Source organism: Halichoerus grypus, chromosome 7, assembly GCF_964656455.1.
Source record: "Halichoerus grypus chromosome 7, mHalGry1.hap1.1, whole genome shotgun sequence".
Lineage (NCBI taxonomy): Eukaryota > Metazoa > Chordata > Mammalia > Carnivora > Phocidae > Halichoerus > Halichoerus grypus.
The window spans coordinates 98,485,830-98,774,187 of record NC_135718.1 but is presented as its reverse complement, the minus strand read 5'-3'; the positions used below and the strand labels follow the sequence as shown (position 1 = coordinate 98,774,187).

The window sequence follows — 288,358 nt, the reverse complement described above, 5'->3', positions numbered from 1 at the left end:
TCACAGGATACAAAATCAATCTACAGAAATCTGTTGCATTTCTATACACCAGTAAAGAAGCAGCAGAAAGAGAAATTAAGAAAACAATCCTACTTACAATTGCACCAAAAATAATAGGATACCTAGCAATAAACCTAACCAAAGAGGTAAAAGACCTGTACTCTGAATACTATAAAACACTGATGAAAGAAATGGAAGAAGACACAAGGAAACAGAAACACATTCCATGCTCATGGATTGGAAGAACAAAAAGTGTTAAAACATCTATACTACCCAAAGCAATCTACAGATTTAATGCAGTCCCTATCAAAATACCAAGAGCATTTTTTTCACAGAACTAGAACAAACAATCCTAAAATTTGTATGGAATGACAAAAGACCTCGCATAGCCAAAGCAATCTTGAAAAAGAAAAGCAAAGCTGGAAGCATCACAATTCTGGACTTCAAGTTAATGGCAAATAATCAGAAAAGGATGGTACTGGAACAAAAATAGACATGTAGATCAATGGAATAGAATAGAAAATCCGAAATAAACCCATAACTGTATGGTCAATTAGTTTGGACAAAGCAGGAAAGAATATCCGATAGGAAAAAGTCTCTTCAACAAATTGTGTTGGGAAAGCTGGACAGGAACCATGCAAAAGAATTAAACTGGACCACTTTCTTACACCATACACAAAAGTAAATTCAAAATAGATTAAAGACCTAAATGTGAGGCCTGAAACCATAAAAATCCTAGAAGAAAACACAGCAGTAACTTCTTTGCATGAACCGTAACAACTTTTTTTCTTTTTTACCTCTCCTGAGGTAAGGGAAACAAGGCAAAAATAAACTACTGGGACTACATGAAAATAAAAAGTTTCTGCGTAGAGAAGGGAACAATCAACATAACTAAAAGGCAACATGCAGAATGGGAGAAGATATTTGTAAATGACATATTTGATAAAGAATTAGTATTCAAATATATAAAGAACTTATGCAACTCAACACCAAAAAAACAAATAACCCAATAAAAAATGGGCGGATGATATGAATAGATATTTCTCCAAAGAACACATCCAGATGGCCAACACATGAAAAGATGCTCATCATCACTTACCATCAGGGAAATGCAAATCAAAACTATAATGAGATATTACCTCACACTTGTCAGAATAGCTAAAATTAACAACACAAGAAATCAAAACTATAATGAGATATTACCTCACACCTGTCAGAATAGCTAAAATTAACAACACAAGTTGGCAAGGATGTGGAGAAAGGGGAACCCTCTTGCACTGTTGGTGGGAATGCAAACTGATGCAGCCACTGTGGAAAAACAGTATGGAGGTTCCTCAAAAAGTTAGAAATAGAACTATCTTATGATCCAGCAATCCTACTACTGGATATTTACGGAAAGAATACAAAAACACTAATTCAAAGGTTTATACGCACCTCTATGCTCATAGCAGCATTATTTATAATCACCAAGATATAGAAGCAGCCCGTGTCCATTGATTGATGAATGGATAAAAACAAGTGTATAATTTATATATGTATAATGTATACACACACACACACACACACATATATATAATGTAATATTATTCAGCCATAAAAACAAATGAAGTCTTGCTATTTGCGAGGACATGGGTGGAGCTAGAGAGTATAAGGCTAAGCAAAATAAGTCAGAGAAAGACAAATACCATATGATTTCACTGATATGGGGAACTTAAGAAACAAAACAAATAAACAAAAGGAAAAAGAGAGAAAGAGACAAATCAAGAAACAGACTCTAAATTATAGAGAACAAACTGATGGTTACCAGAGGGGAGGTAGTTGGGGCGGATGGGTGAACTAGGTGATGAAGATTAAGAAATGCACTTGTTGTGATGAGCACTGGGTGATGTATGGAACTTTTGAATCACTATACTGTACACTGAAACTAATATAGTCCTGTATATTAACTAACTGGAATTAAAATAAAGACTTTTTTAAGATTAAAAAAAAAAGGCCTTAAGAATCCCCCACCTTCTGTGCACTATATCATGGGATAAGCTAGAGACCAACAGAAACTTCACTGAAACAGATAGTTCCTCCTACAGTGGGTCAGAGTCTAAATTTTTTAATTGTGAAAATTGAGGTGCAGCAAGTCAGGTGGTGCTGACATTTCCAGCAGTAAGCATCCTGCTTCTTTGTAAATGCACTTAATAGGTCGGGAATTAAAAGAGAAGTGGATCTATAGAACTTCCTTCAGCAGATGTTCATCAAATCCTTTCCAATATGAGGTATGAGGGACTCTAATGTTAACTTTTTAATTTGGCTAAATTGCTTCTCAGGGATTTATATTAATAACATTTTATGTGATGCCAAATGATGGGACACTGTCAGGATAAAATTTTATTTTGGACCAACGGTTTCCTGGTTTGATCTGTTTTCTTCTGCAGGAAAAGGTCTATATAGTCTACCCACCTGTATCCCTGTTCCAGGCTCTGTAATGTCATACACCTCTAAGGTTGCCTTAGATACTTGACTAAAATTGCTTGATTTTTCTCTGGAACTTCTTTGAAGATGCTGTCTGAAGTATGTATGTAATTTCTCTTTCCTGGTTATAATTCAAGAATCAGTGACTTCTGGTTTGTGTCTCAAAGAGTTAGGTTTTCCAAGGCGCTTAGACAGGTCTTGGCCATTGACACTAGATTGGCATTACTACCAAAGGTCAGATTCTCTACCTGCCATCTTCTATCAGTGTCTCCATGGGGGGGTCTGATGCATCCAAGTATATTCTTCTACCATTGCCTCAGCTCAGGGCACACAGAGAACTTAGCTAATGCGTTTACTAGGATGAGACTATGTACAACTTTTCACCTCACACTTCGTACATAAGATGCTGAGGCCTGAAATAAACCAGAATGAGAATTCATTAGATAGAATGCTTGCTAAGGACATTGACAAATAAGGTTAGGATGAAAGGAGATCATCCATCATTATTAGGTCTTATTCAAAGTTAGGCATAGTAGGAGACACAAAAAAAATAAGACTTAAATTGCTTCTGGAGAAAAAAAAAAGCATTACAGTTCACATAAAAACATAACAACACAAGCAGAATTTGATGTTCTGAAAACTAAGGTCATTTTCTTACTACATGCCAAGGCCAACATGCCAAAAGCTCCCCATGCTGTTTACCCCAATCTCTTCTTCAGCCCAGAGACTTAGAGCCAAACTTGGTTCTTCAGTCCCCCTGCTCATACTAACAAATAGGAACTGAGGATTGTGGGTAACTAAATTTAACCTACTTTATGCCGGACACTATGCTAAGAATTATGGTAGGAATATGGACACATGGTCTCTGCACTCAAGAAATTCACAATCTAATGAAGTAAATCCCATTATTCTACTTAATAAAAACAAACTGAGACCCAGCCAAACTACAGTGTTTCTCTTGCATAATCCAAACATCATTTGCATCAATGTATCCTGAAATGCTTAATTAAAATGCATATCATCTGAAACTTCTGATTCAGAATGTGACAGATGAGACCTGGAAATCCATAATTTAACAAGTTGCCTGAGTTCCTCTTACACCTATTAAAATTGGAGAACCACTAATAAATGAACTCATGAGAATAAGCACCATAGAAAAGTCCCACGCAGTCCCTATTTTGATGAGAAGAGTGGGGGTTAGTGTAGAAAGTTCCACTATCAGTATCTGAGTCAGTTTCTGATGAATCTACAGAAGAAAAGAAAGAATTTAGGGAAGGACACATATAGCACTGTAAGCCCTCCAAATGGCCTTGAAGAATTCAGGATATCTCATGCACTTGTGGAGCGAGAGTGACTGCCAGCTTGCCCAGCCACATTTCTAAAGGACACTAGACAGAAGGCAGGCTTCCCAGCACAGTGGACCCCACCCCCACCCCAGGTGCTTCCATACATGATGTTGCTGAGGCCTTTACTCTCTTCCTCTGATGTCACTGATCCATCTTTAGGATTGGCAGCGTACTGGTAAAAGAGCCCATGCCCTGGCACCTGTGGCTTGTACCTGGAGGACTTGTTGCACCTGCTCCCACGGCTGGCCCCAAGCAGCATTATGAGGCTTGGAGCAAATGTTGTTTTTACCTGTTTATCTTTCAGGGTCTTTTTACTCCTCTTTATGGCTGTTGTATTTTCTCTAATTAAAAAGGGAAGTAATTTGATAAATGATTGCACATAAGATGTTAGGGATTTGATGTTCTGACTTCTCTCAAGAACATTAAATTTCAAGGAGGTTGACTTGAATAGCTATTAAGGCATTTTAACCCCTGAAATGTCAGGCTAGAGAGGAAATTTGGGGCTTCCCGGAAGAGGCCTTCCTCCCCACTCTGCTCTTCACGTCATGGCCACATAGGGTGGTTTAGGGAAGCGGTGGGAAAAGACAGAAACCCATCTCTGGCCATCTTTTGGCACCTTGAGGAAATATTCAAGATCTGGTATCGGTGTTTAAGCTTGACATCTAGCAAGGGCATTCGCTTTCAGTCTTTGCCATTGCCCCTCCCACTACCATTTTCATCCCCTAAAATAGTCATGTCCTTTCCTCGTCAGCTCTTCTCAAAATCCCCCTGCCTTGTCCCCAGCTTCTCATCCCCAGAATGGTGTCTGGATAGACTTTGGAGTCAGAAGAGCTGGACTTGAATGTGCTCTACCGTTTGCTAGGTGGGGAGCCCGGGAGTTCCTCCCTCTACAGGGAAAGGTTATTGGAAGGGTTGGATGATGTGTTGGATGTGAAACTATAGCCTTGTAAACACACAAAGCCCAATAGATACAGTGCTGGACAAGAAACCGTTCTGCTTTAAGTTGCTGACTACATGATAGTGACATCTGGGCACAGAGACTGGAGCTGGGTGCACACATGCCTCCTGGCAGCCACTGTAGAATGACCACAAAAGAGTTTGTCAGAGATGATGGTGATCGTGGACCCACTAGTGACTCTCTTGGGCAGTCTGGCGCACGAAGAGGTCAGCACTTAAAAATGGGAAGAAGAAAACAAAAAACATGGCTGGAGGAAACAGCAAGGCAAAAGACTGAGCAGGCAGAATCTACTGAAGAACAAGAAGGCGGGAACAGGGAGAACAAGCGAAGAGGGGCAGAGCGGCCACCACAGAGAAACACTAGAGTAGAAGTCAGCCTATGCTGAGCAGGGAGGAGAACACTGGAGGGTTCAAGCTACACCAAACCCTACACGGCCCAGTTCCTGAGCAACAGTCTGTGTGGTCTGGCATTCTGATACTTCTTCCCCCATTCAACTACCTTTTATTTTCCTTAATTCCCTGTGGATACTTAAAACAAACCCAGTCACTGCAAGAAACCCCAACAGACCACTTTCTTCCAGGCTAAAAGAGACAAGCACCCTGCTTTGTGCGGGTCTCAGCCTATCAAGAGCCAATGTTGTGGTTGGACTCACACTTGTGCTTCTTATTATGATTGCAAGGTAGCCTTCAGCAACAGGCATCAGGAAACTTTGAAAAAATAAACGTTTATTACTTACAAGACCTGGAAATTACATCGCACATCTGGGGCCACACAGCAAGGTTGCCGGTAGAGAGAGAGAACAGGAAAAAGAGCACACAGGGGCCAGGAGTTCTGCTTTTATTGGGGTCAAGGTTGGGGACCTAGGGCTTTGCAGGTTCACTCTTTATTGGTGAATTTAAAGTATGGAAGAGAAAAAATAAGTGGCCCAAATGGTCAGTTAGGGAAATACACCAGGACCTTTAAAACAAAGGACCCTCAGTGCTGGGAAGGTGGCCTGGCTCTTTATCTAGTTGTGTGTCTGATAATGTGTTTATTCAAGAGAGCATCTATGAAGTAGATGCTTCTTTGAAATGGATGTCTCAGAAATCAAAGCTTAAGTCAGACACTTGCATTACAGAAAAGAAATAAAACTGTCAGGGCTTACGCTATACTCCCAAATGATAAATTTCATTTGAGGTCATGATCCTCTTTTGTTTGGCCCAAAACTTTTGAACCATTTATTAATAGTTTTTTTTTTAAATCTACCAACACTTTCTGAAATTAAAAAAGTATATATATACTGACTAAATAAATATGATCATAGCTAGATTTGAAAAAGTGATATTTGTGCAATTGAAAAGACACCAAAAAGATAATATCAATAAACTCTTTGACTTTCAGATCTGTCTGAGAAAGCTCCAGACCTGTCACTGTCTCAAAATAATGTACGTGAATACAGAAAGCAGAATATGCTAAGAGGGGAGTCCATGAACAGGCTTTAGGGAATCCATGAACTCCTGAGACTGTGCACACTTAAAAGGTACATGCTTTGTTTTCATCCATGGATTTCATCTAAGTCTCAAAAACCCCTGACTTAGATGTTCCTAAACATCTTCCTTCTGGGACCTCTCTGACTCCCGGGTATATTTTACTAATTTAATCTTTATTGGTCATACCGCAGCTTGAGTTTCAGTCCTAAATAATGATGCTCCTTTCCCAACCCAAACCCCTTTTTTCCTTTCTCTTTTCTGCTTCCCTCCTTCATCCATCTCTTTCCTTCTTTTCTGGCTCCCTTCCCAGTTTACCTGTTTCTCCTACCTTTAGTTTTGCCCACCAGTGAATCCCATGTTTCTCATCTCTCAGAGCTAAAGAGGCTGATACTTCCCCATTTAAAATATTCCACCTAAATCTCTGTCCTTCTCCTCCTCCCTCTGCATCCTTGTCGATCAAATCCCACCCCTCCCCTCCAGGAAGTGCCGGGAGTCACACAGTGTGAATCACTGTGAGATTAATAATGTCCTTTGTGTAGGAAGATGACATCACTAATCTCCCATCAGTGGGCTCTGTGCTCTTGAGCAATTTTCTCTACAGTGGGAATGAGTGGGCATTGATTCTTCTCATGCCCCAGCTCAGTTACCCTAAGAACAATTTCAAGAGTTTTCTAGGCTGAGATTTGGGGTACAGAAGTGGATCCAGAATAGAAAAAAAAGCCAGTTTACTATCTCTTGAGGTTTTGATCCAGGGCAAGAAGAGTCTTAGGAGGCCCATTGCCAAAACGAGAAGCAGTCAGAACATTTCAACTGAAACTGATGTTGTTTATGGTTAGTCAGTTTTGATTATTCTTCTAAAATTGAAAAAAAGATGAGATTGCTGGTATTAGAGTCCTTAACAATGAAATTGCCAGTTAGTGAGCATGGGTATGTTATATCATCTCTAACCCCCAACCATCCTTGGGAAACAAAAATTCCCTGAGATTAAGTAACTTGCAAAAGCCATAGAGTTAGTAAGTGATAAATTCAGGACTGAATCTCCTTGTCTTTCCATTACACCGCACTACTGTGTGTGTTAGAGCTACAGTTCCTCTACTCTTAGACGTTTGATAACTTGAGCCCAGTTGTGGCAGAGAAGAGCCCAGTGGCAGCTTAGTGACTACGAGGTCCTCCTCTGAACCTACCTTTAAAGTCACTTTTCCTCATCAAATCTGAGACTCTCTCAGTCCCTGGAGATCTGGTGACTAACACCTATCTGTAGAGTTTTAGCTGTACATCTTCATAACATGCTACCTTATCCCTGGCACGGAAGAGGGATCCATATTTTGCCTGCCTTTATCTGCTCTAATTACTTTGATCAGCTGGTGCAGGAAGCAACTGGAGCTACTTACAAACAGTTTGCTTCCTTTCTGTCGTGCTTGGAGAGTGATCTTTTCTTGGCTGGAGCCAGCTGTGCCATCCTTGTGCTCCAAGATCAAGTGAGGGCTAGTAAATATCATTCTGGTACTATGCTCCAGTTGCATTATGCATGTGTCCTCTTTCCCTACTGAGATTATGGGAAAGATATAATTGTGCATTAATGATGATGATGGTAGCTGGAACAACAATAACCATAATAGAAAGCATAATATTAGCTACTTATGACATGCCAGGCAATATGCTGTGTAATTGTTGAAATGGGATTCCAGAGGAATCACTTCTTCAGAGACCACACAATTAGCCACTACTTATTGTTCTCAAATTCTCATAGGGGAAATTTGGGAAAAGAGAGAACACAGATCAGTTTCCTGGCTTTGAAGATTAAAGTGAACTCTCAATTAATTCTATAAACATTTGTTAGATGCCTACTACATCCTAGCCTTTCTGCTAAATGGTAAGATAATTTAGAGATGGATTTAAAAAAAAAACTCTTAAATCTATCTCAAGAGACAGACATGGGAGAAAAAGACGTCCAAGATGAATTGGGGGAGGGCACATGATGCAAAGTGTAACGGGACCCCAGAAGAAAAACAGATTTAAATCTGACCTGGAGACTCTGGAGAGGATTCTTGCAGAGGCTGGCATCAAGTTGGTCCTAAAAGGTAAAGATTTCTGCACATGGAAAAGAAGAGGGAGGATTTTCCCATGTAGGGAATCCACCAAAATTATTAGTGATCACAACTACCATTGTTGGATTATACTATGTACCTAACATTATTCACATTACATTATATATGTTGATTTATTGAACCCTGATAACAATCTCAAGGGTAGGTATTCTTTTCTTTAGTTCACACAACAGAAAAGTGAGATTCTTAAAGTTAAGTAGTTTGGCTAGGTACTTAGGTGGCTAAGGAATCTCTGGCTGGCAGCCCCATGTCTTCCCACTACCCAACATACCCTCACATCACATTTGTGTTGTGTTTTATAGATGTGGATATCATCTTTGTATATGACCAGATTAATTAATCTATTAATTTTTGTTATTTGTTTAAATAATATTTTCTTCGTGGTCTGCAAAAAGACACAGAAACAAGAAGCAGTTCAGCCCTAGGCAAGGCATAATGATAAAATAATAATTTATCAGCATTATTATTATGTTTTCTAACACGTATTGAGCTTTCCTATCGGCCCGATACTGTTCTGAGTACTTTATGGATATGAATGTCAAACTCCTTTATGAAACAATTATTCTCAGCCTACAGAGATGAGGACATCGATACATATCTACATATCTAGGTTATAGGTTAACCTCCTCTCTCATATACTTTGTGCAGTTTTTTGGGGGGGGTACATTTTCTCTGAAGGCTATTTTATTTAAATCATATACAAACTTTACTCCTCCCCCAGCTGCCTCCTTCCCTGACACCCCTCTTCCCTTTAACAAAAACTCCAAATTTGTCTATTTCTGAATCCAATCTATTAGTGTCCCTGGGCAAATGGATTCCATTATGATTCACACCAGCTGTGCTGACTAAGGATTCCAAGGGTCCCTTAGTCCCCTCTAGGGTAAAGGGAAATGGCATGGACTGCATAGAAGGGCTGCCAGTCTGGCTTGGAACACATTTGGATGCTTAAAATACCAGTGAAGGCTGGCCTGCCAGATGAACGCTGACTAGCAGGAAGAACAGACATTTCAAAGAAAGGGCTGTTTCTCTTTAACCCCCAGCTTTCATCTGGGATTCACCAGGGAGTTCGAAATAAATTGCTAAGAGCTTCAAGAGTTTTGTCTGCTGTAAGAAAAAATGAGAAAAGAAAGAGAGCTGGTGGTCCATCTTTTCCTTCCTGAACCTGAGCCCAGCTGGAGAAAACACACAACCAAGCTCACTAGTGTCACTTTCAATGGATAGCCACTAACTTCCCTGAGGTCCGTGGTGGTGACCTCCCATCCTATTACATATCTCTAGTTCATTCAATCTCCTTCTGTCCTGGACCAGATTTTCACACCATCTCCTCCCACCTTAAATCTCCAACTACTACTCTCATTCTTGGCTGATGGCATTGCTTCTTATTTCCTATAGAAATTAGAAACAATCAAAAAAGAACTTCCATATGCCCCCACCTACCAATCTACCAGGAGCTCCACTTATATGAGCTGTCATCTTCCATCACAATATATGAACTATCCATGGTCCTAGCTGAAGTCAACCCCCATACTTGTGCTCTAGGACCCATCCCCTCTGCTCTCAAAGATTTTGCTCCCTCCAATGTTTCATCTCTTTCCTGCATAAAGAATGTTCCTACCTGCACACAAACATACTGTTGTTTATCTTATTTTAAACCCATCTCTCAACTCCACTTCTGCCTTCAGCTACTGTCCTATTTCTCTGCTCCCCTTTATAGCAATAGTCATCATGAGTTGTCAGCATGCAACATCTTCCCTTCCACTTTTGGACTCACTCCAATCAGCTTCCTTCACCGCATGGCTCTTGTCAAAACCCCACCCACAACACACGCGTGGTCAAATCCAGGGATTAATTCTCACACTTCATGTTGCCTGACTTAACAATAGCACTTGACCATGAGGATCATGATTTCTTTCCTGAAATATTTATTTTCTGGAACATCATTCTTAGTTCCTTATCTACTTCATTGGCTGCTCCTTCTCAGTCCTCTTTGTTGTTTCCTACTTGTATCTCTGCCATCCAAGTGTACATAGGTCCAGGACTTACCCTTCAGGCATCTTCACCATCTATATCCACTCCCTTGGCAATCTCATCCAGTCTCATAGACTTAAATACCACGTCTATGCTGATGATCCCCTGGTCTATACTCAAACTTAATCTCTTCTCTAAACACCAGCCTCATAAATACAATTTCCAGGTAATATTCCCCTGGATTTTTAATAAGTATTGCACATTTATCATGTCCCAAAATTAAACTCTTAATTTCCCATTCAATCCCCAAATCTGTTTATCTCATAGTCTTCCTCATCTCAGTAAATGGTAACTGCATTCTTCTAGTTGCTTGGACCAAAACCTTAGAGTAATCCCTGACTCCTCTTCACTTATCCCTCATATCAACAAATCATGCCAATTCCTCTCTCAGTTTATAGTCAGAATCTGACCATGTCTTACCACTTTCACTGTTCCCACCTTGGTTCCATCTACCATCACCTCTTACCTGCATTATTATAAAACTATCTCACTAATCCCCTTTCTTCCATCCTTGTTAACATATAATCTCTTCTCTATCAGCAGAGTGATTTTCTAAAATGTAAATCAGATTATGTCACTCCTCTGCTCTAAAATCTCCATGCTTCTCATATCATTCAGAGTAAAATCCAAAGTCCTTACCATCAGCAGTGGGGTAGCAGGATGGTGTGAGTTTTTTTCTGTGTGATGGCCCAACATGAAAGAATAGGATTCACCTGTATTCTCTCATTTGTTCAGGTCAAAACCTTGGGATCACCCTTGACTCCTGTCCTTCTCTCACATTCAACCCCCATTCCATCTGCAAATCCTGTCAATTCTGCCTTTAAAACACCCCCAGAATCTGATCATTTTTTACCATCTACATTGCTACCATAGTAGTTCAAGCCACCATTATAATTCATAAATAATATTTTCATTGCATTCTAATCGATCTTCCTGACAACACTTGCACCTTTCAGAGTGATAAAGCACAAGTTGCATCATGTCGCTCCTCTGTTCACTGCCAACCTCAGAGAAAAATCCAAGCTCTTTACTATAGATCAAGTGGCCTATAGATTTGGTGATAGAGAACCATCATAAGAGTAGTTTCAAGGAAGTAGTGGGAACATAAAGCTTAGGAGTTAAAGAGTTAATCAGAAATGATAACAGCAGTTTAAACAACTGCTTCAAGAAATGTGGCTGTGAACAGAAGGAAAAAAAAACAGGATAATAGGTACAGGTGGCTTAGGATTGAGTGGGAACTTTTCCATAAGATAGAAGAGGTGTGAGCATACTTTCACATTTAGAATAGTTACTGGAAAGGGTGAGGTTGATGATACAGTAGAGAGATCATATGTGGCCCCAGAGGAAGCAGAAGGAATGAGAACTTGGAGGCTCAGTTGAAAAAGACTGCTTCAGACAGGAAATAAGGCACACATTCTAATGAGGCAGAAAAGGAAGAGAGGATTGGTGTGATGCAGACATGCTTGTAAGTGGTAGGGTTAAAAGTAAAAAATAATAAAGAGATCCACATGATCGGAAAGTTTCACCAATACTGATCATGCTCATTGAGTAAGCTAATATATTTTAAAATCAATGTCAAATTCATAGCAAACAGATACTATTACATTAAAAGTGAATCTAATTATGGATGGATTTTCTTTTTCAAAAAAATGATTCTCAATGTTATAGCTCTGAAGCACATATACTAATTTGATGTCAGGTCTCTATTACAATGAGGAATATCAATGTTTTTATAATGGTGCTTTGCAGAAGCCCAAGGGCTCAAAAATGGGTTCCAGTGAGTTAATTTTATTAAAAAGAGTAATGTGTTTTGTTTCCATTGACATTTTAAAAGATCAATCAGTAAAATAATTATTTAAAGTTTTTTCATCACAAAAGGGAAGCTTAAGTGGTATTAAAAGAGATTATAAGGCAGTCAGTGGAATTCACATGAGCATGCTGATGACTCAGTCAGCTAGTTCATCACTCAGCTGAGCAAGACTAGCTACTGTGGAGGTTTTCACTGGTATATAGATTCACATTTGTCTATTCTTAGTCACATATTATTTGATTTATACACATAATTATTGTATACCCATAATTAACCATCATGAGGACAGGTCACTTAAGTCATGTTACTGCTGAAAGCTGAAAGCATATATAGCAAGTTACTAGGAGGATAAGGAATTATAAGTTTGTGAGTTTCCCCAAGATGCTTTTCACCAGATACATGTGGAATGAATTTGATCAAAATACTCTTGTAGACAGTATGGTACTGGCACAAAAACAGACACATAGATCAATGGAACAGAATAGAGAGCCCAGAAATGGACCCTCAACTCTATGGTCAACTATATTTGACAGAGCAGGAAAGAATGTCCAATGGAAAAAAGACAGTCTCTTCAACAAATGGTGCTGGGAAAATTGGACAGCCACATGCAGAAGAATGAAGCTGGACCATTTCCTTACACCACACACAAAAATAGACTCAAAATGGATGAAAGACCTCAATGTGAGACAGGAATCCATCAAAATCATTGAAGAGAACACAGGCAGCAACCTTTTCAACCTCAGCCACAGCAACTTTTTCCTAGAAACATCGCCAAAGGCAGGGGAAGCAAGGGCAAAAATGAACTATTGGGACTTCATCTAGATAAGAAGCTTTTGCACAGCAAAGGAAACAGTCAACAAAACCAAAAGACAACCGACAGAATGGGAGAAGATATTTGCAAATGACATATCAGATAAAGGGCTAGTATCCAAAATCTATAAAGAACTTATCAAACTCAACACCCAAAGAACAAATACTCCAATCAAGAAATGGGCAGAAGTCATGAACAGACATTTCTGCAAAGACATCCAAATGGCCAACAGACACATGAAAAAGTGCTCAACATCACTTGGCATCAGGGAAATACAAATCAAAACCTCAATGAGATACTCATACCAGTCAGAATGGCTAAAATTAACAAGTCAGGAAATGACAGATGTTGGCAGGGATGGGGAGAAAGGGGAACCCTCCTACAATGTTGATGGGAATGCAAGCTGGTGCAACCACTCTGGAAAACAGTATGGAGGTTCCTCAAAAAGTTGAAAATAGAACTACCATATGACCCAGCAATTGCACTACTGGATATTTACCCCAAAGATACAAATGTAGGGATCTGAAGGGACACATGTACCCCAATGTTTATAGGAGCAATGTCCACAATAGCCAAACTATGGAAAGAGCCTAGATGTTCATCAACAGATGAATGGATAAAGAAGATGTGGTGTATATATACAATGGAATATTATGCAGCCATCAAAAAATTGAAATCTTGCCATTTGCAACAACGTGGATGGAAAGAGGGTATTATGCTAAGCGAAATAAGTCAATCAGAGAAAGGCAAGTATCATATGATCTCACTGATATGAGGAATTTGAGAAACAAGGCAGAGGCTCATAGGGGAAGGGAGCAAAAAATGAACCAAGACGAAACCAGAGAGGGAGACAAACTATAAGAGACTCTTAATCTCAGGAAACAAACGGAGGGTTCCTGGAGTGGAGCGGGGGGTGGGAGGGATGGGGGTGCTGGGTGATGGACATTGGGGAGGGTATGTGCTATGGTGAGCACTGTGAATTGTGTAAGACTGATGAATCACAGACCTGTACCCTGAAATAAATAATACATTATATGTTAATAAAAAAAATACTCTTGTATTCCCTATCTTACCAAATGGTACACTATCCAGTCTTCAGACACAGAAACCTTTGAATCTTTTTATTCTTTTCGCTCTCTCAATCCCCATACCCAATCAATCAATCACATCATGAAGACAGCAGACACTCCCCCTTTAACACCTTTAGAATTGAATCTTCAACCCTCCTGCCAGTGCAGAGCCTCCTCACTTGGATCACTACCAACCCTCCCCAATACTCAGCTATCTGTGTAATCCTCCTCCAATGTAGAATCACGTTTCTTCTCCTACTCTGATTCCAATCCTTTGAGAGTTCCCTAGAGCTTTTAGGGTAAAGTTCAAACTCCTTAGTAAGACTAAACCATAAGGCTCTGAATGGTGTGGCTACTGCCTGATTCTGACCTTATTCCTCCTTATTCTTTACCACTTCTTGTTTTATCTCAAGCCTATTTGTGTTTCAGTTACAACAATAATGAATGCCTTATAGTGCAATGGCATGACCAAATGCACTTCCCTTCACTGGAATTCCTTCCACTCCTATGTTTTTAGCTAACTGCTATTTATTCTTCAAAGCAGAGTTCTGAGCTTGATATATACTTTGAAGTGTCTGTTTCAGTTTTTGTTTCTGTAGCAGGAATACATTTGTCCTGACATAATCCTACTCTTCTCTCTGATCACTCTTTTTTTTTTTTTTTTTTTGCGAGAGAGAGAATGAGAGACAGCATGAGAGGGAGGAGGGTCAGAGGGAGAAGCAGACTCCCTGCTGAGCAGGGAGCCTGATGTGGGACTCAATTCCGGGACTCCAGGACCATGACCTGAGCCGAAGGCAGTCGCTTTAACCAACTGAGCCACCCAGGCGCCCTCTCTCTGATCACTCTTTTTTTTTTTTTTTAAAGATTTTATTTATTTATTTGACACAGAGAGAGACAGCGAGAGAGGGAACACAAGCAGGGGGAGTGGGAGAGGGAGAAGCAGGCGTCCCGCCGAGCAGGGAGCCCGATGCGGGGCTCGATCCCAAGACCCTGGGATCATGACCTGAGCCGAAGGCAGTCGCCTAACCAACTGAGCCACCCAGGCGCCCCTCTCTGATCACTCTTGATTTAGCAGTTTATACATTTAAAAAATAGGGAACAATTGAATGCTTCTTATGAGAGAGAACTATGGTTCATACACTTGAAACTAACATAACACTCTATGTTAACTATACAGGAATTAAAATTTTTAAAAATAATAATAAAAAAAAAGAACTGTGAAATGGTCAGGGTAAAGGAATGATAAGGCTAATGGCTGAACCATATAGCCACCTTCAAAAGGCAAATGCACCAGAAGCATTGAATATTCTACTCTGATATAACATAACATCTTCATGCCCCTACTAAACTATGTTGTTGGCTATATCTTAATAATGCAGAATACCAACTTTCTCATTAAGAAGGAGGTAGATATAATTGTACACACTTTTAAAAAATAATCACAATCCCACAAAATATACAAGTAAAACAATAAATAACATAAAGTAATCTTGCTTTGACAATTCAGAAGGCACTACAGATCTTGTAATATAATCACTAGATTGTAGATGCTCAGAAGATGTCTGTTGAACAGAATTCTCTGGATGCTGGAATGGCACACAAGTACTGTATCTACATGTCACAAATTTCCTGAGACAACTCTTTCATCCCATTTCAAAATGAAGACTAAAATTCTTTGCCAGACCATATGTCCTCACTTAAAACAATGCTTAATTTATTCCTATTTCAACTCCAGGCACTTCATTTTGGAGTTTAAGGATTGTACCCTCTCTTTTCTGGCACTAACTTGGGAAGGAGAGATACAACATGCTTCTTTTCCCAACTCTTAAGGTCCATTTCAAATTTTGCCTCCTCCACAGGGCCTTCTGGGCAGTGGGCTGCTGATAAATGTGTAAGCTCTGTAGATGAGTGGGCAGAAAAGGCACACTGATTTACAGTGTTTGCCAATTTTCATGGTATAAATACTCCCACCATGGCCAATTTCAACCTACCAATGGTTTAGCAACCAGCTGTATGTTTAAGGATGAGCTCTCAACTGCAGGTTCCAGCCAGCTCCACAATACCACTGCTTTCAGGTAGCGCTGGTCCATAGACACCTCTTGCTTATCTGAGTTCTTTTTTTTTCCAAATATACATTAGTTTATTATTATTTTTTATTAATTTTTTTATTATGCTATGTTAATCACCATACACTATATCATTAGTTTTTGATGTCGTGTTCCATGATTCATTGTTTGCATATAACACCCAGTGCTCCATGCAGAATGTGCCCTCTTTAATACCCATCACCAGGCTAACCCATCCCCCCAACCCCCTCCCCTCTAGAACCCTCAGTTTGTTTCTCAGAGTCCACAGTCTCTCATGGTTCGTCTCCCCCACCGACTTCCCCCCCCTTCATTTCTCCCTTCCTACTACCTTCTTCTTTTTATTTTAACATATAATATATTATTTGTTTCAGAGGTACAGGTCTGTGATTCAACAGTCTTACACAATTCACAGCACTCACCATAGCACATACCCTCCCCAATGTCTATCACCCAGCTTATCTGAGTTCTGAGGCATTCATGGCTTGCTCTTGCCCCCACAGCAGCCCCCACTCCACACTTCACAGTCAACATCTTATACTCTGACAGGTTGAAACTCCCCTGAGTCCTATGCTTCTGGAAAACAATAAAGGTTCAGAAATTCTCCCACCACTTTGTTCTCAGAAATCCACTACCCTTACAGGTTTCTAAAATGGCTAACTGCAAAGGACCACCATGCCCCCCAATATTCTAAATATTCTCAGGTAAGACCATTCTCATGACTCTCATTTATTTGTCTCCATAATGCCAGGTCACTTTCCTTTTCTTTGAGACATTGCTCATGAACAAACTCTCTCCCTATTGCAATAGCCTGAATTAAATCATCTCAGTTGTCTGGTGTATTTTGTCTCTCACCATTCTTTGTTGTCAGTTTACCGGTATCCTGAAGCCTCCTCCCACCTCCCCACTGGCTTATCCCATTAGGGCTGCCCCTCAGCTGCAGGAAAACTCAGGCCCCTCCACACCAGCTCCAGCTGTGGTTGCACCACCTCTGCAATATTGCTTGTTCTGATAAAAGAAAGGTGTCCAGGTGGGACAGTGGGAGGAGCTCAGGGCCTGAACTGAAATGCTCGGACACAAACCTTCTTTCCCATGTACTGGGATCTCTCCCTCACTTGGGTACAGTCCCACTGGCCTGCAGCCATGGTGGTGGTAGTGGGTTGGGGGAGCAGGGGCAGGGATGGTCAATGAAGACCAGTCACTTTCCTCTTTTCCCAACACCTCTCTTATAATGCCTTCACTCATGAACTTACAAGCTCAGTCCTTGAGGAAATGTCTGGATTTGCTACCAGCTGGTCAGCCTGGTATTACCTTTGCCCTACCAGTCTTGCCCCCCAGAGCTCTTTAGAAATGCAGGATCTGAAGCCCAGATACACAGAATGGGAACTTTCATTTTCACAATATCCCAGGTGATTTATTTGCACATTACAGTGTGAGGGGGTAGTTTCTATACCATGTGGCAGAGGAAATACTGTGTGCAGGCAGGGTTGGGGGCTGGGGGCTCCTAATCCACTCTGAGTCGTCTCAAGGCAATTCCCATGAAGAAGTGACATCTAAGCTAGAGCCTTAAGATCCCAGTTGCCTGTAATTTCAATGGGGACAGAACAAGCGCAACAGGGCCTGCAGGCCATTCTTTGAGTCCTGCTTCTTTCCCTCCTCTTCCCCCTGCCCTCTGGCTCTCTGGAGCCATGCTCTGTTCCTTGGCTGCGTGCCTGGCAATCTCGGGCACTCCTGACACCACTGGGTAAGGAGAAAACCCCTTTGGCCCCGTGAATTCCCCATTCTTAGAATGGCTTCCATCCTCGTGGAGAGCAAGCTAGTTTGGAAGTATTTTTCTCTACATGTCGCTTGGATAGAGGGATGACTGATGGCTTGATGAATTGTATGCTGAGCTCTGACTCTTAGGCACTAAATATAGATTGTGCACATGCTGGAAGATCTAAATTTAGCAGCGCTGGCTGGGAGGGAGAGGAGGGGCTTCGGGGGCTCTCCCAGGACTGGATGGAAGGAAACAGCCCTAAGCGATGTCCAGCAGCTGCTCAGCCTACGAATAATTTATTATTCCTGGCAGGGAAGGAGGTGCACTGGAAATTTCATCCTAGGTTGATTTGTCTGTTGGAGGGGTTTGTTGAAAGTCATTTTTCTGCTAAAAAAAAAAAAAAAATGCAGATCAGGAGGCATCTCTCAGCCTCCATTTGATTAGTTTTCTCCCATTTGGGTTATAGCATGGTGCCGTCCTCCTCAGGCTGAGTTCTGATCTCCTAGTGGGTTATTTCTAATTCTGTCCCATGCTGCCCCAGATCTTCTTTGTTTAGTTAGATGAGAAGGCTCTAATTATTTAGAGTGAAGGTCAAAATGAGAGTGGATCTCTAATGCTGCCAAATTGCAATGCTCCAATTTGCCCTTTCTGGTTAGAAAAGTCCCAATTGCTTGGTGTACTTTGGGGAAAGCCACTTAGCTGGCAAAGGGAGGAAAAAACAAGATCTTTGTTCAGGTTGAGGCAAAGGGAGGAAGAAACAAGATCCCTTGGCCCCCTGCCCCTTGCCCAGCAGTGTGAGAAGAGAGCATTACTGCAGCACTTAGCTTCTCCTGGCAGAAAGTAGGCAGTCAATACGGGGAGGCATCAGCTTAGGAAACAAAGTGTGTCTGCTGGCCCTCCATCCCCCACGTTCACACCGGTGGCCATCTGCGGACAGAGAAGCCACAGTAAACATGCATTAGCCATTTTCCCCTTCCTTATCCAGAGTCTGTGTCCCTTTCCTATGGTAAGATAGAGAAAACTCATCTGCATTTTGATTGCTGTCTTCGGGCAAAGACAACTGAAAACAGGCTCTGAACTCCCCCTACAATCACTTCCCATTAGACTCAATTACATGGTCCTAGTAAGAAAAAGAGGAAGGGAAACTGTCTCCTTGCCTGCCCATGAATAAATCATATTTGACTGATTCCACCGTGTTTTCCTCCAGCCCTCCTGGTTCCCCCAAATCAGGAGGAGTTAGAGAAGCCCTGTAGTAGACATGCCATATCAGCCAGCATCACAAACTGAGGACCACTCCATCCGCCATTGCTCTCTCATCTGCCTCATCCCCGGGATGCCTCTGAGAAATTGGCTGGTCTCACCTCCAAATAAAGGAGACAAGGAAAAGTTTGACTCACTGATTGTTTAAACGTCCTCATGTTCAGCAGTTTGGGGGCAACATTCAAAGTGATTGTTATTTAGGGGCTTCCAAACCATGATTTGAGCAACACAGCTAGCTCCCCTCTAGGAACTAAGGGAAAACTCAGCCTTGTGTTCCTAGGAGAACTTTCCAAGAAGTCTTAATCATGCTAATTCTCAGTGTTTCTACCAGCCCATGATTATATCCCAAGGAGTTGGGAAAAAAGTCTCCGGCTTCATAGAGGCTGAATATGGGGCCTAACATGGTTCATGGACTTATGATAGACAGTGCTGGGGGAGCCAAGAAGCTGTGGGGAGCTTTGCTAAGTGGCTTTGTGTGGATCAGTCCACAGGGGCCTAGATCCTCCACACCCTAACCCCCCCTCCACCAACATCAGGTTCTGTCTCACTGCCTTGCAGACTTGTGGCGTGATTCCTCTCTCAAGGCTTCAGTGCCTCTGGAAGAAGAGTCCACAGGCCATAGAATCTCTCTGAGAAGCCTGTCAGCAACACGTAGCCTCTGGTATCAGCTATCCTGGTGTCACCTACCGTGTCAAAACTGTGTCACATTTGAAGGAGGGTGGTCTTGATCTTGGGGACCCAAAGTGGTAGATAAGGTAACATCGCAAATGTAGGTTCACCTCATTTTACACCATCAACTGACAAATCTCCCCTCTTTCCAATGCAGAAAGTACTTTATCATTTGGTTTATCTTTAATTATTAAAGACTTTACTGGGTACTCTTCCAGTGACAACCCGGCACCGGCTCACAGACTCTCTGAGGGTTAGTGGATTCTACAGAATGGTGCATCTTCTACTGTTTCCACTCACTAGACAAGCTCTGTGGGAATACAAGTTAAGCTTTGGAAAACTGATAGTAAAGCAAATGATCCTTGTCTACAGAAATGCAAGTGAATTTTGTCTGGTAGAGATTTGATTGATTTCCATCCTATAAAAAAGTTAACCCCAAACATTATATTTGACTGTGCTCTAGACTGTGAACCGGTGTTGTATCTATTAGCAAATTTATTGCTGTGTTCCTGAGTGTGTGTTTCTGTGTGTTCTTCAGATTGTCCTTTGCACAGATGTCAGCATCCCTAATCAATGGGTTAAATAAAATGTTTGAAATTTATTCATTTTTTATTTGTATGTGATTCATAATTTTTACCTTTTTGAAAATTGTACTTTAGCATAGCTTTTTAAATTATAATGCTAAGAGCTATTATATCATATTAATAATCATTCCCTATATCAACTTTAGTTTCCATTTTCTTAAGGGAAAAGTGGCAAAAGAAGGAAAAATTATCTACTCATGCTAGACTTAATTCTGTGGTACAGAATATTAGTACAGAAGGGCTCTTCTGTTGTTTCCTGACTCATTATAAGTGAAAGAAGGATATAGTCACATGTGTTCATATTTATTTTCCTATAATAAAATAATGTGCACTAATTTTATATGTCATAGCAACCTTATAATGAAATTACTGTTATTGTCATTATTATAAAACACTTGTTCTATGTTAGCCACTATTTTAAGTTCTGTGCATATGTTAAAATATTTAATCATTATAGCAATGCTAGGAGGTATGTGGTATTAATATGCCCACTTTCCAGATGAAGAAACTGAGGCATCAGGAGGTTCAGCAACTTACCCAAGGTCATACAGTTAATGAGTGGTAGATTCCCATTTAAACCCAGTCTAACTTCAGAGCCTGTGCTCTTAACCTCTTTTTATGTAAGCCCAATTTTGCAGTTGAGAAAATTGACAGTGAGTGAAGTTACTTGCCCACTAACACAAAGCAAGTAAATGGCAGTGACAAGATTTATACCCAGGTCCATCTGACGTTAAAGGCCAGCTTTCTTCACCATAACAAAAAGAATGCCGTTGGATATGAACCTACAGTTTTGTCCTATTGACAGCCTAATCATGTTTGCAGAAATCAGACAAAATAACCCACATTTTGTTCCTTCAAATCAGCTGGAAGAAAAGAGGTGTTGCGCCTGGGTGGTTCAGTCAGTTAAGGGTCTGACTCTTGGTTTCAGCTCAGTTCATGATCCCAGGATCTTGGGAGCAAGCCGCCTGTCAGGCTCCGTGCTCAGCAGAGAGTCTGCTTGAAGATTCTTGCCTCTAACCCTCCCCCCACTTGCTGGCTCTCTCTCTCTCTCTCAAACAAATAAATAAATCTTTTTTTTAAAAGGAAAGAGGTATTAAGTATTTGAACCTACAGAAAAAAAGGTATAGCACTTTGTATCTCCCTTGAGCTTTGCAGGTACCATGTTTGGCTCTGTGCTGTATTTATCTGGGCCCTTGTCCTATTTCTTACCGTTATCCTGCAATACCGAGAGGGCAGGAATATGCCCTGAAGGGCCTAACCTGGTTCCTTGTGCAGAATAAAGTCAAATAAATATTGTGGAATTGCAACCAGCTGATTGGCGCAACATGGAGGCGCCTCCTCAGCTGAGATGCTGACCGTCCCCAAACATGATGACTCCAGCAGAGCTTCTGCTAATTACTGGGTGCTGGGGTGGACGGCTGTGGACTGTGGCTTAGGAGAGTCAAAGATGGGGAGGAGTGTGGCTGTGGTTATAAGGAAGAAAGAATTTGGGGGAGAGGCCCCCAAAGAGAAATCGTGCTGCTAATCAGTTAAAGCAGCTTGCTGCCTTAATCACTTACCCCCCAACAAAACAGCTCCAAGGCCTCTGGCCTTTTCCTCTCTCCTTTGTCTCCTCAGCTCCCTCCCACACTGCATGCTCCCACCTATTGTCACAAAGGGGCCCCAATAAGACAGGTTTCCCCACCATCCCCAGCCCCACCCCCTGAGCATTGCCAAATCAGGTCTTGGAGCCCCAGCACCACTGCCAGAAGCTCCTAGTCTCCCTCCTCCATCCCTGCTGGTGCTCCGCATTGCAGTAGTAGCCACGGGACCTCCAAGCATGCTCTCCCAGCTGGGGTCTGCAGTGCGGCGCCTGCCGGCTGATGCCCTGCCCCCGCGTGGCTTCCCAGGCTCTGTGCTGAGCTGCGGCCTGCAGGTTACATAAGCCCCGTGCGCGCTTGCAGTGAATTCATCTTGTCGGTTATCCAGACTCCTGGATAGACAATGAAATCTGAAATGCTGCTAGATTGTCCTCCCCTCTGGAGATGGCAAATAGCCAGGCTCTGAAACAACAAAGCTAGCAGCAGCAACTACCCTGGGACAGGTCAGAAAGGCAGCCTTACCTAATCATGAACAGGGAAGTCTTCTTCCTAAGGAAACAGGAACGCTTGGGAAGGAGATCCCTGCAAGGGCTTTAACCTCTTTGCCAGCACAGAGCCTCGCCTGACCTGCAGGGACAGCCTCCCTGCGACCCTACCGTGTGCCAGGGAAAGCCAGCCAAGACAAATGAAGGACAAACTCGTTTGTGCTAAGTCTTCTCAATTACCCCTTGGCTCACTGACGTCGTAAGTAATTGCTCCCTGCCTGACTTTACCAGAATGTTCTAACCTGGAAACAAGAATTTTCCCTGGGGTAATGGGATAGTCCTAATTTCCTGCAGGCAAGAATGAGTAGCTCCTCTCTCCTCCTCTCACCTCTGACCATCCAGAGCTGCTCTCTTCCACCCTAAGGAGCTTCTCAAATTACACCAGGAAGCCCAGGCCCCAGAAAATCTGCCCTTCACCTTGATGGGGTCTCTCGTCCTACAGAACATGAGGCTGTCCAACCCAGTTCACCAATCCTTCTGCCTTTGTTAGATGCAGGTGGCGCCACCAAATGCCTTTCTAGTGAGGACAAAGCATCTTGCAGGGTCTGCTTCATAACCCCTGAGGCAGCAAGGGGAGCCAATGCAAAAAAAAATCCCCTCATGGAAGGGTGACCAACAACCCCCGTTTGTGCTGGATTAAAGAGAGGACATGAGACTTTCGGCTGAGAAAGTCCCGGGCAGACAGAGACAAGTTGGTCACCCAAGGCAGGGGTAGAGGATGGCAACACAATTTTTTCTTGATGACTTGACCTCTGGACTAAAAGGAATTTTTTTCCTTTCCGAAGTATACGAGAGAATATTTGCTCCTTGAAGAGAGGCAATGAAGAGGACATCTCTTCACGAACATGTGAGAAATTGAATAAACAAAACCTGATTGGGAATGTAAAACAGCAGAGAAGTCTGGGGGAAGCTATCGAGAGACCTAACGGGCTAATAATGTTCAGGACATTTAATCTTCAGCTGTGCCTTGTTCATGCCAGTTGGAGTGGCACAAGCCGTAAAAAGACTCCATATCCAGGATGGCAGGATGGCATTCCCACAGTCCTCCCCTGGCTTTACCCCACCATACACCTCCCCTCATCCCGTTTTAAACTTAGAATAGTCGCAGCGGTCTTCTGCATGGCATTTTCTGGTCATCGGATGTGGGTCTCCTGGAAGCAGGCAGCCGCAACGTAATGGAAAGAGCACTGGCCTAAAAGTCAGGAACCTGAGTTCTATTTTTATCCCAGTCCCCCCCTGACTGTATGACCTTGGCCAGGCACTCAACTGTAAAATAAAGGAAGTAGTCCTTACCCCGTCCTCCTCCCATTGTTGTGAGGAGGCACTGTTGTGACTGAGCATCTAATGACTCCAAAGACTTACGGCCTCACCAGCAATTCCCAGGCTGTCTTAAGTCCTAGTGTCCCAGGCTAACCCACTTTTGCCCCAACTTCAGTACTCATCAGATCCACTTCACTGGATTTTTTGTGCATCCTTTTCTTGTTCATTTGCATATTCTTAAATAGAGTTCCTTGAACGCTGAAAGCATAAGTTAAATCCCTTTCCAGACATGCTTTGATTAAATTTACACACCTTTAACAATAATTCAGTCAGACAGTCAGACACCCAAAGCTAGGGGTAGGGTGGAAGCCAGTCTTAACCAGTGGCTAAAAGCCTACAGCAACAACTCAGATTGGGGGCACCTGAAGATCCATTGACCTTGGAAGAATTTCCAGGGTTTGAATCCCTAAAAGATCAGCATTTGAACCTTGAGCAGGAAGCCTGAGGGCTTGGGTACAATGGCTCTCTCTGCAACTTGCTACATGAATACTCTAAACTTCAAGTTCATCTTCATTGTATTGACTATACACAAACTGTTTCCTTTAGAGAGTATTTCTTGAGAAGAGTACAGTGCATGAATATATGGTTCAGGAGAGGGATGAGAAAACTGAAGATAAAGATGGGCAAATAATTAAATAGAGAACTCTGGCCCTACCACTTGGGCAGCAGAAAGACTATTCACCAAATGGTGTGGGATGATAAGCAGACTCAAGATTTCTGGGATCCATTGCTCAAGCTAATGCCTATTCTTTGCTTAAGCTCACTAATTCATTAAACTTATACCGCAGTCTTAACTTATTTGGCCAGTAATTTATCTTAATTTCTGGTTGCTATATACTTGATAAGATGCACAAGATATATACAATACCATGATGGGATCCCGCCCCTGTAAATTGCCGAGTCTACTGATGTGTATCTTTCCATTAAAGCTCCTTGACCTGTCCCACTTGGGTTTTTTAATTTGGATGATGGAGGTTGTATTCATTGCTCATCACACAGACCTGCTGTCTCTTTCTTCTCTCTTAGTTTCTTTCTCTGCTTCCTGATATTTTAGTACATTTTCATTGTTCTTTTATCAAGGAAAGAATATGAAGCAAACTTCTAGATTCACACCTCACCTGCTCCATCTGAGTGTTTATTCTCAGACCAGTTAATGGTGAGACAGAGAGGCTGGGCTAGCAAAGGGAGCAAAGCATGAGAGATTGCAGCCATTTGAAGGCTAAAATGAATTTGAAACATCTCTGAAACTATAATCTGTGTCAAAGGAAAAGCAGACTGTAATTAAAAGAAAGAAAAACAGTAGGCTCTTACCCACAACACTGTATTTTCCATGTAAAAAAGGAGTACAGGCTTTCCAGGAAATAAGTAAATCATGTCATTTAAGAGCAAACGTTATATCTTATACTTCTGTGCCTTTGGGACAGGGACCACTGCGTGTTCCTTGGTATCTGTTCTCTACAGAACTCGTCTGATGTTTAGCTGGAAAATGATCACTTGGGAAGAAGACTATATTTCCCACCCTCTTTGCAGCTGAACTTGGCTGTATGACTACCTTCTGGGCAGCGAGCTCTAAGAGCAAGGGGTATGCACAACTTCTGCAAAGTTTCTTCTAGAAAGCAGAAGCATAATTTCCCTTTCTCCTTCTTGCTGGATGGAACGTGGATGCAAACTTGGAAATGGAAGGTGGAATGAACCTGGTTCAGTGAATCTCATACCAGATGAGATCTTGCTTAACTCCTAACCGTTGCTATGACAAAGAGAAAAAAAAAATGTATCTGGTTTAAACCACTGGTATTTTGGATTTTGGTCACTTACAACTTAACCTACTCTTTAGTGATACACCCCTACAACTTGTGGAAGGACACCTTGCATTCAATCAACAATTAAAATTGCCACAATTATGGTAATTGACTAAAATATGTTAGGGATGTTACTTTCCTCACATTTTTAGAAGGTTTGGTTTTGGAGCTTCAAGGATATATGTGAGAGAGAGGTTTGGGGTATAATTCACTTTAACAGGGTGAACGAAGCAACCTGTGGGAAACATATATATTATATGTCATATAATAAGATGTATATAATATATAATTTTATATATCTCATATATATGTATATATAATATGGGACAGTATCTCCATAGATGATAAATAGATAGATAGATGTAGATAAAATGGCATTCAGCAGAAGCTGCAGTGAACAAGGGTTCAAGGAGAAGCACTGTCACTAGCTGGTGGGTGTATAAATCGGTAAAACTTTGTGGAACCAAATTGCCAATATGTATCACAACCTTAAAAATGTTTATTCTCTTTTATACGGTAATTCCATTATTTAGGGATCTACAGGAAGAATGTGGACAAAGAGCGATGTCCAAAATTTTCCTTGTAGCACTGGGTATGGAGAACCTAAACGTTCAGGCAAATAACTCCGCACGTCATGAAATGTCAGCTGGCAGGTAATGGTGTCCGTTTGCATGAGCTGATTTTCGCTGAGGAAGGAGCTTCCGGGAGGGAAGTCAGGCCTGGACTCTGAGGGCTGGAGACGGGGGACGATGGAGCGGGCAGTGAGGCGTCTGCCTCCCACCCAGGCCCACCGGTCAGTCCATCCTCAAGGGGGAGGTACTCACACGGGCTGAAGAAGCTTTTCCAAAAAGGAGCCCGGCAGGCCTGGAAGCTGGCCGGTGCTCAGGAAAGAAGCTGAAGACGGCGCGGAGCGGTCTTCCCTCGGGCGAGAAGCCCGGAGGGGGCCTGGGGACGCGCCTTGGCAGTGGAAGGGTCCTCAGCTGTGGGACCCGGGCCCTGGCCCCGGAGACGCCCGCGAGGCCGCGTGGGCGCCTGGCGGGCAGGTGCTGCCCTCCAGTGGCGGTGCGGCTGGAAACAAGGCGGGGGCCGGAGTGGAAGGGCGGGGAGGACCGTCGCTGCGCTCACCTGAGCTCCCAGACAGAACTGAAATGGGGCGTAGAGTGAGGACGTCTGCAGGTGGGGACATGAGCGGGGCAGTCTGAGTTACCAGTCTCATTTGTAGCCATAGGTCAGAGAAATAACTGAAATGGACAATTATGGAGAAAATTAAGTAAAGGATGATTTGTCGCATAACCGGTGGGCCCGATCTTACCTATGCATCTCATTATCTTCCCTGTCCCGCTACGCTTTTCGCCCCCGCACCACAGCGCTGAAAGCCTAGAAACTATATTTCTCAGATGTCCTCGGCAGCAGGTGTCTGGATATCCTCAGTGGGTGGCACTTTTCGAGGTTTGCGAGTCAGAAGAAAAGGATAGGCCACTGTTGGCGGCAGAAGCTCTAGGCATGAGTGTGAGCATCAGCAAGTGGCCGATGTGGGGGGTTGCTGGCAGCTCTCAGCGCTGGGGGCAGCTGAGCTCAGCAGTAGCAGCATCTCCGAAATACGTGTGTGTCTAGATCTAGGGCTTTCCGGATTACTGCTCTCTTCCAGTGGGAGGTGTATACAGGTTGTACACGCCTTACATTCCCGGTATTAAAGCCCTTCGTATTGAAAATTTTTGAGCGGCTTCTGTCTGCAAAACCAAAACCTGACTGATACGGTACAGCCTATTGTTTAGCACCTGGGCTCTAGGATTTTCAGACTTGGTTCAACCCCGATTCTGCACTTAATTCTAGTGAAGCCTTGAGCAAGTTCCCTAACCCTTATTTGCCCAATTTCTTCATCTGCAAAATGGGTTAATGAAATCACCTACCTCATAGGACTGTCACATGGATAAATTGCATGACATATGTTAGCATCAATAAACATTAAGGGTCATCATTATTGAATATCAAATGACCATCAAATTAAAGTGGTACAATAATAGGTATAATAGTGGTATAATAGTAGGTGGAATGAGAAGAAGAAGAAGAAGAAGAAGAAGAAGAAGAAGAAGAAGAAGAAGAAGAAGAAGAAGAAGAAGAAGAAGGAGGAGGAGGAGGAGGAGGAGGAGGAGAAGAAGAAGAAGAAGAAAGTACATATACAGTATAATCTCAACTATCTGAAACACACAAATAGAAATATACCAACATGTTTTCTCTCTAGGTGATGGGTTTACAGGTGATTCTGTTTTCTTCTGTATATCTTTCTTGTTTTTTAAAATTATCTACAATAAGTATGTATGTCCTACTTTATAAAAGGAATTAATGTATAATGTTATTAAAATAGCCTACAGGGAAGTTACTTAAGTATATATTCAATACTCAGCATTGCTCACAAATTCAATGGCCCATGCAAACATAATGAAATAATACTGTCTTCTTGGCATCTAATATTCACCATTTTTTAAAGTTCTTTTCTCACCAACCCAAAGACAAGTAAACATTGTGGTAACTCCTGATCTGGGAACAGTAAAGCCCCAGTTCAGGAAATTCACAAAAGGTAAACTCTGGAGGTGGCAGAGAAGTTTTTGAAATTATTTTGGGGAAACTGTTTCCCTCTTCCTGCAAAGGGGAGAGAATCTACTTCTGGGTCAGCTGTGGTTTGATATTCCACTGAGAAGAGATTTCAGGGGTTTGGGGTGTCTTTATGTTTTGGTTTGCCCTTAATTCTTTTCCTTCACTTTGACAGCATTGCAGAACTAGGGTGCCATACTCCAGCTTTATGTCTGCTGTTCTCACGGAGTAATCAGTAATAATAGTGCTCCCTTTTACTGCCAAAAGTGTCAGTTTACACAACAGTGTATATGTGTACTCTGTGTAAGACCTATCCAAATAGCAGTGACTCAGGTGTTAATAAAGGTCTGTATACGACAATATGCATAGAATTGCTCCTTAGTTAACTACCCAAGAATGGCATCTGTTTTGTTTTTGGTTTTGTCTTTGAAAACTTTGCTTTGTTTTATTTTTACTGAGGTATAATTGGCATGCAACATTGTATTATTATACCTGAAACTGATACAATGTTGTGTGTTTTAGCGTTTAATGAGCTTCCTGGCTGGAGAGGTTATAGCTCACTTCTGGTCTACCTGAGAGCCCCATACATTATAGGTTTCCCTTCTCCAGCTGGAGGTAAGTTGGGCCCCTGGGGTGCCTCTTCAAATGAGTATTGATTTAAAAAAATAATAGTTTCTTGTGTATCTGTGTTCCTATTTATAACTATAAAACAGCCCTACCTGCTAGGAAATTCCAAGCAGTCGTATCAAATGTAACCTTATAACCATGTCCTATTTTTCTCTGTATCACGAGGGCCTAGTGCAGGAGCACTTTGTAGAAATGAAACAACCCTGACTGAACTGAATTGAACTTGCGGTGTTACTGATAAAGATGATAGAGGAGTCCATTATTTGGGCTTATCTATTCATCATTTCTGTGTATGTGGCTCTCCAATCAACATCTTGAAGAGAAATATTGTTTTGGTCGGGATTTTTATTTACTTTTTAATTTCCTTTTTATTTCTTTATGGTACTCGGAATAGGGTCAGCATTGAACAGATGCATCAATCAACTGAGTCACCAGGCTGGATGCTGGTAAAGATAAAAAACCCATTAACACAGAGACACTGCCTTTGAATTATAGCATAGTGCAGAAGACAAAATATATACACGGTATGTTTTTGGTTTGTTGGTGCATAATCTTGATAACCTGCGACACATGTCTGCATTTTCTCCGTTACCTGTGTCTCCTTTCTTTGCTCCTCTATGTGAGCTCATGCACTTCTTAGCTGCAAGACGGAGTACTAATTTAATTGAGGAAGAGATATTAATGGGGACCTGGAGGTAGAGGTGATGGAGCCCTGTCCTCAAAAGGCCTACAGACACTCATGAAAAGCTTAAGGACAAGGCAATCCCTGCATGGCAAGGCCAGATGAATGCTGTAGAATCTTAGAGGGAAAAGAGATGAGATGGGCTTTGGAGGGACAAGGAGAGGTCTCTTGCAGGAAGTGAGTGTGAACTAGGTCTTGAGATGAGCAAGATGACCACACTATGCAGACAGAGCTTGGGCCCCAGCAGAAGTTCTGGGACCCCAAGTGGGGCACAAAGGCAGCAGTATAATCCCATTGCTGGGGAATAGAGGGGACAGTCATATGGACACAGATGCCAGCGTGAACCAAGGACTTGGATGGACACTTGCTCCAGGGCAATGGCTTTATTCTATCTCTTCAAACCAGACTAAACCCCAGGATGGTAATGGCAGTGGGGAGCGGAGACTCCAAGTTGACTGAGAAGACACTGCCCTATCCTAGTGAAATGGGGCTTGAAATTAACACTGAATAGAGATTTGGAAAGCAATAACAGCAAGGTTTCTTGTACACTTATGCTTGTAGACTGAGATGTGCTATTTGTGTCTCTGTGACAATCTTGAAAATGGCAAACTTACTACCTGTTCATGCTGCTGGCTTGGGAAGGGAGCCTGGGGAAGCCCTTGTCTCCGGAGCCCATCATCAGTCCTGTGGTACATGTGACTTATCAGAGATTGACTTGCAAGGTGGAGTTGTGCAACCGAGCAACATGGGTCTGGACACTTTCCTACTGCCAAAGTGAACTCAGTACACACTTTACCCAATCCAATTGGAGCTGCAAAATTGGACTGTAAATCTCAGAACAGAGAGCATTACCTGTCAGATGGCTAACTTACCATTTGCCTCAGTTCCTCCTGAACCAGATGGACAATTTTCCCTGCAATGCTTAATTTGACATTTCTATTCCCCTCATAAGTATAAAAGAGGAAGTGTTAGAGCAAACAAAAAATTTCTTCTAGTAGTGGGACAATGTGTATTCCAGAAATCAGCATACATGTTGCTTTGTTTCATATAGCCTATTGGCATTGTATGTATAATCAGACATTTTCAAAAATAAATATATATTCTTTGTTTTTAAGAAAAGTTTTCATTATTGTATTCTTTACTACATCAGATTTATATGCCTGTCTTTCTGGCCAAAATCAAGTTGGTTAGCTAATTTCCTACATGAAGTGGTCCTCAAGGAGGGCAAGCTTGTCAATGGAATGAAATAGCAACATGACCATCCTGCTTTCAAACAACACATTGTGAACATCCGTCTGGAACATAGGCAGAGAGTGTCATCATAAATCGCCCATTCTCAGTTCTCTTGAAATAGGAGTTGGCCTACTCAGTTCAAATTACCCATGGGTCATTTTGCAGAAATCTCTGGGGTGGAGATAAAAATCTCGCCAAAATTAGAATTATTGAGTGGCATTTATGATTTGTCTCTCTTCCTAACATCTTGAGGTCCTAATGGAACCCACCAATCACAGCAACTGGCCACACACTCCCTGGAAGTGAAGGCAAAGGGTTTCCATTACACTGAGGGAGGACAGAAATTGAGAATGTCAGCTTGCATTTTTTGTCTTATTGTTTTCTTTTTCTTGTGGCTGTAGAAGAGACTATAGAGTAGGTAAGGGTTAGTCGCCGAAAGAGTAGGTGGGGGGAGTCCAGGGTTGGCTCAAAGGAAAATTCAGCAGTAGTGGATGCTTTGTATTAGCTGTATGAAAATTTCACTTTATTCTATATTTATTTCTTTAATCAAATTAATCAATAGTAAGATCTTAAAGAAATCTTGGTTTTTAACATTTATTATTTTTTAGAGTAAGGCACAAAATTAAATATAATCCCAATTCAATTTTTAAAATATCACAGGGACAAAGGGAAAGCAAAATAGAAATAGTAGCAATACCATGATATCTATGGATGGTAAGATTATAGATGATTTTTGTTTTCTCCTTTTTACTTTTGTGCATTCTCTAGGTTTACTATTATAATCATAAGTTTTACTTTTTATATTTTTGGGGGGAAAAGGAATTTGTAAGTGCCCATGAGGAAAAAAATACTTTAAAACCATATACTCTAATAACTGTGACATATTGGGATACACCAAACTGACAAGGAGTATAGTAAGTGAGAGCTGATATTGAAAAGGCTCTGTGGTCTATATCAGAATGAATAAATTGGGTTTAGCCCAGTTGAACTGATAGTGATAGAAAATGGAATGTTCCTAGGTTGTACCCATTCTTTGCAGAAGTCCTTATACTAGTATTATAACTTTTTCCCTCAGCTGGTGGGTTTGTGCTTAGATCAAATTCTATCATCTGATCTGATAGAACAGAGGCACAATGGGTTGCCTGGCCAAGTGTACCTCCTTTGTGGAGGTGATAGCACCCCTCCCCCACCCCACCACAAGCATCCAGTGATTCATGACAATGTCAATGAGCCTAGAAGAGGGGTGGAAAATTGAGAGAAAGAAGGAAAAACATATAGCAAATCCATCCTTGGCTCTGAGATACAAGCAGTAATTGCTAATGGACCCCTTTGTTTTGACGGTTGTGAGGAGAAAGATGTCGCTGATGTCATGTTGCAGTGTGATTGCAGGAACATGGGATCGAGTCTGAAATGGAAAAAGGAACTTTGCTGTGATGACCAGACTCCCTGAATGGGAGGGAGTCATGAAGTCTTTATAAGAACTGGTGCTTGGAACTTGTGTGACCTCAACCACCTGGATAGACACGTACAGGGCCTAGGAAAAAAGGGGGCTGTGTAAACCCACTGCACGACCACCCTCTTTAACATCTCGGGGCTGAGCAGTCCTCCCGTGGGGCCCTCCCACCCCCAGCCACACGTACTCGGAGTGCACATTTTCATTCCTACAGCCAAAGAACTTCATGGGCCAGGTAAGCCACCTGCACCAGGAGGTGACAGGCAAGCTAGAGAAACAGGACCCAGCTCAGAGCACACCTGTCAACTCCCCAGACCAGCAGCTCTGCTGGCCACGAGGGCCTCTGAGCTGCAGCAACAGAAGCCACAGCAGAGAGGAGTAGAGCTCTTATCGTCATTTTAAGAGCCCTCTTAGGGATCCCCAGAAATACTGGGAGGAAAGGGGCTTTGCAAGGGCCTCGGGTGCTGCATTCACAGGTGCAGGGCTAGACCAGCAGGCCTGTTCCTAGGACCACATCAGACCTGAAAAGCTCATGCCGCCTGGATGCAAATACAACAGCAGAGAAGCCTCACTTGTGGGTTTGTGTCCCTTGAACAGTTATGTAACTTCACACAGAGAAAATGCAAGTTCACAGCCACAGAAAGAGAGCTAACTTTATCCTACCATCCCACCTTCAGAGTGTGCAACTCTAAAATGACATGTTTTGGGCTGCTTTGTGAGTATTCTTAAGGATGTGTGTGTGTGTGTGTGTGTGTGTGTGTGTGTGTGTGTGTGAGCATGTGCATGTGTGCTTCACCTTGTCCATTTAAAACAGAACAGAACATGAACATGCCTTAAAAGAAGATTCCAAGTAGTGGAAATGCCAAGCCACCCCAGACTTGAGCTAAGCCAAATGACAATTTAAAAAGTAAGACATGCAGGGTTGGAGAGGCCCTGCTGCTGCTTCTGAAAAGGGAATGAACTTTCTTGGAGTACCTTCCCTGTGCCAGGCACGTGATGGCCATTTTGTCTCCTGCCCTTCAGATGCAGCTGGTCTGGAGACAGATTAAGCTTCTTTGTGTTTTATTGTTGCCTCCAAACTGCCATTTCTCCCTCTCCCCTGCCTTTCCTATAGAGATTCTGGAGATAAGATCATGAGACAATACTACCAAATACCCCTCTTTGTGGCAGCCGTCTTCAGAATTAAAGGATCCTAACCTTCATTACTTGAAAATGTTCACACCCAGTGCTTGCCTCCCTATCATTACTCCAGCTATAATTCTTGCTCATTTCAATATCCATATGGACCATGTTTTCAAATGCTGGCCTGCTCTCCCCCCACCTCATATTTCCCACTACACCTGAGATCCTCACTCCCATGGTCATACTCTAGACACTGTCATCACCAAAGTATGGCATCTCATCCGTCATGTGGCTTCTGACCCGCACACCCGATCTTTGTATCTCCTTCATTCTAGTATCCTGATTCCAACAATTCTTTGACCCCACTCCACTATGACCCCAAACACATTGACTCTACCACCTTTCCACTGGCTATCACCTCCTAAGGTCCTCACTATCCTTTTGATTCCAGGATCCATCATTACTATCTCTCCCTTACACACCTGCCCCTTTTCCCTCCTTGAATCTCACCACATTTCTCTAGTCCAATAACTCCCACTCTTCTAGATGTCAGCTTTCTGCTTTCTTCTCTCTCTCCAAACTAAAGATATCTTTCTCTTCTCCTTCCCCCTCTCAGCTGCTGGCATTGAAAAAAATAAGATCAATCAGAAGCAAGCTTTCCCATACTCCTGCCACCATATTCCACCATATACAATTCTCCTTATGAACTACCTGTTTTGCACTTACAATGATAAACCATCCATGTTCCTTTCTATAGGCACGTATTCACTGGGACTCAGTTCTCACAGTCTCAGGGATGTCACTTCTACAATTCTCTTCTCTCTCTCCTAGCATCAATTCCCCCCTCTCTGTTGTAGTATCACCCATATTTTTAAAGAGGAAGGAAAAGAGGGAGGGAAGGAAGGAAGGGGGGAAAGGTAGGAAAAGAAACCCCCTTCCATCCCATATTTCCATCCAGCTACTATCCCATATTTCTGCTATTCACTATGGTAATCTCTTCATCATGGCTAAGAGTCGTCCGAAAGGACACTCTGCACCTTCTCTCTTTCCCAATTCTAATCAGACTTCACTAATACTGTTCTTGCCAAGAACACCAGTGACCTTCATGTTGCCAAATCCAATAACCAATTCTCGGTCTCACTGCCCTTATGTATCTGTACCTTGAAAAGGTTTCTTCACTCGTGCCCCAGAACGCCTCCCTGGTGGTTCATCTGACACACTTGACACCCGTTCTCAATCTCCATTCTGATTTCTGTCCTTCTCCCTGACTTCTATTAATGAAGTGATCTAGGAGTGAGTTCTTGGAACTCTTTTCTTCTGTGAACGTTCATCCCCTAAGTAATATCCTACAGCCCATGGCTTTAAATACCCTTTTTCTTCAATGACTCTTGTATTTCTAACTCAAAGAGTTGAACTCTAAGTGTCTAAATCTAACTGCCTGCTTTACACTCTCACTTGGACGTCTAATAAGGATCTCAAATCCAACTTGGTTAAAACAACTTGGAATTCCCACTTCCTAACTTTTTCTTTCCCCACCTCTATTCACTCGATAAATGGAAACTCCATTTTTTTCTGATTGCCCAGAACAAAAACTTCGGTCATCTTTGACTCTTCTTTTCTTCCATCCCCAACATCAAACCATCATCAAATTCTGGTAGATTTATCTTTAAGAAGATAAAAAGTTCTTAGATATAACACCAAAAGCAAATAATTTGGACCTTATCAAATTTTAAACCTTTTATGCTTCAAAAGATATGTCAAGAAAATTAAAAGGCAAGCCACAGATAGGGAGAAAATATTTGTAAAGCATACATATGACAAAGATCTTGTATCCCAAATATATGAAGCATTCTTATAATTCAATGATGAAGAAACAAAGAAGCCAATTAAAAAGTGAGGGGATGGGGGCACCTGGGTGGCTCAGTTGGTTAAGTGACTGCCTTTGGCTCAGGTCATGATCCTGGAGTCCCAGGATCGAGTCCAGCATCGGGCTCCCTGCTCAGCGGGGATCTGCTTCTCCCTCTGACCCTTCCCTCCTCATGCTCTCTCTCTCTCATTCTCTCTCTCAAATAAATAAATAAAACCTTTAAAAAAAAAAAGTGAGGGGCACCTGGGTGGCTCAGATCGTTAAGTGTCTGCCTTCAGCTTGGGTCATGATCCCAGGGTCCTGGGATGGAGCCCCACATCGGACTCCTGGCTCAGCGGGGAGCCTGCTTCTCCCTCTCCCTCTGCCTCTTCCCCTGCTCATGCTCTCTCTCTCTCTCTCTCTCCCTCTGTATCTCTGTGTCTCAAATGAATAAGTAAAATCTTTTAAAAAATTAAAAAATGAGTAGAATATTTGAATGTTTCATCAGAGAAGACATACAGATGGTCAATAAATGCATGGAAATATGTTCAACATCATTAGTCATTAGGAACATGCAAATTAAAATCACAAGATACTGTGTCATGTCTACCAGAATGGCCATAATAAAAAAAAAGATAAGAATAAGTTTGGGATATGGAAAAACCTGAATCCTCACACATTGTTGAGTATTAATGCATAATGATACAGTCACTTTGTAAAACAGTTTTTCACTTTCTTAACATGCTGAACATAAGCTTACAATAACATCCAGAAACTCCATTGCTAGGTATTTCTGTTTCCATCCTTGACTCTTTAGAATCTATTCTTCACACAACTGACAGAGGGATCATTAAAAATATAAAACAAATATCATAACTGCTCAAAAATTTCTAATGGCTCCTCATTCTGCTCACAATAAAATCCTGAGTTCTATGGCCAACACGGTGCTACATGCTCTGCTCTGTGAACTCCCGAACTCCCCCTCTCTCCTTTCACTTATCAGTCTCCGCCACACAGGTCTTCCTGTGCTCTTCAATCCTATTCACACTCCTATTCCTGCCTCAGGACCTTTGCATTGACTCCTCCCCCTGCCTGGAATATTCTTCATTGAGATACCTTCATGGCCACTTTCATTTCATTCAGAACTCCTAGATTTTATCAAAGAAGACATCCCTGACCACACTATTTAAAGAAGAGCACCACTCTTTACTCACCTCCCCCACCGTATCATCCCTATCCTTTCACCCTGCTTTATTTTTCTTTATAGTACTCATTACTTCCTGACACATTTCAATTGGGGTGTGCATGTGTGTGCGTGTGTGTGTGTGTGTGTGTGGTCCTCCCTGCCTAGAAAGGAAATTCCATGAGGACAGAGACCTTGCCTATTGTCTGTTTTGTTCATCAATTTACCTCATTTGATTCCCACAATCAACATGTAAGTCGGGTCATTTTGTTTATAGGGGAAGACAATGAGGTTTACACAGAGGTTTAGCAGTTTAGTAAAAGTCATGCAGCCAATGATTATGCAAGCTGGAATTTGAGACCAGGGCTGTCTGACTCCAGTGCCGTGGAGTCATCATCAGTACAGACTCCCAAGAAAAACAATTAAATTGGATCCCACTGAACAAAGTTTTATTTAATCTGTTCCTCTTAAATCAGAGTTAATGACCTTAATAATTTTGAATTCTTTGAGTCTGTATACATCAGCAAGAGCTATACAAAAATAAGAAATGTAGCTGTGATATCTTGGCTTTCTCACATTTGCTCCAGCCTGTAAAAAAAGTCAACGTTCTTATCCTAAAATTTGAAATAAACACATTTCAGAAAAATTAGAAATTCCAAGCACTTACATAAATCCAATCTAACATCAAGATTAGTAGGGCAAGAATATGTAAGATAGATGACACCAATTCATCACAGAAACTTCCTTCCTCCAGAGCATAATACATTACACAGCTTCATAGCAATCCATGTGATTTATTAGTGTAATCAGAGGATAGTGATACCTTTTTAAATTGTTTTTTTTTTTTGCTCAAAAGTTATACACACAAAATGTAATCAAGGAAAGAATAAAATATTTATGTCTAAGCTCGTCTCAATGTCAAGAGACTCTGTTTTTGCAGTTTTCTTCCTTCTATCTCTTCCTTTATGTCTTAGAAATATTCCAAATATACAGATGTACTTGTGGACACGGTAATGAAACCAGAATGCTCTGAGCATATTAATTAATGGCCAGGGAGAAAAGAAAGGAGCAGAAAGGAAAGATGGCACCTTGAGTAATGGGAGCATGATCCACTTCTCCTCCAAGACCCCACGGTGTGTCCAACCCTTTGTAAGTTCTGAATGTGGAGATGGTGATATATAGAAGACAGCACTTCCTCCAAAAAGCCCACCCATTACTCAGAAAAACAAGCAAGAATATGTTCCCCAGTCTTCTCTCCAGAGTTCCGGGAGGTGAAGGAGAGGAATTTGCCATGTAACCTGGGCTGAGAGTCATCACCATGGTCACCACTAGAAGTGAAAGTTAGTATCCTGCAGCCAACCAATCCCAACTCCAGTTTGGGGCTCAGCACAAACTGAACCTGACGGTTTAAAAAAATGCATCTTAACACCATCATGGCCCAAGAGGAAAAAAGCTGATTAGAACCAGGCTTGCCGTTGTACACCAACACGGGGTAGCAGTAAAAAGGAGATAAGCTTTTTCATCCAAAATCTGCAGGTATCTTTACAAAATAGTTTTAAATTCCTTGCAGCAAATTCCTATGCAATCTCTAAAGTTCCTCTCCCAAGATCTGCTGTGAAGGCTCTTGAACCAAACCCTGAAATCACTCATGCATCCTTTTTCAACATAGGATAATAAAACACTATATATTTGTGCATGAAGCAATACATCATGTTTATTTGGTAGTAGCTAGAGTTAGAAATCATTATACCTTCACACGATCCTTGTAGATTGACCCATCTATTCACAGGCCCTTGGTTTAGTTGTGCTAATTAAGGATGACTTGCCTCCCATCATTAAACATGGACTTCTGTACCATATTCAGGTTATCAGAGCTTTGAACACGGAGTGTTTACCAGTGTCTTAAGAGAGAATATTAATGCAAGAGTTACTGCAGTTTTGCTTGTAGTTATTAAAAAAAAAACTCACCCCATCAAACTTGAGAAAACAAAGGACCTGGCTGGAGGGAGAGATGCAATTAATTAGAAAGGACTTATGGATTCTTCTCCTCCCAGCACTCCACTTCATAGGGAATGGACACTCAATAAAGGGTTGTGGGTGCTTTTTGTTGGACAACCTTTATTCACATTTATATAATAAATATTTAATGCAGAATACTCAAAGAACACAGAAGACAGAACTGGACCAGAGTCAGAAGCTCTGGCTGTGTAGTTACCTAGGTTGTGCAGCCTAGCGTAAGATCTTACTTCTCTTTTTCCTCATTTGAAACATTACAATTCCCACCTTCCTACCCTATCTCATCTGTCTTTTGCTCTGAAGCTTCAGTGAATTAATGCAAGTAAAAATGTTCTAAAAAGGACATTTGTAAACAGAGGCATTTGAAATTGTTTCTTACTTTCAAGGCATCAAGATAATATGCCAAGGGTATACATCAACGGTGTCCTGGGATCTTTTCATTTTTATGCAATTTTTCTCTGCCTGTTGGTCTTGCTTTTGACAAGATAGATGGAGAAACACTTCATTGGTTAGGAGGAAAATGATTTCCAAACCCTTAATCTTTCATCTTTAGCTATGATGCTCTTGATTATTAGAATCACACTGGTGATTATGATTAATGTTATATCAACTCCATGAAATTAATTGTTCAAGGTGAATGTGATGAGAAGTAAGCTACCTTCTCCCACTTCTGGTGTCCTTAAACCTTCCACCATTAAACAATTTGCTACCTCTACATTTTGTCAAATTTAACTCTGTGGATTCTTAATGAATTCCAGCCTTAAATATATGAAAAAGAAGGAACTAAATGATGACTTCTTTCAATTTTTTATTGACCTATAACACACATATCAAAAAATATACATAAGTTAACAGCTAAGAGAATGTTCATGAACTAAACACACTGGTATAACCACTATCAGATCAAGAAACAACTCCAGCCACATTAAACAACTCACTCTAGAATCTAATGTTCATTCCCAACGTATTTTTTACTAAACATTACAAATCTATTACATGGAATATAAAATTTTAGTATTTTCAGAGTCAATCATGTAAATATAAGTGTTAATCAAAACATACACAGAGCAGTTTCTTGGACAAATGTGAAAGGATTGTCAGTCTCAATAAGGTATAGCCCACCTTACCATTAGATTCCTCTGCTGTTGTCCATTGAAACATTTAAGTAATTGTGATTCCTTGAAACCCAAGACAACTTCTTCCAAACACGTGACAAAATTTTAATACTGTGATGAGATAGCGAGTTAGAGAATTCCAATCAAGGCAGAAAAATAATCACAAAAGTGATTAAAACAATCATGACACTACACTAATAATATTTGCCTCTTCTGTTTACAATGAAAACTAAACATGAGGGCCTATATTTTGCCCAGGTGGAAAGTTAATGACATGGATGTATAAATATCCACTTTTTCTCTCAACCCATTTTGATGTGGACATGCATGCATGGAAGTCTAATAGCACAGCTCTTTCATGGAATTGTCCTGAGGAATGAAATGAATCTTCTTCCCAAAGTGAGTTGCCAACCATGAGAGCAGAGGAGAGGATTCATGCTGCAGGTTTCTCTGCTCATGCCTGTGTGTCCTGGCTTAGCAGCCCAACTCACAAATGGCCTGTTTTTCTGTGACAGGAGAGAGTGCTCTATCCCTGGGAACAGGAGACACCCAGGAGATTCCACCTCAGCTGAACAGCCCCAGAAATGTGTCTGGACACCCACGCTCTGTTGAGACTTACATTTCCTACTGGTGCGGGTACAGGTGTGTGATGCTGTGATGAGGTCAGTAATGGGAAATGGATCTAAATGAGTTACCTTAATTCAGCTGTGTGATACAGCACTCAGATGCCACTGACATCTCCATGGAACTCAAGTTGTCCCCTAAATAAGATCAATTCTTCAAAATGACTGCAAGATAAAGCTAATTCTTCAGGCTCAAGAAACCTTCCTAAGATACATTTGCATTCATCCTACTTATCATCTTAATTGTCCTGGCCATACTCGCTGATCATTTAGCATGTATCTGCTGAGTATTTGCATTGTGCCAGGCACTTGGCCAGACATTGCTATATAGTCATGAGTAGAGCAAAAATGGGCCTTGACTTCAGAACATTTATAGTCTACTAGAAGAGGCAAAGTAATGAAATAATCCACAAAAATATCTTGATTTCTTACCCCACCACACCTTTTATCTTATATCACTTCTCCCCAATCTTTTTTAAACCTACTCCTCTTCCATGGTCCAGCTGAAATGTCTTTATCCATGGCACAAGCTTTCTGTAACCAACCCCAACAGCCCATAGTAACCTGCTTCTCAGCCCCATGCACTGTTGACCATACCAGTATCACCACATAATCTGAATGCATGCCACCAGTGAGCTCATAATACAAGACACCAATAACTGACCACAGCACTCTTCCCACTAGCCAAGAAGTAGCCTCAAGATCTCATCAAATACAGAAAGTCAGGCAGCCACAACCAATCAACTGGAGCAGAGTCAGTCCATTCCATTAACTAAGCGATGACCAGTCACCTCTACCTTCTGTCGTCATTATATCCTCCCGTGTAGGTATTATCTCCACAAATGTGATCTGAACAACTCAAGGGACATGGACCATACCTTATGTTCCTTTTAACAGTTCCAATTCAGCAACTGCATGCTGAGCACAGACTATGGGAGAGCCCTGTTGTTGGTACTACAAGAAATACAGAGTTGAATGAGATGCAGTCCCTGCTGCCAACAACTTCCAATTTTTTGAGGGATAAAAACTTCACAAATATCTACAATTTGAAGCAGGGTAAAATGAATGGTGTAAGAAAAGGCCAGAGGTTTAGAGAAGCCACAGATGAGATCCAACTGGAAGAACAGGAGAGGTTCCTTAGAGGAGGTGCCATCTGAGATGGACACTAATGATTGGAGAAGGAGGAAAGCGGAGGCAGAGTGTCACACTCCAGGCATAATGAAGGGCACCCACAAAGCCACTGAAAAAGGAAAGTTCAGAATCCTTCAAGTATTCCCTTTTGGCCCCAAAGTACTTAGCATGACATCTCATTCATGGTAGATATTCAACCAGGGCTGGTAAGTAGATGCTTTAGGCAGTACCTGGTTAATTACAACATAAAGGAGCCAAAGACTCTGTGAACACTTCACATGTGCACGCTCGCCCACACACACACACCCACACACACACACACAATCCAGAATAACAGACATTTCCAAAGTCGCACTCTAGGCCCCACCAGGTTACAGAGACAAGAAGTGAGCTGACCTGGAGTAGATCCCTCTTTCTGGTCATGGTGATGCTGTTAAAGGATTGTAGATTTGTTCTTCCAAGATTATGGATCTGAGTAGGTTTTTGGTCTCCAATGTTTTGAAGAATTTATGTTCAGTAGGTGTTCCTGAGATGTTAATAAATAGTATATGGAAAGGAGTTTTGTATTCAGGTTAACTTGAGGACACAGCGAGATAAGTGAGGTTTACCGGTTGTCCCTTTCACAGCATTTCTCAGAGACTTGGACAAGCTGTCACCATGATTCTCCAAGAGGAAGGGGGATGGATGATCGTTTCCTAAATGCGTTCGACCATAGTCTTTTCTTTTTTTTTAAATGAAGACTCTCCTGGTACAAGTACTCCATAGAACACACTATGATTTGATAAGTTAGATGCAATTATTGAGAAAAAATAGAAAATTAAATCCAGTTTTGCCTAAGTGATGGAGACAGAGGTCTCAACCAGTAAATGTCAGCTTCCGGGAAATCTTGTCCATCCTCAGTGTATCTATTCCTTTTCCATCTACCCTCCATTTTACCACATCCTTTCCCACCCTACCCACTAGGGATAATAAAAGCTAACATTTATTGAGCCTTCACTTTATGCCAAGCCCTGTTTTAACTGCTTTAACCCTCACAATAATCTTCAGCACTATTATTATTCCAATTTTATGAATGAGACAGCCTAAGGCACAGAGGAATTGAGAAATTTTCCTTTGCTCACCTATATAGTAAGTGGTAAAGCCATGATACAAATCCAGGCAGAGCTAAGACTCCTAACCACCACGCTAGTATCTACCCGGAAGAGTGAGGAAGTGGGGGAGAGATCACACGAAGACCCTCGCTCCTGTCTTTCCCCCAGTGCTTATGATGGGTTGGTCTGCCAACACTCCCTCCCCCATCCAGTCTTCAAGGAAATGGAGTCCAGTCATCCCTCACACAGGGTCTGGTGGTTCTGATTAAGACCATCTTAGTCTGGCCATGTGTCTTTTGTTTCCTTGCTCTAGAATGTGAAACTTCCTCCCAAATATCTCATTCAGCATTCCACCTTGATGAAATAAATCACAAGTTTGGAGAGGAAGCAGATCATACAGCCTTAGCAACTACTTCAGGCAAACGGTGTGACAGAAATCAACATGCATCACTTGGATTTGCCTGAAATTTCTTTTGGAGGGCTGGGGAAAGGCAACTATTTCTCGGCTGAGGTTCCAGCTCACTCCTCTGTCCTTCCACCCCTCAGCAGTCTGTCCCAATTTTTTACTAGTTCTTCCCAAAGAAGGAAAAAAGAAACGTCCCTTCAGCCTCCTCCCTCACCCTCTGTCCTCAAACACCGCCTCACAGTCACTCCCAATTCCCACTCAGAACCTTTTCTTGTACCTCTTTTCTCTCCTTCTCTCATTACGGATTCATCTCTCTGCTCCTCTTTGCCTCCCACTGCCGTGTGACAAATCTCTCTTAAAATAACACTGGTGACTCACCCAGCAGATACTGTATTCCATTTATGTATACCTTTGTTTCCCCAAGGGGCACAGAGAATTTCACAGATATTCAGTGTTATTTTTACCTCATCCTTGTAAAGAGATTATCTGTCAAAAAGGAATAAAAATGCAGTTTGGGCTTTTGTCTGAATGACTTGAGCATTAAGGCTGATAGTCTTTTTACTCTTCCAGGTCTCATCCTTCTCCTCATCCCCTTCTCCTTGGTACTGTTTTTTTGTTGTTGTTGTTGTTGCTGTTTTGTTTTGTTTTTCAGGATCTATTAGTAACCACACCAGAAATTAGACTAAAATCTTACCAATCTGTTGTGGTCTTTCTTAACCAGTCTTCCAAACTGGAAGCCTCAGAGCAGCCTTGCTTCCTCCAACTGCTTCAGCCCACACACCCGTTGCTAACCAAGCCATTCGGGTCCTGCCCCAGACCCCTCGCTCCTATTCCCACTTCAAGGACCTCATCCAAGCCACCACCTCCTCCAGCCTGGCCTGATGCAGGGGTCACCTCACCATCCCCCCCACCCCCAACCATTTTATTACTCCCTCAAGTTAGTATTCCCAACCTAGATCTGACCACGCTGCCCCAGGGGTGTTCCATTTAAACTCCTATCCTTTTCCAGGGCACTCGGGGCTTCTCAGTCTAGCCTCAGCTACCTGGCCTCTGTGACCCCTGAGTCGACACCATAGACATCCCAAAAATAAGCAGTGTCCCTCAACGTGCCTCCATTCATGTGCCCCCCCTCCCCAGCAGGAACACCCGCCTCTAACTTCTCTTCCTAGAGAGCTCCTTCTCAGGTTTAAAGGCACAATTTTTATATTACCTCTTCTGAAGAGCTTTTCTGAACTTCCCCAGGGCACTTTTAACTATTCTCTCTTCTGCATGCCTATAGCTTTTTATGATAACTGCTGGAGTAGATTCACATAATGTCGTATATATTCCACAAAAACTTACTGGAAGCCTGTGATGTCCCAGGCATTATGCCAGGCACTAGATACAGAGGGATCAAATTCACAGTCCCTACCCTGACTATGTACGAAGTAAGACAAGAAACGAAGAAAAGTAATTGGTATTTCAGAGTGAAATGAGCCACAATAGAGCTAAGCCCAGGGGCTGAGTGGGCACATGAGAGGGCCGTCACCCAGGCTGGGGACATCACAAAGCTCTCTGAGAAGAGAGGAGCCCTGAGCTGCGCTGTCAGGAATATCCAAGTTGGAATGGCTTTGGGGACTGCACTTTCTCCCCATCAGATCATGGGCTCCGTAACAGCGGACTAGATCCTGTGTCCCTTGTACTCTGCCAAGTGCTCAACAAATACGCAGGAAACCAAATAAATCAGAAAAGGCTTGGTCTGTGGATCTCTAAAACCCCAGTAATATCAAGTTTATTGCTTCCCAGCCCTACCTCCTCCTTCCTCTTGGTCCCACCGATCCAGCTTTAGCCAATAAATAATGCAAATAATAAGGTGATTCTGCAAATGCGGTTTTTTCCCATCCCAGCCCTGGCTCCGCACAGCCAAGGAATCTGGAACGAAGCAGCTGGCCTAAGGCATTTGGCATGCCACTGAGCCACCCACCAGAGTCGGGCAATCAAGCATCGCTGATGCGCACGCTGGCTAAGCAGAAAAGGCCCGAGAGGAAAAGGGAAAATGTGTCACACCATGCCAGGCCAAGTTCAAAAGTCACCAGGTCCAGAGCCCGCTCCCAGTTGACTTCCCAGCCCCCATCTCATTCTCTGCACTTCACTTTGCACCTGGCAAGCAGTGTCATTTCCCACAGCCTGTAACATGAAGTGCACACTCCTGCTCTAGCTGGCGAAGCCCTGGGGAAATTCTCCATCTCTCGCCCTCACTTTTGTCTTCACCCCCATTATTCTCTAACCTTCACTTTTTCCCTCGGTTGGCCAGTCGTAAGAAACCATGCGCATTTCCTTAACCCATCTCTCTGGCCTGCAGGAATTTTCACGGCTGCTGTTCTTTTTGCCTGGAATGCACTGAAACCCCCTGGATAATTGGCTCATCCCTCGGTTTTAGGCTGAAGGCTACTTTCGAGCCGGTCCTGCCCCCCTCCGCAGGCTGAAGCCTAGGCAGGTTTGCGCCTGCGCGTCCATAGCGCGCTCTCTGGTCTCCCTCTCAGCGCCCGGGTGACGTTGTGGTGAACTTGTCTGCTTAGCTGGGTAAGCTTCCCGCAGGTAAAGACTGTGTCCGGTTTCCGCACTGCATCCCAGAGCCCAGCAAAGCGTCCAGACTGCGTGCGTTAGGCACCATAAACATCTGTTGATTGAGTTGATGAAGAATCCTGGAGAAAGAGATAGGGCACATTTTATCGCAAGGTAAGCTTGGTGAGAGCAGGAACTTTGTTCTGCTCACTGCCGCACCTCAGTTTCTGGCACAGAGTAGACCCTCAATAAATGCTTACTGAATGAACTAATTAATTAATTGGCTAGACGAAGATATTATGTAGGCCTGCTACTCTCTTCATGGGTTCTTTATGTGTGGTTTGGTCTTCAGGGGACTGGCTTCTGAAGAGAGGAATTTAGCGTGACATAGCCGTCAACAGCATGAACTTGGACCACACCTCCAGGGGTTTACATCTGAGCTATATCCCTCACAGTTTTCATGTGCTAGTTGTTTTGTCTTTAATTGAGGTCAGTTATGTGATAAATGTCTTAACATTTGTAAAGCAATAAACTAGTGCTGGTGACAGAGTAAAAACTATTTAAGTATTTGCTATAGAAAACAGAACAGTATTGCAAATGCAGTCAAGAAATGCTGTCCACAGTTGACAGGACAAGAAATAAAGAATACGTATATTACTTAAAGCTATCAACATAACTAACTGGAAATATCGACATAATCCTATGGAGACAATGGCAGAAGGTTGGGACTAAGTGAGCTACGTCCTAACGTTTCATACAGGCAGCCACAGATCATGTCCAAAATTGACAACCCAGGAAATAGTGGCGTGCAACTCTTGGTGATTTGAAGGTGACTATAAGGACGATCATCAGCTAAAAGAGTGAAAAGCAGTTGTCTATGAAGAAGAAGATTAAAAAAGAGAAAGAACAGGGCAGGAGACTGTGGGTTTCCTTAGTGGTCCTTTTGTATTATTTAAACTTTTGACTACATTCATGTGTTATTTTGATAAATTAAAAACATTTTTTAAATAATTGCATAGGAAAAAATCAAATGGGAAGTGCTTGTTATGGTCTTCAAATACTTCTAAGTTACCTTAAAAATTCTGAGACTTATGGGATGATGTGGCCATGCTCTGAGAACTCCTATTTTACCTCCACGCTAGGGGGACTCCTGCACCCCACTGTCCTTCATGAGGCTGGGATAGCATGGAACGTCGATGTCTGAGATTAGGCTCAGTTTCTCAGTAACTCTGTGCTCTTAGCCAAGACATTCAATCTCTGTGTGGCTCATTTTCTCACCAATTAAATTATAGTGACAGTTTTAGACTCACTGTGTTGCTACATCAGATACCTAGAAAAGCATAAAATACTATACAAATATTATAATCACAGTGAGGAATTTCCTAGTGCAGAGAAAAACATGTAACAACATCTTTCTTCAAACCAACTAAAGGTGCATCTTCCCGGCATTTTTTATGAATAATAATAATTCATAATTTTATATAAAATCAGAAATCCTTTGAGAGTACATTCCCAAGATAATCATTCCCTTCTCCATGTTATCTCTGTTTCTTGAACATGCTTATATTATTTCCTGTTTTAAGCCCTGTACTGCAGTTGGTTTGCTTACATCATAGTTTCATCCACTAGATTGTGAGTTCCCGAGGGCAGAAATGCTGTTTTACTTATCTTGATATATCCTGGGCTTAACACAGTGCTTGCCCTAAAGAAAGTACCCCAAAATGTTTGCTGAACTGAACATCGTTTTTTAAAAAAAAAAAAAAGTTTATTTTGAGGGCTCCTGGGTGGCTCAGTCAGCTAAGCATCTGCCTTCAGCTCAGGTCATGACCCCAGGGTCCTGGGATCAAGCCCCACATCAGGCTCCTTGCTCAGTGGGGAGCCTGCTTCTCCCTCTCCCGCTTCCCTTGCTTGTGTTTTCTCTCTCCTCTCTCCCTCCCTTCCTCTCTCCCCCCTCCATCAGATAAATAAATAAAACCTTTTTTAAAAGTTTATTTTGAGTTAAATATAATTTTAGAACTATAAAAGAGTAGATGTAGAATGAAGGAAATAAGCTAACATGTGTTCTTCCTCCCATCCATCCAACAAATATTAACTGACGCCCTAAAGTTCTATCCTAAGCTCTGAATAATACATACAAGCAGCTTCCAGTCTAATGGTGGGGATGGCGGGGGGCGGGGGGGAGACACAGAGAGACAAATGAGCAATTTCAGTACAAATTGATAAATTTTTGGTTAAAGGTAAGTACAAGATGTCATAGGAGCACAAATAGTGGTCGCAGCCCCTAAAAAAAGAAAATAATATTCTGAGATCTCTTCTTCTTACATTATTTATTTGAATTGAATTAAATTAAAATTCAATAAACCACCAGAGTATAGTTAGAAAACTCAGGTCCTACACAAATGAATTCAAAACATCCAGTCAATTAGTTAAAAGTTATGTACACTACTTGGCTGAAATCCCTTGACATCATACAGCACCACCTTCAATAATGTGGTAAGTTAACAAGATGTTCATACCCATATTCTTCCATTTGTCATATTATTATTATATCATAGAAACCTCTAGGGTCTGGGACACATTTGGGAAATCAAATACACACCTCAGTCAAGAATCCATTCCGTTCCTCTTCTATGACTTTGCCATGTGTCACGCCTCATAAAGCAAGTATTTTTTTCTTAGTCCTTGTTTCTTTAAGCCAGCTTTGAAAATTATTGTGGGCAAATAGAAGCAGGAAAGGATAGATGGGCCCACCTTTTGCTAGGAAGCGACTTTCTAATGGAGCCCACTCTGGCTCACTAGCTGGATGACTAGAAGTGAGCAGATTCCAACCAGCTGCCCTCAGTTAATCTCTGAAAGCATTTGATATTGCTGAGTGCCCCCTGAGGACTAGATAGTAGTAAGTACTCCCTCTTCCCTTGAAATGATCAAGGCACAGTTAGTTCTTACTAGTTAGAGTCACATAGAACTGGATGTATGCATCATGGGCTACGTGGATAGTATATAGGCATAAACATGAATCAAATTGGCAATTTAATGAAAATATAACAGAGCATGAGTCTGGGATATTGCGATGCCCAGATGAACATTTAATTAAAACTTTACTGCAAGTTGTGATCACATTCAAGAAATGTTCCAGGTTGCCAGTGTTTGAGGTATTTAAAAGCTTACTGACAGCCAGGCATGCCTAGTACGATAAAGTAGTGACAATTACCGACAACACGGGAAGACAGCAAGGTCATTGCCCATTTCAAAGAGCAATGACTGTTATTTGAATAAAATATCTTTTCACCAAAAGTCTAACCTTTGCTACCTTGACAAATGAAAGAACTGACAAGCCCTTTGTTTGTGTCCTTTCATAGGAAACCAAAAGAAACACAGAGAGGTCAGAGAATCTGCTAGAGATCAAACGTGAGTGAAGCCATTTTTGAGACGTGGACCCTCAGAATGGAAATGCAATGACAGTTGGCTTATTTTCTCCCCTATTTCATAAATAGAACTCTATTATGAAGACAGGTTGAAATAGTTCTTAAATTGTTGCCGTTGTCACAATTGTCACTTGTCACATTGTCACAATTGTCACTTGCAAGCTGGAACCTAAGAATGATGACTATAGCTTTCATCTCTGATAAACACTGGCCAAAATCTCTCCCATCATGAATACCGTCAATGGGAGGGACAGTTAGGACAGAGACAGAGCATAAATGATACATTATCTTTCCCAATATGTAATGAATAGACTTTGAGATTATTCTCAGTAATAAATATTTATTAATTAAAACATCTAAATGAATATGAAAGACATAAAAAATAAAAATACAAGAAAATAAGTTGGCTCATGCAGCACTTTTATAAAAAGTGAATATAATCTAATTAGTCCAGGAGTTTATAAAGGGAAATGAGCTGGCTGGCTAGTGAGGAAACGAGGGGCCAGAAGACCACTATGCAGTCAGGGTCACAGCTGTATTGGTGGAATGTTGGGCTTCTGTAGGCTTGGTCTGTTTCATGTTTCTTCTGGTAGATGTGTCCACAATTTCTACTGCCTTTTTCACCCAGTCAGCATGTGGATCAGCACAGACTTTAAAGCCACGTCTGGTAATAAATCTGCAATGCAAGGAAAAGATAGAGTTAGTCACGTCCTCACAGCCTTGGAACCAGGAGTTAAGATCAGACCAGATATAAGAGGTTATGTGCAGAAATTATTCTCAAAACCTTGACACCATAAATGAAAACCTTTCTCCTGCCATCTATTTTAACACAAAAGAGAAATACATCCAGGTAATACCTAGCTCCTTTGTTCATCATAATTCTCAGACTCCTTTTTCCATCCAAGCTACCAAATGTTGTGACTACACTGGACATTTGAGGTCATCTAGTTCAATTATTACATATATCTTCCTTTTCACATCTAAACACACTCATCTTGTTTCCTGGACAGAGGTGATTTCTTTATTTAATCTCTTTGGGTAAAATTGCAATTATGGGTTGGGAAGAGCCACTATTCTGAAAATGAGATCCTGGAAAGAGAATGGTACTATGTAGCTAGTTTTTCACACATTTCCTTAAGATATGGTAACTGATAAAACATGGCACTCTACTTTACTCCAGCACACCATAAGGAAAGAGAAGGGATGGGTTGAGAAGCATCCTATACCAGTGTGGTTATATGGTCAAATCCTGAGCCACACCAGCCATCTCTAAACCTAACCCTCAGAACTGAGCACAATATTCATCCATTTCCCAGTCAGATTCTTCTGCTAAACTAAATCAGAAAAGAGGATGATATTCTTTATTTGATTGTCAAATTTTTTCAATAATTGCTATTTGGTGCTACATAAAGACATGGTTAATTGGAAAAACAAAGGGGCTATTGGTTCACTTGAGGTCTTCCCCCATGCCAGCTTCCTGAGGAAGGCAGCATTTCTATACACTGTGTCCCATCAAGCCCAGCTTTTGGGGAGACAAACTCACATTACTGCTTTCATGGAGCCCTCCTTGATGGTGTAGGTCTTGATGTTTTTAATTGGTAGTCTCTTGGTCGTTAAACTTACACAGATGCTCTTTTCTAGGACTTCACTCCCCACACCTGGTAAAGAAAACCAAGAAGACAAACAAAAATAAATTATCATTTCAAATAGTATAAATGTTACAGTGCTATAAATAAAATAACAAAGAGTGATGTGATAAAGAGTAATTTGGGGAAGGCAACATTAAAATGTGGGAAGAGGCACATGTGTTATTTTAAATGTTAAGGTGTAAGATACATAAAGGATGGAGTTCATAAACTGTTCATCCTCAACAGAAATCCACCCCCCGCCAAGGGGATTTCTAAACTTCAATTCAGAGAGCAATCTTACATTGGAGAAGGGGAAATAACTTGGGAGAGTTAATAATATTAAAGGTTTGGTAGAATCTAATCACGGTTTCTAAGTGCTAATTTTCTCCTAAGGTAAAATGACTGGTATTTGCTTCTCAGGGAAATATTCAGTTAAAAAGCATCTGAAGTAACAGCTGATGAGAATCAAGTTTGATCTACGGTGTTGCTGATATCAGAAGGCTTTTTTTGAACATGAAACTAAATATAAGGTGTTTGTCAGCTAGCTGTGCCCCTCTTCATCCCTCCTTTCCAGCATTCCCCCTATGTCGTCCACACATTCTTTACCCCCCATCTTTGCCAATTTATGTTTAATGCTCAACTGTCTTTCAGCCCAGTGAAAGACAGAGATCTTTTCTTGTATTTCTCTCACTACTTAGGAAACAATATTTTTCTCTGAGAAGTACCTAACATGGACTCCCAAGACCCAAAGAATCCTACTAGACTCTAAACGCCCAAACCTTCTTATTCTCAGTAGTGTTATCACTGAAACCATCATGTTCACTCCTGTTGCAGAGCTGGATCAGAGCAGAGATTGCTTTGCCCACAGTTGTACATAGAGGCTAAGCCCCAGTGGGACTCATAGAGGTCATTCAAGGAGGAAGCTTGGGAAGTGACCCAAGTGTCTGCAGTCCTCCTCTGTCTCCAACAGAGGGTCACTGCCCCTAACCATACCTGGGTTCCCACCAAACAGCAGACCTATTTTCTCAGCAAAATGCCAGCCACATTGCAATATTTGGCCTAATTAACTAGCCTTAAAGTTGTTGGTTACATCAATATTTATTTTGCCCACAATTTCAAGGAATTCCAGACTTTGCCACCTCTATTCATAGACACCCTTAGGGATCCATGATCAGATTCATATATCGTATTCTAAGTAGTAAGTCTACAAATTAGGCAGTTGAAAGGAGAGTTAACTGAAACATTAATTATACTTGAAGGATATTCTCTTTTATTGCCAGAGCCACAAGGAGAAGTAAACTTCAATCAGTTGGAGAAAAAAAATGATCCTTTAAGAAAATATGTATAGAACAGTCAGGTGAGGCTCAGTATACCTAAGTCTCATCTGGGTATACCTTGCAGGTTTATCTGAATGTGTATAAGGCATTGATCTATTTGTTAGCACTTAACATATGGTCTCTTATAAATTAAATCTCTTATAAATTTATCATTAATGGGAACAATATTCATAGCGGTAATAATAGACTTTCCCATATACTTGAAGGTAATATTGATTTCCTGGGTATGAAGGCATGAGCTCCCAATCATTTTTTTAAAATAGAAATTATTGATTTTCTTCAGAATATACAACCTCCAACTCATCCCCACATTGTGACTAAACTTGCAAAATCTTTGAGAATTTATCAAGATTGATATTAAATAGGCAAAAGCTACAAAGGCACATATAATCACCACCACCATTCCATAGCTAACATTAATCAAGAAATTATTACTAGTGAGGAAATCTGATAAGTATTCCTAAATTGTTAGGTTTGTTTTTGGTTTGGTTTTTTTTTCATTTTAATCCCAGGTGAGAGTATCTGTCATTATGTTCAGCTTATAAGTAAGCGTAGGTCCACAGATGTTGCGAAATTTACCCCAAATGACGCAATTATGAAAAGTGGGAGCCAGATTGTAAGCAAGTTCTGTCTATCTTCAGAATCTATAAAGTCCCTTGAACTCAAAGTTATCATTCCTATTTTGCACATGGGAAGTCAGAGGCTTACCCTGGAGAAAGCAGTTTACTCCAGTCAAAACCTGAGTCAGACCCCAAATATGTACCCGCCTGCCTGCATATCTGTTCCTCTCTCATACAGAACCTTTCAACTTACCTTCCACGATGAATTCAGTGAGAAAGCAGATGCCAAACAGGGCCAGGAGGAGAGGTCTCATGGCTGAGGTCTTGCTGAGCTATGCGAGGAGAAGGTGAGGAACGGCTGCTCTTAGAAGCCTCTTTATTCCTCCAGTGGTCAGCGTACTTCCTGTGGTGGATGGGGGCTTTCAGGGTGGGTGTGGAATCGTGGAAAGTCTGTGCAGTACAGATGCTTTTTTCTTTAAGAAAAAGTTCCTTTGCCTCCGCTCATACTAACCCCACACCTCGTGGTCTTCGCCCCTGCTCCTGTGGTTAACGTGTCAATGAAACCAAATGTGTGCATAAAGGAACGTGGTTGTCTCATCTCCTGCCACCAGCTGAAATTCAAATCTTCCACTGCAAACATGCCCCAAGGCCACATCGGTACCATGGCCCAGCACGGGGACAGTGTAAGGAAATGGGGTGAGGTGGTCAGTGTGGTCCTGCTCCCCCACCTGTCTCATGTCACATCAGCTGTGATGTGAGGATTCCACCACCGTGGCTCACGAGCCCCTGATACCATCCAGAGCAACTGTTTAGGGGGGCACAGGGACACTGCTGCCAATCTGAGCTTCCCAGCTCTCTTTTTCTTTTCATTTCTCCCCTCTACCCTCATTCAAGTGATCCCCATTTCTTTACACCCCCTCATACCCAAGAAACAGTTAAGTAAGTGTGTTTGGAGCATGTCTATATGCACATGTTTGGTTTATTGCAACTTAACATATACCTTTTAAAAACCTTTGAGGGGCACCTGGGTGGCTCAATTGGTTAAGGGTCTGCCTTTGGCTCAGGTCATGATCCCAGGGTCCTGAGACAGAGCCCCGTGTCAGGCTCCCTGCTCAGCGGGGAGTCTGCTTCTCCTTCTCCTTCTGACCCTCCCCTCTGCTTGTGCTCATGCTCACTCTCTCTCTCTCTCAAATGAATAAATAAAAAATCTTTTAAAAAATAAAATAAAAATAGACGCCTGGGTGGCTCAGTCAGTTAAGCATCTGCCTTCGGCTCAGGTCATGATCCCAGGGTCCTGGGATCGAGTCCTGCATCGGGCTCCCTGCTCCGCGGGGAGCCTGCTTCTCCCTCTGCCTCTGTCTCTCTCTCTGTCTCTCATGAATAAATAAATAAAATCTTTAAAAAAATAAAATAAAATAAAATAAAAATAAAAACCTTTTGAAAAGTTGTCTTGACATGAACTTTATTTTGAAAAAAAGCAAAAGAGAAAGAGAAAATTATCTATAATCATATCATTCTGACAGTTTTCATTTTTAAATGCTTTTTCCAGTAAATCTCTATTGGTAGACATATGTTTGCAGACTTGTGACAATTATAAATACTGTTTTAGCATCAGTGTAAATATCTTCCCGTGGTTCTTCATAGACTTCGTGTTTCTCATCTGAGTAAATATATGCACATACACATTAAACTATTCCCTTATACCACTGTTCTATAGATCACATCTGTAAGGTAAATTTTCATTAATATATACTCAATCATTTCCCCTCAATAGCCAGAGGTTGGATCACTTGGCAAACTCATATGATCCTCTTTCCGTTCTTGCTACATGTTACCATATAGTCTTCCCCAAATGTAGTTTCGACTTGCAATCTTCTAGCAGGGTCTGATTATATCAGTTGCAACTTCCTGGCACTCAGTTTGTTGTTGTTTTGTCTGGTTTTGCTTTACATAGGTATCTATAAAATGTATTTCTTAATTATGTGTTTGCACAAGCAGCTAAAAGGATTTGCCACTGCTATTAGGGATACAAAGATGAATTCCTATACTTCCATGAAAATTACAGGCTAACCTCTAAGAGATTTTTCATTAATGGCATTTAATTTTCCAGCCAGACTTCACTCTGGACCTCAGAGTAGTTTTTAGTTATCTCTCTCTACCTGGCTATACGTATCATCAGTCCTTAACATCTGAACACATCTTTCCACTCAAAATTCTTTTCCTCCTATTACTCCCTGACATGGAGAAATATGCTATTTTCTATCCAACTTCCAAACATGGAACCTGGGGTCATCTTAGACTCATTGCTATCCATTCATATGTCATCCTCAACAAAGCTGTACTAAGTAAACCTTCTAAGTAGCTCTTCAATAGGCCTGTTCCTCTCTTTCCACACTGCTCTAGGCAGGCCCTCATCATCTTTTTTAGGACCACTGCAGTAGACCAACTGGTTTCCCAGCATTGGCTGTCCTCCCTTTCCAATCTCTTCTCCACAATATTGCCAAAGTTAATTGTTCTAACGCCTTAATCTAATCATGTTATTTCCCTACTGAGAACCTCTTCGCCAATTTCCATTGCCTACAGAATTTATTTCAAATTTCTTATTGTCCTATACAAGGTTGATCAAGATCTAACACTGCTTTTCCTTTTAGACTCACTTTCCAACCCTCACACACGCTCCCAAACCCCCAGCCTCGACAAACGTGTATGCATTCAACCTAATATCCTGTCCTCTCTTATACCCCCCACATATTGCTTCCTTTACCTAGAATGTCCGTCCCAGTTCCCTACTGGTAAACTGCTCCCCTTCCTACAAGTTTTCCTGAATCCTCTAGATAAAATTAAGTTGTGCCATCCTCTGTGCTTGTTTTTTTGTCTCCACCACTGTTCTATCACTAATCTTATTTTATTGCCCTACTCAATTATATTTCTGCATCTCCCACTAGATGGCAGGCTCCTTAAGAGTGGGGAACTTGACTTGGTCTTCACTGGGTCCCTGGCATTAGAAGAATGTCTGTTATGTAGTGGGACTTTCACCAAATAGTTTTTAATAAATGAATTCTTCTTCAAAGACCATATTTAGGGTGATGGTACATTAAGTGAAGATTGACCATCTACAAACACAAAGCCAGGAATTGTGTCTGTGGTTTTCTCCCAAATAGACAATGTGACCAATGGCTGAATATTTACTTAGCATATTGAAATGGAATTTCTTAAACTCTCAGAATGAATTATTCACTTCCAGTTTTTTCAAAGCATGACTAGAGTCTCTGGTGGGGAAGAATTAAGTAACAAGAAAGTAGAAACTGAATACAAAATGGGCCTAATCCGCTAATATGTAGGACATTGGTTAACAACAACCAGTATTGCAAAAGGCAGGATTTCTTTATTTTTTATAACTGAGTAAGAGTCCATTCTATACATACACCATATTTTCTCTATCCATTCATCCATCAGTGGACACTTAAGTTGTTTTCATGTCTTGGCTGTTGAGAAGAATGCTTCAATGAGAATGAGGTACAGATACCTCTTGAAAATAGTTACTTCATTTCCTTTGGATATATGCTGTCTTTTTGATAATAGCCTTTCCAACAGGTGTGAGAGGATATCTCGTTGTGGTTTTGATTTTCATTTCCCATCATTATCAGGGGTGTTAAGCACCTTTTCATTTACTGTTGGCCATTTGTATGTCTTTGGAAAAGTGTCTATTCAGCCTATTTTTAATTGGATTATTTGTTTGTTGTTGTTGTTGTTTTGCTAATGAGTGGGTTGTATGAGTTCCTTAATTTTTTTATATTAACCCCTTATCAGATAGATGGCTTGCAAATATTTTCTCCTATTCTGTAGCCAGCCTTTTCATTTTGTTGATTGTTTCTTTTATTATGCAGAAGCTTTTTAGTTTGGCATAGTCCCACTTATTTATTTTTAATTTGCTGCTTGTGCTTGATGTCATGCTCAAAAAGTCATTGCCAAACCAGTGTCAAGAAACTTTTCTCCAATATTTTGTTCCAGGAGTTTTATGGTTCCAGGGATTAGATGTAAACGTTTAATCCATTTTGAGTGAAATTTTGTGCGTGGTTTAGGTTAAAGGTCCAATTCCATTCTTTTACATATGAATATCCAATTTTCTCAGCACCATTTATTGAAGAGACTACCCTTTCCCCTACTGAGTAGTCTAGCCTCACTTGTCAAATACTAACTGACTACATAAGTATGGGTTTGTTTCTGGGCTCTTGATTCTGTTCCATTGGACTATATGTCTGTCTTTATGCCAATACCATACAGTTTTGATTACCATAGTATTGTAATATATTTTGAAATCAGGAAATGTGATGCCTCCAATTTTTTTCCTCAGGATTGCCTTGGCTATTAAGGATCTTTACTGATCCCATGTGAATGTTAAGATTGTTTTTTCTATTTCTGTGAAAAATGACACTGGAATTTTGATAGGAATTGTATTGAATCTATCAACAGCTTTGGATAGTATGGGCATTTTTAATAATAATTTTTCCAATCCATGAACACAGACTATCTTTCAATTTATCTATATTCCTCAATTTCTTTCATCCATGTCTTATAATTTTCAGTGTACAGATCTTTCACCTCCTTGGTCAAATTTATTCCTAAGTATTTATTGGTTTTGATGCTATTGTGAAGGGGATTGTTTCCTTCATTTCTTTTTCAAGTATTTCATTGTTAGTGTTTAGAAACACAACTAATTTCTCTATGTTGATTTTGTACCCTGCAACTTTACTGAATTTGTTTGTTAGTTGTCACAGTTTTTTGACAGTCTTTAGGATTTTCTATATATCATATCATCTGCAAACAGAGACAATTTTACTTCTTCATTTCCAATTTAGATGCCTTTCATTTCTTTTTCTTGCTTAATTGTACTAGCTAGTATGTCCAGTACTATGTTGAATAAAAGTGGCAAGAATAGACACCCTTGTCTTGTACCTGATACTAGAAGAAAAGCTTTCCACTTTTCACCATTAAGTATGATGTTAGCTGTGGGCTTGTCATTATTGGCCTTGTTATGCTGAGGTACATTCCTTTTACATGCAATATGCTGAGAATTTCTAGTCATGAAAGGATGTTGAATTTTGCCAAATGCTTTTTCTGCATCTATTGAAATAGTCGTATGAGTTTTATCTTTCATTCTATTAATGTGATTTACAGCATCTATTGATTTGCATATGTTGAACTGCTTATGTTGCATCTCTTAAGCTTTGTGATTCCATTTTCAGCTGTTTCAAGATTTTTTTAAATTTTATTTTATTATGTTATGTTAATCACCATACATTACATCATTAGTTTTTGATGTAGTGTTCCATGATTCATTGTTTGCATATAACACCCAGTGCTCCATTCAATATGTGCCCTCTTTAATACCCATCACCAGGCTAACCCATCCCCCCACCCCCCTCCCCTCTAGAACCCTCAGTTTGTTTCTCAGAGTCCATAGTCTCTCAAGATATTTTTAAATTTGCCTTTTGATTTCTTTTTGACCCATTGTTTGTTCAGAAGCTTGTTATTTAATTTCCACATATTTGTAAATATTCCATCTTCCTCCTGTTACTGATTTCTAGTTTCATACTATTGTGGTCAAAAGAGATTCTTGGTATGATTTCAGTCTTCCCAAATGTGCCAAGACTTGTTTTGTGACCTATCATATAATCTGTCCTAAAGAATGGTCTGCATATTCTTGAGCGGAATGTGTATTCTGCTGTTGTTGAATGGAATGATCTGTATATGTCTCTTAGGTCCATTTGGTCCAAAGGGTAGTTCAAGTCCAATGTTTTCTTATTGACTTTCTGTCTCAATAATCTATCCATTGTTGAAATCGAGCATTGAAGTCCCCTGCTATTACTGTATCGTTGGCTCTTTCTCCCTGCAGATCTCTTAGCATTATTTAATATACTTAGGTGCTCCAATATGTGTTAATCACTTAACTCTAGTGTAAAAGTTAAAGGACAAAAGTATTAAAAATAAATATAGCTATCATAATTTGTTAATGGATACACAATATAAAAAAGGCAAATTATGACATAAAAGCATAAAAAGATAGAGTTTTAATATGCAATTGAAGTTGTTATCAGTTTACAGTAGATTGTTACATCTGTAAGATGTTTTATGCAAGCCTCGTGGTAACCACAAAGCTAAAACCTATAGTAAACACAAAAAAGATAAAGAGATGGGAATCAAAAAATACCATTACAGAAAAATCATTAACTCACAAAGAAATACAGAAAGAGGGGCGCCTGGGTGTCTCAGTCAGTTAAGTGTCTGACTCTTGATCTCAGCTCAAGTCTTGATCTCAGTTCAAGCCCCACATTGGGCTCCATGCTGGCTGTGGAGCCTACTTTAAAAAATAGAAAGGAAAGAAAAGAAAAAGAAATACAGAAAGAGAGGAGGAAAGAAACAAGAGAACTACAAAACAACCAGGGGAAAAAAAGTTGGCATTAGTAAGTCCTTACCCATCAATAATTTCTTTAAATGTAAATGGGTTAAATTCTCAAATCAAAAGGCATAGAATGACTGAATGGATTAAAAAAAAAAAATACCCAACTATGTGTTGCCTCACCTCAGCTTTAAGGATACATATCAGCTCAGAGTAAGGGGATGAAAGAAGATATTCCATGCAACAGGAATCCAAAAGAGGGAAGAGGTAACTATACTTAGACAAAATAGACTTTAGGTCAAAACCTGTAACAAGAGGCAAAGAAGGTGATTATATAATGACAAAGGGGCCAATACAACAAGAGGATATAAAATTATAAATATATATGCACCCAAAGTCATTACAAGGGCTTACAAATGCTTCCATGACCTGTGCTTTCCTCTCACTCATTCTCTAACATCATCTCCTGCTACTCTTTCTCCCTTATAACCTCCACTGCAGTCACAATGACCTTTTGCTATTTCTCAGACATGTCAGCCAGGCTCCTGCCTCTGAGACTTTTCACTAGCTGTTTACTCTGCCTGATGGTCTCTTCCCACAGACATAAGCATGGCTCACTCCCATTGCTTTCTCATTGTGGCTTTTCCTGACCACCCAATTGAAAACTGCATCCACATACCAATTCTGGTATCATTTGATCTCTCCTTGCTGCTCTATTTCTATGCATGGTACTTAGCACCATGTAGTATAACCATATAATTTACTCGTAGATTTTTAACGTTTTCCATCTCCTTCCAGAAATTTTTTGTCCTTTTCATTCTTCAGAGTCTAAGGCAATGCCTGATGCAGAGAAGGTGCTGGATTAATATATTCAGAATAAATGTAAATGCATAAGAGTACATAAGCACAAGCAAACATAAACATTTATACCTGTGAAGTCTAGTACTCTGGAACATCAGTACCACTTATATATGTGTGACCACACAATGGGATGGTAGAAGCCATTTTTGAAGAAAAACATTCACTTTTGAGGGAAGAAGATATAAGTATGAAGGGTACAAATAAGGAAATACTATATATCTTTTCTTTTTATTTTTTAGTCTAAATATTTTGATTCATCTGAAAAAAATTAACTTGTATTTCATCATACATAACAGATAATCTACATAAAAATGTCTTTGTAGAATGCATATTTGTGTAATATTCCATTTTTGGAGAGTTTGTCATTTTAGTATGAGTATGTAAAAATTCTTTATGTATTCACCATACTAATTCTTTGTCAATTGCAGGTTTGCAAGTATTCTCTCTCAGTTAGTAGCTTGTCTTTTCACTTTCTCTATCATGTCTTTGATAACCAAAAAATACTGATTTTAATGTAATCAAATTTATCAATGTTTTATTATATGGTTGTTGCTTTTTGCACCTTAATAAACTTTTCCCTTCTGGGACGCCTGGGTGGCTCAGTCGGTTAAGCGGCTGCCTTCGGCTCAGGTCATGATCCCAGGGTCCTGGGATCGAGTCCCACGTCGGGTTCCTTGCTCGGCAGGGAGCCTGCTTCTCCCTCTGCCTGCCTCTCCCCCTGCTCGTGTTCTGTCTCTCTCTCTGACAAATAAATAAATAAAATCTTTTAAATAAATAAATAAATAAATAAATAAATTTTTCCCTTCCCCAAAGTCAGAAAGACTGACCCCTACTAAAAGTTTTAAAGCCTTGCATTTGACACTTAAATTTTTAACCTTTCTGGTGGTTATTTCTGTATGTGATGTGAGATGGAGATACAAATGCATTTTTTTTCTCTTTGGATAACTGAATTTTCTAGCTCTGGTTATGGAGTAGTTTCTCTTTGTCCCACACTACTGTCATGTATCAAAGGTCCATGTATATGTGCATCTGTTCTATATTCTCTAGTCTGTTCCATTGGTAATTTGGATATCTGTGATTCACAGCATTCTATGTGAATTACTATAGTCTTATAATTTAACCTTAATGTCTAATAGGGCAAGCCCTCTTTTTTATCTTTTTCTTCAGAAGTACCTTGGCTTCAGCTCACTAGTGATCATGAGAATGTAAATCAAGACCATGGCATGAACCCATTTTATTCCCATTCAAATGACCAGAATTAAGAAGTTTGATAATACTTCTGTGATGGCAAAGATATAGAGCAACATCCATTACTCATGGCATTAGAAACTGGTACAACATTTAGAAAAGCAGTTTGGCATTATTATGTAAAGCTGAACATTTGCATACTGTGTAGCTCCAGAAACTCTACTCCTGTGTATAGATAGATATAGGTATAGGTATATACTTAGATAATATCAAAAGGAAGGAGCACAAAGATACAAGTTATTTGGAATGTTCAAGTCTTTAGATTGGGGATAGGTTTGTGGTGGTACATTACACAGTTTAATTAACTGAATAAAAGAGGGTCATATATAGACCAAAGTGGATGACGTATAACGGTATAACTCAGATTAGACCAACTGCTATGGCAAAAGAGCTCAAACTCTCAGTGGCATAACACTGAAAAAGTTTATTATTCACTCACACAAAAATCAATGCAGAAGTACCTGGTCAGTTGTCTTTCTCAGAGGTCCTCCTCCAAAAGGTGTTTCAGGAATCTAAGCTGCTTCCACCTTTGGGCAAAACCAGCCCTTAGGGCCTGGGAGTCCTTGTCTTCCAGCTACAAGACAGGGAACAAAAGACCAGGGAAAAGGCACACCTACTCTTAACTACTTTGACCTGGAAGTGATACTTATTCTTTGGTCCCATTTCATGGGTAAGAACTAGTTATCTGGTCCCATTTAGACACAAGGATAGAGTGGGAGAAGGGGGTTGCATCTGTGAAATGTAATCTAGATCTGTGCCTGGAAAGAAGAGCAATTAAGGCCTACTGTGCCCTGCCACCGTCATGCAACTGTGATTGATCCAATTGTGCCACGAGGTTCCATTTTTTTAAAGGACAAAAATAAAGGAAAGATTACAATGACTATTGTTTTCTTTAAAACATGCTCCAAGTACAACATCTCTTAAATTATACTTAGTTTTTTCTCTAAATTAAAATAGCTTTGTTATATTTTTTTCTGATAAAAACAGTATAATTGTTGTAAAAAAAAATCAGACACTATAGAAAAGTTAAAGAAGAAAGAAAAATTCACCTAAATCCCACTGCCCAGAGATAACAAATTATCCACTGTTGATGGACCTTCCTCCAAACATCTTTCTAGGTATGATATGCCTGTGTACGTTATATCCCTTTACCATCTTTCTATAGCATTCGATGGCTGAAGATTCATTGTACATTTGCAGTGTGTGAGGTTTGCGGCTAAGCATTTAAGGGCATTAGCCCATTTAATCCCTATAGCAATATAATGAATTGAGTAGAGTTATTATTTACATATTATAGATGAGAGAATTGAGGCTAGGATAGGTTAAGTAATTCACTCACAATTACAAAGCTGAGTGATATTAAAGTGAAGATTCAAACTCAGGTCTGCAATATTCCAAAGCCAACTCTTAACCAGCGCCCTGTCAGGTACTCTCTGATGCACTACTATTCCCCTATTGCTAATCCTGGGTTATTTCCTTCTTTTTTTAACCCTAGACCACAGAGAAAGAATATACATGTCTTCAAACTTTGTATACTTTTCTGTGTATCTCTTTGTCATAAATTCCCTCCAGGAAATTTGTACAAGATGGTCTCTTACTTTCATACATCCTGCTTTCTTAAGAAGTAGTGCAAAGGTTGAATATATAAAATGAAGCTGGCTGGCAAATTTGTGCCACATAAGATAACTCTCAATGGTCATTCCTTGTCCACTGGTCCACTGGGTGTCTGCCTTCAGCTCCGGTCATGATCCCAGGGTCCTGGGATCGAGCCCCGCATCGGGCTCCCTGCTCGGTGGGGAGTCTGCTTCTCCCTCTCCCACTCCCCCTGCTTGTGTTCCCTCTCTAGCCGTCTCTCTCTCTCTGTCAAATAAATTAATAAAATCTTAAAAAAAAAAAAAAAAGAAAGTCAATTCATGGATATTTATGTATAATGTATGAAACTGCAGCTTAGAGTAAGGTCAAAATAGGAGCTGATATACACTCCCACCGGTAAGGCATGAAAGTACCTGTTTTCCCAAATCTACCAACACTGGCTTTTAGCATCCATTTTAACCATTGCAAACTTATGCAAGAAAGGTTAAAGGTTATATCTTATTGCTGTTCAATTTTAATTGCTTTGACTACTAGTGATGTTAATAATCTTTTATGAGTTGCCTTTTCCTATTTTTGTCCATTTCCATTGGAATGTTTGTACCTTTCTTTTTTATTGGTGAGAGTGCTTTGTCATTTTATTACAACTATTTTTCTACTAAGTTTCCTGACTATTGCAATGCTAGTTATACATAAAAAGTAAGGATCCTAGTTATATTCATATTTATGCAGTTCTAATTTCTGACAGGAACTACAAATACTTCCTGCAAACCTCAAGATTATCTTTGCTAACAGAAAACCTCAGCTTAAAAACACAGATAAAACATTTTAGTTTTCTTATCTGGTCTGACATCTGGACCAGGAGTTTCTATGATGGAAAAGTATCTTGTAGTTCTGACGTTTTCTTTGGGGACTCTCACCAAATCAATAATGAACAGAACGCTACTTATTTTTACTTTACTGTGGGTTCCTTACTTATTAAGTAGGTGATTTTTCACAAAGAAATACCACTGAAAAGAGAATAAAAGAAACTCTATGCCATGAATATCAGGAGAGGTTCTACCACAAACTAGCTCTGAGGACTCAGCCATTCATTCAGGCCTTTCAGTGACCCGGTGCTCCTATGTTTACCTCTATCAAGCTCATGGAAATATGGTGGAAATTGGTAATATTATGTCAGATAACATATAAATACTCAGATAACATACAGTTTACAAGTCTAATTTGTAACCATGTACTCTGTCTTTTGCCATGTAAATTAGACCACAGTCTATAAGACAATAATGCAATTAGGAAAATGACGTTAAGAAAATTACACAGTTTGTGGATACATTTTTATCTTTAAGTTCAGGATAATTAAAGAGAAGAAAGAGAGAGCGCATGTGCTAATATGAACTGAGGGAGTAGCCTGTGCATGTTCCCGGGAGTTTCTAAGCAGTTTGGCAGGTGCTGCCAGTGAGTACTGTGAAAATAAGTAAATAAACATTGATTTTTCAGTTGCCACCAAAAGTCCACCTGACCCAAAGCAATTCTCCCATCATTCTGACATTATATCCAAAATCCCTCCATTAAAATCATTCACTCATGAAGTTATTTACTCATTCAAGAAAGATAGTTCTTACTATGTATAAGATACTATCTTAGAAACAAGAGAAAAGAAAAGAACAAGACATGACTCATGTTCTGGTGAGTGATCTATATCTATATACATGTAGATATATGTCATAATCCATTGCAACATAACAAGTGGTTTGATCAATTACTTGAAATGGAACATTGAATGTTCAGGAGCCACAAATAATCCTGGAATAAATAAGGCATATAGCCTCACTCTCAGGCATTAATACTGAACTATGGTTAATATATTACATCATAGACTGTCACCCTGTGAAGCAGAGAAGTTTCCTAAAGAATTGCACAGAGAAGTTAAATTCTGAAGAATAACAAGAAGAGTAGGTCAACAAGGATTTCTCAAAGTATTTTATACCAAACACTAGTTCTATGTTATTCTGTAAAAAAAGAAGAGGGGAGTCCATTTCTAATAAGCTTGGAAATTTTTGTGCAATTTATGAAATCACAGTGTGTATCACCATATTAAAAGCTCTGAAAAGTCCTGCAGTAAAAACTGGCTAACCCAGCATTTCCTAAACATTTTTAAGTTACAGAACCCTTTCTCATAGAAGAATTAAACCAACTGGAGATGCATTTTAGAAACACCAATCTAGAACAAGGATTCTGTCTAGGGATGGTGGTACTAAAAATGTAGGTATGATAGGGATAGGTACTACACATAGCAGTGTCCAAGCTAGAGCCTGCCCAGGAGGAGGAGGGGTTGGAGATAATTTGATGGTGAATTCAACACAGGTGGAGACAGAGCACTTGATGCTAGGTGGAAATCCAACTGAATTATACATTTTTCAGTTGAATTCCCCAGCTTGCGGACAAATATTGGCTCTGTGGTACTTTTCTCCCTGATTACTACCCCTGCTTCTGCTTATTTTCCAATAAAATTGTACATCTTTTTCTCACAGTTTACAAATAAAAGTCTTATTCAGTAACCAGTTAATACAATAACTGATGCTGCTTACTTCCAGCAATCACTAATAAGGAATTGCTTAGCTTTTACATGATAGGTTATTTTTTTTTAATTTTACATGGGATACTGTGCAAAGATAATTTTTTCCCTCCAAAACACAAGAATTACATAGACTAAAAATAGCTCTTTCCCTACCTTGGACTTTGAGTAGTCAAACCTATAAAATTAATAATTTGAGTTATTGAGGGTTTTTTTTTTTTTTTAGTTAATGACATCTAAGGAACTGTGCTAGATAGATGTTACCTATAACTGACAGATATTATTAGTGGTAAGTTTGTTTCAATAGCATAACCCAGGGATCAGCACAACACACCCATCTCATGTTTTGTAAATAAATTTTTATTGGAACACATCAATGTCCATTTGCTTGTGTATCACTGATGGCTGTTTGCACACTACCACAGCAGAGTAGATGAGTTGCATGGTCTTAAAGCCTAAGATATTTGCTGCCTTTCCCTTTATAGAAAAAGTGTGTATCTCTGACCTGTATACATAATTAAAACCAGTTATGTTCAATAGAATATCAACTATATAAAACATGCAGAGAAGGGAAAAAAAGACTAAAGAAGTACACTAATACATTTATGAGAATTTCACCAGGAAGTTACCAAGTTCATGGTCAGGCTGACAGGGTGAGGATGAAATCTAGTAAGAGCTAGCTTCTGACATTTCAAGCTTCTGTATCAGTTGTAGCTATTTTATTTATTCTTTGTTAGTGAAAGTACGTGGTGTTAATAGGCAGGAACTTTCTCATTAGGTGAATTCATATTTACCTTTGTTTCTTGATAGAAGTTACACAACCACCCAAAGAGAACTCAAAGAAATTTCTAAAAGGGTTGTGGTGATCAGCAGGTTAAAAACCACTGCTCTGCACTACATAGACAGGTACTATTCATGGTCAGGAGTCTGAAGGATCTAGGTGACACAGGAAATGTTGCACACTGACCACCACACACAAGTGGCTTAAAAATAGTCTTCAATAGGGGCACCTGGGTGGCTCAGTCGTTAAGCGTCTGCCTTCGGCTCAGGTCATGATCCCAGGACCCTGGGATCGAGCCCCGCATCAGGCTCCCTGCTCCGCGGGAAGCCTGCTTCTCCCTCTCCCACTCCCCTGCTTGTGTTCCCTCTCTCGCTGTGTCTCTCTCTGTCAAATAAATAAAATCTTTAAAAAAAAAAATAGTCTCCAATACATTGTTTATTGTTCACAGGTCACTTGGGGAACCTCACCAGAACAAGCCATAGAGTCAAAGTAACCAACTATCCAGGGAAGGTTAGGCTGGGAAGAAGAAAGGTGCCTAGCCTCTATATCAAGTTAACAACTTTGCCAGGAAATTAAAGTCAATAAGCAAAGGAGTAGTTGTTTTGGTTTTGGTTTTGGTTTTTCAGAAAGCTGTCATTTTGGCCACAAAATCTGCCATAACCTTAAAATCCTCTGTGGTGCAGAATTCAAAGCATTTACATATTTCCTAAATTGGATGTTAATCAAGCTCAGTCCACCTGGAAAGAAGGATGCACTGGCCAGCACCTGAGGCCCAACCTCAGTGGCCAGCAGCCATCTGAAGGAGCCTCTCCTTGAGAAGTCTCATACTGCACTGGGAACCATGAGCTGTCAAACCAGGTCAGTGGACCTTATCCTTATTCCAGATCAGCCACTGCAAGATGTGTTACATAAAGGAGAATCAAAATCCTCCCCGCTTCACAGACATCAGAATTAGAAACAGAACATGCAACATGTCTGGATCATAAAAGGGACTCCATAAATGGCAGCAATTATAATCAAAAGGCAGACACTGAAACCATCACAAAGACTCTGAAACTGGAACCATGTCTGCCAGAGAAACTCGTGACAAAGAAGCAGCCTGTGGTTTTCATCAGAGGTTATAGTTTTATTTTTATGAATAATAAATGACTGATTTTTTGGAGTCAGCCAAACCTTTGAATCTCTGCTTCCCCATACCTGGTCTCCCCCCATATCTGAATAATCAAAAGGAAGATGGATGCATGTCACTAGACACCTTTAACCTGAAGCTAGAAGACATTTTCATCTGATCCCAAAGGATCAGTCACAAATACAAGACCTCTTCATGAAGGAATTATGAGTGTTATGGATTATCTAACTATCTAATTAACCAAAATGACTTTTTATTTTAATGTTTTTTGAACACTTTTCCAATTTTTTTGACAGAGCAGAATGAAAAAAAATTGAATCCTTGATGACAGAGGCTCAATCAACTTATGTAGCATTAGTGGCATGTCCAATAGCCTTTCATGCAGAACCTAGCAGGATTCTGAGATTGCATGCATTACCTTAAGAAATACAATACTGAATAGAACCTAAATGGGTCCCCAAAGTTGAATGAAGAATCAAATTCATCATTCATTATGTTTAAGGTCTGTTGTAGTCCCCATACCCTTTGGCCTTTTCCCCCTTATATTCTTCATCATACTAGGACAATATCAGTGTCAAGTAGCCAGATCTGAGTTAAACTGAACAGGGCTTCTGTTTTTCATTCTTAGAAGAAAGAATAAAATGACAAGAAAGTTAGTTTGTATTTCTTTATTCAATTAATAAATATTTATTAAATTCCTACATTAGGTGCTGAGGATTCAGTAGTGAGACGGAATCTCAGCTCTTATGGGCATCATACTCTAGTAGATAGAGAAGAACAATATGCAGAATATATAAAAATATGTCAAGTGGCGATGATAAGAACTATGAGTTAAAAGAAAGCAGGTGACTTACAGGCAATACAATGGCACTAAATTCATATCTTTCAATAGTTAGCCTGAATGTAAATGGGCTAAATGCCCCAATCAAAAGACACAGGCTATCAGATTGGATAAAAAAACAAGACCCATCAATATGCTGTCTGCAAGAGACTCATTTTAGACCCAAAGACACCCCCAGATTGAAAGTGAGGGGGTGGAAAACTATTTACCGTGCTAATGGACACCAAAAGAAAGCTGGGGTGGCAATCCTTATATCAGACAAATTAGATTTTAAACCAAAGACTGTAATAAGAGATGAGGAAGGACACTATATCCTATTTAAAGGGTCTATCCAACAAGAAGATCTAACAATTATAAATATCTATGCCTCTAACATGGGAGCAGCCATTATATAAACCAATTAATAACAAAAGCAAAGAAACACATCGACAACAATACAATAATAGTGGGGGACTTTAACACCCCCCTCACTGAAATGGACAGATCATCTAAGCAAAAGATCAACAGGGAAATAAAGACTTTAAATGACACACTGGACCAAATGGACTTCACAGATATATTCAGAACATTCCATCCCAAAGCAACAGAATACACATTCTTCTCTAGCGCCCATGGAACTTCCTCCAGAATAGATCACATCCTGGGTCACAAATCAGGTCTCAACCGGTACCAAAAGATTGGGATCATTCCCTGCATATTTTCAGACCCCAATGCTTTGAAACTAAACTCAATCACAAGAGGAAAGTCGGAAAGAACTCAAATACATGGAGGCTAAAGAGCATCTTACTAAAGAATGAATGGGTCAACCAAGAAATTAAAGAATTAAAAAAATTCATGGAAACCAATGAAAATGAAAACACAACTGTTCAAAATCTTTGGGATGCAGCAAAGGCAGTCCTAAGAGGAAAGTATATAGCAATACAAGCCTTTCTCAAGAAACAAGAAAGGTCTCAAGTACACAACCTAACCCTACACCTAAAGGAGCTGGAGAAAGAACAGCAAATAAAGCCTAAACCCAGCAGGAGAAGAGAAATAATAAAGATCAGAGCAGAAATCCATGAAATAGAAACCAAAAGAGCAGTAGAACAGAACAACGAAACTAGGAGCTGGTTCTTTGAAAGAATTAACAAGATTGATAAACCCCTGGCCAGACTTATCAAAAAGAAAAGAGAAATGACCCAAATCAACAAAATCATGAATGAAAGAGGAGAGATCACAACCAACACCAAAGAAATATAAACAATTATAAGAACATATTATGAGCAACTATATGCCAGCAAATTAGATAATCTGGAAGAAATGGCTGCATTCCTGGAGATGTATCAACTACCAAAACTGAACCAGGAAGTAACAGAAAACCTGAACAGACCTGTAACCACGAAGGAAATTGAAGCAGTTATCAAAAACACAAAAGCCCAGGGCCAGATGGCTTCCCAAGGGAATTCTACCAAACATTTCAAGAAGAATTAATACCTATTCTTCTGAAACTGTTCCAAAAAATAGAAATGGAAGGAAAACTTCCAAACTCGTTTTAGGAGGCCACCATTACCTTGATCCCCAAACCAGACAAAGACCCCATCAAAAAGGAGAATTACAGACCAATATCCTTGATGAACATGGATGCAAAAATTCTCACCAAAATATTAGCCAATAGGATCCAACAGTACATTAAAAGGATTATTCACCACGACCAAGTGGGATTTATCCCTGGGCTGCAAGGTTGGTTCAACATCCACAGATCAGTCAATGTGATACAATACATTAATAAAAGAAGGAACAAGAACCATATGATCCTCTCAATAGATGCAGAAAAAGCATTTGACAAAGTACAGCATCCTTTCTTGATCAAAACTCTTCAGAGTATAGGGATAGAGGGTACATACCTCAAGATCATAAAAGTCATCTATGAAAAACCCACAGTGAATATCATTCTCAATGGGGAAAAACTGAGAGCTTTCCCCCTAAGGTCAGAAACACGGCAGGGATGTCCACTATCACCACTGCTATTCAACATAGTATTAGAAGTCCTAGCCACAGCAATCAGACAACAAAAAGAAATCAAAGGCATCTAAATCGGCAAAGAAGAAGTCAAACTCTCACTCTTTGCAGGTGATATGATACTTTATATGGAAAACCCAAAAGATTCCCCCCCCAAAACTGCTAGAACTCATACAGGAATTCAGTAAAGTGGCAGGATATAAAATCAATGCACAGAAATCAGTGGCATTCCTATACACCAACAACAAGACAGAAGAAAGAGAAATTAAGGCGTCGATCCCATTTACAATTGCACCCAAAACCATAAGATACCTAGGAATAAATCTAACCAAAGAGGCAAAGCATCTGTACTCAGAAAACTATAAACTACTCATGAAAGAAATTGAGGAAGACACAAAGAAATGGAAAAATGTTCCATGCTCATGGATTGGAAGAACAAATATCGTGAAGATGTCAATGCTACCTAGAACAATCTACACATTCAATGCAATCCCTATCAGAGTACCGTCCACTTTTTTCAAAGAAATGGAACAAATAATTCTAAAATTTGTATGGAACCAGAAAAGACCCCAAATAGCCAGAGGAATGTTGAAAAAGAAAAGCAAAGCTGGCAGCATCACAATTCCAGACTTCCAGCCCTATTACAAAGCTGTCATCATCAAGACAGTATGGTACTGGCACAAAAACAGACACATAGATCAATGGAACAGAATAGAGAGCCCAGAAATGGACCCTCAACTCTATGGTCAACTAATATTTGACAGAGCAGGAAAGAATGTCCAATGGAAAAAAGACAGTCTCTTCAACAAATGGTGCTGGGAAAATTGGACAGCCACATGCAGAAGAATGAAACTGGACCATTTCCTTACACCACACACAAAAATAGACTCAAAATGGGTTAAAAGACCTAAATGTGAGACGGGAGTCCATCAAAATCCTAAAGGAGAACACAGGCAGCAACCTCTTCGACCTCAGCCGCAACATCTTCTTCCTAGAAACATCACCAAAGGCAAGGGAAGCAAGAGCAAAAATGAACTATTGGGACTTCAACAAGATAGAAACCTTTTGCACAGCAAAAGAAACAGTCAACAAAACCAAAAGACAACCGACAGAATGGGAGAAGATATTTGCAAATGACATATCAGATAAAGGGCTAGTATCCAAAATCTATAAAGAACTTATCAAACTCAACACCCAAAGAACAAAGAATCCAATCAAGAAATGGGCAGAAGACATGAACAGACATTTTTCCAAAGAAGACATCCAAATGGCCAACAGACACATGAAAAAGTGCTCAACATCGCTCGGCATCAGGGAAATCCGAATCAAAACCTCAATGAGATACCACCTCACACCAGTCAGAATGGCTAAAATTAACAAGTCAGGAAACGACAGATGTTGGTGGGGATGTGGAGAAAGAGGAACCCTCCTACACTGCTGGTGGGAATGCGAGCTGGTGTAGCCACTCTGGAAAACAGTATGGAGGTTCCTCAAAAAGTTGAAAATAGAGCTACCCTACGACCCAGCAATTGCACTACTGGGTATTTACCCCAAAGATACAAATGTAGGGATCCGAAGGGGTACGTGCACCCCGATGTTTATAGCAACAATGTCCACAATAGCCAAACTGGGGAAAGAGCCAAGATGTCCATTGACAGATGAATGGATAAAGAAGATGTGGTATATATATACAATGGAATATTATGCAGCCATCAAAAGGAATGAGATCTTGCCATTTGCAATGACGTGGATGGAACTGGAGGGTATTATGCTGAGCAAAATAAGTCAGAGAAAGACATGTATCATATGACCTCACTGATATGAGGAATTCTTAATCTCAGGAAACAAACTGAGGGTTGCTGGAGTGGGGGGTGGGGTGGGAGGGATGGGGTGACTGGGTGATAGACACTGGGGAGGGTATGTGCTCTGGTAAGCGCTGTGAATTGTGCAAGACTGTTGAATCTCAGATCTGTACCTCTGAAACAAATAATGCAATATACGTTAAGAAAAAAAAAAAAGAAGATAGCAGGAGGGGAAGATTGAAGGGGGGGAAATCGGAGGGGGAGATGAACCATGAGAGACGATGGACTCTGAAAAACAAACTGAGGGTTCTGGGGGGGGGAGGATGGGTTAGCCTGGTGATGGGTATTAAAGAGGGCACGTTCTGCATGGAGCACTGGCTGTTATGCACAAACAATGAATCATGGAACACTACCTCTAAAACTAATGATGTAATGTATGGTGATTAACATAACATAATAAAAAAAAATAAAATAAAGCAGGTGACAAGAGATTTGGGGAATGAGGTGGAGGCTGCTATTTTATATGGAACAAGGGTTTGTAAAGATACCACTTTCACTGTGAAGCCATGCCTAACTAACAAGAACAGGTATAAAGACTTCTAACAATATTTAACGTAAACATGCAACTTATATGGGTCCACCTTTGTTATAAGATATATCGATCCTTTCTTTTGTTTGGATGTTGTACTAATATTTATTTTTAAATCATAAAGCTTGTACTACTAAAAAAATCAGCTTACTCATACTGAAAGTCTTTGTGTTTCCTTAAAATGTTTAATTATTGTCTCTGTTGTTATCATTCTTCCTAAGCTGGTACATCCAATCAAATAATGAGACTTAGCTTATCTTTTAGGTACTTTTGAAGTAAGAAAATCATCCCATGTTTGACAGATAGTAAATATAAATAGCATTAATTAAGGGCTTGCTATTATCTGCTAAATACTTTTGATTACTATCTCTTACTCCTCCATAATAACCTTATGAGACAGAAATTATCCCCATTTTCAAAAGAATAAACAGAGATTCAGCAAAGTTAGATGATTCCTAACACCACATAGTTAGCCAAGACTTAGACACAGGTCTGTCATTTCTTCCCTCCAGTACGTAGTACCTTAAAAGAAGACTAACAAAGAGCTAATTACATTTGACAACTTCCCATCAGAAGCATTCACTAGCTATCTATGGAGGTCATTCTTTCCATGTGAGTTCTTAGTTGCAAACAACAGAACATGTTTTAGTCAGGAATAACTCCCAAATTACACTGTGGGACTGCCTACAGCACTTGTCAGAGGCAGAAGTTTGAGTCTTGGATAGTGCATGGGTCACACTCTCTAGGACTCCTGCTATAACAACTCCTGAAAATTCCATGACTACACTAATCAAGACAATGTGGTATTTGCAAAAGAATAGATCATGCTATCAGTGGAGCAAAATAGAGAGCCCAGAAATAGATCCACACAAATATAGTCAACTGATATTTTACTAAAAAGCATAAAATTCATCAGAGCAAGTATAACCTTCCTATTAAGGTGAATCCATCTAAGTTCCATGTCTAGACTAGATATTGTTGGAAAAATTCTTTATATCTGTTCTAGTTAAGGATGACTGCACTGTGGAAATGGTATTTCTAGAAGCAACAATAAGGTTATATGGACTATTTCTGTTTCCTTATTATATGAACAGTTTAATGAATATTAATTCTAAAAAATTGTTTGGAAAACAGAAATGAGAAGTTAAAATTAAGTTAAAATCATCTAAAATTCTACTATCCAGAGATAACCACTCTCAGTACTTCAGTGTCATTCTTTCCAGAATATTTCCTATGCATTTAGGAGACAGGTAGGTAGGTAGGTAGGTAGATAGATAGATAGATAGGTAGATGCATAGATACATAGATACATAGATAGATACATAGATAGATGATAGATACATAGATGATAGATAGATAGATGATAGATAGATAGATAGATAGATAGATAGATAGATAGATAGATAGATAGATAGATGATAGATAGATGATAGATAGATAGATGATAGATAGATAGATGATAGATATAGATAGATAGATGATAGATAGATAGATAGATAGATAGATAGATAGATAGATAGATAGATAGGTAGATACTGGTCCTTAGCCTCTTTTCTTTTCACCTGAAATATTTATGAACATATTCTAGATCCAAATATATAGAACTTTATCATTTTTAATGGCCATGGAGAATCTCTTAAATGCATGTAATGAAATGTATCTCCTAGTGATGGACATTTAGATAATTTAATGGGGGAGGAAGGAATTATTACCAAGACTGCACGAAACGTCCTTTCTCATATATTCCTGTGCAGTTGTCAAATCATTTCTTTTTTTTTTTTTTTTAAGATTTTATTTATTTATTTGACAGAGAGAGAAAGACACAGAGAGAGAGGAAACACAAGCAGGGGGAGTGGGAGAGGGAGAAGCAGGCTTCCCGCGGAGCAGAGAGCCTGATGTGGGGCTCGATCCCAGGATCCTGGGACCATGACCTGAGCCGAAGGCAGATGCCCAACGACTGAGCCACCCAGGCGCCCTGTCAAATCATTTCTTTAGGCAAATTCCCAGAAGCACAGCTACTGGGTTAAATAAGTGATATCCATTCTCTTCTTAGTATCACCCACATCGGTGAAGGAGAATCATTGTACTCCCAGAATCCACCTCAGTGAAAAGGAGTAAAAATCTGGGATTGTTTTTTACAAAGTAGCACAAAGCCATGGGAGGAGTACTGACAGCACTAGCACCGCTGTTGAAGCCCGGAGAACAGTGGTGAGGAGGCAAATCACACCACAACTATTTTCTTAGGTTTCCTCTCGCTCCCTCCACTCCACCTCCCTGCATGCAAGCACGCATGCGCGCACGCACCACCCCACTCTAATCCACAGCCGGTCTATGTGGTTTATTGAAAGTAACCAAAACTGCAGTGAAATTTCGTCACTGGTGGTGATGAATACTTTCAAAACCATTCGTCCTTAGACTCAGACCACCATGAGACATTCGTCAGTGGCTAAACTTAGTCACATGAAGCAAACTTTCTCCAGTCACTGCTTGCTCTAATGTCAGATAACCCAGGCTACTTTTCTCAATTTATCTTCTCTCTCCACATTTCTATAAATGCTAATGCCAGGCGACCTACGTAGAAGTTAAAAAACTTATTCAATGAAAAATTTTGCTTCTTGGGATGCCTGGGTGGTTCAGTCAGTTAAGCCTCTGCCTTCAGCTCAGGTCATGATCTGCGGGTCCTCGGATCAAGTCCCGTGCCGGTCTCCCTGCTCCTCCCTCTGCCTGGTGTTACCCCTGCTTGTGCTCTCTATCTCTCTTTGACAAATAAATAAATAAAATCTTTTTTTAAAAAAAGAGAATAGTTTTGCTTCTTTTTTAAAGATTTATTTATTTATTTGACACAGAGAGAGAGCACGCACAAGCAAAGGGAGCTGCAGAGGGGGGAGCGGCAGAGGGAGAAGCAGGCTCCCCGCTGAGCAGGGAGTCTGACATGGGACTCAGTCCCAGGACCCCCCCTCCTCATCATGACCTGAGCCGAAGGTAGATCCATAACTGACTAAGCCACCCAGGCGCCCCTGAAAAGTTTTGTTTTCTAGAAGGACAAAGGGGGAAAGAATTGGAGGATGCACCCTCCTCATTTGGCTTTCACTATAAAAGTCCTACACTTAAATCCTCCGAAAAAATGTAGCAGATCTAAAACAAAAGAAAATATTTTCCTAATTTTTACTCTTCACTGCCAAAAATTGATACAGCAAGAACATTGCACACAGAATCACCATGAGAAGTCATGAGGATAGAATTTCTATTCCAAATTTCATATGAGAGCTAATATTCTTGTAGTACCTTGTAAAAGACCAAAATTTTTCATTTGAACATATACTAGAGTCTTATGATAAGAAAATTTCTACAGACAGATTTATGCCCAAGAAAATATTTAGTTCTGGGATTGTGCATATATAACCATGCACAATCACAGAACTCAAGTATGAACTAATTATTCTTCATAGCTCAATAGGAATGGTTGAAAAAGCTGAGAGTGTTTGGAACAAAGCCTGAAGAACCTCAGGAAGGCAGACTGATCTTTACCTAACTGGGGAGGGATTACTTGTAATTTATATGCTCCACTGGATGGGAAGAAGCTACCAGAGAAGAATCAACTAGCAAACCCACTTGTTTTCTTCAGGAGTTTCTCACTTCTTCAGTAGAAGCCAACCAGATGTGCCATAACATGGCCATTTCATCAGCGAATCAAGATCAGGAAGTCTACTAAAGTTGCAAAACCAAATGTATAGTTTCAAACCCCAGAATACTCAGTTTACACTACTTTTAATGAAATATGATTTTGTTTACATATGCCTCTCTCCAAGCATTAATATATTGTAGTGGTTAAGAGTCAGCCAGACTCCGGTATTCATAGCCAGCTTGATCACTTAGTAATTGTGTGAATTTCAGCAAGTTACTTAATGCACCTACCCTCTCTGTGCTTCAGAAGTTTTCTTATATATAAAAAATAGAAGCGATAATACTAATTACTATATGGAGCTATTGCAAGAATTAAATGAGTTAGCACATGCAAAGTACTTAGAATTGTTCGTGGCATGTATTAAGCACTCAATATATATTAGTGGGTGTTATTAATATAGTGTTAATATTATGCAAAATCTTATGTACTTGAGAGTGAAAGTTCCTAAAAGAACATTTTAAAGTCCTGTTATGTGAGGATAATTACCTACTTAATTCAGTAATGACAGTAATGCTTTTGCTTAAATGATTAAACAAACAACTGAATGAAAGTTTTTCCCGATTTACCTAGGTACTTAGCCTTCCTTTTCATGTTTTGTTTTTCAGATTTTCCATTTGAACACAAAATGCTGGCCAGGCACACTCTGTTCCTGAATGATCTGTTGCTTTTTGAATAGAGAGGTTGAATGAAGTGTGGGATCTGCTCCCGCCCTGAAGAGCATGTTTCTGTATCAAGATTGGATTGAACGCTTTTGAGATCTCCTGAAACCAGAGTTGCCAGATAAAATTCAGGATTCCCAGTTACATTTGAATTGTAAATAAACAACAAATATTTCTTAGTATAAGTATATACTGAATATTGCATGGAACATACTTATACTAAAAATTATGTGTTATTTATCCAAAATTCAAATTTAACTGGGCAGCCTGTATTTTTATTTGCAACATCTGGCAGCCCTACTTCCAACTCTGAGACCATGAGGCTGTGATTGCCTTGGGTATAATTCTTAGCTGCTAGTGACAAAGAGGATATCATTTTCCTATTACATTCGGACCCCATCCAGAATCTACTCTGCTCACCTTTCTGTAACTTCCTATAATATAAGTAATTATGATCTTATTTTGTGTATCACTTTTTTTAGAGCCCACTAATAAGCATGGCAGCATTTTCTAGGGTTTTTTTTTTAAAGATTTTATTTATTTATTTGTTTGTTTGTTTATTTAAGAGAGAAAGAGAGAAGAGAGCGAGCAGGGAGAGGGATAAGGAGACTCCCAGCCGAGCATGGAGCCTGTCGCGGGGCTCAATCTCACGACCCTGAGATCATGACTTGAGCCGAAATCAAGAGTCAGACGCCCAACCAACTGAACCACCCAGGCGCCCCTAGTTTTTAAAATATAATGTAGTTGACAGAAAAAGAACAGTTCAGCTTCAGTTATCTTCCTTTTTCTCTGGTAAGGGGAATGGTTTTCAAACTGACAAGGACAGAGCAAGCAGTTAAAAGAGTTAGTTGAAGGCACGTAGTAAATAACAAGAGAAAAGCTAGACATTTCAAAAAGTTCAAGTCTCTGGACCAAGATGAATTATGTCAACCTACTTTCAATGGCTTATTCTCTGCCCTTCCCATGTCACCACAGCTGGGACCATTAATTTTCCCCTTTGTAGGCACAGTTCCACATTTGATCATTAATAAATCTGGTCATAGAGCTTGGCTGCCCAGCATCCACACAACTGTCCTGCTGGCCCAAAATCCAAGATAAAAGGAAAGAAAGTCCCTACTACCCGCTATGGAAAATGCAGGAAGACACATTTCTCTCCCAATCACCTGGAAACAAGGCAAATTTAAATCAAATGGATTCTTCTCCCCAGAATTTTGCATCTGAAGAGAGTGATGAAGTGGTTTAGGGACAAAGATTATTCATGGTAGCTGTGACAGGATCAAGAGTAGAGCAGTAAGGTCACCACAGTTGAGGGCTGGTGGTATTCAATATTTTTTTTTTTTTAGATTTTATTTATTTATTTGAGAGAGAGAGACAGAGATGGCGAGAGAGAGCACAAGCAGGGAGGAGAGGGAGAAGCAGGCTCCTCGCAGAGCAGGGAGCCCGATGCAGGACTCGATCCCAGGACCCTGGGATCATGACCTGAGCCAAAGGCAGATGCTTAATAGACTGAGCCACCCAGATGCCTAGGGAGCTGGTGGCATTCAGCATTGGGCTGGTGAGTGCTCAGTGAGGAAATAGGAAACTGTCCCTATGGCGCCATCTTGATTTTCCCTTGCTTGCCTGTTCTCTGATCTAGATTCTCCAGAATTCCTCACAGTTCAGTGATTTACCCAATAGTCTTTTTTTTTTCTTATGTTTTCTAGAGTTGGTTTCTATTTTTGCATCCTAGACTGCTGACTGGAACAGTCCCAATCCATTGCCCTCCCATACCAGAAATGCCCTAGTTTCCAGCACAGATGTGTTTTCCTGCTCTCTCACCCTCCGTAGCTCTTGCAACACCTTCTCCTATGAACAGGAGATCTGAGTGGAACCCAGCTCCTCCCCTATATTCAGACCACAGAGATATGAAATGACTTTCTGATTTCCAAAAGCGCATCTACTAAGATTCTGTGACATTCTGCATTGCCAGCCTGTTTGGATCTTACTGTGGCTGAATCATAACCAAATTTGTGCCACAACATGAATGTGGGTCCACCCAGCCTGCCCGTGGTTGAGCTGCTTCTCATTTCTTCTCTCTGTGTGTGTGCCCTTATGTTACATCAAGGAAACTTGCCAGTCTGGAATACTAAAAGCCGACAAGCAGTGTCGATAGGATCTAAATAATCATGGGAAATAAAAGGATAACAGGAGATGGAAAACAAGTAAATGTCTCTATTTGTAAATATAAAGATATGGTAGACTCCAAAATGACACAATGTTGAGTTTTACCCAGCTTCTAGAACAGATCAGTAAATAAAATATTTGTTAGTATTTAGAAAAAGAAGCCACAATTAGGAAAATCCAATTGACTAAAAAATGTCACATCAGCCTAAATATATATACTTTAAATGGAAGATTTTCATTGAAATACATGAAAATGGTTTTCTAAAAATGCCAAATAGCACTAAAAGGCAAAGATTTATAATGAAAATAATTGTTCTCTGACTCACCATCCACAGCCCCCAGGCTTGTTCCCAAGAGGGAACTATGTTTAACTCTTCTGGCCATTTCTTCTATGGATATACTCATCTCTCTATATAGATATTACTTACACACAATTTTTTAATTTATGAATTTTAGACATTATCTGTTGATTTGCTATTATAACAGATGAAGATTTCCTCTTTTTTTTACATTATTTTTCCCTCCAGTCCTTCATCTTTCCAATAAAGGAATATAAGTATATTGAATAATTAACATTATATTATTATGAATTTGTGACCATTACTAAATGCAGAAAACCACATTCAATTATGACATTTTTTTTCCTTGTTCAGGTTTTAGTTTTCCTTGGAGTTTCTAGTTGGCCTTTGTTTTAAATTGCTCTTGTCCCCTGTACAATCCACAAATCCTAATTTTTTTGCCAAATGCTGCACATGGTAGGTAGTCTAACTGACTTGTCCTTATTCCTGGAGGCTTCCTTCCTAGAGCCTTCTCCCCTCCTGCTGCCCACGTGTTGTCTGGGGTTAAATCCACTACTTCATAGGTCCACATCCTTCTCTTTCTTACTTTACTCCTTTTGTTTTTCTGGAGTATATTCTCAAAAAAAGTTTTATAAGAAAAGATCCATGATAAGGAGAAAAAAGATATGTCAAACTTTCAAGCTTTTTTCATGGAATATCTCTGGACTAGAGACTTAAGGATCTTGCCTTGGTTGACAGTGCTCTGTGTAGTCAATGATATTGTAATAACGTTGTATGAGCATAGCATAAAATATCAACCTGTCAGATCACTCTGTAGGCACCTGAAATTAATGTAACACTTTGTGTCAACTAAACTCAAATAAAAAAATGGAAAAAAAAAAAAAAACAGTGCTATATGTAAAAACAGTGGGAAAATGTGAAATGCTATGTACTGCTTAAACATAAAGTATTACTGGGATGCGTGGGTGGCTCAGTCAGTTAAGCGTCTGACTCTTAATTTCAATTAGGTCATGATCTCAGGGTGGTGAGATGGAGCCCCTCATCCAGCTCCTTGCTGGGTATGGAGCCTGTTTAAGAGTCTCTCTCTGTCTCTACCCCTCCCCCCCATAAATAAATAAATAAATAAATAAATAAATAAATAAATAAAGCGTTACCAAATTGCCAATTTCTAAGATGCCTATTTTTTTCACATTTTTAACATTTGTAAAGTTGGAATCAGTCTTAGATTGTTTACACTGAATGTGGTAGCATCATTTTCCCCGAAAATTCCTATTAAGTGTCTTACCATTGCTTTTATTTTAGAACAGAAGAAATGCAATGTTTCTCAATAAATTGCCCAAAAATGTTAACAGAGGCTTGAGATAAAACCCTTTGCTGAAAAAAGGATTTAGACTCAAAATGGAGGCAAGAAGCCTCACTCCTGAACTGGGCTGGAGATGAGAATCAGTGCTACTGGGGTTGCAATAACAGAAAACGGGGTGGAACCAGTGTAAGTGGAAATGAGGGGAGCATTATAAGGATACCAGAATAACTCACAGAAGCCATATGCAAAGACGCACCCAGGCCTAGGGAGCAATCCGGAGGCAGGCCTGGAACATTTGAGACATGCAAAGTTCTACTCTCCTCTATTACAGCAGGAGCTCCTCAGCCTCACTGATGGCCACACAGTGGATCATAGCTGCCCTTGTTTCTGTTTTCTGTTTGAGGTCCCAACTAGATGAAACCTGAAGTCACTTAGACCCACTCCCAAATTCCTGCCCAGAGTCTGAGTCAAATGCTCACTCCTGGATCGATCAGCTAGTGCCAGGGGTATGAGGACTCTATTACAAGAACATGGTTTCTCTCATGTATGGGTTGGTGGGGAGCAGTTTTCAGGAAATGGGAAGGGAAACCAAGCAGACAAATGATTGGTGTCTCAAATAACTAACGTATCAAAGACCAAATTTTTAAAAAGTAATTAATTATTTTTTTTGTTTAGAGGAAAGCCAGCAAGGAACATTGGAAATCCATAGATTCGGCAAGTAACGGAGCCACAAAGCAAACTCCTCCTTTCCTTCTCTCTGTAAGACTGAGGCAATCTGGAGATTTGTTTATTCCAGAAAGAATCAAAGAATGCAATACCTTTTTGAAATTGTATTTAAGGTGGGAGGAGAGGAAGGGTCCAGAGGCAGAGGTAGAGGTGGCTTCAAAACCTGTAAACTTAAACTCAAGCTCTGATTTTCAGGCACCACTTCTTAAAAGTTGATCCATGATTACATAGTTGCTGATTCATAAGAATAGAACTATTACATTTCTCATTTTGCTTAGAACTTCTGGTGTCATTGTCTAAATCCTATTGCTGTTTCCTCATTTATTCACATGTTAAACATTGTTCTCTTATTCCTCAGGGCCTTCTCACATGCTGTTGCCTCTGCCCAGAACACTGTTCCCTTCAGTCAAATCATGGTTAGGATGGTCTATTCCACCTATTCTGTGCGGTTTCCCTCCCCGTAGTAACAACTGAGACCATAACTCAATACCCAGACCATGACCCCTGAAGAAGTTGTCCCCTACCCCAGTTAGTTCTTAATCATGACTTAAAATATATCCTCTGTGTAGTGGTAAATGGTGTCTACAAAGCAGTAATCCGATTCCTTATGCTGCAAACTCTCTGTTGTTATTTAAGAGAAATAGCTGAGCACTCCTGTTTTGTTTTCGTTTTTTGACCCCTTATGGAAGAAAAACAAAATGAAAGTTATTTCTATTCAGTTTCCCCCACCTGGAAAGCATCCAATTACCCTCTGGGGAATAATACTGTATTTTGTCTTTCCTTTATTCAATCATTTATTCAACATTTCTGAGTCCCCAGCAGGTGCTAGGTGTTGTGCTGGTTGCAGGTTCAGAGGTATAGATGAAGAAGTCCCCATACTCAAGGATCTCCCAAGTACAATCTCCAGATCATCAATACCCCTGTGTACATCCAGACCTCAAGAGGCAATGTGTTTTTACCAGAGCTTCTCATGCTCCATTCCCTCCATTCCCTCTTCATGCTGACCAGCCGAACAACAAAGGCATTTTTTTTTGGTCTGGCAGGGGCTGAATCTTCCTCTGCTTGGTATGGTGCCTGACAGGAAGATTGGCAACTTCTCTACTGTCAGTACAGAATGTTTGTGGTAGACCACCATGAAGCTGAAGCTGGGGGCAGGTGGTGGAGCAGAGAGGAAATAGCTTCTCTTCTGAAAGCACTGTGTGGAGGAGAGGTAAAGGCAGAGGAGGAAAATTCTGATCCGCTCCCCACCCCCATCCTTCTCAGCCTCTGCTGTTTGCCAACCTGAAATCTTACTCATTAGACTTTCCATGGGAGAGAGACTCTACGGTTCTTTGGCCCCTCTTTAGAGCTAGAGATTTCCCCTAGGTGAGGGACCACCAGTGCAGCCACCTAACCAGCAGGCTGGGAAAAGGGCCATCTCAGTAAGGTGGGCTGTTCAAGAGACCACGTTGCTCTGAGTGAGCTACTGTATGAACGGAAAAGCTGATTTTTCTTCCATTCTCCACCACATAAGTGTCATATTGTGGTTCTCTCTTTGTGATGTTTCACCATGTGACTCTGGTTTACAGCATTCCAATTTAATGTGTTTTTGCGTGCTGTATTCTGTGGCAAAGGCAAATTTCCTCTGATACCCATATACCCTCATGATCCTGTTACTTTCTGTGGCCTTTACCTCATGCCTCTGGAGAAGCGCTAGCTTCTCTACGAGGGAGAGCCTCAGCACCTTCTCCGTGTGAGGTTAACTAGGATGCTCCTTGAACCCCTGAAAGTATTTTATCAATCTCAATAGTCTTGAGAAGCATGGGGACCAATATGACAATTAAAGTTATGCCCCCAGGGGGCGCCTGGGTGGCTCAGTTGGTTGGGCGACTGCCTTCGGCTCAGGTCATGATCCTGGAGTCCCGGGATCGAGGTCCGCATCGGGCTCCCTGCTCGGCAGGGAGTCTGCTTCTCCCTCTGACCTTCCCCCCTCTCATGTGCTCTCTCTCTCTCTCACTCTCTCAAATAAATGAATAAATAAAATCTTTAAAATAAATAAATAAATAAAAAATAAAGTTATGCCCCCAAATTTTCATTGTATGTGAGCTCCAGGTTTTATGTCATAGGTTACACACAACAATTAAAATTGTTTTGCAATCATTACCTCATATTCAACAACAATTCACTCATACTTTACTCATTCATGCAATAGACATTTTACTAAGCATCTAGCAGTTCCAAGCCCAGTGATAGGACTGGGAACAATGGGTGAATCAAAAAAAGAGCTGTAACCCAGAATAATTATTCAGTAACTAAAAACAACAAAGCATTCTCTGGGAGCACAGAGAAGGGACATCTCCCCTAGTGGGTAAGGGTGGGGCAGAAAAAAAGAAGTCAAAGAGGACTGATCACTCAGCTAAGTTTCAAAGGATGAGTAGGAATTTCTAATTAAGGAAGGAAGGGTGCTCCCACATTCTGGACAAAGGAAAACTCCAATGGCATGAAGAGGATGGAGAAAGCAAATATGTGGATTCTGATGGGGCAAGCTGATATGGAGTGAGATGCAAGAAGCAGAGGTAAGAAGAGGTCAGATGGCAAAGGACTTCACCTATTAAACCAACACATGTGGATCTTAACCTTAAGGTGTTTGGGGGAGCCACTGAAGTCTTTAAGCAGAGAGGTAATGGAGTCAGATACTAGGTAAGAGAATTTTGATGAGGTTGACAGCCATCCAACCAAAATCAGTGACCCAATCTTGCCTGTACCCCGCCTCAGTGTCAGTCACATGAGAGCCCCTTGAAGAAGGCTTGTTGATTGGACTGGCATTTTCTATCTCAAGGTTCATTCCTTTGTCAGGCACCCATGGACCCATGGGCATTTTATCATCCCAATGAGTGCCTATGAAAAGAGTTTAAAGACTCCTCAGTGGTTTTCCACATCTCACAGCTGGGCTTGGAGGACCTCCCCAAAGCAATAGGAGAAAGTGTATTAGAGGCTGAGGTAGCTTGAATTCTGGCCAAGAACACCAACATTGCAATGAGTAGAAACCAGTCAGTGAAATGTGGTGAGGCTCTCACCATAGGATTATTAGCATAGGAACACCAGACACTCCAAAGAGGACTGGTTAAGGCATCAGAAATAGTCTCAGCTTCACCACTAAGGGTCTGTATCACCTTGGACAAGTCACCTAAATAACCCTCAGCTTCCCCTCTAAAAAAAAATGGAAAAAATATCCTATCAATCCTGACTATCAAATATATTTCAAAATGAAGTAAAATATGAGAAAGTGCCTTATATGCAGTAAGATATTGTAAAAGATAAATTGTTGATGTTAGTGTCTCTGCATCTATATGGAGTCATTCGCCTACATGTTAAAATGATATTCTTCTCATCACAAAAATTTTTTTTCTCTTTTTTCTTTTTCTTTTTATTGTATCTATATGAGATGACAGATGCCAACTAAACTTGCCATAGTGGTCACTTCACAGTACATCTGAGTCAAACCATTATTCTGTATACTTTAAACTTACACCATGATATATGTCAATTATATCTCATTAAAACTGGAAAAAATTATTTTCTTGTTCCCATCTTCACTAACAAGTACTCTTTCTATTTCTTCCCCTCAGCGGGAAATAATGGGCAGCAATATCTGTAATGCTTGCAAAAGCTTACATGGCAAAACATTTTAATACTAGAATAGCAGTATTTATTTATAATATTTATTATAATTTATAATACCTATAATTATTTCTAATGAAGTCATATTTCTTTAGAGAAGATATCAAGCAGTGTGCAATTATGTATATAATGGACTTTCACATACCCTTCAACAGCTCAGAAGAATGTGGAATACCACTGTCTCCATTCACAGAGAGGAAACTGAGGCCCAGAGAGATTTAGTGACTGCCCGGGGTCTCTCAGTGGGTCAACAATAGAGCTGATTGCCTCCAAACGTCCCTTTGCTAGTAACAATGCAGCAAATAGCCAGTTCTGGGTGCTAAATAGGTACTCAATAAATGACTGATTAAGACATACATGTAGCTACAATTAACGCTGTCATTTTTCAGTATCTGAAAGTTCTGGTGGCTAAAGATTACAGTGGTTCTGTGGCTAAGAATGGCCAAAATCATTCACCTTGAGAGGATGAAAGCACCCTCTTTAAATATGTGTTTGGAAAGAACAGTAGTAGAATAGAATTCTCGGAAATGTTTCTTTGTCCACAATTCATTCAGTTACATTCGCTTATGCAACAAATATTTACTGAGGCCTACAACATGTCAGTCATTTTTTTCCTAAGAACTGGGGCTACAAGAGTAAACAAAACCAAATCTGTGACTTCAAAGAGCAAACATTTTGGCCAGAAAGCAAGACAATAAACAGAATTAAACAAGTAAAAATCTATTATACACCAGAAAGTGGTAAGTGCTAAAGAGAAAAAATAAAGCATGGAAAGGGAGAATGAAATATTGGAGAAGGGGTAGCTGAGATTTTAGATAGGGAAGCTGGAAAAAGCCTCACTGAGAAGACAACTTTTGAGCAAAGGGCTGAAAGAAATGGGGGAGCCAGCCGTGCAGCTAAGGGAAGAGCATTCCAGGCAGGCAGAGGAAACAGCAAGTACAAAGGCCTGAGGCGGGGGTGTGCCTGGTACATTGAAGAAGTATCCAGCAAGTCCAAAGTAGCTGGTTTGAAAACAAAGGGGAGAGGGTAGCAGATGAAGTCATAGAGGTGACAAGGAGCAAGACCAATCCAGGCCTTCAGGTTTTGTGGTTAAAGACTTTGACTTTTGGGGCACCTTGGGTGGCTCAGTCAGTTAAGCATCCACCTTCCACTAGGGTCAGGATCCTGGGATCAAGCCCTGCATCAGAATCCCTGTTCAGCGGGGAGTCTGCTTCTCCCTCTTCCTCTGCTCCTCCCTGCCCTGCTCGTTCTCTCTCTCTCTCTCTCTCTGGCAAATAAAATCTTTAAAAAATAAAAATTAAAAAATAAAGACATTGACTTTTACACTGAGTGGGAAAAGAAGACACTGGATAAATGTGTAAAAAGGTGCAATACGATCTGACCTAGGTCAACAAGTCCTCTCTGGCTGTGCTGATGATAGATCACAGGGGGCTAAGATAGATACAGAGTGGAGATGAGGCTGGACTAGACCCCTGGCAGGGGGTGGGGGAAGAAGGCTCAAAGGCTGGTTCTATTCTGAAGGTAGGACTGACATGATTTGCTGACAAACTAGGTGTGGAATGGTAGAACATGAGTAAAGTAGAGGATGATACCAAGTTGTTTTTGTTTTTGTTTTAAGATTTTATTTATTTATTTGACAGAGAGAGAGAGACACAGCGAGAGAGGAAACACAAGCAGGGGGAGTGGGAGAGGGAGAAGCAGGATTCCCGCGGAGCAGGGAGCCCGATGCGGGGCTCGATCCCAGGACCCTGGGACCATGACCTGAGCCGAAGGCAGACGCTTAACGACTGAGCCACCCAGGCGCCCCTGATACCAAGTTTTTTGATATGAGCACCTGAAAGAATGGTGTCTATTCTTATTAACGGAGATAGGGAAACACAAGAGTTGCTGGTTTGGGGAAGAATATTAAGAGTTTTGGACATGTTAAGTTTGAGATGCTTAGTAGACATCCAAATGGAAACGTCAGGTAGACAGGTAGCTAGGTCAGGAGTTCAGAGGAAACATTGGGACTTGGAGTAATCATTTGAGAGTCATCAGCATATACGTGGCATTGAAAGCCAGGATAACGGGTGAAAGCACAAACACAGTGAAAGCTAATGGAAAAGAGAAGATGCCCAATGACTGAGGCTTAGGACACCCCGAAGTCTACAGGGTGGGAAGATGAGGAGGAACCAGCAAGAGAAAATGAGAAGTAGTCAGAAAGACAGAAGGAAGAGCAGAGTCATGTGGTGTCCTGGAAACCAAGATAGGAGAATATCTGTAAGAAAATGGTGAGCAATTTCTTCAAATGCTGGATATAGGTCAGAAAATGAGGACTTAGAAATGACAGGTGGGTTTAACACAGGACAGTCATGATGACCACAAGGAGAGAAGTTTCAGTGGGTCAGTAGGAGCAAAACCTTACTGATGAAGGTTCAAGAGGGCCTGGGAGAAGAATGGGAGGCAGCCAATATATACAGTTCTTTAAGGACAGAGGTCTTAGCCTACAGTTGTCTCACAAATGTCACAATAAAGGCTTGGAAAGAAGAAGGACTGTAGCTTAAGGAGGAAATTGGATCAAGAGAGGGTGTTTTATTTATTTTTATTGTTAGATGGGAGAAATAATATCAAGTTTGCATGCTGATGGGAATGATCTAGTGAGAAGTTTAACAGTAAATGTAATACCCAAGGTATCAACCAAATATATTTACTCTCCTTCCAAAAATTTGAATTTATAAATGCATGTCCCCTAGAAACTGGTTAGGTATTCCTGACTATGCTTTCAATCTCATTACTTCTCCCAGGAACTAATCACATTAGCAATTTGATCTACAATTAAACTATTTCCTGGTATTTTCTAGAATCTATAATAATTATGCTTTTTCAATAAAGATGCTGTTTCATTAAAAGAGCTTCATAAATAAACATTAAACATAAATTATCTACTCTTATGTTTTAGCAATAAGAAAATTCACTATTGATACCAAAATTAAAAGGAAAGTCATGTCCGGGGATAGACTGAGTTGTCCCCCCCCACCACTACCCCATTTCAGCTACTACTAATTAGTATTTGCTTTAACCTCCATATTTATTCAGAGTCCCAGTGGCAATAGGGTCAACTTCTCCTAAGAGTTGGATATCTGGGGGCCATCATTCACTTCAGAGAGAATTCACAGGAGAAGCTCCCTGCCTGGCAGTCACCTTCCCAACATCAGCACCATCACTGTACACACTGTTACATTCACCAATTCCTTCAAGAGAATCTCATCTTCAAAGTTGTGGTTTCCTCCCCAACTACAGCTTAACTTTTTAATATAACACCCTTCAACCTTTCCTTCCTGTTGCTTCTGCCCTTGCCCCAAGCCAAGAGTAGTGAAAACTCTGCTAAGTACTAACCCTGAGTCTCTCTCTCAGCATCTGGATCCCTAATGTCACTCCAGATGTAATACTTAGTAACAAAATGATTCCTAATTCTCACTGCAAATCCCTTTATCTCCTTTCTATTAAGTAAGTAATATTGTATCAGCCTAGTCTTTATTCTTTTATAGTTTATTTCAGTTCTACTGAGACTATCTACCTTCCCGCATTTGACTTTTTAAGTGTTACATATTTTGAACAGAACAAAGAATAGTTTTAGACTGCAGTTGCCTTTGTGGGTACACACACACATACACACACACATACATTTTCATATGCCAGATTACAGTGAGTATAGCTTAAAATTGTTTAGCATAGTAGCTAGCATTTTATAAGCACTTACTCCAGATGTGGCACTCTGCTAAGCATTTGGCATGCATTATCTTATTTGATTCTCCATTTTATTCCTGACAAAACTAAAAATTGGGGGAGGTTGGGGCACCTGCCCCAAGTCAGACAGCTAGTAAGTGATTGATCAGGGATTTGAACACAAGTAATCTGGCTCCAGCACTCTTACACTTACCCACAAAGGCAGAAGAGAACCATCCTGCAGGGAAAATTGTATGGGCAGTGCCCCTAAATCTTTTCTAGCGCAGAGGACAGAGACATCTCCCAGGGGTATACATATATGTATACCAAGGCTCCCCATGTAGGATTTTTTAATGTTCCTATATTTTTACAGAAATCTGTTGCATTTCTATATACCAGTAATGAAGTAGCAGAAGGACAAAATAAGAAAACAATCCCATTTACAATTGTATCAAAAATAATAAGACACCTAGGAATAAACTTACCCAAGGAGGTGAAAGACCTATACTCTGAAAACTAAAACATTGGTGAAAGAAAATGAAGAGGACACAAAGAAATGGAAAGATATTCCATGCTCATGGATTGAAAGAACAAATATTGTTAAAATGTCTATACTACCCAAAATAATCTACATATTTAATGCAATCCCTATCAAAATACCAACACCAGTTTTCACAGAACTTGGACAAACAATCCTAAAATTTGTATAAAAACACAAAAGACCCCAAATAGCCAAAGCAATCTTGAAAAAGAAAAGCAAAGCTGAGGCATCACAATTCCAGACTTCAAATTATATTACAAAGCTGTAGTAATCAAAACAGTATGGTACTGGCACAAAAATAGACACATAGATCAATAGAAGAGAATAGAGAGCCCAGAAATAAACTCACGATTATACGGTCAATTAATCTTCAACAAAGGAGGGCAGAATATGCCATGGGAAAAAGTCTCTTAACAAATGGTGTTGGGAAAACTGGACAGCTACATGCAAAAGAATGAAACTGGACCACTTTCTTACACCATAAACTCAAAATGGATTAAAGACCTAAATGTGAGACCTGAAACCATAAAAATCCTGGAAGAGAGGATAGGCAGTAATTTCTCTGACATCAGCCATAGCAACATTTTTCTAGATATGTCTCCTAAGGCAAGGGAAACAAAAGCAAACATAAATTATTAGGACTACATCCAAAAAAAAAAAAAAAAAAAACTTCTGCACAGCCAAGGAAACAAGCAACAATACTAAAAGAAAACCTACTGAATGGGAGAGCAAATGGGAGAAACCTACTGAATGGGAAAGCATATTTGCAAATGACATATCTGATAAAGGGTTAATATCCAAAATATATAAAGAACTTATACAGTTCAACATTAAGAAAATAAATAATCTAATTTTAAAATGAGCAGAAGACCTGAACAGACATTTCTCCAAAGACATACAGGTGGCCAGCAGACATATGAAAAGATGCTCAATGTCACTAATCATCAGGAAAATGCAAATCAAAACTACAATGAGCTATCACCTCACATTTGTCAGAATGGCTAAAATCAACAACACCAGGAACAAATGTTGGTGAGAATGTGGAGAAAAAGGAACCCTCATGCACGGTTGGTGGGAATGCAAACTGGTGCAGCTATTGTAGAAAACAGTATGGAGGTTCCTCAAAAAATCAAAAAGAGAATCCAGTAATTCCACTATCGAGTATTTACCCAAAGAAAACAAAAACACTAATTTGAAAAGATATATACTGCCTTATGTTTATTGTAGCACTATTTACAATAGCCAAGATATGGAAGCAACTCAAGTGTCCATTGATAGATGAATGGATAAATAAAATATAATAAGATATGTATTACTTAGCCATAAAAAAAGAATGAAACCTTGCCATTTGAAACAACATGAATGGATCTAGAGAGTATAATGCTAAGTGAAATAAATCAGTCAGAGAAAGACAAATACCATATGACTTCACTCATATGTGGAATTTAAGAAACAAAACAAATCAACACACGCACAAAAAGAGAGACAAACCAGAAAACAGACTCTTAACTATTGAGAACAAACTGATGGTTACCAGAGGGGAGGTGGGCGGGGGGGGGGGTAAAACAGGTGAAGGGAATTAAGGGTAAACTTAATCATGGTGAGCACTGAGTAATGTATAGAATTGTTGAATCACTATATTGTACACTGTATGATATAACACTGTATATTAACTGTACTGGAATTAAAATTTTTAAAAATATTTTTAACATCCCTATATTTTGTAGATCCCACTGCTATCTGTCTGTCTGGGATTCTCTTTCCTTACCACCATGCACATTCTACTGAAACTTCCCCAAATGTAAGCCTTGAAGGATATCTATAACACTGTTTATTAGAGGAACATTATGGTTTGTTCCAAGCCTGAAACTCTGATTTAATCTCTGTAGACATCGTGGATCTATTATGACAGCGTCTCTTGACTGCATCATGTAGGGCAGGTCTATTTAAGTAGAGAGATAATACATTTAGGATATAGCTAAGACCAAAGAATTGAAAACATAGGGAAGCAGATTTCAGCTTAACACTATAAATTATTTTCTCCGAGTTGCAGTTGTCCAGAAATGGAATGTGCTACCTTGAGATCCAGTAAATGATGCATCACTGAATATGTTGAGAAGAGTCTGGAGGACCACTTAAGAGAGGGAGAGAGAAAAGGTGGGAAGGAATGATTTCCATCCATCCCTGAGTTCTAAGATCTTTGACCCACTTCTTCTTACATCCACCTCATCTTCACAGGACCTTTTATCCTACCAAGAATATGCATTGAGTGCCATGATGCCAAGAGTGGTGATGAACACTGTGAATTATCATTACTTTCAACATGTGATAAATGACACCAAAAATTAAAGGAAGCATGCACAGCAAAGCAAGCATTCTGTAGGGCATTTACTTGGGCTCTAGAGGACAAAAATACATTGTCAGAGAAACATACTCATCATGGGTACTAGATGATCAGGAGTTGCATTCCCACACTCATAGCAGCTAGAGCCCTGTGGGAAGCTGAGGATGCACATCATGTTCCTCCAGCTTGCAGGAGGGTCCTCCTTTCCCCAGCCCCAGTGCTCATTGCCAGGAATCCCCAGGAGAGCCACAGGACTGTTCAACAGACAATCCAAGCACTTCCGTGCCCCTACCTTGTTTAATCCTCCCAGGAGCCTTGTAAGAGAAAATAGAGCAGGTATGATGATGTCCATTTTATTCATGAAGAGACAGGTGCACACAGGATAAAAAGATTTGCCTAAGTCATCCCACTATGTGGCAAAGCCAGGGCTCAAAATAGTCCATCAGAACCCCTCATCTCATACAGTCCCTTCTAGAACTCAGATCCTGTCAGGTTCCCCAGCCAAGGTCCTGTCTACGTCAGACAGAGGAACTCCAAGAGGAATGGTTACTTGTGCCCTGTTCGCTCTGTGAAGAAGGGCAGCACCCCAGAGTTCTCTGAAATTTCAAAGAAATGGTAACACCAAGGCTAGATACAATTCCTTCCAGAACAGCTGTCCCCTAGAGGCGCACCATCGTCACAGGTAAGAATCGTCCAGGACATGACCAACACAGAGTGAGACTGAGATGTTTAGCTGACGCCCTCCTCTTGCCCTAGATCAAGGAGTGGAGATGACATCTGAAGAGAAAGTGATTTTTCTCAACTTTTGCTGTTGGATTACATGTGAAAGTGCAGTCACACCAACCACAGTTCCTGTGCCAGACTCAGAAGTGGGACAGGATATGGAGAAATCTGAGAGAAAACAGAATGGCTGCTTGAAGAGAGCTTCGGAGGGGATGCACACAGACTGAAACGTGCCCTAACTGTCCAGTACCAGCGGGGCATCACACGGAGAAGACAGGACTAGAAATCAGGGTTTGGTGGCAGAGCCCAGGTCCCCTGCCTTTGAATTAGAAAACTATTTTGATGCCACATGACTTGTATCGGTGGCCTGCATTCTAGACTCACTCTGCCACTAACCAGCTGTGCAGCCGTGGATATAGTAGAATTGAAGGCACACTGCACCAGGAGCTTGAAGACCTGTAAGACTGTGATTCCTAGTTGCTGTACCTCTCTGGACGCTGATTTCTTCATCAAAGAAGTGAGGAAGATAAACAATGATTCCCAGCTTTCCATTAAATTCTAAAAATCAAAGTCACTTTCTACACAGAGAAAATTATGGTTTAAACATCATGTTTTCTAAAATCCTTCTAGTCCCAACATTTTAAAGTTTCAGAAATATATTCTCTGAGTCATTTCTTTCTTGAGATAAAGATATGGTCCCTAGTATTTCAAGTGGTACCTCTGCAGGAAACATATGTAAGTTCTGTGGGTTGTACTCAATTGGGGAAATGTTATGGTCAGCAAGGTTACCTGCAAGCCTATCCACCTCCTTCATGCAAATTATAAAAAGGCATCTCCTCTGGACAAATTAGAAAAGGATGTCCTTGTGAAGAAGCAGCTCCACAAATCCAGTGCGGAAGGAGGAGTGTTTGGGCTGAGTTTCAGTTTCCTCTTGCCTCCTTCGTTGGACACTCTCGTATAGTGTACAAACCGCTCAGCTGAACACAGCAGCCCTGATGTTGAAGACATTTGTTTCAAGCCAAACTCAAACCTTAGGGAAATTCTGAAAGGTTATTATAGATGGCACCGTATACAACCTGTAGGCTGTCTGAGCTACACAGAGATTATACTAAGGACTAAAACTTTCGTGTTTGCAATGTTGATCTTACTATTTATTCTCCGAAAGGTAAATACAGCACCTCTGTAACAGGGATCAAAACTCAATCTCAAATGATCCATGATTGAAACATTACTCTGATTAACTAACCTACAGAGGAAATAGGCCACCCTATACTCGAAGCTTCTCTTTCAAATAGATTATAAGTTCCTCAAGACAACTGTTTGTTCATTCTTATACCTTCAGAATTGACTACAGCGCCTGGCACCAAATAGTTGTTCAATAAACAATTACTGAAGGAACTTACTCTCTGGAGTTCATTAGAGTCAAGACGGGATATTATGGACATAAACGAAACGTGATGGAAACAAAGTCAAATTGAGAAAAGTCAACTTGGAGAAGTGGCTTTCAACCCGCATGTGCCATCTTCACATGCCTGCTGGTCCTAACACATCTCCCACTCTGCCCCTGCCCAACTTTGAGAACCCCTAAAGGGTTGAGATATTCTGGGACACTCATTGTGAAGGTCTCCCAAGATAGCTTACACAAACCTAACCAGAGTGCAGAGGTACAGTTCTCAACCTTGAAGGGCAAGGGTGTTTATCAGAATCAGCCCCCGCCACTCCCATTAAGGACTTTAATGACAACTTGCATTGGAATGAGGCCCCTGGGGATTTATATTGTGGCTAATGACTATTTACTGGCTGGTGCCTTCCCTTAAGAAAAGTAAATTTCATAATCATGTCTTTCTTTACACACCCTTTTTTCAAATAAAAAATACTTTCAACTTAAAGAAAGTACAGATAATAAAATAACAATTAGCAGTGTACTTGCTACTCAGAATTAACAAGTAACACTGTGCCTTATTTCCTCCAGATATATTTTTTTTTAAACTAACACAGTGCAGTCTCTTTAGTATCCTCCCCGCCCCCATTTATCTCCCATCCCCCTCAGCAAGGGCAAGCACTACCCTGCAGCTGAGCAGTATTTTTATTGTCCATGTTTAACGTTTTGCTCCCAATGGAAGAGTATGGGAATTATTTCCCCTTATTCTCCTAAAACGTGGTATTATCGGTCTGTAGTTTTGCCAATCTGATGGCTATGAAATAGCACTGAAACTTGCATTTCTCTGATTCCTAGAAAGTCTGAGCATTTATCATACATTTGTGAGCCTTCCAAACTCCCTTTTCTCTGAATGGCCAGTTAATATGTTTTGCCCATTTTTCTACTAGGTTGTTAGATTTTTCCTATTGGTCTTCAAAAATTCCTTTAATATTCTGGATACGAATCCTGCAAATATATTTTCCCAGTCATACAGAAGTAATTGGGGAGTTTTAAATTGAAGTTGTCAAACTAATCAATATTTTCCTTTGTCATTTTCCCTTTTGTAACTTAAGAATATTTCCTTCAAAACTTAAATCATATTTTCATCTGGAAGGTTTTTCACACTTAGTCTTCTAATCTCTCTGGAATCTGGTTTTGAGTATAATGTGAGGTCGGTATGTAGTTTTATATTTTTCAATACAAAAAGCTACTTTTCCCCCATACATTTATTAGCTAATATAACATTTTTCAGATTCTAGATTTGCAATCTGTTAATGAAACATGAAAACAATTTAGTGGGTCCTAGCCACCATTTTTCAGAAAATTAAATAATATGGAAAATATTAGGCTACATTGCATTTAATAAGAGTAAATGGTGTTTCATAAAACACATAGACAAACATATATATTAGGTGGTTACTAGGTTATGGGATAAACTATATTTTTTCTGTGGATTATGGCCAGAAACTGTATGAAATAGACTAAAAAATGTGGATCCTTCCTCCCAGTGATTTGTAGCACTATCTTTATCATGATCTCTTATGTGACTGACTTTGTTTCTGGGCTGTCTGCTCTGTTTTTGTGGATTCTTTGCTTAATCTCATGCTTATATCACATTTTACTTGTGTGGTCTATTAAGTCTGTTTTCCATGTTAATTTTTAAAATGGTCTTGATAATTCTTGACCATTTATTATTACATGTGAATTTTAGACTCCGCTTGGCCAAATAAAACAAACAAAACACGTACAGTATTTTTTCATTAGAACTACTTTGAATGCCTTCATTGGTTTGAGGAGAACTGGCATATTTATAATAGAATTGGCATATTTATAATAGAATTGGCATATTTATAATGTTGAATCTTGGTCTGCTCTCCTCAATTTAGGTTTGCTTTTATGTTCTTCAATATTTCTTCCACAAGTTTTTCTCATGTTTAGGTTTTCACTTAACAAACATGTATATATACCACACCACTATTCTAAGTCCTTTATAAAATATTCACTAATTTTCATAAGACCTGTATGAGATGGAACTGTTATTTCCCCCATTCTTCACTATGTTACACATGAGAACTCAAGTACAGAGAGATTAGCTAATTTTATCAAGGTCACTGTTGGTTCACAACCATGAGAGGTCCCCCAGGTGAAATTCGAAACCGGTTCCCATACATGGAGGGCAGAGGAGACCAAAGAAAGAAGCAGACCACTCCAGATTGGTAGGTGGCAGTTTTAACAAGCAAGGGACCTTATGTACAAGGCTGTCTTGGATGGCCAAAAGACAAGTCCACACGCTCTCACCAGAATCTTAAAAGTTTACACAGAGGTCTTAACCACATTCAGTCCCATATTCAGTATATATGGTCTCAATAACACGTTGTTCTCTCAAGGCTGGGACCTTGAAACAGCTTCTACTATGAGAACTGTGGGCGGAACATACATTCCAAGGTCAGGGGAGGGAGTAAGGAGTCTTCCATTGCCCGAGCCCAGCTCGTGGGTCAATGAACAGTCGCCTCCTCTCAATGACTTCCTTTAACAATCACACATATAGAAATACAGCAGCCAGGATCTGACTGCAGACAACCTGGTCCCAGAGTCTTTGTGCTTACCCACTATGCCATGCTGACTCTCCAAACATTTCGTCAGATTTGTTTCCCAGTATCTCCCTGGGGTTTTTTGGTCAACTCGATTAGAATATCATCATCATCTTTATCTTCATATTTCTTTCTGCTCTTGTAGGCATATGAGAATATTAGTAATTGTTTCTATTATATCTTTCTCTTGTACTGTGGTCAATTTTTATAAGTGTCCTATATGTAGTTGAAAGGGATACATATTTCTTATACATTGGCTTCAAAATTAAATATATGAAATCAAAACTGTTATTTGTATCGATATGTCTTCACATGTACTTCTTCCTAGTGCTTTACTGCATGAACTGGAAGAGAAATCTTGAAATTTCTTACTAAGATTCTGCATTTGTCAATTGCTCCATGTTATTCTCTCCCTGTGTCTGCCTATGTGTGGGTGTAGCTTTGGGTGTTTGTCTGTGCTGATGTTATTAGATGCATATTGGTTCATAGTTGTTATTTTTTAGGAGTTTTTCACTCCTTTTATTCAGTAAAATCACTTTTTCCTCAAATTCAATTTTGTCTGGCAGTTAAGATACAGTGGTGTTTAGGAATATGGGTTTTGAAGACACCCATCTTGGGTTGGATCCCAACTCAGCACTTCCTAAACATATGACTGCTGGGCACTTAGATTAATCTCTGGATCTGTAAATGTTGGTTTTTCTAGATTGCTATTGTCTTCTTGACTTTTATTTACTATGATAATGGCATATCTTTGCCATTACTTTTCTTTTAACCTGTCTTTACCATGTTTTAAGTGCATTTATAAATGACATGGAGCTGAATATTATAGTCTACCTTTTAAATAGATAGGTTTCCTTCCTTTACATTGTAATTACTGACAAATTTGAATTTATTATACAAGGGCTTGGCAAATTATGGCCTTTGGGATAAATCTAACCCAACACGTGCTCTTGTATATAAAGTTGTATTGGAACACAGCATGCTCCATTGCTTATGCATTATTATAGTTGCTTTTGTGTTTCAGTGGAAGACTTGATTAAGTGCATCAGAGGCCATGTGGCCTGAAAAGGAAAAGAAATTACTATTTCGCCTTTTACCAAAAAAAAAGTTTGCTATTCCCGTCTTTTCTTCTATCCATATTTTTGTCTACTTTTTTTTTTTTCCTCATCCAATAGAAGAATTCATTTCTTTTCCACGACTAATTTGAAAGTTACATATTTTATCCCTTTTCTTTTAGTGGTCATTCTTAAATTCTGAAATGTCCATTTTTTGTTTCAAAAAATTATGTAATGTGGGGCACCTGGGTGGCTCAGGCGTTAAGCGTCTGCCTTCGGCTCAGGTCATGATCCCAGGGTCCTGGGATCGAGCCCCGCATCGGGCTCCCTGCTCCGTGGGAAGCCTGCTTCTCCCTCTCCCACTCCCCCTGCTTGTGTTCCCTCTCTCACTATGTCTCTCTCTGTCAAATAAATAAATAAAATCTTTAAAAAAAAAATTATGTAATGTATTAATTGGGGTATAATTAACATACAACAAAACTGCCCATATTTAAAGTGTACAATTTAATAAGTTTGACATATTCAGGTAGCCATGAAGTGACAATCAAGAAAATGAACATATCCATCACTCCTAAAGGCTCATTCATACATAATTTTTCCCTCTCTTGCTTCCCTGATTCCACATCCCCAAACTACTTTGGGATTCACCCATGTTCTAGTTCATATCAATAGTTTATTCCTCTCCCGGGGCGCCTGGGTGGCTCAGTCGTTAAGCATCTGCCTTCGGCTCAGGTCATGATCCCAGGGTCCTGGGATCGAGCCCCACATCAGGCTCCCTGCTCGGCGGGAAGCCTGCTTCTCCTTCTCCCACTCCCCCTGCTTGTGTTCCCTCTCTCGCTGTGTCTCTCTCTGTCAAATAAATAAAATCTTTAAAAAAAAAAAATAGTTTATTCCTCTTTATTGCTAAGTAGCATTCCACTATATGGATATGCCACAGTTTATTTAACCCTCATCTGCTGATGCACATTTGAGTTGTTTCCAGTTTGGACTTATTATAAATAAAGCTTCTATAAATACTCATGTATGAGTATTTATAAAAACATATATTTATTTGTCTCTTGGGTAACCATAAAGAAGTGGAATGGAATATATTCAATTCCATGGCTGGATAATATTATATTATAGGTATATTCTTAACTTTTGAGAAATTGCTAAGCTACCATTTTACATTCTCACCATCAGCGTATGAGAGTTTCAATTTGTCCACATCCTTGCCAATATGGGATGTGATGATTCTTTGTAATATTGGCCACTCTAATAGGTATGTAGTAATATTTCATTCCAGTGTTAATTTGCATTTCCTTAGCAGCCTATGATCAAGCTTCTTTTAATGTGCTTGTCATCCTTATATCTTATTTTGTGACATGTCTGTTTAAATCTTTTACCCATGGGGGAAGGGAAGCTTGTTTGTTTGTTTCATTTAACATGCGTATTTTCTTTAAGACAATCTAAATTTTAGCAATTTCCCTATAGTCTGCCCTCCTAACACAAAAATTTTAGAATTCTTTAATTCAAATCTTAAAACTCCTATCTCCTATGCTACCATTGTGTAACATTTTAGTTCCATCTAGTTTTTCACCATTCCTCCCCAAAATAATTAATCTGTTTTTACATCTATACTTATTTTGGAATCACCAGCATATCACCAATTTCCTTTTTTGTTTTAAGATTTTATTTATTTATTTGACAGAGAGAGATAGCGAGAGAGGAAACACAAGCGGGGGGAGGGAGAGGGAGAAGCAGGCCCCCCACTGAGCAGGGAGCCAGATGCGGGGCTCGATCCCAGGACCCTGGGATCATGACCTGACCAAAGGCAGACGCTTAACGACTGGGCCACCCAGGGGCCCCACCAATTTCTTTATTCTCAGTTAACTCTTGCATCCCAGTCCTTCCCTCTGGTTTAATTTTCTTTCCCCAGAAGTACATACTTATTATTTCTTTTACTGATCTAAATAGGAAACTAAGTCCTTGTATATCTGAAAATGTCATTATTTTGCCTCAAATTTTTGTGTAACTAACTGCGGAATTTCAGACTGACATACACTTTTTCTTAACACTTTGAAGACATCATTCCATGCTATCATCTGGTGTTTATTGTTGTTATAAAAAGTCTGTTGTTTGGAAATTGTTTGGGTACCTTCTAATTTGTCTTTTCTCTCTGATAGCTTTTAAGAATTTTTGGACTTTGGGGTGCCCCTCCCCCCGCCCCCCTGCTTGTGTGCATTCTCTCTCTATCTCTCAAATAAATACATTTTTTTAGAAAAAAGAATTTTTGGTCCTTGATGTTTTTCAGTTCCACCACAATGTGTCTGGGTATATATAATTTTTTAATTTATTCTGCTTCAACTTAATACATTCTTTCAATCTGAAAATTCATCTCTCTCATCAGTTCTGCTAAATTCTCAGACATCATCATTTTGGATACATCCTGTAATGCTTCTGGTTCCTCTGTTGGAGCTCCTGTGAGAAGTATGCCCGACCGCCTCATTCTATCCTCCGTGTCTCTTATCCTCTCTTCTGCATTTCCCACATTTTTCTTCCCCATGTTGCATTCAAATTACTCTCTTTTAAACTAAGTTCCTATTTGCTGATTTTCTTCTCAGATGTGTCTGATTTAATGTTTAATCTGTCTATTAAGAGGTTGTAATTATTATCCTCAATTTTTTATTTGAATCATCCTTTATTTCTTTTACTATTTTAATCATTGTTGTTTTAAGAATAACTCCTTCTAAGATTGCTCTATTTTCTGCATTTCCTTGAGTTTTGGTTCTCTCATTTGTTGTCTGTTATCTCTCTCTCTCTCCCTCTCCCTCCTGCTTTCTCTCTGTCTCATGGCCATGGGATTCCTTCGATATTTCGTGGTGTATGAATGGAAATGAAGCTTCTGGCAGAAGTTTTCTTCTGAAGGAGCATCCTCTCTTGCTCCTCCCAGAGCAGTGTTGCATTGGCCTTTCCTGGGATCTCACTGGTTTCACTATTTTTGGATTGGTGGGGGTGTTTTGTCTGATTATTGGCTTCCTTGCTTAAAGTTTCAACACTCTGCAGATGGTGTAAATTAGGGTTGTACACCTTCTCTCAATTCAAGTTTGGGATCCTCATTTCTCTTAGTTTACCCTTTTCCAACCCATAGTCCAGAATATGTGACTACTCACATGCTTGTTCCCAGACTGTCAGGCAGAGATTTTCCAATCTATCTCATGGATGGCACCATGTGATACCTGGCTTTGTGCAAGGAGGTCAGTTTCAACTCTTCACTTCGTAGGAGCTTGAGACGTCATCTTCTCTTTGAAAATCCCAACCTTCCTCCGCACCAAAGGTTTACATCCTGCTTCTATAGGCACTGTGCACAGACTTCCCCTCCATGTTTTTAAATTAAGAAATTAATTTTTCTCATGCCATATCATATCATATTATATTCTAGTCTTCTTGGCACTTCTATGTGGTTGGAGTGAAGTTTATCTGTATATGTCAGTTCTCTCTTGCCATATTGATTGGAAGTAATCTACACATTGGTTCTTAAACTTAATGTATATATGAATCTCTAACTACACAATATTCAAAATGAAATTTGCACAGGAGTTTCTCTCACAAGTAAAGTATACCTTGATTTGTTGAAGGCCACTGGCTCTGGTTTTCAGAGATAGCACATTGTCTTGTGTATAGATTCACCGCTACCAAAATATTTATTTGGTTTTCTGAGATCAAGGGTTTCCCTGAGCCCTGAGTCTTGGACATCCTTAAACATCCAATGTTTAGATGGATGTAGCTCACATGAGCTCTGACAGCACCAATTGTCAAAAGTTGCAAGAGTCGGTAAGCAAATGATATAGCACAGAAGGGCCACAGGTTCCATCTAGCTGTTGTGAAGAGGCCAGGTAGTATTCTGCCAGATAAGGAGCTTTGCAGTACTTCACGAGGAACCAAGTCACTTTCCCGAGGCAGCCCTGCAGTCACAAGGGGCCTCTCTGTCCCTTTGACATGGAAGTCAAGGTTGAAGACTCAAATTCCATGGCTTTTATAAACTCAAAACTCTCCCCACAGTTTCTTCAAATTCCTGGAGACTTGTTTTCTTGTGGTATTTTCTGCCTCTGGCATCTGCCTTTGTGCATACTGTTTCTGTGTCGGCCCCACGTCAGTGCTGACAAGAAATGCAGCTCCTCAGATTCCAGCATTCTACTCACATGGAGCAGGCATGAGATCAGCAAGCTCATGGATTTTGTTGGGGGCGTCAGGGATGGTGGGATGGCAATGCATTGCACATCACAGTCTCTGGTCAAGTCACTCTTGCCCCTCTTCCTCTCTCTCAGCACCCCCTTCCTGTCAAGAACAAAATATACTCTATCTCATGCAGCTAGAGAACGAATTTTACTGCTTGAGAGCATGCCCCGAAGTCTCACACTTCAACCCAACCAATTGATCAAAGGATTTCTTCCAGACAAACACAGTGCTTTGCGTAAACGAAAACTTGGTGAATAAAATATTTTTCTTCACTTCATCGCACCCATAGCTGGGATTGGTACGTAAACAGAATCTGAACGCACCCTGGAAGAATTCTCAATGGAGGATGGCACCCAGCTGGCTGCAGATTTGATTTCATTTCCATCTGCCTCCCCTTTTTGGGTGTTAATATGAAGGAAAGAACAAAAAAGAGAGAGAGAGAGACTTCCATACCATTTTATGTGGGAAATTAAGTAGAATATTTTATGAAGAAATGTGTTTCTTTCAGGCAAAATATGCTGGACTTCAGCAATGTGATTTTTAGTCCCTCTGAAAGTGGAGGGGGGAGGGGCCCTGCATCACCCATCCAACCCCCATAAATGAAAGCCTTGCCACAGGATGTCCTAAAAAGGTCACAGAAGAGAATGAAGGGGAGGCAGGGGAGAACATAGTGACATTTGCAAGGGACCCAAGAGCTGGGGCTACATAGATTAAAATAGAAGAGGTCGGGTGGAGCGAGAGGGAAACCCACCACAATGATCGTAGAGAATTATTGTTCTTTTCCCACCATGATGACATATACTCACACATACAAGTACCCATTCACTTGGTCACACCCACAGGGGCCACCGGGGAAAGCCACAGGGTCTTTCACTGCGGCACCACTCCCCGTGTCTACTGTCAGCAATGAGGAAAGAGTAGGAGGAGCTGTGACCCAGCCTCTGCTCGCCTACAAGCTTGTGAAACATTTGAAGGGGAGGACCTGTACAGGAGCGAAGGGTGGAGGAGGGCACAGCAGGGACATTTGCAAGGTCTCAAAAGTGACATTCATTTCTCCGTCTCCAGTAACTCATCTTGTACCCTTTCCCTAGGATTAGCATTTCTCCCATTCCTTAAGGCCCCACATGTAATCGCCAAACCTGCTTTGTCCAAGAAGCAGAACACAAAACTGAGCAGCCACAGGAAGTTACACAGTTAAGGTATGCTCCCGTGCCGACACTTTCAGCCTGAGGGTTTTGAGCCCATTTTACAGATCAGCTCAGACAGCACATGCATTGAGATCACGAATAGACAAGCAACATAGCGCCCAAAGAGTAAGCAGAATGATCAAAAAGAGAGGGAAAAAAATCCCTACTTCTAGAAATTACTGAAGGCAGTTTTCTTTTCTCTAGTACCATTTCTACTCACTGGGTGATTTTCCAAAACTCTAAAGACAAAGAGTAATTGAGAAGGGGAGAGAAGTGATACGTTCACTTTGGCTTTTGGCTGGCTACATGCACACACTTCTAATTAGAAACCAAGTGCCAAAAGTAGACAAGACTACTGCATTAGATGGAGAAAGGTAAGAAGGAAGAGATAGAGACGTACCATAGAAGATGGAGATTAACCCTTGGTTTAAACGTAGGTAATTAAGACAGTGGGCTGATGGGGAAGGAATAGACAAAGTGACCCACTGAGCAGAACAAAGAGCCTAGAAATGGACTCACTTTATCTGTGACTGACAAGGCATTGCAGATCAGTGGGGAAAGAATGGACAATTTAATAAATTATTCTAAAACTATTGCTTAACCAGGTCACAAAAATGAAATAAAATCCCTATTTCATAACAATAAAAATTCCAGATGGATTAAAAATTTAAATGTGAGGGGCACCTGGGTGGCTCAGTCGGTTAAGTATCCAACTCTTGATTTCAGCTCAGGTCATGATCTCAAGGTTGTGTGATGGAACCCAACATGTGCTGGGCATGGAGCCTGCTTAAGATTCTCTCCTTCCTCTCCCTCTGCCCCTCCCCCATCTTGCTCTCTCTCTCCCTCTCTAAAAAAGTAAATGTGAAAAAAATAGTGTAAAACTTTTAGAATAAAATAAAGATCTTCATACCTAAAACAAGCACAAAAGCTGAAACCCTAAAAAAATTGATAAGTTTAATTACATTAAAATTAAGAACTTTTGTTCATGTAAAGACATATAAAGAAGACAAAAACACAAACCACCATTTGGGAGAAATATTTGCTACACATATAACAAACAAAGATTATTATGCAGAAAAATATATCTCCTACAGGAAAAAGCCTCCTCCAACCAAAAAAAAATAGAAAAATGGGCAAAACCTATGATTGGGTATTTCGTAGAAGAGGAAATGTAAAGAACCCATAAATTAAATGAAAACATGTTCAGCCTTAACCTTATTAGTAAATAAGATGAAGCAGATTGAAACTAAATGATATACCAAGTCTCTCCTTCCAGATAGGTAAAAATAAAAAAAGTTGAACAATACCAAGTGCTGGTAAATATAAAGAGGAAAGGAGAACTCTCATTCACTGTTTCTAGATGTATAAATTTAAACAAGTACTTTGGAAAGTAGTTTGGTATGACTTAGTAAAGTTAAACATGCACATATCCTATGAGTCAGAATTTTACTCCCAAGTTTATACCTAGAGAAACTCTTGGACATGTGTTCTAGGAGTTGTATTCAGGAATACTCATAGCAGCCTTGTTTATAACAGCAAACACTGGAAATAACACAAATGTCATCAATCATAGAATGGATGAGTAAATAATGGTACACCCATACACAGAATATTTTACAGCAGTGAAAAATAACAAACTCCAGCTACATAGATCAATTAAAATTGTGAGAAAGAAGCACATCAGAAAAACACATCCAGTATAGTTCCATTTATGTAAACCATCCAGTATAGTTCCTTTATATATATGAACAATATATTGAGTACATGTGTTAAGTGATAACACTATAAATAAAACAAAGGAGTGATTAACACAAATTCAGAAGAGTAGTTATCTCGGGACTAAAAGGCAAAAGACTGGGGAAAAGTTCAGGAAAGCTTCTAATTCACTGTAAACTTGTATTTCTTAACCTACATGTGTATGATTGCTCATTTTGTTAGTATTCTTTAAATTGAACTATTATATTTAGGATTTTTCTTAGTAATTTAAAAATAAAAATGAGACTATACAATTTACAAGCTAGTTCACAAGCTAGCTGACAACAACCCAACACAACCTGCTCTATTATTCTTGAACTCTTCTAACTCCATAATATAAATTTTTAACAGATGATCTTTTAAAAATTGAGGCCCAGTTCAGAAAAATACCAAGAGGAGAGGGGAAATAAACACATGCATATTCACGGCGTCTTTTTTTTGAGATTCTCATGCATTAGATCTCAAGATTTCCATCACAGAGTCAACAGCAAAGGAGAACAGGAGCAGAGATTTTAAGTCTGACTCCATGGGTTTAGAGTCAATTTGAATTTTGACTTTTAGATTTTTGACTAGTTGATCCATATGGGGTTTGGTCAACCCTTTCTCTACAATATATTGAAACCTCAAAATACCTTTAGTACTTTCTCAAACAATATTCAGACTTAAACTATTATTTCTAGTAACTGAAAGAGGGACTTCAAAAATGTTACCAGTCTAGGATGAGAAAAAGAAATGATATGTTAACAATAAAGCCTCACAAAGCCAGATTAATAATAGCTAAATGTACAGTCTGCATTACCCAGAGGTCTACTGTATTAAATATTATTGTGGAGTGGCCCCCTACCCATTATATAAAGGCAAACGAGGTGCTATCAACTAGTAGCCCTAATGAACTCGTCTTAATGAGCAAAGATAATACTGTCACCAAGAACCACAAAAGTGTGTTTTCTCAGGCCAGGGATTACCAACCTCAGAGAGTTGACTTCCAAATGCACACTTTTAGCTTTCCTAGAGTTGGAGAGAATGTGTAGGACTAGCAAAATCAATCCTTTACCATACTTGCCCAAACTCGAAGGGAGTATCCTACTTCAATGAGCCTGGGATGCAATCACTTTAGAAGTAGATAAGAAGTTATTTTTTATGATGGTAAAACAATAAATATTCATGATTAGTATTTTAGGAAAGCTATAAAATATTTAAAAAATTTAAATTGCCCATAATCCTACCACCTAGAAATCACTACTATTCATGTTTTGGGGGATTTTCTTTCAGTATTTTTCTTCCCAAAACATACACTTGTGTTTACATATTTGAGACCCTACAGTTGGCATCTTTTTTTCTTTTTCTGTTAGTATTATATTGTAAGCACTTTCCCAGGCCATTAAATATCCTTTGAAAATCATTTCTATAGGTATATAATATTCCCCATATAAGTATGACATAATTTTTTTAAATTTTCTGTTGGGGGACATTTTGGTGGTGGTGTCATCATTTTAAATCAAAAAGAGTCTATATCGTCCTTTTCTTTTTTTTTTTTTTTTTCAATATCTTATGTTTATCTCTCATGACTGCCAGTGGGTACCACTCTTGGACATCAGGAAATCTTTGAAAAATGTGTCATCGATCTCATTTTGTAAGGCTAGAAATCAATTTGTGGGTTCTTTCAATAAATATGTATCACAGGCTGTGACTGTTTTAGGTGCTGGGGATAAAGCCTAGAACAAAGGAAGATAAAGTCCCTGTCTTCGTGAACAGATCTTATAGCAGAACAGACAGAAAACAAATAGATGGTGTCATGTGGTTTTAAGTATCCCAGATTAAATAAAACTGGGTGAGGCAGAACAGAGAGTGCCTGAAGGGCAGTAATGGTGGTGGTGGTGGCTTTATTGAGCAGAGTGAGAGCTGTCAGGAAAGGTGAAAAGGCAACACTTGAACAGAGACAGGAGGATGTGAGACCACAAGGAAACCCAAGAGAAGAGAGTTCTGGCCAGAGGGAACAGCAGATGCAAAGACGGCGAGGTGGCATGGGCGCATGCTCAGTGCGCGCGAAGCCCCGGGAGGCCGCGGTGGCTGCGGTCGAGTGGGAGGCTATGAGCCGAGAGAGAGCAGGACGTATTACTGAGGGTCTCACGGGCCATCACAGGAATCACCCAGGCTGTGTCTCTGTGGCCTTTAGACTGTGAATGACGCGAGGGGCAAGGTAGAGGCAGGAAGACTGGTTGGCAGGTGACCAAAATAAAGAAGGTAAAATACAATGGGGGGCTAGACCACAGAAAAAGTAGTAACGATGGAGAGTAAACGACTCTATTTTGGACATATTTTGAATTTAAGGCTGACAGATTTACTGATGGATTAGATTGGAGCTATGAGAGAGAGAGAGAGGAGGCAAGGATGGTCAGGATTTGGAGGATTTGGGCCCAAGGAGGTGAAAGCCGGCTGTCGTTTACTGAGATGGAGATGAGGTCTAGGGAGAAAACGGGGAGCAGAGGTCGGTGTGTCTGTGAGAAATCCAAATGGAGACTGCGTTGGAGTTCAGAGGATGGTCCAGGCACCAAATATATAATTCTGGCCATCAATACCAGCAAATTTTAAAAATTGAATGAGGTCATCCAAAGCCTGAAAATAGAACAGAGGTTCAAGGACCCCCATAGAGACTGAAAAACAGTCTCCAGAGAGTTGAGAGAAGAAAGAATAGTGCCCTGGGGTTGGGGAAGGCAGCATTTCCAGAACGAGGGTGAGATAAGCTGGTCAGGGGAGTAAAAATGGGAACTCACCATTGGATTGGGACATGAAAGGTTTTGGTAGGTAAAATGACCATATAATCTTTGCCCAAATCAGAACATTTCTAAGAGCAAAGGAAGAAGTTCTTAATAATTAAAATATGTCAAGACAACAGGCATAAACCAGAACTGATGTGAACAAAGTAAGATAAATCATCATCCCAGTCATTGCTGACCTTGACACAAGTAGGCTTTAGTGTAGTTGTTTGAATGGTGAAGGAAAAACAAACTTGACTGTAATGTGTTCAAGAGAAGTGAGAAAAGGAAGTGGAGGTAATTAGTAGAAATAATTCTTTTGAGGAGTTTAGCCATAAGGGGCACAAAGAAATGGGCCAGTAGTTCAAGAGAAATTTGGTTTTGGTTATTTATTTATTTATTTAGAGAGGGAGGAACAGAGAGAGAGAGGGAGAGAGAGAACAGAGCCCAACTCGGCACTTGATCTCACAACTCTGAGATCATGACCTGCAAGGAAATCAAGAGTTGGATGCTTAACTGACTGAGCCACCTAGGCACCTGCAGAAATTTGTTTTTAGGCAGGAAATAGCACAGCATATTTTTGTGTTGATTGGAAAGTCCAGAAGAGAAGGAAAGATGCAAGAGAGAGTAGAACTAAAGCTGGAGTGACATCCTTGATTAGACAGAAGGGGATGGGGTCCAGGGCCCTGGAGGGAGGCTTGCGTTGGTAGGAATAGAGATGTTTCGTCCAAAGGAGGAAAGGTAGGTTGGGAGAAAAAGTCTCATCTGGTTGTCTGTATTCTCTTGGTGGCTATAGGAAACCAAGTCAGAAACCCAGCCACATAGAGAGCAGGCTTCTTTATTATAGACTGAGAAGTAGACAAGCTAAGTCACCATCTCCATTCTGGCTTCTTTGACTCCCTTGGGACAAGTGTTCCTATCACCACATAATATTAACAGAATCATTGGCAATGAGGTCCCCCTGCCCATCATGCGAGGGGAAGAGACTCTACCTCCAATCAAGGCAGTAGAGGGCTTTGGGGGTAGAATGTGACCAAGACCAAGCTTTGTGGGAATGGGATCACTTATCTGATGGAAGAAAGAGAAGCAACAACAGGGAATGATATTCTTGATCAGGCAAGAAGGGGAGATGCAGTGCTCTAGAGGAAGACTTCTTTTAATTTTAAGTTTATATTTAAATTCCAGATAGTTAACATACAGTGCTATATTAGTTCCAGGTATACAATATAGTGATTCAACACTTTTTTACATTACCCAGTGCTCATCACAACAAGTGTGCTCCTTCATCCCCATCACCCGTTTAACCCTTCCCTGCATTCCCCTCCCCTCTGGTAGCCATCAGTTTGTTCTCTATAGTTAAGAGTCTTTCCTTGGCTTGCCTCTCTCTCTCTCTCTTTTTTTTCCTTTGCTTATTTGTTTTGTTTCATAAATTCCACATATGAGTGAAATCATATGGCATTTGTCTTTCTCTGACTGACTTATTTCACTTAGCATAACTCTCTAGCTCCATCTATGTTGTTGCAAATGGCAAGATATCATTCTTTTTTGTGGTTGAATAATATTCCATTGTGCATATATATACATACCACATCTTCTTTATCCATTCATCAGTTGATGGACACTTGTGTTGGTTCCATAATTTGGCTATTGTAGATAATGTTGCTGTAAACATCAGTGTGTATGTATCCCTTTTAGTTAGTATTTTTGTATTCTTTGGGTAAATACCAAGTAGTGCAACTTCTGAGTCATAGGGTAGTTCTATTTTTAACTTTTTGAGGACTCCAAACTGTTTTCCAGAGTAGCTGCACCAGTTTGCATTCCCACCAACAGTGCAAGACAGTTCCCCTTTCATCATATCCTTACCAACACCTATTGTTTCTTGTGTTTTTTATTTTAGCCGTTCTGACAGGTGTGAGGTGATATCTCACTGTGGTTTTGATTTGCATTTCCCTGATGATAAATGATGTTGAGCATCTTTTCATGTATCTGTTAGCCATCTAGATGTCTTCTTTGGAGAAATGTCTGTTCATGTCTTCTGCCCATTTTAAAATTGGATTATTTGGTTTTGGGGTGTTGAGCTGAATAAGTTCTTTATATATTTTGGATACTAACCCTTTATTAGATATGTCATTTGCAAATATCTTCTTCCATTCAATAAGTTGCCTTTTAGTTTTGTTGGTTATTTCTTTCACTGTGCAGAAGCTTTTTATTTTGATGTAGTCCCAAAGAGACTTTTTCCCATTACATATTCCTCCCTGCTTTGTTGAAGATTAATTGACCATATAGTTGTGGGTTCATTTCTGAGTCTTCTATTCTGTTCTGTTGATCTATGTGTCTGTTTTTGTGCCAGTACCCTAGTGTTTTGATTACTACAGCTTTGTAATATAACTAAAAACCTGGAATTGTGATGCCTCTTGCTTTGCTTTTCTTTTTCAAGATTGCTTTGGCTTTGCAAGGTCTTTGCAGTTCCGTACAAATTTTAGGATTGTTTGTTCTAGTTCTGTGAAAAATACTATTGGTATTTTGATTGGGATTGCATTAAATGTGTAGATTGCTTTGGGTAGTATAGACGTTTTAACACTATTTGTTCTTCCAATCCATGAGCATGGAATGTCTTTCCAGTTCTTTGTGTCATCTTCAATTTCTTTTATCAGTGTTCTATAGTTTTCAGAGTACAGGTCTTTCTCCTCTTTGGTTAGGTTTATTACTAGGTATTTTATGGGTTTTGGTGCAATTGTAACTGGAATTAATCCCTTAATTTTTCTTTCTTCATCATTGGTGTATAGAAATGCAACAGATTTCTGTAGATTGATTTTGTATCCTGTCACTTTACTAAATTCACGTGTCAGTTCTAGCAATTTTTGGGTAGTCTTTCAGGTTTTCTATATATAGTATCATGTCATCTGCAAATAGTGAAAGTTTTACTTGTTCTTTACTGATTTGGATGTCTTTTATTTCTTTTTGTTGTCTGATTGCTGTGGCTAGGACTTCCAGTACTATGTTGAATAACAGTGGTGAGAGTGGACATCTCTGTCTTGTTTCTGACCTTAGGGGAAAAGCTCTCAGTTTTTCCCCATTTAGCATGATGTTAGCTATGGGTTTTTCATAGATGGCCTTTATTATGTTGAGATATGTTCCCTCTAAACCTACTTTGTTGAGGGTTTTTATCATGAATGGATGTTGTACTTTGTGAAATGCTTTTTCTGCATCTATTGAAATGATCCTATGGTTCTTATCCTTTCTCTATTTAATGTGATGTATCAGGTTGATTGATTTGCAAATACTGAACCACCCTATTCCTTGCAATAGAGGAAAGTTTCTTCATTCAAGACAATTCTTGAGGGCTCCATGCTGGCTAGCTAGGTCCTGGAAACCTAGTGAGAGTAACAGTCCATGCCTCTAGGAAGCAGTCTGATGATGAAGACGGAGAAAGAAAGTAAGCAGTAAAGGGCTTGTTGTTGTTTTTTTGTTTTTTTGTTTTGCTTTGCTTTGTTTTGTTTTCAGCAAATGGGTAGGATTTTGTTAAATGATGCGCTGAGAGAAGAACTTTACAAGTAGAGGTCAGGATGCTGAGGCGGCAAGTCTTTGCCCACAGTGCTCTTCTGTGTCAAGAAGCAACCTCCACAAGACCTTTCGTCTTCCCTGTGTGTGACAGACATCAAACCGGCCTCCGTACTGCATACCCTTTGCTCAGTCCCTCTTTAAACTCTCCAGGGCGTGACAGAAAATGGCCCTTCCCCACAAGTGCACTCCATTCTTGGGGAGCTTTGAAGTCCCTTTAGTGTTCAACAGTACTTTTATTTTTAACATAAGCACAGAGGCATCGGGTTGCTATCACAAACTCTGGTAGCTCTCACAGCTATCACAACGTCCATTTATTCTTGACTGAGGACAGACCCACCTCAGCAATTTGCCCTGCTGAAGACAGCGTAGCCTCTTCAGTTAACTGCTGACCTCCAAATGCCATGGACTTTATATGGTGCCACAAACCCCACACAGCAGGTGAACTTTTGACAGTGCTGGGGGCCCTTTCATGACAATTTACCTCCCTCCCTTCCTTCTAGATAATCAAACCCTCACGATTTTTTGGACATGGGACATGACATTAAATGACACATCATGTCCACTTTAGTTAAGCCACCTGCAAAGCCTCAGAGAGAGCACTGGAAATGGAATCCCAGAAATCACAGCTGCCAACAGAGAATCTCACAGGAGGCAGTCTGAAACTGGAAGTGGGGACTAGAGGACAAATTGAGGGTTTGTGGCATGAGGTTTTGCAAGTGTTTGAGATAAAATGGCAGGATTTCCCACACTTTTCTAAACTTCATAAACTAGACCAGGAAAGCACCTTGAAAATAAACAATGCCGCAGTTTTCCACCCCAGGGGTTGAAACAGAGTAATATCAAGAACGTACTGACCTAATGGGCTGTTTCCACTTCTTAGTAATGTCTCTCATTATCAACCATATTAAAACTTTCCATCGCCTGTCCTAAGCTCTGGACCCACATATTGGTTAACAGGGTGGACAGCCTGCTTGGGTTCACACCGTGGTTAATGTCCTTAGCACCTGATGCCTCGGTTTCCTCATCTTTAAAATGGGAGTAAAACCACAAGGTACTCCATAAAGCATTTGAAGGATCGCAAAAGGCAACATAAGTGTGCCCTGGGCCTGGCCCTGAGGCAGCACAGAATACACATTAGCTAACTTTATTATTGCTCATATGTCCTGAAGTTCATGCAACGTCTCTACCTCAAATTCAGCATGTTCAAAACTCAACTCAAGTTACAATTAGAGTTGATAAATCACAAGCTGTGAGTTGCCTCCTTTATTTCAGAATGATGCTGAAAGCATTCTCTTGAAATAAAAAACCTTTATTCAAGTTAACAGAATTCTTGATATGAACTGAAAGCTATGACAGGTCCTTATTAGGAAGGACAGCCTTCCCTAAGTCTTTAAAATTATACTAACTCTTTAATGTAAGAGAAAGGAACTGCCCAACTTTCAGCTCTGTCACAAGACATAGATGCCAGCTTCAGCTCGGCCATTGGCTTCTGTACTAGGATGCTTTCCCTATGAAACAGCTTCCAAACCATTTTGAAAGACCTGGAAGACCATAGCTAAGCTATTAAGAGCACAGCCCTTGGATCATCCAAGACCCAGATTAAGTCCCATCGGTAGCAATGTGAATTTAGATAAGTTGCTCATCCTCCCAAGGCCAATTTCCCCAACTAGACAGAATATAGAACCAGCTTCAAAGGATTCACCCTGTGGGGCAGATGCCCTGTGCTTAATAGCCAAAAGCCTGTTTCTAGCTAATCCCTCTCACATTAAGCAGCTCTGCATCTGTGCAAAGCTCAACTTCATCTCTCTGGGCCTCTATTTCTTTATCTATAAAATAAGGGGCTTGGGCTACATGATCTACATTTCCTCCTAGAATGTTGCCTGATATTCTTGGTGCTGCGATTCCCACATCCTGGAACGTTCAACAGCCATGATTTTACTAATGTCCTGTCCTCTTTGGATGTCTCTTTCCATTCCTTCCACCAATTCCTGTCCATTTTCCCTCATTCCTCAAGATCTATCTCAAAACGAATGAGAAATCAGTGTCCTGGAGGGAAATCTGACACCATCACCTTGTGCAAATCTCAGATCATCTCTGATTATTGGTTTACCCTTCTGTAAAAAGGAAATTATAAAGCTCCCCGTGGGTCCTCACAGCCTGGTTGCAAAGATTGATGAGTTGGCTTATTCACAGTCTTTGTAACTGACCATTGTAAACAAGAGGTACTAATTGCCATCCTCTCCTGAGAACTCCTTGTTCCTGTCCTGGGGCTCATTCCCACTGTGCCTGCCTTATTCCTGACATCACTCCACTACCTGCCTGCGAGCCACCTGCAGGGTGAGCCAGTGGCCGACACACCAGGTCATCTCCTCAAAGCAGTCACGTTGGCCTCGGCACACCGTTGGTGCTCAGTGAGCACTTATCTATGTATTCATTCATTCAACAAATAATTATTAGGGCCACACCAGGCTTTGAGAGACAGTGCTGAATGGGATAGATATGCAGAGGAGGGATAGAGGATAAACAGATGGATGCAGAATTGACTGATTATAGCCATAAGGGAAATTACAGCTGTTCATAGCGTCCAGAATACTTAATTTGCTGTGAGGAGTGAGGGGAAGACTCCTTGAGGAAGTGACAGTGAAGCTGAGATCATCAGAACCAAAATCTGAGTCAGTCCTTTGAGTCTCCCCCTGCAGGCCCCCCTGGGTCAGGTGGGTAAATTCAGTGAGTCACCCAAGACTGTGGGCCAAGACAGATTCCACGTGTGTGGCTTGGCGACACCCCTGTTCCTCTGTGAGCTCGCTGTGCATCAGAGCCCTTCCATGATGCCCTCCTCATCCAGCTGCACACTCAGCATACAGCCCAGCTTCCTCCTCTCTCCCCATCACCCAGCGGCTCCCTGCCAAGTGGAGGGAGAGCCGTCCCTCCAGAAAACCACCTCAAACCACCAGATAACACTCCTCCTTCTGCTTGACCAGCCTGTACTGCCTTCCTTCCATTTCCTCAGCCATCAGCCCCAATACTTCACCTGCCAGCCCCTCTGACAGGGAGTTTGGACCTTCACCCTCTGCTTCTTGTCAGCAGCCTCCCCCCCACCCCACACACACACACACACATGCCTCTGGCCCAGCTCTCAATCCTATACAGACACCTGGTAAGGCAAGGGAACTTCTGTTCTGCTGCAGTAGTTTCTGTCTGGGCTATTTGAGGTGATGGGTATTTCCCCCGCACACCCCCTGCCCCAAAGCTATCTTATCACAGATTTTGGAAACCCATCTGTCTCCCCATCTTCAGGATGGAACACAGGCCTGGGCACCCAGACAGCAGGCCACATGGGGTCACCGAGTGGCCCTGCTGTCAAGCCCAGCTCTGTTGCAGTCTTTGCTGACAGAGACCTCTGAAGTTCACAGGCTACTCTGATGCGATGAAGCTGTGGGATTTACCTCTTTTCTGACCACAGCAACACTTGAGATGTGGACTTTCCCTGCGATGACTCAGCTCCATTATGCACTGCTTCCGGGAGGACATTAGGCTATTTTAAGTGTTCAGATTAACTTATTCACTGGTTTCTGAGCAATGTAAAAACCAATGAGATTGTCCTCCAGGGCCAAAATAAGACCTTGTGGCTAAGTTTGTAGAAACTATATAAGCATCACATAGCAAAAATGAACATTTAAATTATACTCACCCAAAACAATAAGTCCCTGATCAGATTAGATGTAAAGTAGGAATACAGATATCATGGAGACTTCAATATTAGGTACAATATAATAGTTTACAGCACCTAATACACAGTTACTAAATTTAGAAGATTCACAACAAGTTCCTACTAATTGATGAATTGAAGATTAAAGGAAGTTTTCATGAAAAAACACCCCATGTAGGAGTACTTCTCTCAGGAAAAAAGACCCAGAAAAATGATAGTTGGCTGGCCTGAGAGTCCTCGGACATCTATCCACTCACCAGAGACCATGGATATACATCCCTTGCCTCCAATGTCTCTGCAGGTGTAGGACCCAGAGAAGGGAAGATGAAGGGAAAAGGGGTTGGTATGGGCTTCCCCTAACTGAAGGCAGGGCAGAACAAGAAGGTGAAGTGAGTGCTGAACCCCCACCCTTGGGAATAAAAGCAGATGGCAGAACTGCAGAAGGGCTATCTATCAGTTAGCATATCAGACAGGGATAAGCAAACACCAGCTAAGAATTAGTGAGATTCTAGGGGTAACCCGCTCCAGCCATGAAGAGACAAGGTCATGAGTGCCTTGGAAGGATAGAACATGATGGCCTGGAGGTGAAATAGACTGAAGCATGTATGACTTTACTGACCACTGTTTCACTGTCCAGATCAGAAACCACAGATCAGAAACCAGCTCTGGGCGAAGACTCCTCTCAATGTCGTATTGGAATGTGTGGGGTGATCTGAACATCTGGCATCAGAATCCCCTTAGAAATGGAGCCATCTTAAATAAAAACTTTTTTAAAAAAAGAAAAGAAACCAAAAAAAGAAAGAAAGAAGTGGAACTATGTTTGGGGAATCACCGGTAAAAAAGATGGAACCCTGAGTATATGAGGAGCTGGAGCAAACAAACCAAAAAATAAATAGGAAGCAAGGGGAGAGAGGGGATGGCCAACTATGAGGGTGGACGGAGGGAGTCCAAGGGGACTTTCATTCAATACAAGGGCATTTCATAATGAATCTGAAGTTGTTATGTTGCTCGAAATGTCACACTTTTTTGCCTTTTCTCCCAGCCTTCAGTCCCTCAGTGAAGTCTGCTAGACGCACAAAAACTGTGTGTGTGTGTGTGTGTGTGTGCGTGCGTGCGCGTGCACATGCACGTGTGTGGTCAAAGAAGTCAGTTGAGTTCCCTTAGCCATGCTGCCCAGTGTGGAACAGAAACCGTACACACGGCATGATCTAGAAACTAAACTCATTCACTGGCAGCAGAAGCTCAGAGCTAGAAATAGTGACAAAACATAAGCCTTCCGTGAAATTGCAGAAATCTTAGGAGAGGCACTGGATTTCCTGGTAAATTGTTGGAGGTAAGTCATGTCTGAACTCAGAGCTAACACTTGGGTTCCATACACATGATGAGCACACTGACAAGCCATGCATCCATAGGTTCTGGGAGCAACCACCGCCCCCAAACTTTTTATTCTTTAGAAGAGCCACCTGAGGACTCCTTTGTACCTCTCAAGGTTTAAGGACCAAACAAGAATCATCCTAGGGAGTGTTTTCTCAGTCAGACAGACAAGAAAACTGCACCTGCTTAGACCCACTGACCCTATGGCCCCAAAAGCCAATGTGTACAGTGCTGTCTGACCCTGCTCGGGAGGACTGTAAGAGCCCCTGAAAAACTCTAACTGCATGGAACCTGTGACAGTGGTCCCCAATATCCCCCACAGTGCTCTCTGTCCATTCGGGGGGTGCCCACCTGTGACACGGCCAGGGCAGCCCAATTACCACAATTGCTTCTTGGAGGAAACTGAGACAAGTGCTCCTGGAATTGCCCTGGGGAGGGAGCTCGGGGTGACACAAGTCAGTGCCATGGGCCTCCCTGGCTAGTCACCTCTTCTGTGCCCTAACACAAGGACAAAAACCACTATGCCCTCACCATGTGTCAAAGTGTAGCCCTGACTTCTTTGCGGGCCATTTGACCCCAGAGTGGAGGAAATTCTTACCATAAATGACTCTAGGGCCCCATGGGCTATGTGTGTTTCACTGCACTTGTTTCTTTGATGTCTTATTTCTGTTTTATAGGAAGTTAGTGCACATGGACTAATTTTCACATAGTCCATTCCCCTAGATTAACATAGGTCCATGGACTAATTGTCAGAGCCTTAAGAATGGTGGTTCAGTATTGCTAACACAGCAAAGCAGATGGCCCAAGAGCACAGCTTTGGAGTCAGACTAGGTGTCTCACGTTCACTTTCTAACACTCTGGACCCCACCGGAGCTAGGAAACAAGAGATAGTGGGCAGCAACAGAGACCCACCGAGGCCTCTGGCTTCTCTGAAGTAAGCTGTCAGTGTTGAACTGTGTGCCTGGGAAACCCAGGGTCGTAATGCCACCTGCCCGGGTGAGGATGTGAAGTTCAAGCTGACAGGACCCTTATTTCAGTGGCTCAATCTGCTGAGAAAAATGTGAGTGATCAAAGGCAGGAATGGTAGCAACCCAGGCCCCCCCACTACTCACCAACATGCCAAGCAGCCATCAGGATCAGAGTCCAGACTCAACCTCTTCCTGGAGCCAGAGATGCTGAGTGGGAACAAAGAATGGCAGGCTTCATAGTTGGAAAGGACCACAGAGTTCATCTCACCTGACCCTTTGGTTTTGCAGATTAGGGAAGGAAGGGCACGACCCCTTATTTGAAGGGCCCAAGATTCCAGCCTCATAACGACGGAATCAGAACTAACATCCAGGACTTTGCGTTCAGATCGAATGATAGGAATTCCACAACATGGTGCTGCAGCAAATTAGCAAAGCAAGGAAAGCCTCTCCCTAATTCTGATTCATACGTTGGACGTAAAATTGTGTTTCAGATGAACCTTCCCCAGGCTGAAAGAGAACCCTTGGGTTGTCAATGTTATCCCTCATAGTAACAGCCAGCTAACAATTACCGGCACTTTTACAATATGCCAGGCATTGTGCCAAGCATTTTGCATGCACTATTTCATTGAACCTTCATAATAATCTGATAAAGTAGGTACCCCTACTACCTACACTCTGCTGAAAAGAACCCTGAGACGTGAACATACAAAGTAATTTGCCCACATTGGCACAGACAAGATTCAAATCCAGATCATCTCCCTTGAGGACCTAGTGTCCAGTCACCCTGCCACACTGACAACAGGCTAACAGTAAAACGTAGCATTAAAAAAATGCGTACATTGAGCTGAGATATGTGAAAACAGCTAGCTACCGTTCAATAAACCTTTCATGTCTTTGTTCATGGTTTACTTTGTCTCCTGGGACGCAAAACATCAAAAATGCCGGCACCTTCCCTGCATGAGAACCACTGTCGAGGAAGCTCCGCAATCTTGTCCTCCATTAGCAATCCCCTCACGCCTCCAACTGCGATTCTGGAGCAGTCTGGGAGATCCTAGTGTCCTGAAACCTCAGTCCCAGTGTGCTTCTGTGTGGCTCCTGTTTGGGATTCAGGGCACATCAGGGAGCCAGGATGAAATTAGCCTCTGCTCTCCTCCCACTCTCTCTACTTGGTCTGAAAATAAGAGCTTCAGGGACAAAGACGTGAGCAATCCTGACTGTTCTCTAGAGACAAGCAGGAGAGATCAGAGAACAGGAGAGAGAAACAAACAGGCCTGTGTGAAGCTGGTAATGGGATCGAGTCGGGGATACAGAGGGAATGTTGGTGCGCCCGTTGCTCAGTTTAAAGTTCATTGGCTTGGGGCGCCTGGGCGGATCAGTCGGTTAAGAGTCTGCCTTTGGCTCAGGTCATGGTCCCAGGGTCCTGGGATCAAGCCCCACCTCGGGCTCCTTGCTCAGCGGGAAGTCTGCTTCTCCCTCTCCCACTCCCCCTGCTTGTGTTCCCTCTCTCGCTGTGTCTCCCTCTGTCAAATAAATAAACAAAATCTTTAAAAAATAAAAATAAATAAAGTTCATTGGCTTATTTTAGGGTCTGGTAAAGATATGATTATCAAAATATCATGTATCTATCTATCCAGGAGAATATGTTTCACCCCTGTAGGGTCCATTTTCAGATCTGCCTTATGCCTCAGAAGAAGCAAGTACTTTGTGATCCAGGAATGCATCCACATTTCCCAAATAGCTACCACATATGTTCAGTAACGCCGGAGCTACCTCCAACAGCAGAGAAAGGCTGCTAATCCACAATTAGAAAGAAGGAAAAGCTCAAAGTCTCAAATGACTGAGATCGACTTCTTTCCAGAAACAGAATCTCTTTGAGGGAGGGGGAAGAGGAAGGAGAAGGAAGGGTGGCTCAGGGCTCCCGAAGTGGGGTAGAGCTGGGGCACAGCACCCACAGAGGAGACATGGGACTCCAGTGACAAACTGCTGCTGATCTGGTGTGGCCCAGGACTTTTCCACAGTATGGGATGGATAGAGGGCTTGGGGTTGGTGGGGCTGGAGGTGGTCAGGGGAAGGTAGACATATAGTCTAGATGGCATGGTATTATTTGAGCTTGGGTCACCAAAAAGTAAAGCAATTTCACACCCTGCTTTCTGCATGCTCTTTATCCACATGACCTCCTTTAGCCTTCATGCCAACCATGTGAGGGAAGTCCTTTGAAAGCTGCCTTGAGGGGCACCTGGCTGGTTCAGTCAGTAGAGCATGTGACTTTTGATCTTGGGGTCATGAGTTTGAGCCCCACATTGGGGTAGAGATTACATTTAAAAATTGAAAAAATTAAATCTTTAAAAAAAAAAAAGCTTCCTTGAATGGTTTGCAGGTGTACCAGCCAAGGGAGCAATTAGAGGCTGAAATCCAGCCCACACTCAGCTCACCAAGCTCAGGGCACACAGGCCTCAGGGGGTTCCCTTCTCTAATCCACACACCTGCTGTATGGGCTCTCAGCAGCTCTGGCTACCCACTGCCCCATTTCACAACTGTAAAATGAGGCTTGGAGATGGTGATGCACATGCCCAGGGTCAGGGCAGGAGTAAATGGCAGAATCACGATTCTAAAGCAGGTCTGTCTGCTCCCAACCTCACTTCTCTTCGACTCTGCTGGACTGCCTTGGTATTTGGAGAGAAAAATTAAAAGGAGGTCAAGGAAACTCCTTAGGACCAATGGCCCAAATGCCTTCAGTGATTTCCCAGACAGGAGTAAGTTCTGGAATGATACTGATCTGTGCAAAGGCACAAAAACAGGCAGGCATGTACAACCATTCAATTCAACAATCACATATCAGAAATTGGTAAGTACTGAGCAAGGGTCTAGCCACTTAACAAAGAAAGGAATAAGACAATGATCCTGCCCTCAAGGAGCTCACTGTTAATCCTCTGAGACAGTCAGTTAAACACCGAAGTTCAAGTAGAACAAAGAGAGTTTAATCAAAGAAACTGGCAATTGTTTGTGTTGGGTAGAACTAGGAAACTCAACAGTCAAGGTGTAACTTTAGCTCGGCCTTAAGGGATAAGAAAAGTCTCTGTAGAGGCAGTAAAACCCAAAGAGGTAAACTTCCAGTCACAGGCCTCACAACCACTGACCACTGTGCTGAGCAGTACAGTTGAGGCCAGGGTGGAAACATCAGTGACCCACCTTGATCTCTACTGAGATTCCCAGATGAAAAAACCCACGTCACAGGCTCTTGCCCACAATCCATCTGCTGCAGGGACCATAAGTGCCATAGACAGAAAGAAAGAAAAATAGCCCCAGGGAAAGTGAAACAGCGTTCTGTACTTTAACTTGACGTATCTGGGTTTTCCAGGCACTGCAGCTTACTTCCTTGAAAATCGTTGTTAAAAGAAAGAAGCCAGTTCCTCCTCTGCAGTGACTTGGGCACAGCTGTGGTGGTGTGATAAGGAGCCCCAGCTCCTTGCTGGGTGCAGCTTCAGAAGGCTGGGTTTTTTTTGGGCAGGGGGGTGGTGGCTTGTCTGGAAGATGGCAACCTGACTGCATGCCCAAGGCTGAGCACAGGTCTCAGAAGGAATGCAACAATCCCTTCTAGAGGTCCTTCCACTCCTCTGTTAAAGGGGAAAGAGAAATGGACGTGAGTGGAGAGCATACTATTCACGCACAGGGCACTGTTTTTCATTCTGTCCTGGTGGTACCAAATCAAAGAAGGGTTGGTTTACCCTGTCTATAAGATAATGAACTGAGGTTCTGGCAGTTTACACAACTTGGCCGAGGTCACACAAGCCTTAAGGAATAAAGAGAGCAATTTAACCCAAATTCACATAGACTTTCAAAAGTAAAGTTCTTTTTGTTTAATCAAGGCAGCTTAGTGGAATGGCTGAGAGTACAGACCTGGCTATCTGTGACACCAGCAGGTGAGTCCAGGGACCTGGAGGGGTTCCCACAGGACCAGCGAGAGGATCCTGCTGCAGGCAGGGTAGAAATCAAACTCAAGTCAGCATCCAGGAGGTGAGAACAGAGCTTATTGAAGGTAGAGAGAGAGACAGGGTGCCTGGGAGACTCTGGAAAGGAAAGCAGAGAGAGTCTTTTCTTTGTTTAGGGCCTGGGGTTTTTAATTGAGGTTTGTAGTCTAGTGTACATTTCCTCACAGACATACAGAAACCAGTTAGAACAAAGACAAGGGCCCAGGTGTTATTGTTTGGAGCCAGGGGGTCTTGGTACCTAGATGTCCAGCACTGGTGTTCTGGAATGCACGCATGATGGCTTCATCTGCTCATTTTCACCTGATCCTTTCTTAGAAATCATTAACTCCTTGTCCCTTACAAGGAGGACATGTGCTATCCGTATTATGAGGCATGTGTAAAGTGGGGGTCAGGTCCTATCAAGAATAGAAGCAGGAAAAGGAGCAAAAAGATTTTTTTATGAAGTCCTTCAGTTTCCCTATTTCATATGGATGCCAAGGTTTGAAACCCAGGTCAACCACTAACCAGCTGAGAGGCCCCAGAAAGTTCACAAAACATCTCTTTGCTTCAGTTTCTTCATATGTAAAATGGGTTAATAATAGTGAGGATCACAGTGTTAATAGATACAACACACATAGAATTGTACCTGACATACAGGAAGTGTTATATACCGAGGATGATGACTTCATGTAGGAAAAGAAGTAAAAAGGCACTCTGAAAACTGGGGAAGAAAAAAAGGACTAGGAAGCACTAGGGGAGGGGGGCTAATAAGAAGCGGGGGAGGGAGAAGACAGCAATGTCAAAAAAGGCATCAATTTGCATTTTAGCCATGCCTGGGATCTTCCACCTTACCTACTCTTCCTTCCCCACTACAAAAAGTAGGCCACAGCCACACTCAGTCTGCAGAGCTGTTAGAAACTGGGCCACAGATAGATGATTTGGGGTGAGGGCTAGGGGAGGGGGATTAGATGGATAGACTAGATAGATAGATAGATAGATAGACAGCTTTTCAATAACAAATGCTCTAATCTTGAATGGAGATTCTCCTACGGACAAAAGACACAAAAATTGAACATTTATGACTCTTTTGCTCCACTGCTCCCCATGGCTCAACAAAGAGGGCAGCTCTGGATTGTATCTCACCTTCAAAGTCTGCAAAACTGTGTGTACAATGGGCCTCCTGGTCAATGGGCTGCCAACTTCACACTTTCTGTATCGATGGGCCCCAGACGAAAGGAGGAGGAGCTCTTGATAACCACTGGGAACAGTGATTATGGTTTCCAAGGGAACATTCAGGTCACATTCAGCTACTCAAGGAGTTTGAAGGATAAAATGACAATGATAATGCAAAATTACCCTTTCTGTAAGGGAGCCATCACAGTGCAGTGGAAAGACACTTGAAGTGTCTTTTGGGAATTTTTTGGTGTTTGGGATTGGAGTTCTGGCTCCATTACTATGCAGCTTTATGACATTAGTCATGTCATTTCTTCCTCAATGCCACTTGTAATATTGGATAGAAGATAATATTCTATTTCCTACTTTTGTATAATAAAGAATTTTTCTGGTCTTTGTCCCAGGTTGCTGGGACAAAGCATTCTAAGCCCTTGGAATTTCCCGATTGACAAGAGTGTCTGTTATCCATGGGCCTCCTGGACCTTTTCTGAGTATCTGCTAAGGAAATAACTCAGGCTGGGGGCTGATCATGCCAGAAAGACCAACCATGTGATTAGAGGGTTAGGACTTTGAGCCACATATTATCAGCCCAACCTTCCAGCCACTGGAGAAAGAAGGGAGCTGGAGATTGAGTCTAATCACATGCCTTATGATTTAATTGGTTGTGTCTACCTAGTGAAGCCTCAATAAAAACTCTGAATTCAGAAGAGCCTCCTGACTGGTGATACACATCAGTGTGCTGAGGGGAATATGCCCTGACTCCTGAGAGAGGACAACCCCATGTTTGAAACCCTATCAGACTTCACTCTATGTGTCTTCATTTGGCTGGTCCTGATTTGTATCCTTTATAATGAAACTGCAATTGTAATTATGGCAATTTCTTGAATTCTATAAGTCATTTTAGTGAATGTCAAACCTGAGGGGGTCACAGGATCATCAATTTGTAGCCTGTTACTTACAAGTGAAGGTGGCCTGGGGCTCCCAAACTTTCAGCTAGCAACTTAAGTGAAGGCAGTCTTGTTGGAAACTGTGATCTTAACTTCTGAAGTCTGAGCTAACTCCAGGTGGCTAATATCAAAATTATATTGCAGTATATGTACCCACATATGCTGCCTTAGGAAAGAGATATAATCATATACGAAAAAAGAACATAAATTGTGAAAGGTTAAGTAAACATTATGTACTTAATTTTCTTAAAGGCTGTAGTATTAATGAAAGACTAACAGGGCGATTTCTTTAAGTTATTTTTCCAGCAATTCAGATGGATCTTTGTTGTTCCACCAATAGTCTCTTGACATTAAGGCTAAATTTATTTATTTATTTATTCAACAAAATTCAATGGAAATACAATATGCACAAGATTCTGTGCTAGATTTGGAACTCGTGGGGAAATATCAAAATGGAAAAGAAGACATGCTTATCCCCAAGAAAAACACAAACTAGCAGAGGAGATAAGATAACAAATACAAAAACAAAGTCGAGAGTGTGTGCCACAAGAGAGGCATAGTTAAGCTAAAGAGAAGGGATTCTTTCTAAGGGAATCAAAGAAAATTTGCAAAGGAAATGGCATTTGAACCAGGCCTTAAGAAATGCATAGCATGTAGAAGTGTAGGGGAAAGAACAGGGACATTCCATGCTGGGGGGACAATGAAGCGAAGGCACAAAGGCAGAAAACCATGGGCGTGCATGGAAAGGTACATTCATGAAGGGAGTAATGTCAAAGCAGCATAGAAGGATAAATCAGAACCAGGTTATAATGTCAAGTGGAAGAATTTGTAACATCCTGTAGGCAAAAGAGAACTCGTGAACAATTTGGTACCATCAGATACAGCAATTTTATCCAGATGTTTTTACTCTTTTCTATTAAAGGTAATTTGGTTGAAAAAGCTGAGAAGCACTAACCAGCTTCCTCATTTTAGAGAAGAGCAAACAAGGACCTAGAGGTTCTGTGATAGGCCTGCGTTCACACAAACACATACACAATGGTCAAACCAGAGGGAGGGCAGGATCACAAACTTCTAGCCCAGGGCTCTTCTCACAAATACGTTCCCTCTTGCCTAAAGCTACATTTTCGAATTCAAATCATTAATAATTTATGGGCCTGCCCTTTGGGCTAAAGAAGACATTCCTTGCTTCTCTTCTGGAGACAAGTAGTACTCCAGCTTTTTCCCCTTAGGAGTAACAGCACAAATGCATGAAGGCCCTGAGCAGGCTTGAGGGTCTTGCCCACTGAAAAGAGTCAAGTTCTTCATGCAAAGTCAATGAAGCAGAACTGAACCCACAAGATTGACCTCATTAACATCAGCCAGCTGTAGAGTGGAGTGATGCCTGCAAGGGGATACAGTGCTGCTCAATATCACCTAGAAATAGCAACAGGACTGTTCAATGGAAAGCATGAGTGGTATATTCCAGAAACAGCTGGACCGTGTGACAGGTAAAGTCAAACACTACAGTCCTCTGTGGCCAAGGAGAGGGAGAGCTTGGACAGTTTGCTAAGAGCAACCCAAGTGAACCTACCCATTCTCTACCTCTGTACCTCCACTGCCTTTTCTCTTACATGTTCTCAGTCTCTCTATGACACTTAACAAAATTCATCAGTCCTACAGCATTGGAAAATTTCCCAAGAGTCTTTCATTTGTTTCAGTCTGTAAAGGACATCCAGAGAGTCAAAAGACCCTAGCTCCTGCTTTACCAACATATAAAACACCCTGAACAAAAACCACTGAAACCATCCTGCTCCAGTTTCAGTGAGGTGCTGAGGTCATGGTTTCTGGGCTTTATGAACTACCAAAATTACCTAATTTTTTAAATTCCAGGAATAAAATTAAATTTGGTGTTTATCCATAACTGCATGAAAATAAAAGAAAGGATCCAGTCCTAGAACCCACTTTCAAATCCAGTGATGTGGCCCCGAAATACAGTCAGCAAGTTGCCGGCCTTGTTCTAAGAAGAATGGCGTGCTGGCACATGTGGTAAGTCTTGCAACCCAGAGGGGCTGGGGAATCTCCTTTGAAGGAATCCGTTCCACTCACTTGCTCTCAGCTGATAATAAGCCTTCCTATCTTTCCTTCCAAACCACTACCTGTTTTGTAGGTTTCCTCCTTAGATGCCTCTCTAAACCCCTATGGACAGACCAATCAGTGCATATTACTAGGGTGTGGGGGGGTTGAGTTGGCAGACCCAACCATGTATTTTTTTGTTACCCCATCTCAAACTCTGTCTTAAGTATCCTAAAGAGGGTTAATTCTTAAAATTAAGAATTTTCCCTCATCGCTGCTTGGCCACTACCCAGAATTTCTCACCCATCCTTAAGAGGTGAGCAAGTATGCATAATAATTTATCTTCTTGGGGGTTCTGGTCAAAATTTTCTATGCTTTCAGAAAATAAAAAGTTTGTTTTCCCTGAACATGTACTACATACACCATTCATTTCTTTGTTCAACAAATATTTATTGTACCAGCTACTGTTTTAGACATCTAGGATATAATAATTAATAGCCAAAAGCCTCATAAAATGGAAACCTAGTAGAGTGGAAAAGCAATAAACAAATAACAGAACACAAACAAACAGACATAAATTGCCAGGTAGTGGTGAGTTCCATGTAAAAAAAAGATAAAACAGGGAAAAGGGATAAAGTATGTATTGGTATTACTTGATTTAGAGTGGTCAGTGATAGCCTCTTTAAGGGTTGACACGTGAGCTGTAACAAAATGAAGTAAGGAAGCAGCCCTTCCATGGTTAGATTTCTCTATATATGACTTGTATCTCCAAGTAGACTGTAGACCCTTTAAAATGAGACCCAAATCTCTTTTTTTTTTAATTTTATTTATTTATTTATTTGAGAGAAAGAGTGAGTGAGAGAGAGAGAGAGAGAAGGAGCAGGGGGAAGGGCAGAGGGAGAGGGTGAAGCAGACTCCCCAGTGAGCAGGGAGCCCAATGCAGGGCTAGATCCCAGAACCCTGGGATCATGACCTGAGCCAAAGGCAGATGCTTAATAGACTGAGCCACCCAGGCGCCCCCCAAATCTGTTATTTTAATATAATGACTCTAGCACAAGCACTGAACATTAAAAGCACTCAGTAAGCACTTAGGTGTTTGAAAAGTCATTTTATAGTAGTTCATTCAACCCTTTCATATTATGCCACCAAACTGATAATTCAGCTCTTTTTGAAACTGTACTGCCTTAGTGCAAAAGGAGCAGACAGACATGATGAAGATGAGAAGCCAGATACTCTTGTCTAGTCATCTGTCTGCAAACCTCAGCGAGGTTAATGAGGACCACACGGTAGCAGACTCTGAGACCACCAGTGGATGTGAGGAGGAAAGGGACCACATCGAGAATCCTCTCAACCCATCAGAAGGCATCCTAAATTAATCAGATTAACAAATGGAGTGATGCATAGAGAAAGAAGCCGCTTGCTCGCAGTTGTGTAGCTAGTCAGTGAATGCACAGAACAGTACCAGGTATCTAACCCGCCACTGAATGGAGTGCTCTTGCTGTAGCAAAGATCTGCATTTCTGGAAGAACTGTTGCTTGAAAAAAACAACTAACGGATTTAGTTATACTGGCACTACAATGTCACGGTAGCTGGATATAAAATCTTGTGGCTATTGGCAATACTGCCTTTCTAGGACGGCCTTTCTCTCCAAAAGGAATCCTGCCCTCAGTGCCCCTGATAGATGACCACGCAACCCCTGCCCGGGCCTTCCCTCTGATTGCACTGCTGGACAGCTCTCTTTACCCATTAGAAAGGTGAAAAGTTAATCTAAACGATTTTCTTCATTGTCTACAAAGGCATACACCGTGGTGAAATCAGATGATTTTATAATAGATATTTTAATAGAAAGAGTATTTCTATTCAATACTTGGCCAGTAAAGTTATAATTAAAAAATATATCCGCTAGAAATGTTAAATAAATGATCTGTCTGGATTTGTTATTTCTGATGCCTCAGAAACTACCATCCTCAGAAACAGAAAGATCTAAAAGGTTGGATTTATTTTTTTTTTTCAGTTTTAAATTTCATTTTTATTTTTAGTTTATGATTAACATACAATAAAATTTACCCATTTAAAGTATATAATTTAGTGGCTTTTACTATGTTCATAAAGTTCTGTTACCATCACCACTATCTAATTCTAAAATATTTTCATGACCCCCAGAAGAAAACCAGTACTCATTAGTTGTCATTCTCCACTCTCCCTTTGCCTCTGCCTCTGCTAACTACTAATCTACTTTCAGGGTTTTATTATGTTATGTTAATCCCCATACATTACATCATTAGTTTTTGATGTAGTGTTCCATGATTCATTGTTTGTGCATAACACCCAGTGCTCCATGCAGAACCTGCCCTCTTTAATACCCATCACCAGGCTAACCCATCCTCCCACCCCCCTCCCCTCTAGAACCCTCAGTTTGTTTTTCAGAGTCCATCGTCTCTCATGGTTCGTCTCCCCCTCTGATTTCCCCCCCTTCATGCTTCCCCTCCTCCTATCTTCTTCTTCTTCTTTTTTTTCTTAACATATATTGCATTATTTGTTTCAGAGGTACAGATCTGTGATTCAACAGTCTTGCACAATTCACAGTGCTCACCATAGCACATACCCTCCCCAGTGTCTATCACCCAGCCACCCCATCCCTCCCACCCCACCCCCCACTCCAGCAATCCTCAGTTTGTTTCCTGAGAGTAAGAATTCCTCATATCAGTGAGGTCATATGATACATGTCTTTCTCTGTTTGACTTATTTCACTCAGCATAACACCCTCCAGTTCCATCCACGTCATTGCAAATGGCAAGATCTCATTCCTTTTGATGGCTGCATAATATTCCATTGTGTATATATACCACATCTTCTTTATCCATTCATCTGTCGATGGACATCTTGGCTCTTTCCATAGTTTGGCTATTGTGGACATTGCTGCTATAAACATCGGGGTGCATGTACCCCTTCGGATCCCTACATTTGTATCTTTGGGGTAAATACCCAGTAGTGCAATTGATGAATCATATGGTAGCTCTATTTTCAACTTTTTGAGGAACCTCCATACTGTTTTCCAGAGTGGTTGCACCAGCTTGCATTCACACCAACAGTGTAAGAGGGTTCCCCTTTCTCCACATCCCCACCAACATCTGTCGTTTCCTGACTTGTTAATTTTAGCCATTCTGACTGGTGTGAGGTGGTATCTCATTGAGGTTTTGATTTGGATTTCCCTGATGCCGAGCAATGTTGAGCACTTTTTCATGTGTCTGTTGGCCATTTGGATGTCTTCTTTGGAAAAATGTCTGTTCATGTCTTCTGCCCATTTCTTGATTGGATTCTTTGTTCTTTGGGTGTTGAGTTTGATAAGTTCTTTATAGATTTTGGATACTAGCCCTTTATCTGATATGTCATTTGCAAATATCTTCTCCCATTCTGTCGGTTGTCTTTTGGTTTTGTTGACTGTTTCTTTTGCTGTGCAAAAGCTTTTTATCTTGATGAAGTCCCAATAGTTCATTTTTGCCCTTGCTTCCCTTGCCTTTGGTGATGTTTCTAAGAAGAAGTTGCTGCGGCTGAGGTCGAAGAGGTTGCTGCCTGTGTTCTCCTTTAGGATTTCGATGGACTCCTGTCTCACACTGAGGTCTTTCAACCATTTGGAGTCTATTTTTGTGTATGATGTAAGGAAATGGTCCAGTTTCATTCTTCTGCATGTGGCTGTCCAATTTTCCCAACACCATTGGTTGAAGAGACTGTCTTTTTTCCATTGACATTCTTTCCTGCTTTGTCAAAGATTAGTTGACCATAGAGTTGAGGGTCCATTTCTGGGCTCTCTATTCTGTTCCATTGATCTATTCTGTTCCATTGATCTGTTTTGTGCCAGTACCATACTGTCTTGATGATGACAGCTTTGTAATAGAGCTGGAAGTCTGGAATTGTGATGCCGCCAGCTTTGCTTTTCTTTTTCAACATTCCTCTGGCTATTTGGGGTCTTTTCTGGTTCCATACAAATTTTAGGATTATTTGTTCCATTTCTTTGAAAAAAGTGGATGGTATTTTGATGGGGATTGCATTGAGTGTGTAGATTGTTCTAGGTAGCATTGGCATCTTCACAGTATTTGTTCTTCCAATCCATGAGCATGGAACATTTTTCCATTTCTTTGTGTCTTCCTCAATTTCTTTCATGAGTAGTTTATAGTTTTCTGAGTACAGATGCTTTGCCTCTTTGGTTAGATTTATTCCTAGGTATCTTATGGTTTTGGGTGCAATTGTAAATGGGATCGACGCCTTAATTTCTCTTTCTTCTGTCTTGTTGTTGGTGTATAGGAATGCCACTGACTTCTGTGCATTGATTTTATATCCTGCCACTTTACTGAATTCCTGTATGAGTTCTAGCAGTTTTGGGGGGGGAATCTTTTGGGTTTTCCACATAAAGTATCATATCATCTGCAAAGAGTGAGAGTTTGATTTCTTCTTCACCGACTTGGATGCCTTTTATTTCTTTTTGTTGTCTGATTGCTGTGGCTAGGACTTCTAATACTATGTTGAATAGCAGTGGTGATAGTGAACATCCCTGCCGTGTTCCTGACCTTAGGGGGAAAGCTCTCAGTTTTTCCCCATTGAGAATGATATTCGCTGTAGGTTTTTCATAGATGGCTTTTATGTTATTGAGGTATGTACCCTCGATCTCTATACTCTGAAGAGTTTTGATCAAGAAAGGATGCTGTACTTTGTCAAATGCTTTTTCTGCATCTACTGAGAGGATCATATGATTCTTGTTCTTTCTTTTGTTAATGTGTTGTAGGCTGGTCCGAGTGCAGTGGTGTTTACAATTAATTGTTAATGTATTGTATCACGTTGATTGATTTGCGGATGCTGAACCAAACTTGCAGCCCAGGGATAAATCGCACTTGGTAGTGGTGAATAATCCTTTTAATGTACTGTTGGATCTTATTGGCTAGTATTTTGGTGAGAATTTTTACATCCATGTTCATCAAGGATATTGGTCTATAATTCTCCTTTTTGATGGGGTCTTTGTTTGGCTTGGGGATCCAGGTAATGGTGGCCTCATAAAATGAGTTTGGAAGTTTTCCTTCCATTTCTATTTTTTTGGAACAGTTTCAGAAGAGTAGGTATTAATTCTTCTTTAAATGTTTGGTAGAATTCCCCTGGGAAGCCATCTGGCCCTGGGCTTTTGTTTGTTGGGAGATTTTTGATGACTGCTTCAATTTCCTTAGTGGTTATAGGTCTGTTCAGGTTTTCTATTTCTTCCTGGTTCAGTTTTGGTAGTTGATACATCTCTAGGAATGCATTCGTTTCTTCCAGGTTATCTAATTTGCTGGCATAGAGTTGCTCATAATATGTTCTTATAATTGTTTGTATTTCTTTGGTGTTGGTTGTGATCTCTCCTCTTTCATTCATGATTTTGTTGATTTGGGTCATTTCTCTTTTCTTTTTGATAAGTCTGGCCAGGGGTTTATCAATCTTGTTAATTCTTTCAAAGAACCAGCTCCTAGTTTCGTTGTTCTGTTCTACTGCTCTTTTGGTTTCTATTTCATGGATTTCTGCTCTGATCTTTATTATTTCTCTTCTCCTGCTGGGTTTAGGCTTTATTTGCTGTTCTTTCTCCAGCTCCTTTAGGTGTAGGGTTAGGTTGTGTACTTGAGACCTTTCTTGTTTCTTGAGAAAGGCTTGTATTGCTATATACTTTCCTCTTAGGACTGCCTTTGCTGCATCCCAAAGATTTTGAACAGTTGTGTTTTCATTTTCATTGGTTTCCATGAATTTTTTTAATTCTTCTTTAATTTCCTGGTTGACCCATTCGTTTTTTAGTAGGATGCTCTTTAGCCTCCATATGTTTGAGTTCTTTCCAACTTTCCTCTTGTGATTGAGTTCTAGTTTCAAAGCACTGTGGTCTGAAAATAGGCAGGGAATGATCTAAAAGGTTGGATTTAAACAACTTTGCCATAGCCATGACACTAAACTTGGGCTCTGTTTTTTTTTTAAAAAAAAAAGTTATGCCATAAAGAATAAGAATAAATGTAGGCTTTCAAAGACAAATTGTGTGTAATTTTTCATCTTTTTCGAGCAAATTATTAAAAGGCAGGAATCTGGAGTTAAAAGACACGATGAGTGAAGTGAGTGAAGAAAATTGTCACCAAACATATGGTATTAGATTTAAATTAAGCAGAAGCTAGAGAGGAAATAAACTATATTTCTCTTCCCCAAGCCTGCAGCTACATGTACATTGGTGCCATCAAGGATGTTGACTCTTTTTCTGCAAATGTTTAATTTTTCCTGGACACCACAGAAACTAAAATGATTGAGCAGTGTTTCTTCATGAACAAGGATATTCACCCTGGTCTAATCTCCAAAATGCACAAAACCAAAAGACCCACCTGGTTAGCAACAAGCCTGTGTGACAAATTATTTTTTTAAAGAAATACAGTTTCATTATTTTCACATACATAGAAAAGAGTATATGAGATTGATAAAGTATAATCTACGAACAGTTCTTTTAGAAATTGCTTTAAGGAATAAGTAAAGATGATTTGCAATCGGCAAATCATTATTAGCCTACAAGGACCTTGAGAATTTATTTTTCTCTTAAAATCACCGTTTTCCTGGGGTGTCTGGATGGCTCATCAGTCAAGCGTCTTCTTTTGGCTCAGGTCATAATCTCTGGGTCCTGGGATGGAGCCTCGTATCGGGCTTCCTGCTCAGCACAAAGTCTGCTTTTCTCACTCTCTCTCTCTCTCTCAAATAAATAAATAAAATCTTTTTAAAAAGTCACCATTTTCCCAGATCTTTTTTCTAATTTACTTAATCTATTAATAAGTAAACAGAAAATAATTCTTGCTCCAAAGCCTCAAATTTTTAATCACTACCTTTTTAATTCTTATTTACCTGATTTTCACAAATACACTAAAATGATAAAACACAGGAGTATCCAACTTAGTTGACTGCATTCCATCAAGACAGGTGGTCAAATGCAGAACTTTCAAACACATTAAATTAGGTCAAGGAAAAAAAATAATTAGCACATAAAATATGTGAAATCACCCACTCAAGTACTGAAATAAGACCAAGTAATAACATTCCCTCCCCCCAATTTTTAGAACATTCTCAACCCTTTTTTGATAATTTAATAATAATTTTAAGAACATTTTTGACCCTATTTGAATAATTAGAATTTCAATACTTATAGCCCAAACCTAAATTTTCCACAATCATTGGCAATGGATTTCTGTAACATTTCAACATTAAATTAAATATAGAAATGAAATTTATGTTACCACATGGCTCAGTTTTCAATTTCCCATTATCACTAAACTTTAAAACCACTCTAAATTCCTCTTAATTTTTTATGAGTAGCATTTAGTGCCTGAGTACTGTTTTACATATTTATACAGCAGACCTGACCTATATTTTGGAACTAATTCAGCAGAACTTACCAAGAGTATTCTTCCAAAGAGCCACCTTGAGTGTTTAGAATTTTCTACTCCCTTTGGATTCATAAAGATAGTTAAGTTTGGGGATAATATTGTTATCAAAGGAATGGAAGAATATTAGAGAGAATAAAATTCATGTCTAAAAAGTCCCTCTGTCCTTCATTTTCAAAAAAAAAAAAATGTTGGTAAACATAGTAGAGATAATTGGGAGTTTGAAAGATGAATGAGGATAATAATAAAAGTTGTGTCTGGAGGGTGAACCTAGGATTCACACCCTCAAAGCTGGTGTCCGGCCTCAGACAAGCAGAGTCCCACTGCCGCTTCCACCTGGGTGGTCTCGCCAAGGAAGATGAGCACTGGGACTTTACCCCAGAAGACTTCCAGGTCTACCGGAGGGGATGAGAATTGACACACACAGACCAGGTAGGAGAAGTCTCCACAGGACAGATGAGGGCACCTTGGCATTGGTAATACAGAAGTTCTAAAGGGTCAAAAAAAAAAGGACAAGATTTAATGAGGTTTTAGAGGTGAACTCTATGGGATCATTTCAGTGATGGAAGCCCAGAACTGCTGTCCTTGCAAATGGCCCCTGTGACAGAACTAACTGCCAGCTGAGGTGCCTTCCACACCTAAGAAGGACTCTATGGAGGACCTGGAAACTCAAGACCTGTGTGTCTCCCTTCCATACTCACCAGCAGGGGGAAACGGAAGGGCAGCTTTCCCAAACACATCAATGCAAACAGTTGACTAGAGTCAAGACACATGGATTCAAATCTCACTTTTGCCTCCTCCTCACTCGACCATGTTGTCTGGTCCTCTATCTACAATAGACTCCCTTCCCCACCCCCATCTCATCCTCACCCTAATCCCTACCCTGTCACCCGGCTACTTTTCCTTTTAGCACTGATCACTCCCTGCTGCTGTATGTTCACTTGCATGTGTGTTTCTTTCTTTGTTCTTATTTTCTGTCACCACGTCTAACATGTGAACTCCATAGGGTAAGAATTTTCCTTTCCACATGGAATCCTGGTAGCTAGAACACGTGTGTAGAGGCAGTGCAGATCATAACAGGAGATTCTCTGTGAAAGGGGGGAAGGAAAGGAGCCCATGTCAACTGAACACCCACCCCTTGCTCTGAATCAGGCAGCTTCTGGACCTCTCCAAGCACTGTCCCTCCATCTTCGCAATATAATAAGCTTATGGGTGGGTTTGCCACCTTGCAAAGATGAAAGAAAGTAGGTTCAGAGAGGTGATGCAAGGTGCTCAGAGTTTCAAAGCCTGTAAATATTGAAGGTGAGTTTCAAATCTGTATCTGTCTGCTCCAAACCCATGACCTTCCCACAAATTATAAACTGTAAAGTGCTGTATAAGCATATGAATTGTCTATTATTACTATTTCATGCTTAAATTATACTAGAGCTATTTGAAAAAATAGTTATAAGAATAAAGTAGGGCCTCGAGAACCACCTGATTTGGACTCTCAAAGACTTTCAAAACTGCACTTCAAACAATATTTTTAATGAATTGCTACAGGATAGGGGGCCATGGGTAAGGAATTAGCTTCAAAATGCAAAGAAAATAATAAAGATACTCAAATATTTCTGTGGATACAGAGCTGCAAAGTGCTGTCTTTTGGGGATCAGGGTCAGGGGAAGGACTAGTTCATATTTTTATAAATGCTATAGAAGAGGGAATACACATTGAAATTTCCCAGTTGCCAACTAAGTATTTCTCACAATACAATGCCAAATTGGTGGAAAGAAACTGCAGAATGTTCTTTCCTAGCTGTGTGAAGAAGCAGAAAAGCAGCTGACAGAAACATAAAGTGTACTACATTTACAGATTAATGGGTCCAGCCATCAGTTAGAATCTGAGAAAGGTATCTAGGACCTGAGCAAACAGATGCTGGACACTATAAGCCCATGCAGCCTTGGCCAGTTTCACCAGAGTCTTAGGCATTGTTGGAGAGATTAGTATATGGACCAGAGAAATCATGAGCTTTATAAAAATGACCAGGCACCCACATCTGGAACCTTCACCCCCATGGAAAACAAGGGAGGTCCCAGAAAGTTTTCATCAAAATGACAATCAGTATAGAGTTGAAATCAGAGGAAAGTTTGACAAGATAATGACTTTTCAGACCAAAAAACAGAAAACTGGAGAAAAAGGAATCTTAAAAACCCTTAAAATCATGAAGACAGCATGACCCTGAAGTCTGAGAAAACGTTATTGTTATATGGACCGCCCTGAGTCCTGTTTCGCAAATCCTGTCGGTGCTGTGCCTGCAGAGAACCAACTGGTAAAAATTCGGCAGCCATTACCCCATTCATTCAAGGGCCATTAATTGAGGCCATCCAGTGAGCAGGGCACTGTTCTCGGGATGCAAGGGATATATTAGTACACAAAGACAAAAAATCCCTGCCTTCCCAAAGCCTACATTCCAATGAGGAGACAGATAACAGGAAATAAACATGATGTATAAGAAAATTGTGCAGCAGTTGTAAGTTGATAAAGATATGGAGGGAAATGGAGCTGAGTAAGAGAGTGAGAAGTTCAGCAAAGTTGCAATATTAAATACGGTGGATACTGAGAAGGTGATATTTGAGCAAAAACTTGAAGGAAATGAGAGTACAGCCATGGAGCTATCTGGAGAAAAACTTCTAGGAAGAGCAAAGAGTCAGCGCACAAGCGTGGAGGCAGGTGCCGCATCTCCTTGTGCTTGAAGAACCTGTGCCGGCCTGATGAAGGGAGTGCAGAGAAGTCACTTGGGGGTGGATGGACATAGGGGAAGGGAGGTGTGGGTGGACTGTGAAGAGCCTTGCAAGCTATTGGAAGGACTTGGGCTTTTAGTCAGAAAGAGAAGGATTTGGGGACAGAGGAGGAACATATTCTAGCATGTGATTTTAAAGATCACTGCTAAGTTTGCAAAAGGCTAAATGGGACAAGTGAGGAAGCCAAGAGGCTCTTGCAATAATAACGATGCTGACTAGACCAGTCTGGCAGCAGGTGCAAGTGATGAAAAGTGGTCCAATTCTAGACACATTCTGAAAATGGAGCCAACAGGATTTCTTAATGGATCAAATATGGGGTGTGAGAGAACGAAGTGACCCTAAAGTTTCTTGGTCCACCACTGGAAAGAGAGAGCTGACATTAGCAGAGAGGATCACTTGATAAGCATGTCATGGGAACAGAGATAATACGGAAACTGAAAGTCTCATAGTCGTTGCAAGCTGCTTACTGCAGAAAGTGATTAATAACACTTTGGAGGTTGGTGGAGGGTGGGTAGAGATGGGGAACCCAAGAAAACTCTTCCCATGAGGTTTCCAGTACCAGCCTCTGCTGAGCTAAAGTAAGTAGTTAAAAGAATTACCTATAAGATCAGACATATCTGAATATGAATCCTGGGTCTGTCACTTACCAACCTGAAATCTTATGCAAGTTACCTAACCTCCGCGAATTTTAGTTTCCTTGCATGTGAGATGGAGAGACGACTGAGCTGACAGTGTCTTATGAAGACTACATGAAATAATGCATGGAAAGTGCTCAGCACAGTGCTCGGCACAAAGTAATAATAAATACTTTAGTTGTTAATAGCTGCAGTGGCAGTAACATTTATAGTATTATAATTATTATAGCTGTCAATCCAAGGCGTGATTAAGATACAGATCACAAATAAAGAATACAGGAAAACACTGCCATTAATCAAATACTGGCATGATACTCTTAGTGCTTCTGAGCTGAGACAGAAAGCAACTGCCTAAGCCAATATCCAGAGTGGTTAAGATACTTCTTCAAGCTCACAGTATACTTTATAGTAAGAACAGGACTGCAGCTAGAATACTGTCTAGGGTACAGAAAATGTCCTTGAAGCATGAAAGGGGTAAATTGGGGACAAATAAAAATACATGAAAACTTACCAACTCCAAAAGATGGAAGGATGTTGGATGCAGGATAAAAAGATAAAAAGATTAAGAAGTGGGGTAACCGGGTGATGGGTATTAAGGAGGGCCTGTGTGGTGATGAGCACTGGGTGTTATACGCAACTAATGAATCGTTGAACACTACATCAAAAACTAATGATGTAATGTATGGTGATTAACATAACAATAAAAATTTTAAAAAACTAATGATGTACTATATGTTGGCTAATTGAATATAATAAAAAATAAGTAAATAAATAAAAATAAAAAGATTAAGAAAGAATAAGGTGAACTCATTACTGACAGATACATGAGGAGAAATCAAGGAAAGTAGAGGGTTGTTGGACTTACAGCCACTTACTCATTCTGGGCTTATTGTCAGGGAAGACAAAACAGTTAGTTCGCGCACAGAATGACTTGGGTCCAAGACAATTAGTGGCAGTCCAGCACACAACCGTGCCTATTTCCTGGGGACCTTAGTCCCTGAGGGCAGAGAGGATGCAGCTGTAGGAATAAGGTTTGCTTGGAACATTCCCAGGAAGGCATCTTGGAGGAGTGGAATTGGCCTGGATTTGCAAGTTCATGCACATGCCTTCGTGGAGAGAGGGAGAACATTTTGGGCCATCTGTCTCTGGAAGAGATTCAGGCTCTGTGGGGACATGGGATAGAGTGGTGTAAGTCCAGAAACACAATCTGAGGTCTGATGGGCAAGCTGCTTAACTGACATCTCATTTGATGGATGAACAAGGCAGCGCCAGCCCAGCAAGTTCCATGAAGAGGGGCAACAGGTTTTGAACTGAGCAGGGGTCAGCCCAACTCAATCACATTTGATACATTTATTGACTGTCTGCTCTGTTGCCTGCCAGGAGCTCCATAATTAGCCAGACAGACATCGCTGCTGCCTTCACCTGACTTACACCCCGTCTAGAGAGCGATATAGACAAACAGGCAACGTCTATATGGCAAGGTAAGTACTGTCATAAAGAGGAAAACTCAGGTCCAGTAAAACTTATACAGAAACTTTTTACTGTTAAGAGATGAGAGAGAGAGACAAACTGTGATAAACAAAGGGAACAGAGACCCCGGGAAAGACAGCCATAGAAGGGTGCTGTGGGGCCTCCAAGAAAGGCAGATAGCCCAGTCTTACAGAAATCTTCCTGGAGGAAGTGACAGCAGAGCTGAGATTCAAAACAAACACTAGAGGCTGTTGCCACAGCACTTTGTTAGGGTATCCATTATTGGTTATTGGATTTGTATTGGCTACGCACAGTTGTTGCCAAGGATTACAAGAGGTTAGAAAAGAAAAGGCAGCAGGGTGAAGGAATGTAAGAAACAAAATCCAACCGATTTTATTTCTTTTTTTTTTTTTAAAGATTTTATTTATTCATTTGAGGCACAGATATATATAGAGAGAGAGAGCATGAGCAGGGGGAGAGGCAGAGGGAGAGGGAGAAGCAGGCTCCCCGCTGAGCCAGGAGCCTGATGTGGCACTCGATCCCAGGACCCCAGGATCATGACTTGAGCCGAAGGCAGACGATCAACCATCTGAGCCACCCAGGCGCCCCCAACCTGTTTTATTTCTAATCTTCCCAGAGAGACTGACTTGACAACACCGGAGACGTATTACTCAGCCTGCTCCCCAAACACCATTTCCAGATTACATTTATATCACTGCCACAATGCAGAATTTTAAGCAGGGTTGTAACAACAACAAAAAAACAAAAATCATATATGTATATAATACATATTATATATATTATGTAATATATTATATGTATCATATATGCCATATATATCAAATATACAAGGCAACCTACCGGCGACATAGATAATAAATTCAGTAAAAGACTATGCAAAGATGTGTTACATTGCAGTCATTCTGAACTAAATAAGATTTCAAGAAAAAAGGACAGATACGTCATCTGACTGCCCCAAGGCATGATTTGTGATGTTGATATTGATGAAATCTCAAGAAAGAAGTGATACAATATTCACTATTACTCTAATTCCCATCAGAATGGACTGGTTTTTATATTCAGAGTTTCAGCCTGCATTGATTGGCAACTGGGAGCACTTCCTCAAATATGTATTTGCTCTGAAATCTTATACCTTCTGGGTTATTTCTTGTGCCAAGCAGATTGATTAATTGGAGCAAAACAGGAAGCAATTGTTTGTTATATCTCCAAATGACTTCATTTCTGGTTAATAATCAAAGTCCCCAAAATTATATTAATTATTGCTTCATCATTCTACATATGTGATGAGGAAAAGTTGTTAATTTGTTACTGTTAATTCCTGTCATAACTGATTATTACTGTTAATTATTACTGATTCCAACCGCGGTTTGGAACTACACTGAAACCTCCATTAGCGGAGACTTTTGAGAATATGCTCTCTTGGCTAGTGGAGCTTTCTGGTTAGCTGAGAAATGGCTAAAACACTGTTTAGAGCTTCCTAAACAATGTCCTATAGAACTTGAGAGTTCTGTGAGATGTAAAAAATGTTCTGCTAGAAAAAGTAGGGAGGAGAAAGAAGAATAGGAGAGGGAGGAGGGAGGAGAAGGTAGAGAAGGAGAAGAGGGGGAAAGGGGGCAGAGGAGTAAAGGAAAGATGGGAAGAGGGTTGGGTCAAAGGATGATGTCCATGCTCAAATTTGAGAAGCACTTTTTTTTTTAACTGCAGAGCTTCTGTACATTGTACATTGTAAATCTCCAAGAAAAAATTATGCATCATTTCCTAACCTTATATCACCAAGAATTTTTTCCCGAGACCTCTAATATTATAGATCAGAAAATTTTATAAAGTTTAAGAAATACTGTTCTAGGCTATTTCTTGTGTGAGAAATAGTGGGATACTCTATTTTCCGTAGCTCTTTGAAAAATAGCTTACTGCCCTTTAATTATTTGTATGTAATCTCTCCTATTACTCCCTATTCTGCTTGAGAACTATTATCCATCCCCTGGCAGAAAGGAGGTAATCAATAGATGTTTGCTTGAAACATAGTGGGTATTCAATAAATATTTGTTGAACTAGGGAACAAATCCTTTGCACAGTACATTAAATATATTTTAATGAGGGCCTTTATGAGCCCCAGTTTCATCTTCTGTAGAGGAGAGAGGTCTGTCTAGTAATCTCTAGGGGGTCCCCGCAGCCTTGATCTTCTTGATTCTGTGACTTCTCAACTCAGGACCATCGTGCCGAATAGTATCACCCTATAGAATTACAAGTAGACTTTTGAAGAGGTTGATAATTAGGATTCATCACACTTTAAAGAGCTTGCCCCAAAAATGTCTCCTCAAAATAGTTATCTGATATCAGTTTGGTCTTTTGCCTCTTCTTCTCAAAAACCAAATGTAGAAGTATACTTGGTTACCAAGGGTTATAGTTTATTTCATGTTAAGTCATCAGTTTTGGCTATAAAATACATTCCATTTTGATAATCAAAGTCTGGAGGCTTTCTCATAATGATTTCATGTTTCCACCCTAAGAAGTGGGCTGTGGAACTCATTGAGGAGAGTGCTTGATGCTTAGTTACTCACAGGGATTTTCTGCTAGGAATGATCAACTGAATAGCTTTTCTAATTTTTTTCTAATAAAATTTTTCTCTCCAACCCCCTTATTATTTCATATATTTTGTCAATCTTATTTATCATTATTATATCACTGGTTGAGGATTTATATTTTTATTCTTCAAACAATACAACAGCATGGCTTCTGAGAATTTAAAAAAAAAAAAATGCCCATCCAATTTAATCCCAGTTGTGCTAGAGAGATCTAATTTGCAAAATATAAAACAATAATATGAATATTTTGTATGCAGACAACATATCACCCAGAGGTCTCATGATTTGTAAGATTTTCTATTATTTCCTTGAATAGAACATCTTCTCTAAAGCAACCAAAGTACTCTGTAAACATCCTTCCCATTAGTCATATTCCCCCAAGGACAGAAACGAGTTGAACACACCATTGCTCTAATTTCACAAAGATAGAGAGAGAAGCTGCAGAAGCAAAATGATTTTTCAAGGTTATCCACAGTCCCACTGTGCTAGTGGTTTAGAAAGAAAGAGAGGCCTGGCTTCTAGCCAGCCTAGAGAATTTGTTCTCTCCAAGTCATAGTTTCATTCAAAGTACAAGAGAGCAAGAAATTTAATATCTGGTGTCACTGATACATCAGCCATATGAGGGATGGTATAGCAGCATTAATATGCAAATAGCTAAATATAAAGTGTCTTTTCTTACCAAGCACAGTGCTCCCAACTGCTCAGAAAAATTTATGTCTATATGAAAAGAGAACGAAATTGCAAAGTATAGCATGTTGCTCATTAATTTATTTTCATTAAAATTGAAGGGGGAAATGGAGCTGTATTCCACTCTTAGGACGAATCCTTGGAGTTTGGGGAAAGGGAAGAGAACAAATGTCCCTACAGGCATATTGTACCAATATACTTGCCCCAAATGCTCTCTTTCCAAAGGATTTAAACTTCTGAGGAAAATGACGATAAAGGGCTAAAAGGTAATCCCACAAAACCTCAGTAATTAGCCCTGCATCATTTTCTTCTCTCTTCGACCAAAAGCATTAGTTGTTAGAATCAAGCATGGAGGTCTTTCCAGAAGCTGGCAAGCTGGCAAGTGGAAATGGAGGCATGATAACGTTATAATTAGCTGACCACCTCAGAAGCCACTCCCCACGTAGAGAGAGGACTGGAACCCAAACCCTTCCTTTCCCCAGTGATCTTTGTGGATTTTGTTGCTCCATTCTGCACAATGAACGAAAATATTACCAGAAAACATTCCCTTGAGCCTCTGGAATAGGTGAGGAAAGTAGGAAAAGAGAGAAACAAAGCGCACTCATCCAGACAAGAGCAGAGATGGAATAACTGTTTATCATTCCCTTATAAGAATAATGAGAACTATAACCCACACCTGTTTAGTGCTCCACCACTTGTAAAACATTTTCCATTATTTTCTCATGTGATCCTCATAGCAATCCTGTGTGTTAAGTAAGATGGATATTTTTTTTGTTAAGTAAGATGGGTATTTTTTCTTCTAGTTACAGAAAATTTTAAACACAGAGAGAAGTAGTGTTATTAACCTGAATAACCATCTCTTGGCTTTCACAGTATAAGTATCTTGTAATACATCTACCTTTTTTCACTGAAGTATTTTAGTAAATTATGAGCACCATGGCATTTATCCTTATCACACCGAACAAAATTTATAATAATTCTCCAATGCCATCTCATATCATAATCGAAGAGCCTCAGGTATAAAATGAGTACTATTTTCTTATTTTACAGATGCAACTCTTTTGATGTAACAAGGTGAACCAACAGGCTTGAGGACACACAGATAAAAAACGAATCTAAGAACTCAAGTTTAAAAATTCTGATTTCTGGGTCCCGATTCTTCTCACTTCGAAGCAAAGTTCCATAGAAATGCTCTCAATTGGAATACAACAGAAAAGCCACACAGACCTCTGTGTAATATTTGAGCAGGAGTGATCTTAGTAAATGTGAACTGAATACATGAAATGTATCTACAACTAGCTCTTATATTGTTTTTAGGGCCTTTCTCATTCACTGTAGCGCTATGCTTTGCCCTCCCTCAACCCATTCTCCATTGTTCCTAGCCCAGACCCTGGTCAATACCACTCTGATCTGCTGGCTGCCCAAGTGCCTCATCCATATCTCCCTGTCCCCATCCACAGAGCCAACGCCATCTTGCAGCCAGCAAACATCTTAAGAAGCCCTAATGGACTCATCTCCCCGAGATGAGTTGTTACTCATTGTTACTGGCATCATGAACCCCTCTGGGTATTCCTGGACTAATACAGAAATAGTAGTATTTTGTTGCCTCATGGAATCTTAAGAAATTATACTGATGTCATGACTCTTGCAACATCATGAGCATTGGCAATTTATTCCCGTATAGCTCAAAGGTGAACATTCAATTTATACAACATCCCATCTTTCCCAGAAAAAAAAGTTCCTCTCCCATTTAAATCTTTTATAATCTTCTCCCAGTTTCAGCCCTCTCCCCTTACAACTATCACACATGCCGTCAAGGCTGGATTCAGTGTGCTATCCGAGCTTCACGTCTAGGCCAGAAATGCTTGCATTTTCTTCTTCTGGATTCTTGACATCTTTTGACAATACCTACCAGTGACTACTGAAAATGTTCTAGATGGATGCTGGTATGTTCCAAATCTGAACATCAAAGGCATCTCTTCGATCTACTCACTTGTTTCACCTAAATGCATCAGACAAATACAAAAATTATATAAATTTTATGTCACCCAAGGGAAAAAATGCAAAACATTCTAGATAAAAGGAAGTTCTGGTCATTATCAGGCAATTCTGGAAATGTGATAAGACAAGGCCATGTCACATGCCCAGTTTTGGAGAACTAGAGAGGAGCAAATTTGAGCAGAACAGATCTGATTCCAGGCCCAAGATGCTCAGGCAGGAATCCAAGTTAGCTCCCCTAGATCCATAGAAGGCACATTACACAATACTAATAATATTATTAATAACTGAAGACTTTATGTATGATATCTCCCTTCCAGGATTTGTATGTGTTGACATACAATGTGTAAGAGAATATCTTTAAGGAATGAATATCCCTGATGCTGGAATATCGAACACAAAAAACAGCCCAGGAGGCACCCCCGGCACCCTTGAAGCCATGCCACGGTTACATCAGCCACAGTTCTTGACTACAAACAACAGAATCCACTTGGTTAGCTTAGGAGGAAAAAAAGAATTTATTAAAAAGATATTTTAGTTCACATAATCATTGAACTAGCTGAAAAAAAAAACATATTAAGAGTTGAAGCTTCCAGGAATAATGCCCAAAACCACAGAGAACTGATCAGTGGAGAAACCACCTGCTGAGTATAAATGCCTGGAACTGGGATTTACTGTAAGTGCCTCTACCACCAATTCCGCTTGGATCTTTGACGAGGGAAAAGCTGTATGCCTATGTAGCATGTGCCAGCAACTCTGAGCCCCACAGCCCCACAGCTGCTGTCTTGTGGTGTCCACATCTGAACTGAAGTTTTATGCTGATGTCTGATGGGCAGAGTCCAGGCCCTATCCTAACACTTCCTGAGCACTCGCTGTATGCCAGACACTGTTCTAGGCTCTTGACAAGAACTAACCCATTGAAGCTTCGCAACAACCCTACGGGATTATTTTCTGATTATTCCTTCTTCTGGATGAGGGAACTGTAGCACATAAAAATTCTATCACTAGTCTAAAGTCATAATCTGTCAGTGACAGAGTTGAGATTTGAACTTGGACAGTCTGGCTCCAGAGCTCAAACTTTCTTAATCTGTTTGTTTTGCGGTTTTTTTTAAGTGATACCTTCACATGCTCGCATTCTAGCTGCGAGAAAACATGAGTTCTCTTATACATTGGCTCATCCACCCAAATCTAGAAAGTTGTTCAAAAGATGATGGGTAAGCATAAACATAAGAGACAACTACTGCAGATTTCTAAAATAGGTAAGGCTGTTCTTTTTCATGTTAGTATCCCCTGAAAGTTGCTCTCATGGTCATCACTAGAAGCCCATGAATGTGGATATGTCCCTATGTGTATGTACTGTTTTTTACACACTGTGACAATCTCTAAAGACAGGTGCCACTCTTGTCCCCACCCCATGCATTATGTTGCTCCTCTCATCAAAAGGTAGAACATTCTCCCAAGCCCTTTGCATCTGGGCTGACCTTGTGATCATCACTGATCAATGGAATGCAGCAGAGTGAAAATATGCCTAGCCTTTAAAAGGCTGGCACCTTCTACTTTCGCTCTGGGGGAAACCAGTTGCCATGTAAAAAGCTCAACTACCCCTAACCCACCATACAGTGAGGAAGCCCAGACTAGCCACATGGAAAGGGCACATGGGGAACTAAGGAGCCCAGTGGAGAGCATTAAGACCCTGGATATATGTTACCCACAGAACCATCCCATATAGCCCCCCAATCATTCAAACAATCTCTTTGAGACTCCAGACATCCTTGCTCTGACCTGTCCAAATTCTTGATCCAAAGAATCATGAGCAGGTAAAACGGTTAGGGTCTTAAGCCACTAATTCTGGGACAGTTACTCAGTAATAGATAATAGTAATAGATAACTTAGACACTAGCACTGTATCCTCTACTAACTATGTATATAAAGAAACTTTTGCATCTCATTAAGTATTCTTCCATAGCAGTGGTCAGCAAACTCTTTCTTAAAGGGCTATATACTATTTTAGGCTTTGCAGGCCAAGAAGCAAAATTGAGACTATTACGTAAGTGCTTATATAACCATTTAAAGTGTAAAAGCATTCCCAGCTGAAGGACCATAAAAAATCAGGCAGTGCCCCAGATTTGGCCTGTGGGCTACAGTTTGCTGACCCCTGTTCTAAAGCACGATTTTTGATGTTTGCTTTGTACTTCCTCATAGGAACTTCTTGTAACTTATTTAATCAAATCCCTGTTCTTAAGCATTTAGTTTATAACTTTTCACTATTTAGAAGTAAAGCTTCCACATGTGAGGGAAACAAGATGTCCCAGAATGAAGCATGTAGCTATACGGGGGGGTCGGCGGGGGGGGGGGGGCTGCCCGAAAAACATCATCTATGGGAATGACAGCAGGAAAGGTTTTTATGTGCCTTTTTGTTTTTATAAAAAGAAAAACTTGGAAAGGCTAAAAGAATACATTTTATATCTGGATTTTTACAAATAAAAATGGTTATTATAGTAGGAAAAAAAGTAATGCTTGAATAAACATTGTGAATAATGCATCAATAAATTTTTGTCCATATCCATGGTTATTACCTTCGAATGAATCCCCCAAGCTGGAATTGTTAGGTCAAAAAGGACACACATGATGCCAAAATACCCTCTCAAACCATTAGACTATGTGCAATCCTATCAGCAACACGTAAGAGAGTTCTGCAGCAGGTCATGACTATCTGAAGGGATTGTTTTTAGAAAAACTGTTTGGATTTCATATCCTTGTTTGAGTGTGAGCCTAATAAGTCCCTCCTCCTCCGTCTGGAATGATCTCTTTCTCCTCGGGCTTTGTTAGAATGACCTCATTTGAGTTCTGACTATCACTGAAGGCACGCCCACTGCATCCCTAATAGAGTTTCACACTCCCAGTGCCCGAGAAGGTGCCGGGAGGAGGAGGGCTGCTGGGGATGCTTGCCCCAGCCATTCCCTACCCAAGCACCTCACCCCCCTTCCTCCTTCCACCTCCCAGCAAGAGGTGGCTGACATGGAGCTGTAGCTCCAAGCTCGACAAACAGCCATCTAAGAGCACCTGCTCCTTCCTGCCACTGGGCCAGTGTCTGTCTCTTTTTCTGTCCCCTGGCTTCCCTGTGCTCCCTCTCTTGGCACGTGTTCTCTCAACTCTCAGCCTCCAATGGGCCCCCATGCTGAGCACAGCAGGACAGAGGACACGCGGAACCCTGCTGATGTGGGGCCCCAGACAGGGCAATCAGTCTGAATAGACTCGGCAGGCCTGCAGGCTCTAATCTTGTAACCTGGCTGTCTCACAAAAATTCGCGGGTGCTGACGCCCGTGGCCTCCAGTTATTTTTAAACCATGATAACTGCCATTACCTTTACCTCAAGGGCATGAAAAACAGAGATTTGGCAGAGCTGCCGCTTCTCTACTTCTCCTATCCGTCTCCTCTTCTGGACTGCCCCCTCCGCCCTCCCCGCAAACCAGATCCTATACAGTCCGCGAGATACTGTTCTCACGCCACCTTCTCCAGGAAGCCCAGCCTCACCTTCCCCCATCCGTTCAGCTCCTTGGAAGAGCAGGCCTTACAGTCTGTCCATGGCCTTCTCGTCACCTTGGGTTCCCTGGCTTGTCCCGTTCGCTATCATTTTACAGATGTCAGTCTTGTCAGTGCAACCAGATAGTCTCCTTATTGAGAGCATGGAAAAGGATTTCATACTTACCTGTGGCCCTTAAAGCAACTCCAGGCAATGCTGGGCGAATAGCAAGGGGCCCCATCAATGATGCTGACCGATGGGCCATCATTTTAGGATTCCACTGAGATAAACTCCAAACCGCCCGCCCCAGAAGTCCAGAGGTATGATCCATATCCAGCTGCTTGCAACTGGACACCAGTTTTCACTAAGCCTGGAAACAAAGTGGGGAGATGGTAAAATAAGAAAAGTATCAGATTAGGAAGCAAAAAGTCTGACGTCCAGTGTGGATCTCACTCGGGCACATGTGAATTTGAGCTACATCTGTAAAGGGAGGAAAATAATAATACCTTCCATTTCAATAAAGGTTTTTTTCTGACACTCAAATGAAGCACCCTGCTTTATATACATTACTTATCCAATCCACAAACAAATCTGAAAGATAAGCATTATAGTCCCCATTTTACAGATAAGATGATGATGACCTCAAAGTTAAGTAATTTGTCCAACATCACAAACCTAGAAAGTAAGAATTTGAACCCAGGTTTCCTTGATGCAAATTAAAAGAAAATAAGAGGAGAGATATATTTTTCTATTTTTTGTTGAAGTATAATTAACATATAGTGTTATATTAGTTTCAGGTGTACAATATAATGATTCAACAATTCCATACGTTTCTCAGTATTCATCAAGATAAGTGTACTCTTAATATCCCTCACCTATTTCACCCATCTCCCACCCACCCACCTCCCCTCAGGTAACCATCAGTTTGTTCTCTGTATTTAAGTGTCTGGGGGGTTTTTTTGTCTCTTTTTTCTTTATTTCTTCATTTGTACTGTTTCTTAACTTCCACATAGGATTGAAATCAAATGTTATTGTCTTTCTCTGACTGATTTATTTCACTCAGCATTACACTCTCTAGCTCTATCCATGCTGCTGCAAATGACAAGATTTCATTCTTTTCTATGGCCATATGCCATATTTTTTTAACTATTCATTTATCAATGGACACTTGGGTTGCTTCCGTATCTTGGCTATTATAAATAACACTGCAATAAACATAGGGTTGCATATATTTTTGAATCAGTGTTTTCATTTTCTTTGAGTAAATATCCAGTAATGGGATTACTGGATCATATGGTAATTCTAGTTTTGATTATTTGAGGAACCTCCATACTGTTTTCCACAGTGGCTTCACCAGTTTGCATTCCCACCAACAGTGCAAGAGGATTCCTTTCTCTGACATCCTCTCCAACACTTGTTGTTTCTTGCCATTTTGATTTTAGCCATTCTGACAGGTGGGAGGTGATATCTGGTTTTGATTTGCATTTCCCTGAGGATAAGTGATGTTGAGCATCTTTTCATGTGTCTGTTGGCCATCTGGATGTCTTCTTTGGAAAATGTCTTTTCAGATTCTCTGCCCCTTTTTAAATTGGATCTCTCCTAGATTATTGTAATCACCTCCTAACTTCTATCCTTGCCCTTCAGGATTGAATTGTAAAATAGTAGCCTTTCAAATATAAGTCAGAACAGGACAGACCTTGGCTCAAAACTCTCCAGTAGCCCCTGACAACGGCCTTCAAGGCTCCACCCAACCTGCCCATTCCTCCTCCCCCTGCCCCTACAATATCCCTCCGACCTCATTTCCTACTACTCTCCCCCTCGCTTGCTCAGATCCAGACACAGGGACCTCCTTGTCCTTCCTCAAGTGCTCCAAACATCACCCTGCCTGGGGTGCTTGCACATCCTCTCACTACTCCCTGATGGCTCTTCTCCCACATGGATCCACACGACTCACTCCCTTGCCTCCTTCTGGGCTTCAAATGTCTGCTTCTCAGAGGATCTTTCTCTTACTACCCTACTTAAAGTTGCAACAAGCCACTCCTGTTTCCCTGAACTCCCCATACAGCTTCTCTACTTTATTTCTGGCTATTTCACTTAGTATCATCTGACATATAGATTTTTTTTTTCATTTTGAGTATGCCCACATCCCACTCCTGCTCTGCCCTTGAAGGTAAGCATGAGGGCATGGATCTTTTGCCTGTTTTGTCCACTGTATCCCTAATGCCTAGAATGTGCTTGGCATGTAGTAGGTGTTGAATTGATATTTATGGGGTGATTGAAGGAGGCAAAATGCTATTGTCCCCCTAAATCCATTCTTTCCTTCCTTCTGGGCACATGGCCACTCAACTAGTGACTACGTTTTCAGCCACCTTTGCACCTATATGTGGCCATGTTCTTACTAGTGGACTATGAGCAAAAGTTACATGTACCCCAGTCCCAAGAAACACTATAGGAAAGCCATGCAGGCCCCAAGGAGCAAATATGCTCATACACCATTTCCGGTACAGCCATGGCAAACACAGACATCCCCTTGCAGTCCAAGCCAGGAGAAAAGAACAACTACCCACTAATCCTTACTTTCTCCCCATGTGTTTGAAATGCCATCTTTATCTACATGAATAATGCCCATTATACACTTGGGTTTATTTCTAGACTTCCTTTGTTGCTGCATTGATTTGTCTTCATATTCATGTACCAGTGCTAAAACTGTTTCATTATCTGCTATGACTAAGTTCTCCATGCCCTTCATTACACCTTTGTCAAGAGATTCATAACAACGTTTTCCTAAGAAATGCACTTTAGAAACATTCCTTGGGCAGCAGTTTGGAGATGGAGTGGAGGAGGACAAGATTAAAGCTATTACATTAATCCAGATGAGGGATGAGGAGAGGAGTGGTGGCTCCAGGGTAAGAGATTATCCTCCCCCACCTGACCCCCACCCCTCACACCCTGACCCTCACCCCAATAATCTCAGCAATGCTTCCCCAACCCCCAGGCTTTGACACTGTGAAAGTCACTTAGTATGAAGAGGCTGGGACAGATTCAAGAGGTATTCAGACATGCAAATGACTTCGCTCCTCCTTGGATGGCAGTGACTAGTGAAACAGAGATGATTCTCAGATTTCTAGCTTTGGCAACTGGTGTCATTCCTGGTATCCACGGAAGGGAAGCAGATTTAGAGAATAACTATAGTGAACTGAGTCTGAGAGTTTGCGGGCTATCCAACAGGCATAGTATCTAGTTGGGGAGAAAATCTGGGGCTTGAGAGTTGGACCTGCCAGTTCTCTCTTGATAATGGAGCATGAATTACAGCTGCCAAAAGAAGATCATTAGAGGAAGGCCTCGAGCACTGTCACCAACTCCCTGGGCTCTGACTGACCAGTAGCATTTCTAACTAGCCCAGAGAGAAAAGCTAGACTGGGTTGCATTGTGTACTCTGAAGCTGGACAAAATATGGAATCTGAATTCAATTATATCGGTAAATCAAATGGAAAGCCTGGAGTCAGCCATGCAAAGCTTAAATTTTATTCTCATTCATATCATGTTCTTATTGTTCCAATGCTCCCAAGCTGGTCCCAAATTTGTTATTGATTTAGTCTATGTGAAAGCTGCTCAGAGTCTTGAAATGAGGCTTGGTTCTTGGGTCATTTCAGCATAAATGACCTTGGAATATTTTTCTGCCTAAAACAGCTAAAGACTTTCTCAACATGTACTGATACAGGAAATCATCATTCATTCCAAGGCTCTGGCCCCAAAATCTTCACAGTTAATCCTTCAACCTAACTTTAGTTTTGGACATATATGTCTCCGTTTCCTCCTTTTTTGCAGGAAACAACATTATCCTATTCAAGTCTAGCATGATGCCTGGTACATGGAAGATAGTCCAAAAATGTTTGTTGGAATGGGCTAAATAAAATATAGATATCAATTCTTATAGTGAAGGGAATGGGAAATAATGGGGCATCAGGGTTGGCGATGACATTTTAATCACAGTATAAGTGGTAAGTAATAGGAATCCCATATGACTCTAATCTATGCCATCCACTATTATGACGATGTATGAATCAAAATACATGGATTATTAGGGTTGTTTTCTCTCTGGCTATAGAACTCTTCATGGTAGGGCAGCTGGCGCCCACTGTAGAAGGTATGTATGGTCAGAAGAAGGAAGTACAGCTCTAATTACTTTGTGATTTCTTTTTTGGAAGAAAAGTATGTTAGGGAAAGATATTGGATTGTCTGGCTGAAACAAACTGTATTGTTTGCTTGTGGGTGTTCATCTGCTATGTTATTCTTCCTTTCTATTATCACAGGTCATTATAAGTTGCCTACCACTCTGGAAAATAGTTGTCCTACCAAGTTCCTCAAATCAGAGCCTCAAAAGACTGAACTGAAGGTATAAGCCCATGCAGAGTAATAATATCAAACACTTAGTGATCACTTACCAAATGTGCCACGCATTGTTCTAAGTGTTTAACATGTATTAGCTTGTTTAATCCTCACAACACCCAATACGGTAGGTGCTGTTACCCTCCTCGCCCCCCATCTTTTACAGATGAGAAACTGAGAGACAGAGCAGTTGAGTAGTTTGTCCAGGCAGCCTGGCTCCAAAGCATGTACTCTCCACCATTATACAGCATGCATCTCCACAAGCAAGGTGCCAAGATGAGGTTTGGATAGGGTTTGGAGTGACTCATACTCACTCCATTTGTCACCGCAAATTCCTCCTCACTCTTCCCAGCCAAGAGTAACATTGGAGAACTGGCTTCCTGCTGGATCAGGAGGCACTTTTGATGCTTGTGTGCTGGGGATTCTGTAAGCCCCTGAGTCCCCTTTTGAATCAATATGGATTATTTGAGTTATTAAGAGCTCGAGGAGGAAACTCCATAGCTTAATGACAGACGAGGACAGAAATAATTTGTTAAAATGCTGAGTCTTCTACCATTTACTTGCCCAGGAAGTTTGTTCTTGTTCCAAGTGCCATCATTTGCAAGGGTTTCGTTTTTTTCTCAATATAATGGGACTTTCTGGTAGCAGCTTATTACAGAAGACATCCTCCAACTCTAAACTTTCACATTAGTTGTGTAAGAGGTGGGATATAAATATGGGTCAACTTGGCTTTACAGAAGGGAAACAGATCCTCTTTTCTCTAGATTATTTGACTTTCCTGAAGCTCTTCCAACAGAAAGCAGGAAGCAAAGGTCACAAATTTGATTTCTATTCTGCATGTGTCACCACCAGGATATCTTTGTTCTGAAGAAGAGCTTTCCACCTTCCCAGAAAGAAGACAAACATGTAAGGATTAGGTTGACTTACTGCAAATGGAATTCTTTACCTCTAAACTTGTGGTTCCCCACCTTTCCATTAAAACAGGTTGGTTAATAATCAAGGTCAACCAGGTCATCTCTTACTCTACAGGCACCAGCATAGCCCCCCAGCTTCTCTCCACAGCTCAAAGCATGGCTGATGGGAGGGGATCCTGCTACTACAGATTCAGACCAGCATTCTTTCCTCCCACCACCCCTTCTCATCAATTTCAAGTTAGACACCATCCCTTCTTAGTTACTCTATTCCCGAGAAGATTGAAGTCAAATGATCTCTTGGGAAATTCCTGACCTGTTAGCTAAGAAGCTGAGGGAGGCCCAGGCCTAAACCCAGAGAGGACAGTGACTCCATACCCTTTGTCACATGTTCTATGCATTCTATTGTAATATCCAAGTATGGCAGTGGGCATCCCACAGTTCTGCTTTAACCTCTAATTGTTCGATTTATTCTCAAAATATATGTTAAGTATCTACTACTATATGGCAGCTGCTATGCTAGGTGCTGAAGAATTGAGGGTGAGAAGACCTGACCCCTGTCCCCACGGAACCAATGGTTGTTCCTTATCTTTCCTCCCATCTCAGTATCCCACCCCCTTCTGCCTGAGAGATACCATCATTATTGTCCATCAACTGTCCACTGTGAGGATCTATTATCTGGAACCTGAAACGAAACAAGAAATGGCTTGGCCAGGTGCAGGGGCACAATTCTAGGACATGACTCTAATTAATGACTTAATTCAATATTTGATATTGGTAGAGTCTTCCTGCTTTGCAAAGATGATCTCTTGTGTCTCTCTTAATGCTTTAATCCTTAGCCAGTAGGTAACATCAGAATAAACCCCCTTGTGGGTTTTTTTGTTTGTTTTTCAGAACATACCATTCTTCGAACTTAACCAAGACAGAGAATCATATTCTGGACATTCTTCCCAGGATTGGCACCCAGTTAGGAATGCTGTTAGGCTTCTATCTTCTTTCATTTAATAAAGGCTCCTGCAGATCTAAGCTACAAGTCTGACCCCACTGGATTAAGAAGAGTGGATTGTATTTTCTGTAGCTCATTTAAGAGAACTGGAACTTGAATCTTTGACCTTCTCTAAGACTACAAGATTGAATTGGATGACTTTATGGAGGTGACTGGGATGAAACTTGACTAAAAGGCTTGTCCCCCACCCCCAACATTGCCTAGAAAATCACACAGCATGTATAGGTTTCCTTCTTTAGACAGAGCTAGTACCATGCAAATTTCTAAAGCTGGAAAAGCTAGCTACCATACACCTAATACTCAAATTCTCTTTTTTTTAAATTACCCCTGCTTTCAATAACATCCCCACTGCCCAAGTTTCATGCAACTAAATGGTGGTACGCCATACAATAGAGTACTATGCAGCCATTAAAAATCACATGTAGAAAGGCATTTATCAAGCATGGAAAAATGTTCGGGTATTTCCCCCAGCTCTCCAGTTCTCAATTTTATACTAAGAGTATAAAATTTGCCAAATATTTCGTTCTGGTCACTGTTTCCTGAGCATGTAAACCACACCATTTCCTGTACTGAGTCAAGGTTTATGGTCCTAGTTCTAAGAACTGGTTCATAAGTAATGAACCAGACTATTTCCTGTCAGACCAACAATAAGGAAATAGACTATAATAGTCCATTTCTTTGAGAAGCAGTGAAATGGATGTTTATCCATCTGATGGTCTCAAAGATGCAAACTTCACACTGGCATTTAGAAGACATCTTTTGGGAGGTGACTATTAGTTAATAACTTTGTTTTAGGGCAAGATATAAGCCCTGGCCCATCACTGTACAGCTGGGGTATCCTGAACATGTAACTCAACTCAACCTCTCTGAGGCTCAGTTTCTGCATTGGTAAAATGGGACTATCATAATACTTGCCTCATAGGGTTAGTGGAAAGAGTAAACAAATAGTATGTGAAGAATTTAGTATAGTACTTGCTACTCAGGAAGTTCTCCATAAATGTCAGGTATTATTCAAGCCTCTCTAACTCAATTTTCTCCTCCAGCCTATACTTAAGAAGGGGAAGGGGACAGGGGAGTTGGGAATCTCACCCTCATGAGTAAGAACAGAGCATTGTCACTGTCTGCAAGGAAGTCAAGAGTTAAAGGTCAGCTTTGTGTGATCCTCTGACTTATTTCTCTCATTTAGACCAGCATTCTGTCCTCCCACCACCCCTTCTCATCAATTTCAAGTTATACACCATCCCTTCTTAGTCACTCTATTCCTGAGAAGATTGAAGTAAAATGATCTCTTGGAGATCATTTTAGTTAAAAGTTCTTTCTCTTTTAAAAAGAGAAAGAAAAGAATACCAAGGATGAAGTTTACTCTTTCCACTAACCCTATGAGGCAAGTATTATGATAGTCCCATTTTACCAATGCAGAAACTGAGCCTCAGAGAGGTTGAGTTGAGTTACATGTTCAGGATACCCCAGCTGTACAGTGATGGGCCAGGGCTTATATCTTGCCCTAAAACAAAGTTATTAACTAATAGTCACCTCCCAAAAGATGTCTCCTAAATGCCAGTGAGAGGGGTTGTCACTTCTCTGTGAGATGTAGTGAGGAAGGGACATCTGGGGGCACTGTTACCTGCTCTGTGCCAAGTCTTAGAGGACTTTTAACTAAAGAATACCAAGGATGGGGGCACCTGAGTGGCTCAGTCAGTTAAGCATCTGACTCTTGGTTTCGGGTCAGGTCATGATCTTAGGGTTGTGGGATCAAATCCCACATTGGGCTCCATGCTCAGCATAGAGTCTGCTTGTCCCTCTCGCTCTGCCCCTCCCCTGCTCGCTCTCTCTTTCTATCTCTACCTCAAATGAATAAATAAATAAATAAAATCTTTTAAAAAGAGAAAGAAAAGAATACCAAGGATGAAGTAAGAGGGAAAGAAGAGAGAACAGCCAGTAGAGACCACAGGGCCTTGGCAGTGGCAGAAAGATATGGGCAATCTGAAGAGGCAGAGATGGGCCTGAGCAGTTGGCCTGGCAATCAGTGGGAGGAGGCCAAAGTAGGCTATCTGGTGCAACTTTTTCCCACTGGGAAGCCAAAACTACTCTTGGACTTGGTAAAATTCCTTGTCCATCGGGCACTTCGGCCAAAAGGGCAAATTTAATTCAAAGAAGTAACAATATAGGGAGAGTCTTTTTTTTGAAGGAAAGTTGTCTGCAGGCGCTGATGCAGAAATGCAGATGGGAGAGAAAATCCAGTGTGTCTGCTCTGAGAGAAAAAGACAGCTGCACCCATAACTCCTCCAAGTCAGACTGAGATCCCTGCTCTAATGGATTACAGAGTGCTCTGGGGCACAAGGGAGGCAGCTCAGGAGTACTCACCAAGAAATGTGAGCCTGTGTAAGGGGCTTCTGCAATCCAGAGCATGATACTGCAGAAGGGAGTGGGAAAGGAGGGGCAAAAATCAACACAAGATTTACAGCAAGAGCATCTCCTTTCCAGCACTGCTGACATGTCCTGGGCTTTTTGCCAGCTCTGACCATCACCTATTCAGAAACCAGAGAGAAAAGCAATTTCCCTCCCTTGGATTCTTGTTGACTTGTTCCTCCTTCTCTCAAAGGAAGGTTTTGCCTTCCTTTGCACTTTCCAAGAAATTACTATCCTGGGCTCAACTGAAAATGAGGATCATCTTATTTCAGCTTGTTTACAAGGAATTTGGGAAAGTCTGAATGATGACAACCCACCCATGACCTGACGGTATGTGGTGTGTATCTCTCTGCCCTGCCCTGTTCTGTGATCTGACTGGGCACCCACTGTGAGTGGCTAAAGGATTAGACTTCCTTCCAGCTGCTCTTAGGTCCACCCTTCTCCTTAAAAGCCCTACATTTCTACTCATGAGATCAAACTCTTTTTCAATTTTTTTTTATTTATTTGAGAGAGAGGGAGAGGGAGGGAGAGAGCACGCTCATGGGGGAGGGAGGTGGTGAGAGGCAGAGGGAGAGGGAGAAGCACACTCCCCGTTGAGCGTGGAGCCAAACATGGGGCTCCATCCAAGGACCCTGAGATCATGACCTGAGTGGAAGTCAGACACTTAACCAACTGAGCCACCCAGGTGTGCCAAGATCAGATCTTTTGAAGTCACAAAGATAAAACACTGTCTCATCATGGCCAATTTATATACTTATTCTGAGAATGGAGTCTGGGGAAGGTTCTGCAGGTGCTAGCTGAGCTCTATGCCCACTCACATATTGGACACCAGAGAAGAATATCCTGGGGAAATGGGACATGAGCCCGGTGAGCCTCAGGAGATGGGGAAGAGGGTAAATGGGTGCCAGGTCTACGTGGCAGGATTCATTCATTCAGTCAACATTCAACATATATCAACAGAGCATCCACTACATGCCAAAGGATACAACAAGGAAAAGACGCAGTCCCTCCTGCCAGGACACCACAGTCCACTGAGAGGGAAAGGCAATCAAAAGGTCATTACAATACAGCATGCTCATTGCCACCATGGGAGAAAGCCAATGTGGAATAAAATAACACAGGGGCAGGAAATGACTCCGAGTTGTGGGGTTGAGAGAGGACTTCTGGAAGGAAGGCAGAGCCAGAATTAAGAGATCCATGGCCATCCATAGTGTTTCCCTGGGCTGGATGGCAGAGGATGGAGGGGAAGGGCTGGAAATCAATACCTAAGGTAGCCAGAACTTTATTGGCATGCCACCAAGAACATCCACCTCTCGTTCTTAGCTTTTCTATTCCCTCCAGCTTGCTTGATCTGCCTTCTCCCATCAGATTTGTACACCAAAGAAATAAGCACTATAGACCTCAACGAGAACAGACCAAAGGGCTTTTTAGAGAAGCAACCTCAGTAAAATGTGCTGGTTAGTCCCCACGACTCTGAAGAAGCTCCCTGGAAGAGGACAGTGTTCCCCCAGCCGCACCCAGGAGGGAAATTAGGTACAACCGCACATAGACGCTCTTCCCCCCACTTCCCTCTTCTCTCCCCTTTTGTTTTGACCCTTGGGAGAAAAGAGGAAGAGAATTGAGTAGAGGGAGGTAGAGAAAGTATACAAGGGTGAAAATGAAGATAAAGAAATGGTGAGACATGAGCAGTGCTGAGCTATATCCTGCTCACATGCTCACTGAAAATGATCCTCGGGAACTTTCTTAACAGGAATATTTCTCCCTGCTCTCCCAGACCAGAGATAAGGAAGGAAGGTAAAGGCAACACACCTGACCCCAAAGCACTGTGAAGGAGGAGGTGGTTGGTCAAGAAGGTGGCCATGGTCAGCTGTCTCTCTCAAAACCACACATCCTCTCCCCTCCCGCCCCCATCCCTCCTCCTCCCTCCTGCCCTGGTCCAGCTATCTCAGGGGCCTGGAGTTCCCTGCAGTTGCCTCCTTCTCTGACTCTCTTCTGTTCTCTGAGGATGCCTGCAAAGCTGGAGCTGCTCCCCTCCAGCTCCTGCAGAGAGCTAATGGACTTCCTCCTGAGCCTGGGTGGGGCCCGGATGCAGAATCTTGGCCACAGTCCATTTCTCAAAGGCAGCAGGCTCCAGGCTGTCCATTAACAACAGCAGCTAAGATTTCAGAAAGGAGGCTGGTCAGTGTTGTGTGAGACAGAGAAATAAAAGACACACATGATCTCCTTTCTCTTAGCAACAAAAGAGCAACAACAACAATAATCCTCATCCATGAATTCTTTCCCGACAGCCTTCAGCCTCTCTCTGCCTCTGAGTTTCCTTCACACAATTGGTCAACATTTCACAGACACCCTTGTAATATTATCACCCTTTTAAAATAATGATAATGTCTACTAGAAGCCAAACCTTTACACCTAGTGTTTCTATATTTCAAAACCACACAATAAGATTACTATCTCCACTTTACAGATTATAAAACTGAAGCTCAAGTTCATCAAATTGCAAAGCCCGCACTCTTTCTTCTGCTCCGGAATGGCTTATTTCCCCAAGTGTAAGCACACTGAGGGCTTCTTTGAATCCTCTTTAGCATTAGTAGTGCCCTGGATATAGGAGGTCCTCAAAGCTTTCTGTAGCTCATGAAGAAGTTTGGTTGTAGAGGAAGATGTGATGAGGGTGTAAGTCACAGACACACATCTGCTTTATTATCTGCAAAGCCAGTCTCTCTTCCCAAATGCACGTAGTCATTAGTAGGAGGCTAAATCTAAAGCCTCAATAAAACAGTCAGTTGCTAAACAAAAGCAACTTAGATAAATCTTAGTAGATTTGCATTCTGCACTGACAAGGCATTGAACGCCCCCAAACAGATAGGAGGGGAAAAAGAACGGACGGAGCGGGCACTAAGCCAGAACCATGTTTCCCAAGCCTTTTCGGGCAATGACATCCCTGTGACCTTGCAGGGATAAGGAAGTCCCCAGTAAATGCCACAAGTCCTAAAGACTGTCCATATGCAGCCAAACGAGCTTCACGCTGATGAGCAAGAGACAGAATTTGAGAAAGAGCTACTTCTTATGTATTCCAGTCCCTTCAGTAATCTGAAGAGAAAAATGTGAAAAATAAACAAAGATGAAGGTCGAGCCAATTAACAGAACACAGAGAAGTGGACATAAGGCCCTAGATCCTAACGCTGGCTGGCTTCCCCTCACAACGTTATTTCCTATGAAGACATCCATAAAGAGCCCATGACCAGGTGCAAAAACTGGCCCTTAACCTTGACACAGGCCTTAGCCGCTGGGTCCTCCCGACACAGTGGACCACTGTCCTCCTTGTTTTGAGCTACCATCCTCTGACCTGAACATTCCCTTAGCTTCCATGTCAGAACTGTAGTAGTTTTCCTCAGTAGTTTCCCACACTACCTCCCCCCTACTTGAGGACCCTCCAAAGGGCGCAAGAGAGAGTGACCCAGAGGCCGAGAGCATATGAACCTCTGAGTCAACTGAGCCATTGCTGGTTTTGCCTAATAGGAGGGAGTCCAGACCAGGCCAGGGGGTGAGGTCCTGCAGCCTCAAGATTCACAGCAAGGATCTACCTCCTTTACTTAGAGAAATCAAGTTTGAAATAGTCAACGAGATTATTTTTCCTAAATATTGCCCAACAGATGAAACTATAACCCTTTTCCAACCAAGGGATAAGCTGTGCCTTTCACTGATTTGCAGTGTCTGACCTAAAAGGATGGTCTTGGAATAAGTTGGTAAAAGAAAATCCAGCCTTCACACCTGCCTTGTTTTTATTATTCCCATCCAGCAGTCTGTCTGTTAAGAATGCTCATGATATATGTGGCCTAATTCCTCAGGCACATATCTCCTCCCAGAAGATATCTCAATAAGTGGAGACAAGCTGTGCCTTCCAATAGTTGGAGCGAAAGAAGGAGAAAAGGTTAACAAGAGAAAAGGTGGGATCAGGAAAGGGACAGGATAAAGGAGCTCACAGCTCCTGCATGGCCAGCTCCCAAGTGCCGGTGACCATACAGTGACACCCCACCACGCAAGGGCCTCCTGCACGGGACCCCTCTGGCCCTTGCACATCAGACCAAGACGTCTCCCTCGTGGACCATGTTGCTATGTTTTCCCCAGACTTCCTCAGAAACTCTTCTGCCATTTCCCATATTTAAATTCCAACTTAATGCAATTTTATTTACTCCTTTCATGACAGTTTAAAATCTCTGCCTTGACACCTTGTCTTGACATAAGCTTCAAGGTAATATGCAGTAATATTTCTGGGATGAGAAGCCCTGAGCTGTGATTAAGTTTGGGTGGTTGAATAATTACCTAAATGAAAGTATCTTTTTTGTTCTGAATCCTGTACAATTCAGAGAGGCTTCTAATAGGCTAAGGGAATTTGCTCCTGGTGATCATTTACATCATTGTCTCCAAATTTGTTTAATCATTCACTCTTATGAGTGAAAAATTTTGAGCATGTGTCTCCAAAATACATCTATATTCACTTATAAATTTTAGACATAAGTCGTTGTCAGTCCATATAGCGTGTATTATTAGAGCTCAACTTCTTTCTTATTTTAGATACAAATAAACAGCAATAAAAATTCTGATACATTATTCCTGCAGTACAATAGGTTTTCATGCAGAAGGGATGTTTATACCCCACTTTGGAGGCTAACTACAAAAAGATAGGAGACCACTATGTGATCATCTTTACAGTAATAGTAACATTTCTCTGTCACCTCAGTGGGATCCTGTTCTGAGAGATACATGTACAAGGTTCTCTGAGCTAATAAAAAATGAATTCTCCAGCCTAATCTAATGGGAAGTGCTGTGACGTAAATAACCTCAAATTGTTATCCTAGCCATTAATTTCAACACCCTCTCCTGCCTTTGATTACATGCTTTTCAGAACAATAAAGGTGCAGCAAAATTGACTGGTTTGCTTTCCACCTCCATCCCCTGGTTTACCCCCTTAGGGAAATGCTAATGAGCCAGGACACTTGAGAGAGAAAGGAGGACAGCCATAGACCAGGCAGCAGTGTTGAGATCATCACATGATGTCACAGTCATTGTTACCCTCAGACCGTGGAAGGAGTCCACTCTGTCACCAGGACTCATCCATGTCACTGCAGATGTGTCTGTTCATAAAAAGGGACAGGAGTTGAAAAAGCCTGTTTCAGTGAGAAAAGGCAAAAAGTGAGGTGTCAATATCAGCCAAGGTCACCATTCACTGTAGACATACCGTGCCTCTTGGGGGGCACAGGGGGAGAGGGGTTGAGCTGGGTCTGTGGGGCTGCAAAGATGGACAGGACCCAGCCCTGCCCTCAAGGTGCTCACAGTCTGTAAAACCACTAAACTTAAGAAGGAAGGGAGATCCTAAATGTCTTGTGGGCAGGCTCTCTGCTCCCATAGCTAGTTATCTCCCTGTGACCTTGGAGGTAGGCACCACCATACTTGTCCTGCCAAGGGGTAAGGGGGCAACCGCCATATGGACCTTATATAAGCTACACAAACTGTGACCAGGAGGAACTCCTCATACCAATTATTAGAGTATTAAAGAGGTGATACAAACATCCATACTATAAAGTCTTCCTTATCTGAGTAGGGAGAAGAGCAACATCCCAAGGCACTTACAAAGTTAGACTGTTCAAATGCCCATGGAGACCTAGAACGGGGTCAGCCTCCCTTGCTGAAAAGCCTGTAAGCAAATGCCAAATACTACAGAACACTAGGGATTGTGTGAAACTTGTCATTCAAGCCATTTTTCTTTTTTTTTTTTTTTTTTTTTTTTTTTTTATTTATTTATTTGAGACAGAGAGAATGAGAGAGAGAGAGAGAGCACATGAGAGGGGGGAGGGTCAGAGGGAGAAGCAGGCTCCCTGCCGAGCAGGGAGCCCGATGCGGGACTCGATCCAGGGACTCCAGGATCATGACCTGAGCCGAAGGCAGTCGCTTAACCAACTGAGCCACCCAGGCGCCCTCAAGCCATTTTTCTAATAAAAGCTCCACAGTGTCTTTGGGATCAAAAACAAACAAACAAACAAACAGAGAGTTGCCAGGCATCAAGAAATACTCAGTCTCTTTGCCTATGAAAGCTCTTGAACATCCTGTCTTCCCTTTCTCGTGCCTGTGACTGCTCAGACCAGGCCTTGTCCTTCCCAATGAACAATGATTAACCTCCCAACAAATATTTACCAAACACTGCCTTGTCACTACCCTGAGAATATGAAGTGAGCTAAACAGACAAACACCGCCCCCTGCATGGAGCTCACATTAGCATATATACATTATATAAGTGGCAGATGCTGTAAGTGCTATGAAGAACAATAAAGCAGGGAGGGGGAGAGGGAGGGAGCTGACCAGAGGAAGGATTGCCACAGCCTGCAGAGACCCCTGTGGGGATGAGAGTCTAAGGCTGAGGGATGACCCAGGAGTGCAGGAATTGTGGTAATTCGTGTCAAATGGGCTCAAGGACCAAATGCACTCAGGTGCGGTAGTTGTGGTGATGCTGTGTGTGTTGGGAAAAGAGGAGTGGAATAACCTCAAATTGTTATCCTAGCCATTAATTTCAACACCCTCTCCTGCCTTTGATTACATGCTTTTCAGAACAATAAAGGTGCAGCAAAATTGATCGGTTTGCTTTCCACCTCCATCCCCTGGTTTACCCCCTTAAGGAAATGCTAATGAGCAGTGAAGTGGCCAGGACACCTGAGAGTCCACAGGGCAGTCTCAGCTCCCTCCTTATTCCTGGAAGAAAAAAAAACATATATATATATAGAGAGAGAGAGAGAGAGAGAGAAGCCAAGGGAGAACCATTGTCATTGAAACAACAAAAGAATATGTAAATTACTCACAATTATCACTGTCGATTACCTTAGAGTTATTATTTTTCATGATTTCAGCAATTTCAGCAAATGACAAGTTACTGCACAGAAGCACAGACTTTCCCAGCCTGAGCAATTCATGATGCTCTCTTCCCTCCCCAGCCCAAGTTCACTTTGGACAGCAACCAAGCAGTCCTGGGCTCAACACGCCATCTGGTGGTCAGTGCTGGGAATTCTCTAACCTCCCCCCCCCCGCCCCCCCACCCCCAAGACCTTCACTAGTTAACCCTCCCAACCGTTTTATAATCTATTTACTCAGGGGTATGACAAGAATGCTCTCTCCCTCTCTTATCCATCTCTTATCACTAAGAGTGTAGAAATTTCTACCACAAAACATCAAAGGTATTCAACTCTGGATCGCCTTCTCTTGTGTCCAATATTTTCTTAATTCTCTTAGAAAAACTTAGAATTCCATACACAGAAAAATCCCAATTAGAATAAGACCCAACGTCTTTTCCATGGCCATTCTACCTCCCTGACTTCTGTACCCCTTGTTAACCCCAGTCCTTGAAGATGCCCAAGCACATCCCTGCTTAAGGGCCTTTGCCCTGCATTTGCCTCTGCCTGGAATATCCTTCCCCCCACGTCTACACTGACTGCCCCTTACTTCTTTGAGGAATTCTGTCAGTTATCTGCTCCCTTAAAGACATATTCTTGACCACTGAATCCAAAATCTAATCTCTCACTCCAATCTTTTTCTTCAAATCACTTATCACTGCTTGACAATTATATATATATAATATATATATAATATATATATATTATATATATATATATAAATTAGTCATTAGTTTATTGCCTGAATACTCCTATAAGAAAGGAAATTTCTCAAAGGCAGAAACTTTATTCTGTGCACAGGTAAGGACCTGGCACATAATAGGAATTCTCCCCAACTTCCACCCCCCCAAATAATGTAAAATCTATTATCATCGCCAATATGCATAAGATTAATGCCTGCAGCAATAACAAAAGAAGATAAATTTATAGACTTTCAATGTAAATCAGATTTACAAAGAGCCAGTAAAGCCCTGAAAATTGCTGAGAAATCCTCTTCAGAATCTTCATATACCTCTTATCCCTTTTTAATTAAAAGTGTTTTCCCTCAGACACTAGCATTAAAAATAGACGTGGTTTAATCTTATTTTTTCTGTTTTGTTTAATCTGTGGCCTGGTACCATCATGGTCTTAGCTATTAATTTCAAATAGATGTATCCCAGTTGCATTTTGAGATATACATGTCTGGGAGCCTAATCACCAGTAAGTACACTATTTCTATGTGAAAATAGCCCCTTCTGGGTTCCAAATCACCAACTTGCAAATGACATTTTAATTATAACCCATCTGCAAACTGGGAACAGTCTTAAGGTTGCCTTTCACATTTTTAGGATCCCAAGTTAATTTTGCCATGAACTTTTCCACTCTACAGCAAGGAAAAAATTAAATGCCTGTAGCAAAATCAGCAAGGAGGGATATATGTGGCCCGAATACAGTTAGTTCCATTAGGAATGGGATTCAGAAGATCCCATGCTGAGCATGACAACTCTAGACAGCTGTGCCCATGGGAGCAAGCCATTCTTACCTTCAGGGAAGGAACAGAAGGACTCGTAGATGCCTTGGGCTCACACGATAAGGAACTAACTCTGAGACTCGGCATCTCTTGCGCAGCTGGTACTGCACTAACCTCACTCCTAGGCCGGCAACACAGTCAATGAAAAGTGTAGAGCAAGAAAAAAAACCTTCCCAGTTTGCGATCTATTCATCACTTTAGTTTAAAATAGCCTCTCTTCTGTTGTAAAAGTTTTTCTGCATGTAGATCCCCAGGCTTTCTGAGCTCCTCCCTTCCCAATTCACATTAATAAATTTCCAGGAAAAAAAAACAAATTCCCATGTCACATGCTTCCAACATTTTTCTTGAGTATCTGGTGTGTGGCTGGCTCCAGGCAGAGGTCGAGTGTGGTCCCTGCGGTGAGAGGCTGCCGGGCTGGTGGCACACTCAGGGTCCCGAGCAGTGCCTGAGATCGAACGAGTGAGTGGGTGACCAGTTCTGCCCAGGATGTCAGAACACTGGCTACGAAGGATGAGTACAGTTGGACACAGGATCACGAGAAGGAAGAAGTCCAGACAAGAGGAGCACCATAGGCAGAGACATTGTCACACTTCAGATCCTCTGCTATGACTGAAACGTGGAGCAAATATATGTGGATAGCAAAGACCATAATGGGAATGATATCATGGCATGGGAAAGGGGACTCAATCGGCTTGTGTTGAAAACCATGGCCTGGCTTCAGGGTGGAGGAGCCAGTAAATAAGGTTTAGGGTAGAGACGCGAGACTCGTTAATGACAATAGCAGCTAACCGAGTGTTTGCCAGCATGCCGAGTATGTGCTTAATCCTGTCCACAACGCTATGAGGCTGGTACTCTTCATGTCCCCCATTTACAGATAGGAGATTGACACCGAGAGAGTCTTCCTAACATCACACAGCTAGTAGATAGCAGAGCCAGAGTCTGAATGCAGGCAGTCTGACTCCAAAATCCATGCTTTTGTAGTAGTAATCCAGGGAAGGATAATGGTGACCTGGACCTGGATTAGTAGCACCAGGGAGTGCAGCAGGTAGAACAATGCCCCCACTCCAATGTCCTCATCCTAATGCCCAGAACCTGTGAGTTAATTACATGGCAAAGGAAGATTAAGGTTGCAGATGGAAACTTTGAATTCACCTGAAACTGGGGAGATCCTGCTGGACTCTCTGGATGGGCCCACAGGGTCCTCAACTATGGAAGAGGGTAGCAGCATAAGAGGACGAGAGAAAGGAATGAGATGATGAGAACAGGGTCCTAGCCTGTGACGTTGGTGGATTGGCAGGGGGGAGGAAGGGGCCATGAGCCAAGGAGTGTGGGTGGTCTTTGGAAGGTGGAAAAGGCAAGGAAACAGATTCTCTCCTAGAACCTCCAGAAAAGCAGCTCTGCCAAGACCTTGATTTTAGCCCAGTGAGGCAGATACGTCAGACTTCCAACCTACACAAAGGCAGGATAGCACAGTTGTACTGTTTTAAGTCCCAATTGTGACAGCAGCCGTAGGAGACTAACTCAGGGTTAAAATCACAGCGTTCGGAGAGCCAGTAGATAACCAACGGCCTGCATAGGTTTCCACGATGGTGTAAAAAAGGACATGAACTCGGAAGGCTCCAGTTAGTTCCCGGAATCCGCAGCCACTTAACGGAGTCTTCATCCTCCAAAGCTTAGCGCCTGGCATTTACTCCGTGTTCATCTTTCAGCTCCTGTACCTGATGTCCCTCCTGAGGCCTTTCTATTTGCAGCAACAACCTCCCCAGCCACTCTGCATTTTCTCCTTGCTCCACTCTCCCCTTCCATGTTTACCAGATTCAGAACTTCGGTAGACAACCCCCCCCCCCACCGCGGTCCAAAAAAAGTATCACATAATCTTTGTCTCCTCCTACCTCCTTCCGGCACATTTTTCCTATGTTGTCTCAAGAAATGGACCCAGAACCCTCTTTGATGAGATTTTGTGTAATTAAGAATATAATAACGAGCTGTGTAGACAGAGACATCCCCTGGGGGAGCTTCTATCTTTGGGCACCTCTGAGCACTAACAATCAAGTGGGACCTGGTGGGACCCCCTAACCTAGCGAGGGAGCAGGGGAGGAAGGAGGGCTTCGGGAGAAGACTCTGGTATCCATATTGATGTCTGCAGAAAGCCATCTCCCATCACACATCTTAGCTTTTCTGCATTTTGATTTTGCAGGCAGAGAAGTGTCTGACTAAACGGCTATGACCTGAGCTCAGGCAGGCTTGACTGAGAAGGTGCTTACACTTTGACAACATCAGACTCACAGTCACCTGAGATGACCCAGCAAAGGCAAGGAGAGAAGAAAACATAAAGGGGGAGGATACTAGCTTTCTGATATCTAAATGTGTGCTGCTGAGGAAGTAAAAGCTTTTGTGTAATGGAAACAGACATGAAATTTAAGTCACAAATACATTTTGGAAAAAAAGAGTTATCCTGTTTCTTCCACTTGGCTATAAGTTTGTTTTATGTGTATACAGAATGACTGCATCTATTCACAAAGCAGTTATTGAGCTGAGTGCTGTGGCAAATACATCAATGATAGAGTCCCTGACATCACAGGACTTATCATCTGTTTGAGAAAACAAAGCACACAACCTCAAATACCATAATAATAATAGTAGTAGTAGCTTCAATAACTTTTTTTAGCAATTTTCATTTATGGTTTCATCTATGGTTAAACCCCAGAAAGCAGTGCAACAAATAAGTCTGCAAGATTTCAGAGATGGGAAAGAAAGTAGGTCAGACAGGGCCTGGAAGCCTGCATGGAGGAGGGGATATGTGCATTAGACCCTGAAGATGGGAGAGAGAAGTGGAAGGAAATTTTAAACACGTGCAAAACCAGATAAGTAGAATCTTCATGACAAGGCTCGGGGGCTGACAGTGAGTAGACCAGTTTGGCCTGAGTGGAAGTTGGAAGGAGGGATGTGGCCAGATCACAGAGGACTCTCACGTTTCTCAAAAGATGTACTTGTGGGGGGCATCCGAAACCACACATGACCAGGTGCATTTTTCCGAAGTCCCAATTTTCTCTGACACTTTGGAAAGACAAGTTATGTCTTTTAGCAGGTTTTAAATATTACTTTCATAACAATGCAAATGCTAATATAATTTTTTTGCAAATTTCCGTAAGTTTTTAAGATAAAAACAACTCAACTTTGTCACTTGCAGCAGGACCTCAAGCCCCTGAATGTTCATCTTCCTAGACTCGTCCTTCCCACTCACCGCCAACCTCAGTCAATTTGCTAAGTTGAAATCAAGTGTAACCCCTCATTATTTCCCCATCTGACTCCTCTCCACACTGGCTGACGCTGCCCTTCTCTCGTCCCACTCAGGTCACTGCCTTTTGTCCCTGGCTGGTCCTGTGCCTCCGTCATTGCTCCCTCTCCTTCCACGCTACTTCAGCCTCTCCTTTCCCCCTTTCTCAGGCTCTAGCTACACCACTCCCACTCCCCCAGCCCACCCCCGGGGTCCCCTGGAAGGCCACACGTGCTGTACATACACTGCCTACCTAGTCCACCTGACAAACAGCTCTCCTTTGAGAAAACATTTCCTGCCAGTGTTCTTTGAGCAACCCATCTCTTTACACCTCGCAGTCCTTGCAGGAACCAAAACTTCACTGAGTTCTCCTAAAGGGAATTCATTTCCTTCCGTTTCTGGGATAACTCATCATCCTCCATATTTGGCAGCCCTGTTTCCCAGCTTCCTTGAGAATCGCCACAAATCTGCCAACATCTTATTATCTGAGAAAATATTCAGAGGTAAAAGAGATAGGGCACCATTTTCTTAGATCTTGCATCTTCCAGATGGCCATCCCAAAGCACAAATTGTTTAAGTTGGCTCAATGAACATTATTGACTCACTCTGATGTTTCAGGCATTGTTTTAGGCACCAAGGATAAAGGAATGAATGAGACCCCATCCTGCACTGGAGAAATTAACAATTTTGTAAGTATCTCTATTTCAGGCCCATTCCTAGAGCCAGTTCTTAGCAATCAAGGGATCGGGTTCTCACTCTCTCCCTGGATGCACCAGGAAATAGGCCAAGGAGACCCCCAAAGAGAAAGCTCCCCAGCTAATCTAACCACGTGGACAGAATGCAACATCACCAGCACGTGAGAGGTGGTGGTTTTGCTCTGAAACAGCGGGTCCCTGGGGACATCGCTTCCTCTTTGGGCTGCGAGAGCACCTGCTTTTTACAAGGTCTCTTGCCATACTGGACAGGAACAGCCAGGTATTTAAAATTTAAAAACAGCTTGATTTCTCTGAACAGGGGCCTCTGAATATAAGACTATTAACTTGAGAATTATAATTAAACCTTCCGTATTCCCTTTAGCTCTAGACAGGTTAACGTGGCCGTCCGTCGTTTATAGCCACCCTCGCCTGGGCTGACTTCCGACCCATTGCTCTCCTGTACCTACCCCGCTCCCACCCCTTTAATTATTCTGTTCCCACAGGACAGGGCCAGAGCGATTGCTTTCAAGCATCAGGAGACAAGTTTCTTTCTCCCAGAAATCTTCCTGGACTCGTGTGTCACTCTTCTAGCACTCCACCAAAGGAGGTTTGTCCAAACCAGATATCTTTACCTGACCCTATTTGTCTCTTGTTCACAATTTTTACGCTCCTAGAATCCCTGTGAGATGTCAGCCAGCTAGAGAAAGCTTATAGAGTTGCTGTCACGGGCTGCAACAAGTTAGCAGCTATGGGCAGAAGCAGGTAGACTGCATCAGTGTCCGCATAACTAAGCAGTAGGCAAAGGGAGGAAAGAGACACTGGAATATGAATCCATGGGTCCAAATCTGGAAAGTTGTAGGAAATACTGGGAATTGGGTTAAAGCGCTAGCGTATTTGTGTCCCTGAGAAAATCTATCAGCCAAGAGGCAACAGTGTTTCTTGAGTTTCATGAGAGAAGTTGCTCCAACAGCTGCCCAAGAGGATCCACCATCTTGGAAGCCAGAAGGACTCCAGTCTTTCTGGTCAACCCCACCACCAGTGTTCAGCAGCACCTCTAAGTGAAAAGAAAAGAGCCTCTGAGTCTTTGCCATTATCATCTGGCCAAATGGCCCATGGACTTCTCCTTAATGCAAACATTGAGCCACTGAGGATGGAAGAGGACAGTCATGGGTCCTGTGTACCTCTTAGAATTCTCTTTCTTTTATTTTGCTAGTAGCTCCCAAATTGATTAATTGATCTTGTAAATCCAACTAGACTAAATTCCCAAAAGGCAAAAAAAAAAAAAAAAAAGTTTAATTATCTTTTTGTGTCTTCCCCAGCACCTAGAGTCATTCCAGGCACAAGATGGCCTGAGACCCCCTGATGCTACTCCTTGCTTACTTCCCTCTGCACCCGCTTCCCTAACCGACCAGCTCTCATCTGACCCTCAGCCTTCTCAACAAGTTCCTCCACAAGGTCAATACCTGCTTAAGCGTAAGCACATCCATACACTTCAGCTGACCCAGGCCCGTAGATCGACAGGGCATTATTCTAAACTCGTGTAAACGCTCTTATTATAAACATGAGTTAGTCCTCCACCATGTGTCATCCTGTATTATCCTCCGGTAGCCGCGCGCACCTCTGTTCTGCCTCCCAAGGACCCGTCTGGCATGGTGGTAAAGAGCTCTCTGAATTTACGTAGCTAAGTGTCAGCCATATAATAGCCGCCAAGGGGGCATCAACCATTTCACTTCTTGTTCCCCCCTTATTGTCTAAGGCAATGAGAGATGTCTGATACATAGATACTGACTGATTGAACAGCTTCCCCAGAGTGGCTGCATCCTGCCAGGGCTGGTAAAAGCATTTCTGCTCAAGAATTCTGATGGAAATGCTTTGTTATGGCCGCTGTTTAGGATCAAGTTTTGAAGCATCATCTCGTGGCCCTCCTCTGTTGTCTCCAGAGTTACATTACATATTCTTCTAAACAAAGAAAGAATCCCCAGAGCTGTTCCAGTTGCTAAACGCAGCACGGCTGCTTCGATGGGTCAGCAGCTCACCGTGCCGCGGGGCCGGCAGCGTTCACTCAGCGGGGCCATGACCAGACACCCCGCAGCACCCACCAGAGGCGCCGCTGCTGCTTGGGGACATGCCTCACAGCCTGGAGCGTCCACAGCCTGATGCTGCTGACGTGCAGAAGAGCTGCTTTATTCCAGGGACTTTGAGCCCTTGGCCACATCCCATCCTCAGAACCTACAGTTCGGGAATCAGAGCACGTCCCTGCCAAACAAAATCCTCAGCAAGGCAGCCTGGTGACCATCTGGATACCAGGGCAAAGCAATGCCAAGCTGTGTCCCTCAGTCTGAAAAGCACCCTTTTTACTCCTGACTGTGTCCCACCAAGCCTTATGCAGGGTGAGGGGGTGTAGGCAGGGAGGACCCTTTGAGCAGGGCACGTCTGTGAGCCCCATAGGGCTTAAATTTGCTTGTTTGAGCTGAAGGGAAAACAGAGACTCTGTTTTATCTTGGCAAGTCAGTGGGCTCCTCCAGAACAAAGATAATGTAGGGTTCTAGTTACATCCCCAGCGCCAAGCTTACACACAGTAGGTGCTCAATGATTCTCTGGTGGCTGACAATGATTGATGAGTCGCAAGCCCGTTAAGCAGGGGTGTAACATTGCATTCCCCACACCACCACCTGTCACCCTCCCTGTCTCCTCTCCCCTCACCTCTACCAAATGCTGCCAATGCCCCAGGAGTAAAGGAAGAGCTCTCTCTCTCCCCATTGGATCTCGGTTTATTGATGTTGCCCCTGAGAGGCCAGAAGATGGGGGCTTTGATGGGAGGCACATGGCTGTTCCAGCAACTAAATGAAGGTCATAAGCACATGTATGTTGGTTATGATGCTTCTGAAGGAACTACCTCAAGTCCCAGAATGATGCAGGCGGCATGGCTCTTTTCTCTGGGTGTGGTCACCACGCGCTTTAATGACTGAAATGGAAATCAGAGTGAAGGGGTGTCCTCAGTCCCCAAGAATGCCTGCCACACACACACACTATTTAACTAAAAGAGAAATCAGCAGTTAGTTACTACTAATGATCAAAGTGAGACAAGACCAGAGATAAGTAACCTGCCTAAAGTCACACAGCTGACTAGTGTCCTTACCAGATTCCTGAATTCCAACCCAATGATCTTTTCACTTAATTATGAGATTATTTTGTTGTTTTGTTGTTTGTTTCCTTGCTGGCTTGCTTCTGTTTAATATGTCTTTGAAGAAGATCCAACTTCAGAGTTTTCTTCTCTGAAAAACTGCAATATTTCCCAGGTAAAACCCAGCTCTTCCAGGTAAGGGGCTCATTCTCCCGGAATCCTGCCTCCCTGACGTTCCCCAGAGGGACACTGTCTCACCCAACAGGGCAGGAGGACCTGGAGCCCTCAGCTGTCCGTGTGATAAGTGATGAGTATGATCCCCACACCCAGGGAGGCTGTGACTCTTCCCTGTCTCGATCTAAAGCCCAGACATGTGCAGTCAGCGTTCGTGATGCTGAGGATTCTCCAATGCAGACGCAGCGACTGGTGTTAAGGTCAGGGAGGGGTGCTGTGCACATTCATCTTGGTCAGTGTTCCGAGCCCAAGCCCAGCAGGGAGTGTCCAAGTGAGGGGACAGTTATGCCTGAGGAGCAGTCCTGACCAGCCATTTTGCTGTGGTCCCTCGGACGTGGGCTGCAGAGAGCGGGCTGCAGAGCCTCCGCTCGTCTGCATCCAAGCCCAGGCACCAATCTGTTCTAGGACGAAGAGCGCCGCCTGCTGCCTCTGAACGCCCTCTGCCTGCAGCAGGGATACTTCACGAAAACCGCAGTGCTGATATTTTTAAGCAGTTCAGTGTCTGAAGCGGTCAGATTCCCCACAACAAGGGGAAAACACGGCACCTATAAAATTGGTCCCCATACCCCATGTCAGACAGTGAACCAGTGACCTTCCCCGGGAGAACCCTGGCAGAGCCCTGTTAACACGCGTCTTTCTCCTTCCCTACTGTGTGCACACTCCCCTCCGACTCAGAACGGAAAGAAGCCTTGGAGATTTCTAGTTCAGCTGTGGATCTGAATGGTAAAGAGCATGTCCAAGGTCACACATGGCCTCATTTTATTCCAACATGGACTTCTCTCACACCAAGTACGGGTTGGATTGAATTCACACAATTCAGATTTCTTTGTCTTCGCCTGCAGTAGAAATTTTGCAGAATCTTCTTCCCTGCTGCATTGATCTCATCATGCTAGCCCCAGCTACAGCCCCCTCTCTCTCCTGCCTCGGGCTTTGTCGTGCAACTATTTGTCTTCAAATGTCATCTCCCCTCGCACAGCCCAAGTCCCATGAAAGGAAGCTCTGCGGCTGAATCTCTCCGTCCAGGAGGGCTTGCCACCAAGTTAGCTCCCCACATGCCACTTTCTTCTTAAGGGCTTCAGAAACTGATCACTCTCCTGGCCTCTTGAAAGCTTCAGCAGTAACCATGTTACAATATATAAATGTATCAAATCCACATGTTGAACACCTGAAACTTACATAAAGTGTCAATTACATCTAAAAGAAAATAGATTTTTCAGCTGTCACCACCTTCTCCTCTCCTGGGGGCCCCATCTCCCCCAGACTGACTGAAAAGGACACAAGCTTCAGAGGTCCTCTGGTAGCCTCTCTTCCCTACTCACGGTCCCCCAAAAATCACATCAGCCATTTTTAATTTAGCAGTTTTATTTCTGATCACTCCAACAAATACATGATATAACAAATAGAATGATTTTACCAAAGTTTCCCCCAAAGCTTCTGAATGTTCATCTTTTAAAATAAAAGAGAAAAGATCCAGTCATGAATTCTACTTCTTTTGGCTCTCATCCCACCCCCAGTAAAGAACGTTGCAAGGAGAGCCATCCCTTCACAGCCTGGAGATGGGGAAAAGGCCAAATGCCACAGTTTCCACCAAGGGAGACTCCACGGCCTCCCATAAGCCCCTCAGTGTCTCACTCTTCTCATCTGTAGGATGGGCATAATAAAAGTGCTTACTGATAGGAACACAGAAGGATTTACTGAGATAAGAAGTTACTTAGACCTCAGTCAGTCAGCACTCACTACATTCATTTGCTCAACAAACTCCACATGGTCATCAGGCCCATCTTGCTCCTCACTTGGTCCCCAGTGTGGTGTGTGGCAAAAATGAGGTCTGCAGTCAACAGGTGTTTGATTAATTAGGCAATTTATTTCTCAAAACAAGCTGTTGATAAAGCAAGAGGAGAAGGAAGGACAGAACTCTTGAAGGGAGGTGACAGGGCTCCAGACTGAAATACAAGCCACCGTAGTTTGGGGGGAGTTCCAGGGAGTCCTGGGAGGGAAGCTGCCTCGGAAAGGCTGGGAAGAGAGGGAAAGAAACATCGAGACCCCTACAGTTCATTTCATGAAAGATGCCATAAGTCAAGGACGCTCGATGGGGAAGGGACAGGGATGGTCTCTTCAGTAAGTGGTGCTGGGAGAGTTGGCCATCCCCATGCAAAGGATGGGATGAGAACCCTGTCTTAACACCACTCACAAAAATTACCTCGAAATGGATTAAAGACGTTTAAGGGTAAGATCTGAAACTGTATCTACCTTAAAGTTACACAACAGGATATATCTCAGTTACATTTCAATAAAACTGGAAAAAGTGAAAAAATAAAGTTTAACAAAAATTTTTAAAGCTGGGCATGAGCGAAACCCACGGCCTTGGGTTCTGCTTGCACGTCCCGCCCACAGAGCTTCGCCCACAGGCCTGGGGCTGATTCGCTCCCGAGAGCGTGGTGAATTCCAGCCCGGGGTTAATGCCCCCTGCTGGCCTTCCGCTCCCCACGCGGGCTCCACGTGCTGAAGGACCCCCACTCCCGCGCCGCCCCACCTGCAGTGTCATGTGCGGGGGTGATCCCCGCTGGCTGGAGGATGAGGCTCCTCCCTGGCTCCCAGGTTCAAGTCTGCGCGGCGCATCCTGCCCACAGCGCTTCCCTGCGGGGTTCACCTGACTTTCTTCTGACGCGCAAGCAGAGGCAGCTCGACTCTGTTCGCAGCCCCAGCAGGTGCACTTGGCGGGGGAGGAGGGGGAGTCCGCAGACACATTCCATTACTCACCCTGTGCTGAGGCAGCAGAACCTTCTCCTTTGCCAGGTACCGAGGACGCCCATCGGCCAGGCAGCCGGGGATGAGCAGCGGGGGATATAAAGGGTGTCTTTTGAGCAGCAGGCTGGCTAGCAGGTGAATCATCTGGAGACACTTAAGGGGAGGCAGGTCCATTTTGTTCCACACAACATCACTGAAGAACCATTTGGGCTTTCACACCCTAAATAGGCAAAGGAAGCCATTTAGCAGAATGCTGACGCCCCCCAGACTGGCATCTTGGACAAGCCCTGGAGCAAAGCTCAGGGAACGGAATGATGCTTTTTAAACAGGACCCTGAGTTTACAATCTGTCTCAGTTGTGCCACAACGGTGACGACCACGACATGGTCTCATATGCAGCTCACAGGTAGCTTGTCAACCTCCAGCACCTCGAGATAAAGCTAATTGTTATAAAAGTTAGTACCGTGAAAATACATTTTCTAAGTGACCACATATTTTTTCTATCTTTTGATTGTTTTAATAACACTATAACCCTTTAAGGCAAGTTTTTTAAGTCCCAGGGGTTCTTTCTGTGCTCGTTTGTGCCTGGCCAGTGTGGATCGGGCAGCGCATCTCCAGCGGCTGTGTCCCCAGACACCCAGGCTACACGATGCCTCTCTGGTGAGTGCTGCCCGCTCGGCTGCATCATGAAGACCTGCAACTGTGAAGGTCACTGCTACACAACCGCGGTTCTCAAATATTGCTGGCGAACTTAATTATCCAGAGCACTTGTTCACATTAGAGACACCCATGCCCATGCTATACCTGCTGAATCTGAATCTGTGAGGTCAATTTTATGCTCCTAGGTGTTTCTGATGCTTTAACCAGATCTCAGGTGATTCACCCACACAGTAAGCACTGCCCTAAGACAAAGGCTATGACCTCCTGGCAACATGAGTTAAGGTTCTGAATGAAGAATGGAACCCAGAGCTGTGTCCCAAGAGCAGTTGGCTGATCAAGACCCTCCAAACAACCTTGAAAGTCTTCTCTGCTACCCACTCCTACATTGTTGCCATTGTGACTGACATCGGAGGTGATGAAGGGGATAACCCCCAGACAGAAGCCCAAGTCCAAATTCCAGTCTTGCTAATGTTCAGGCAGGGCAGCCATGGGGAACTCGCTTAACCCTTCTGACTCACAGTTGCCTCATCCGTAAAGTGGAGAAAGCTCAAAGATCCCCAAAGATCCTCCCAATCTTCATGTAACTCTCATCCTTCCCCACCCATTTCACACATATATGCAAAGTCAAAGTTGGAAAGGATCTTAGATTACCTGGTCCCAGCTACTTCCTCGGAGCCACCATTTTACACATGGAGAACCTGGGTCACCAGGCTAGTTCAGTTACTACCCTGACCCCGGAAGTGCAGAGCCCTGACTAGAACCCAGAGCTCCTGGGGCTGAGTTCAGTGAGTGTTGCACTATAGAGTAACAGGGAGCATCACTCCTAGGTTGGGTGGCCCAGAAAGCACACTCTGAGACAGATATTTGTCCACAGGAAGTTTACTGGGGGTGCACTCAGTAATTATCCAGAGCACTTGTGCACATTAGAGACACCCTTAAATACCTTTAAAGGAATGAGAGAAGCAAAATTAGGCAGAGGGAGAAGTTGATTGATACAGGAAGCTCAGAAGCTCAGAAGACTTCCCTACAAAGTTGTCCTGAATCAAGACAAAGGTGCCAGACCATATTCCACACCAACCAGTCATTGGATATGGGCTTCCCTTGGGGAGGAGCTATGACCTCAGTCTACCTTCAGATGAGCTTAATTCCTAGAGGGGGACTCAGATGTGAGTCCTTACAGCCAACACTCTTAGCACTTGGGACCAAGATACTTGGTCCCGTACAGGAATTCTGGGCAGCATTCCACAGCATTCTGTACAGAGCAGCTTTGTGCCACCTGGATCACTTACTTCTATGATAAGTGTGACCCTTCTGGGAGCAACTTCTATACTCTTCTGGTGGTTCTATTCACCAGGGGGAACTACCAAAGGAAGATTAATGGGACAAACCACTATTACCACATCTGATCTTGAGGCTGCAATTGAACCTCACCATCTGTGTCCTCTTCTATCCATTCTGCATTCCTCTCACCTTGAGCCAACGTCTCTGTTGTTCTAGGTAGCTTACTTGGTGGAGTGACCCAGACCCTCATCCCTAAGGAGACCAAGCCCCTGGTCACCACACGACACCGTCCTCTGGCATGGCTGCTACACTTGCCCATGTACCTCGTATCAGGCACGGGAGTACCAAGAGATGCCCCAGTGGCTACCTGAGAACCAAACATTCTGTTCCTTCCCCTTTCCATAACAATAGTACTACTTCCTCCTGATCACCAGGGTCAGTGGCTCCTGCCCAAGCGGCAACTTCTTTCCTTGCCTGCTAATCTGGTACCAGAAGTTGGAAGAGATCAGATGGCCCCTGTTATATACTCTGATGAAAGCACTACCTGCCCCCTGGAAACCAGCCTCTTTAGACCCACAGGGTCTGCATCTGTGGGGATGGGGGGGTCACTGGGAGGGATGGTAAGCAGGACCACTCCTACCCCTTAGTTCCCAGCCTCCTCTAGTGGTTGTTTATCCAGGATCTACAGTATATACCATACGGATTGCCCTGATCCCTGCCACCATGGAGCCACGGCTCCATTCACATAGCCACTGCTCAGACACTGAGGTGGCCAGAGAACAGAGGTTCACTGACGTCAATGGGCTGATTCATTTTGTCTGCTTGGTTGTTCAACTGCCTCTCCTGCCACGGCTTCGCCTCTGGTGCTATTAACATGAAATGCAATGACCCTAACCCTTTAGGCCCCCTCCCAGCAGTCCATCCACATGCCTCTCCCCCAGTCCCCCATGCCCTAAATCTTTCCATCTTTTTCTCTGCAGACCCCTAACCAGCAGCCACACCATTCGCTATTTCTCGTAAGTCTGTGGATATTATTACTTCAGCCCAGACTCTTTCCACACAGACAGGATGGCCAGGACTACCACTCAAAGCCCTGCCTTTTGAGAGGCTTTCCCCTCACTTCTCTCTTTGTGGGCCACTGGCAAGTGGGGCTGTAGTCGAGAGCAATCCACTTCAGCTTGCACCCGCATGCAGAGTCAGGCCATCTGTCACCCACACTTGACCTTTCTCCTCCCTAAGCTGTTCATAAGTGAGGCTCCGTTGCAGCCATAGGCATCTGCAGCTGAAGGAGAAGCAAGAGTAGTGACCTGAGGTCTGAGCCACTTGCTTGTGTAGCTTCCTTGAGATCCCTGGCCATGCCTGTGCTTGATACGGGATGAGCCGCTTGGATTTTACAGACCCACCTAAAAGAACACAACACACTCCCTTCAGCTGCAAGCAACTCCCGACAAGGACTCGGCTATGAATCATCAGGAGGTGACACTCTGGCAGCAAGGGAATGGGTACCTCGACCCTGACGGGGAAATCTGGACAGTGCACTCAGAATCCTCTCTGGCATCCACTCAAAACTTCCTAATAACCCGTGAAGAGGAAAGAGATACCTAATACCTTGCAGGTCAAGAAACTGATGTATCTCAAGATTAAACACCATCAGTTGATGGCAAATCAATCCAGCATTAGAACAAGAGTCCCCGAACCTGCACCATCCAACAGAAATGTCGGGTGAGCCACGTATGTAATTTTAGGTTTTCTGGTAGCAACATTAAAAATAGTAAAAGGAAACAGATGGGGGACACCTGGGTGGCTCAGTCGTTAAGCGTCTGCCTTCGGCTCAGGTCATGATCCCAGTGTCCTGGGATCGAGCCCCTCATCGGGCTCCCTTCTCCGCGGGAAGCCTGCTTCTCCCTCTCCCACTCCCCCCTGCTTGTGTTTCCTCTCTCGCTGCGTCTCTCTCTGTCAAATAAATAAATAAATAAATAAATAAATAAATAAAATCTTTTTAAAAAATAAATAAATAAAAGGAAACAGATGGGATTAATTTTAGTAATTTATCTTATTTAACCCAAGAGATCCAAAATATTATCACTTCAGCATGTAATCAATATCACAAATTAATGAGATATTTCACATTCTCTTTACCATGCTGTCTTTGAAATCTGGCATGTGTTTCACAATACATCCAAACTTGAGCTAGCCACACTTCAAGTGCTCGGCAGCCACATGTTGCTAGCGGCAACCGTATGGGAAGCTATAGTTTTAGACTCTATCCAATTCTCTTCTCTATCCTCCCTGAGATACTCCTTCCGAATTGGCAGGACCAAGAATCTGGGAGGGAGATGCTCAGACAAGAATCCTGCCTCTGGTGGAGATCTATGTCCTTGCCGTTTATGAAGCTTCCAGAATCCCCCCTCCTTTAGCACAACATGTTGTTCGGCCCGCATTTAGCTTCACAGGTGTTGCTACCACTTGCTGGGAAGGTTCAGTTTGAAAAGAAAAGAAAAAAAGCGGTAGTAGGCAAATGTTTAACTCCATCTCTGTGTGTACCCCATAATTTAATGCTAAATCCAGCTCGATTTGGTTTCTGTGGCAACCAAGAGAACCAGCTCTCCACAGCTCATATGTCCAATTTCTAAATGTAGGGTGCCTACAACACACTCAGCATCCCAAATGTCTGAGCTCTGATGTTCTCAGAAGCCCCTGATTCTGAGCCTGATCCACAGGTACAAGGATACAGTGCAGGAGCTTCGATTAAAGTCTTTGCCCAACATAGCATCTGTAGGAAAGGTAGGACGAGGCAGCTTTCTATCCTAGCAATCTTTAGAAATGGGAAAGCTCTTCATTGGTCTGGAAAGACTTGGAAGAGGGACTTTGTGAAGGTAGAATGAGGCGTTACGCCTGCTGTAGTTATTGCCAATCCATGAAGCCTTAGCAGATGCACCTGTTCTGCATGGATGGGCCCCTTGGGGCACTTGTGAGCCCTCGAGAGCAAATTTTCTTTCTTCTGTCTCCTTCCTTTCAGCAAGCAGCACCCATGGGATCCAGAGGGAGTGGATTTATATCCTGGCTCCAGCACTGACTTAGATGCTTGAGATGCTTCTTTGTCTCTGGGCCTAGAGATGTGAAGTCATCCTAGAAAACCCTCTGCCATCCCTGGCCAAAGCCCCAAGATTGGAGGGAATGATTTAAGGATCTTCTGGTAAGTGTTAGCCCCTCCCCGTTCAGTACGGAGTCCCTTCCCATTGGCTTAGAACCCCAGGACAGACCTGTTTCCTTAGAAGCCTCCATATCAGTGATCTCCACAATTTTCTGACCACAAGCCACAACACAAAATGCCATGGGTCACATCATGACCCAGGACACTGGTCTACCCATATCCCCAACGAGTTCCTCCAATCTACTTTCCACACTCATTCTATCCAGAGTGACCTTTACAAAACATACATCGTATCTACTGCTCTCACTGCTCTCCTAATAAAAACAAAACCCCATTCCCTGGGCTGAGGAAACCCAACAGGACCTAGACCCCATCTGCCTCTCTAACCTCATCTTGTCCTCAGCCCCCTGCACACCCTTACACTGTGCTGTTCCAGCCCCACTCTCAGCGTGGCTAACCCCTATTCATCATTCAGATCTCAGCTCAGCCATCACTTCTTCCTGATGTCTCTGGCCAGGCACAATCTTTCATTTATGAACATTAGATGTTTCTCATGTGACACACTTGTGACACTTGAATTTGGCGGCAGGACTATTTGAGTAACATCTAGCTCTCCCACTAAATTTGAAGCTCTAAAGAGCAGGAATCTTTTCTGATTTTTCCCAGCACTATACCCTGGTGCCTATTACATTGTTTGGCATAAGGTAAAAGCTCTATAAATATTTGTCACATGAATGAATGAATAAATGAATTTCAAGTGACAGCTCCTGACAATTGGTAAATTTCTGTAGAATTCTCTGTTGCAAAGATCCTAATGCTGAGGAGACTGGGCTCAGTTTCTAGAAGTGCTGTGATTGGCTGACAATGGTGAACACAGGCCCCTGATTAGGAAGTAGCCACATGACTCCTGATTATTTGCCCTTCATGTTCTAGAATCGGATTTTCTTGGGTAAGACCAGACTCTGAGCAGTCTCCTTAAGTCGACCGAGGGCTGGACTGGAAGCCCCAAACCCATCCAGATCCTCTTGGCATCCCCAAGAGCTCCTCTGACCACTTTTGGTTTCAAGTTCTAAACCTGAAATATCTTTCCATCTTCGGGTCACCAATCCTCCCTCCTAAGGAGATCAAGTCAAGAGGGTCCAATCTTTACAAAATATGTTCCTAACATCTGCAGGGAAAATGATGTGGTTGCAGATCCCCTAGACTAACCAGGGCAGGGCAACCCAGCTCCAAGACAGAAACTCTACCCTGAGTGAAGACCAGGATCAACCCAATGGCATGACCCATGGGTCCCCTCCGCACCCTCCATCTACCCAGGCCTGGCCTGGAAAGGGGCCCCCACTTCCAGATTGGCAGGCCAGGTGTCTGTTCCAGCTACAGAATCAGCTATCCCATTATTTCGCTTGGGATGGGTGAAGGAGGAGCCAAGGGTCCAGGGAGAGTCTGCTATTCCATGGTAGGGTAGCATTTTGCTTGTTTTTTTTTTTTTTTTTTTTCCTTTCTTCCTTTTCTTACTGCTCTTCTCTGCTACCTAGCTGGCTCAGTCTTTGGGCTTCTGCACAGCCCCGCTGATTCCAGCCAGGAGAAGTGAGGAACGGCAGCCCCACGCTGGGAATGAGAGGATGTGCCGCCCCGACTCTCTCCACCGCCCACACTGCTCCGAGCAGTGGTCACTTCGGACCAAGGGCCTCCTGCCTCTGCGGGCCCAAGGAGGCCGTTCTCCCTGCTGCTCCACACGCTCTGGGGCTCTCCTTGCGGCCAACAGCTCTGACTGCAGCTTTACGGCTTCTGCAGGCAACAGTCAGCCCTTTCTCTCATACTCGGCCAACGATGTAGTTTGGGATCTGTTTTCAGGGGGATCTGTTTTCAGGGGATCTGTTTTTTCACATTAAAAAAGTAAAAAGCTACACATGCCCTAGAGCTGGGCTGCATGTCAGTGGTACCCAGCAGGCGGCAGCCCTTTACAACTGTCACTCGGGGGCTTCATTTCAGGCTCTCAAGACCTGGGGACAGAGGTGATCCGATCACCCAGTTTTAAGGGCTGGAAGGGTTCAGTGACTAGCCACTATCGGGAAGAACTGGAACTTGGACTCAGGACCTAAAATCCCGACTCCCTTCCCTTGCTCGGCACGCTCCCCGTCTCAGGCGGTGGCAGCAATGGCCCGCCCCTGGGGATCTCGGTGACTGAGAGGTCACGGCACCCTCCAGGAAGCCTCCACCGCTCAGATACCAGAACGTGACCCGAAGCTGGGAGAGGGGACAGAGTTTGTGTGTTAGTTGGTTTGGACAAGGAAGGAGCCGGGTGACCCGAGAGCAGACAGCACAGCAAACTGGCGGGGCTGCCTGTGAGTGCGTGCTCGCCCGCGTGGCCCATACGCTGTCAGAAAGACCGGGTTTGAAATCCGACCCTGCCTGTGTGACCTCGGGTTGCCTCTCAGACCATCAGTCTCTTCACCCATGCTCACCTCTGCCAGGTTGCCGAAGGTACAGCGCGTGGCACGAAGAATGCCAAGACATACGGACGCTTTTACTGTCCTTATCAGTTTCTCTAAGTCGGTTTAATGCAGCCTGAGATGCTGCTACCGTGAGACACTGTCACTCTTGGCTGCCTTGACAGAAGACGGTGCAGGGGTGTCATACCCTACAGTGGGGGCCGGGGTGGAGTTGCGTGTCCGCGTCGGAACTTTGGCGTTTATGATCTGTCAAGCGTCGGTATTACTGTCCCATGCATGTTGTGAACCCTTCAGGGCACAGCCCCCGTTCTAAACAGCCCTACGGGCATAATTCCCAGTTCCTACCCCCAGTACTGGGCAAGGGTGGGCTCGGCACAAACTGTATGGTGTAAACAGGGGTCCCACGGAGGATGACCCTCGGGGTTCAGTCCCCTCTCTGACCAAAGCTGTGAAGGACTCTGGGCTGGCCTTACCTCGTCCCGGGGACACTCACGTAGCACAGTCCTTAGGTGTGTTGCTGGAGACCCCTCAGCTGGGACAGCCACGACAAAATCACACAAACGCTCTAGGTGCCAGGCCAGAAACATGGCCCCCGGGGGGAGAAAACTAACACTCCCTGGGCATCTTCTGTAGGTCAAGGACACAGCAAGTGCCCATTCTATTTTGCCTTCATAGAACTTTTAGGAGACACCCCAATTTTCCAGACAAGGAAATGAAGGCCTACGTGGGTTAAGTAGCTCATTTAAAGTGGAAGAGCCAGGATTCAAACTGGATTAACTCCCAAAAAATGCTTTGCCAACTTCGCACCACCCCCAGCCCGCGTGGGTTCAAAAAAGGCAAGAGGCTTTAACTCTGCCACCAAAAAAAAAAAAAAAAACCCTGAGTTCAATTCACTCCTGTCTACTGAGCCCCTGGGGGACGCCCAGAGACCTGGGGTGGGGGGGTAGGGGGGAGATGTGCGGAAGTGCCTCCTGGAAAGGCAGGAGTCCTGCTGCCTGCCTCCCACCCCACTGCCACAAAGCCCCCCTGGTGGACACCTCCACTCTCCAGGGGCACTTAGCTTCAGCGCCCCTTCTCCTGCCTGCGGACAAGCAGTTGTCTCGGGCACATTGCGCCTCTCTGGGAGGCTGAAATGACGCTTCCGGAAGGCATGGGCTGTGTCTCGGAAACCTGTCAGGAAGAAGGATGCCAGTAGAACTCTCTCTCCCCGTTTGCATGCTGATTTGGGTCCATGCAATTCATTTGTACGCTTATTGCCTTTCCATGTGTCCTTCCCTCAGGACTTCGCATTTCCCCATGTGCAATACGGCAATGCATTTGCCACTCTTGCTTTCCAGAATAATTCTGGACTCGAGTGTTGCTGCCTGCAGTTGCAGGGCTGTCAGCAGAACACAGCCCTCTGTTTGCCAGTAAGACACGCCTGGAAACGAGTTCCTCTGGGTACGGTGTCCCGAAGGGTTGATATGCTGAGGAGGGATGCCCGGGGCAGGTCTGAGCACAAGCAGGGGGTGCCAGAATAAACATTCGCTGGAGGAATTATTTCTAAAACGATTTAGGGATAGAGGATTAAAGAGAGGGAGTGTGAGGGAGTGTGAGTCTGTTTTGTTCCAGGCATTACTACAGGTGTTAGGGATGTATCACGGCAAATAAGACATATATAAGATGGCATATGAATGGTGTAAAGATGACAGAGATCGTATATATATGAGGATAAATGAATGAATTAAAGTGGTGACAAAATGTGCTCAGATCAAACAAACCAAGACGAAGTCTCCCTCCCGGTCCGCCACCACCTGGAGAACTTCCCACTGCCTCAGTTGGAGGGCAGCCGACCTTTCTCTTTCAAAAGCTTTCCTCCTCCCCAACGCCCTCTCCAGCCCACCCCAAACAAGCCTACTCAACCGTGTGGGAGAGTCTCAGAACACCACATACCCGCCAATGAAGCAAAAGGCACGTAAGGTCACATTTCTCAGCGCCCCTTGGTACTGGTTCACCCATCAGTGGGGTTTCTGAAACTAGTTCTAGTCCCCCAGGCTAAATCAGAGCACTCTGATTTAACAGTTCTGGGCATTTAAAACACAACACAAAACAGAAACAAACAAAACCACACAGCTCGTTTTCTAGGCCTTAGATTCACACACAGTCCTCAGAAAAAAAAAACTCCCGTCCCTGCAACCAGCCACACCAGTCTGGGCCTGACTTGTCCCTCAGGCATCCCTGCCCCTGGCCTCCCAGTCCCCAAATCCGGTCCTGGAAATTCTCCTGCCCGCAGAATGTTTTTTTTAAATTTACACCTTCTAAAAAAAAAAAAAATCTTATATGGCCTGACCTCACCCCAGTGTCCCTTTCTAGAGCTTTCCTTCCCAACCCAAGTTCCAGCCTTCCCACCCAGGTGATTCTCAAGTCTGACCTCATTTCAGGCTCAACATGGGCAGTCTTTTCTAACAACCATTCCAGGATTACACACTTTCTCTGACAACATCACAGGATTTAAATACAGTTTCCTTAGAACTGAACCCATTGGTTGTTTTCTGTTGGTGGCCTGAGTCCGTCCAGTCTGATAACTTCCTGGGACCCAGATCACTGATGCAGCTGGGATCAGCATGTCTGATAAAAGGCAGCTGTCACTTCACATCCTATAAAATGTTTCCACAAAAACTGCCCCCAAATGCTAAAATCTTTCACTAGGGAGAGCTGATTCATGGAATCTAAAATAGGATTTCTGTAGAGCCAAATAATTCTGCTGAGGAAAATAAAAAAGGAAAACAAGTACTGACTTCTTCAAGTTGTTCCTTTGAGGACAAGTCAGGGCACACAGCATTGGAAACACTGGATGACCAGTTTGGATAAAGGGAATGTTGGAGAAGAAACCCTTGTGGGTCCTGAAAGTCTCTGCAAAAATGCACATCTCTTGGGTGTTCACTGAGACCCTCTCCAAGGCAAGAACTATCCAGCTGGAAACCGAAACTGGAGCCCGCCAGCCCTGCAGAGACCAGAAGCTCTGTGAACCCGCTGATGGTATCTGTTTCCTGCCATAAATTTAGCAAAATACTTGGTGACAATATCACCATAACCTCTTTGGGACACAAGACTTTGGATCTCATACCTCCCTGCCTTCCTGGGCACTTTTCATCATCAAGCCTTCTCTCTTATACGTCCAACCTCCTTCTGACAACTGGTTTCTTCCAGTTGACTTTTAATATCTAAACCTTTCGCAAGAAAAATGAGCTTCACTCAAACTTTCCTTTGCTTGCTCCTCCTCTCCCTGCCCTTCAAATGTTCATTTTCCTCAGGGGTCAGTCCTAAGAACTGCATGATTCTCTGCTCTCTTCTATCTCCGGAAAACCTCACCCATAACCCATTGCTTCCATTACCCACCAATGGTAATGACTCTTAGGTTTCTCAGTTGACCTCAGCTCCATGCCCATCAACTCCTGTTAGATATCTCAAAGACACCTCCGATTAACCCATTAAGGCACCTCCCATGTTTCAATCCCCCAAAGAAACAAACAAAAAGGATAATACTCTCTTTTTCTAATATCTCCTGACTTCTGGAATGATATCATCCTTTAGCCATCAACCCAGAAATCATCCTTGGCATCTTCTCCCTACTACTTCCCATGGCCGAGCTATCACCAAATCTTATCAATTTACCAACCCCTCAACTCTCCATAAGCCTCCCCACTTCAGGCCTTTCACATGCTGATCCACTGCCTAGAAAGCTCTTGCCTCCTTCTTCTTCTGGTCACCTGGGTCTCAGGTCAGTGATCACTTAGGTAGGGAAGCTGTGCTGACATCTCTGTTGAGGTCAAGTCTCCCATTTACAGCTGGACCTCCAGCGACCTTGTTACTGTTGCAATTTTGCACCTGTTGGCATAGTGATGTGATCGCTATGTCTCCACAAATATTGTAAGCTCCTGGAAAGTAGTCTGTATTTGTGCACTGCTGCCTGGTTCACACCTACCTTAGTTCCCATCACACAAATATGTGCCATACAAGTATTTGTTTAAAGAATAAATAAACAAAAGAGGTTTCCAAGTTGTTATGAATATGACTGGAGTGATTCCCCAGCACACTGTCACCCTCGGACCATCATCATCTGGAGCGGGTTTCATCAAAAATCATTCTGTAATTAAGAAGCTAAAGAAAACAAAGTGAGAAATGAGCAGATGCTTTCTTCTTATTCCTCATACCAAAAAAAGTAAATTAATTAATTAAAAGAAAAAAAATCCTAAAAGCTTCTTGGGAAATGCCAAACAAAATATGAGGTGACCATGGAGGGCTTGATAGTAAAGGCAGAACATGGCCTCAGCACCAAGAAAGGGCTACAGAGATCTGTGTTCCTGAAGCCATGCTCAAAAGACCCTATTTTCTTAAGGCCATGTTTATTCAATCTTGCTCAGTTTGCTAAAAACTAATTCCCAGACAGCCAATTCCATAAACTGACTTTTGGGCAAACAACCTTGCTTCCATATTTCTCCAAATATGATCTGTGCATTGCCTGCATTATCACCCCGTGGAATGCTTATTAAAAGCACAGGCCATCCCAGACTTATTAATGGTGGGGTCCAGGAATCTGAATTTTAAATACCCTAGATGATTCTCATGCAAGTTAAATTTGAGAGCAGGACTGTGGTTCTGGAGAGTAGACACCAATGATTTGCAAATACACTGAGCCAGCCTTTACTTGTCTCTTGGCAACCCCCAAGCAATGACAAGAACCTGCCAAACACTATAGTGAAAACCTCACTCCTGGGGAAGCAAAGATATATCCTGCTTTCTAAATTCTGTAGGAACAGTTTGCTTTAGAAAAATATCACGTGGACACCAAGGAAGTTGAGGGAAGTTGTTCCTGCTGTGGAGTTGAGCCGTTCTTGCTTGTGAGAGCCTCTGGTCTGTGGGTTAGGTCCAGAATTGACCTTGGGAAGCAGGGCCTGTGGGAGACAGAGCCTTGCAAGGTTTTGGCATTCAGGTGCTAGGACAAGGCTTCAGCCATGGACCACCTCATGACCCTGTGTGGCAGAACACTTCCACATGGACCAAGAGGGTCAGGAGATAGAGAGAAGTCAGGGGAGAACGGCTCTGCTTGAAACAGGACAGAAAACCCCATCCTGCAATAAATCCCTGTCTCCTATATTTATTTCGCTTCAGGTAGGAACATTTATGAATACAGTTGTCTCTGGGAGGCATTCATCAATAGAGGTGAAAGCACCATCCACCATAGGAGGTGGACCATTATAATAACAGGTCTTCTTTATGGTGTGGTTACTATATGCCCGGAACTCCACCTTCATGGACTATAATTCATGTCCATGAAGAAAAGCAGATGGAATTATTGACACCACACAGAAAGGAAAAGAGTCTGCAAGCTTTAGTCATTTGCCCAAGGTCACGCAGCTAGAGGAGTGGGGCTGGGATCTGAACCCAGATCTGTGCACTTTCAGCAGGACAGGTGGTAAATTAAATTTATGCAACATCATGACTAATTCCATTCCATCCTCATCCGAAGTCTCCTCCAGCAGGCTCCTGCAATTCCAGCTTCCCCTCCTACTTCCACGTTAGAGCTCTCTCAACCTTTAAGCTCTGCCCAGATCAAGCCAGAACTCAATTTCTTTTTTTTTTTTAACCCCAGCATTATTGAGATATAAGTGACATATAATATGTGTAAGTTTAAGGTATACAGTCTGCGATGACTTGATACCCGTATATATTGTGAAATGATTACCACAGTAGGGTGAATTAACACCTCCATCCCCTCCTATAATACCTTTTTGTGTGTGGGTGGTGAGAACAGTTTAGATCTACTCTCTCAGCAACTTTCAAGTATATAACACAATACTATTAACTGTAGTCATTATGCTGTACATTGGATCCCCAGGACTCATTCATGTTATTACTAGTAGTTTGTACCCTTTGACCAATGTAGTCTCATTTCCTCCACCCACCTCCCCTAAAGAGCCCCTGGCAACCACTGTTCTACTCTCTAGATAATGAGGATTCACAGGACTTTCAAACTATTTCTCCAGGTCCCTATTTCCAATATTCCCTTCATGTGTCTGGCTTTTCTTTTTTTCCCCTTGCATGCATCTGTACCTTTTCATCTATATAGCTTTGTCTCAGTTCATACCCCAAATGGAACATTAACCTTTGTAACCAAGACTTACATGTACAAGCATCCACTTTTTTAACAAGCACAGGATGTGTCTTAAATACAAGCAAACATTTTATGTGTTGGGCACTTACCATGTGCAAAGTACTATTCAAAGAGGTCAGAGACACAGACTCTGCCCTCAAAGAGTATGCAACCAAATGCGAATGGACATAAGTAGCACAAATCAAATGGAAAGTAAGAAGAATTACAAAGAGTAGAATATTTCCATTAGCTTCATTTTAACATTTCTACTTCCACATGTACCTCATCCTGAATCAATCAACCCAATAACATCTTGGCTGACCTCTTCAATACAAACCTGCTTCTATCCCAGCCCACCTTGCCTGACCTTTAAAATTCACCTTTATCAAATGTCTCCTCATCATACTTCAAGTCCTCTGCTCAAGGACCTCTGATAGACCACTGCTGTTACTAGATCAAACCCACTGCACTTATAGGACACTGGAGACCATCCTTGACTGACTGACTTCTCTCGCTGGTCTATGAGTGATTCTGGTGATGTAGCCCTATGAAAAGCAGAAAGGAGAATATCTTGCCTGGCTTCAATGATGTCATGGCTCAGCACAGGGAGTTTGCTTACCCTTGCTTGTGCAATAGACGGTTTTCAGACTATTGTGAATATAGTTGGAATGATTCCGCATCCTGGAGAGGTTGTGCACAGATTGCGCTCCGTGCATTGAATCTAGTTTTCTCATCAATTTACCTTGTGCTTCCCAGAGCTATTTTTCTCCTATGTCTATCTCATTGGCAGAGCTTCCATTACCCTGGTTTTCATCTTCTTTCACCCCAGACCCATGATCACTGCTCATCTAACCATCTGTGGATGCACCAAGAGGAAGACTACAGTGGAATAGTTGCAGTCAACCTTGGTACAAACGTGAGCCATTAGCTCTTGTGAATAATTTATCTGTTTAAGTTAGTGTATTGAGTTTGCTTAAAGTAGGATCCCATCCTAACTTACCAAAGGAATTTCAAATCTGTTGGCTGGCAATCAGCAGAACCAGGCTGGCCCCTAAAGTGGGCAACAATTTAAAAAAAAAAAAAAATAGAGTTCCCTGATGAGAAACTCCCACTTGGATCTTGTTTGAATAAACCAGCTGTGAAAGACATTTGGAAATCACTGGGAAATAGGAATACAGACTAAGTATTTGCTGACATTAGGAAATTATTAGTAATTTTGTTAGACTAAAATAGCATTATAGTGATAGGGGAATATGTTCTTTAAGATACATACTAAGTATTTAGGTACAAAATAAAATTGTGTCTATAATTTACTTCAAATTCTTCAGCAGAAAGAAAAATGGGTAGGTAGATAGATAGATAAGGTAAATATGACTAAATTTTAACAATCGTTAAAGCTAGGTGATAGGAGCGCCTGGGTGGCTCAGTTGGTTAAGCGACTGCCTTCGGCTCAGGTCATGATCCTGGACTCCCGGGATCGAGTCCCGCATCAGGCTCCCTGCTCAGCAGGGAGTCTGCTTCTCCCTCTTCCCTCCCCCCTCTCATGTGCTCTCTCTCTCTCTCTCATATAAATAAATAAAATCTTAAAAAAAAAAAAACTGACTTTATAAAAAAAAATCTAGGTGATAGATATATGGGTGTTAACTTTATTATCCTCTTTCTACTTTTCTGTAGATTCAAACATTTTTTATAACAAAAGTTTTTTATTGGTACCAAGGCAAGGAAAAGTAATCTAATATTTATGCGCTAGGCCCTTTATAAACACTTTCTCTTACATTATCTTATTAAATATAATGATAACAAGTGAAATACTAGCCCCATTTTATGACTGAGTAAAGATTGAGGCTTAAAGAGATTCATTAGTCGTACATTCAAAAAACATTAAACATCTGTGATAAACCAGACACAGTTCTTGCCCTTGAAAGACTTATTTACCATCCAGCAGAGGCAATCAGCTACGTAAGGTATAATGATAACTTCTGCTACTTCCATTTATTGAGCACCTAGTATGACAGACACTTTAAATGCCTTAACTCAATCTTCACAACTACCACCTGAGGTTAGTAGTATTATCACTCCCATTTTATAGATGGGAAGACTGAGGCCCAGAGAGGTTAAGGACATTACCCAAAGTGTCATACAAAATGTACAATAAAGTATCATGGGTGCCATGACAGACATATATGTAAGATCCAATAGGACACAAAGGAGGACGTGATCATTATTCCTGAAAAGGAAGCCATCAGGAAAGGCAACAGGTAGAGGCTAAATAATGTCAATTCTACCTACCAGGTGACATAACTGGAATCGGAGCCATGGTGCACCTAACTCAAGGTTTCTCAACCTCAACACTATTGACATTTAGGACTGGGTAATTCTTTGTTGTGGGAGGCTGTCTTGTGTGTTGCAGGATGGTTAGCAGCCTCCCTGGCCACCACCTACTAGCTGCCAATAACCACCTCCTGCTGGGTCATACAGGAATGATTCAGACATTGTCAAATACCCTGTGGGGAACAAAAGTCAGTCCATAAACTACTTTTTTATCTTTAGCTAAGTGTAAATGGGATCCCCAAAGAATATCTTGTCCCAAGGTCCTCCAAAACCACCATGCGACTGTCACTTCCTCAAACAGTATTGATCTGTGACTTTTCTAACATAAAAGATGGGTATTTAACCTTTAATTAAACTAATCTCAAATTTGGCTATGAAGTCATCTCTAGAGCTAGAGAAGAAAATCATTTCTACACAAACATGCCTTTTGCCAGACTCCACTTTCTGGAGCTAAATTTACTTTTAGTCAGAGGAGAAGGTTCCAAAGGTATTTTGCCTATTTTCCTTCCTGAATTGTTATGCTTCTGAATGTTCCCAGAATTTGAGAAGAGGATTCTAGTCGTTTTCTCATTATAATGTTGAAGAGGTCTTTTGTATATATCCAAGAGCCCTGACAAATTCTTTATGTAGATTTTGAAGGACTTTCCCATTGAATCAGACATCTTTTCAGCAACTGGAAAGACAAGAGGCACAAAGAGATCCAGTCATCACCCCAGACATTGAAATCATGAGGATCAAGTATATTCATGTGCTTGCTCTTCAGGTACGTGAATGACCTTGCAAGCATCCTTCAAATTGGCGTTTGCAGACTATGTGATTGATAACGACAGTTCTGGAGGCAGGAAACCAACATGAAATACAGCTTCCCAGCCCTATTCCACTCACCAACCAACTCAAACACCGGTCGGTCCCAACAGCACCAAAACTCATGAGATGTTAGATCAGTTCTTCTGAAAATATGGCAGGCAGATAAACATCTAGAAAAACTGAAAATGGGAGCCAGCCCATGTTGACTCACATCAAGGATTCTATCATCATTACTGGCAACACAGGTAAGTGGAATTAGGGCTAGAGAATATTTTTTGCAAGACACCTGTCTCTGGATGTAGACTTTATTTCCAATTAAGCCTATCTTTCCATTAGAGTTCTTATCAGGGCTGACACTATGTAGAGATCCAGATATATCTTCTTACATCTCAGGCTGATTTTGTGGGTGTTCAGAGTGGTCTGGTAGATATCCAGCTCAATTCAGGGGACCGGTTGGAATAGGGTCCCCTACTCCTCTGCCATCTTTTCCTGAATCTCCCTGATGAGCTGTCTAAAAGAGGCAGAGTTCAGAGCTGACACTGTGAAAGGGTGAGTGAGTGATTGTTTGGGTGGAGTGATACCCAAGTGCTAAAAAAAGAACTTCGAAAAATACTTTTTTCATCCCCTGACTGATCCCTGAAATTTTTTTAAAGCATACTTCCTTTGGCTTAAGGCTTTGATCTCTGACAAAATGAAACATAACACAGAGAAAAACTCTTGAAGTGGTTATCGGACATTTACTCTATAGGGTGAATAAATTTCAGATACTAGAAAGAGGTTTGAGGGGGGATACGGCAGTAAGATAGATAGATAGATAGACAGATAAACAGACAGACAAATGTATTACATGTATTTCCCAAAATATTTTGGGAGGAAATATCAGTAAACCTGGCTTAAAACATTTTGCAATCCCATTCTCCCATCCAAGTACTAACCAGGCCCAACCCTGCTTAGCTTCCGAGATCAGACGAGATCGGGCGCGTTCAGGGTGGTATGGCCGTAGACTTGCAGTCCCATTCTTTCCACCTCAGAAATAAGAACAATTACACAACAAAATAAGAAACATTTTCCAGATAATTTGCAAAAGAAGAAAAGACACCTTACCGATAACTTGACTGTAATGGATAAGGAGAGAAAAACAGAGGGAAAGCAGGAAGGACAACTAAGTATGCATCCCCTTAACTTCTCCTAGAGCCTACTCTAGATACTTTGCATTCTGTGTCCTTTGTACTTTCAGAGGTCAGCAAGCATTTCCATTAATGACACTTTCTCATGCATTGCTGGCAGAATGTAAAATAGTATCGCTGCTTTGGAAAATATTCTGACAGTTTCTCAAAGAGTTAAACACAGAATCACCATTTAACCTAGCAATTCCACTTCTAGGTATATACCCAAGAAAAATGAGAACATATATCCACACAAAAACTTACACACAAATGTTCACAGCAGTATTTTATATAATATCCAAAAGTACAAACAACCCAAATGTCCATCAACTGATGAATGGATAAACAAAATGTGGCATATACATACAGTGGAATATTATTTTGCAACAAAAAGGAATTAAGTATTGACACACACTACAACATGGATGAACCTTGAAAACATGAAGCTAAGTGAAAGAAGCCAGACATAAAAGACCACATGTTGCATGACTTTGTTTATATGAGATATCCAGAAAGGGGAAATATACTAAAGTAGATTAGTGACTGCCAGGAGTTGGGGGCAGAGGGGAATGCAGAGTGAAGGATAATCGGTACAGGTTTTCTTTTGGGGGTGATGAAATGTTCTAAAATCAATTGTGGTGATAGATGCACAACTCTGTGAATATACTAAAAACCATGCAATCATACTCTTGAAGTGGGTGAAGTGCATGCTATATGAACTATATCTCCAAAAAGCTGTTCTAAATAAACAACATTTTCTATTCCCCACTTCCTTCTGGCTGTGCCCCTCTTCCCAAACCCAACACATACACCACAGGCTTCCTCCTTGACAGGGGTAACAAAAAAGGAGATTCAAGATTAGGAACCTAGAGTACACAGCCATTAAGGCCCTTTTCAGATCTCGAGAATATAAAATATCTATAGATCATTTACTGTATTATCTTATTGCTGCTATGAAAAATTACCACAAACTTGGTGGCTTAAGGCAACACAAATTTATTATCTTACAGTTCTAGAGAGCAGAAGTCTGAAATGGTTCTCACTGGGATAAAATCAACATGTCATCAGGGCTATGCTCCTTCTAGAAGCTCCAAAGGAGATTCTGTTCCCTGTCTTTTCCAGCTTCTAGATGCTGCCTGCATCCTTGACACATGGACCATTCCTCTGTCTTCAAAGTCAGCAGTAGAGAACCTTCAGATTTTTCTCTGACTCTATTACCCAGGATAATCTCCCCATCTCAGATTTAACATAATCATATATGTAAAGTTCTTTTGCCTTATAAGGTAACATATTCAAAAGTTCCAGGGATAGAACATGCCTATCTTTAGGGAGCCATTATCTTTAGAGCCTACCACATCTACCATGTCAAGCAAGTGGCTACAGCATTAGAAGGGACAGGGGACCTTAGGTAGAGACCATGGAAGAGAAAGAAAACAGGATAACTAAGTCCTCCACAGCAAATGCCTACAAAGATCACAGACTCAGTTCAAGTCTACCCCAGGCACATGATCGGCCCCTCCACCTGTCTCCTTATGGATGTAAGCAAACAATCAACAGAGATAGTTTCAATTTTTCAAAAAAAGAGGAAGAAAAAACCAGATTTGTAGTGGTCCTTGAAGGAAACTTAGGAGCGCTTAGAAAAGACAGCAGTGATCTCTAGGAACAAGGACCGGTTCATGAACAAAGATCAAGACCTGACAGTTATACCTTCCTTTTTCCTTTGAGAGGGACACTCCAGTTGAGAAATATGGACATGCAGCATATCTGATCTACTTCAAAGTGTCAAGTTTGAGAAATTTGGCCTACAATGTAAGGCAATTCTCTACATAAACAATGGACTAAATAAACTTTGTTTAAAGGATATTAATGAATGGATTGGTGTCATCTAGTAAGTAACATTGCATTACCAGCGGCTTAGAGGAATGAGTATCATGCTTGTGGATGATGGGAGCAGAAGGGAGACCATGAACAGGATGCCTGGGTGCACAGGTACAATATAGTCGGATTAGATCCTGGGCGCACTCGAGGACAAAAGAGGCTGGATGCTAGGTTGACACCTGATCGTCAGGGGAAGTGGCATGCTCAGAACTCTGCTTTAGATAATCTGTGATACTAGAAAAATAAAAGATACTGAAATGGGTAAAACCTAATGTGAAAATACCAAAGTTCAAAAAGGTTACTGGACACAGCCGCTTAGAGACTAGAGTAAAGATGCCTAAACACCTGCAGATGGATGAAGCCACAGGGAAAGGCACCAGTGGGCAAGGAAGTGGTAATAAAGGAAGACAGGAGGCATGATTAAGGAGTAAAATTTCAGGGAAGCTATGAAAGGACAGGGTCAAGAGGACAAGTGACAAAAGCAAATGCAAGATGACAGAAGAATGATTTAGTAAATTATAGCACAACAATCACATAATAAGACCACGGTCATTAAAATGAGGTTCTCAAAAATATTTAATGGCATGGAAAATGCTCTCGATAGAATATTTTTCAAGTGTTCTTCAAACTAATGTACAGTAGAACCCCAATTTTGTGATTTTTTTTCCTAAAGTATGGCTAGGAGAAAAATCAGAGACCTCAACCTTAACAGCATCCATCTCTGGGAGGTAGGATTGTGCGTGATTTTATTTTTCTTTCTCACATCTCCACATTTTCCAAATATTCTACAATGGACATGCATCCCTTTCAAGATCAGAAAAATAACTCAGAGCACAGGGAGAAGGGTTGGTACTTTAGGAGGAAAGCTATCTTTTTATCTCAGACAATATAGAAGAAGTTCTTGCTAAACAACGTGTGTGGGAGCAGAAATACTTGGAGAAAGAATGGGAAGTGGTGTCAATGAGGGAACTCATGCTAGACAGATGTTTCAGTCAAATCAAGAAGGCCATAATATTAGAGGGTATTTCTGCAAAGAGGCAATTTTCCCCTTAAGTAAAACAGACATTTTTATTTTGTGTTCATTTGGGAACTTTAGAGCCTTTTAAATGAGGACTGTCTGGGGGAAGCATGCTGAAATTAATCTACAGTCCAGCTTCTCTCCAAACTTAACAAAAATCATTAGGAGCCACATGAGCCTCTGCAGGGGCTGACTACCTACGTGAATAAAGCAAAGTGGGGCAGACCTCTCCATTTCACTAGTGATCACGCCCAGCCACTGTGACATCAGCTGTCACTCACTGGCAGTCTATGTGCCCTACAAATTACGCAATCAGCAGTAAGTAACAGCCCACGGCCTGCCAGTGGTCAAATCTGCCTCTGCTCTGTCATCTGAAAAATGAAGGCATGCTTTCCACATCTGAGGGTAAGGCAATAACACTCAGATGATGTAAACGTAGGAATTACCAAAGTGCTTCACCACTCTGCCCAATTAATCCAGCAGTCTGTCAGTGGCACCAGGAGGATGTTTCCTGCTGGAGTCTGGTTTTCTCCATTGCACACATCCTAACTCCCTGTTAAAATGGTCTCTCAAGAGATCTGTGGGTCCAGTGCCGTCACTTCACAAGTAAGGAAACTGAGGCCCAGAGAGATTGGTTGGCTTCCCCAAAGTGTCCCAGCTGGCTGGCGGCAGAGGCAAGGAGAGGAACCCGGCCCACAGACACCAGACTGCTTCTCCTTCTCTCTCTCCCTCGCCCTCTCATCGGCCCTTGGGAGAAAGGGGTGCCGGGATGGTGGAATGGGCAGCACACGCATCATCCAGTGGAAATGGTGAAGATACCAACTGGGAAAGCAGAGCATTGCCACAGGAGAAGCAGATAGGCCCCAGGGACAAAAAAAAAGAGGTGCCACCCAAAGGAATGTCAGTCCTGATGATCCATAGTAAAACCTCTGGGATAAATCCATTTACATACTTCCTAAAACCCATTTGGATCTTGAGCCAGTACCACCTCAAGAATTATCACGTGCCATATATTTACTACCAATTTTTTAAAATAACACAGTACCACGGGTCCTTTCTGAGAACCACTGCCCTGGCATTCTCATCAACCTAGAGTATAAGCCAAAAAATAATAATAATAATAATAAAATCCCTGACCACACAATACTGACGGATACACTGAGCTCAGACTAGGCGGCATTTGGCACAGCCATGGTGGCAGAGACTAAAAAGTCTAAAAATTTGGGTAAGCAGAGGATTAAAATGAGGTATTACAATTGTTAAAAAGAGAACCACAGGCCCAAAATGTAGTCACTCATGTCAGGAGCACCTCATCAGCAAACCAAGACTTAATACCTAATCCAACTGCAGTTTCCACCCCCCACCCCCATGCCAGGAACGTGACCTTTCACCAGCCAACGTCGGAATTTCATGGTTGGCACCAGGAAATGGACTGATAGGCCCCTTCCTATCATTAGAAGTGCAACCTGGCCTAAAACAATGCATCCTTTACTACCAATTTCCTCTTCTCTATTCCCTCTGTGCCTTTAAAAACCTTTCTTTTCTACAGCTTGAGGGAGCTCCTTTCTATTTGCTAAATGGGACGCTGCCCAATTCATGATTTGTTGAATAAAGCCAATTTGATCTTCAAATTTACTCAGATGAATTTTGTTTTTTAACACAGTGAAATGGAAAGCATGTCATTTCTTAGTTGAGTCTGTCTCAAAATGGGATGCCTAATTTTTTCCCTACAGGATCGTTTCAAAAATAAAAAGAGATTATATATGTAAAGCTCTTAGCATACTATTTAACATGAAGTATTCAATAAAAGTAACTACTATTATAACTACTGAAGGCAATCAGTAATTACAGTTTTAAGAAGACAGGGAAACTGGTAATAATTTTTTTAAATTTTCTATAATTTCATTCCTTCCAGAGGAAACTTTTAGCTACAAAAAAATAAAAAAATAAAAATAAACTAGCCAGAACGACATTCCTAAAGATTAGAGATAGACTTTTTTGCTGCTGTTGGCCCACTTAAACCCCGACATCAAATGGTATCAGTCCCAGGCTAGTAAATCTGAATGCACTTGCTTTCAGAGTGGCCTGCAGACAGAAGGAAGCAGATGGGCAGCCAGGCAGTTACCTATAGATACTGCACACCTTGCCCCAGGCCATGTCGACCAACCAGACCCTGGAGAGAAGCAGGTACCACACTCCATTGACCTGGTGTTTTTCTAAATGGTATTAAAGAGGGGCGCCTGGGTGGCTCAGCCGCTAAGCGTCTGCCTTCGGCTCAGGTCATGATCCCAGGGTCCTGGGATCGAGCCCTGCATCGGGCTCCCTGCTCCGCGGGAAGCCTGCTTCTGCCTCTCCCTCCGCCTGCTTGTGTTCCCTGTCTCGCTGTGTCTCTCTCTGTCAAATAAATAAATAAAATCTTTAAAAAATAAATAAATAAATAAATAAATGGTATTAAAGAAGCCTATGGAGAAAAGTGCTTCTTCACTTGCTCTATAGGAGTGTATCCACAGAATCAGGTTCAAGGGGCGCCTGGGTGGCTCAGTCGGTGAAGCGTCTGCCTTCAGCTCAGGTCATGATCTCAGGGTCCTGGGATCGAGCCCCACATCGGGCTCCCTGCTCTGCGGGAAGCCTGCTTCTCCCTCTCCTTCTGCCCCTCTGCTTGCTTGTATTCTCTCTCTCTCTAATAAATAAATAAAATCTTTTTTAAAAAATCAAGTTCAAAGTAAAAAAGACAGTCAGATGTCCCTGATGCCCTTTCAGTGCCGAGTGTATTAATATGCTAAACAGCAAGCTCAGGACGCCGGCTCCAGGGTGTCTGAGCTGCCTCCCCAGCGAGCCTGCAGAGACGCTGCAGCCAAACTCTGCAGTGCACCTTTCCAGCAGACAGGAAAGCTCTGTAGAATATTGCCTATTTGTCACAGCAAGAGACAGCTGACACTTAAAATACTCCATCGGTCTGAGGTCCATGGTAAAATGGAGTCGAAAATTAAGGTATTTCCTACAAAATGCATACCCAAATATCCTGAAATATTGTGTCATGGATTAACGACTGAATTGCCAGACTCCCCAGCCTTCCTGCTCCCTGCGTTGAGCGTGGAGGCCACAGGGGCACAGTAACAAAGCCTTCAAAGGTCCCCCATGTGTCACATGTTCTGAGAAGCACACGCACAAATGACTTCACTTCATTTTCACAATAACCTTGCCAGGTAGGAATTATATATCCATTTTTAAATTAGTAAAGGGAAGCTCAGAGAGTAATTTGTTCAAGTCCCCATAACCAACAAGTGGCACAATAGGATTCAAGCCCACCCTTTGTCCACTCTGTCACCCTGTCTTCCCCACTGCCAGCCACTAAATCACTGCTTCCATAACCAACTCAACGACCCTTCACCACACGTTGGCTGAGCAGGTGTGCTGGGAATTGTGAAAGGTGCTGCGGGGGTGCCAGATAAGACAGAGATGGACCCCATCTTCCAGAAATTCACAGTCTAGTCCTAGAGAGGCAGGCATGTAAATAAACTACTACAGTGCAAGATTTGAAAAAGTGCAGCAGCTGAAGTAGGAAAAAAAAGAAACTTTTAGTAAAACTTGAGGACATTTGATTTCCAGCCCACTGTTCCTTGCATACACACTTGCAGGTTAAAATGCAGAACATTATAGAATAGCAATCCTTTGAAGAAAACTGGAGATTATGTTGCCTGGTCTCTCCTTCTGCAACTGAGGAAATTCAGCCTAAAAAAGGAAGGCAATTGGCCGAGATATGCAAGGTTCTTGACTCAGAGTCCAGCGCTCTGTCCAGTACAGCAAATGCCATCCCAGGTCATCACTGACTCAGACAGCTGGAAAAAAATGGTGGGTAGCAGCCCATATATATGGTCCATCTCACCCTCTCCCCAAGGGAAAAATATATAAGCTAGCCTTTGGGAGCAATATAAAGAATTATAACCTATGAGTGAAAATAAAATATTTGGAACTTCTGCTTATCTTAGGAGGTGGGCAGAGAGAATGAAGGAAGGAGAATATGGATCATATCGGTGCTGGGTGTGTTGTGTATTTCCTCTGTGTGCAAGAAGTTGAAGGGGTGCTAAGGGTACTGTTCTCAGGCAAAACAAAAGCTTCAACTACCTTGCCCCGGAACCCTTTTTTCCTTTGATACTTTTGCCTCCTTCCTTTGAGGTCTACAGACTTTGACATTTTTCCTCTACATGAATTTGGTTTTTGTTAAACTCCCAGTTAGCACCCGCTGGGGTGAATATTCACACCTGTCCACGGTCCAGTAAGATCCTTACAGGTTATGTGGCAGCCGTGAGTGCGTGCCTCGCAAACCTCCAGCTACACAGAGCACAACGGACAAGGGCCCCAGGCCCTGAGCTCTGGAATCCACTGCACGCATGCCCTGCTCCCATCTGTGATTGAGTGCGGCAAGGATGCTAAAGCAGACCCACTCCCGAGAGACACAGGACTCCCCTGGAGGCTGGCTTTGGCTTGAGGACTCTCAATGGCCTTCTTGAACAATTCCTTGGACTCACGGCAGTCTAAGAAATTTCTCCCAACTTCTTCTCCCCTTCTCTCTCACTTGGGATCAGATTTGCATTTTGATTTGTCAGATCTCTTAGACTTTCTGACTTCTTTCTCATGTTTCCTCACAGGCATTTCCTCTAATAAAATTCTGGCACATTTCATCTTGTCTTGGCATCTGCTTCTGGGAGATGCCCAGACTAACACAAGTTAAGAGAGGGCGTCCACTGGACAAATGAGGACAGCACCAGTCCACCATCAATCCCACCAATACTGCACCTTAGATTTCAGCCCCTGTTATGAGCGGAGCTGTGTCTTTCTAAAAATTTCTATGTTGAAGGTCTAAGTTCCAGTACTTCAGAATATGGCTGTATTTGGAGATAACATCTTTAAAGAGTAATTAGGTTAAAATGAGATCATTATAGTGGGCCTTAATGGAATATAACTGGTTCCTTACAAGGAAAGATTAGGACACAGCATGAATAGAGGGAGGGCCATGTGAGGACACAGGGACACTTGGCCATACACAAGCCAAAGAGAGAGGCCTCAGAAGAAATCAATTCTACTGACAACTGGTCTTAGACTTGTGGCCTCCAGAGCTATGAGAAAATAAATTTCTGTTGTTTAGGTCACCCAGGCTGTGGTACTTTGTTATGGCAGTCATAGCAAAGTAATATAGCCTCCTTATATTTTATGGCCTGAGGAGCCTTCCATTTTCTTTGAGGCAACCTAACTGTTTCTCCAGTCCAGTCCTGTGTGGGATCCCTCATCAACCTCACAGGGAGCCCCTTCAACTTCTTGCACACAGAGGACATACACAACACACCCAGGACCCTGATAACAGGGCTTCACGTTAAAGGGTCTTGATGATCTGTCTCATATTAAGGATAAGCAAATGAGAAACACATTGTCTACTGCTCCTGGCACTGAGGAGTCTACAACAGAGTTAAGAATGAAATTTAACACCATTCTGGCTTTACAATAAAAAAATTCAACAGGGCCATAGAAGGCTGGGAGAAAGCTGTCGATGGACGAGCAGCAGTTAAAGCAATACTCTAGCCTCTGAAGAACCAACAGCTGAAGTGCCAGAGGCTTAGAGAAGGAAGTGCTCATGCACCCAAGGATCCTGTCTTGGGACTTCATCACTTTCCAAAATGACTCTGAATTCCACAACCAACCTACACCCACAGTGGAGGGTATGAATTTGTTTGAACTTTCAAGAAGTCTTTTGGAATAAGTTTCTCCTGAAGAGTTTTAATTTCACTAAAGATTCTCTCAGAGTGGATGCATAAGAATGAATTTCTTGTTGGTAAAGTGTTTTTTGGGGGGGGGAGGGGAATCTCTTTTCCTTTTATGCTACTATTTTATGCCATTTTACCAAGGTTCCCAATGGCTATCCACCTGTCTGTGCAAGACGCAAACTAGGTTCATGAATGCTTTTATCTCGGCCTTTCCCATTTTGAGAACACTGACTTCTGACTACACCCTGATCCTCTATTTCCCTTCACAAGCTACCAACCACCTCATGCAGAAGAATGCCCCTCAGAACCATTTCATAACCCTGTCACTTTCAGATTCTGGTTCAGAGAGATCAAAGGAGATGTTGCCCGACTATGTAACTCAGATCTAGGCTCAGTAAAGGCTTTTATGAATTGAAAAAAGTGCTGTGCATATAGATAAAGACTAGAAAGCAAAAAACTTTAATGCAAATAATTCTGTGAAGGTGATGAGATAAAGGTGTGTTTGTGGTTTTAAAATTTTCTTTAATGTGGGGCACCTGGGTGGCTCAGTGTGTTGGGCACTGCCTTTGGCTGGGGTCATGATCCCAGGATCCTGGGATCTAACCCTGCATTGGGCTCCGGAGCCTGCTTCTCTCTCTCCCTCTGCCACACTCCCTACTTGTGCTCTCTCACTCTCTCTGTCAAATAGATAAATAAAACCTTTAAAAAGTGAAATTTTCTTTAATGTATGAATGAATATAAAATCAAAAATGGATAAACTAGTGTAAAATAAAAATTCATCATTGCTGACTTGTTTCTTCTGAACCAAGACCAGGTCTAGAATTTTAGTGGGACAAAGTCCAAAATCTTATTTCTGGCTCTAGATTTCTTATCCAAGGTCCAGTTTCCTCTTCTTTGCCACTCCTGTTCTCTCCGATCCTTTTCTCTCCCCTTATTTGAGGTTATCCCTGCGGAACTGAAGAGTGCTGAGATATGATATTAGGAGTATCCTTGTTATTCACTTTTCCTGGAATGAAAAGTGTCCTTCTCCCACCACCTTAAGGTCTGCTCAAATGTCAACCTCTCAGTAAGGTCTTCCCTGATCACCTTATTAAAATTTACAAACCATTCCCCAACCGCCAGCACTCCATATCCCCTTTTCTGCTTTATTTTTCTTAGCTCTAAATGTATTGAGAACCAAGGTTTTTCTGTTTTATTACTGCTCTTTTCCCAATATCTAGAACAGTTCCTGGAATATTCTTAGAGACTCAGTAATTATTTGTTGAATGAATGATGGAAATAATCCCTTAGTGTGGGAAATCTGGTTGGGGCTCATTGTCTCTTTTTAACACCTCAAACCACTTTATAGCCACTTGCTGCCAAAATCCCATCATCCAGCAAGGGACTCTCTTGGGTGAAATACTGGCAATCTATCTCAAGGCTGGCCACCTTTCATGATGTACAATGAATGGATCTACAGGAAATATACGCATCAGTAACAGAGATGCATCTTCTTTCTTAATAATAGAACTTGCATGTTTATCTGCCCAACAGAGAGAAAGATTATACTTACTAGCCTCCCTTACAGCTAAGAAAGACCATATAACTAAATTCTGGCCAATGAGATATAAGCAGAAGTGTTGTATGAAAATCCCAGGAAATAATCTTAAATAAGACGAGTACACTATTCTTTATTTCTTTCTCCTTTTTGATGGCCAGAATATGAATGTGATAGCTAAAGTTTGAATAGCCGTGCTAGACCATGAAGTAGAAACCTAATGCCAAACATTTAATAGTGGTATGATAGAAGGAGCCTAAGTCCTTGATGATTGTGGGCCATCTGCACTAACTACCTATATATTTTTCTAGAAATGTATCTATTTCATCTAAATTGTAAAATTTGTTTGCATAGTTATTCATAATATTCTCTTATTGTCTTTAGAATATCCGAAGGATCTGTAGTGATGTCTTCTTTTTTATTCTTGATAATGACTATGTCCTCTTTCTCTCTTTTCTTGATCAGTCTTGCCAAATGTATATCAATTTTATTAGTCTTCAGAGATTTGACTTTTAAATTTGTTGATGATCCTTTCTATTGATATCTTTTCTATTATCATTATAATTGATTTCTTTCTATTGGGGGAGTGTTATTTAGCTATTTTTTACATTTTTGAATGTGGGAATATAAGTCTTTCTCTAGGGTCGCCTGCGTGGCTAAGTCGTTAAGCGTCGGCCTTCGGCTCAGGTCATGATCCCAGGGTCCTGGGATCAAGCCCCACATCGGGCTCCCTGCTCAGCGGGAAGCCTGCTTCTCCCTCTCCCACTCCCCCTGCTTGTGTTCCCTCTCTCGCTGTCTCTCTCTCTGTCAAATAAATAAATAAAATCTTTAAAAAAAAAATAAGTCTTTCTCTAGATACTGCTTTAACTACATCTTGCAAATAATCATATGTCATATTTTCATTATCATTCAATCTATTTTCTAAATTCCAATTTTTGTTTGTCTCATGGGTAATTCAGAAGTGTATTTTTTAGTTTCCAAAAATATGTGGATATTCTAGTTATCTTTCTTGTATTTATTTGTAGGAAAATTGCATCATGGTCAGATTCTATACAAATACAATTCCTTTTCCACCCATTATAGAATAAATTTTTAGAAATATCCTGTGTGTGTTTGAAAATAACTCTATTCTACTTTTCTAAGAAATTGTTCTATAAATTACCATTAAGTCAGGTTTGTTCAATGTGTTATTCAACTCTTTTAAATTCTTACAGATTTTTGTCTAATTACTCTATCAATTACTCATAAATGTGTAGTAAAATTATCCACTATGATTGTGAATTTGTCTACTTATCTCTGAATTTTTGGTAATTTTTACTTTATATATTTGAGACTATGCTATTTGGAGTAAATAAATTTAGAAATGTTTTATAAACCTGGTGAATTGTCCTTTTGCCATCAACTAGAGATATGTTTATTTCTAATAATGATTTTTTTTCTTAAAATCTGTTTTATCTTAATATAGCTACTTTGGCTTTTGGTTTTGGTTTCAATTTGTAGGATATATCTTTTTTTATGATATTAGTCTTTCTGAATATGTTTTACCTGTGTCTCTTGTAAAGAGTATATAGTTTCCTTTTTAAAAAACTGCTAATTTTAATTAGCATATTTGCTCCATTTATACTTAACATAATTACTGATACATGAGCACTTATCTGTCATTATATGCTCCTTATTTGTTCTGCCTATTCTACATTTTTTCCCTTATTTCCTGCTGCATTTGAATTGATTATATTTTAATTATTCTGTTTTCTCCCATCCAGTGGTTTGTAAGCTATACACTGTTTTTGAATTCTCTCAGTGTTACCCTTGAAATTATCAGATGCATGTAGGCTTATCAAAGTTTAATTAATTAATGTTAAATTAATATTCTTCCCATCATCTTGACAATGCAAAGAACTTAAACATTTTTAACACCATTCTCTAACCCTTATCTAATACCCACCTGCATACTCCTGCTGTCCTGCATTTAATTTTGTATTTATTTTTAAATTCCAAAAGGCATGACGATGATGATGATGATTTCTTTATATAATATTCATGTATAGCAATATTCATCTCCATTTACCCACATATTAACATTTTTATTCATCTTGATTTTTTCCTGCATTTCCAACCTTTCATCTGGCATCACTTCTTTTTTGCCTGAAGTTTACTCTTTAGTATTTCCTTTACTGCTGATGTGCTGGTGACAAATTCTCTGTCTCATTTTGTCTGGAAATGTCTTTATTCTCCCTGTTTTTGTTCGTACTTTTATTCTCTCAGCATTTCGGACATATCAGTCCTCTGTATTTGGGCCCCAACTGTTGCAAGTAGGAAGGCAACTGTTGGCCTGTTGCTTTTTTCAAGGTAATCCAAGGTATTTCCTTGGTCTTTCTTACTATAATATGCCATGCATGGATTTCTTTTTATATATTCTGTTCAGAATGTATTGGGTTTCTTGAAGTGATGGATTAAAATCTTTCATCAGTTTTGACAAAATGTTCAGCCATTATCTCTTCAAATATCAATCCTGTTCCATTAGAAAAATTTGACAAATGCCGTATTTCCCTCCCCTCTTTCCAAGATTCAAATTAAATGATTGTCTTACCTTCTCTTTATATTCTCCATGGTTATGGAAGATAGTCATATATTGTTTTTAGTGTTTTCTTACAATAAAGATCATCATTATTAGCGTTAGCCATTTGCATTTTTTAATTTGCACTTTTTCATTTTAATGTTTCCTCCCAGACCAAAATGAAGTAATTGCTTTAGATGCTTTGAAATTACTATGCTTTTCAAATATTTATTCTTTTCATACAATTAACTCCTCCTCTCTCTAATGCTAGCAACACTGACAATGGTCTTAGCTGGTCTTACCGGACCTTACCCAGATCCCTGAAGCCTTGCCATGCGCATGACCTCATTCTCCCTCCCAGAGTCTCTTAATCTTTAGCAAAAGGGCAACTGAAAAGAAACCTTAGCATGCCTGGTTTAGGGAGAAGGAAAAAGGGGATACAAAAGGAAGGCACCAATTTGCTACAGAGAATTAAGATAAAGGTTTTTTTTTGTTGTTTTGTTTTGTTTTTAAAGTTTTGTTCAAGTAACAAGTGGCTTACCTCTAAGCAGCAATCCATTAAATTGTTAACTCACTAGGATGGGTTACTTTCTCAAATTCAGGACAGTAATTTGGTGGGGAGTCGGGGGGGGGAGGCAGAGAAAATGGGACAAGTCAATGGCCAAGTCAGTAGATGTTGGGTGTCTGCAGAGTGGAGAAGGAGTCAGAGCTAAAAACAGACCAGAGGGAAAAAGGCACAAAAAGTTATGGGTGGGGATGACAAACCAAAATACCAGACTCACCCCATTTTCCCCAGCCCCTCCATCTCCTGTTTCTCCAGCAACACTTTTACCACCCCTGAGGGCTCCTGCCCAACCAATCCCCCTTACCCACTCCTCTCAGGAGAACCCTGTCTCTTCCATGACAATGAAATCCCTTCATCTACTACCACACCTCTCTCCTTTACTTCCCTGCCTTTCCCTAGGTCCCCTTCTCTCCTCCCCGCTACCCCCTCCTGGGCATCAGTATTCACTCACACTGGAGGAACTCTTTCTTGAGCTCCATACTCAATGCCCACTTACTTGTCACCCCCATTTGTATTTCTCAAAGGCACTTAACATCTTCCCCACTCTCTAAATCTGGGTATCCTATTATGTATTCTCCTTTTCAGTAAATTGTCCCCAAGTCTCTCTAGTCACATAATGCAGAAATTGAGGTTCTTTCTTCATACCTACTATTCCTCAAGCCTATATCTGGTTCATCTTCCTAACCTGATGCCCAAGCTCCTAAAACATTTCTCAAGTCTGTCTCTATTTATCTTCTTAGCCACTACCCAGTACCTGCTGACCCATCTGCCTACACGGACTTTGCTGTCCCATCCATTTCTATAGCAATCACCAAGACCTCTATGAAAATGCAAATCTGACTATCACTCTTTTGCTAAAACTGCATCAGTGATTCCTTAATGATCTTAGGAAAAAGAACCCAAAATCCTTAAAATAGTGTAGTAACAAGAATCCTATTTTGAAACATATACACACACCCACACACTTTTATCTTTTGCCTTCCCAAAGAAGTTAAAGTATCCCTAGATGGCAAAGCATCTATCTACTAGGGAGAAATTAGGACTGAAAAGGAGGAATGCCAAAAAAGGGAAAGGGAGTTGATACCCACATATTTAATTTCAAAATGGGGTTTTGCAGCAAACAAATAGCCGTGCAAGGGAGAACTTTCTGAATTCCTTTATCCTCTCTTTTGGCTTAATTCAGAATCAAGACTGGCTGTCCACATCACAGGGTTCTCCACAGCACAGAGAGGGTTCCCCTTGCAAAAGCCATATGGGGGAACAAAACAGAAACACAGCAAGAGCTGGGGTCGGGCTGAATCATCCAGGGGACAATTGTTGGGCTCTAACCAATTACAGGGAGGGTTGGAGAGGAAGGGGAGGGAAGGAGAGAGGCCCAGCTACAAGGTGCATAGGCAGCCCACCACAGCCACCAACATCAGCAGACCACACGGCGGCCAGAGAGACAAGGGTCACTGCTGCAGAGACCAAAAGAGGCAGAGGACAGTCCAGGTCGCTTTAGGGCTCCAAGGCCCCTTTGTCACTTCTGCTACAAGTACCAAGTAAACCAAAGTCCACCCCAATACTCTTAGGAGCCAGCCTGAAAAGTTGCAGGTAAGGGTAGCCAAATCTAAGCATGTTTACTCAAAAAAAGGACTATTTATATTTTTATTTCACAGTAAGTTTTGAAACTGAAATTCTTGCTCCTCAGCAGATGGAGCTTCTGAGAAAGACCAAATTAGATAACAATCCCCGCCCCCCCCCCCACACACACACAAAAGGAAAAAGAGAAGGAGGGCAGGGGACGTGGGGCCGGAAGGAGAGGCAGAGGAAGGGGAGAAGGAAGAAGTGGAGAGGGAGGGAGGGGACCATCACTGCTCCTCACCTGAGCTGCAGGTTAACTGGCACCTCTGGCTACAATGTCCTGGAAGCCCTGCGTTCCACCTGCTGGCAGCCCCACCAGCCACTTCTCGCACCCCTCTCTCCCTCACTCCATTCTCAAGACACACTGGCCGCCTTTCCTTTTCTCAAACCAGCTGTGGTCCTCACACCTCCGGGTGCTTTCCTGCACAGCCAGTCCCTCTTCCCCTGGCCACCACTACATCCTACCCAGCTAACAGGACTCTTTGGCCCCGCCTCACTTTCCCGAGGAAGACCCCCCACTCCCTGGCCCCACACTCCCAACTGCACCAGCCCAGAGGCCCCCAGCTTATGGCCCCAGAGCTCCCTGAACTTCTTCCCATTGCCGTCTTCCCTGTTGGCAATCACGGTGTGGTTAGCTTGTACCATGAATCCTGCCAACCCAGAGACTATAAGCCCCATGCTGGTAGGACTGCTTTGCTCACCATTGCATCTCCAGGGTCGAACATACAATGGACATTCAATTAATCTTTATTGAATAAAAGAACTGCTCAATAAATGAATGAGTAAGTGAACAATACAATCCGTTCAAAAATGTAATAGGCTGCCTTGTGAGAAAAGTGGCCTCCATCCCCTCACATTCAAGCCTGGTGGGATGACTGCCATCGGGGACACTTTAGCAGCAGAGCCTGCCCTGGATGGATGGCCGAGCGCACACCTCTCAGGTTTCATCCATCTCAAAAGTCTCATACCTCACTGTATTTACACATTCCCAGAGTTAGTGCAATTTCCTCAAACCATGAGGGTGTCTGAGGCAGATGGGCCCAACGTGTGCCTGAGACCAGAGGACAGCTTTCTTCAATGCAGGATGAAGAGAATGAGCGTCTGTCTATGCCCCTGGTGGCTTTGCAAGCTGGTCACCTCAAGGTGGTGTGACAGTGTGGTGGCACGGAGGGACCACCAAGGAGAAAGATCCCACAGACCTGAGCCAACTGCATTAGTTAAAAAGTCACAGAGCAGTAAAGGAACCCAGAGGGTAAACTCTAAGCATGTGTCTACCTGACTTTATTCCCTTCTGATTGTAAGCTATTTTGAGGGAATGTGGACACCTTCCCGATCCCACCACTACCATGTTCTGCACACAGTGGATACTTGACATACATCCAATAAGTGAAAGTGAGCAGACGATCTTCATCAGTGGGTATCTGTTGTTGCCTCCCCATCAGCTGCTGCTGCTCAAGGTGGTGTGTGTGTGTGTGTGTGTGGATAGAGTGCATATGTATGGATGGGGGTGGGAGAAGCAGCAAAACTGAGGCACCAACTTATATCCAACATACAAATGTTTTATGTCAGCATCAGCAGCAACACGGATGCTGCACATACCACACGCAGAGAAGGACCCTCTTACAGACACAGCCCACGACACAACCCCACTGGCCATGTCTATATCCGAAAGGCTAATGATGTTTTCCCCGAGTCTTAAACTATTTTGCTTCCGAAAACCTTATTGAAATGAAAATGCTCTTGGAAGGGGAAGGGCTTAAGCTTCCATGCTTTGCATTTTAGAGAGGATTGTGATGGGTAATTAAGAAAGGCCTGGATCATCAGACATCAGATTATGAGTGGAACAAGCAAGATAAGAGGATGGGAAAACCCAGCATACGGAGAGCTGCCGGGGGTGACCCTTGTCACCTGTAAACATCATTTTCACAAACTTGCTTGCGACGCCCAGAGGATAACTGCTTCTCCTCGAAGGAACACTGCCGGTCTCTGAGATAAATGGATGTGCTCAGTTTGGCTTAGATTAAAAGGAAGTGTGCTGGGCTCACTTGAAGTTTCTCTGATCAAGGACAACAAGCAGCATCTTGGAGGCTCTGCGGCGTTGACAGTTGCAGTCTGGCCATTTCCTGTTGTGAGAGATAAGGAGCAGCAGCGGGGGAAGCCATGTATTACTGGTGGGATGAGGTCTGCATCACTGCTCCAGGGAGCTCAAGACCCCCGTCCCCACCCCCCGCAGACAGCCTGTGCAATATCAACTTTGGGGAAGGCCCAGGGATGTGGGTGTACAGAAAGAAATGAAGGATGAAGAGAGGAAAACAAAGAAAGACAGAGAAGGAGAAGGACAGGTTAAGCATCTGGAAAATTACTGCAGTCTCATGGCTTTTGCTGTTTCAATGCCAGGATGAGTCATCAGCTGGTTGCCTAGGCAACAGCTATCTTCCTCCTGCTGCTGATCAATTTCATCTGCACAAATGTCCCATGAAACTGTGAGCTGTAAAGATAATATACCCGAGGGGCGCCTGGGTGGCTCAGTCATTAAGCGTCTGCCTTTGGCTCAGGTCATGATCCCAGGGTCCTGGGATCGAGCCCCCGCATCGGGCTCCCTGCTCCGCGGGAAGCCTGCTTCTCCCTCTCCCACTCCCCCTGCTTGTGTTCCCTCTCTCGCTGTCTCTCTCTGACAAATAAATAAATAAAATCTTTAAAAAAAAAAAAAAAGATAATATACCCGACTCACAGAGAGTCCTGCCAAACGAGGTCTGCACTTCAAGTGTCTGAGCCAGACCTATGTATGCCTAACCGTCGTCTCTGTATCCCTCCCCGGCCCCATTCACACACACACACACACACACACACACACACACACACACACGGCAATGAGCCAGAACAGGAGTCAGGGGTATAGGCAGGAGGAGATTGTCACCTCTGCCTTATTCTGGTTATCCCAGGATCATAACTGCCCGACCTCACTGTACCCCCTTAAAGACGGAATGGATACGTGGTCACGCTCTCATTTTATGTCTCCAAACAGTTCCCTGGTTGATGAAATACAGCCACGAGGGCAGTCAGGAGCAACTCGAAGGGTCAGGGCAGGGGACAGTGGCCTCTACCCTGAGTCCTCCAAAGACATTGCTGTCACCTTCTAATACTTTCTTTTTCCTCCCAACACTTGTCACCACATACAATACACTAAAGACGTAATTGCTGGGGCACCTGGGCGGCTCAGTTGGTTAAGCATCTGCCTTCGGCTCGGGTCATGATTGCAGGGTCCTGGGATGGAGCCCCGGGTCGGAGTCCCTGCTCAGCGGGGAGTCTGCTTCTCCCTCTGCCCCTCCCCCACAGCTCGTGCTCTCTCTTGCGTGTGTGCTCTCTCTCTCTCAAATAAAGAAAATTGTTTAAAAAATTAAAAAATAAATTTAAAAAAACCAAATACATACATAATTGTTTTTGTCTTACCCACTAGAGCATATGCTACTTTTGGGTAGGAACCTTATTTGTCCTACTCACCACTGTATCGTTATCTCCTGGCCTAACTCATCATCCTGCACATAGTAGGTGCTCAGTAAAAGTTTGTTGACTAAACAAATGGATGAATAAATGAAGAGCAATATTTTTGGACCACCTCACTGATAAGGCCACCCTGGAAAAATATAGTCAATCAGTATAGTCAAACCCCCTTCTGAAGGGGCTAACATCCTTGGGACTTCTGCCGACAAGACAACACCTACAATATGACAAATCGGGAAACCATCAGTGTCTGTGTTTTCCCCATTCTCCCCCCACCGTTTAGGGTGTGAAGAACTCAGGAAAGACCTTGTTCCAGCACAAAGCCAGAAGAGCTGCCAGGCCCGTTTATCTGTCACCAACGTTGTCTAAAGAATGACAACATGGCATGCCCATTGTGTCTATTTTTTGTTAGTTTCATCTTCATAACCACCCAGGTGATATTTTATAATTCCCATTTTACAGTTGAGGAAACTGAGACTAAGAGAGATTAAATATAAATAAATACATATATACGTACGTACTTACATACATAGCATGTCATGTCATGCACGCAGCATCAGGCAGCATCAGGATGCAACCCCACGTCTGAGTTCTAAGCCACACCTGGTGTCGCCTGTCTGCTTGCCACACCCCTGCATCTATCCCTCTCCTTTCAGTCAGATTTCCAACCCTGCTTTCTCCTTCAAGCAGCCCAGAATGTCAATTTTAGCCTGAAGTGTTTTGCATTTTGTACTGTGCTCCCTAATTTTCCAAGTATCTTGGTGTAAATTCTATCATTTAAGTTTCAAAACAATGTTGTCTGTTAAGCAAGGGCTCATCATCATTTCAGATATAGAAAATGACAAACAGAAAGGTGAAGTGACTAGCACGACACGACTTACCTAATCAGAGCTGGGATTTGCACATCAGTGCTCAGATGCCACTCTCTCTCCAGCCCAAATGTGCTCTGGAAAACAGCATCTGAGGGTGCTCTCGGTGTGATTGGCCTCAGGCCCTGCCTGCACCCTAATTTGGTTCTGGGCCCCCACCAGTGCCCAGAGCTGTCCCTGAGAAACCTCAAGCTGGCAAACATTGATCCACCTTGTCAGCTAATTCTAGCACAGCCTGCCCTGGGGAACCTCAGGAACCTTCCTTCTACAATAATAGGAAAGCAACCTAGGATTTCAAAGGAAATCTGAATATCTGAGAAAGTCTAAATGTTGTAGCTTAGTTTAGAAAATGGTGCCAGATATTTGTACTAATTTTATCTTCACTCTTTCTCTGCCCTGATCCCCTTAGCCTCAGTCTGCTCCCGACCCACCCCCTTTCCTCTTCAAAAAGAAATAACGTTGCATCATCCACCATGCAGTAAAAATACTTTAAATTATAGCCCTATGGTTATCATTCTGAGAAACAAGGTCGCAAAGTATTCTTACCAGCTCTCCCCGCAAATAGTGCCAGGCTAGGTGGGAATGAGTAATTAGAAGAAACACAATTATACATTTTATATTTTTTAAAGATTTTTATTTATTTATTTGACAGAGACAGAGATAGCGAGAGAGGGAACACAAGCAGGGGGAGTGGGAGAGGGAGAAGGAGGCTTCCCGCGGAGCAGGGAGCCCGATGCGGGGCTCTATCCCAGGACCCTAGGATCATGACCTGAACCGAAGGCAGACGCTTAACAACTGAGCAACTGAGCCACCCAGGGGCCCCACAATTATACATTTTAATCCAAACTCTTATAGGATGTCCTTACTGGCCAGCAACTAATGAGCATATAAAATGAAACATACTAATGATCACCAAAAATGATGAGTCTTGCTTTAAAGTGGTTTCTATGAACTATTCCACCTGCTTGCCAGAGCAGTTCTTTTTCTTCAGTATGGCTTCCTTTCTCTATGATTTGTCTCTATGGACAATTTTCCTGTCTGTATAGAAGCCATCTTGTTCTTTCTGTGTCTGAACCCGTGTGTTTTGTGCACATGTCTGCACATCTGCGTTAGTGGGGGCTGGACTGAGTGAGGACCTCCATGTGCCAGGCACTGTACCAGGTGCTTTCCATATATAAACCCATCCCCACCTCCAGGGGGCCCATGATGGCAGTATGATTGCTAGTGTTCTTTTGCTTTTACAGATGAAGAAACTGAGGCTCAAAGAAGTTAAGAATTTGCCTAACAATACACAATAATAAAAATAATCCTATCAATAGTCCTAGAATAGTACCTGGATATCAGCACTAAAAACATCCACACATTCCACAGATTCACTCAACACTTTTATTTCAGCATGGGATAGACTTTCTTCAATGAATCTCAGTGAGCTTTACCACTAAATGACCAGGAGGAGAAAACTGTGTTGAATCTTTAATAAGTCTCTTCTCCCCACTTACAAGATCAACAATGACAATGGAATGTTCATTTTAATTTTGTTTTGGCCAAAATTAATTCTCACAGTTTAACCCCTCAAAAGTACTATGTAATGTGCCAAAATTATTTACAAAGTCGGAGACCTTTTAGATTTTTCAAATCCACCCATCCCTTCAATTATGAGAGCAGGATGATAACTATTTGTTATTTTTCTAGGAACAGGTCATTATATTAATTCTAATAACAATACATGAAACCATATTGGAATATTTAAACAATTTGCTTGTCTTCAATGATTGAGCTTAAGAAAAAAATTCTGATTAATTAAAAATTAAGTCTAATTCTTTTTTTTTAAGATTTTATTTATTTATTTGAGAGAGAGTGAGTGAGAGAGAGAGCACAAGACTAATTCTTAATCAAGCCTTGCATATGAACATATATCTGGAGAAAATTAGGCCAGGCCACAAGGAAATCATCCTGCTGATGTCTTCCTTAATTACTCATATCTGACCCACAACTTGGAAATTACTTCTGCTACACTCTTGTGCTGACTAATTAGATACATCATCATCCAGTCCATTAAAAGCATGAGGATGGTTACTGGTGATTTTATAAAGAGCAAAATATTCTCAAATTACTTGTTTTTTCAATATTAAAATTTATGATTAAAATCCTTTACTTTCTTTGGAGCTATGCACTTTGCCTTACTCTATAATTGTGGTCAGAAAGTTGAGAATAAATCATGTTTTTATAACATAAACATATTTTCCCATTCATTCTTTTTTGTGTGTTCTCATTCACTTATGTGATTAATTTATATGGGCATTTTCCTGAAGAAATGAAAGTTTTATTAAATATAAATGGCATAAATTTGCTATTTTAAAAATTTAGGATTTTAAACATGGTGGCCTCAAGAAGATTTGAGAAAATTCAAAGACAGGACAGCAAGTTAGGACAAAAAGAGGCAAAAAAAAAAAAAAATCACTGGAAGCTGGGTCTTGGCTGGGTAGTATTACTGGAGCAAAGCATATATATGGCCAAGTGAAGAGATATGAGGCTGCAGAGATAAGCAAAAGCCAGACCTTGAAAGGCTTTACTAAGGAGCACATCCTGAAAAATCCACTAGAGGGTTTTTGTGCAGAGTGACATAATCAATTTGGAAACTGACTTTAAGAAACATGACTCAATCAGCAGAATGAAGATGTACTGGAGGGTGAAGGCAGGAAGAATGTTTATAGTAACCCAGCCAGAAGCAGTACAGAACTAATCCAAGGCCATCAGTGAGGATGGAGATGTGGTGGTGGGTCCAGGAGAGTTTAGAGAGATGGAGGTTCCAGGAGGTTGTGACTGGTCCCCCAGGAAAGGGAGGAAGTACTAGTTAGTGAAGGAGCCAGCCTGGAAGAAGATAACTAAGGACAATTACATGCTGTACCATGTAAGAGGATAAGAAACACCAGAGAAGGTGCATGTCTGGCCAGGGATTTAAACTAACGAACTTCCAATGCCTGTGTACAGCTAGTGGAGCTGCCCCACAGAGAGCTTAGTGGGACTAGAACATCAGAGGGAAGTCTAGCTGGAGAGAATCAGTACTCATCCGTGGAAGCTGAAGCTGGCTCTCAGTGAGGTCGCTCACTATGTAGGTATGGAGCAAGGAGAGAAACACTGAAGTTTAGGTGGGTGAGTGAAGAGGCTTCCATGAAAAAGATAAGGCTAGGAAGCCCAGGAAATACTGATTACCTTGGAAGTCAAAGGGAAAGAGAATTTCAGGAAGAAAATGGTCCACACAGTCAAAGATTGCAGAGACTAAAAAGTGCTCTTTGTTTTGCAGAGTATGGGTGACTCCATTTCAGTACAGAAGGGAGAACAGAAGCCAGAATGTAACAGATACAAGAGCTGGAGTAGATTGCAAATGCAACCACTGGCATTTTCAGGCTCATTATTTTCCAGTGAACAGGTTTTCAATATTTTTTTGTTATAAGACAATATACCCATATGATATAAAGCTTAGAAAATAAAGAATACAAAAAAATTCACCTGTGATTTATATATGGTGACAAAACCACTGTACTTGGTCAATTTTCTCCCGGTCTTTAACAATGTGAATATATTTCACTTCAAAATACTACCTCTTAAGAAACCTGAAGGTGAAAACCTACAAAAATTCCAACATGTCCCCCAAACTTATCTATAGTTTTCCTTAAATATTTGTCTTAATTCAAAGCATCTTTGCAAGAGCATGGCACCAAATAATAGGCCTCGCACTTAAAACTGGAACCATGTGTGAGCGCTGTGAATTGTGCAAGACTGTTGAATCACAGATCTGTACCTCTGAAACAAATAATGCAATATATGTTAAGAAGAAGAAGAAGAAGAAGAAGAAGAAGAAGAAGAAGAAGAAGAAGAAGATAGCAGGAGGGGAAGAATGAAGGGGGGGAAATCGGAGGGGGAGACAAACCATGAGAGACGATGGACTCTGAAAAACAAACTGAGGGTTCTAGAGGGGAGGGGGGTGGGAGGATGGGTTAGCCTGGTGATGGGTATTAAAGAGGGCACGTTCTGCATGGAGCACTGGGTGTTATGCACAAACAATGAATCATGGAACACTACATCAAAAACTAATGATGTAATGTATGGTGATTAACATAACAATAAAAAAATTTTTAAAAACTGGAACCATGTGTTGTTCATAATATATCCAAACTTAAACTTATTTTCATTCCCCTTAGAAGCCTAATTCCAGCAAAGCCAGCAATCTAATGTCAAACTTGGAAACTCAGCCAAGTATTTCTCTGCCCACAGTGGCTACTCCAGGCTTTACCTGAAACATGCAAGTTGTATGAATTCAGGTCCCTGGAAATTGGAATGGAAGCAGGCAGTCATCCCGCATCATATAATTTACTTACTAGAAGCAACTTCTTTCTCACCCCATGCCTCATACCAAACATTCTCCAGCTTTTGAAGTCCTCAAAGCATACCTAACTAGCTGGGCATGCTGGAGTAAGGACTAAAAAAGTTCTAGTTTACTTAAGCTTGACCTCCCCTCCAGGTCAGCCTGACTAACATTGCAAAGGAGGCTGGGCTGTCTTAGCCATAATACCTCTTCTCCTTCTCTGATACTCCTGAAAACAAAACCTCTTCCAAAATTTGCCCTGAAGACATGGAGAGAGGGACAAATAAATAAGAGTATTTTAAATGTCAGCATTCAGGCTTTCATATGGAAATTTTACAAGGGGAAAGATAATGCTAGAAGTGGTGGTATGGATGAGTGAAGGTTTTAGATTAAAAAGGTCTATGAATTTGAGCTATAGAGGTTATCCAGGGGACTAATAATTCTGGGAGAATAGCCACATAAATATTTGCATTTCACTGGGAGCTCCCTGGAGCCCCAAGTCTTAACTAAAGGCAGTAGTACATCTTGAAAAGTGATAGTCTGGGGATACCTCACCTTTGTGGTGTCCTTCCAATGGTACTCTCTTGTCTAGTGATCTATAGCTCAAACTTTTGGTATCCAGTTAGGGATAGTTTCTCTTTCAAAGAGCTTTTACAAGGACGTAGACTCATGTGGAATGGGCCCCTCCAAATGTTAGGCACTCGGGCTCTTCGGTCAGTTTATACCGTAGATACAACACAATATTTTAAACAGATCAAAGAAGACCCGCCCCAGAGGACCTCAGAACTCCTCATATTTCTCAATGCAGCTTGAAAACCCTCATCTAATCCAATGTCCCAGTCTTTCAGATGAGCAAATGGAGGCCCAAAGAAGGAACATGATGTCCAAGGTCATAGAGTTAGTGGCGAAACTGGGATCTGCTCACTTCCAGTGCTTTCTCCTATTCCATGTTGGAGCTGCCAGTGTTACCTTCTTTTTTTTTTTTTTTAATTATGTTATGTTACCGACTACTCATTCATTGCATGACACGTCCCTGAGAGACCATCAAGCCATTCCCACCTTGTGTCTAGGACATGTGTCACCAGGACCCTGAAGAGCCCACCAGGCTCCTTCTCCACCTACATCCTCCCTGTCCACTTCCTGATTGGAAACTTAGAATTTAGGATTAAAATTTTAAATGGTCCAGGTGAGCTGGGTAAGCAATCATTAATAAACAATGAAGCTCAATGGTATTCAGTCTTCCTCTGGTCCCTCCTGAATTCATAAGCAGAGAGGTCTGTAATTCCTTTATTCCTGGAACCAGGAAGAACAGCCAGAGGGGTCGGTAGGGCTCTAAGGAGAGCAAGCCTGAGTTCCAGGGGGGACACCTTAGGGAGCATTCCTTCAGGGAGCATCTACTGAATGCCTACTGTTTGTCATCCTCTGTGCCTCGCATGGGGAACACAAAGACCGTTAGTCTCCAGTCCTGGCCATGAGGGGTCTCCGTGGCCCTGTCTGCCCACAGCTGGATAAACTTGGATAAAACTGAACCTCATAGGCAGTTCTATCTGGAGTCCTTAACTCTAACCCAACCTGTCTTAGGAATGCCATGATTATCTCAGAGTCACCAAATGAAGATAAGAGCTGACAGAACCAGGAACAAAAAGCAAGTCTACAAATTCAGTGATTATGAGGTAAACAGGGCCAGTTCTGGCCAAAATTTAGCTTCTCCTCTACCCTTTGCTTCCTTCTTAGCTCTCTCCTTCAGGGACATCAGCAAAACCCCACACCCGGCACCCACCTCTCTGTCCCTCCCATGCCTGTTCTCACTCGCTCTGTCATGGTGCTTTCAAAGATGTACGCTGTGTTTTTAATCAAGTTTCTGAACTTCTTCAAGCTTCCATGTACTCAGAGAAAAAAATATTTACCTAATAGGACTGTCAGAACTATTAAATAAGACAATGAATAAAAGGTACCTATAACACTAAATAGTTCTCCATAAATATTGTTTGTTACCATTATTATTACTTATTTCTGTTACGGTTGTTAGCCCTTCCCTTACTGATATTACTTTTCCCTGGGGTATTTGCATTCAATAGGAGACAAAGAGCCTTTAAATCCAAACAATTCAGTTCCTAATGGTGGGGCTTCAAACCAAGAGGAAGGGTGGGCAGGGGTCCTTCATGGCACCCTCAACATCTCCCTGTGAGTGGCATCCACGTGGGGCTCACCGAAGCTGCTCTCCACATCCCAGCCTCCATCATGTTGACTCCATCTGCCGCTCTGCTCCGAGGGCCCACGTGGCTCTCCTGCTGGGGCACACGGAGCTGGTCGTCGTGCGCCAAGGTGCAGGGGCAGAACGTGCCTGGGCTGCTGCAGGGGCAGGGGCAGGAGCAGCAAAGTAGGCGTTCAGGTGCTTCTGCCTTCAACCAGAGAAGAGCCTCTCTCGCTAGCAACTAACTTAGTTTTGCCGGCTCTGCCTGAGTCCAGCATAGCCCAAGGCCAAGCACCCTAGGGCCTCATCTGAGGTTTATAATGAGGCCAGAAGAGCAGACTGCTGCAGCAAGAGTCGGCATAAAACTGCCTCTCAGCTCTAGGGCAAGGCAACATGACTCAGCATTCTAGCCTACCTCTGATTCTCCCCCCTCCTCTCCATCCCTATGGCTGCTTCCTTAGCAGAGGGCTCTTGTCATCTCTCCACACGTAAATAATAAACAACCAATATTTACTAAGTGGTCATTAGGTGCCAGGCAATATATACTAAAGTTTTTGCATGCAATTTCGCATCAAAACCTCAAAATAGCCCATGAGATAGAAATTATTTTTTTCTATTTTACAAATAAGGAAAATTAAGGATGCTCAGGAAGGTAACCCACTTGAGCAGGACTTTTGTCTTCCTATCCCCACCCTGTAGCCTCCTTCCCGGCTGCCTCTCACCGCGCTGACTGCTACCCACCACCAAGCCACAAGAGTCCTTGCCGCGAGTCCCTCTCTCTGGCTGCCCATCCACCATCTATTTAAAAGAATTCCTTCCTAAAACGTGATATCAGCATGTCCTTCACATACTGAAAATCCTTCAAAGACTCCCCATTAGATCCAAATAAAGTCAAGGTCCCCTTAACTGGCATTCTAGACTTTTCCCAACCTTACTCCCAGATACCTATCTAGTCCCGTCACCTGTTCCCTCCCACAAGAAGCCACATGTCATCCAAAAGGTCTCCATCCTTCACCCCCACCATCCTTTGTGGAATGTGGTTTCCCCAATCTTCTGCCTGGCAAATATCTCTTCATACTTGAAGACCCAGCTCAAATATCACCTGTCCTGTGAAATCCTTCCAAACTCCCTCTAACCCTTCACTCTGTCCCTCCCTCTGGGGTCTCTCGGCCCTTCCCACTCTTTACACTAACCTGCTACTACAGCAAATTTTATGTAATTGCTTGTTGGGGGCTTGCACTCCAAATGGGATGGGAGCTCTCCCAGGGCAGGGGAGCTTTTCATTCTAGTCTCCATACCTTCCACGAGGCCTAGACAGGGTGGTTTAGTGAACATTTACTGCATGCTGGGTGGAAGAATCATTTATTCATTCGGCTAACTGGTTGCAGTCATTGGCTAGTCTGTTGTGAATTAGCTAGTTAATCATCAGCTATGCACAAGGCATCATGCTAGGGACTAGGGAGACAAAGACGATTAAAAGTCAGATCCCCCCCTGGGGAGTTCCAGCTTTGGTCTAATGCTTATATAACCCTGGGCTTTTTTTGCTTTTTTCTTGACTCCCTTCCCAGAAAACAAATTGAATTGCAGAGACTGCAAAATACCACCCAATTTCATCCTATTTAATCTGAACACAACTGCCATCCATTTAACTGCCACCTTGCTTACAAAAAAAAAAAGCCCCTCAATTGTCAAGTCTAAATCACAGCTCATGCAAATAACCAAGGTTGGATAGCTTGCAGCTCCACTGGGATCCTAAATCCATCATGATGTTAGTTCCTGAAGTTCTACAAATTCAATTAACTTTTCTGATTCATCACGGATTAATTAACCAAACTGTGCTGACAAGAAAGTATTTTGGTGGTTAAGGTGGTTATTTTTCTAGAGATAAGTGCTCATAACACTGGGCTGTGCCGTTTCATTAGATCCAAATTGAAGTCTTTGCTCTCTGCCTGAGCTGTCTTGTCGTTTGATAATATGCTATTCAGTTCTCTAATTTTCTTCTACATAAATAGACCTTATTTCACCCATATGAGAAGGACCCTGGAAGCACCTTCTGGGCGAGGATTCCCCTGTGTGGCCCCTGCCAAACCAACTAGCACAGCACTCTCCTCACACAGAGACTCCAGAATTAGAGATGCAAGACGTGGATGAGACCATCTCATCTGAAAACCTCATTAGACACAGGGAAGAAACGAGAGCCAGAGAAGCTCAGTGACACACCCAAGGCCGCGAGGCTGAGCCGGGACCCTCACCGGTTTCTTAAACTCAGTTAATAATAACATCAACACAACAGCTACCCTTTGTTTATTGCCGGAATAGCCACTGATCTGCAAGCAGCGTGGGGCCAAATGCTGAGATCAGTACCAGTGGCCTAAGAGACATAGACCCGTAGATCCAAGTTCAGGGCTACCAAAGCAGCCCACGTCTGAGGGATCAGATCCTTGCGAGAAAAGAAGTGCAGAGAAGTGATTCTGAACTCTGGACCCCTCTTGCTCTCCAGGCAGCTGCTGACTGGCAAGCAGCAAGCACAGGCCACTAGGCAAGAGGCTGAGCTACAAGGCGAAGCTTGCAGCAGGCTCTCAGCGCTATGGAGACAAAATGTGGAGTCGGGGCCCCCCGAGAAGATGCTCTGGGAAACACGCAACACTTCAGCTGGGACCCCTTGCATTCGTCTCCTGTTGCAACTAATTATCACCAAGGTAATGGTTTTAAACAACACAAAGTTAGTATCTTACAGTTCTGTAGGTTAGAAGTCTGACACGGGTCTCACTAGGCTCAAATCAAGGTGCCGGCAGGGCTGCCCTCCCTCTGGAGGCCCTAAGGGAGATTCTGTGCCCTTGCTTTTTCCAGCTCCTAGAAGCTGCTCAGAGTCCTTGGTGTGTGGCCCTTTCCCTATCTTCACCACCAGCCAACAGCAGGCCGAATCCCTCTCACTGAGCATCACTTTGCTCTCCTCTTCTGCCTCCCTTTTCCACTGGTAAGGCCCCTGTGACTCCACTGGGGCCACGCAGAGAATCCAAGATAATCTCTCTATTAGCAACTTTAGCTCCATCTGCAACCTTCATTCCCCTTTGCCATGGAACCCAACATATTCATGGATTCCCAGCATTAGGATGTCGGCATCTTGGGGCACCTGGCTGGCTCTGTTGGTAGAGCATGTGACTCTTGATCTCAGGGTTGTGAGTTCAAGTCCTACCCTGGGGGGTAGAGGCTACTTAAAAAAAAAAAAAAAGGATGTGGACATCTTGGGAAGGGGGCATTATTCTGCCAACACACCCTTGAAGGGTTATCATCTCCAAGAAGTAAAAGTGAGTAAGGAATAAACAGTCCTCACAAAACTGAAACACAGCTCTGAATCACCTCAATCCCAAACACGATTAAGGCAATATGCCCCCCAAATAATAGCCAGCCAGAGCAGAAATAAATCCTCTCTGCGGCTCCTGGGTGGCTCAGTCGTTAAGCGTCTGCCTTCGGCTCAGGTCATGATCCCAGGGTCCTGGAATCGAGCCCCACATCGGGCTCCCTGCTCAGCCGGAAACCTGCTCCTCCCTCTCCCACTCCCCCTGCTTGTGTTCCCTCTTGCGCTGTGTCTCTCTCTGTCAAATAAATAAATAAAATCTTTTAAAAAATTAAAAAAGATAAAAAAGAAAGAAATCCTCTCTGGAGAAACTTAGCATCATCCAGAGCTTTTATAACCTCTCCTATAAAATGTCCAGCACGGGGCACCTGGGTGGCTCAGCCAGTTGAGCGTCTGCCTTCGGCTCAGGTCATGATCTCGGGGTCCTGGGATCGAGCCCCACATCGGGCTCCCTGCTCAGCGGGGAGCCTGCTTCTCCCTCTCCTTCTTTTGCTACCCCTGCTTGTGCTCTCTTGATCGTGCTCTCTCTCTCAAATAAATAAATAAAATCTTTAAAAAAATAAAAATAAATAAAATGTCCAGCACTTGAGATTACCAAGTACATCAAGGTACAAGACCAGATGACCACTTGGTTTCTTTCTGCTCCCCCACTAGAAGGTGAGCGCCCTGAGAACGGGGGGTCTGTTCAGTGTGTTATAACGGGGCCTCGCCCCAGGCTGTGGTGTCCGACGGGGCCCTGCAAATATGTACTGAGTAGCTCGAAGGGCCCTTGTAGCTGCATCTCAGCAGTGGACTGAGCAAGGCTTCGGAGCCAACATAAAACTCTCCTAAATCCTACAGCACCTGCAAGAAGGCTCCAGCTCCCCCAGGGCCAGCTTCCCACAAGCCACCCTCAACAATAATAATAACAACAACAACAATAACAAGAAGGGACAAAGAAAACCATGCAGCTGATGTTGCGGGCAGCTCATGACAGGACATCTCCATGAGCCACTCACACCTGATGTCCCGTGCTTAAAGCTGGTCACATCTTCCATCCCCTCTATCTCTTATTTACTTTGAAATTTTTCTTTTAAGGTTTCCATGAGACGACCGGTCCAGGAGGCCTTCCAGGCAAATTGCTGAGAACCAACAGAAGGGGGAGGTCTAAGCAGGGCGGGTGCGGGCTGAGGTGAGGGCTCTGCTCCTCGGTCCAAGCCACAGGCCCCTGGGAGCCTGCCCAGGGCTGCGCAGACTAGACGAGGAAGCACCTTCTTTCAGTCTGCCTGTGGTCGAGGTACTTTTTTCTAATTTGTGCCAGCCCTGGACTGGGAACACTTTAAGGAATGTTCTGAATGGGAGAAACAACCATCCGTTAGTGGAGTACCTGTTATGCGCCGGATGCCGTGCTAAGCGTTTCACATGTGTTATTTATTCGTCAGATTGCCGTGGGGCAGGTACTGTTACCATTTTACAGACAAAGACACTGAAGCTGATACACATACCTGGGCCACCAGAAAACTCTGCCTCAGCTTCATTCACTAGGGCCCACACCTGGTGCACTGGGACTTCTCAGCCACTCAGAAAGGGGGCATGGAAAGAAAAAGAATGTATTTGCTGACGATGGGTAGCCAAGAGATCGGGTCTCCCCCTTCTCTACTGGGCTGGCACCCAATGGTGCCCCACTTCTGCCATATTTCTAGAACCCTCTAGTCCGACAGCAGGACTCTCGGGTAATGGACCACATGATTTGGGGAGACTTTTCATGTGAAACAGGCAGAAGAGAAGAGTACTGTCAGAAGGCAGACCAGCAGCTTCCTTTTTCTAAAACATAAAGGTTTTGTGTAAAAAGAAAGAGTTCTTGGTCCCCCACGTGTCCTTCAGATCATTCCAGTATCACCCACTCCCTGGGTCCGTCCTAACCCGCAGACCGCTCTGGGTATTTGAGAGTATGTCTCCCTACGATTAAGTTGCATTTGGGGGACAGTAAGATTCACTTTTAGCTCCTCATCCTTAAGAAGAGAGCCCTGAAATCAGCGCGTGCATCACTGAGGGAAGGAGGGTAGGAAGGCTCCACAGGAAAGCGGGCTGTCCCCTTCCAGGTCAGGCCCCACAGCCCTTTGTCAGACTTTATTTATTCCCTGAGCCTCTCCAGAGTTCTCAGAGCTACCCTCCCACCCCAAGCCACCTCAGCAAACACAGGAAGAGGAGAAACTGCCTTTATTAGAAGTTCTTTCTCTCCCTGGTCATCCTCTAGCCAAAATCACCAAAAAAAAAAAAAAAAAACCTGGAGGGGGAATGGGAGAGGGAGGTCCTGAATGTCTCCCATCAGATTTATCTGTGACTTTGCTTCAAGAGCAAAGAGAGACTGGGGAGGGGTCTGCACTCACCAGGTAGAGCAGGAACAGAGGGAAGTCTGATCAAAGAAAGGTTAAAGCTCTCTCGTTCCCACCTGAAGCCTTAGTAAAGGTCATCTCTGAGCAAAGCCTGTTGCTCAATAAAGTATAAGGACTTCTCCCCACAGAGTAGAAGGGTAACCATGGGACAGGAGTGGAATTCATTCCTCAGCTCAGCCCCGTGGCAGACAGAGCCTACTGCCCACCAAAGTTCAGTGCTCCTCTTCCATGGTATAAAGCTGTTTTTGAGGACCAGCCACCCAGCCAAGGACATATTTCCCAGGGAATCCTGCGTCTAGGCCCCATGTGACCAGTTCCTACCAACAGAAGGCAAGCAGCGGTGATGTGGGCCATTTACGGGTCAAAATGCCCTCTGCATCCTCCCTTGCCCCTTCTCCTGCCTCAGGTTAAGACAGCAGAGTGGGGGGATAGAAGGAGCCTGGTCCCTAAACCACCATATTGAACACAGTCATTGGACTGCTTTGTGAGTCAGAAATAAAAATCTCTTGGGTTAGGCAGCTGGGATTTCGGAGCTGCTCTGTTAGAACCACTAGCATTAACTCCTACAGTATTAGCACCAGCAGGGTGAAGCCAATGAGACAAGGCCTTGCACCAGGTTCTCAGGCTCTGAGGGGTCAGGCCGACTGCACCCAGAATGAAAAGCTACCAGCCAAAGCTAAACACAAAACGTGCTCTAAGTGGAGCAAGACCTGCTACAGCAAAATCCCCCAGTAGGGCTCTTTCTGTCTCCAGGACACAGGAGAGATCACGGGGCAAGAAGCAGGAGTGGGGAGGAAGCCGGGTTTGCAGACACCCAGGCCTCTGTCTGTGTCTCCCTGAGCACACGACAGGCCACTGACGTGGATGCCCTCCGAGCGCAGCTAGGAGAGGGGACAGGGTAGGGCGCAGAGGCACACTGTCGAGGGTGTGAGTGGGGGCCGGAGCCCAGCCTGCCCCGTTCTTACCAAGCCAGGCATTCTGGCTCAGAGCTGAGTTCACCTGGGGAAAGGCACCTGGCGCCTTTTTTAAATGTGCAAGAAGGTGACTCCGGTGATGTGGTGGGCCGGCGTGTGCCTGGTGCAAAGGTCACACAGGGAGGTGGTAGCTTTGACCCGCACTACCCTCATAAGGCCAGGGCACAAAGCTCTTGCCTTCAAACCAGCTCCAGTAATTGGACCAAAAATAACCAAAATAAAATTGGAAAGCTGCCCACACAGCTAAAAGAAAAATTTGCTGTCCCCCTCCTCCCCGTCCTAGCCTTCTTCCCCTCCCCAGCCCACAATCCCATCTGTGCTAGCCAAATCCACTCCCCTGCCTGCAAAGGGAAAAGACAGGAATGCTCTTGGTTGCAGGAGTTACCTGGAGCCACTTCGGAGTTCACCTCCAAAGGCCCTGACGTCCTGCCGAAGAACAGAATCAGGACAAAGCAGGCGGGAGCCAAGGCGACCCAGGCCCAGAGCAGCCAGGGAGAGAGAGAGAGAGAGAGAGAGAGAGAGAGAATGGCTGGGACACAGAGCGTTTGGGGGCAGGCCACAGGGAGGACAAGGACACGTGAAATGCCAAAAACAAGGCTGTGGAGATGTAGCAGAGGGTGAGGTCATTCTTACAAAGGGGTTCTCCCAGAGAACACAAGTGAGATTCTCACAGAAGGAATCAAGAACTCACACAGAGGTCCCTGGAAGGAATTATTACTCTTCCTTGCAAAATGCATCACTGAACAAGTATCATCATTCATAAATGATGGGAATTTCCCTGAGGCAGGAAACTGACACAACCCTTTCTGGAAGGTAATTCGTGTCTCTCTAGTAAATACTGAAATAATCAACCCTTTGATCCAGCAAGTCCACTTTTAGAAACTTAATCAACAGAAGTGCTCCCACTCTCAGAAACTTCTAGAGAAATCTGTACAAAGGCACTCATTGTTGACAAGACATGCATTTTTGACTCGTTTTGCCTGTGAAATTTTTCGCTCATTCCCTTTTACGAGAAACATTGTGCATCAATGAGGTGGCTGCTTAGGATTCATGACGTCATCTGACCTCGTAAAGGAACCAAGACCTGGTATTTTATCGTTTGTTTTGAAGCTGATCTCCACTAGTAGACCTGAGTCCCTTGAGGGCAGAGGCCACATTCTAGCCACTGTTCCTTTTCAGACCCGCCACCACACCCACTCTACAGTATGTGCTCAAGTGCTGTTTGTTAAATGAATTCAGGGCCTTGCCGCCTTGAGCGCAGTATTCTAGAAACAGAGCCGGGAAAGAACTGCCTCACTCTCAGCTGTGTCCTCGTTCCCCTCTTCATGCCGTCACTGCTTTAAGAAGGCAAATGAAGAAGTTCGGGAGAAAGAAGGAGGAGGAGAGCATGACTGGCAATTTAAGTTCTTAAGATGAAGTAAGTCAAAGTTTCCAGCTTATTGTCCATACCTTGAACCTCCTGAAATTATATGCAGCCCTTTTCTGGGGAAACTGTGTGTGGCTTTTAGGAGCTTCTCCGAGAACTCACGTCCATGACACTCTAAAAAAAGTGTTGAAGAATCACTGAGCCGAGGGGCGCCTGGGTGGCTCAGTTGTTAAGCCTCTGCCTTCGGCTCGGGTCATGATCCCAGGGTCCTGGAATTGAGCCCCACATCGGGCTCACTGCTCGGCGGGAAGCCTGCCTCTCCCTCTCCCACTCCCCCTGCTCATGTTCCTGCTCTCGCTATCTCTCTCTTTCTCTGTCAAATAAATAAATAAAATCTTAAAAAAAAAAAAAAGAATCACTGAGCCTAGCTATTTTGACTCAGAAAAGGCTATGTTCAGACAATCTCTGCCAAGGAGGAACAGAAAGCCACAGGAGAAGGCCAGCCAACGTCAGAAATAGAGCTACAAAGGACTACAAAATAAACTGTCACACTGATGTGCCAATTTTCCTTTTGCAACCCCTTACTACGGTGTTTCAAAGCACTACAGTTTTGAAGGGTGCTTATTATAATCCCCACCCAGCTGCTAAACTTACCTTAACATTGTCGTCTGCCCCAGGGAAGTGTGAAGTGGTGTTTTCGGACTTCTAAGAAACTAAGAAGGCATAAAAGAATCTCGGAGAGGAACAAACTGAACCTTCCAAACATCACCTATAAAACAAAATACAACACGGGGTGTGTACTACACCATTCACCTTGATAGTAAAATTATTAATCAAAGACTTTCAGGCAGGCAGGCAAAAGCAGTTGATTTTCTCTGACAGCATTTCATTAAATTTATCTCAGAATCATTTTGGGAGTGAGTGAGGAATACTGTTAAGCCATTTCCTAATTCCTCAGAACACTGGCTTCTCCCCATCTAACGCAACCACTATTGTTTTACCAAAACAGCAATCAATTTAGTCTCAGGTTACTTGCTTTCAAAAAGCTCTGCCGTGGGACATCTGGGTGGCTCAGTCGGTTAAACGTCTGCCTTCGGCTCAGGTCATGATCCCAGGGTCCTGAGATCAAGTCCCGCATCCGGCTCCCTGCTCAGCGGGGAGTCTGCTTCTCCCTCTCCCTCTGCCCTCCCCCCAGCTTGTGCTCTCTCTCTCTCTCTCACTCTCTCTCTCTTTCAAATAAATAAAATCTTTAAAAAAAAAAAATGTATTTAAGCAGGGGCGCCTGGGTGGCGTCTGTCTGCCTTCGGCTAGGGTCATGATCCCAAGTTTCTGGAATTGAGCCCCACATCGGGCTCCTGCTCAGCAGAGAATCAGCTTCTCCCTCTCCTTCTGCCGCTCGCGTGCTCTCTCTCTCTGTCAAATAAATAAATAAAATATTTAAAATAAATACAAATTTTTAGAAAAGAATATATACAAGTGCAGATAAATATGTGAAAAGACACTCCATGTCATATGTCTTCAGGAAAATGCAAATTAAAATAACAATGAGCCACCACTGCTCATCTATTGGAATAGCCAAAAATCATGAACACCAATTGCTGGCAAAGACGTGGGGCCACAGGAACTTCCATACATTGCTGCTGGGAATGCAAAATGGTACAGCCACTTTGGAAGACAATTTGGTATTTCTTATAAAAGCACACATATGGGGCGCCTGGGTGGCTCAGTTGTTAAAGCGTCTGCCTTCGGCTCAGGTCATGATCCCAGGGTCCTGGGATCGAGCCCCGCATCGGGCTCCCTGCTCAGCGGGAAGCCTGCTTCTCCCTCTCCCACTCCCCCTGCTTGTGTTCCTTCTCTCGCTGTGTCTCTCTCTGTCAAATAAATAAATAAAATCTTTAAAAAAAAAAACACACATACACTTAGCACATAATCTAGTACACACTTTCCTTGGGATTTACCCAAAGGTGTCAAAAACTTATGTCTACACAAAAACCAGAGATGTTTATAGCATCTCTGTTCATAGTTGCCAAAACTTGGACACAACCAAGATGTCCTTCATCAGGTGAATGGATTGATAAACTGTGGTCCATCCAGACAATGGAATATTATTCAATGATAAAAAGAAATGAGCTATCAAGCCATGAAAAGACACAAAAGAACCTTAAATGCTATTATTAAGTAAAAGAAGCCAATCTGAAAAGGCTACATACTGTATAATTCCAATTATATGACTTTCTGGAAAAGGCAAAACGATAGAGACAGTAAAAGAGCAATGGTTTCCACGGGCGGGGGAGAAAGAAGGATGAATTGGTAGAACACAGAAATTTTTAAGGCAGTGAAAATACTCTGTACGATACTGTAATGATGGATACATGCCATTTTTGTTTGTCCAAACCCACAGGATGTACCGATACGAAGGATGAACCCTAATGTAAACTATTGACTTGGGGTGATTATGATGTGTCAGTGCAATTTCATGAGTTACCATAAACACACCAGTCCGGCGGACACGCAGATGATGGGGGAGGCTGTGCACTGGTGGGGGCAGGAGGTATATGGGAAATCTCTGTACCTTCCTCTTAATTTTACTGTGAACCTAAAACTGCTCTAAAAAATTGTCTGTAAAAAAAATCATGCTGTAAAATCAAATGTTGCTCAATTAGTATTTTTAAGCAAACGAGCACATTAGCATCCATGGTCAAGTACTGCTGGCCATCAGTAAAAAGGAAGAAGAAGGTGTGAACATTTCTACAGGAGGACAGACAGTGGTGCTTCAAGGTATCACATCTGCATTACAATTCACTCACTCTCATCATTCTTGTCCGTCAGCTCCCCAAATGCAACTCGGTAATGATTTCCCTACAGACCTGTGTCACTTCCCTAATTTCAACCTTCCTGAGTTCACTCCCCTCGTATCTCACTGAATGGCGGAAAGAAGAATCAAATTTACCTATCACAACCATCCTGCCAAAGAGGACGATACTCCCTCTCTCAAGAGAAGAGGGTTGCTTCCTTCTGCACATGCATTTGCCACATACACCAATATTGAAAAAATAGGTTGATGCGCACTAGAAAAGAAATTGAAGAAGAGTATTTCCCAGGAGGGCTTGGGGTTCAATGCGGGAATATTTTGTTTGTCTAGGAGTGGGATTAAATATTTCCACATTAATACTTTCAATTTATTTATGACATTTCTATGAAAGCAAGAGGATTTTACTTCCTGGGAAGAGATCATTGATGAATATTCAGGAGTAATTGTTGTATGCTGTGTATCTCCCAGTAGTGGGGAAATTAGCCTAATGAGCCTCTATGACCTCCTGAAAACCTGTGTTCTCCTCTTACGGGTGAAGGCACACCCACGGTGTATCTCTCACTATCTACACTCCACCACGTTTGGACAGTGGTCCGTGCGGCTAAATGTCAGAGACATTTCTTCTGGAAACCCATTTCTTCGGGGCCCCTCATCTCCGTGCCAGCCTTCCAGTCAATGGAGAGGAAAAAGGACACAACAACCAAAGAGACAGCAGAACCCATGCTTCCTTCTCCTCACCTTCATCCTCAGTGCTAGGTCTGACCCTCAGCAGATGGAGGTCCCATTCCGACCCTCTGTGACACTTTCCATGTAAAGGGGTTTAAAGGGGGCTGGGGGATAGGATTGTGGAGATTCAAAGAAGTAATGGAAATTAGAAGCATTTTACAGGCACTCAGTTTGTCACACCATCCTTCCACTCAGCTTCCAGAGTCCCAGTGTTCAAGACTAGGAGGCTCTCAGGTACACGGGCAACCATCTGGTATTTCAGGGGCCACCATTCATCCCTTTGGCTTAATCAAGGCTTTTTTCTAGACTCTCTCCGAAAAATGAAAGGATCCCTAGGATGCCTGGGTGGCTCAGTCAGTTAAGCGTCTGCTTTTGGCTCAGGTCATGATCCCAGAGTCCTGGGATCGAGTCCTGCATCGGGCTCCCTGCTCCGCGGGAGCCTACTTCTCCCTCTGCCGCTCCCCCTGCTTGTGTTCTCTCTCTTTTTCTCTGACAAATAAATAAATAAATCTTAAAAAAAAAAAAGAAAGAAAGAAAATGAAAATGAAAGGATCCCTGAGATGGAAAAGTGCAGGGCATTCTAGAGAGTCAGGGTTTCAATGAGACAGAAAATTGTACTAGTCATGATATTTCCATGGTAATTTACAGTTAACCAAATGCTGACAGACCTAGCCTCCCACAAAGGAAGCAATTCTCACTAACAAACATGTGACTTAAAAAAGGAGATCTTTGGGGGGATTATCATTTCCAGTTTACACATAAGATACCTGATGGCTCGAAATACTGACCTCCCTCCGCCTGCCAGATCCTGTCCGAAGTAAAAAACTGAACACAGACCCAAACCCAATCCCACCATCCAAGGCTGGAGCTGGCCAGTCGTCCTCACCTCTCCTGCCTCCCACATCTAGTGGGGCCCCTAGTCTGTTGCTCAAGGATCCCAGCTACGCCAGTGTCCCAATCCCAGGAACCCTCACCTTCCTTGGAGCAAGCGCCTGAAGGGTCCCAGGCCCGTCTACCCTGTCTTACCCTGCTTGCAACTCCACTCTACGCAATTCAAAATAACAAGCCTTCACTGAGCACCTACTATGTGCCAGGCCCTAGGCATTAGGATACAGCAATGTAGGATTAGATCCAAAGGTCCTCCTTCCCAATCAGGACTCCCTTTTTTGATTATCCACCAGAATCGCATGGATCTTTATGTCAACGGCGAAAGTAGTAATAATAATGCCTAAAAGTTATACAGAATTTAGGATGTGTGAGGCACTAATCTAAGCATCTGCCTATACTAACTCATCCAGTCCCCATAAGGCATTGTTCATGTTTAACAAATGACAAACTGAGGCAGAGCGGAGGCCTAGTAAGGCTACCTGTCAGTACATGGCAGCCCAGACATACACAGGCAGCCTGGGAGCAGTGGAAAGAGAAGCAACGTTCAATGCAACATGTATTAGCTTAACCCTTACTAGGTGCTCAGACCAAGGAGTCAGAGACGAATGCAAGTGCCTCCAAGAGGGAACTTCCTTCTGCTACCTCCTTTCAGAGACAAGGCCAGCCCGGGCAAACACACCTCCAGCACAGAGGATATCCTAGCAGACGGGGCCTCCCGCCTGAAAATCCACTCACCCACTGTGTCTACACTCCCTTCACCCTGCTCTGCCTGCCTGCACCCTGCACACTGGATGCCACGGTCACCCAAAACCCCCTTATTCCGATGACCCTCTGGCTCTACCTCGCACTGCCTCTGTGACCCGATTCTGACAGTCACCCTCCAGCCTTCACACTCCCTGACTTGGGTAATAGGTCCGCCCATCCCCACCTAACCTGCACTTCTCCCCACCCGGAGGTACATTAAGATGCTAGCTTAGACTTTGTACCTATCAACACAACATGCATGCTTGATCCACCTCTGCTGCTTTGATTCACCTTTATTCATTTATCCCTTCAACAAATAATGTCCATACCATATGCCAGATAATGTACAAAATGGTTTACTGACATGCATGATTCCTTGATATCCCCCCAAGATCACCATTAGGGTTTTATTACCTCCATTCTATATATGGGTAAGCTGAGTTCTTGGCACTTTTATCAAGTTCTTGGGGAATCATTTGCCAGGCTGGGAGCTCCTTGAAGCTGAGCCTACCTTTCCCTTTTCTGCCCCAGCCCTCCAGGAGGCACTCGGCGAACAGTTATTAAATTGCATTAGATTAACAAGCCAGCTGGGTGCTCTGAGCAGCCTGACTCCTGATAATATCCAGCAGAGATCTTGCTGTCCTGAAAGCCCCTCTCTCATTCATGTTCACACAATAAGACTTGACCTGAACATCACCTGCTTTATCAGCGGCCACCAGACACTACCAGGGCTTTGCAAATGAGAAATGGTTAGGAACCTCGCTCTCACCACATCTCCCAGGGAACAGAACCAAAAGCAATCATCTGGGGTGAAGGCTGGACCCCTGCCAGCCAGGCCTCTTCCTGGGGAGGTGAGCTCTCAGTCTGGGCACCTGGAAATACAAGGCACACAGCGTCTGCTCCTCGTTGCCCTGGAGGCCTTGACAGCTGTCAGATGTTCTGACATATCCTGACAATAACGAGCCCATAATTCCTCTTCAGGGTCTTGCTCAGTCATCAGATCCCTGGGTGATGCCATCTGCTGGGGGGGCAGGGGGCACGCCCGGAGATTCTGATCCCCAGGCAGCAACCCGGGATTTATGCCAGGCACAGAGGCCTGACCTAACGCTGCAGGGTTTAGAATTCAGAGCCAATAGACCAAGTGTCCCCAAGGAGAAAAGCAAACGATTTTCTGAAGACAGTGGGACCTGCTGTTTCCTCTTAGGAACCCATTAATAAAATGATAATAAAACTAAAGTCTTAAAAGAACATATTTAAAAGAACATATTTAGATCAATTGTTCCCTTCAGCAGGTTGTAATTCCTGTAACTCTCAGGGAACAGCTTTGAGCTCTGCATAGCAGCTCCCACACAATACACAATCTGTCGCAGAGGAGATGAGTCAGCCTACAGCGGGGAGGGGACGAGGCCAGCCTGCCGCCCTCCCCACAGCAGCTCGGCAGCTCGGCTGGGTTTTCTTGCAAGATGAGCTTTTCACCTGCGTTCCAGGTCACTTCTCTCTGTTTTAAAGGAAGAGTAGCTCAGAGGCTTCCAAATTACGAGGGAAGTGGCCTGTCTCGGAAGCAGGTGTCCTCCTTCAGAGCAGGCATGGTGCCTGCCCAGCCTTTCCCCAGCCAGGGTTTTCAAAATGCAAAGCTCTACAGACATCTTGGACCCCTCATTCCTGTGTGTTCCTCCCGTCTTCAATACCCCCAGCTATAGAATGACTTCGTGCGCCGTCCTAATGGGCGTTGCAGGCATTTACTCGTTCATTCATTCATTCATTCATTGACCAATGCTTACTGAGCATGATTCTGCGCCGCATGCTGTGTCGGGTGTTGGGAAGTTGGGCTGAGGTGAAAGCACAGCACCCCTTGGGTCCCGTCCACTCGGCCCTTTTTCTTACCTTCTCTTCCCACAGTAACAACAAGGGAAGCCCCACAGGTGAAAAGCCAAGGTTGGACACTGGCCTGTCCGCCCTGGTTCCAGGGACTCCTGCCTGCCCTGGGCCCACTACCTGCCGGCCCCCCTCCCTTTCCCGTGAGCCTCTGCCGCAGAAGCCAAGCCAGAGCGAGAGGCCAGGCCGAGCTGTCTGCAGCCGGAGCGCAGAGCCGAGCTGGGCAGAGTGGGGCAGCTCCCTCCCACCGCACCGCTGCACCCACAGACCAGGCTCCCTGGCTGCCCCTGGCCACGGTGGGGCGTCTCCTGTCCCGACTGGGAACTGTGCCTCGGACCCCCTCCCCCTGCAGTCCGCAGTTTGCCCGGGGCGGGGGAAGGGGGAGGTCGTTTTGTCTACCTCTCCCTCAACTGCCTACAAGAATGTCGATCAAGGGCTCGCCCGAGATAACTTTTTGTATCAGAAAGACTTATCTGAGTGATAGGACAAACATCTGTTTCCCGACATTTGCTCTTCCATCTTCCTGTGACTTGTCTCCCCTCCCCCCACTGGAGGCCCCAGACCCCTACCCCCTTCTCCTTAGCTCAGGATGCATACAAGTCTCAGTGGCCTGACTGGCTTGGAGCCTCTCGTGTCTGCGGGGCTCCTGTATGTAGGAAATTAATTTGCTTTTCTCCTGTTATTCTGTCTCATGTCCATTTAATTATTAGACCAGCCAAAGGACCTACGAGGGAAGGGAACAGTTGACCATCCCTACAACCCCCACCAATGGGCATGGACTCCAGCACTTGAAGAGGTAACAGTCGTCAACCTCACCCAGGGAGCAGCTGTGACCTCCGGAGTCAGGGTCAGCACCTTTGGGCTGGGGGCAGATGACAAGTGCCTTCCTGTTCTCTGACCATTCACAAGCACAGCTCCTTGCAGCGCACGTCCTGCCCGCCCCGCGCTTCCCTCACCGCGGCCAGAGTAGCATTTCAAAAACTTCTATCTGGCCGTGTCACTTCTCTGCCTAAAACCCTTCGATGAGGCCACGCAGCACCGTGGCTGAGATCATGAATGCTAGAGCTGGACTGTCTGGTGTCAAATTCTGACGATCCCATTACGACCTGGGTGACCTTGAGCAAGTGACTTAACTTCCCTGGGCCTTGGTTTCCTCATCTGCAAAGTGGGAATAATAATAGTGTCTGTCTTTTAAGAGTTGCTTGAAAGACTGACTGAAGTCAACATTGGGCTTAGAACAATATATGGCACCGAGTAAGTGTTCTGTACGTTCTTACTGAATAAAGGACGGGTCCCTACTGCTTAGCATTTAAACTCCAGCTCCTTAAATGGTCTACAAATGTGTCGCCATCAGCTCCACCAAACTTTCCGGTCTCTCCTGGCACCCCAGGGTCAGTGGGCAGTGCTCCAGACCCTGCATGTACCTCTGCCCCCCCATCTACATCTCCCTCCCCGTCCCCGGCCTTTACTTAGACTTTCTTCTGTCTGGAAGGTTCTTCCGCACTAGCTCCTGGTGTCCCTGCCCACCCTTCTGCTCAGCGCCTGGCTGCATCAGGTTCAGTGGCCTCTCCCTGTTCTCCAGCTCCCTCAAGGCACTTCCTAAACTGTATTCTAATCGCTTGCTTCCCGCTAGCCTCAAAAACCCACTCGTCTTCCCAGCATGCCACACCGTGCTTATTGCTTAGTAGGGGCTCAATAAATATTTGATGAAAGAACAAATGTCCAAGCTGTATGATAAATTAGTCATCAGCCATATTTTCAACTCCCCAATCATTGCAGATAGAATCACCATTTGGACTCTGCTGTCAGTGCCAAGAAAAAGGTTCTTCTCTCCCGAGGTTATCCACATCCCAGACAGACGTTGGGGGTGCGGGGGGCAGAGAAGGGGCACAGGCCGAGCCTGGTTCCCCAAAAGGTGGCAACTGCAATGTTCCAGAGAACACGGGACCCCGAAGCATTGAGGAAAGGATGCCTGGACACTGGGTGGGATCAGAGACCTGACTGTCCCACTGATGCACCAAACAGCTTTCTTGCCTCTCTGGGCCTCAGTTTCCCCACCTTTAAAATGAAGGGCTTGGCTTTGTGCTCTCTGAGGAGTCCTCCAACTCTAAAAATAGTTGAGTCAATCCAAATACCAAAGATGACTTGATTCAAGCCAGGTCATCCCTCCATGCAAACATCTTCATTGGCTCCCCAGCACCCTTAGAATCAATACTCAGTACTGTACCCGCAACAGGATTGTGTGCTCTCACTCTGGCCTGCTCCTGTCTAACTCCCCACTTCCCATCCAGGTGAAACTCCTCCTTTCCCTATTGAACAGGCCCCTTCCCTGTTCCTCCTGTAACCACCTGAAGTACCTTCCCTCCTCTTTGCAGATCTGACATCGTCCTTCTTTTCTAGAACCAAGTCAAACCTCTGCTCCTTCATGCAACTGTCCCCAGCCGCCCAACCCACTGGGGCCATGACCTTCCTTATTTGTCTACAGTCTGGGTCTGCATAAGTGGATCAGACCACATGATTTACTGCCTCAGATCTTGCCTTCGTTGATTCCTACATAGGAGCATTTTCTCCTCGGTAGGAGTGGGGGCTTCTCAAGGAAGAGGCCCTGTCTTCTTTCTTGCCACCCTTTCCTCTTACCCTGCCTCAATAATCCATGAGCCAGAGAAGAGTATTTGGTGAACAGTGGCTGAATAAGCAACTTGCTGGCTGAATCATACATCCTCCAAGTAGTCACGGGTGTTCAGAGGAAAGGGCTAGATGCGGGCAACGATAGAAGGCCCCACTGGTTTATCAACCACAAAGACAGTTTTCATAAACAAGATGCTTCAGGGTATGCCAGCTGTCTCATCAGCAACCAACCAGTCACCTCCCTCGTGTACCGGAGGCTCCTTCCAAGAAGAGAACCACACATTCCTACTGTCATCTTCCTCCTGTCTCATCTGGCCCCCATACATCCTTGGCCCCATCCCTGATGGTACCAGAAAAATCAAAGATGAAAGGAAATTCGAAAGAGAAGAACCTATCAAAGCACCCCACCTCCCCGTGGGCCTCCTGCCAAACGTCAACCCGTCAACCCATTCTGGCCTTGTGGACCCAGTCTACTTTTCATGACTCATTTTTACCTAAAATGGACTCTCCTGACTGCTTATTTTCTTTTTTTTTTTTTAAAGATTTTATTTATTTATTTGACAGAGAGAGACACAGCAAGAGAGGGAACACAAGCAGGGGGGGTGGGAGAGGGATAAGCAGGCTCCCCGCTGAGCAGGGAGCCCAATGCGGGGCTTGATCCCAGGACCCTGGGATCATGACCTGAGCCGAAGGCAGACGCTTAACGACTGAGCCACCCAGGTGCCCCTTCCTGACTGCTTATTTTCTTTTCTCCAACAAGAATGCCAAGAATCCTTACCCAGTGATATCTGTTCTGAAGTATCCAATGTTGCTGCTCCTTTCATGAGTCTTCCAAACATAGAAGACTCTAGCACTCACCTCCTCACTTCCCTCCCTCCTTCTGTGCACGCTTTCCATGCTGTGTACTAATAATCATCATAAGCACACTCACCAGGGTCGGCAAAGCCCTTCACAGCCCCCATCTCGTTTCCGTGGAGAAGCAGGCTCGCCAGGAGCCCTGCCCCTGAGCCCTCCACAGCTACCACCATCCCCAGACCTCCACCTGACATCTAGGGACAGAGAGGCCTGCTGTGGTAAGGGAAAGTGTCCAGACAGAACGGCAGGAGCCGGGAAAGGTGGCAGGGAAAGACCGTGACAGGAGGACAGGCAGAAAGCCAAAACCCAAAGATCGAAGTGAACGGGTCAGTGGAAATAACAAGACCCATTTAGAAACCTCTCTCTCCTCTCTGGGTGTCATTTCCAGCTGGGGGTTTTCCCGGTGTCATGATAAGGTAGAGCTGGGGAATAAAACTGAGAACAGCACTTCCTTTCCCCCAAACCCCAGATGGTGCCAGATACAGATTTCTTTCGGCCACAGTGGTCTGCTGATTTAGAGCAGATTTAGAGTCCTCCAGCCCAGCACCCCGGTGGCCCCCGTGCAAAGAGACAGCGCTCCATTTGTGCCTAAATCAGCTTTACCAAAAGACACTTCCCGGGGCACCTGGGTGGCTCAGATGGTTAAGCATCTTCCTTCAGCTCAAGTCGTGATCTCTGGGTCCTGGGATCGAGTCCCCACGTCAGGCTCCCCGCTCAGTGGGGAGTCTGCTTCTCCCTCTGCCTCTCCCTTGTGCTTGTACTCGCTCTCTCTCTCTGAAATGAATAAATAAAATCCTTTAAGAAAAAGACATTTCCCTATAGATTATTTTTATAAAGCATGGCTAGGTTCCAGAACCACCTGCAAAAAACCTATTTCCACCCAAAATGTAGCTGAAATAGTACACGCTTAGAAAAAGAAAAACCATTTAGTGGAGGAGGTGGTGGATGAGTGTGAAATACGGGATGAATACAAAGAAATGATGTTAAATAATGAGTAAAATTGGGTTGAGAGTTCCTTGAGGGCATGAGCTTTTCTTAGTGAATTATTTGTCTGCCTTCCAGGTCATAGCTCACAACCCATCACTGAAGGTTTTTGCTCCCTGAATTCCGGTGCTGGAGAATAAAGCCGGTTTCATCAGAGGCGGATAAGGAGGGACCTGAAGACTTGTGTGGATCTTCTAGAATGACTTCCAGGACTTTAGATCCTGATTGTCCCAGTTGTCTATTATCACCTCCGATCTAGAACTTTCCTTTCCTTCGTTGGTAGCAATATCCATGCATTTATCAATAATACCAAGAATCTTTTTTTTTGTCCAAAATGAACGAAACAAATTAAAAGGGAAAACAGAGGAGCCCAGAAAAGGAAGTAAGTGAAGGAGGGAGTTTTCCCCAAGGATATCTGGGTAACAGTGTGGAAAGAAAAGAAACATTTTTAAGCTGGAAGAAGAAAGACAGCAAAAAGAGAAAAAAGGAGGGAAGAGGATGGAGGAGGAGGGAAACGGAGAGGAGGGAAGGAGGGGAGCAAAGGAAGGTGCCTAACATTTACAGGCCTCAGTTAACCCGCTTACAAATGGAAAAGTACCTTCCTCCAGGATGCGAGGATGAAAAGAAAGAGCCCAGTAGAATGTGAGGCGCAGTGCTTGGCATCCCGTGCATCCTCAAACACGGCAGCTGCCATTTTTGTTACTACCATAGGCCTCCTAAGAGTGTTCCAAGACCAGCAAGGTTGCAATGAGGACTGTGTCACCTCATGCCAACCCTCAGCTGTGGCCCACAGAGAGACCCACTGCACATCACCAACCAGGACGCCGGGGAAAGGAAGAAATAGCAAAAGCAGAGGCTGCTGGCTGTGGACGGAGCACAAACTCACAGCGTGACCCAGGCGTGCAGGGCAAGGCTGTTCCCTCGGTACCTGGAGGTCCCTGGGAAGAGGTGCATTCAGCAGTGGGGGGACCGGGGACTTCTGCCACATTGTCCAGTTACCCAGCAACCAACCCGTTCCCTGTTTGGGAGAATTTCCTATTTTGTGAGTCTTTAAGGAAAGAGGCCGCTGCATTCACACTAGAGAAGACAGTGAACCGTATCGCCCAGAATGATAACTAAGACACCGTGTGCTCCCCGCCTCATGACCCACCAGAGCCAACCTGGTGCCCACTCGTTTGCCAAGTCTGCTTCTCCAGCTCCCCAGGTCTTTATGGACACCCGAAGGAGTCCCACCTGGCACCCAACTCAGGGGATCTGCACTGCCTGCCCAGTGATGACTTTGTCACTTCATCAAGTCACCTCCTGACTCAGCAACAGAGCACCTTGAAGACCCGCCATTCCACCCTAAGCAGAGATGCTCTGCACCCCACACCCAAACCAAAGGCCATCAGCCCCTCCTTCAGCGTCTCTGGTGCCCTGAGCCCCTACCTCCCCCGACAGCCCTTCTGTTCTTGAAGAACTCTGATTGGGGGCAAGTTCCCACTTACAACAAAATAGCATCTGGCTGTTGGAAACTCCCACCCATGAAACCTATCTGCTCATCCTATTTTCAAAGAGCAGTTACTTTGTCATAGGACTGAAACAAAACAGAGTTCCTGCTTTTATGCATTCTAGTGTGGAACAACAACCCAGAACAGAAAGCAGTTACTGAGAACAGAGGCTGGCCTGCTGCTAAGCTCTTTGCAGGAAGACATTTAATGCTCACAACTTCCCTGTGAGGAGGTGCAATTATCACCCCCCCCCCCAGGTTATACATGACGGGATGGAGTCCAGAGAGGTTGCCGAACATGCCTGAGGTTACACACCTAGAAAGACACAGGCCCAGGGTGTGAACCCTGCAGGCAGACGCCACAGCCCAGCATCCTATGCGAGGTCCCGCTGAGACAGAACAACGGCCCAGAACAAATGTCCTTGTTCAGTCGCTGACCTGCGCTTTGAAAAGAAGAGCAGCGAAGCGGGGAGAGGGGAATAGAGAGTAAAGGGTGGTGGGCTGACGTTCACATGCTCAGGGAAGGCCTGCAGGAGCAGAGGGTGCAAGCAGGGGAGGCCCGGGGACAGGGAACTCGTTCTGACCCCTGATGCCACCTGCAGCTAGTCAGTCCCACCTCTGTATGAACAACTCTCATGTCCCCCTTGCCCTTCTCTGCGCCTCCTTCACACACCCCTACTTTCCGTGTTTTGTTTGCTCTGGAGCCTGCTAACCACCTGCAGGCCGGCCCTGCCCACACCCCTGGGGCCCACGTCTTCCCCCACGGCAGGTGATCAGCGGGCGGCAAGGCCGCCCCGCATCCCCTCGCTCCACCCAGGCCCGCGCATCTCTGAATTCTCACGATCTCTTCAGCTGCTGTATCGAATTACTCCCAGATCTTTTCCCAGAAGCAGTTCGCAGTCTATATTTGGACCGTTGCTTTTTTTAAATCTGTGAAGTTCTAACTTCATCCTGTTAGTTTCAGCCCGCTATTCCAGGCCACTGAAATTATTTTTGAATCTCTGGCCTGCCATCATTGTTACTAGGTTCCACGGAGCTTTGTCTCATCTGCTGGATTATAAAATGTCTCTCTCTTCAATTGACACATAACTAAAATTTTTGAACAGGTCAAAGCCAGGGTCAAAGACAAAGTCTTCTGCCTCAACCAGAGCCCATCCTCCAGGCTCAGAAAGGACGACGCCGTTATTCCAACGAGTCTGGAACATCTGACAACAGTAGCATCCAGTCAAATATGATACACTCTGCTTCCTGGAGATAACACGGAACACGCTTTCCTAATGTCAGGCAGAAACGGCAACACACTATATCCACAGCTCTCCTTAAACTTGCAAATTAATTGCCCTGTTTTTAGAAATAGACTGATGTTCATTTCTTATCTCTTTTTTTCCTATAGGAACTGATCCCTGCATCCATTTCAAAATATTCAGCATCTCTTTAAGAAATGGATTTTGAGGGGCGCCTGGGTGGCTCAGTCAGTTAAGCATCCGACTCTTGGTTTTGGTTCAGGTCCTGATCTCAGGGTTGTGGGATTGAGCCCCGTGTTGGGCTCTGCGCTCAGCGCAGGGTCTGCTTGAGATTCTCTTCCCCCCACCACTGGCTCTCAAATAAATAAATAAAACCTTTTTTTAAAAATGGATTTCGAATGTGATCTGTATTAATAGCTTACTTATCTGCCTGCAGTTCTCGGATTTCTCAGTGTCATCTGCGATAGTCTGAAGTCCTAGCTACATATTTCTTCAGGAGAGCTCACCATCACTTTGTCCCAGAGAAGAGGGGCCTGGCTTTTTTTAATTGTCCATTCTCTCTTCTGGAGAACAGGAAACTGGAAACACATTGGGGGATAAATAAGCATGAATAAATGTAATAAGAGAATCAGAAGAGAAGATTAATTTTTTAATATTGAATGAGCCACTCCATAGAGTGAGGATCTCTGGATCCAAACAAGGTTTCAAAAGCCTTTTCTAGGGCGCCTGAGTGGCTCAGTTGGTTAAGCGACTGCCTTTGGCTCAGGTCATGATCCCGGAGTCCTGGGATCGAGTCCCGCATCGGGCTCCCGGCTCAGCGGGGAGCCTGCTTCTCCCTCTGACCCTATCCCCTCTCATGCTGTTTCTCACTCTCTCTCTCAAATAAATAAATAAATAAAATCTTTAAAAAAAAAAAAGCCTTTTCTATTATGCACAGCAACTTGTAGAAGTCTGCCCTGCCTAAGCCCCCTTCCTAACATGTTTTTCCCTAGGTATTGAGTATAATATTCTTTCCTTTTCTTTCAAGCTTCCTCCTGCAGGCAGCACCGAGTGGGAGGGCCAGTGGGGGTGGCCTGCACCCCCAGGTGCTAGCCCTGGTTTCTCCCTGGCTCAGTGCTGGCCTGTTTTGAGTCACTGCACAAGTTCACGCCACCACCCAAACCCACCAACCTTCCCTCTATACGGTCTGTCTTCAAGGAAATTGTTGGAGGTGTCAAAGCAAAGGGATGATATGAATCTAAGTCGATGGCTGAACACTTCCCCTCAACAAAAGGTGAAAAAAGGAAGAAGAAGAAGAAGAAGACCCACACTGCAGTGAAGAAAATAAAAATAGAGACACCTGATTAGGATCTCAGTGCCATTATGTACCCAGGACCTGAGACCCGCTGACTTTAGGACAGTACACGCCGCTTTCTTCCGGCCATTCTAGACTTTCATGGGAAATGAAATGATGCCTTTGAAAAAAAGAGTAAAAAAATGATCATTCTTAATGCTAATGGGCATATGTGAAAAGTAGTGTACTTATTTATTGCCTGTCATAAGCTAACTTGGTTCAATCATTTTGCATCGTTAATGCAAAGCAAAGGTCAATACGAAATTCACACTCCCAGGAAGTTTCCCTGAAGAAACAAAGAGAAGACAAAAAATATTTAGACCCAACGTTTTTTGGTGCAGCATAAAAATGTCAGCCCTGCACAGTCCCAGTTAGATATTATGCACTCAAAAATATTTTTTGAAAAGCTAAATAAGTCCAACAGTCTGATAATGATTTAATAAATTTTGGCGAACAAGATGAACAAGAAAACAAGATGGAATATTATACAGAAATTAAAGTTACAATAGAAAGTCTCTAAAAAATATGAGGATGATTGCACAGTATAAAATTAAGTAAATATGCTATATTTCATAATAACATCCACATTGATGGCAATTAAATAGATATATGCACACAAAAAGAGGATAATATGCAAAAATAGAAAGAGTTATGCAAAGTGAGAGCACTGAAAGAGATTTTTATAATTTTATTAACTTTTCTTTTATTCAGTTGTATTTTACCACTTCAGAAGTGCTTTTTGCAGGGGCCCCTGAGTGGCTCAGTCGGTTAAGTGTCCAACTCTTGGTTTCTGCTCAGGTCATGATCTCATGGGTCATGATCTCATGAGTCATGAGATCGAGCCCTGCGTCAGGTTCCACACAGCGGAGTCAGGGAGTCTGCTTGAGATTGCACCACCTGTGAAGGGAAGAGACTGTAAAGATCTTTGGGATATATTTAAACAATTATTTTAAAAATCATTTTGTATGACGCTTAGAGGGTTAAAATGCCTGTCTTAGTGGGAGATACTCTTAGCCTCCCTTAGACAGAACTGCCCAAACTGGATTCTTCCTTCTTGAAACTTAGTTACTTGATTTACTCTCTCAATAAAATGGAGGTTGAATATCTACTTTGCCGCTGGATTCTCATACTCTTTCTGAAAATACAATCGCTCTCTTTTTCTAATGTTGTCACCTAAACTTCTGGGGCTTGTTTTGGAAGTGCCTCTCAGGACTCGTCTTCCCTTCCAAAAGGTCACAAAAAAGAGTGGCCCGAATTCAACACATCACCAAAACCAGCCATTTGCAGGGCAGGGGGCACTGAGAGGAGCTATCTCTTGGGATCAGACATCTGGGTGAATCTCGGGGGCTCTCAGATGGCTGCCTTCTTCTCCCCAGAACACATGCAAAAAAAAAAAACAAAACATATTTTAAACAGGCAATAACCAGGCTTTGTTAAACATGGAGGGTGCCGTGTCCAGAAAGAAAAATAAGCACCCATCTTGCAGCCCAGGAAGAGTGTGGAAGAGAGAAGGGAATTCTTCCCAGCTCAGCCTTCGTACTGTTAAGAGGGCAGGTAATGAGGTGACTGCACAGAGATGATCCTCAGGCGAAGGAGGAGTGCATCTCCCGCCCAAGCACTAAGGGGCTTATAGGAGGGCAGAGATTCTTCCACTAGATCTCAGGGCCAGGCCATTGTATAACATCCTAGCAACTCTGATCAATTAGGAGATTGGGTCTACTAGTTTCTATTGAGCTTCGCTACCTCCAAAGTGCCAGGGATTGGACAGGTGTCACCTCCCTTGGATCTCACAACAGCCCTGCAAACTAGGTATTATGATCCCTCACTCTACAGAGGAGGAAGCAAAGGCACAGCAAGCTTTAAAAATGATGTCAACTTACTCATCAGGGCAACGGAGAGCCAGAGTTTCAAGCCAGGTCTGCCGAGCTCCCAGAATGGTGGTGCCTTTCACACTCCCTAACCCTATTTACCACGCCATCCAACAGAGGAAGAGTTTGGGGTGGAAGGAGAATCTGGTCCTTAGCAGCACCCAGCAATTTGCTCAAAGCCCGAGAAATAAAAGACTTGCTCCCCTGGTTTGTGCTTGTTTCCTCTCTTCCCAGTCTCCCCATCACTGTCATTGTGTCCCCTAAATTTGGAGAGCATTCGTATGGCTTTTCATAAATAAGATTCCTTTTGTTCTACAATAAGCATGCTAACTTTGATATTCAGGAAAAAAAATCAGTAAAACCACGTTTAAAATTCAGAAAACCGAGGAGACAGCAAAAGAAAACAAACTAACCAACATACAATTTTCAGCTTGGTTTTTAATCTCTCTTAACACAGTTCACATCTCCATCCATTGTCATTATGAGTGTGTATCCAGGACCTAATGATGTTAAATCTGGAACACTTTAAGCCATCCAAGCAAGGCTTGGACCTCAGGGACCAAGGAATTGGATTCAGGTAGATGCTTTGATCCCGCCAAGAGCCCACACCTTTAACCTCACCTTTCCAGACACGACACTTGCCCTCGTCTGGATTTGCCTCCCTGGGGCGCTAGCGCATGCGCACAACAGTGCCCCCACCCCCCCACCCCCGCCCCGGGAACTCAGCCGGGACTCTCCAGCCCCGGGACTCTCCAGACCCGTGTAGCTCCTGCTCATACACAGCCACCTGCTGAGCCTTGTGGGCTCAGGACTCCTGGCCCCAAAAGTCGTTCTGAGGCGGCAGCTTTAAACGGGGTGACAGTCACCATTTAGACTGGCTGTGTGCTGGGACCCCAGCTTACAGTCATCAGAGCTCCCAGGTGTCTCTTTGCAAAAGAGATGCAAAAGATGCCCGCGCAGCCTACCAGGCAGTGCAGACTCCTCCAGCTATCCCTGAGGTGGGGGAATACGCACATGGGTGTCAGGGCTCAGAATGTGGTAGATGCCAGGTGACCTCGGTAGTCCACTCCTGCAACCCGGCCTCTCCTGAAAGTGGCTCTCTTCTGGGTCCATGGGTCCCCTGATCTGTGCCCCAGGTCCCGCCTGCGCAGTAGGCACCCCCTTGGCTGCCCAGGACCGCCGGGGCCCTCCAGGTCTGTGGGCTGGTCCTGAGCCACCTGCAGAGTCTCCTGAGGGAAAGGAGGCCCCCCACCACACAAATCTCTTTTGAGGCGACAGCTGCCCGTTGGGACTTGCTGCATGGCGGGGCCTGGAGCTTCTCCAGCAACTAGAGCTACCCTGAGTCATAGGAAGATACTCAGGCCAGCCCTCCCACCACCACCCCGCCCCCACCCCCCGCATTGCACTTGAGTTTCCTCCAGACCTGCCTTCAGGGAAAACGTTCTCTATTGAGTAGGTTAGGGCTTGCAACGAGGCAAATGACATATTCCTCCAAAAGACACTGTGACCTGGCCTCTCTTGAACCTCTTGCCCTGTTCCCTGTTCCTGGAGCCCCTGAACTATATGGACAGGACCAGGAGGCACCCCTCAGCAGACCTTGGGCAGCTGGAGCCCTCCAGGCCTGTGGAGTTAGGACCCATCCCCACCTGCACGGCCTCAATCGTGGAGGGAACCACCAGCCCAGAAGTGCCATTAGGGTGGTAGCTGCAAACTGGTGATAGTCAGTCCCCATTTGAACTTGATACCTGATGAGGACCTAGCAACCACGGCTCCCAGCAGTCTTTTCCTGAAGACTGACCTGCTCTGCCCTGGGAAGACAGTAGAGTTCCCTCTTCCCTCCAGCTCCGCTGTCAGGGTAGGTTGGGGCTTGGCATTATGCTGATGCCTTGCTCACCCAAGAGGCCAATCCTGTGAGCCGCCTCTCCTGCCCCTTGCTGTGTCCCAGGTCCCTGTCTTCCCTGAGGTGCTGTGCACATGCCCCCTTCAGCAGGTTATGCTGTGCAGCTCGGCGCACAGAGTGCGTGTCCTGTACCAGTGCCCTACTATATCTTTCTGAGCCTCCATTTCCCAGTTAAAACATGTGGATAATAGTCTTTGCAAAGGTCAAGTTAGATAAAAATACCTGACATCTCTTTGTAAGTTATAAAGCACCGCGGCCGTATTTTTGCATGCTATATTTTATACATGGATTTCCTTGATATTCTTCTTGTCAACCTCCTCATTTGCATGCTCTCTGGCAAATGGAAATCTGAGACACAGCGGAGTAATTCTGGAGACACAGAAAAAATGCAAATTATGAGCAAACCTAGCATTCATACACAGATTTATCGGGAAATGCTTTACATTATAAGCAAAGAATTAATTTTGGTGAGGTAATATGTGAAAATAGAATTGTAGAATTTGAATGTATGGGATTCCAAGTCTCATTCATTAAGCCAAGAAGGCTTTCTGAAGAAGGAGGGATTTCAGGCAACATATAAATATGAGAAAGATGAACCTAAAATGCACTTATGTGGGTGAAGTGGTCCACTGACCCAGCACAACAAGTGGATGTATCTCATCGATCACCCCAGCTCTTAGGAGAACACACGGGGTACACGGGTCATGTTCTCCATCTCACTGAAGTCACAGGGAGACCTCGCAAGATGAGAAAGTCAACCCGGCCACTTGGATGGCAAAATCAGGTTTCTTATCCTCTGTAAACCTACAGCTCTCCGCTGCCCTTGGAACGGAAGGCTACTTAGATGATGACAAATGAGGAGAAGAAGAGACATCTGACAGGGGCTCTCCTGCTCGCACCCACCCTAGCTTCCTCTCCACAGCCTTTGGTAGCCACATAAATAGCTTTCAGGCAAGCTGAAAAACTCGTCCTCAGCAAGAAGATTGCTTCTGCAAGTGCAACAGGCTCAGCTGAAACAGGCTGGCTTCTTGGGGCGCCCGGGTGGCTCAGTCGGTTGAGCAGTGGACTCTTGGTTTCAGCTTGGGTCACGGTCATGGTCTCAGGGTGGCAGGATCGAGCCCCACATCCAGCTCCACACTCAGCACAGAGTCGGCTTGGGATTCTTTCCCTCTTCCTCTCCCTCCCGCTCTGCCCTTCCGCATGCTTGGTCTCTCTCTTTCAAATAAATAAAATCTTAAAGAAAAGAAAAGGAAGGAAATAGGCTGGCTCCTTAAAAAACTTTGACAGCCCTCTAAAAAAATCCTGTTGAAGTAGTAGTACGTGTGGGAGTGGGGAGCAGGGGTGATGGGGGTGGGTTTACTAAATTCTAAGAACCATTTGGCCTTTGGGAGACAGGACTCAGGTTTTCTGGGCCCTAGCAGAGCACTTGTTTTCACACATACCCCTGCCCGCCCCCCTTTTGTCCTTTTCCTTCCTCTGGGATGCAGCTTGATGCGATGGGTCAATCATCTACTCTCTGAAGGCTCTGCCTTAGAAGTAGATAGATTCTTCCTCCTGAGCTAATCCTTGTCAATTAGAAAACCCATCTTGACATCTGTCTGGGGTCCATATGCTATCTACAAGATGCCCATTAATACTGCAGGGCCTGCGGTCATGGATCAGAAGGCGGACATCACTAAAGCATGCAGAACGACCTCCTCTACAGCCGACAAATTGTCATGAAACTTTCACATTTAACTGCCAAGCTGCCAGGAGAAAGCGCCTCGGAAAATCACAAGCTCTGCCTCCTTGCACACCTCCAATATCAAATGGTCAGCTCCGGAGCATCAGGACCAAAATTGTATTGTATTGTCCTCAGAGGTGTTTCATAAACGACGGCCTGTTTGGGGTCTTGTTTGTTTTGTTTGCCTATCCTATTCAGAAGGCAGCTTTTGTCCTGACAAAGTTTCACTTATGGCTATTGCTGTCTTTAGAGCTGCTCATCTTGCATGGGTAGGTATCTCTCTAAAAGGAAAATCTGCAATAACACTTTTTTTTTCTTAAGCTCTGCGGCAGAGGACTGCCGGGCGCAATAGGGTCGGCGCTTTGCTGCCACCTAGTGTCAGGCCTCGAGGTTGCAGCAGGAAAGAGGCCGGGGCCGCTGGAGGATGGGATCTTGCAGACCTTCACAGCCCGTGGTGGTCCCAGGTGAGGCCTGGCAGGCTCCCGGGCCCAATGCTGCATGGAGACAAGGGTGAGGGATTGTGCAGAGTTCTGGGTCACGACTGATTTCAGGAGGCTGACCATACATACCCAGAGGCAGCAAACTGAAGCCTGCCCCCCAAGTCCTCACCAGGGCAAAGTCGGTGTGGCCCCCACTCTCCCACTCCCCGGAAACCTTTCCTTTTTTTTAATACTGTGATTTTTTTTTTTAAGATTTTATTTTATTTATTTGACAGAGAGAGAGAGAGAGCACAAGCAGGGGGAGCGGCAGACAGAGGGAGAGGGAGAAGCAGGCTCTCCGCCGAACAGGGAGCCCGACATGGGGCTCGATCCCAGGACCCTGGGATCATGACCTGAACTGAAGGCAGACCCTTAACCAACTGAGCCACCCTTGCCCACAGACTTTTCCAACTGGCCTCGGTGATTTTTTCCGCCTGAATCCCACGCCCCTCTGCCATTGATGAATAAATGGATAAAGGGCAGAGGAGAGAGGGAAACATTAGCAGTGTGATGTCTGGGCTCCGCAAGCCCCTACAGAGAGTTTGAGCCTAAAACCAAGACTGCTGAGGGAGAGAAGGCAATCCTAATTAAATCCGTGCCCAGAAATCTCCAGGAGACACCAGCCATCAAGGTGATGTGCGTGGTTTCTAGGAAGGGCTGGACAGGACCCCATGACCCAACTACAAACAAGCACTCAAGGAAAAAAGCTAAAGCTAATTTAACTAAACATATGTCTGATGGTTGTTTGTGGTCCGCCTGCAAGTCCAAAGCCCCAGGAGCACCTGATGTGTATTCTGTATGGGAACAAAATGGAGAACACTCACACAAGATTTCCTCGAACCTTTAGTAATAATGCTAGGAACTTCACTTAATCAGAAGGATCGGGGTCAGGAAGGTTTAATTCTATTTTCTAGTGAACTGAGAGTAAAGACAGAAATTGTCTCTTATCCAGGAGAATGGTTTCTGGTAGTTACAATGCCCATAATCTGTGTCCTATGAATATTTCTGTTCATACATGGGAAGAAGACTCTGAGATGTGCTGATCAAATTTCATACTGCATAGGCTGGGGAAGATTGATAATGCGTTAGGTGGCAGAATTTTCATTCAAAAATCATTCAACAGGAGAAAATTCAGCAGACTTCTAAGAGATGAGACTAAAGCCTGCAAATAGCTTTTTGTTGAAGTTGATCACACAAATAAAGCATGTGCAAACTTGGCTCGATGGCAGCAGATATGGGTTGCTACCCGCAGGTGACCAGGCACCGCTGCCGAAGATGCCAAAACAGTCTTCGGCGACACCCACAGAGACAGGTGCCAAAGGTGAACAGAGGCAGACGCTAGTTAAAGTAGTCAGGACGGACTGAATCAGGAAGAGGGAAGAGTCTGGCATGAGCTGAACTCCACTTCAGCTTGCACAGAGGTAACTGGGTGTCTGAGGGAATGGGGGAGTAGAGTCGGGGAAGGAAAAATGACAAAAAGGGGGAGGGGGTTGGTCTGTGTGACACCCCCGTCTGGGGGTCTGTGTGACACTCCCATCTGGGTTGGCAAACTGGCACTTCGTGCAGTTAGTCTCCTACCTCTCAGAGGCTGGGAGACAGTATCGCTGGAAAAACAAGAAATTCCTTTGACAGCCTTGGGTTTCCTAGCACTCCATCTCCTACCTCATCTTCTCTCCGTCGCTCTGCTTCTCTCCCAGCTGCCTGGATTTCTCTGCCTCGCCAACAGCATGGGAGAGAGGGCAAATGGAGGACCCAAGGGCGGAAGGTGGCCCCTCCCCAGCAACCTGGGTCATCGCTCTTCCATTGTAGACTAGCTGAAATTGAACTGGAATCTGAAGACTAACACCAGATTCCTGGGAAAGAGAGGGCAAAGAGCCTGGCTTGGGTCAGGAGGAACAGGGGAGGCAGAGGGGTTCGATGTAAGATAGTACCAACACCGCTTCAAGGTTCTCAACTCCCCCGGGAGTGAAGGAGCCCAGAGCTATGTGATTCACCCACGTTGAGTGAAGAGCGTGATTTCAGCGATTTCACCGGCAAAGGGGGTGGGTTTACACCATGCCGGGCCCTTTGCCAGCCTCTTGCAGGATGGTCAGGACCAAGGACACCTTCTGATGCCATCTGAGGGAGAGTAGTTCACTGGCTCACATGCTAATCAGGTTCCTATTTCCTAGAACTTATTTGGGGGGTTCTAACAACCCCTCCTCAGAGTTTCAGTGCTAGGTGAGGGCCAGTATGTGGTTCTGGCTCTCAGAGATCCCCACCGTGGCTCTTTTCTCCCCAGCCAACATTTATTCAACCGGAGAGCACTAGTCTGCTCTAAACCTGTGTCCTCACCTGGCTTTCCTGTCTACTGTTTAGTACACAGACGGTGATGCCCTGGTTCTTTTGGACTTTCCAAGTCAAATACCTTTTTCTCTCAAAAATACTAACTTTTTACAAGTTGTGAGAGCCTATTTTGGATCACAAAAGCTGATGTGTGTCGAGCGCTTGGGACAGGCGTCGGTAATGCACGCCGACAGGGAAGGTGCAGGTAGTGACTTCAGGGGGTGTGGAGAATCTCAGTTTTATTCTGCTTCGTGTTAGAGATAATTTAGAAATAAGGAAACCATGATATATATGACCAGTTCTCTTTCCTCAGAGACCAGAGATACAGGAATCCCAAAGACTTTTTAAAAAGGGGGAGTGGGCAACAGAGGGGGCAGAAAATAGATGGTGTGACCATAGCCAACTCTGGCATTCCCCCAGGGCATGGCTAAATATGAGAATATTCAGCATTAAGGTTCCACAAAAGGTAACTCTACCCTCCCCTTTCTCACAGGCTCAGGAATTAAAGGTGTGAAATATAGTCAAGCCCAATTTCAACTTACCATCACCCTAGATTCACATAGCTCTTTTCCTCTCATTATCCAACTACCAGCCCCTGTTATATTCCCCTCAGAATCTTGCCCATGCAGTCTCTGGACCCATTTGCTGGATCCCTGCCTTGGGGATCTTGAATTTGCCTACATAGATCCCACTTGGGAGCAGGGGACCAGGGCTGTCTTTCCTTTGGAACGCTGGAGGGCCATATATTAAGTTGACCCTTTGCCCCATGCTAAGAGGATCCATCCTGGACCGTGGAAAAGCCTCAGCCAAATGAGCAGCTGGCTCACATAGCCCAATGCCTGGCAGCTGAGGAGAGCTGGGACCATCCCAAAGCCCCATGGCACTGAGGCTAAAGCAACTGCCCAATGACACGAAGCTCATTGGCAGACAGCAAATCTGGGGAAAGTGCCTGGTTCTCCAGCAGAGGGTTCTCCTACCAAGAAGTGGTTTCCAGCTGGATCCAGAGGCCCCAAGTGTTTAAACTTTCTATGAGCAGGGCATGCTGATGGGCCACTTGAGACACAAAGAGACATGATCCCTATCTATAAAGAGATTACAGAGCAGTCCAAGAGACATGGTGTACTCATTAAAAGGTAAATAACAATCTAAGGTAGTAAATAGAGTAAGTGAAAAAATGTCTGTTGATCACAGATCACTTCACATAGATTACCTGATTGGGTTCTTGCTACAGTAAGTCCTTGAAGGATTGCTCAGGGACAGCACTGGCCCAGATCTCATTCCCTTTCTAACTCCTCTGCTCCTGCCGGTGGAAGTTCTGTTCCCTTCTCAGAGATTCCTTGAGGAGTCCAGTCTGCCCTTGGGCAAGGCTTTGCTCTTTGGGACACACTCTCATCTTCTCCAAAGATAAGAATGTGTGACCGACATGATGGCTGATATCCAGGCTAAGATGTCCATCTAGTGGCTACAGAAATAGGGATGAATCTTACCGTCAGACACAGAATCAGCTCCTGCGTGATGAAGGCTTCCGGATCTGCCCCAGAAGTCATCGCCGCGGCCTCCATGCTCACCACGTTGTGCACAACACCACTGCAGGGTCCGCCCGGCCTGTTCACAGAGCACCTGTCTCCCTCCACGTGAACGGGAATCGGGTTTGCTTCAGCTCAGGGTCACCAGCACCCGTGCCTGGCAGGGCCAGTGCCCAGTGAGCATTTAGTGCACCGTACCGCATTTAGTTGAAATCAGAGGTATTCGTAGGTATTTCACCTTCCTTTCCTTTTAGTTTGCATCTACTTTAGAATTCTGTACAGCTTACCTAAAGAGATGTCTTCTGTTGTTGACCAGCGCTACCGATCCACTTGTCCAGTCCTTCTTCCATTAAGATGCCCCTGACTTGGCACAGAGTCAATATTCAATGTCTGTGATATACCGAGAACAACCTGCCTACAACCCCACAGCATGAGATGATGAAGACCTAAGACTGTCCACACTCACATGACTTTACTATTCCAGGATATTCTTTCCCAGAAAGATGAAATAGCAAATTACATTATTGTTTGCTTAAGTGTCCTAGGGCGCCTGGGTGGCTCAGTTGGTTAAGCCTCTGCCTTCAGCTCAGGTCATGATCCCAGGGTCCTGGGATCAAGCCCCACATCGGGCTCGCTGCTCAGTGGAGAGCCTGCTTCTCCCTCTCCCTCTGCTGCTCCCCCTGCTCGTGCTCTCTCTCTCTCTGTCAAATGAATAAATAAAATCTTTTTAAAAAAACACAGAAATGTCCTAAAAATCCATGCATCTGAATAATACATCATTCAAATAGTCCCTTTCTCAGGCAACTAGACAAACCACTTGCTTATTAAACTATTTATTCATCAAGACCTGCTTCAAAAGCCTCATGTCACTGTTCCTGCCAAACTTAAACTGTTATATCATGGGCTTTGTCCATTCCCAATCAGATATCATCATTGAAATGCCCACTGTAAATCAGACCCTCAAATTCTATAAACATCCATCCTTGATCTTTCTCTTCTGAGACCATTAAGACTCTGTCAAGGTGGTTTATACTCCTTTACTGCAATAAGTAATAAACTCAATTTTGCTTCGTCAGCAGGTTTTCCTGGTGGTCTTTTTGGGGGTTGGCACACTGTGTTTTGTTCAACTGAACCCTGTCCCAGGCCTGGCCCTGAAGCTGTCCTCAAGTCAAGATCAAAAAGCCCCAATCCTCTGTTGGGTTCATGCCAATTAAGGTGCATCTGAAGTCCACAAGCCAATGAATTGGCAAATAAATAATATTCTTCCCAGTAACACAGGACATATGTAATGGATTGGGGTTAAATTATCAAGATTGAACTGTTAATAGATTCTAGTTGCTACAAGAGAGAGGGCCAGATGTCTCTAGGAAAGCTGATTATGGTTGATACTCGGATGCATCAGGCTCCTGAGGAGCCTGACAAGAGGAACGCCAGCCATCTCCATCGTAGGGTTTAAGGGCCTGCAAGCAGAGGTGTCACAAGCCACCTCTGAGCACCTGAATTGCCACAGTGTGAGACCCATTCCTTTTCATTTCCAGGACTTTATTTCTTAAGTGGAGTTAACATCCTGTCATCATTTTAGCCATTTCCTATGAAAACCTGCAGTCGGAGGTAGCTGCCATGCAGTTGAGAGCAAAGCCCTTCCTTGGAACAGAGAAGATAGGATCCCAAGAGCAAGAGATGAAGCCTCAGTGGCAAAATGCCAAGGCGCTGGACGTTCCTTGTTCCTAAGTCTCTTGACGTGGAAGACACTGCAGTAGAATGAGTACAAAAATGACCTGCATTTGTCACTCCTTTCTGTATCCACACCTCTCGTGAAGCAAAATGGCTTCTTCTCGCCGGGAAGCCATGTGGGAGGGTCAAGTGAGTGATCGCTACAGTCTTGTTGAATAAAACCACTGAGATTCAGGGTTTTACCTGCTGCCGCATCCAGGTCCTTAACAAAGACGCAGACCTTCATATGCACTGGAGGGAGGAGGTATGGAATTTGTATTTTCTTTTGAATGTGGGTCGAACAGAAATAGAAACATCACCCCACAGGAGCACAGAACTAGGGAGATGCTTTTCTATCCTGCTACCTTTTAAGTGCATTGCACTGAAATATTTATGCTTGCTGCTTTGCAAATATACAGAATCATATAAATGCTAAACTCATAACATTATTAATTTATTGAATATCTACAGGCCTTTAGCTCCAGGAATGTCAGGGAGTTGTTAAACGACAAGTAACTTTTTAAAAAAAATTCCAAGATAAAATAATGAAGTCAGCAGGAATGAATGGATACTTAATAAAGGACAGAAGCATGAGGTCAAAATAGAAGAAAGAAGTTCATTTCCATTCAGAAACACTGGTTGAGCTTCTACCACAGAACGGGTGTTTGTGTTTATTGTTAGAAATACAAAGATGGAGGGCGCCTGGGTGGCTCAGTTGGTTAAGCGACTGCCTTCGGCTCAGGTCATGATCCTGGAGTCCCTGGATCGAGTCCCACATCGGGCTCCCTGCTCGGCAGGGAGCCTGCTTCTCCCTCTGACCCTCCCCCCTCTCATGTGCTCTCTCTCTCTCTCATTCTGTCTCAAATAAATAAATAAAATCTTAAAAAAAAAAAAAAAAAAAAAAGAAATACAAAGATGGAGATATAGCCGCTGTTCTGGGGGAGCTTCATCCCGCGTGGGAGAAAAGGCCTAAAAAAATAAAACAGAGGGAGTTATAGGAACCCTGACCTTCAAAAGGTGACATTGTCCATAAAAGAGCGAACTTGGGAAAGTCCACCCACTGGCATTGGAAGAATTACGTGGAAGATTATCCATCTTTGTCTGGGCTCTGAGTGGGAGAAAAGTTCTCCCTTCATAGTTTAAAACTTTGAACTGAGACATTGGATTTAAGGTCAGTTAGTCTAAAACCTTGGATCTGAGACTCTGGACTTAGCACTGGCTCAACATTTGGGAACAAGCAAACCCCAAGTTGCAAAAGTAACATTAAAATCAAGACTGGACTACTGTGGCAGATGGGTTTTTTCAACAATGGCCATGAGAACATTTCCCATGTCACATTCTTTTCTCCCAGTATGGCTTTGGCATGCCTACTATCAAAAGGTAGAGTTCACATTCCCTCCTCCTTAAATCTGGATTGGTTGGAACTAGGACAGAAGGGATGCTATGACTTTCAAGGCCAGGTCATAAAAGGCAAGATAGTAATTTTTTAGACTTTTTTTTTTTGAGAAAGAGAAAGAGAGAGAGAGATAGAGAGAGAAAGTGTGCACATGACCAAGGGAGGGCGGCGGGGAGGAGGGGCAGAGGGAGAGAGAATCCCAAGCAGGTTCCACACCCAGTTCAGAGCCCAATGCAGGGCTCGATTTCATGACCCTGAGATCATGACCTGAGCCAAAATCAATAGTCGGACGCTTAACTGACTGAGCCACCCAGGTGCCCCTAAATAGACTTTATTAGAGCAGTTTTAGGTTCACAGAAAAATTGAGAGGAGGTTACAGAGATGTCCAGTATGCCCACTGCCTTCACACAGGCATAGCCTCCCCATTATGATTGTCTCCCACCAGAGTCGTTACCATCAGTGAACCTCCACTGACATATCATATGTGCCCCAACACCACAGTTCACATTGGGGTTCACACTTGGTGTTGTACATTCTATGGGTTGGACAAATGGATGACACGTATCCATCATTATAGTATCTATACAGATACTATATGCCCTAAAAATACTATAAAGATACTATTCACCACCCTAGAAACCCTCTGTGCTCTCCCTATTCATCCTGTCTCCCCCCAGGCCCTGGAAGCCACTGCTGTTTTTATTATAACCACTACTCTTTTAGCCAGCTTTTTCCTGGTTCTCTTCAGGATGTTCACTGATGTTCAGCCACCATGCCGTGAGCCTAAGCAGCTATTTGCAGAGGCCATATGCAGGCATTCTAGCCAACAGTTCCAGCTGAGGTCCCAGCTGACAGCCAGAGCAACCACCAGACACATGATTAACAAGTCTTCAGATGATTCAGCACCCAGCCTTTGGTTCTTCTCAGCTGAGGTCCCAGATATTGTGGAGCAGAGACCAGCCATCTCTGCTCTGCCCATTTTGAATTCCTGTCCAACAGAAGCCGTAAGCATTATAAATGGTGCTTGTCTCAATGCCACTAGGCTAGAGGTGGTTAGTTATGCCGCAATAGTAACCAGAACAACTGGGGATGAGCCAGATGTAGAAAATAGGAGCAAATGTCAACCTTTTTGAAAAAACATTCTCACAACTCAAACCAATCAAAAGTACAAATACACATGTAAGAATTTTATCATAAACACAAGTCAGCAGACTCAATAAGCTAGAGAATTAGTCCCCAAGAACCCAAGATAACAATACAACAATCAGGAAGAGCACATAAAGTAAGTATCTTTAAAAATTTTTTTAATAACAAGCCATTGTAAAAATTAGGAATAGATTTTGCTGCTGCAAACAACACAAAACCAAAAATAACTGACTTAAACAAGATAGATTTTTTTTTTTCTTATGTAGACAAAGCCCAGAAGAAAGAGGTTCTGGGACTGGTATGAGGGTTCAAAGAGGTTGGTGAACTCAGAATCCTTCCAGCTTGTTCTTCCATCATTCTCAAATCGTGGCCCGGGTCCTCTCTGCCATCACCACCAACTGCAGAAGGAGGGGAAACAGAGGCGAGAATGATTGCTACACCACACCTTCCATACCTGTGATTCTCTCCTCACTCTGTGCTCTCTTATGTCTCTTGGCTGCCAAACACCTGCCAAGTTTTATGCAGTCATCAATAATCTCTTCACCTCAACCTGATGTCCTCTCAGGAACTCGTTCAATTACTAGCTAAATAATAGGTAATTTCTATTGCCTACAGCATTGTAAGCAACGGAAAATTGACTTAGATATTCACCACAGATAATATTTACATAATAAAAGAGAGTTTTTGTCTTAACCCAAAAGAAACACAAATTAGAAAAAAAAAAAACTGGAGTAGGTCAGGCTCCAGAAGATACATACTTTGGGGGTCCTTTTTCTTTGGCTTTCAAATCCTATCACATACTGTGATCGACTCCATTCATGGGCGATGCTAAACCAATGTTTTCTCATCTGAAAAGAGAATGGACTACAAAAATGCATTCTAAAACCCTTGTAACAAAACAATCTTGCAACAACCAGAAATGTGCAGGGGTTGAATTTACTATGCTGCGTTGGGATGTGGTTGTGATTCAGGGAGACAGAGAGAGTAAGCATCTTCGAAAAGAAGATAGACACTCTCTCTGCTAGTGATCCAGAGAGAAGGTGGGAAGCCACAGAAGAAAAATGCTTGCTTTCTTCTGGGCAAGTCTTGGTTTGGATATCAAAGAATTTAATTATCTACCGAGGGTATTTCAACTAATGAATGAAAAGATAATCTTCCAGGATGGAGGGTTAGGTGGGAGCTAGACAGGGCACTAAAGACACAGTGTTCAGACTCAAAAGGTTCCCTCCCTTTGCATTCCACTTAGATGAAGGTCAAGAACAGGTTAAACTAATATACACACTGAAAGTGGTCACAAGAGTGTTTATCTTGGGGGTGAGCCTTCTGGGATGCTGGAAATGTTCTCTATCTTGATCTTGTTGGGGGTTTTATAAGTAGATACATCTGTAAACATTCATCAAGCCATACACTTAATATTTGTTTACTTACTGAATGTTACATCTCAATACAAATAAAAAATCTTTAAAATAGACTCCAATAAATGGAAGGTGATTGAATTCTACCAAGTTTTCTAGATGTATGTAACCTGTCATGTTTCGTTTCCCTCTATAAGCACTAAGCCTTCAGAAAAAAAGACGTTACAGCTTGGTTTGAGTATCACTGCGGAATGGTCACGTGTCCACACCGGAGCCAGCCCCAGAGCCCAGTGCAACAGAGGCTGTGGTGATTTGAAAGATTCATCAGGAATCTAAAAGCTGCAAAATCTAACTGCCCCGCCTCACAGAACATTCTCCCTCCATTGCCAACCGACGAGGATCTGGGTTCGCTTCTGCTAATGGGAATGGGGGTTTCCCTTGCAGCCCCTTCTGTATACTTCGGTACTCATGATCCAAGACCCTAACAGCAGCCTAAGAACCAAGATGTGTGTGGTATTACCAGGCAGACAAGCTGAGCAGTGGGACAATGAGCGCGTCCCCACTAGGACCCAGCCAAGCATGGGGATAGTCTCCACGAGTCAATCAGAGAGAGATGTTTGTCCAACTAGACCGTGACTTGTGCTTAGCACGGAATCTAGCCAGTATGTTGGATCCTCCAATGGGAAAATCTTTACCTAAAAGGATCATCTCAGTCCCTTTTCTAGGCTGGACTAGTCATGTGTGCTAACAAAGCTGTCTACTTGCCACAGCTTTTAACCATTTGCCTTAATAGGTGTTTCCAATTCCATTTTGTTCACAATAAATGTCAAGTTTCAGCTCCATTTCCTCCATTTTGAAGGCATTTTTGGTGCATTTCCACAGGCCTAACATAGCCTGTAACATAGTGAAACTTGGACTTAATGAGCCTTCTGTGTGTTTGACCATGTTCGGCTGCTTGTTCTTCCTGTAGTTAATGGGACACCAGTAGTGAGTGTCAGAAACCCCCAAACCAACCAACACAGCAGGATGGAATGTGAGCATGGTGGCCCCCCACTAAAGACCTACAGGGTGGGAGGAAGGCAGACAGTTCCCCCATGAGTGTGGGGAGGGTGGTGTGGGATTCTTGTCCCAGAAGTTTGGGGTGCCGGGCAGACACAGATGTCTCTATAACAAGGATAGAAAAGATCTGATATCTCCAGACAACAGAAACTCTTCCCTTAGGCTTTTTTCGGCACCGTGTATCCCCGCCCAGACCTCTGTTCCAGGAGGCCTGTGTTCGCTCTATCAACCTGTCCAGGAGCCACCAAGGGGTTCAGTGAGGTGGGAAAGGGTAAAGAAAATAAAAGGGAGAGGTTGAAACAAGTTATCAGTGGAATGCTTCAGTTGCTCTTCTCCAACTTTGACATGCAGTTTATAAAACCGAATTCATATTCTCCAAAATTGTGATATTTTAACTTGCTGATATTCATCCAAATCTATTCCAGTCTTGGGGGAAAGTGGCAAATACCTACTAGGCTTCAAATATCTTTTATTGAGGGTTTTTTCTTTCCAGTATTTATGTGACATTTTTATTTCCTTCTTTATGAATTCTGCTCATGTCATTGGTGATAACAAAAAGATGATGATGGTGGGTTTTTTCTTACATATTCATAGATACACTTTATATATTAAGGAAAATGCCCATTATATTAGGAAAGGCAAATATTTTCCCAGTTGTTAATGGTTGCTTTATATTTTAACTTTTTACTGGTGTTCAATATATAGAAAAAAGTTTACAAATCTTACTGTGCAGATAAATAAGTTTTCACAAACTGAACATACATGTAAAACCAATATATAGGTCAAGAAACGTAACTGAAGAGGAATCACAAGAGAATCCCTTTTTATTCACCTTCCTGTCTCTACTCAGTTCCAAAGATAACCATTATTCTGTTTTCTAATATTATAGAATGGTATGTAAGTTTTAAAAATTTATGAAATTTAAATCAAACAATATGTAATTTTTATATCTTGTCTCTTATGTTTGTGATACTACATTTGCAATATTGTTTATAATATTATGTTTTTAAACTTCCTCCATTCTATTTTGTGTAGCAAGTGATCAATCATTATTACGTATAATATTGCATTATTTAAATTATACCATGTTTATTTATCCATTTTGTTCTTTTTTTATTTAAATTCAATTAATTAACCTTAACCACATAGTTTTTTCACTCTCCTCCTATTACGTCCTTCTTCCCAGCCCTAGGAGGTGCCCACTGAGTGTCAGGAAGCACCTGGAAGCACCTGGCCTAGGTACGGTGGGCTGAGGTATTTGGTGACAAGGCTGACTCACCTGGAGCAGCGAGGGCTGGTGAGGTCACGCAGACCAAACAAAGGCCCCACAAGGGGAGACACCTTCACAGACCAGGCTTTGCTAAAAGAATTGTATTAACTCTTTATTCCAGTGGGATTTTTTTTAAGATTTATGTATTTATTTGAGAGAGAGAGAATGCAGGGGGAAGGGGCAGAGGGAGAGGGAGAGAATCTCCAGCAGACTCCTCGCTGAGCTTAGGGCCCGACGTGGGGCTCAGTCTCATGACCCTGAGATCACAACCTGAGCGGAAACCAAGAGTCAGACCCTCAACAGACTGAGCCACCCGGGCGCCCCTATTCTGGTGGGATTTAGGTTTCTCTTAAATTCAGTGTGACAGGCCTAAATCTCTGAAGTGGCATCACTGTTGTTTTATAATGAGCTGGGTGAAGAGGGTGCCTGGGCAAGGAAGGGGTATTAAAGGCTCCAAAGTTTGTCTGGTACATCAGAGACTCTGTCATTCATTAAAATGACTTAAGCAACCAAGGGTTGTTCTCCCAATCAGAAATTAGACTATCTGGAGAAACCTCCAGAAAGCATATCGCTCTGGTTGCACGGCTGACACCACGCAAATGGAGACCCTCGATGCAGAACCAGGTATCGTGTCACCTGTTCAAAAATCATGGCAGGGTCCAGGCTGATGAGACACAATCACCCAAAACTCAGCTAACGTTTACGCTGTCACTGTACAGAGGACCCAGTCCCCCGAGCAAGATGGATGAGAAAAGAAGAAGGTTATCAGCTTCTTTCTGCTCTCTGACCTGGGCCAAGTTTCCCGTCCGCTCCAGGCTGGGGGGAGGGGGGCAGAAAGGGCAAGACCAGAGACGGGTTCATGGACCTAATTGTGCTTGCTGAGCTCCGGCTGCATGACCGACGGCTTTGGTGACCCCAGCAGAGCCTGGGCCAGGCCTGCTGGGCAGCTGAAGGCTGCCGTAGCCTAAACTTCTAACAGAATGAGAAACGGCCACTTTTTAAAACTTACCAAAATAGCATCTTGCAGAGATGCTAATATATTAATATCTTAATGGCCTCTTACGCTGTCACAGGGGAACTAGGGGAGCAAAAACACTCCTGCCTCAGGGATGTGCTGAGCAGGCAGCTTTTCAAAGAGCAGCCGTGTTGGTACTTGGGGCCTCAGTCACTCATACATCAATTAGGGACCTGGAGCACTGGGCAGGCTGCCCCGAGAGCATAAAGTGGCTTCCCGGGACACCATGTGGCTGGAGGGGCATTGTTTCCAGAGAGCCGAGTCCAAAAATGGAATGGCACGGAAAGATCGGGCAGTGCTAACCACAGAGTGGTGAAGGCCCCTTCCCTGTGGAAAGAGCCAAGCACTCAATAGCGTCATGTCTGGACACCCCAGACTAAGGCTTGGCGTGCGGTGGGCTTGCGTGGGCTCAACTGATGGAAGAGAGGTGGGAGCAGGGTCTGAGCAGAACCTACTTCCACTGCCTCAGGGACGCCCCACGTGAGCACTCCGTCGGTGCAGGGTGATTGATAACGGACTGGGAGAGCGATGCATCACACCGGTCTGGAAACCTCACTCCCGTAGTTAGCAGCGCATCCCGCAGTGGTAGAAAAGGAAGAAGGCAAACCAAGGACCAGCGACTTTGCTCACTGGCTCCATTCTTGCTGTAGCAACAACCTTGGCCAGGGCGGAGGTCGAAACTCTTACCTGAAATGAGGTTCCTGCAAGATTTATCACTCTATTTCTCTATTCTAGGCAAGTCGGTTCCAAACTTGGCTCTGCGACTATTGTCTGGAGCACTTGTTGACATGCAGATTCCTGGGCTCCAGCCCTAAAGACTCTGATCCAGTAGGGATGGAGTGTACCCGGGAATCTGTGTTTCTAACAGGTGCTCGTGGTCATCCTGGCACAGGGGATCCAAGGACCAATATTTGGAAGTAACCGCTCCAGCCCACACTGTCTCCATGGCATCAATCGCTGCAGATGGGCTATGGCTCAGACAGGGAGCCCGGGGGGAGCACCCAGCATGTTCTGGGCTCCCAACACTGACATACTAGTGTGTCCCGGACACGTGTCTCCAGCTCTGCCTCACAGGGGGCCCCACGGCTCTCGTTTTTAGCACACGTGCTCTACACACCAACTGCACTAGGTCAGTTTATTGGGCACCTACTATAGACAAGGCACAGGACCAGGTGCTGCGGGGTACAAAGACAACAAGGCTAGTCCTCACCCTCAAGGGGCTCACAGTCTAGTGGGAGAGAGACACACTCACAGGTAAACAAAAATACAAGGCAGAATGGACGAGCTCTCGCGCAGAGGCAAAGCCCGCGGGACGGCAGGCAGCGGGCAAGGTCCCACGTGCCGAGGCCCGCCGGGTGTTGGATGCAGGCAGTGGTGCTTCGGCCAGTCCCCCGGGGACGGGCAGGATTCACACAGGTGGGACTGACCAGAGAAGGATGTTTCAGGCCCGGGGAAGGCGTAGAGGGGGGGAAAGTATGCTGAATGTCTGCCTTGACCGAAACATAGGCTGCTAATGGGATGGTGAAGGGAACTGAAGCTGGAAACGTGGTTTGAGGCTAGATGGTAGGGGGTGTCCTGATGGTCAGGATGTCTGACTTCGTTCTGTAGGCAATGGTGAGCCATGGAAGGTTTCTGAGCAAGGGAGGACATGATCTCATTTCCTCAATTCCAGGTACATGGCTGTAATACATGATTAGCGCTACTGTTGATAACTTCACTGTGGGGACTTACACCCTCTCTTGGTCTCAAAGCAGAAGCCCTGGGGCCACAGATACTTTCCAGGGCTGCACAAGGCTAGGAAGCCTTAGTCCAGGTAAATTCGGAGCTCACTTAACAGCTTTGCATCACCTCCACAGAACAGGAAGCGGGGCCTTCTAGAATCATTTGAAAGTAAGGGGCAGGGCCAAGGAAGGTACTCCTTGAACCCTGGTGACCTAAGCATGTCATGGATGAGCTGCAGAGAAAATGGGAGTGCGAAAAGAAACCAGGGAGCATCACCAAACTAAACCACCTCCCGTTACCCACCCCACCCTCCAGCTCACTGGGTGGGGAGACCCTGCAGTCTAACTCCCTAGAATCAGTAGATGGGGTTTCTAAATGCTCTATACAGACAAGGTTCTCCGCTGACACCTTCCCTAGGATCCTGCCTAGCTATCCAGGGAGGAGGGAGAATGGCGCCCTCCCCCACCTGGGCCACCCCAGCCCGAGAAGGGATGTGAGGCCACTGCTGTCCAGGTGGACACGGCGATGCTGGTCAGCGAGGGCTCCCCCAGAACCTCCACTCCCGCCGAAGTGGGTGCCTGGGCAGAGAGGGGCGAAGTCACAGCTGGACTCCCCAGAAGAAATGCTCCCGGGGAGCTGGTGTGCACGTCGGGTCCGGGCCCAGCCGGGCCCCCGCCGCTGTTGCTGATGGTCCACAGGCACGGGTAGGGGCTGCAGAGACAGAGACACAGAATGCTTGAGGACGCTTCCAGAAAGGCCGGCCAGCTGCCCGGCACATAAACGGTGCGAGGGGGCCCAGGGCCAGGAAGAAGGTGCCCAGCCACGGCTTTCTTTCTAGCTCTGACACAGAATAGCCCTGTGCCTGTGGGGAAGCTGAGGCCAGCAGGGAAATGCAGTGCAATAAGCATATAATTAGGCGTCCTGACCTGAATTTCCACGCTTGGCCCTGCCACTGGCAAGTTTGATTTTGAACACAGCATTTCATTTCTGGAGGCCTGCCCTGCGGCCGCGTGGGTGGGCAGGAGAGCAACAGGGGGGGATCTGGACGGCAAGGCCTGCAGGGAGGACCGCTCACTGGCAAGAGAACTGACGTGGTGCAGCAGCCGGGACACACAGGTGTCGGGAAAAGGGGGTTTGCATCCCAGCTCCACCACTTACTCCTCCGTGACCTTGGTCCAATTCACACCTCTGAGTCTCAGCTTCCTCATCTTCAAGACTCGGAGTGATAATTATGCACACGTTACAGATGTTGTTGTGACGACTGAAGAAGATGAGCAGATGGCGCCTAGCACACGGCACTCACCAAAGGGTGGTGGTTATAATGAACTCTTCCATTCCTGGTCTCCACCCAACAGCTCTGGTCCCTGGCAGAAAGGCTGGGGAGCGAGACCTCCTCGTGGGACTTCTCTTATTCTAAAGCCCTGGTTCACAGACCTGGCTGCACATTGGAACCCCTGAGCAAGTTCCAAAATAATACTGATGCCTGGGTCCTGCTGCCACGGATCCTGACTCAACCAGTCTGGCATGCAGCCCCGGGGATCAGGATTTTTAAAAGCTTTCCAGTGGATCATAATGGGCAGCAATATTTGCACCCGAACACAGACGAAGATGCCTGCTCTTGGAACAGGTGGGATAAACACCCATGCTCTAAGCCTTCGGCCATCCCTAGGTCCTGACATTTTAGAGTCTCTGCATCTTCTCATACTGCACTGCGTGTGAATAGGCTCATTACGCGGTGACGGTCCTGGGCTATTCCCTAGCAGAATCTTTATGGAGTCAGTAGTGGGTTAAACATGCTACTGAGGGAACGAGAGGGAGAAATGCCACCTGCACTCTGTGCCCCAGTCCAGAGACTACAGACCTCACTGGGCCAGAGGAAACCCACGGAAGGCCAGGCTTTGAGTGTTTGCTTGTTGTGTGTTTGGGTGTTAGCCAGCTCGGCTTGCTGAGATTCGGGGCCTGATCTCCAGAAGAGACGCTTCCACAACATCGCTCAGGGCAGGACCCCTTCCTGATGCCTCCCGGGCCGGTGGGAAAACCATGCACTCAGTTATACCTCTTACTGCGTGACCTTCAGGACGTTTTTAATGCTTCTGAGCTTTAGTCTCTCCAACAGTAAAATAGGAATTTTAACGCCAGCCTTGTGGATGTCTTTGATACTATAAATTACTTGCATAAAGTATCTAGGACAGAACCTGCCACACGATTGTTTAATATCTTCAAGGACTCGCTGTCTCCCTTCCTACCACAACCCAAATCCATGCTTTTCCCTTAGATAATCCAGTCGAGCACTGTCCAATAGATATAAAATGTGAGCCACAACAGCAAGGCTGAATTTTCTAGTAGCCACATGAAAGCAAGAAAGGAGAGAGAGAGAAAGGGAGGAAGGAAAGAGAGAGAAGAAAGAAAGAAAGAAAGAAAGAAAGAAAGAAAGAAAGAAAGAAAGGAAGGAAGGAAGGAAGGAAGGAAGGAAGGAAGGAGAGAGAGAAAGGAAGGAAGGAAGAAGACAGAAAGAAAGAAAGAAAGAAAGAAAGAGAGAGAGAGAGAAAGAAAGGAGAGAGAAAGGAAGGAAGGAAGGAGAGAGAGAGAGGAAGAAAGAAAGAAAGAAAGAGAGAGAAAGGAAGGAAGGAAGGAAGGAGAGAGAAAGAAAGAAAGAGAGAGAAAGAAAAAGAAAGAAAAAAGGAAAAAGAAAAACGAGACTTAAGGCTAATTATATTTTATGGAACCAAAAATATTTAAAATATCATCATTTCAACACGCATTTGAGGTAAAAAAAAAAAAAGTTGAGATTTTTATTCTTTGTTTCCTGCTACATCTCCAAGCTTGTGTGTGCGCCTCACTGCCAGCACACCGCCCCCGGGCCCCGTGGCATTTCGAGGGCTCAGTGGCCGCCAGCGGCCGGTGGGGGCTGCGTGGGGCAGCACGGCGCGAGACCCTGAGCACCATGGCAGCAGCACTATCAAAACCACCAAGGTCAAGCGTACAGCACACCCACGAGCTTGTTAAAAGGCAGAATCGCAGGCTCCAACCCAGACCTGTTCCTCAGATTGTGCATTTTAACAATATCCCAGGTGATTCTAACACACGTGTAAGTGTGAGCAGGCCCGCTGTAGCCCAAAACACTACGATCTCCTAACGTTTTCTAACGGGCAGATCACACATCATCGGACATCTCCCAAGACCCAGCTTTTAATTTTGAATCCCTTTTTGGACCTTCTCAAAATTCTGCATACCTATGTTGAACTTCACAGCTGGCATTTATATAGAATGTTACTGCTCACAAAGCATTTTAATGCATTTTCTCCTTCTGGGCTCACCACAACCTACGGAGTAGCTTCTATTATTTCCATTTTTGCGATTAGAAAGCTGGAGCTCAGTGAGGCCAAGAAAACTGCATGAAGGCACAAAGTCAGTAAGAGATAGAACCGGGACTAAAGCCCAGTCCGTCAAACTCCAAGGTCCCTCCCTGTCCTCTCCCCCACACTCTTTTCCAGAAGTCAGAACGAAACTCAGGTCTCTGGTGTGCACGTTATGCCATGGGTCCTACATGCTACACTCTGCTCATTACCTGGGTTGTGGGCCAGGCACCCACAGTCTGTCCCCCTGTTAGGACGGGTGGCTTATGAGAACACAGACAGCCCAGCATCTTGAATTCTCAACGTCTATTTACACTTATTCCTTCAATCCTCCTACAGTCAGTATCTATCTGCTACCATCACAGTTTACAATATTTCTGACTGGTTCAGGACAAATGATTGCAGGCCATAATGTCTTTTCCCTTTTAAAAATAGAATACCAAAGCTACAGAAGAAAGAGCATACAGCTGAGCAAGTGCTTTCCCCTCCCTGCTCTCTGGGAGAGAAAAGTCCATCCTGGGCGCCTGGGTGGCTCAGTCACTAAGCGTCTGCCTTCGGCTCAGGTCATGATCCCAGGGTCCTGGGATCGAGCCCCACATCGGGCTCTCTGCTCAGCGGGAAGCCTGCTTCTCCCTCTTCCTCTGTTGTTCCCCCCCCCCAACCCCCGCTTGTGCTCTCTCACTCTCTCTGTCAAATAAATAAATAAAATCTTTAAAAAAAAAAAAAGAAAAGAAAAGAAAGAAAAGTCCATCCTGTTGTTACCCTCACTTCCTAGTGGCTTAGAAGTCAGGACAATGGCTTAACCCAAGCCACCCTAGCGAAAAGAATGAGCTTGAGTCTCCAGTGCTCACGTCAACCCCCAAGACCACCAATGAGCAAGTTGCTGGTGTTGGTCTTACCTGGGCCCTGGATTGATTGGCCCGCTGGTGTGGGGTACGGACAGGATGCTAGTGTGCGGTGTGGAGGACAAGGAAGTCCAGCTGTCAGCTCCGGAGAAAACTTGCAGGTTATTGCTGGAGCTTTCTATCAAATTCACTTTGGGGAAATAACAACAGTTCAGTTGATGAAGCACGTAGAACATACAAAGACGGTGGCCAATGATACCATTTTACGGCAACATGTACCCACGGTTTGTTAGTACTTTCTGAGGGAAACAGAAAAGACGGAGGCTCTCAGATATACTGAATGTCAACCATATGCCACATGCCGTTCATATTTTGATCTTCACAACAACGACCTGTCCTCTCCACTTTATAGACGAGGCTCCGAGAGGTGGGACGATCTGCCCTTTATGAGGCAGATCTGTCTGACTCACAGTACCACACTCACTCCCCTGTAAGAACGGACTGTGTCAGCATCCCCTGAACACAAGCCCAAGGGCCCGCCAGTGCCCCCGATGAGATTTCTGAGGAGCGGCACCTTATTCTTCTCAGCAACCCCAAGTAAATGGAAACATCTCAAGAATAGTGTCTTCTGGGGCGCCTGAGTGGCTCAGTCGTTAAGCATCTGCCTTCAGCTCAGGTCATGATCCCAGGGTCCTGGGATCGAGCCCCGCATCAGGCTCCCTGCTCCACAGGAAGCCTGCTTCTCCCTCTCCCACTCCCCCTGCTTGTGTTCCCTCTTTCGCTGTGTCTTTCTCTGTCAAATAAATAAATAAAATCTTTAAAAAAAAAAAAAAAAGAATAGTGTCTTCTATGTCTTTGAATCTCCATTTGCATAAATAGTGTATAATAAGAGAGAGGAAGGAGGGAGAAAGAGGAGAGCGAGGAAGAAGATTCCGGCATATACGCCTGGCTGGCCTCTGCAACTTCTTCAGCCTCAGCTCTGGTCTTCCACCTCTCCCACTACCCTCTGTTCCAAATCCGTCCCCCAGACACCCCAGGTCCTCTCCCCGTTATGTCTTTGCTCACACGACTCTTCCCTTCGCCTCTCCTGGATCCCTTGCCATCCACCCTCACTCCTGCCCACTCCCACCTCTGTCCCCTTCTCTTCATCCTGCAAATCTCAACGTAAGCGTCAACCCCCCTGGGCAGCTCAGGCTGCTCTTTTTCCTTCATTCCCACAGCACCTTGGCTTGTGTGTTTTGTGGAATGTTTCTCGAACTTTAATGTGCATGAGAATCACCTAGGGATCTTGTTAAAATGTGGACTCTTTCAGAAGGAGAACCCAAGAGTCTACATTTCTAACAAGTTCCCAGGTGATGCCACAGGTCCGAGGACCCACAGGAGAGCTCTGGCTACACTGTGTTATGATTTGTTATTTATGTATTCGTGTAGCCCTGAGCTTCTTCAGGGGAGAAACTGTACCTTCCTCACCCTCCTATCCCCACCATCTAGAAGAGGGCCTGGCACCTAGCAGGGGCTCAGAAGCTGTGTTTTATGCGCTGACCACACGAAGGAACCAGGACGCAGTGGGAACGTTGCCCACTTTCTGGTATCATTAAGCTCCATTTTATTCCTTCCTGGCAGCAGCTTCCAAGGTTGCTGGGGGCGGCATGTGAAGGGACATAGGCAGCTGGTGACCCTCTGCAGACAGAGCTTAGGGTGTCCCGATGGAGCCATGGAATACGAGTGGTAGAAAAGAGCCACGGGAAGGCAGTGAGCTGAGGATCTCAGAGCCCCCAAAACTTGGCTCTTAGAGATGCAGCTTAAAAAGCTGAGTCCACCGGCGCCCTGGGAGGAGGCCCTACACACCCAATAGAAACCAGGAGACTGCCTTATGAAATAATTATAAGACACGAATAATGTCATAATTACATAATCAACTATTAATATATAAAACAAAACCTTAAAATAATAATATATAATACTATTACATGTATTAGATGAAAGGGATGCCATCTTCAGATACTTCTTTTTACTACTAGCTATTGACCATTTCTCCACATCGCCACCCCCACCACCCCCCACCCACACCCCCAAGGGCTTAATTAGCAAAACCACACACCTGAGGGAGAATGGTTTCTATGCATGTAGGCAGAAGGGTAGGGAGCCTGCCGGTGCCCTCGGAGGCCAGGATAGCGCTCACAGCCATGGTGGGAGTGGGGAGCAGACAGAGGTAAGGGGGTAGCATACTGGTAATTGGCGTTTCCTGCTGCGCACACTCCATCCGGATTGGAAAAGATCCAGCCTCCCACTGGAAGAGACAAGAGGAAGACACAGGGACCAACCCTGAGCTTCCACACCAGACGTCAGGTCCCCAGCCACTTGGCATACCACGTCTCTGTGTGAGCGACTCTGAACGTCTGCCCCAGAGAGACGGAGGCCAGCCCCGCTGCCGCTCCCCTTCCATGTGAGCAGCTTCCCTGCTGCTTAGCACAAGGATGGCAGTTCCTATCAAAGTTTGGAAAGCCTCTTGAGGAATGCTGGAACAGAGCCATATAATGAAAGACCCTTTAATGAGTAAGTTACAGAAATGCAAAAGTTAAGTTGCTTCTGACTTACTTGAGTTAAATTAAAAGTCAGTCTGAGAAGGGGATGTTGGATGTATGTGTCCTCTCCAGCTACTCGGGAATGTTTAGTGTGCCTACATGCGAGTGAAGGTCTCTTTCTGCCCCGTGGGAAAGTGTCTGCTTTCTCACTCCCAGCAAGAGGGGCCACGGTGGCTCCCCTCACCACCCCACAGAGGATTCTGGAAGCAAAAAGTGGGGAGCTGGCTGGGACACCCTGACGCAAGAATCATGCAGAACATTCTGAACGCTATAAAACATTTCACAGAGATTGGTTTTTGAATGAAAAAGACAAACAAGAAACGGAAAGAAAGAAAAGGCATCCAAATTGGAAAGAAAGGAAGAAAGGAAGAAAAGAAAGAAAGAAAGAAAAAGAAAGAAAGAAAAAGAAAAAGAAAGAAAGAAAGAAAGAAAGAAAGAAAGAAAGAAAGAAAGAAAGAAAGAAAGAAAGAAAGAAAGAAAGAAAAAGAAAATGTTCTCGATGTCCAGTGGACAAAGCCAGGCTTGGGGGCGCCCGGAACCAGGCTCCTGCGCACTTGGCTCACCACAAGTAATGGACACACCCGAAGACGTTCGAGAAGAAGACTGCAACGCCTGACCTTAATAAAGATGCGGTTCTGCCCACGGGGCCGGTACTATTACAAAAGGCTTGTTTCTCCAGCTCACTTTAAAAAGTGCTTTCCTGCAAGCTGCACCCTTTCCACTCCGCCCTGGAACATGCACAAAGGCTTAGGAGAAGCAGCAAGGAGAGAACCCCAGAGCCTGACGGCAGCAGAGAGCGCCTGAACGGACCACTAGGATTCTCAGTCACGCTTCTCCGACTCCGGGGTTAACCTTCCACGCTGACCTCACTGGCCCGGGTTTCTGCTGCAGCTTCAGGGGACCTCCTCCTTCACGGGGCCTCCCCTGCCATCCAGACACGGGGAGCCCGGCGCCCTGTTAGGGACACCCAGCACCTGCAGAGTCCCCAGCGGCCTATCACTCACCTCACCTGGGGCTGTCCAGTCAGCCACCAGACTCCTCCCCACGGGCAAGGCCACAGCCTGCCTGAAGCATTGTGGTGGGAACCTACTCGAAAATGAGCAAACACTAAGAACAGGGGCGACCAGGCCAGACCGCCAAGAGGGGAGAGTGGAGAGGTAGGAGATACTCCCAGAATGCACTTGGGACAGTCCTTAGCCTCTGGGACAGGAACACGCCAGTCTGAGAAGTCCATCACTCCCGTTCCTATCTCCCGCCTGAGATCCCGTCCAGCCCCTCAGGAGCACCAGTTCTCTCTGGGAGTTCTGGAAAGGGCATACACTTGTCTCAAGTGGAAGAAATAACCTGTTGAGTCTTAAGAGAAGCTCTGGAATGGGCCATGAGCACTCGCGACAGGTAGCATCTGAGTGTGGTGGGCGATGGGTCCCAGTGCCCCCCAGGCGCATCCCACCCAGTGTTCGCCCAACTCACGGTGAGAGTAGGCCACGTGCTGGCTCTCAGAGACGGCTTCCGGAACGTCTTTGAGGTGATTCCTGAAAGAGAGCGAAAGGGCGCCCTGGCTGTCCAGCATATTATACAAGTCCAGCAGAAAATCTACCCCAAATTCTCTTTGGAAAGCAATACATTTCTTGGAATAAGAAAATGAAACACCTTTTGTCTCAGATCTTTCCCCCCTTCTTCATCCAGGGTACTTTATCTAATGTGCAATTCCTCCTTGAATTGCAACCTAATGTTACTCCAATTTGCCGTATTTACAGCTATCCCTACTTAGTATGATCTCACTGGTTTGTGGTCATTGGTCCTGCCTGACGAAATTCAAGCAATAACAGCAGCCGGGATTTGCGTAGGACTTCGGGGCATGAGCGCATCTGTGATATGCTAGATCCCCCAATAATCCTGCGAGGAAAATATTGCTATGCCCACTTTGCAGATGTTAAAAAGTGGGCTTCAGAGAGGCAACGTGACTTATGTAAGATCCAACAGCCAGGAAACAGCAAAGTCAGGACTCCAAACTCCAAGTCAGGACCACCTACTCAAAGTCCTGTTCATCTCACACATGAGATTTTCCTCAGGCTTTTAGTTATCTGAAATTAAATTAAATCAAATATTAACAGGACAGACAAAGTCTGTCAATTGAAGTCAATTAAGTACCAATGTTCTTTTTTTTCCAAGAATGGAAAAGAAAAACACGAAGATGTAGAATCACTAGCCTCAAGTGGTAGCATTACCATTCACCATCCCAGAAGTCTCTAAACTAAGAACGGATACTACACTTGATCTTAGCCAAAAGGCCAAGAAGCGATCCCCAGAAGTCTCTGAATGGTCTTCCCTTGGACCTGAAAGATATGAAGCTCTCACCTTTATGAACTACTCATCTGAATCACTCCCTCTCCTGGACTACATGTAGTTTAAAAAAACATTATTGAAACCATACTACTCAGAATTGAGGAGGAAGGGCAGAGTGAATTACTAAAAATCTAAATCACTTCATTATTTCTTTTGCATGTGCCTGTGTTACTTTCAAGAACCGGTAGTAAAACAGAGCTGAGCAAACATTGCCAGTTAGAGGTTCTCCTGGAGCTCTGTTCTGAGGGACAGATGATTAGGAGTTCATTGAATTTTGTTGATTTTGTTGAATATGGAATTGAATGTTACCAACCTATTTTTATCAAAGCTAATGCAAGCTCCTTTCAAGATGAGCATAAATTTCACATTTGCAGAAGTCAACTCATAAGATTTTACTGAAATTTCTCTACTCACCTTTCCTTGGCATCCAAGAAGGCTTTGGCAAAAGGGTTGTACTTGATTTTGAGAGCTGTTATCTTACGTTTGCAAAGACAAGAAGCGTTAGTGAAAGTGGAACATGTATGAACAGATAGAGCCCTTTATCTTCGCCTGTGAATTTCTGTAAAGTCAGAATAACCCCCCTCGCTTGTTCTCCCTCTCCATGTTTCTTTGCTCAATTCTGCACGAAATTACCAGTGCGCTGTCTCTGACAAAGAACGTTGTGTTGCGGCCCGTGGTGAAAATGGGAAATGCAAAGTGATGTGAGCAAAGAAAGGGCAAAGCATTAGAAATGTGCAAAGCCCGAAGTGCTAAACCCAGCATCCCTTCTTTTATTTATTCATCCGGGTTTTTTTTAAACATATTGAACATCCCCCTCACGTCAGTTACTCTTCTAGTCCCCGGGAACACGGTCGGAGTGATGCAGGTGTGAATCCACGTCTCCCAGACAGCACGGTCCAGCATCACTCCCTGAGTTTAAATGATCACTTACTCGGTGATTCAGATCACAGAAACACAGTTTATCACTCCCACCCGCTGCCACTCCATCCCACGGCCTTCGCCGGCTTCATTCTTCAGAGCCACCGACATCATACACACATACATGATGTATATGTGCTCATGATGTACAGATGTAGGCAGCACACATCTGTGATGCCCCCCGCGGCGTTCCCAGCAGGCGGTCACAGTTGACAAATCGTTGCTAGATAAGAAAGCATTGAAAAGAATGTTTATTTCAGCAAGGGCCTGGTAGAAGGAAGAAGAGTTAAATGAAAGCACCACTCTTTCTGACCCGGGGAACGGGGGAGAAGTCAGAAGAGGGAGGAGAACCACAGGGTCTGATGTCCGGGTCTTTCTCCTGGTCTAAACCTGGAGGGGTCAAGGTGCATAGTGAGACCAGCATCTACCCACGGGCCCGCTCCCCTCTCAGGGGGCACCAACACGACTCAGCAGGAAAGTGCTGACAGCAGAGGGAGGCTCTGAGGTTGGACTTCCCTGGGCTTGATTCCCATGGGGCATAATCAAGGCTGAAATATGGCATCAGGCGGCTAAGATAGAGTCCCCAACACCCCCCAACATACACAAACACACACTCTCGAGAGTTGCTAAAGCCAGACCCTCCCCTCAAAGACCCAGACTCCCTCCGAGGAAGAGAAGCAGGAGAGGGCTGGCCATCTTGAACACAGCATGTTTTCGCCAACAAAGATAGTACCTGTTGAAATGATCAAAGATTTAACCTCTGTTCCCACTGGCCTGTCAGAGGGGCTCAGCCAAGAGGCCAGACTACTTGTAGAAAAGAAGTTACATTTTTCTCTGCACATCTGTGATGCGAGTTCAGCCGACAGCTCAATGTTACCTGTAGGCACTAAGGTAGTATTTCCAAGCCCGGATGCTCATCAGAATCCTTTAGGGAGACTTTAGAAACTACAGATTCTGGGTACCATCCCTGGAGATTCGGACTCAGTTGGCTGGGAGGGAGCCCAAATTCTTTAAGAGCTTCCAAATAAAGAAATGCAGATGAAAGCAGCAATAAGATACTTTTTGGGGTTTGTTTGGTTTTTTGTTTTTTGTTTTTTTTTTGGTTTTGGGGTTTTTTGTTTGTTTGTTTTTTTAACCTATCAGGTTATCAACGCTGCAAAAGGCTGCTAATCCCCACTGTCAGGAATGGTGTGGGGACTGAAATGAGTATGCTCTCTGAGGGAGGCAATTTGGTGATATTTCAGGATTCTAAACCCACGCTCTCCTTGATAGAGCAATGCCATTGCTGGGTGTTCATCCATGCAAGCAAACAACAGTGGATGTGGATGTTCCGGGACATTCTTTGCTGCATTATTTATGATAGCAAATAAAACGACTATAAACAACCTAATGTCCATCGGTGGGGAGCTGATTGCCTGAAATACAGTATATCCTCTGCAGGCACTTCAGAAAAAGAGATAAACCTGAAAAAAAAGAAATTTGCAGACTAATACGTACAACACGAGCCAACTTATGTGAGGAAGCCCATATTCTCATATATATTTATATATACACAGAATATGTGTGGGGGAAAAACACACTTGAAGCTATTATTTGTAGTGTCCTTGGGGAGTGGGATTCAAAAGGCAGGACAGAAAGAGATCATTTGTACCTTTTCTTCTTCATTTTCACTGAACATACTTCTGTACTATTTATTATGTGGGGGTTTCTTTAATGAACATGTATTACTTTAAAAAAAAATTTTTTTTTTTTTTCATATATATTTATATATACACAGAATATGTGTGGGGGAAAAACACACTTGAAGCTATTATTTGTAGTGTCCTTGGGGAGTGGGATTCAAAAGGCAGGACAGAAAGAGATCATTTGTACCTTTTCTTCTTCATTTTCACTGAACATACTTCTGTACTATTTATTATGTGGGGGTTTCTTTAATGAACATGTATTACTTTAAAAAAAAATTTTTTTTTTTAAGTTTAGTCAGAAAGAATCCAACCCTCCCCTGGCGCTTCTGATGATGAGCAGACCTGGGAAGCTCTTGAGTGTGCAGATGGACCCGAACATCGTGCCCGCAGCTAATCCACAGAGGCCGGACTCTGGCTCCTCGGCTCTAAGGGCTGTGGCTTCCTTCAGGCAGGAAAGACCTAAGCGTGCTCAGAAGATCTAGCAAACAGGACGGATAGCATAACACAACCCAGAGGACTGCAGGTGCGGCTCAAGTCTCACAGACTTGCTCCTGGAGCGGGAGCTCACCCAGCTCTGTGCAGGCCAAGGACCCACGGGGCCCTGAGAACAAAGACCCCTGGGCTTCTGTTGGCTTCCATGCAATGCACAACCTCGCCTTCTTGGCACCCAGAGATGAAGCTCTGGCAGGCCGTTGGCAAACAGGCAAGAGAGAGTGGAAAGGGCTACTCCACTGTTCAACTTCATCTCTGCTGAGATCACTGAGATCCTGGAAACCCAGCTTTCATCCACACGTGGTCCCCATCCTCCCACACCCTTCCAGGGGGCATTTCTGCACACGCGCCCATGCACGCTTACCTCCTCGTTCTGATAGGCCGTCACAGCTATGAACTGGGTTTCAGGGAAGGAGCAGTTCATCACCATTCGATGGGCACCTCCAACACGCACTATGTGAACCTGGGGCTCATATTTATGCAGAGAATTCAACATTATCTGTGGAAGCGGGAGAAGGAGAGAAAGAGAAGCCTTGCAGAGTGTGTGGCTCGATGGCCCGCCTGGCCAGGGCCACCACACCACTCCCCTCGCCTGAGAACTGAAGAGGGGGGCAGTTTTCCGGAAGTTTCCAGGGAGCCTAACATCAGCGCTTATGCCGGACTTGCCAGAAAGTTGTTCCTAAAGAGTGTCAGTTCTCTGCCCAAATCCTTCGTCCTTTTTTTTCCTTTCTCTCCCTATTTTCAGAACAATGATGCAGATTTTGATCCATTAAAATATATTGTTGTTCTTCATAAGAGGAAACCTGAGATCTCAAAACACTGGCATGGCTGCATTTCGCAAGCGACTACCTGAAGGGTGATGACATCGGACACCTGCCGGTCACACTGCGTCCACTCTCTGTGACTCACACGGAGGTTTACTGCAAGTCTTATGCTGTGAAACGGGGGGGGCAAGAACCGTTTACTTTTCAATTTCCTGTTTTAATGAACACCTGGAACCTTCTGAACACTGCCAGGACTTGGGTGGCTCACCTCCTCCTGCTAAAGCCTGAGCTCCCGGGTCCCCGCAGGCTAAGCACGGGGGTCAGAGGAGGCACGAAGACCCAGGGCTGAGAGGCTCACAACACGAAACAGCGGGGTCGGCAAACCTCTCCCCCAGGCATGGCGCTGCCCCCGAAACCGTCCACATTTTCTAACATAAATCACAACCCTACCCGATACCCTAGTATTCACAACCCTCCCAGAGAAAACAAAAGAGGAAAAAGCCCCGAATTCTTGTTCCCTCTAATTGGAGACCTTAAATAAAACCTTCCTTATTTAAGGTTTGTTTGTTTTTCTGAAAACCCAAAGCCGCTTCACTATTCTATTGACAATTATCGTAATGTCCCAGCGGAGACAGCAATTATTTCATTTAGGAGCAGCTTTTTATTAAGGCATTTGTCTATTGCCAACATGCCACTTACACCAAAAAAGAGGAGAGAGAAAAACAGAACCCTGGTACCCGCAAACATCTCCTCCCCAGGGCTGGGTAAAAAGCACCACACACAAGACAAAACTATGAAAGGACTCTTGATGATTAAGTAAACGGCAGCACTCTCTCACTCTCTTAACATCAGGAAGTCCATTAAAAACCGAAAGCACCAATTAAGAGCTGTTTATTCCTGTTCACATTTGGACTCCAGGGAATAATTGGCTTCTGTGGGAGAAGAGGCCGGTGAGGACCCCTCTAATTGCCTAAATGCACCCTTGATATTTCTTGATTGGTGTTGCGGGGTGGCCGGGTGGCCGGGCGACCCGATCGTACCTGCCCACCTCCGTTGAGCTTGTTCGTCAGCTTGACTTTGCTGAAGGAGATGGGAGCTTTCATCCAGTGGGCCCCGAAGTTGGGGGAGTCCGGGTGGATGTAGACGCAGCTGTGGCCGGAGACCTCTGGCTTGCCTGCGGGCACCCACTCCCCATTGACGTACTTCCAGCGGTGACTGTCCGTGGGCACGAAGTCCAGCAGGAGGGAGTACATGGCATTGGGGTCCAGCCCCGTGACACTAATCTTGAGGACGGGGAACATCCGTCTAAAAGAAAAGGCAGAAACTGAGGCACAGGACGGACGTTAGCGTGTGCGGGACACCTTGCGCCTTGTCCAGCCATCTCTCCGCTCTCAGGAGATCTGCCGTGGAGCGCCTCGGGGTGCAGAGAATGCCCCAGGGCAGCATCCCCGGTCCCAACAGAGCCTCTTTTTACAAATGCATGTTATATTGGGGTTTTTACTTCAAACCATTGTGCTCCATTTTAAAGTCTGAAAACCACTGATGTAGTCATTTGACAGAGGAACCTAAAGCCCAAAGTGCTTCAATCAGATGCCACATTCTCACAGAGAGCTTTCTTCAAAGACTTCCTCCTGGGGTGCCTCAGTTTTCACACGAATGCCACAAACCAGTCCTTCCCCCTCTCAGAGAGAACACCAGCTCGGAATGACAGTCATGGCATGAACAGTGAAAACATGGTTTCAGGGTAAAGGAAGTGAGGGAATGCTTGGCTCTACAGAGTTAGACCAGTTCCTTCCCTGCGTGACTTCTCAGAGCCTTTAATATGCTAAGGTGCGCTATAAACCTCTGCGAAGATAGGGTCTGTGCACACACTGAACTTACATGACTGTGGAACCGTCCCTAAACTGAGCATTTTGTGGGAATTTGGGCTCAAGACGCACCGACCTGGGTTCCTCGGTCCTGCTGCCATCCTTGAGAACAGTACCAGCAAGTTTGCTCTCACATATTTGCAGAGGCCCCCCACCTGGCTTCTCATTCCCGCTGGTTTGTTTTTCCTTCACCAAATGTACTAAGTTACTCCAGATTATCCTTAAAAGACCTGGTTTCTAGACATGCCCCCCACCACCACCTGATTGCCCCAGACACTGTCTTATTTGTCAGTACCTCTTTTAAAACCTGAATCCCCAAAATGAGAAGCTAACAATCCAGAGTCTAGACACTTGCTGCTCAAATCAGTCCCTGAACCAGCAGCATCGGGATCAGGTGGAAGGTCATTCGAAATGCAGAACCTCAGACCTCACTCTAGACCTACTTAATCAGAAGCTGTGCTTTTCCAAAATCCCCAGGTGAGTCACAGGAACATTAAAGCTTAAGATGTGCTGGTATAGAGCATCTTTAGCTTTTGAGAAAATAACTCAGGAGATGTGCGAGGAAGTGAGGGCAGGGAGAGTCAGAGGACTGTGCTCTACGAGGCTGGGAGGAGAACGGGGCAGGTGGCCGGAGCGGGAAGCTGGGATGGACCGGACCGGCTGCTACTGAGAGCAGGGGTCTGCGGATGCCAGGAATGGGGTGTTGAAAGCAGAGAGGGGCGCACACGAGGATCTGGAAGGTCACCAAGGACATCCTACTATGGCCAGAGGTGGCCAGCGTTGAGAGGAGGTAGAATGGAATTGATACATATGGAAAATGAAGGAACTGACAGACAGATGACAAGGGACGGACCTAGAGACGGACTCCAGCCACGCAGGCTCCCGGTCTCCTGAGCTGAAATTACGTGGGCTTCCTGAGCAATCTGGACATAGATGGGAATCGTTTTCCCTTGGCGCATCCCACCTCACTGATATTTCCTTTCCTGGCTCCTCTTCCAACTTAGTCCTCCCGCTGCATGGAGGGGTTCTGTTTTTACCCCCACCCCGCAGTCCCCTTTTCTAAACGCCCTGCCTTCGAGACCACTTCCCATCTCTTTGTGCAGAATACAGAGCCTGGTCTGTGTCTCTGGTCCGTGTCTCTGGTCCGGCACTTGGCAAGGATTCGACAGTCCCTCTGAGAGGCCAGATAGAAGGGTGATTTTGAGTGAAGGTTCTGGCTCCATCTCCTGCCCTTCCTGAAGCTGCCCTCCAAGCTTCCATCTCATGGTCTTGCTCACCCAGCCTCATTGAGTTGTGGCAAGAACTCCATGAGCTACTTCATCAAAGTGCTTATTCTAATGCCTGCCACCTAACAAGGGCTTTGCAAGTGTTGGCTATCCTGTCATCACAACCAAGCCCTTCAGCTGGCCCCGCTCTCCTTCTGTTCCAAAATCCGACCATGGGGCAGTGACTTCGGAAGTTGAAAACACGAAGGACATCAGCTTCACCTCTCTCCCGCCTGGCTGACAGGTACCACTTGCCTCCACTTTTCTCTCTGGAGAGAAGTCTAGGCAGAAAGGGGAGTGACTGCTAATGGCTTTGGGTTTCTTTTTAAGGATGATGCAAATGTTCTGGAATTAGATAGTGGTGATGTTTGCACAACTTTGTGACCATTCTAAAATCTACTGAACTGTATACTTATGAAGGGTGAATTTGATGGCATATGAATTATTTTTAAAAAACAGAGCAAATCAATAACTTATACCACCTCAGCTTTTATTCTCCAGCTGGCTCACAGTCATTTGCAAGGAGACCCTGGCCTTGGGGCGCCTGGGTGGCTCAGTCGGTTAAGTGTCTGCCTTCAGTTTGGGTCAGGATCCCAGAGTCCTGGGATCGAGTCCCGCATCAGGCTCCCTGCTCAGCAGCGAGTCTGTTTCTCCCTCTGCCCCTCTCCCCACCCAGCTCATTCTTTCTCTCGCTCTCTCTCTCAAAAATAAATAAATAAATAAAATCTTAAAAAAAAAAAAAAAAGGAGACCCTGGCCTTGGGATTATGCGTGGGAAATGCTGAAGGCTCCCTCCCTCCCTCGGCTCCCAGCAGAGCTGTCTCTCCCCTCCCTCAGTCTTGGCGGGCTCAAGGAGAGAAAATCTAAATAGGACGTTAGGACAAGTATACGAATTAAATGAAACTGCTAGGGGAAAACCTGCATCAGATGATGCATCTCTAGTCCAGGTCCTGCCTGAGCGCTGCGTGACTCACCTCGTCACTCCTGTCCCTTAATGACATGATAACTTTCATGTAAAGGAAAATGATGGTCCTTCCCTCGGGAGCTACCTGTGGCATCGAAATTCGTCCACTTGCATGTTCTTTTGCTTTTTCTTCAACAGAAGGATTTCATCTATTCTTTTCTCTTCATATCAGAAGAAACTATTCCCTTCCACAACATATTTTAACGTTTTCAATTATTTTAATAATATTGGCCAAGTATAGAAAGCAGAAGCCCCCTGAAAGGCACAAATGCCATTTGCCAAGAATCACCGAAGTGGACATCAGAAATGATCCCAGGGGCCACACTGGGTCACTGTCAAGAGCCTGGCTTGTTTCTGTGAGGTACACAGAGAGATTATCTGATATCCGGTCCATTGCTTTTTCTGAAATGCTAAAGATGTCTGGTTTGGCTTTGTTTTAAGAACACACAGGAATGAGGGGCGCCTGGGTGCCTCAGTCGGTTGAGTGGCTGCCTTCGGCTCAGGTCATGATCCCAGGGTCCTGGGATCGAGCCCCGCATCGGGCTCCCTGCTCAGCGGGAAGCCTGCTTCTCCCTCTCCCACTCCCCCTGCTTGTGTTCCCTCTCTCGCTGTGTCTCTCTCTGTCAAATAAATAAATAAAATCTTTAAAAAAAAAATTGAAGTATAGCTGACACACAATGTTACATTAGTTTCAGGTGTAGAACATGGTGTCTCTCCTTTTTGATTTTTCTAGAAAATAAATATGGGTCACAAAGAAGGGAAAAGTCCCCTCAATGTTTTCCCAAATCTTAATACCTAATTAGAGGTTTATTCACTCATTGAAAGAATGATTTTTGAGCGCCTGCTCTATGGCAGGAACTGTCCGAGGTGAGGGTTCACTGGTAAAAAAACAAAAAATACGGACCCAGTGTCTTGTTCATGAAGCTTACCTTGAAACACCAGAAGTCAGGCAACAAAAAATGTAAACAGGCTTCTTTTTTTAAATATAGGAGATAATTTTCAACTGCAAGAGTGCTATGAAGGAACAAAAGTAGGTGATGTCACATAGGGAAATTAAGAGTGAGAAATACTCTAGATGGATATTAGTAGGTCCGGGGGACAGTAAGCTAAGACCCAAATAAGGAGAGGAAATGAGTCCTATAGACACCAGAAATGACTTCTATAAATGCAACTACACACAAAAGGAATAGCAAGTAAATGGCCCTGGGGTCCTATAAGCCTGGACCATTGAGGACTACTGAGGAAAGAGAAAACCAGTGTGACTAAGGCAAAATGAGGAGGGGGGGATCTAATTTTCATTTCTGCTCTCCCTCCTAACTGTATCACGCTAGGTCTCACAAAGAACGTAGCATGACCTTTAATTCCAGAATAAGGGACTGTGTAATGGCTTTTCTCCTTTCCTGCTATGTTCAGGTGCTACACCTGATGTTCTAAAGAACCCATGACCACATGAAAAGGTTCTCAACATCATCAGCCAGCAGAGAAATGCAAATCAAAAGTGCAGGGAGGGATCATTTCCCCATTCACTAGGATGACTGTGATTAAAAAGTGGACAATGACAAGTGTTGAGGAGGTAGAGAAACTGGAACCCTTGCACATTGCTGGTGGGGATGTAAAATGGTGGAACCACTTTGGAAAACAGTCTGGTCGTTCCTCCACCAGTTAAAGACCCTGCTGCCATATGACCCAGCAATTCCGTCCCTAGACATATATGCAAGAGACATGAAAACACACATTTACACAAAAACTTGTATCCGAATGTTCATAGCAGCATTATTCCTAATAGCAAAGAAAGCAGACACAGCCCACAAGCCCAGCAACTGATGAATGGATTAAAAAAATAGGGCCCATGTATTCAGGGGAATATGACTTGGCAAGAAAAAATGCTACAACATGGATGAACCTTGAAGACATTACGCTAAGTGAAAGAAGCCAATTACATATTGTATGATTCCATTCATACGAAATGTCCAAAGTAGGCAAATCCATACAGATTGAAAGAAGATTAGTGGTTTCCAGGGCTGAGTAGGATGGGGGACCACGGGGGTGATGGCTAGAGATGCAGGATTTCTTTTGGGCATAATGAAAATGTTCAAAAATTATTTGAGGGAATATATGTATAACTTTGTGAATATACCAAAAACCATTGAATTGTACACTTTCAGTGGGTGAATTGTATGGTATGTGAATGATCACAATAAAGCTCTTTTTTAAAAGTAAAGAAAGAAAAAGTAAAGAAGCCATAGTGCCCTGGCTTTTAGAAGGACACAGCTAAAAAGTTACAGAATGGGGGCAGCTGAGTGGCTCAGTTGGTTAAGTGTCTGACTCTTGATCTCAGCTCAGGTCTTGATCTCGGGGTTGTGAGTTCAAGCCCTGCACTGGGCTCCATGCTGGGTGTGGAGTCTACTTAAAGGGGGAAAAAAAAAAAAACCTTTGTGAAAAGTTACATAATGGTTTATTGCTTTATTCTCTTTAGTCTTCATCTGCCAAGACTTACAATTCTTTTTATTTTGTTTAACAGCTACACTTGTGGTAAGCATAGCATAATGTATAAACTTGCCAAATCACTATGTTGAAAATAATGCAACACCGTGTCAATATACTCAAATAAAAAAAACTTATTTTAAAAATGCTTTTATTCTTTTATCACCACACGAATGAACTAAGAGATGCTATGTAGTTTTTAACCTCCGTTATCCCAAGGAGGAATAAATAAGTCAGTCACCTTGCCACAAATCTTGTAACCGGGACCGGAACTCATCCTAACTCTAGGCCAAGTTCAGCTCCTCTACCTCACCTCCACCTCTCTTTCCACTTCACAATGAGCAGGATGCATCGTCTGGGGATACTCTATGTATTTACCTGTGGGCAGCATCCACGCCCAGGCTCTGTCGTCCAGGATGAACTGCACTTCTAATCCAGTTAACCTTTCCTCCTTTTCTTTCCAAGGTCTGGCTAACCACAGAAAAGCCCCAGAGTCTTAGAAGAGCTGAGAAACATGTAAATTGGTCCCTAATTCAGAAGTGGGGGAAAAGGAGAGAGAAAGAGAGAGAGAGGGAGAAGGAACAGGAAAGCAAACGTGGCAGGATGAACAAGCACTCCCCCAAACCATGCTGAAGAACCATAGGTGGTTTGGCTTTGCCCGTGAGCTCCATGTGCCTTTGCCAGGAGGCCAGTTTCTCAGTTTCTATTTTCCTAACAGGTGATATCGAGAGCCAGTGCTGCTGAAGGAGGCTATGAGGAGTGAGGTTTGCAGGAAGAAAGGGGGCAGCTTTTGTAGGTGGGGGAATAGCAGAGATGGTTAAAGATAAAATTCACTCGCACCTGTAAACACCTTCCTCTATCTCCTCACAGAACTATAATATTCATGAAATGCTCATCGGAGCATTTGGAGTGTGTGTGTGTGTGTGTGTGGGTGGGTGGGTGTGTGTGTGTGTTTGGCGCATATGCGCATGTGTATATTGGAGCTCGTGTGACCTGGTTAGAAGCAGATTACACAAACACATACGATCCTCATGAATCGTAATTGTAAACTTGGGAGAAAAATGTCTGTGGCCTACAGGGCACAGAAATTTATTTGCCTGATGCACAACCTCCATTTTCTCCCCTCCTGCACGGTCCTCACGTCAGCTCGCTGCCCTGAATCACTGGCAAATTCAACTTAATGATTCCCAACACTTATTTCCTGACAACAAATGGACGCACCAGTTACATTCGAAATGCTTCCAATTTCTGAAAACCTTTTCAAGGCAAATCTAATCAGAACTGGGTCAAAATTATTCAACTGCATGGAAATATATATGAAATATAGCATTGTCCCCTAAAGTGAAGATGTTCTAGTAAAGAGGTATCATAATTGTTGTTATATCTGAAAGACAACTGAGCATGGAAAACTAAAAGTTATATTTAAAAAGAGGGAAGGAGGGGCGCCTGGGTGGCTCAGTTGGTTAAGCGACTGCCTTCGGCTCAGGTCATGATCCTGGAGTCCCGGGATCGAGTCCCACATCGGGCTCCCTGCTCGGCAGGGAGTCTGCTTCTCCCTCTGACCCTCCTCCCTCTCATGCTCTCTGTCTCTCATTCTCTCTCTCGCAAATAAATAAAATCTTAAAAAATAAAATAAAATAAAATAAAAAGAGGGAAGGAAAAAAGCAGGGGAAGAAAAGGAGGGAGAGACAGGGAGGCAGGAGAGATGGAGGGAGGAATGAAGGTCGTCAGGATCCCAGTTTCTGGGGATAATCCAGAGGAAAACCCTCTACTTCTGATCCATGTCAGAGGCAAGCCTCCTGTTTATATATACAAATGGGTCTCTGTTTGAAAATGAGACTGAATTCTTTCATCAGTCCATCCTATGTTATTTCAAAACTTTCTCTTTTTTAATTTTATTTAAAATCAGTTAATTAACATAGAGTGTATTATTAGTTTCAGAGGTAGAGTTCTGTGATTCATCAGTTGCATAGAACACTCAGTGCTCATCACATCATGTGCCCTCCTTAATGCCCAGCGCCCAGTTACCCCATCCCCCTACCCACCTCCCCTCCAGCAACCCTCGGTTTGTTTCCTAGAGTTAAGACTCTTATAATGGACAGGAACTATCTGATGACCCCACTAATGCTTCTAGAAATCCAGAACTCTACCCACAGGGGCTGGCAGGTTATATGAATGAAAAAGGCTGGAGCTGGGTGTAAAATAACAGAAATCATCTTCTCCACAGAGAACAGCCACAGGGGCAAGTTCCCCAGGCTCAGGAGTTGGTGTGAAAGGCAGGGGTGAAGCATCCGGAGGAGACGGGCTGTGTCTGCAGGCAGAGGACAGGGGGTACAAGGGAGATTCACAGGAACAGATGGATAAGAGAAGAGGGGACAGGAAACAAGATCTTTCTGTATCAAGAACAACAAGGTGTCGCTAACAATTTAATCTGTGAAAATAAAAGATTGAGAGTAATTCCAGGCCAAGCTCGTTCATTACCAACACATCAACTTCTTAGACGTGTGTCTTCCCTTCTCTATCCGAAGTGTAAAGGGAACTGTCTCTCTCCTGGCAAAATCTTGACCCTAAGGGGTTCAGAGACCATAAGAGAACCCAAGAGAAGATTCAGTTCACTGGAAAATGGGAAAGGGCAGCCAGGACCTCCAGAGATAAGAATAACCAAGTTGATTGTAATGAGACTTTTCTACAAAGAATATTTTTCACATATTTAATATTAAAGGACATTAAACATGGGAAGGATTTTACATTTTAAATATGCAGAAAAATATCATATAGGTGAACACAGGCAAGAGGAAGCTCTTCCTAAATTGTAAAAGTACATGCCAATATATCATATTATTAAACTAAATCTGAAATGGTTTCAGAAACTGTAATTTCTTCCCCATAGGAATAGATAAACTGTATTTTTACTTGGTGACTGTGCTTATTTTACTTTCATAGATGGCCCCTTTGACAGCCAAATAGATAGCATGAGGCTAAATATTAGCACAACCACTACCCACTGAGTACAAGGAATAATAAACAGTTCCACCTATTACTGGACATCACAAAACTTTTACAATCGCATCATCGTTCAGCTATGAAAGGAAAGAAAGTAAATCCAACTAGAAATTTAGGAGTGATCCTTTGAAATTAAAAACAGATTTTCTATTTCTTTCTACCAAAAATATGGATAAATACAGATCAAGAGTAGGAACGGAGGTCGTTACAACTACAAATATTAAAAGTAACAAATCCTATATATGAAATAAGTAGGGGACCCATTTAGAGACAGTGAATAGAAATATCAAGCTTGTTTGGTTGGTATTCCAAGCAAGATTAATATTCCTTCTACTAGGAGTGATCACAATTTATTGAAATGCCCTTATTTCTGGCACACCTTCCCCTTACAGAACACTTTAACGCCATGCAGCAGCGTTGGAGTTCATAATTCTCCCAGAGAGACAAGGGATGGTTCGTTTTCTATAGTGTGCATTTTATTCAAAAATAGGAAAGCAAGACATTGGGAAAGGAAGCATTTTGCACAAGGACAAAAGCCCGCCAGAAGTCCCGTTGGCCTCAACTTTTCTCCCTTAGCAGAATTTCTCCTAAGGGCCACGATCGGAGTCCTGTTGAAACTAACCATACTGAAAATGTCTTCTGACTTTTGTGCTTCTTGACCTTGTGAAGCAAAGGATCTGTGAGCATCAGCTGAACGTTGGGAGCCAGTCTGGCCAAGCTGGGAGCAGAGAGATTTTCTTTCCAAATATTTGCGTTTCCTCTACTAATGAAAGCTCCCACAGTTACTCTGACAGCCACTTAGCAGGGCTGGATTTAATAGAATCCAAGAAATGCCAACAGAGATCAGTTTCTGTTCATCTCTAATTTGCTGCAGTGAGAAAAAGGAAGGTATCTTCTCTTTTCTCAGGCAGTGCATTACGGCTTCAGGATGGTATTATCACTTCCACGGCTCTCACGTCATCACAAACATACACAATATCAAACGAACACTCACCACAAACCCACACCAGGAAGCAGAGGTAGCGAGCAATTAGCAATGAGATTACATTTGCCCTTTGGCTCCCGATCTTCAGCTGGTCCAGAATTTCCGGCAAGTTTGCTATACCTAAGAGGAAACATTCAGCTTCCAAATAAAGTTGACTTTCACCTTATCTGAACTGAGTTGGAGCTCAGGTCTGCCCCAAGATAGGCAGTCAGTCAAAAAGTAATATTCTCTTCAGACTAATTTCCCTAACGCATAGGGTGGGCCCCCACTTCTGGTACCTTCCCAGAATTTCTCCGTTGAAAATGCATGCAAGGTGGCTTCGTCCTCTACTTCTCTGTTGATCTCGGGAAATTAATTAAGTTGGCTGGGGGAGAGCCGAGTGAGACTGTCCTTCTCCTGAGCATTTTAATCAGCCCCCACTGCCTCTGAGTGAAGAAGGGCAGCCTCTTCGATATTCAGGGGACTCACCACCCTTGCCGAGCCCTCCCAGCCCAAGCAGGGCCGCGGAGAAACTCACCTGCCATTCTTGGTCACGATCATTTCGTTAGTGACTTCCTTGAATCTCTGCCAGAGAGGGGCATCCTCCAGGATGATCTGAAGTTGCTTCTCCGTAGGGTCGCCTTTCTCCCTCCCTGCCTGCAGCTCACTTTCTACCACGTTGAGCAGGCGAGAAACAGTACCATCGCTGCCCTTCTGGGTGCCCAGCTCGCTCATGGCCATAGGCCCCTCTCAAACTTGGTTGAGAAGCGTCACCTATCTCGCCTGCTACCACCTCCTTCCTCCTCTCACTTGCCTGCTTCGCAAACCCAGCTGGGCAGTGCCTGGAGAGCTGGAGAGAAGATGCCCTGGCTCTTGCCTAAGCTCCTAGCATGACACCCCTTAAAGTCTCCAAATTATACCACCAACCTGTTAAGCTTCAGTGGGGTGGGGGAGGGAGGGGAGAGGTAGGAAGAAAAAGCCCTCTCTTAATTACTTATTGGATCAGGTGGGAGAGAGCCTGGCTTTCCCATTGGCTGCTGTGCATAGAATAGACGTTTAAGAAGAGTACTCCATCCAAATTATCAGGCTTTTATCTTGTTGTACCTGAAGAGGTCTAATCACTGTTTTGAGGACCATTTTCCCATTAATTAAAATTGTTCCAGGCCCAGACTGCAACAATCAGGCAAATCATGTTTGTGTATAAATCGTGGCATGTGGCACCTATAGGAAAAGAAGTCCTGGGGAGGACTGGAACTTGATGCCAAAGCAGGCTTTTCAGACACAGTCGAGAACCCAAATCCCGCAGCTATCTACTAGCCCCAGATAGAATAGCATACATGGAAGGCCAAAGGCACTGTGCCAGGAATATGACAGTTGTACCAGAGAGTGAAGGAAGATGCTCTGTGCACCACCCACTCAAGGGTCAAGGTCCAGAGGAAAGGAAAGAGCTAAGGTCTCCTTTCTCCCCGGGCACCCCCTCCTGCTCCTCTCCCTCCTGAGGGATCCTATGCACACACACACCCTGCTCATTCCAAGGGCCCTCAGCGCCTCCAGCAAACAGAAGGGCTCTGAACCTTGTCCTGCCTCCCTTAAAACTCAAAGCCCCAATTTGTTTTTGTCCAGCCCTTGCCAGAGGGACAAAAAAACTCATTTAGCACCGTATTACTCTCTCTCTATGGAGGCACTCTGCCCTCAGTGACTGAAAATAAGCTGTTGACATTACGATGCAGAGCAACTTTGATCCAGAAGGATCCAGAAGGGCTCCCTGGCTTTTCTATTAGACAGTCCATGACCTATCTGGCATTCCGGGGTGAATGCCCACATGCCCTGGTAATATACTACCAGTGGAAAATGCTTCTCTTACCCATGACACACAGTACAAATTGGGGAGGTGAGGGAAAGGACAGAGGTAGCTAGCTCTACCTTCCCAACCCGGAGTAGATCCTGGGGGTTATGAGTTTTTCTCTCAATACAACTAAAAGAGGATCAAAACGAAAGGAAAAATAAAAGCAAAAATTATAAGATAAAGTCAGGGTAAAGATAACACTTAAAATGCACTCAGGGCAGAGGCGCCTGGGTGGCTCAGTGGGTTAAGCTTCCGGCTCTTGGTTTTGGCTCAGGTCGTGATCTCAGCTTCGTAGGATCGAGCCCCGTGTTGATGTTGGGCTCCATGCTCAGCGGGGAGCCTGCTTGAGATTCTCCCTCTGCCCCTCCCCCCACCCCCCACCCCCACTCACGCTCTCTCTAAAAAAATAAATAAATAAATCTTTAAAAAAAAAAAACTAAATATACTCTTACTGTATGATCCAGCAATCACTTTCCTTGGTGTTTATCCAAAGTTGTTGAAAATTTATGTCCATACAAAACCTGCACACAGAGGTTTTTAGCAGCTTTATTCATAATTGCCAAAAGTTGGAAGCCACCAAGATGTTTTTTAATAGGCGAATGGATAAACAGTGGTACATCCAGACAATGGAATATTATTCAACACTAAAAAGAAATGAGTTATCAAATATGAAAAGACATGGAAAAACCTTATATTCATACTATTAAGTGAAAGAAGCCCATTTGAAAAGGCTACATACTAGAGCCTGTGACATTTTAGAAAAGGCAAAACTATGGAGACGGTGAAAAGACTGGTAGTGGACAGGGGTTGGGGAGAAAGAGGGATGAATAGGTAGAACAGAGAGGATTTTTAAGGTAGAGAAAGCACTCCGTAAGATACCATAACGATGGATACATGTCATTATACGTTTGTCCAAAACCACAGAATGTATAACACCAAGAAAGAACCCTAATGAAAACCCTGGGGGGAGCCTGGGGGAGCTCAGTCGGTTAAGCATCTGCCTTCAGCTCAGGTCATGATCTCAGGGTCTTGGGATCGAGGCTCAGGTCAGTATCTCAGGGTCTTGAGATCGAGCCCCTAGTCAGACTCCCTGCTCAGTGGGGAGCCTGCTTCTCCCTCTCCCTCTGCCACTCCCCCTGCTTGTGCTCTCTGTCAAATAAAATCTTTTTTAAAATTTTTTAAAAATTAATAAAAATAAATAAACTTTGCTTTGAAAAAAAGAAAGCAAGCAAGCAAGCCCTGGACTTAGGGTAATGATAATGTGTCATGTAGTTCATCAATTATAACAAATTTACCATTCTGGTGCAGGATGTTGACAGCAGAGCAGGGGGCAGAAGGTATATGGGAAATCTGTATACCTTCAGCTCAACATTGCTCTAAAATTAAAACTGCTCTAAAAACTAAAATCTATTAAGCGCAGGGAGTGGGAGGGCACTCTGCATATGTGACTAAATTAAGGATCTGGAGATGGGGAGATTATCCAGAATTATCAGGGAGAGCCCAATGTAATCACAGAGGTCTTTATATGAAGGAGCAAAAGGATCAGAGTCAAACAGAGGTGTAAGGAAGGAGAGCAGCTGTCAGAGAAGAGAGAAGATGCTACACTGCTGGCTTTGAAAATGGAGGAAGGAGTCACAAGCCGAGGAATGTAAGAAGCCCCCAAAAGATGGAAAGACAAGGAAATGGATTCTCCCCTAGAGCTTCTGGAAGGAACATCTGCCAACACCTGGATTTTAGCCCAATGAAACTGATTTAAGACTTTGGACCTCCAGAACTAGAAGATAAATTTGCAATATGAAGACACTAAGTCTGTGGTACTTTGTTTCAGCAACAATAAGAAACTAATACAAAGACCACAACACATCCATCCAAGTGGAGATTTCAAGAAGGCATGGCTTAGAACCATGGCGTAAGTGTGGCTCTGAGCTTTCTCTTTCAAAGAGGGGGGATCAAATCTGGCATAATTACACTGTGTTCCTAA

General features: G+C 43.3%; 2 protein-coding genes, 4 long non-coding RNA genes and 1 pseudogene across 6 annotated transcripts; all 7 read right to left on the bottom strand.

Moving 5' to 3' along the window:
- Positions 1-49,124: 49,124 nt before the first annotated feature.
- On the bottom strand, positions 49,125-52,692 carry XCL1 (X-C motif chemokine ligand 1). The gene is made up of 3 exons (XM_036092774.2): positions 52,531-52,692; positions 50,296-50,410; positions 49,125-49,428 (listed from the first exon to the last, which is right to left on the bottom strand). Exons 1-3 carry the CDS (start codon positions 52,589-52,591, stop codon positions 49,266-49,268), a joined length of 339 nt encoding a protein of 112 aa, XP_035948667.1. The 5' UTR covers positions 52,592-52,692; the 3' UTR covers positions 49,125-49,265.
- A 7,343-nt stretch (positions 52,693-60,035) lies between these two features.
- Positions 60,036-117,581, bottom strand: LOC144382486 (uncharacterized). Its single transcript, XR_013449481.1, has 4 exons — positions 117,445-117,581; positions 116,641-116,703; positions 61,248-61,360; positions 60,036-60,279 (listed from the first exon to the last, which is right to left on the bottom strand). It is a non-coding gene; the product is annotated as an uncharacterized LOC144382486 (long non-coding RNA).
- Positions 117,582-119,386: 1,805 nt separating this feature from the next.
- Positions 119,387-170,127, bottom strand: LOC144382485 (uncharacterized). The gene is made up of 5 exons (XR_013449480.1): positions 170,028-170,127; positions 145,940-146,123; positions 142,145-142,234; positions 120,394-120,563; positions 119,387-120,110 (listed from the first exon to the last, which is right to left on the bottom strand). It is a non-coding gene; the product is annotated as an uncharacterized LOC144382485 (long non-coding RNA).
- Positions 170,128-171,640: 1,513 nt separating this feature from the next.
- Positions 171,641-206,332, bottom strand: LOC118536078 (uncharacterized). The gene is made up of 3 exons (XR_004917501.2): positions 206,157-206,332; positions 173,007-173,214; positions 171,641-172,259 (listed from the first exon to the last, which is right to left on the bottom strand). It is a non-coding gene; the product is annotated as an uncharacterized LOC118536078 (long non-coding RNA).
- Positions 206,333-241,169: 34,837 nt separating this feature from the next.
- LOC118536079 (uncharacterized) lies at positions 241,170-243,660 on the bottom strand. Its single transcript, XR_004917503.2, has 2 exons — positions 243,379-243,660; positions 241,170-241,393 (listed from the first exon to the last, which is right to left on the bottom strand). It is a non-coding gene; the product is annotated as an uncharacterized LOC118536079 (long non-coding RNA).
- A 16,732-nt stretch (positions 243,661-260,392) lies between these two features.
- On the bottom strand, positions 260,393-285,266 carry TBX19 (T-box transcription factor 19). The gene is made up of 10 exons (XM_078078662.1): positions 285,070-285,266; positions 284,562-284,672; positions 280,943-281,035; positions 275,025-275,289; positions 273,585-273,719; positions 270,540-270,601; positions 269,250-269,311; positions 267,296-267,484; positions 265,249-265,384; positions 260,393-261,704 (listed from the first exon to the last, which is right to left on the bottom strand). Exons 1-10 carry the CDS (start codon positions 285,264-285,266, stop codon positions 261,419-261,421), a joined length of 1,536 nt encoding a protein of 511 aa, XP_077934788.1. The 3' UTR covers positions 260,393-261,418.
- LOC118536086 (U2 spliceosomal RNA) lies at positions 269,928-270,082 on the bottom strand (annotated as a pseudogene).
- Positions 285,267-288,358: the final 3,092 nt, after the last annotated feature.

Coding starts and splice junctions, on each gene's coding strand:
- TBX19 (XM_078078662.1), bottom strand. CDS start 285,266: ATGAGCGAGCTGGGCACCCAGAAGGGCAGCGATGGTACTGTTTCTCGC. Junction 267,485..269,249: donor GCACGTGGCCTACTCTCACC/GTGAGTTGGGCG, acceptor TGTCTCTTCCAG/TGGGAGGCTGGATCTTTTCC. Junction 261,705..265,248: donor CCAATCAATCCAGGGCCCAG/GTAAGACCAACA, acceptor CTGTCTCTGCAG/CCCCTACCCGTGCCTGTGGA.
- XCL1 (XM_036092774.2), bottom strand. CDS start 52,591: ATGAGACCTCTCCTCCTGGCCCTGTTTGGCATCTGCTTTCTCACTGAA. Junction 50,411..52,530: donor CACTGAATTCATCGTGGAAG/GTAAGTTGAAAG, acceptor TTTCTTTACCAG/GTGTGGGGAGTGAAGTCCTA. Junction 49,429..50,295: donor GGCTCCATGAAAGCAGTAAT/GTGAGTTTGTCT, acceptor CTTGCATTGCAG/ATTTATTACCAGACGTGGCT.